Source organism: Eptesicus fuscus, chromosome 2 (assembly GCF_027574615.1).
Source record: "Eptesicus fuscus isolate TK198812 chromosome 2, DD_ASM_mEF_20220401, whole genome shotgun sequence".
NCBI classification, from domain to species: domain Eukaryota; kingdom Metazoa; phylum Chordata; class Mammalia; order Chiroptera; family Vespertilionidae; genus Eptesicus; species Eptesicus fuscus.
In genome coordinates this window covers 60,282,651-60,517,222 of record NC_072474.1, presented here as the reverse complement: position 1 = coordinate 60,517,222, position 234,572 = coordinate 60,282,651, and the positions used below count along the sequence as shown (strand labels likewise).

Here is a 234,572-nt window from a genome sequence, read left to right as displayed (position 1 = left end):
GGTGTGTGCCCTAACTGGGACTCAAACCCAAAACACTTCAGTGTGTGGGCCGATGCTCTAACCATTTGAGCCATGCCAGCCAGGGCAAGTATATACTTTTTTCAATTTTAGAGAGAGAGGAAGGGACAGAGAAAGAGAGAGAGAGAGAGAGAAATATGAGAGAGAAACATCGATCCGTTGCCAGGAGATTGAACCGAGGTATGTGCCCTAGCCAGGAATCAAGTCCACAACCCTTCAGTGCATGGAATGATGCTCCAACTAACTGAGCCAGGGCCCAAAATTCTAATTCAGATGGTCTGGGGGTAGGACTTAAGAATCAGCTTTTAAAAAATAAGTGCCCATCATAATAACTATGTATGGTGACAGAGGGTAACTAGACTTATTGTGATGATCACTTTATAAGGTATATAAATGTTGAATCACTATGTTGTACCTGAAACTAATATAATGCTGTTGTCAACTATATTTAAAAAATAAATTGAAAAATAAATAAATAAAAGAAAGTGCTCAGGTGATTCTATTTCAGGTGTTTTTGGACATTTCTCCAAGAATGGCCTGAAGACCATTGTATCAGATGAGCCCGTGGAGTCTTGTGAAAAAGACAAATCCCATGGGCATCCTGAATTTTATCTGTATAGGCAGAGCTGGGGGACATGAGGAAGGGAGCCAGGGACTCTGCATTTTAAAGGGGCTCCCAGGTGAAGGTTCACTGGCAAATTTTAAGAACCACCCGCCTAGGGAACAACAAAATGTCCCCTTAGATGGCCATGACCTGGAGCATCTACATCTGTAGAATCTCATTAAGCTACCTTGGGTGTGTATGTTCATGAGGAAACCTTCACCCCAAGATGCGAGTGAGGAATGAGAAAAAGACAGGCTACTAAGAGTAGGAACTAAGTAATCGCCAACAATGCTTTCACATCAAAGAATTTTTATAGTTTTCCCAGTAGGAACACCACAACACACCTCCCTCTATTCACCCTTCCTTTGTTTTCTTACATATGGATGCTCAATAAATACCCGTAAAATTGGCTTGGATGTATTCCCTTTTGGAGAGCCATACGTTCAACAAGTAATTTCATATTTTTTTAGTAGTGGTATTTGGGCAAGCATACGTGTGTGTATGGTTAAGGGGCAGGACAGATGGTGGTGATGAACAAAAGTGGGTTTGGTAAAGGAAGGGAGATAAAACTCAGTGAGTTGCTGAGAGGAGACTTCAGTGGTAGTTAGGGAAAACATAACTAAAGTTCTAATTTTAGTTTACTTCCTCCTGCCCTGGGATCTTACATAAGCTACTTTCATTTCCTTTTTCTTTCTTTTTTTTTCTTTTTTGGAATATGCCACATGGAATTATTTTGAGAAATAAGTAGTAAGAGATCGGAAAGCACCTTTTCCTCTTAGCCAAAATTGTGCAGGAGAGAATCTTCACCATCTGGGCCAGTTTAATGGGAGACGTATTTTCTTTCTCTCTTTCCTCTTTCTTGCTTTCTCTTTCCCTCTTTCTATAAACTAAAAATTATTTGTTTAATAAATGTTTATCGAGGATACATCTGGGAGGGCAAACCAGACGAAGTTACCACCCACTATTGTTGGAGAAGCCGGGGAATTAAGGGTCTGAAAGCAGAAGGTGAAGGATCAGAGAAAAGTCACTAATGAGCCCTGGCGTAGTACTGGCACAGGTGGGCAAGATGGAGCTTGCAAAGGCCTCTGGGAAGGCAGGCACTTCACCTCTTGAGTGGAACCACCCAGACTCAAGTCGCTATTGATCAGCAGGGCCTGCCCTTGAGAGCTGAGCTGAGTCTGGAGCAGGGGAGAGCAAGGACGTATGAAACCTGCCATCACCTTTGTCTGTCGCTCAGTATGGTGACAAGTGGGGGTAAGCTAGGACACGCCAGCCTCTCTGAGTGTTTCTCCCAGTGTGGCTGCTGCTTCACTTCGACCTACCAAATCTCACACCAGCTTCTTTTTTATTCAGCTCTAACACAGATCACACAAGGAAGGGGATCTTCCAACTTGTCCAAATTAACACCATACATGGGAGGAGTTGGTTTGAGAAGTGATAAAAGTTGGCCAGGAAGTGGCAAAGTCGATGCAAAGATTCTGAGAAAAAGTGCTTGTCCGGGTGTCGAGCTGTTGGGGACTCCTCACGACTTCTCTAAGTGGTCCCCAGTGTCCGCACTAGAACCGTCCTGCCCACAGCAGGCTGGCTGCGCACAGGAAGGTAGAAGTCAGCCGGCACCACAACACCGCGACCACAGGTGCGGCAATTGACGATCACTGCGTTCTTATATCTCAGTGTGACACAACAGCTATTAGCGATCGCTTTACATTTTAATTTTTTATCAGATTCAGATTTATGAGATCTAGAATGCTCATCTGTTCAAATATTTATTAATGCTTACTGTTTGCCACATGAAAGAAAACTGAAATATCCTACTAGTCTCTGTGTGAACCCAACACACACTTTTCTACCAGTTCTTGCTAATCACACCTCATATCCCCTTCCCAACCATATCAGATTCCCCACAAGGTTTACAATAAGTAACATCTGCTGTTAAAGGAGGCCTTGTCCACATGAAAAAGTCACAAGCTCTGGGGTTTTATAGCCCTAATCCAAAAACATTGGTCATAACTCTTTACATTAAGGTGATTTGGTTGAAAATAGCAGAACTTCCAGGGAACTAGTTTAAAAAAAAGTGGGGGTGGGGGGAGGAGTTATGCACAGCTGGGGTGGCTTGGTGGTTGAGCATTGACCCATGAATTTCTGATCAGGGCACAGGCCCAGGTTGCAGGCTTGATCCCCAGTAGGGGGCATGCAGGAGGCAGCCAATCAATGATTCCCTCTCATCATTGATGTTTCTATTTCCCTCTCTCTCTCCCTTACTCTCTGAAATCAATAAAAATACATTTTTAAAAATCGGGGGGGGGGGGGGAGGGAGTTATAATGAGGATACTGGCCTATCTCAGGAGACTCCAGGGTAGGAATGCAGCCAGCCCTCCCTCAGGCAGGGACTGAAATCCAGAAGTGAGAAGCCAGGGCATTCCACTCCCGCTCATTTCTGCTCCTCTCTGTGCATTTGCTTTTTCTCTGCAGGCCAACTTCTCTGTTTCTTGAAGTACAAAGTGGAATATGGATGCCCCTCTCAAGTTTGAAGTTATAGTTTAAAGCACATGGAGACTGACTTTCTTTCTCAGTCCTAATACCAAACTGGGAGAGAATCTGATTGACGAACCTTGGGTTTGTTAGCAACCTCGGTACTTGAGTTCTGGCTAAGAATTCAGAGCCAAGACTCCAATTAGAAGAGAAAGTTTATTTAGAAGGGCACAGAGGCAGAAAAGGTGAGCCAGTTGGACTTCAAGGACCCAGGAAATAAGTTACGGAGGCAAAAGAAGGGCCCTTGGAGCTTAGGAGAGAGAAGGCAGAGGTAATGTGCCTGGAGGGAAGAGAAGGGGGAAGGGAAAGGCTCAGGCACACTCCAGAGAGAGCACACCCAGGGAAAAGGGGGGATTGGGGGGGAGGGGTTGGGCGGCACAGGCGTGCTCCAGAGGCAGAGAGCGAATGCTAGGTTATCTATCTCCCTGAATAGGGTAATTTAAGCTACTTACCCTCTGGTTGGGGAGGAGACATATAAACCGTTTACTCTTAAGTGTCCTTGGTTAAGGAAGATAGTATTCTGTGATTTACTAGATGGCTGTAAACTGCTTGGCCATTTAACTACCTGTCTCGGTTTCCCTTGTCCTGGCTTACTAACCTGTAAGGTTCGGCATCTTCTCCTTGAACCAATTAGCCTTTGTGGTGGTGGGAAAAGGGGGGGCTTCAGTACAAAGCTGCATCCAGGCCCCACATCAGTGGGTAGGCAGCACCCAGTACCAACACTCTGATTTCACTTACGGAGGATACAAGGTTAATAGAATGCCAGTCAAGTACGTAGAGATGAATGAGTTTCTAGAGAGACTCCAAAAATTAAGCCTCTTTGTCAACATTCATAGAATGTTGACAGGAACAACAGGAGCCAAGCAAAGTCAGAGGCCTAAAAAGATGAGCATCAAAGGAGCTACATATTTTTCATTTCCACATGAACTTTGATACCTCACTGTTATAAAGTCAGAATCAGTTAAGCAAAGTATATCCAGGAGTGTAGTAGACACTGCTGTTATACCTCTGGTTTTATTCCTGTATCTGCCTCCCAAGCTCCTGAGAGTGAATCCCGATTAAGCCAATCAAGGCAATACCATTCCCTTTATCACTGACTGACTTAGGCTTAGGCAGGTGATATAGACTCACTAATGAGACTGAGTAAAATGGACTGGGAGCCCTAGCTGGTTTGGCTCAGTGGATAGAGTGTTTGCCTGCCCCCTGCACACCCCCTGCTGGGGGTTGAGCCCAAAACCCAGGCATGTACCCTGACTGGGAATCAAAACATGTCCTCCTGGTTCATAGGGTGACACTCAACCACTGAGCCACACCAGTTGGGCCCAGTTAGAAAGTGTTGCCCAAATTAACCAAGTCAGATTCGAGGATTGGAACTAAAGAGTGAGGTGCAGAGGAGCAGAGGTGGGGAGGTCGAAGAGGAAGGCTTGGTGACTCCTTGGGTAGAAGCACTGCGGGGAGGGAGGGGACGGGGTAGAGGAAACTGAGCAGTGGGATATCAGCGGCAGCCATTTCCATAGGAATTTCCCAGCTCATTAGTTTCGTGGGATAAAATCAAATTGGCATAATTTCTCTTACCCCACCCTCATCTGACACGTCACTCTTGGGACTATCCAACTCATAGCTCAGATCTCTTACCAGAGCTGTTATTAATAGGCTTAATTAACACAAAAGAGTTACATATTAATGTCATGGCTGATCTATGGGACTGGGAAGCCCCTGGAATTCCACCAAGTTCCTGGCCTTCTGAGCTTAGATGAAGATTTTGGAAAGTTTTCATAGGTTGTTTGTTTGTTTGTTTGTTTGTTTGATTTTTGCTGCTGTAACATGCCTTCCTGGTGTAACCAGTAAAAATAGTGAATGCTCACAACATGCCAGGCCTTTGACTTATATGGTCCCTTTAGATCCTGATAGTATCCTATTTACAAAGGAGCAGTTGCAGCTCAGAAATGTTCGGAAACCTGTTGCCAATGCATTACTAGTAAATCCAGAGCTGTGATCCAGCTCACTCTTGGTGTGGGTTCAAAACTCGATCCCTGAACCACTACAGGCCCCTGTGCTTTCACTGTAAGTAGCTCACCCTGGGATGAACAGGTTTCCCAAGAGTCAATGTCTGCCTTCGTCTATGGAGCCAACTGCTTTGCCTGCTCTCGAAAAGGTGTTTAGAAACCAGTATCTGGGTACCAGTTTTACTCACTGCTATTGAGATGTCACTACTCCCAGGTTTGGTTCTTTCAGGGGACAGATCTAATCAATATATGTGTGCATGTATGTATTTATGTATATGTGGACATGAATATATGAATAAATATATGTAAATGTGTGTGCATGTACTTACATCTGTATTTTCATATCTATCTCTATTAACTAAAAAACCATGAGTTCACACCAATAACTCCAACTCTAATTATCCACCATGTTAACATAAACACATTCAAACCTGTAAAGAATTTTTCTGAGTTTATTTGAGCCAAACTGTCAACAATTGCCGGGAAGCAGAACCTCATTGAACTGAGATAATGCTCCAGAGAATGGCTGGTTACATCTATATTTATATATTGCAATCAAAGGAAGGGACATAGGTGGGTTACATGAAATCCATTGGTGATAGACTAGAAAGGCGGGAGAAAGCAGAGTGTGTGTTGTGGGGGCAGGGGAACCCTGGGATTGGATAAAAAGTAAAAGATAGACACATACTTAGGTGGGTGCAGGAACAATTAACATGGTAACAATGAAGGAATTTGTGGTATCTGTCCTGGCACCCAGGCACATTAGGTTGTGCCCCAAGGGGTCCAGAAAAAGGGAAGTTACAAGTTACCCAGACATTTTAAGAGTATGTTATTATAGATGCAAAAAGACAGATAGGCCCAGTTAAGGCAAAGGTTGACCTTGTCAGTGAAGATACCAGCCTAGGATGTAACTATCCACTGTAACTGTGTTTAGTTAAAGTTTAATTTCAGACAATCCTTCTGGTTACTTTAGGTCTCTGAGTTTGCAAGACCACCATGCAGGCCTCCCCTAAGCTTGTCAGGTCAGCATGTGGCCACTTTCGTCCACAACCCCAAGGTTCATTCTAGTTTTCTTCCTTTCTAAAGTTTGTGTTGTTTTTTTTTTTTTAGATATATTTTTATTGATTTCAGAGAGGAAGGGAGAGAGAAAGAGAGACAGAAACATCAATGATGAGAGAGAATCATTGATCAGCTGCCTCCTGCACGCCCCACACTAGGGATTGAGCCTGTAACCTGGGCATGTGCCCTGACCAGGAATGGAACTGCAACCTCCTGATTCATAGGTCAATGCACAATCTCTGAGCCACACCAGCCATGCTCCTTTCTAAAGTTTTAATCTCTTTTCCAATAGTGAGAAACCTGTAGAAGTTTTATGGTTTCAGGCCTTACATTTAAGTCTTTAACCTATATTGATTTTATTTGTATACTAGAGGCCCGATGCACAAAATTCGTGCAAGAGTAGGCCTTTCTTCCCCCAGCTGCCAGCACCGGCTTCCCTCTGGCACCCAGGACCTGGGCTTCCCTCTGGCCCTGGCTTCATCTGGAAGGTCATCCAGAAGGACATCTGGAAGGACGTCCAGTTTAATTAGCATATTATGCTTTTATTATTTTAGATAATGTGTGAGAGAGTGGTCCAGTTTTATTTTTTGCATGAATATGACCAGTTTTCCCAACTCCACATGTTGAAGAGACTGTAGTTACTCCAGTGTATATTTTTACCTCCTTTGTCATAGATTAGTTGACCATGTAAGTGAAGCTTTATTTCTGGCTCTTTATTCTGTTCCACTGATCTACATGTCTGTTTTTGTGCCAGTACCATACTTAAAACTAGCTTGTTTCTTAATAAATATATGTAATTATAATTTTGTCTCTAAGAATTGCTTTAGCTGTGACCTACAAGTTTTTATATTATCATTTATTTCTAAGTATTAATTTACTTTGCACTTTTCTTTTTAGCATATAGGCTTTTTAGTAATATATAACTTAATTTTCAAATATGTGAAGCTGTATCTATCCCTTTGTAATTAAACTTTAACTTCACTGCAATATGCCTACACAAAGCTCCACCTAGAAGTGAACTTAATGGACAGTGGTGAAGGGAAATCCTCCAGTAGAATTGTCAACTATACTGGGTTAAAAAGTATCCTCCTCCAAAATGCATGTCCACCCAGAACCTGTGAATGTGACCTTATTTGGAAATAGCATCTTCACAGATATAATCAAGTTAAGATGAGGTCATGGTGGGTTTAGGTGAGCCCTAACCCAGTGACTGGTGGTCTTATAAGAAGAGGGAAATTTGGATAGGTATACACAGGGAAATGCCATGTTATGACAGAGGCAGAGTTTGGAGTGGTACACTTACAAGTCAAGGAACACTAAGGATTGCCAGCAACCACCAGAAGCTGGGAAGAGGTGAGAAATAATTCTCCCCAAGAGTCTTCAGAGAGCGTATGGCCAGGCTGATAGTCTGATTTTGGTATCCTAGCCACCAGAACTATGAGCCAATGATCTTCTATTGTTCTAAGCCACCTGATTTGTGGTGATTTTTATGGCAGCCCTAGGAAACTAATGTATCTGCTTTGTCTGATATGAGAAGACAGGTGTATGTACCTACAGTAATTCAGGTGTGGTTGCTAACAATTTGGTTGGATGATTTAGGAAAGGGAGTAGATTAAAGATGGGTGGCAAAGAAGTATGGAGAAGAGGTTTGATTCCCGGTCAAGGCACATACCCAAGTTTTGAGTTTGATTCCTGGTCAGGACAAATGCGGGAGACAACTGATTGATGTTTCTCTCTCACATCTCGTGTGTGTGTGTGTGTGTGTGTGTTTCTCCCCCTCCCTTCCCCTCTCTAAGATCACTTTTTTAAAAAAAATTCTGAAGAATGAAGGTTTAGGTCACTCCATTAGGAAACTGACCAACTGAGCTTCTAGCTGAGAGCAAAGAACATATGGAATAGGTAGTGGGCAGAAAGAAGGGGGCCACAAATATCAACTGTGGCCTCATGACCAGTTATAAAAACAAGGACTGTTGTAGCTTTGCATATTTTCTCTTTGCTTGCTATGGGTTTGTGTTTATTTTTAAATATTAACCCTCATCTTCTTTTTCCCATTATCACTTCCCATTCCAGGTGGTGGAGGTTAACCTTGCAATTTAGTCTTTAGTCTTTAGGTAATAGAATCCTATCTAATAAAAGAGTAATATGCAAATTAACTGTCACTCTGCGACAAAAATGGCGGCGCCCATGGCCACACCATGGCGGCGCCCAGTCCTCTTAGCCCCGGTGGAGTCCACCCAGCAGCGGCAGTCCAGGGTGTCCAGCTGGGAGGCACCAGCGCCCAGCGTGATCCCTGGCAAGCAGCGGGATGTTTCTTTTTTTATAATATATATTTTATTGATTTTTTTACAGAGAGAAAGGGAAAGGGATAGAGAGCTAGAAACATCTATGAGAGAGAAACATCGATCAGCTGCCTCCTGCACACTCCCCACTGGGTATGTGCCCCCAACCAAGGTACATGCCCTTGACCAGAATCGAACCTGGGACCCTTGATTCTGCAGGCTAATGCTCCATCCACTGAGCCAAACCAGTTAGGAATATCCAATATGCTAAAGAAAAAACCCTATCTAATAAAGAGGGAATATGCAAGGGAGGGCATTTGGGGGTGACCAGGGTATCAGGGGAGGGCAGTTAGGAGTTGCTCGGGCTGGCAGGGGAGTGGTTAGGGGGTGATCAGGCTGGCAGGCAGAGCGGTTAGGGGAAATCAGGAAGGCAGGCAGGCGAGTAGTTGGGAGCCAGCAGTCCTAGATTGTGAAAGGGATGTCTGACTGCCTGTTTAGGCCCGATCCATGGATCGGGCCTAAACAGGCAGTCGGACATTCCCCAAGGGGTCCCAGATTGGAGAGGGTGCAGGTTGGGCTGAGAGACACCCCCCCCCAACACCGTGCACAAATTTTGTGCACCGGGCCTCTAGTCCTATATAATAAAAGCCTAGTGAACATAATGGCATAATGACCAGAACAACCGCTCAACCAGTCACTATGAAGTGCATTGACCACCTCTTGGTCCCTACCTACCCCCCCCCCCCCCGGGTCCGAAGACTCTGATCACTGGATGGCGAACAGGTAACCGGGGTGGGTGCAGCAGGGCAGGACTGGGGACTGGCAAGGGGAACTGGGTGGGTGGCGGAGACAGGGTGGAACTGGGGACTGGCGAGGGGAACCAGGTGGGTGGTGGTGGCAAAGTGGGACTGGGGACTGGTGAGCAGGCGGAAGATGGCCCTGATTGCAGGGTAGGCCTAGGGACCCTACCCATGCACAATTTTGTGCACTGGGCCTCTAGTATTTCATAGAATTGTGGCTGAATTTGAAAAACAATGTAGCCAGGGTTGAAGTATAATTTCTTAATTTTAATTATTTTAATTGTGGTAAAATATGCATGCCAAAATTACTATTTTAACCATTTAAAATTTTTTTATTGATTTCAGAGAGGAAGGGAAAGGGAGAGAGAGAGATAGAAACATCAATGATGAGAGAGAATCATTGATCAGCTGCCTCCTGCATACCCCACACTGGAGATAGAGCCCACAACTCAGGCATGTGCCCTGGACCAGAACCGAACCTGGGACCCTTCAGTCTGCAGGCCGTCACTCTGTCCACTGAGCCAAACCAGCTAGGGCTATTTTAACCATTTTTAAGTGCACAGTTCAGTGGCATTAGGTTCATTCACACTGTTGTGCAACCATCACCACTGTCCAGCTCCACAACTTGTTCATCTTCTCAAGCTGATACTCCAAACCCGTTAAATAATAACTCCCATGTCCTCCTCTCCCAGGCCCTGAAAACTACCATTCTACTTTCTATCTCTATGAATTTGGCTACTCTAGGATTGACTTGCTTAAGATATAATTTTTGAAGGTTAAGATCATGACTCTCATTTATATATATAAAAGGCTAATATGCAAAGTGTCCCCTCAGGAGTTTGACTGGGAGACCAGGAGTTTGATCACTCGCTATGATGTGCACTGACCACCAGGGGGTGGCATGGAATGAAGAAAGGCCCTGGCCAGCAGCTGGCAGCTGGGGAAGGGAGGCCCCGGCTGGCAGCCAGAAGAAGGGCCCTGGCTGGCAGCTGGAAGGCCCCAATTGGCCCTGATCACCAACCAGGCCTAGGGACCCTACCTGTGCACACATTTCGTGCACCAGGCCTCTAGTACAATTATAAAATGAATATGTGGAGAGCATTTGAGATCTCACTCCCTAACATATTTGGTCAGTTTAGTTCAAATAAACTCATCAAAATTCTCTTAAAAATATGAAATTTAAATTTTTAAAAAAGGAATATGTGTCATAGGTTTTATTGATTGACCTCATTAATTAATAAAGAAACCAGTAAGATATTACAACTAGACCAAAGGAGAAGTCAAACAACCACACACATACAGGCAATAAGGAATGCTAGAATGAATCCTATATAATAAAGATGTAATATGCAAATGGTTGTTATGCCATGAAGCATAATGACCAACTGCGTAACAACTGGATCACGGATCAGCAGGAGGGTGGGGCAGTGAGCTACAAGTGGGCGGCAGAGAGCTACAGGAGAGGGCAGGGCAACAAGCTATGACGGGGGAGAGCAGGCGGGGGAAGCTACAGGAGGGCGGGGCAGCGGGTGGAGAGCTACTGGGGGGCAGCAGCGAGCCACTGGCACACGGATTCATGCGCAGGGCTACTAGTTTACAAAAAGAGACAAAATGGTCTAACTGTAGGAAATAATCAATTGCATTCTACTGGACACAACTCATTTCCATTTCTGTAAACTTAAATTATTTGCATTAGTTTTCTACAGCATACAGATCTGTAAAATAGCCCCCCCCCCAAAAAAAAAAAAAATGAAAGGAAAAGATAACCAGCAATTATGCTCAAATCAGAATATTCGATAACTATATACACAGAACATGGATGAAGGTGGACAGTATTGCACGGCGTGGGGAAAAGAATCGGGGAGGACTGTGCCAATGATCCTGTATTGCTTGTCAGCTCCAAAGCCACCTACCTGAAGCTGGAATCTGTGGACAATTCTCATTTGCCAGCTGATGCAACGTTAGGCCTTATCAGCAGAGGGCATTGGAGGGACACCGCAAGGCTCACGGAGGAGGTGGCTTCCCTTCTAGATCTTCCTGTTCCTGTGATGGCTTCTATGGAGACTCAGTGGCACTCACTGTCCAGCCGAGTTCACCCCCACCCTAGAGGATGGCTTCCCGCTGGCCAATCCTAGTCTGCGGGCTGCGGGCTGCAGGGCACCGGTGAACTTTTAGGTCCTGTAGTGGGCTGCACCTTTTCAAAGAAGGTTTGACTCCCAGCCTTGGGGGTGGGGTCTGTTCCAGTTTGTTCCTCTCTGGGTATTCTCCCTCAACCTGAGAGGCCATAGGAGTGCTCCTTACACTTGCTATTCTGCAGAGCTATCTTTTACCTCTCTTAATAGTTAGGCACCTTTTATTTGTTCATCTCTCTTACATTAAATTTCCCCTGAAAAAATATTGGTGTGGTTTCTGGTCCTCATTGATACAACCATAACTTAGTTTTCTCCCTATTCATTTCTTAAACTTGTCATATCCGTATTATTATGCTAGGATCCTAGTTCTGCATTGTAATGGATATATTTTCTCTTTTCTTTACTTTAACTTATTTATTTATTTATCTATTTATTGAGAGAGGGGAAGAGAGAGAGAGAGAGAGAGAGAGAGAGAGAGAGAGAAAGAGAAGAGAGAGAGAAGAAGAAGATGAAGAAGATGAAGAAGAAGAAGAAGAAGAATGATGATGATGATGATGCATTCATTGGTTGATTCTTGTATGTGCCCTGACCGGAGGTTGAGTCTACTAACTTGGAGTATCAGGATGAGCTCTAACCAACTGAGTTACCCAGTAGGCCAGAGCACTTTTCTTTAGTTTTAGTTGCTTTTGCTTTTTTAAGGCTATACTTAAATATATGATACTCTACTTCGTATATCTTAAAGCACATATGGATTTTTTTCTTTTTCTTCTCATTTCTGTTTTTCTTCAGACCCACAGTATCCTGAATGGATATTAGGCAAGTTGCTCAGTATTCCTGAGTTTCAATTTCTTCACCTGTAAAACATGGTGATTCAGTGAGGATCCAATTAGGAAAGTAGTACTCATACCAGGTAATTCAGTAGAGAGAATTTAATAGGAGAACTAGTTAAGAGATTCCAACTGAAGAGCTGAAAGACCACATGGGGGAGGGTAAGGCTACCCAGGGATTAAGCAACTGCAGGAAGCAACAGCCACCCCCAAGGCTGGGCTAAGGAGAGACAAAGTGTTACCAGAGCCCAGGAGGCAGAGACACTGGTCGGGAGTGTGGGATCTAGAGCTGGGGAGGAGGGGCAGCCACTGGTCAGAGCCATTGCCCAGAGCAGAGAGAGAAGAGAAACAGCTCGGTGTTTCCTCTCTTCCTGCTCGCCAATCTCCTCCCAGTGCCCTCCACTGCCCAAACCCACCAGAAGCCAGTTTCCCAGCAACAAAGCCAGGGAAAGGTGCGTGGCAAGAATTAACCCCTTGTGATTCAAAGCAGAGTAAAGGAAGAGCAGGGACTGGATTTGAGGCAAACAAAAAATTAACCAGCACACATGGATTTATCAGTGGGGTTTATGTGAACACCTCAGCTGATATTACATAGTATACAGTCAGGAGATGGTGTTTTTTAATCCTTTCTTAGATCTCTATCTTTATCTTTTATCATTCTTCCCATAATTGCCGATATATTGAAATATTCCTAATTTGTAAAATTCATCATGAACCCTATCACTTGAGGTCTTGTGCAGAATTAGCTCCCTGTGCCCACAGCATTGCACCCTCGCAATCACACACATTTCCCTCAAGTCCCTCTTTGCCTTTATGATTCATTTTAGGTTCTTCTAGCACAGTGGTTCTCAACCTTTCTAATGCCGCGACCCTTTAATGCAGTTCCTCATGTTGTGGTGACCCCCAACCATAAAATTATTTTCATTGCTACTTCATAACAGTAGCAAAATTACAGTTATGAAGTAGCAATTAAAATAATTTTATGGTTGGGGGTCACCACAACATGAGGAACTGTATTAAAGGGTCGCGGCATTAGAAAGGTTGAGAACCACTGTGTAACTAGCAGGACGCCTTCCTTGAGTCCATCCATGTTTGTTAGATGCCCCTATGTACACTCCTATAGCATCCTATGCAAGCCTCTATCATAACACTAAGCAGGCTGTATGACAATGATCCATTTATTCTTTTCTCTCCATATTAGTTTCCTGTTGCTGCATAACAAATTTCCACAAACCCGGCAGTCTGAAACAACACCCATTTATTATCTCACAGTTTCTGTAAGTCAGGAGGCCAGCACACTTTACCTGCTCCTCCCCCCCCACCCCCCCGCCCCCCGCCCCATCATGATCCTACCAGGCTGAAATCAAGGTGTGGGCCAGTTGTACCCTCATCTGAAGGCTTGACTAGGGAAAGATCCATTTCCAAGTTCCCTCAGCAGAATTCATTTCCTTGCAGTTGTATGTTTGAGGTTCCTATTTTTTTTTTAACACCCAGTGACCACAGACCACTTCAGTTCCTAGAGGCCATCCCTGGGTCCTTGTCATATCCACAATGTGAGAATTTGCTCCTTCAAGGTCAATAAGAGAGCATCTGCTGTAGTTTCAAATCTCTCTGACTTCCTCCTTCTTTGGCCCCTAGATCCCATTTTAAAAAATGTTCACCTGATTAGGTCAGGCTCACCCACACTCAAGGAGAGGTAGTTAAATAGCAGATACACACCAGGAGTGAGAATCTTGGGGGCCTTTTACATGCAAACTCTCCAAAGACAAGGCCAGTCTCTTATTTGTCCGTATGTCCTCAGAATGGAACAGAATGAGTGCCTGACACATAGTGGCTCTTCAATGAAGAAATAAAACAAAAAAGGGAAGGGTACATTCAAAAGGAAAGTTAAACATGACTTGGTAGGTAATGGACATTTGAACCTGAATCCTGGGTCTATAATGGTACCATTAAAAAGTTGGGAACCAAATAGGAGGAATTGGCCCGGCGCAGTGGCACGCGCCTGTAGCTACTCAGGAGGCTGAGGCTGGAGGATCGCTTGGGCCCAGGAGTTCTGGGCTGAAGTACGCTATGCCGATGGTGTGTCAGCACTAAGTTCGGCATCAATATGGTGACCTCTGGGGAGCGGGGGGCCACCAGGTTGCCTAAGGAGGGGTGAACCGGCCCAGGTCGGAAACCCAGCAGGTCAAAACTCCGGTGCTGATCAGTACTGGGATCGCGCCTGTGAATAGCCACTGCACTCCAGCCTGGGCAACACAGCGAGACCCCGTCTCTAAAACAAAAAAAAAAAAACAAAAAACAAAAAACGCCAACAAACAAATAGGAGGAATTGGGTTGGGTGGGTTATGGAAGAATGGGTGGACAGAGTGAAAACTGAGTTTCATATTGGACATGCTGAGTTTGTTTGGCTAATGGGAGAACTATGTGGAAATTCTCTGCAGACAAGTGAGGGTGACAGTCTGAAACTTAGAAGACAGATATGGATTGAGAAGAATCATCGTGTTGAGGTCTTGAAGTTGTACCTTAGTCTTTAGGGTGCTCTTCCCCCAGCCCTGCTCCCACTGGGGCACCATAACTTGGCTTTTGTATTCTGGCTCTGCCTGTTATTTCTTTCCCTTTCCCATTTCCCACCTATTTGGTTTTCCCATAATCACTCAGCTTTCCTTATCCTCCTTCTATTTAACCCTCCAGATATAACTGTCAGAAAGAAAAGCCATTGCCAACTCCCTTGGGCCTGCTGATGTGGGTTTCACTGTAATAGACATTGGTGGGGACATTTATACTAATCTAATTCTGTGTATAGTTGTAAGAGCATGACCTTGAGCCATGGAAGAGCTGAGTGCAAATACTGCCTCTCCTATTGACTTGCTGTATAATCATGATCCAGAAGGATGATCTCTCTGGCCTTATTTCTTCTTTATATATGAACTATAGATATAAACATTTTCAAGGTAATTAAATAAAATTATATGCATGAAATGTCTTATAAATTGTAGAAATTCATTTAAATCCTTACATTAATTTTTTTAGAGAAAAATGTGAATGTTGTGCTTGTATTTTTTGGCTCCCTACTCATTAGGATTTTGCAAATGACTACTCCAAATATGAAATCAATCTATATCTACACTAATAAAAGAGAAAAATGCTAATCGACCGTACCTTCGCTACGCCCACAGCCAATCAGAGCAAGTATGCAAATTAACCCAACAAATATGGTGGTTAATTTGCATACGCTGAGGGAGGGAGGAGTAAGACTGAAGACAGCATAGAAGGGAGAGGGAGGGAAAGCAGAAAGCAAGGCGGCTGCAGGAGGGAAAGCGCGGGCGGGGCGGGCAGTGGGCGTCAGCAGCAGCAGCAGCAGCAGGGGGCGGAAAAGTGTGGGGTGGCAGCGGAAGGGAAAGCATGGGGCAGCAGTGGCAGGAGGGAAAGTGCAGGGGGGGGCAGCGGCTTCAGGAGGCAAAGCGTGGGGGGCAGAGATGGCGGGAGGGAAGGGAAAGCACCAGGCAGCAGTGGGAGGGAAAGTGCGGGACAGCAGTGGTGGTGGGAGGGAAAGCGTGGAGGGTGGGGGAGTGGCGACGGCAGGAGGAAAAGTGTAGGGTGGGGGTTGGGGGGAAAAGGCGGCAGGGAACGCGCGGGGGGGGGGGGAGGGACGGGAGAGGTGGCGGTGGTGGGAGGGAAGTCCGCCAGAAGCCCTGTTCTTGCAGGAATCTTCCTGCAATTGGCCTCTAGTATATATATAAATGCCTTAAGCGACCATTACACCCAGATGAACAGACAACCAGCCGGTAGCTATGATGTGCACTGACCACCAGGGGGCAGATGCTCAATGCTGGAGCTGCCTCCTGGTGGTCAGTGCGCTCCTAGAGCCAACCTCCCACAGTCCCTCTCCCTGGCCCCCAATCTCTGGCCAGGCCGAGGGACCCCACCAGTGCACGAATTTGTGCACCAGGCCTCTAATTTAATAATAATATAACATGACTAAAAATATTTGTAATCCCCACCAAGACTGGGAAGTACTGTATAGTAGCAATGAGTAAAAACTCACACACACTGAGAAATTCATATTTGAACTTCTTAGGAAAATGATGTCAGGTCACTAGGAACCACGTTTTCTACAAAGTATTCATGACAAAATAATGACAGTTATCCTATATAATAAAGAGCTAATATGCAAATGGTCATCATGCCCTCACACCATCACACTGTAACAGTTCAGACACTTAACACTGGGGAGAGAGAAATGGGGACCAGCCAGGCACAAATGAGCTCACAAGAGAGGAATGGGGTCCAACCAGGCTGTGGTCTGGGAGAGGGGACAAGCCACCCACCCTGTGGTCCTGGGTGCCAGCAGCTGTGCCTGCACCTGCGGCCCAGGAGAGGGACAAGCCGCCCACCTGCAGCCCCGGGCACCTGTGGCTGTGGCCCAGGCGAAGCAGCCGGCCCGGGACCTGGGTGCCTGCGGCCAGCCAGAGGTAGGGAAGCCTGGGTCCCAGGTGCCTGTGACCAGCCAGAGTAAGGAATCCTGGATCCCAGGTGCAGAGCGAGGCAGAGGCGGTTAGGGGCGATCAGGCCAGCAGGGGAGCAGTAAGAGGCAATCAGGCCAGTAGGGGAACAGTTAGGGGTGATCAGGCACGTAGGCAGAGGTTGTTAGGGGCGATTAGGCAGGCAGGTGCAGGCCGGGCTGAAGGACCCCCCCATCCCCCCCCCCCATGCATGAATTTTGTGCACTGGGCCTCCAGTTTTAATTACAATCAGTGTGCACCTAGTTCGTCTTACAGCAAGAGGCAGCAGGTTTATTTTGGATACCTGCCTCCCAGGTAGAGAAACAAAGCGAGGGATTTCTGCACCTGCCTACGATCTATGCCAGCTCTCAGCACACTTTCTGGCCTGGCCTCGGGGATTAGGATTGCAGCCTGGCTGTCTCCTACTTGTTTTCTTATGGCAGCCACAGTACCAGTAATCTTTCCAAAATGCAACCTGAGCAAATCAACCTCCTACCACTGCGCTGAGCACGAAAGGAAAACCTCCTAGGTTGGCACGTAGGACCCTTCACCATCAGTTTCCGGTTGACCTTTCCTGTTCCACATTTTTTTTTTTTTTATCACTACCCCTCATAATTTCATCCTGATGTCCTCCTCCCCCTGTTTGTGTTCTTTTTGGGAACTGGCTCTCCCTCCACTTCCCTTTACCTAGTTTAGCTAACCCTTCCTCCTCCGTCTTCACTATCACCCTCTCCTCACCTGCACCACCTTCCCCCAGCTCTGCATGAGTTGTTTTCTTTCACAAGGATACACACTCAGTTCTCATCTTAGTTGAGATTTATTTTACATCCTGGCCAGGGTCGCTCAGTGGTTGAGTGTGGACCCATGAACCCAGGAGATCGCAGTTAGATTCCGGGTCAGGGCACATGCCCAGGATTCAGGCTCAGTCTCCAGTGGGGGACATGCAAGAGGCAGCCTATCAATGATTCTCTCTTTCATTGATGCTGCTATCTCTCTCCCTTTCTCTCTGAAATCAATAAAAATACATATATTTTAAAAAGGAATATATTTAAGCCCTGGCTGGTTTGACTCAGTGGATAGAATGTCAGCCTGCAGACTAAAGGGTCCTGGGTTCGATTCCAGTCAAGGGCACATGCCCGGGTTGCGGGCATGATCCCCAGTAGGGGGCATGGAGGAGGCAACCGATCAATGCTTCTTTCATCATTGATGTTTCTTTTTCTCTCTCTTCCCTTCCTCTCTGAAATCAATAAAAAAATATTTTTAAAAAATGAAAATGTATTTAAAATTTTAATTTTACATTGTGAAGAAATTGGTGCCCTTTGAAATACACATGCAGTCTATTTGGAGTAGCATAATTTAAACTGCTTGTTTAAAATGCTTGGGTCTTGTAGAGCTCAGGACTTCCGGCTGGCAAAGCAAAAAGCTGTTTGTGTTTCAATGCCGGCATATTTTCCACCAGTCTCGGTCTTAACGTGTGCTCCCTTCTCCTTATACAGGTGCTCTGAGAATACAGCCCATCAGCTTCTGAGAGTCCCAGGGGGTTCACTTGTTTGTCTTTAAATTTTTTAATATAAAATTTATTGGGGTGACATTGGTTAATAGAATTATGTAAGTTTAAAGTATACAAGTCTATAATACATCATGTGTATATTGCATTGTGTGTTTACCACCTGAAGTCAAAAAGTTTTAGTAAAATCATGGCTGAAATTTGTCAGGTAGCATTCCAGGAGTTCTCACATGAAGAGGCAGCTAAAAAAAGTACTATTATTGTATTAAAAAAGGAAACTGTTTTCCCCAATTCTGTTTTAAAAAAGATCACTGATGTCAGAAACCTGCATCACCTTAGCAAAAACATAATCAGAAATATATGTGATTAGGTTATCAAGATTAAGAAGTGTTAGAACTTCATTGAGTAAGCTAAAAATATAATTTAAGAATTCCTATAATGAAGAAGATAGAGGAACTGTAGCTAAAAAATGAAATATCTGCATCTCTGTTGCATAATTACCTTTGTTTATGTCATAATTAAAAAAAATAGATACAGTATAATCGTGATTTAAAATAGACAGCTTATTAATCATTGACATAATGTTACCTGGAGAAAAGGCAGAAAGCCAACGTAAAAACTCACTGGAATGACTATCCTGCTTTTTCTTTATTTATTATGAAAAAATTAATTTTGATTTTAGTTTTTAAATAACTTACCACCTTTCTGGAAATTAACCAATAGAAGTGTGGGTTGGAATTGTTTATTTACTGGCTTGTTTCCACTAGGCACCAGAACCTCAGGAAAACAGAAGCTCTGTCTTTGTCGTGACATGGCCCCTCGCCTGGCCCACAGTCCAAAGAATACTCATTTAAATGGAATGAACTGCTCTATGAATCAAAGCTACATCATCTTCAACAAAAAATTTTGCAAAATTACATCCCTCAGCATCAAAAGCAGGAAAATAAAATGATCAAACCTCCACTGTCAGGATCATTTACTAAGCTGACTACAGTTGGGAGCTATTAGGAGATATTATGGGATGGAAAAAGGAACACAACAAAAGAAAATATTTTTAAATAGGAGAGATAAAAACCTATAGAATCTATATTACTATACTTATAATTTTTATAGTGAAATACGTTAGTTACATAAGAAAATATTAAAATATTTGTTATGATTAGAATAGATCTCAATCTCTATTAGAAACCTTAGGAAGTTGCACAGGCCTGGCTGGTGCGGCTCAGTTGGTTGGAGACCAAAAGGTTGCAGGTTCAATTCCCAGTCAGGGCACATACTTAGGTTGAAGGTTCGATCCCAAGTTGGGGTGGGTGCCGGAAGCTACCAATTGATGTTTCTCTCTCTCTCTAAAGTCAAGCAGACATCCATCTGTTGGAGGTGACTCCTTTCCCACCTCGCTCAGGGGTGAACTCCAAAACTTTCATCAAGAATGACACCAGATTTCATCAAGGACACCTTAATTATTTAGTTGTTCAGGTAAATCAAATCAACATCATCATGAGAGATCAGGAGGAGGGAGAAGAATTATATTTTGGCAAACAATTCATGGGAAATTAAGTCAAGTAGCCAATAGTTTAATTTGGAAATGCAAATATGTATTGATTAGGTTGTCAATAAAACACTGTTCATGTGGACAATGAAGGAACTATAAGGAACAAAGCAACAGTGACAATTTTTTTTTAATTTGAAGAGTAAAATAAAAGAGAAAAGAACATAGAGGATAAGGGGGCTATTTTTATATTAATTTACATTATATTATATTTGAGTAAGTTGACTTTCTTCATCCAAATAATTTCACCCACTTTAAACCATTAAGCCAGCAATTTTCAACCATCTGTATCAAGAATTTTTAAAACACGCAATGCCTGACTAATTTAGTCAGGGGCACTGACCTCTTTTCCCTTAGGTTGTCAAATAAATAAATGACAACAGCCAATACCACAATAGCCGCCGGGCATGAATGAATCAAAATTATACCTATTTTTTTGTTAGATTGGCAAAAATATGTATTTCTTTGGTGTGCTGCAGAATTTTAAAAATTAGTTTATGTGTGCCATGAGATGAAAAAGGTTGAAAATCACTGCATTAAGCTATTGGAACATACCCATCTGTCCATTTAATGTAATCTTTCTGCATCTCTTTCAGGGAGGAAGGTGACAGGAGGCAAAGAAAACAGCTTGATGCTTTTCTTGGTCTGTTCATAGAAGGCACCCGTAGCACCTTAACCAGAGACTGTTAGCTTTCCCTTCTTTCTTTGGGGCTATTTGCCAAAGCCCCTAGAATTTTCTGGGATTGAGCTGGTGAAGAGCAAGAACCTGGAGGCTGGATTCAAGAGACCTGGTTTCTCATGCCACTTTGTAGCTGGTAACTTTGGGCACAATACCTATCTTCAGCTCTTTGGGTTTATTTATGTGTTATAAGGTTGTTGTGAAGATGAGACAGCCTGTGTATGAAAAGCCCTTTAGAAGCTGTAAAAACGCTCCCCAGATGTTAGTTATTATCGCCTCCAAAGATTCTGTTTCAATGGTATAGCAAATTGCAAAAAGGCTCCTTGACACTTTCAGTGAGAACTTGACCCTGAGCGTCATCTCGCTGTAAAGCAGAAAGGTTTCTGTGCTCCATACCAGCCCGGGGCAGGGTCACCCACGCTGCGGGTGCTGTCACTGCAGTCCTCCATCCGGAGCCACCGCCCCCGCTTCCATCCTCCCACGGGTCTCCCCGGGAGGGCGGTGGTGTTCCTCGCCATTTGGTTGGCGCCAGCTAGAGGGCGTGGGCCGGGCGGAGCGGGGCCGCGCGGCTCCAGGGGAGAAGGGAGGAGCGGGGCGTGGCCTCCGAGGAGGGCGTGGCCTCGCCTCCCGGGCGTTCCGGGGCCACCGGCGCGCGGAGTTTGCGAACCCCGAGTGCAGGGGCGCGCGACTCCTGCGCACTCGGCCGTCGCCGGTGCATCGCGAGCTCAGCTGCACCCTAGTCCCCGCGGCTCGGGAGTCGCGTCCCGTGCGAGACGCCACTGACCCCGAGAGGACGAGCTGCTCGCTCTGCGCTCTTCGCACTCACGCCCCTTCCTCCCCCCACCCCCCGCCCCCCGCAACAGGTCAGGGGAGGGCGGAGGCGGCGAGGACGCACGACCTGGAGACTGAAGAACGAAAGGTCTGGAAGGTAAGCGGAGCACTGCGCCCCCCGCCCCCCGGGTTGGGTGTGAGTCTGGCCCCGAACCGCCGCCGCTGACTTCTGGGAAGCCCAGGCTCTCCCCCGCCTGGCCGCCGGCTTCCCAGCACGCTGACTCAAGTCGCTGGCCTTCCCACTTTTCCGGTGGGAACCTCCGGAGGCGCGGAGCTTGCACCGCCCTCACTTGCAAATGAGCGGCAGGTACCTAGAGAGACACCCGGGGCGGGGGGGGGGGGGGGGGGGGCCCACAGGAAGAGACCCATCCTTCTCCCCCACTCCCACCTCCCCACGTCGGGCATCTGCCGGAGTGCCCCGCGTCTAACGGAACGCTGTTCGGTCGCTTGAACCCGGTCCCAGGGTTGCGTAAGAGAAGCGTCCCAGAAGTTTCTCGGGGCGTAAAAGCGGGGCTTTTTCTCTCCCCCATCCTCGGCGCCCCCTCTTCCCGGCACTGTCACCCCTCCCCCCTGGCGCCTAGTGGAGAGGAGCGGTTCCAGTCTCAGCTGGTGGAGGTGGAGAGGGAGGCGCGCGGCGGTGGTCCGCAGCCCCCGGCGAGGGAGGGGACCGGTTGGAGGCGTCTCTGCGACGTGCCCCTGGGCGAGGGCGGCGGCGCCCGCGGAGCGTGGGGCTGGGGAATTTCTCCGGCTCCTCTTCCCCTGCGCGGGATCCGCTGGGACTGGCGCCTGCGACTTGGGGAGCGCTAGGGCGGGCGCGTTACGGGGGAGAGGAATTGGAGGGTGGTCTGAACCGCACTTTCCCTTACGGGAATGTCAGTGAAAGAAGCTGCGAGGGGCGTTTGAGGGTCTCGGTACCTTCCTAGTCCGTGGGTCTTCTAGGAGTTTCCACACCCCATATTGTTATGCAAATTGTCCCTGGAAGATCCTGGGCTTTGAGGTGGAGGTGTGTCCTGGGGGGGGGGGGGGGGGGGGCGCGGTAGGGAGGGCCTTGCGGACCCAAGGTTTGGGTTTGCGTCTGGAGGGTGGGAGGGGGTGATTTTAACCCTGTTGGCGCCCGTTGGAGGCGGGAGGCGGAGGGTATGATACACCATCCAGGAACCAGACGGATTTTCAACCTTCTAAGGAAGCGAAACCGTAAATTAAGGCGAAGACCTAGTCTGCGTTCCCTGGGACAGCTGCAAAGGGAGAGGGACTCGGTAATTGAGGCTTAGACACGTCCGGCGAGGGAGATGCCGGGGAGGCGCGGGGGTTCGGCTTGTGCCAGGTTATTTCAGAGCAAGGTCCTGCAGAGCTGGTAGACCTTGCTCAGCTGGTAGCGGGTAGGCGGCGGTGGGTTTCTCCCCCAGACCCCCGTGCTGTCAGACTCCGAGTGGGGAGAGAAAACACGAAAAAGAAAAATAAAGACCTTTGGACCCAAGAGTCTAACTAGTTCTGCTGAGAGGCTTACGACTAACCCAGGCATGGCCTCTTTCAGTGTTTACTTCCTCTGTCTAATGCATTTCCTTAGCTCGCCTTTCGTCGGCAGTGGAAAGGATTCCTTGAGTGGATATTCTGGGAATAAATTCACAGGAGAGTTGAACATTCTGGATGGTTTGCCTGCTTTAATTTAAAGGTGTCTCTTGCCACAGTCGGGGAGGATTGTATTTGAAGATAAATATGTGGAAAAGGAATGGGGAGAGAACTAAGGGATCAATGACCCAAGAAAATGAAGGGAGACTAGGAGAGAAAGCAAGAAAATGGGTAACTAATACTTAAAGCTATCTGAATTCAACTAATTTGGGAGAGAGGGAGTGGAGGGAAGGATTTGGGACAGATTCAGTCACTTGAAGACAAAAAGGTGTTGAAGAGTGGAATACAAGGCTTTGACAAAAGGTATTGGGGACTCCCCCGCTCCCACCTATCTTTTCTTTTCTAAATATGACTTTAAGGCTTGATGAGGCTGGGGATGTGAGACTTGCAGGTATATTACTGTGAACTCTCTTGCTCCCCACTTGCCGGAGGAAAGTGAGCTGTTACGTATCAGAGTTAATATGTCTTATTCACTTACTGTAGCAATTGAATTTCTGTAGCGTCCTTGGCATTTGTCTTTCCTTAACTCTTCAAATTTGTACAAATACAATTTCAAAGAATCATAATGTGCTTAACTTAGAATTCAAAAACCATCCTGAGACAGAGAATTTATGGCAAGAGTTAAAGCCCAGCAGATTTTAAACATTGCTTTCTCCTGCCAGCTGCAGAACATGTTTTTTTTTTGTTTGCTTGTTTTTGTTTTGCCACCAGAAGTCACTGTTTCACTGGGGTCACAAGACAGTAGTGAGTAGACTGGCTACATCAAACCGGCTGCTTCTCCGGGTTCCTATCTGGCTTAACTGAATTTTGTGATGAGTTGGTTGAACTAAAAGTTACTGTTTTTTAAATTTTTATTGAGCTCTACAAAGCAATGTATATTGCCTTGGGAGTTGAAAAGATGGGTAAAAACTTCTTTTTAATGTTTTACAAAGTGAAAGAAGTTTCGTCCTCAACTCTGTAATTGGTGCTCTTTCGTAAAAAATTTTGCATAGTCCTTTCTAAAGTTAGTTGACTGCTCCAAATCTTGAGATGGATTTATGCTTTCACTTTTTAAAAGGTAAAGCTAATTTACATATAAATATTTCGGATCATACACAGGGAACAATATACCCTGCAGATGTCCCGTAAGGTATGGCAACATAACAGGGCTATTCATCTGACTGTTAAAGCCCTACACTGAAAACTGGCCTTCAACTTGAATCTATTTGCCATCTTATCTTAGATATGTCTGTTAAAGCTAAAAGCCCAAAGTTCCCCTATTTCAAGACTCTAGACCGTTAACTAATTTTTCAGGAGATTGAGAAAGTATGTTGGAGACAGTACAAATTAAGGAACTCCATTTACCAGAAATATACAAAGCTTTGTATATAATTGTAAAATAAATTGTATTTCCCTCATTAAATTATAAATTCAACAATGGTTTCTATTCCCAAATGATATAATTGGCAGTGGTTTTGTGTGTGTGTGTGTGTGTGTTTTAAGCATTCTTTCTCTCTATTATATACAGTTGTAGCTTATTTAATATTTGCTGAATTATTAAAATTCCACCACCGGCCAAAACTGGTTTGGCTCAGTGGATAGAGCGTCGGTCTGCAGACTGAAAGGCCCCAGGTTCGATTCCGGTCAAGGGCATGTACCTTGGTTGCGGGCACATCCCCAGTAGGGGGTGTGCAGGAGGCAGCTGGTCGATGTTTCTTTCTCATCGATGTTTCTAGCTCTCTATCCCTCTCCCTTCCTCTCTGTAAAAAAATCAGTAAAATATATATTTTTAAAAATTCCACCACCGGGCAGAAATAAATGTGCACTATGTTGTTCTTTGTAGGTACACATCCCTTATTCCTGACCATTTAGTAGTATATGTGCAGGACAGTTTGTTACAGACTTGAAGCCATGAGGCCCCAAGGCCATCGGGGTTGCTAATTGCAGTTGCTGTCTTATCCTTAGGACAGAACTCCTTCACTCGTGTTCTCCAGGGGAAGGACATCAGCCTATTTTTCTTAAATTGTCTGGCCCATTTTAAACATGACGAAGGATTTCTTGTTAGAGCAACTTTTTCCTACTAAAAGACTGAGATTATTGTGAAAAGTGGAGCCCAGAGGAATCAATTATATCATTAGTATAATACCTCATAGTTATTCCTGATACCTCCTGAGCATCTTCTATGTGCCAGACAGTACTCCGAGCAGGTGGAGTGTATGTTCATGTAGCACAAAAGCTGTTTACCAGCGCTCACAAGACGTATCACTTAAGTCTAATTGTGACTCTGAATTTGGAGTTCATTTTCCATTTGAAAATCAGGAAATTGAGTTGAAGAAGTGACTTGACCATGACTCAAAGCCTGGTGCCCTTTCTGCTGTGGTACACTGTGCTGGCTGTGTTGATATGTGGTTTCCTGTTTTCCAGGAATTACAGCTTGACTCTAAATAAAATATAAATAGTGTATCTCCTTGGCTAAGTAATTCTTTCTGATCATTATGGGAATGAAAAAGGAGGTATTTTCATTTAGCATTCTGGACATATGTTTGCGACTCCAAAGGAAAATATTATGCAGACCTATTAAACAGACATGTGGTGTTTATTTGCACCAGATGAAGATCTTTACCTTCCTAAAAATGAAATGCAAGGGCTTATGAACCGTGCTTGAAATTTGTTATTCAAGTTATGAAAAGTCAGTTCGCAGTCCAGGATAGACCCATCCCATTTCCTTCCATCTTGTAGATTCGGTGAACATATAGAGAGCGTAAGCATCAGAATCTCCTGGAAGGCTTGTTAAAACACACATGTCCTGCTCCTCTCCCCCAAGTTTCTGATTCAGTAGTCTGCGGTAATGCCCAGGAATTCGCACATGTAACATGTAACATGTTGATGCTGCCAGGTCTGGAACTACACTTTGAGAACTACTGAAGTATAGCAGAGAATTTAGAAGTATGCTTTCTGAGCCCGACAGATTGGGCTTGAATCTTGGATAGGACACCCACTAGCTATTAGACCTTAGGAAAATTACTTAACTTCTTGTTAACTGTGAAGGCTCTGAAACTTTACCCTATTTTCAAGCTAACAAACCTGCCACAGTCTCATGCACTCCTGGGAATGACTTTATCTAGATACTAGTGGCCCAGTGCACGAAATTCGTGCACGGGGGATAGGGTGTGTGGGGGGGTCCTCTCAGCCCAGCCTGCACCCTCTCCAATCCAGGACCCCTCGGGGGATTTCCGACTGCTCACAGGGATTGGGCCTAAACCGGCAGTCGGACATCCCTCTCACAATCCGGGACCACTGGCTTCCAACTGATCACCTGCCTGCCTGCCTGATTGCCCCTAACTGCCCCCCCCTGCTGGCCTGGTCACCCCCAAGTGCCCCCCTGCCGGCCTGGTCGCCCCCAACTGCCCCCCTGCCAGCCTGACCACCCCTAACTGCATCCCCCGCTGGCCTGGTCACCTCTTACTGCCACCCCTGCCGGCCTGGTCGCCCCCAACTGCTCCCCCACCAACCTGGTTGCCCCACGCAGCCTGCTGCTCAGTTGTTTGGTCACCCCTCACTGACCCCCCTGCTGGCCTGGTTGCCCCATGCGGCCTGCTTGGTCGTCCGTTCAGTTGTTTCGGTTGCGACAGTTGCTTAGGCTTTTATATCTATATAGAGAGATATATATAAAAGCCTAATATGCAAAGTGTCTCCTCGGGAGTTCAATCACTCACTATGATGTGTGCTGATCACCAGTGGGCAGTGTGGAATGAAGGGAGGCTCAGGTGGCAGCCGGCACCTGGGGAAGGGAGGCCCCGGCCGGCAGCCAGCAGCCGCTAGGGACCCTACCCATGCATGAATTTCGTGCACTGGGCCTCTAGCTACTAATAATAGCTGTAGCCAGAGTATCAACATTTTCTTACACTGGTTCCCTAAACCCCAGTTCCCAAAGGGAGATGTGGAGAGAGCCAGGTGACACCTGCAAAGACAGTGGGTTGCATTACAGGAGAGGAATCCTGAGTTTAGGGAATCCTAATCTTTTATAATGGGCAGTAAGCATGCATGCCCATTACTCCAGAGGGACACGTTATCTTGATGATACTGGACAGTCAATATGTTGCCCTTTGCTAGAGGGAGACACCATCTCTGTTTTCTGAGACTGTTCTCTGTACAAGCATCCTTAAAGGTTGTCTGGAACAATGGCATTTGGTGCTTCTGCCTGTACAGTGTGCAGAAATGCCATAGGCCCAAGGAGGATTGGCTCTCATTATAAAATGGGGTTAACAATGTAGTAGTACCTCCCTTATTGGGTACTTGGGTAGATTAAAGGCACTAAGATTTGGCAAGTACTTGGAGCAGAGCTTAAGTGCTACATAAATATTTCCTACTGGAGGCCCTAGCAGCTGCCAGCTGCTGGCCGGGGGCCCCCCTCCCTTCCCCCGGCTGCCTGCCTCCACTGCTGGCCAGGGTCTCTCTCCCTTCCCCCAGCCAGCCCGCCCTGGTTGAACTCCTGAAAGAACTCCCGGTCGAGGGGACAGTTTGCATACTACACTTTTATTATATAGGACTAGGGGCCCAGTGCATGAATTCGTACATCTTGAAAGGAACTGTGGGCTTTGAGGCTGCGTTGGGCACAGGGGCGGGTCTCAGCCCATCCTCTGCGCCCCCGCCCAGCCCCTCCCACCGTGGCCCTGGTCCCCTGTCTGCCGGCAGCCCCACTCCCGCCACTGCTCCCACCTGCTGACGGGGCCGGCAGCCGCCACTTGCACCTGCTGACAGTGCCGAGTGAACAGGGCCAGTGCCGGACCAGCAGCAGGTGCGAGCGGGGCTGGTGCCAGCAGCAGGTGCAAGTGCCGGGCGGGACCACGGCGCGCAGGAGCAAATAATTTTCAGTAACCACCAGAGGCTCACCCCAATGACAGCGCCTTGGTCTGGTGCCCCCACTCACCTGCTCCACCATCCCTCCGTGGCCAATGCCCACCATGTTTTGCGCACACCCCCTAGTGGTCAGCGCATGTCATAGCAACCGGTTCGGTTCAGTTGTTCCACCGTTTGTTCTATTTGCATATTAGCCTTTTCTTATATAGGATTATTACTCCTGAAGGACAAAAAAAATGTGTTTTTTAAGTGGTAAGTATTGCCTTATAAGATGAAATAATTTGATTTACTGAGTATCCCTAACTTTGAGTTTGTTCCAAGAAACTTCTTTAATGGGTCTAACTTCTGAAATGGGGATCATGCATCATAAGATATTTTACCAGCCCACGAGGAATGAAACAGCAACATTTAACTACTAATATTCATGTGCTCTACCTCCCATGTTTCTCTACCTCCTTATGGCTACACAGAGTTATGTGACTAATTCTGTCCAGTAGGCTGTCTGTGGGAGTAACGTGTATTTCTGGGCTGAGGCATTTAAGTGGCTCTTACAAGACCCTCCAACTGTCTCTTGTTACAGTAAACCCTGAAGCCTCATTTTGAGTTAGTGGAGCTTCCAACAGCTTGGGTTTCTCCAAGTGAAGAAAAGCTCCCTACCCTTCCCTCTACTCCAACACACCAACATGCAATGGACATAAAGAACGAGCATGAAATAATTCTTTGTTCTTGTCAAGCCACTGTGATTTGGGGGTTACTTTGCTGCTAAAACATAACCTGGACTATATTCTCACTATATTTCAGTGCCTATAATACCTGCCTGCTGTGAGAAAGTTGACAGCCAATTATCTATATCTATAAAAGCCTAAGCAACTGAACGACCGACCAAAACGATCAGTCGCTATGACGCGCACTGACCACCAGGGGACAGATGCTCAACACAGGAGCTGCCCCCTGGTGGTCAGTGCACTCCCACAGCAGGAGCACCGCTCAGCTGACTGAATGGTCCCCGCGGCCCACCAGCCTGGCCGGCAGCCACTCACTGCCTCAGTAGTCCTGCAGGTCCAGTCTCTGGAGAACGGGCCAGGCACCAACGGATCAGTGCCGCCAGCACAATCCTGACAGCGCTGCTGACCTCCTGGAAGTCAGCCTCAGGCACCGCGTCTGCTTCCCCTCCCTAGATGCTCCACAAGGAACAAACAATATAAAAGCTGCCGGGTGGCTCCCGACAACCAGCGCGAATGTCAGTGGGACGGATCCGGATCCCGGGCTGGCAAGGGCGTCCCACCGCCCGCACAGAGGGCTGGTCGCGTCCTGGCCCCCCCACCCCAACCCCCCTGGGGACCCCATCCGTGCACGAATTCGTGCACCAGGCCTCTAGTTTTAAAATATAGACTCTGGGTGAATATACTAGTATATGGAAAGCTAGACATGAGGTTTGCTTTCTGCTGAGGGAATATAAGCAATTAACATCTGTCTAATTAGTGTACATTAATTTCAGAAAGTGTTAAGTACTGTAGAAAGAGGTGTGGTCAACACTGATATTTAGGAAAATGCCCACTCCCATTTGTTGTTGCTAAGGGAACCTTCATGTATGGGGGCCTACATTGTACTCAGCCTCAGGTGACAGCTCATGTGCGTTCTCAGTGATTACACAACTTGTATTCTGATTTCTCTGTCTCTCCTGCAGCCAGCTTGAGGCCATGTGACCTAGTTATTTTTTTAAAAGCCAAAGTTTTGGGGCTAGATGTTCCTTTTTTTTTTTTTTTTACAAAAGAAGGCATAGCCACCACATCCTCTCATTTTCTTCTTGCCTGGAATGTAGATGAGATGTTGGGTTAGGACAGCAACCTTTTCGTGCCAGGAGGTGACAGGCATAAAGACAGCAGGCTGAAAATGGCAGAGCCGGAGACAGAGCCGCTGAGGGCCTCACTGAACAGCTACACCTATACCAGTAGCTGCCATCTTCTAGACTCGCTATAGGAGAAATGTAAATGTCTATTAATTAAGCCACTGTTACTTGCAGCGAGATACATTCCTAACCTGCATAGAGTCTAATGGAATAGGGGCGGGGGAGGGGGGGGTTGGAGACACCGGTGTGGTTGAGGGCACACCTGTGCAATGTTAGCTGTTATAATCAGGTAAGGCCTCTTTGAGAAGGGACCATTGTACTGAGACCCGAATGATGAAAGGGAGTCAACAGGATGTGGGGTGTGTACTTGGGTTTGGGGTAGTGCCAGAGCCCCCTTGAACAAATAGTTGAAGTGGAGAAGAGATAGTTGGGGAAATTGTGTTCCATGATGGATTTCTAAGCTTGTGGGCTCCATATGGCATTGGAGCTAAAGGACCTGGAGGTGATCTGTCAGTTTGGAGCCCCTGGGAGATTATGATCTACGTGGGGTAGAATTCTGGAGAATTCAGAGGAAAACAGAGTGTGTGACCCATGACTCACCACTGACACATTGTCCATTAGGAAGAGACTGTTATTCCTGGAGGGAATGTGTGGGGCCTCCAGACTGAGTTCCTTTCCTCAGAGTCTCCTATGGAAACTGCGTCAGAGTCATGGGGCTTTGAGACCGGCATAGCTGTTTGTCCGGTTGAAGAGCCTCTCTAATGCATGAATTCTCCATGGCATGTGCTTTGGTTGGCAGAAAAATAACCGGAGCAACTACTACCATTTATCGAGTGCTTACCATGAGCTGAGCGTTATCCTAAAAGTACTGCAAACATTTAACCCTGCAGCAACCCCATGAAGCCCCGTGTTACTGATGAGGAAGCTGAGATCTTAGAGAACAGTATTTTCTTGAGGTCATAGAGCTAGCAGGTTGCAAAGCAGGGCTTTTAACTAGCATGTCATTTAAAAAAAAAAAAAAAAAAAGGACTCCTGAGGGGAGGTTCCCTGGAATGTGCTAGGTTTTAGAAGCACTTAATGACCTAGAACAGAATATTTAAAATATCCTGAGTCGTATTTTGTATTCCTTCCCTTTTTACTTTCCTTTTTTAAACATATGATTATGCTGATTTTAGAGAGAGAGAAAAAGGGAGAGGGAAAAAGAGTGAGAGATGTCGATGTAAGAGAGAAACATTGATGCTGCATGCACCCAACCAGGAATCAAACCCTCAACCCGGGTATGTGCCCTGACCCGGAATCAAACCAGCAACCAAAGGACGACGCTCAACCAACTGACCAAGGCCCCCCCTTTTAAAAAAAAATATTTTTATTGACTTCAGAGAGGAAGGGAAAGGGAGAGAGAGATAGAAACATCAGTGATGAGAGAGAATCATTGATTGGCTGCCACCTGCACGCCCCCCACTGAGGATCGAGCCTGCAACCCTGGCATCTGCTCTGACCGGAATTGAACCTGGGACTCTTCAGTCCGCAGGGTGATGCTCTATCCACTGAGCCAAGCCAGCTAGGGCGGCCCTTTTTTCTTTCCTAAAAAAAAATTTTTTTTTACTTGACCTGTTTTACCTGCTATTTTGGGGGAGAAGAGCAGTTTGACATATATAGCATTTTTATTTCTGAATAAATTTATTTTGCAAGAGACTGGAAGGACCATAGAAGGGTCACTTAAATGTACCTGGCGAGGTACATTTCTAAATGAGACATAATAGTCTGTGTCACATACATAAAATTGAATGTAGATAGTGCTGACTTAAATAACAAGAGCTGCGATGTATTGAATATCTATGATGTGTCGGTATGCTAGGCATTTTAGCTAGATTATGTAATTCACTCTTCTCAGTACCTGTAAAATAGGCCATTTTTTATTTTACAGAGGGGAGCACTGAGGCTGATAGGGCTTAGTTTGCCCAAAGTGATCACCTGTCTCACTTGAACCTAGTTTATTTCTGCTGCACAGGACCAGGCCTGCAGGGGAGGGCAGTTGGGGGGGAGAATCAGGCCAGCAGAGGAGGGCAGTTGGGGGGGACCAGGCCTGCAGGGGAGGGCAGTTGGGGACAACCGGGCCTGCAGGGGAGGACAGTTAGGGGCGACCAGGCCTACAGGGGAGGGCAGTTGGGGGCAACCAGGCTGGCAAGGGCGGGTAGTTAGGGGTGACCGGGCCAGCAGGGGAGGGCAGTTGGGGGTGACCAGGCCTGCAGGGGAAGGCAGTTAGGGGCAATTGGGCCGGCAGGGGAGCAGTTAGGCGTCGATCAGGCAGGCAGAGGTGATCAGGCTGGCAGGCAGAAGCAGTTAGGGGCAATCAGGCAGGCAGGTAGGTGAGCAGTTTGGAGCCAGCATTCCTGGATTGTGAGAGGGATTTCCGACTACCCGTTGGGATCGGGCCTAAAGGGGCAGTCGGACATCCCTCAAGGGGTCCCAGATTGGAGAGAGTGCAGGCTGGGCTGAGGGACATCACCCCACCTCCGTGCACAAATTTTGTGCACTGGGCCTCTAATATAAAAATATTTGATTTAAATATTTATAGACCAGTACATTTTCCCTCCAACCCCCATATTTAGAGAAAAAAAAATGTTACAAAGGTAGTAGATGTTTCATTGCATAAGAATAAAAGGTGAAAGTGGCCTTTTTCAGAAAAGCTATTAGCAGTTTGGTATATGTGCATGTACACTTGTGTGGGAGTGTGTGTTACCATAAACGTAAATATGAAGCATTTTTAAGCTCACCTCGTGTTTTTGTTTTCACATTATGCATTTTGTTCAGCATCTTAGCTGGATAAACTTATTCTTTTGATGTTACATTGCATGTTGTGCTGTGTCCTAATGGATTTAGCCATTTCTGTGTTGGTATGTATTAGGTTACCAATTTTCTTCTTATATAAACTGTATTTTACTGGCACATACCTCCTTGTAGATACCTGAATATATATATAATCCTCACCAAAGGATATGTTCATTGGTGAGAATAAGAGAGAGAGAGAGGAGAGAGAAAGGGAGAGGAAGAGAGAGGGAGGGAGAGGGAGAAGGAGAGGGAGAGGGGGAGGGGGAGGGGGAGGAAAGCATTAATGAGAAAGAAACATTGATTGGCTGCCTCCTGCTCGTGCCCCAATCGGGTAGTGGAACTGGCAGCCTAGGTAGTGCCCTGACTGGGAATTGAACTCACAGCCTTTTGGTGCATGGGATGACGCTCCAACTAACAGCCACCCAGCCGGACGTGACTGTATTTTTAAGAAAGTTTTTTTGAAGAATTGATCAAGGGAAGCATATACGAATTTCCTTTCTTAGCCGTGGTTCAGGATAATACCTTCCTGACCACAGCAGGCCTCCATTCTAACCCGACCCTATGGCTGGCTTGCATGGCTACTCCATGCATCTGTGCAGGTCAGGGGTCAGCACCCCAACAGGCTTTCATCCGCTGACTTGGGTCTTACTGTGAGCCATGACTGAGATAGTCGATAATCTGGTGATTCCGCCTCCTCGCCCCTGCCTCTGTGGAAAGGACTGTGCCTTCCAGTGAAGTTGTGAATAGGAGTTGCTCAGACTAGTCCCTAGCTGTGCCCAGGGGCCACATCCCTCAGAAAATACGTCTCCACCCACCTCCCAACAAGTCAGTAATGGCACCCAAGGGTTGGGCTGAATTCTTCAGTCAGTCTTAGGTTACTCAGTCTCTAGAACCATTTTTTAAAATAATACACAGTTTTGGAGAAATTGCAGGTTCACAGCAAATTTGAGCCAAAGGTGCAGAGATTTCCCATAGATCTTCCTGCTCCACACATGCACAGCTTCCCCATCATCAGCATCCTCCACTGGAGTGTTGTATTTGCTACAACTGATGAGCCTACATGGACACATCATTATCACCAGTTCTAGGACCATATTTCACTATAGATCACAGTTTGCTCTTCACTTTGCTCAAATGTTACATTCTCTGACCACGCTATATAAAATTGCAATACCTATCCCACCGCTGCCACCAAAAAAATAAAAATAAAAAAATTGCAATACCTTACCTCATTTCCTCTCTGGCACTCTGTACTTTCTCTTCATTTCCCTCTCTATAGCACCTTTTAATGTTTAACATCTGTATGCTATGTTTTTGTTGTTGTTGTTTTGTTTTTAACCTCCTCTAGCTTGTAAACTCAGATGATGGCAAGAGTTCCCTTCCCTCTCATTCTCAGTTCCTGGCTTTGGGTAGAGGCGCAGGAATACTTGTTGGCTCAGTGAGTAAATGGTCAGACAGCGGACCCAGGGCCACTCCTTCAGGTTGGCAACCCTCAACATCCCAAACTGCCCTTTTAGTCTCTGCCGCTGTTGGGCTGCAAGCAGGTGGGGCATCTTCAAGGGGAGGGTCATGTGGGGGACTACCATCACCGACTCTTCTAAAGTATTCACATGGTTAGCAAGGTTAATGCCAAAATGAATGCCTGTTTTATTGATCACTTACTGTGTGCCGGCCCTGCATGCCAAGAGAAAGTGAGAGAGCAGCAAGGGAGGGGAGGGGAGAAAAGGTTAGAGGGGAAAGAGAGAAAATTATGGGGGCAAGGGGAGGGAGGAGGAAAGGCAGGATAGAAATAGAGAGAGGGGGAGAAAGAGAAATTAAAGTGTGTTTGAGAGAGGGAACGTGAGAGAGAATAAGGTGCGATGGGTGGTGGTGAGAATTTGGGAAACTTGCCAAATTCTAGGGCCACTCTAGCTGGTTGGAGGAGAGACCAACTCCAAAACATGTTTGACCCTGAAAAACGTGGTCACTACCAGAGTGCGTTTAATTAGAATATTTGCAGCATCTGTTTCATTCTTTTGCGGGAGGAGAGAGGAATGACACATGCTATCGACTCATCTGGAAACATTGTGGTCTCCAAGTCAGCAATTTCATTTCATGGAGAGCGAGATGAAAGAGGAAAGGCCTTATCGGGAGTCAGAGTGGAGCTGAAGTGCTATGGTCGGTGTTTCCACTTCAGCCCCAAGTGTAGCAGTGAGCCTGACAAACAAGCAGGCAGCTGAAATGGTTACAAGTTGCATGCAGAGTTTCCATTCGTATCAAAGAGTGTGTTAAATCTGTACGACGATAATTTAGTAACATACCCTTGGCCTTAAGGATGTTTGAAAAAATAAAAGCTATTTAAAGCGAGTTAGGAGAAGTGCAATAAAATTACAAACACAAGAAAGGGAAAAGGAAACAGCTGGTGATAGTGTTAACCGTAGAGAGAGAGGTTGTTTCTAGAGATCCACAAGGTGGTAGGAAGGCCATCTGCCCAGGTTGGATCACACACACACATTCTCTCTCTCTCTCTCTCTCTCTCCTCTCTCTCTCTCTCTCTCTCACTCACACCCCTCCCACCTCCCCACCCACACACAATATCCATTACTGTTATGAGTGATTGCTCAAGAATTGCCTTGGGGATTAATTAAGTACCTTTTATGAGTGGAAGTAAAATCTTAAGATTGGGTTTTACTGGGGGCCCACTTTTTTATTTTATTACGTGTTGAATTCTTACATAAAGATCAGTGTTGATTGCCTTTCTCTTGCCTACTCCTTTGCCCTTCCTCCTCCTGGTTCTAGTGAAGATGATGACACAACCTGTTATTTCAGGAAAATTACTTAACTGAGTTATAGTTTTCTTATCTGTACAATGGGGCATTAGTATCTACCTTGCAAGTTTATTGCAGTGTTTACATGAAATGTCATTTTTAAAAAAGCATTTAACACGATGCTTAGCACATAGTAGACACTGGGGAAATGTTATTTCCTTTCTTCTCATGATGAACTTGTGCACGTTTTTTTCTTGTTGAAATGGCTTTGAGTAGCAGCCTCAGAATTAAAAGTGCATTTTTCCTTTGCTTTATGCTAGCTGATTTATTCATGCAACTTGGGAGTTGGTAAAGAACCATTCTCTAATCCCAAAGAGAACTTTGAATTCTGTCTCCAGTAAGATTTCTTACAGGTCAGATGTGCCTATGAGTTTACTTATGGACTGATACTCATAAGCTCTTTCTCTTTCAGATGAATACACTTGTCATTTTCCACTGACTGGCAGCAATGGCATTCACTGAAAGAGTCAGCAGCAGCAGCAGCAACAGGTAACCGTGAAATCTATGATTCAAAGATAAGATGATATTTAATTTTATAATCTACTTTTGAAAGAATAAATTGGCTCTTTTTCACTTTTTGCAATTTATGAACTCTCTGGTGCATGAAAATGTGTGAAAAATTTAGTTTTCTCTACACAAAGTCAAACCTGTTATACTTTCTTTAAATCTAGTACCTACTTTCTGAGTCTCAACTCATCTCTTTAACATGTGGATGTCACATTAGATCAGCATCCTAATTCAATGTTCAAGACACTGGTCCATATTGCACTAATTTGATAAAATGTGCACATACTAGTATTCAGCATGTGCTGGAACAAACATCATAATGAAACTCACCTTATCACGAGAGCCTTGAAGGAGGAAATTCTATCATTGTTAACATTTTCTGACTTTTACATTTGTTCCTCCAACTCTGCACATACAGTTAACTGTCATCTTGCATATGCTACATGGCCAGTGTCAGTTGAGGGTTGCATGTTCACTTTCTGAAGCAGTTATTAAGAATAACTCATTCGAGCCCTGGCCCATGTTGAATGGTTAGAGCACAGGTCAGTGCAATGAAGGGTCTCGGGTTCAATTCCCCGTCAAGGGCATGTACCTGGGTTTCAGGAATGATCCCAGCTTGGTCAACCAATCCATCTATCTCCTCACATCAATGTCTCTCACTTTCTCCCTCTGTCTCTCTTCCTCCTCCCCTCCCTCTCTTCCCCATTCCCCCATCCCCCCATTCCCTCTCTCTCCTCTACTCTCTCTGAAATTCTCAGGTAGGTACTAACAAAAAAAAGAATAACTCTGCTCTGCCGGTTGGTTGAGCGTCGACCTATGATCCAGGTCACGGTTCAATTCCCATGCCTGGGTTGTGGGCTCCATCCCCAGTAGGGGGCATGCAGGAGGCAGCCGATCAATGATTCTCTCTTATCATTGATGTTTCTCTCTCTCCCTCTCCCTCTCCCTTCCTCTCTGAAATCAATAAAAATATATTTTTAAAAAAGAATAACTCATTTGATAGCCAGGAAGAATTCTTAATGTCATTGATTAGTGTGTTTTTAAAAATTCTAGTAGATATTAAAAAACATATTAAAGTATGAGACATGTAAACTCAAACTTAATTCATATTTATTGATTAATAGATGATGGTGCCTGACCATCCTGGATCCTTTCCTGCTTCCTCCCCCTTTCTGTTCATTTAAAACACTCTCTATCCCAGGTGGTTCTGGCACTGTTGTTAAGCAGGACACTCTCTCCTCCCCCACAGAGAAGGCATGTGACCAGGCTGCAGCACTCCACTCTGCGAGAGCCTGGGGGGGGGGGACTGTTGTCCTCTGTCTTTAGGCTTGTTCATAATGTTCGGTTACACATAAGTTTTACATTTCTATGTAGTTAAATGTCTTGTTCTTTATGCATTCTGGTTTTGATTGTGCTTAGGTCTTTCTTACTCCAAAACTATGAAAATAATGTCATGTGTTCTCTGCAGAGCTTGAATGGTTTCATTTTTTGCACTTAAATCAGAATTTGTAAGCTGGTGGCCTATGGGCTAGATCTGGCCAACAGATGGGCTGTGTTCAGCCCCTCACAGTTTTCTAAAAAGGTGTAGCTGCCCATGTTTTTTACATAACAATCTAGACTTTTATCTTCTCTTGAAAAACATCAGGTTTAACCACCTTGTCATGCATTGCCATAAAGAAACAGACGTGAAGAGCCACTGCTCTTGTAAACAGGGCCTGAGCGTGCTAATTCAGAACTTCCCAAGAAGTGGTATGTCATCAGTACTTCCCAGGTGTGCTAAGATGTGACTCCTCTCAGCCTGCAGGTCAACCAGAACTCCCACCTGATTTCCTCCTGCAGACATCTGCTGTGTTGGCTTGCCCCAGCGAGATTTGGTATTAATTAAAAAAAAAAAAAAAAAAGTTGGGAAAGCACAGATGTTTTCTAGTTCCCTACAATTCCCACACAGTTGGTTTCGCACATTTAGTTAGCTGCTTAGCCCTCTTAAATTGCCTTTGACTTTATAGTATTTTGATCCATTTGTAATAAATTTTAGTGTAAAGTATGTGTTGTAAATTTCCATATTAATAAGAAAATGAAAAGTCCAGGGGATGTTAAGGAGGCTTTTTTTTTTTTTTTGTAAAAGCAAAAGTCTAGCCAGTTGTTTTAACATAATTTATTAAATCATCTATCTTTCGTCCACTGATTTAAGTGCTGTGTCTAAATCCCATCACATTCTGGAGTCTATTATACTATTGTTCCCGTTGATTGTTTCTTCTGGTGCCATCCTATTTTGTTGTATTTTTATAGATCCTAATATTCAGGCAGATTCTTTGTTATCACTTTTCATTTTTAGGATTTTTTATAGCTATTCTATTCACAACTGATTACATTTTTACGTGTGCTCTGAAGTCCTTTGTTATTTTTGAGAAAAATTATTGTTGGCATTTTGATTAGGGTCCCTTTGAATTCATCAATTAGGGAGTGTTGAATTCTATAGACTATTAAAACTGGGCCTTCCTACAAAAGAACCTATATGTCAGATTAATGAAAAATTAAAGGGGATGAAGACATTTTAAATTTCAACTGTAAGATTTTTGTGGAGATCTGATTTTTTCAGAAATTTCTAGTCGTTGACATTGCATCCAGTATAATTTCTGGTGTCAGTGGCAAGATTAAAAAGATATTTTGCTTCCTATTGTTGCTAATTAAAGTAGGATGGGTGACTGCCCTTTGTAGTAACATTCTAGCAGTTACAGCATTATTTATTAATTATTATTATTATTATTATTTGTTACAATATCTTTCTCGTTCCTCCTCTCCTTGAAGTACTGCTTTTAATTTTAATACCCAGTACACGTGATAAGAGAGGGGAATCCTCAACGGAGCTCTGTTTTTAATATATACAAACAGCTCACTTGTTTGAATGCTGCGTCATGGCAGGCTTTAATCTTTTAGTAGTCCAGAAGAGAACATCAGATTTATGTGGCACTGGTCCAGGACTAGCACATATTTTAAAGGAAACAGATGTGTATTGAGTGTGCAGCTCTGATCACTCAAACTACATAGGAGTCGGAGTGCAAACCCTTGCTATGCTCAGGGCTATCAGAAGTCCTAAGTGTGGACAGACCGTGAATGTAATGTGTAATGACAATATTTGTTTTAGTTCTTATAAATAATTAAGGCTTCTGCTGTGATTTCCAGATTTATCAGCATTAGACACCATCGAACCTGAGTCACTTCTATTTCCCCCCACCTTCTTTCCCTTCCCCTTTCTTTTTGTTCTTTCTAAAAATTGTTCTTGGGAGTATGACAAACTGAAAAGGACAGACATTACTATACAGTTAATGCATCTGCACAAAGTGAACACGCTTGCGTAACCAACCGGTTAAGGGACACTCCAGAAGCCGGGCCTGTCCCCTTTCAGCTGTTACCTCTCTCATTATACTGTTCTGACTTGTAATACCAGGGATTTGTTTTGCTTGTTTTAGAATCTTATTTAAATACTAGAGGCCTGAAGCACGAAATTCATGCAAGGGCCTCGAGGCTGCCTCTGCCTCCTCTGCCTTGGCCTCCTCTGCCTTGGCCCCTGCCCGCCATGGCGGCTGGGGGCCTCTGCCGTCTCTGCCTCCTCTTCCTCCCCTACCACCAAGGCTCTGTCCAGAAGGTCGTCCAGCCTAATTAGCATATTATACTTTTATTATTATAGATACTCATGAAGTATACTCTTTCAGGTTTTCTATTCAATTTTGATGTTTTTCCTCCTATTTCATAAATAAATATTTTTAACATTTAAAAATCTTTATAATAATAATGTATTCTACATTAATAAACTATATTAGTTATATGTTATACTAGATGCCCAGTGCACGAATTCGTGCATGGGTGGGGGGCCGTCCGGCCCGCCCTGATCAGGGCGATTGGGAGCTGGGCGGCTGTGGGGAAGGGCCGCTGGCAGTTGGCTGGCTCCACCCCCTGGTGGAACTCCCAGTTGAACTCCCAGTCGAGGGGACAATTTGCATATTAGCCTTTTATTATATAGGATAATCACTATTAAATATTTTTTATTTTATTTTTCCATAGTATAACATGATAATGTAATTATTCTTACTCTTTCTTCCACTTCTCTCTCTTCTGTCCTTCAACTATTGGCTCTGCTTTTAGTTTAAAATTGTCCAGGTTGAGAGCCCATTTTATTTTACAGTTACCTGTGCCCTTGCAAGCTTTGTCTTGAAATTGTCAAAAAAAGTTTAAAAACCAACCAGCATTATTTACATTGTTTTGAACAGGAAGCAAAATAATCTTCAGAGCTTCATTTCTCCTCTGTGAGTTCAAAGTCAACCCAAGTACCACTTGAAAAAGAAGATTCATATTGATCAGGACAAATGAACTCTTATCTTTTCCTGAGGAAATGGTTCAAATTCATGCCACATTTTCAATTGCTTCATCTTTGAATGGTGCTTTTCTTTTTCCTGGAGTTTTTGTTGTTGTTGTCAAATGATCTTTTTAAGTATTTTCCTTTGTAGTTCTTAACGAGGCGGGCATTCCACTGCACCACTGCTGATGCCATCTGTGATGCCATGAGGGTGGTGGCCATCGGCATTGCAGCTCACAGAGTGGGCAGTCCCCTGTCTGTCCTGAATAGTCAGTGTCACTGTAATCCTCAGACCCTCTCAATCTCCTGTTGCTTGGGCAATGTCATCATCAACCTTCTTTGGAGCCAGACCCAGGAGACCGATCTTGGGGGTGAGGGCAGCTGTGGCACTGACTTCCCACTGGTGCACCTTGTGTATACGAGTTGGGGTCAAACTTCGGTGGCACGTTGAGGTGGCTGGTGTCAGATGGACCCGGATGCGGGACACCCGAAGAAAGCTGCACCTAGGCCTTCTTCGATCCAAACGCCAAAAGATTTCCTGGCGTTTTTAATGACTTCCTTTTTCCTTGTTGAAAGGGGGAACCTGCCTTCTTTCCACTAACTCATTCTCCTTCTGACCCTTCAGTACCTAGTGCTTGAAATCTCCCACTTTACTCCTGGAATCCTGACACTAAAATTACATTTTAAAAAGTATTTTTTTTTTCAATTAGTTTAAATTCATTATTTTTAAAATTAACTTTTATAAAGTGTGTGCTATATTATATTCTTCTGAGGTTGGGGCCAGGTAAGTGAAGCCACAGAATAAAGCTGGGGCACTTCCTGGGAAATTTTACTTGCTGTTAAGGGGGAAACATTATGATAAAACAAGAATGAAATAAATTTTATTTCAGGCCATGTTGCCAGATTTTTTGGAGACATAATTTTATTGTTTTCTGCCGTTAAGGGTGGGTACTTCTTATAAATGTCCTAGGACAGTGGTTGGCAAACTCATTAGTCAACAGAGCCAAATATCAACAGTACAATGATTGAAATTTCTTTTGAGAGCCAAAGTTTTTGTAAACTTAAACTTCTTCTAATGCCACTTCTTCAAAATAGACTCGCCCAGGCCCGTGGTATTTTGTGGAAGAGCCACACTCAAGGGGCCAAAGAGCCGCATGTGGCTCTCGAGCCCCAGTTTGCCGACCATGGTCCTAGGAGATATGCTGATAATGCTTTCTCCGTATTTGGGGAGACTTGAAGCGACTGAATGTTGTGAGCTCCAAATCATATAATTATAGGTAGTCCTGGTAGCACCTTCCTAGGAGAGTCTGAAACAATGTTTAACTGGAACTAATTGAGGAGAGGCCTCAATTAGTAAGGAAGCTACAAGGTGTTAATCTGATTAACACCTATTATATGGACAGATTTTCCTGTGTGAGAGTAAATCAGGGGCCTCACTCCAGATGCTGGCTAGAGAGACTGATGGCTGGAGGCCACGTTTTCCTGAAGCCGTGATTGGCCTGTGCCTTGTAAAGACTAATCCACACCTGGAACTGTGAAGGGGAAATAGAGGGGTTTCCTGTATTTCCCAAGAAAGTTGTTGTAGGCCTGATTTACAAGTGCAGTGACGTTTTGTATAGAGAACTCATTGTTTCCCTTTGTGTTATGGAGTTTGAGTCACTCAGTTTTCTGGGTTTAAAACAGTTTGATTTTAGACTTCTTATCCCAGGCCTGAGGAAATTTTTTTAGTTACTTCCCAAGGAAACAGTTAACTTTTGGGAAGTTTAGACTAAACTATAAAAATGTTGACTAGCAGGCATGGCTCAGTGGTTGAATGTCAGCCTATGAACCAGGAGGTCACTGTTTGATTTCTGGTCAGGGCACATGCCTGGGTTGCGGGCCAATCCCCAGTAGGGGGCGTGCAGGAGACAGCCAATCAGCGATTCTCTCTCATCATTGATGTTTCTACCTCTCTTTCTCTCTACCTTGCTCTCTGAAATCAATGAAAATATATATTTTTTTAAAAAATAAATATTGAGTAATTTTCACCAGTGAAATCCACTTGATGTATTATTACACGTGTGATCTGTTACTATGTGTGGGACCTGGCGTGTGGGACCGAAGTTGGACAGCTTGTGTTTAGATCTCTGACACTTTGGTTACTTGGGGAAATCCCTCAACTCTTAAAGCCTCATTAACATGGGAATAAAGAGAATAATGCATGTAAAGTGCTTATCACCATACCTGGTCCTCAATAAATTATTGAAGTGCTCCACTCTGGTGATGATGGCAGAGTGGCCGTGTCAGGGGAATTAAGTAGCTTCCTTAACTCTGCTTCGAGGGGAAAGGCTTTGTTTAGAGGCAGCTCTGAATGGGAGCTGCTCCAGGAGTAGCATTCATAGGAGGCAGAACGTTAGAGGCAACAGACCCTTAAGAACAAAACGTAGAGTATGCTCATTAGCAGGGCATGCAGAGACACAAGTCTTACTGTGGTGTGCTTATGTTTATTATGGGCTATGGGGTTATAAGAAAACATTGCTGTATAGTATTGTCTTCTCTACAAGTAGCATATTCTTTTTTTTTTTTTTAACAACTTTATTGGCTATAACTCGTGTGCCATTTTCGGTGTACACTTGAATGATACTAAATTTGCTGAGTTGTGCAACCGTCTCTGCAATCCAATTTCAGAATTGCACCCGGAATAGATGCAACTGCCTATTTCCTACCTTCAACTCTAGGCAACATTAATGTACTTAATACTTTTGCCTGTTCTGAACATTTCCTATTAATGCAATCATGTAATATATGGTTGTTTGTGACTGGCTTCTTTCACTTAGTGTAAGATTTTCCAAGGTTAGTCTTTTGTTGTACCATGTGTCAACATCTCATTCCTTTTTATTTCCAAATATTCCATTGTATAGATATTTCAATGTTTTGTCTACTAGTCACCAGCTGATGGACATTTGGATTGTGTCCACTTTTTGGCTGTTATGGTTTATGTGTTTTCATTCATTCACATGTTTTCACTTCTTTGGCGTAGATAGATAGGAGTGGAATTGTTTTCTTGGAAGGTAGACTTGTGTTTAGAGTCCACTTTAGATCACTCAAGGTTCACAAGTCAGTGTGCCCATGGGTTGGTTTCAGATTCATTTGCATATGGTTTTTCTCTTTGCCTTCAGCCCGGAGCTCTCTCCTAATGCTGAGAGTTGGAAGAGAATTAATGTGTATATAGCACCTTCAATAGAATGGATACTAGTCCAGGCAGCTGGCATTCTGTCAGATTAGGTGACACTTTGGTCCATGGTGGTGGATCGGATGAATTGTTTTAAGAGCTGAATTGTTTAAGATCCCACCATCTTTGTAGAAGTACTAAATTTATACTAGGATTGGGGAAGAATTTTTCTTCTTTCTGGAAGGCTTCCATGGTAAATCTTTTTCTTCTGAAGCTGTAGCAGTCGGCCTTGTTTGGAGTCTGTGGAACAGGGTTGGGAAAGAGAGAATTTCAGTTCCAGTTTCCTCTGTGTGTTTTTTTTTTTTTTTCAGAAGCGTGGAGGGTGTTATTTCAGAATCTGAGTTTCGTTTTCTGTACCTATGATAACCCTGAAAAGGGGTCAGATTAGATGGTCATCTGTTTGGTTTCCCTGTGCTAGAGGAAGCAAAAGCGTGGCCAAGTTCATAGCTGAATGAGTCAAGCAGATGGTAGGGAATCCTGGGGCAATGGGTTTGCTTTGCTTGGGAAGATGTGTAACTGCTACACTAACATTTAACGTGTGAGGCCTTGTGCAGTTTCATCTCTGCTTTTGACCAGCAGGTTCTGATGCCTTCCTCAGATGATGCCTTCTTCATAACCTGCAGTGCAGACTGCCTTCATCTCTGTTGCTTTAAATTGATTGTAGAGCAGTCGCTGTTGGATTGTACATGTTCACATAGATAAGATGTTAGTAGACATAGTGAGGTGAATAGGTCTTACTAACGCTATTGAAAGCATGAGGTGGTCCAAAAACTTGTTAAGGAGAAGAGTGAGTCTAAAGGGAGAGAGAAAGAGAGAAATCTTGTGCTTTGTAGCAACAATATAGAATTAATTAAATATTGGCCCTGAAAGCCTAATTTACTATAGACTTAATCATAATTCTTGCCTACTTCACTCTTCTTTTTTCTTCTTCACTTTCAAAAAAAGTTTATTTTATCATAGAAATAGTCAGACTTTAGTGGAAGTACAGAGAATATTTCATTAACTTTCAAGTACCCTTTCCCAAGATTTAACATTTCTCAGTATCTTGCCACGCTTTAAAAAAATCTTTTCTTTTTCTCATTTTTCTTTGCTGAAATCGTTTAAAGCAAACCCCAGACATCTATTTTTCACTTATGTGCATCTCTAAAAAAATGTGTGGATATTTTCCTACATAACTGCACACCAGTATCAGACCTAATAAAATTAACATTTTGAATTCACCTAATAACTAGCTCATATCCTAACTGTTCAGATTGTTTTAAAATGTCTATTAAAGTTGTTTAATCCTGGTTCAAGCAAAACAAAAAAATACAAACATTCCATTAGGTTTTGTCTCTTGAGTCTTAATCTAGACCGGGCGTCCTCAAACTACGGCCCGCGGGCCACATGCGGGTGTTTTTGCCGTTTTGTTTTTTTACTTCAAAATAAGATATGTGCAGTGTGCATAGGAATTTGTTCGTAGTTTTTTTTAAACTATAGTCCGGCCCTCCAACGGTCTGAGGGACAGTGAACTGGCCCCCTGTTTAAAAAGTTTGAGGACCCCTGGTCTAGACTCTAGAGCATTCACCCTATTTTTTTAGGGGGGTTGACTGGTTGAGAAATCTGATTTGAATGTATGTATCACTTTGTGGATTTGTCTGTTTGCTTCCTCTTAATATGTTTAACTTGTTCTAATATGTCAGTGGTTTTCAACCAGGAATTTTTTCTTTTCTCCAGCAAACAAAGTAAGGGTTTCTTTTTAGGAAGTGTCCCATGTCCAGAAACAGGTTAGCTAATGCTCAAAAACCTGGCTCCCAGATGGTTTATAAGGGGTGGGGGTGGGGGAATCATTTTCATGGAGTTAGGGTTGTGGTCTGGGTCCCCGTCTCTACTGATTGGTCGGAGCTAGGGTAGGGGGTAGTTGATCAGTGGATTCAACCAGGAATAATTGTATCCTGCAGAGTTGGGGGGGGGGGGGGCTTTTGGGAATGTCTGGAGAGGTTTTCCGTTGCCCTGATCCAGTGGGTGTGGGATCAGTGATGCTGCTAAACATCCTGCAACACACAGGAAGGCCCACCACACAGGATTCTCTGGCTCCGAATGTCAGTAGCGCTGAGGTTGAGAATCTCCCAGCTATTTCCTGGAGAATAGATGTTAGCTCTAAAGCTCAGTTAGATTCAAGGTAAGTCTTTTTGCCAAAGATGGTTGAATAGTCCGGCAGTGCTGGTGGTGTTCTGTGCTTTGACCTGGGCATAGGTTACAAGAGTATGTTCCTTTGTGAAAATGCATGTGAGCTGAGTTCTTTTTAAAGTCTATTATATTCTGATTTCTAACGTTTCCTACTCCGGCCATATACCTTGCTCTTTTTGACTATCACCTCAATTTTTAGATACACCAAAAAATCCTTAACTCGTCTTTCCTTGTCAACTTCCTTAATATTCAGTTCAATTTAATGCGAGACTCTGGGAGAGATGGGAGGATATGGCTGTCTTGTGACCTCATGAGTGGGATGGTGTGTGTGCTAGGATCAAATCAGAGTGCTGGCATCGTCCTTGCTCTGGAGAGATGCCCTCAGAGACCGACACCTAAACAAGAAGTCATGTTTGGCCACTTGTACTTTCTCTCCCCTTTAAGCTTTGAGAGAGAGAGAGAGAGAGAGAGAGAGAGAGAGAGAGAGAGAGAGAGAGAGAGAGAGACACGGTCCGAGGCCCCAAACCTTCCGGATGGATGGCTTTAAGTGAGAAGGCTGTGGGGCTGTGGGATTTGGGAAAGGGGCGTTTGGGGCAAAAAGAGCCCTTGAAGGTCGGGAGGGCATTCGGGGTGTGCTGGGACGCTGGCTGGAAAGTGGTCGTCAAGCCAGCTCTCTCCCCACCTCTGATAAATCACTGGAAGGAACGGCCATGGATTTTTTCTGACAGCTGGTTCTCACTGGGGGCTGGGCTTTCGTTTGCAAATAAAAGGACTGCGGTTGGAGTAGTGGAAGTCACAATGGGCCCTGACTCTTTTCACATCAAAGTGTGAAAGGATCTCCAGGGTGATAAATGGGGGCTGCTGCACTCATTACTGGTAAACAAAGCTGAGGGGTGACCTCTACATTTTTTTAATTAAAAGAAAACAGGGTTTCCTGGCGGTGAGCGTGGGGCTGCTCTTCGTTGGGGTTTGGACTGCGGCAGTGGAGATCTTTGTTACGGTTACCGGAGGCGGCCCCTGCTCCCCGGGTTTGCCCGGCCTCTGACGCGGGGTAGGTGTGCACTGCTGCCCGGTGGCCCTGCAGCGTTGAGAACTGAAGTGCGCTGGGCTCAGATGTGTTTTTGTTGCAATGAGGTGGGGGGGGGGGGGGGCAGGGCAGTATTTCCGAGCCCTCTTCCTCTGGGAAGACTGAGCCTTGCACCCGTCGGCTCCTTTTCTCACCCAGCATGAAGAGAGAGACTCCCTTCGTGTGCGGTGCAGAGGTCCATTCTTTAAGAAAATTCTTGTAAAGAAATCCAAAGACTGTTTGCAAGTTTCCATTTGAAGTTTAAAGTTAGTATTCGGTTTTAAAATATGTTTTTGTTGATGTCAGCGAGAAAGGGAGAGGGAGAGAAAGATAGAAGCATCAATGACGAGAGAGAATCATTGATCAGCTGCCTCCTACACGCCCCACACTGGGGATCGAGCCCACAACCCGGGCATGTGCTCTGATCAGGAATCAACCCGTGACCTCCTGGTTCATAAGTAGACATTCAAACACTGAGCCACGCTATTCCTTTTATTGGTGTGGTACGGGGCTTCTTTGCATACGATCAAAAATTTTGGCCAAAATGACAGTGCTCCGGCACTTGAGGTCCCATGTTTATGTGGAAAGCAGCACTGTGGACAGTGTTTGAACATCTCATGTTTACCTTGAAGGCAATACTGTTAAAACACTATTATTAACACTATTAATCTAGCATTTTACGGAATGAAGACTTGGAAACTGCTCTCTAAATTCAACCCTGCCTTTGAAGGCCCCCCTTCGTGCAGTCCCTTCCTTGGGCACCCAGCTCCCTGGCAAGCGAACCTCCCTGTTTTCTCACGTGGCTCTTTGTTGCTGTCAGTCCAAGGCCTAACCAGATTTTAACAGCTGGAGGTCAGCAGCTGCCCTTTGTAACCCGAGTGGAGCTGCTGGGGCGCCGGGCACCCAAGAATTCTAATGTGTTTACCGACTTTCCACATGTTTGGTAATCACCTCCCGAGTGTGTCTCCCGAACACGTTGAGAGACTTGAGGAGGGGGCAGAGGTCACAGGTGAGGGCAGCCCGCCCCTGGATAGAGGGCAGAGAGATGCCATCCTTCAGCCAGGTGTTCTCAGGCCTCCCATTCCCTTGGTGAGTACGTGGGAGACACCACTGGTTGACGCTGCTTTTGTGAGTTCAGATGCCAACAGCAGCTAATATTGAAAGAGAACAGTGACCAGATTTTGTGCTAAGACCTTATGTGATAGGCGTGATTGCATTTCCACCTCAGCTTCCAATGAGGCGCTATTTTACAAGTGAAAGAAAGGAAAGGTTAAGTGACTCATCAGTGGCAGACATTTAAGCCACCTTCCTTCTGTCACCAGACCCCACGTCCTTGACCCCTGGTCCCACAGAGGCTGGTGGCAGGGAGTACTTTCTGAGCTCTGGTTGGAGAATGGGAGGCGTGGGCCAGAGATCCTCTGAGTTGACTGTTCTTCCCTGGTATCGTAAAGGAGTGCCAGATAGAAGCTTGTTCCTGGGAGGTTGCTTCAGCATGTTTTCTAGTGAAGGAGCAAAGCTGGTGTCTGACACTGGGGTGTGGCAGGTGGGGTGGGGACAAGAAAGGCTGGGAGGGGGAGGGGATGACTGCGAGCTGATGGAAGGAAAAGATGAGGTGGTGCCCACCTGAGGGAGGTCAGAATCTCCCCGCTACGCCTCTTTCAGAGCTGTTTTTATCCTTGCGGTGAGCTCACGTGTGCTCTCTCGGAGAGCACTCTGCAGCCCGTGGAGCCCTGCAGATGTCAGGTGGTGGCCCTGGTCATAAATCAAGCTCTCAACGGTTAGAAGTTGTAGTTCTCATTTTAGATGATCTGTCAACATCTGGCAGAGACGGGCTTTCCTCCAGTGAGCACTTGATGACTGAGATAGGAAGTCGTCCTTAATTTAAGAATGGAGGCGTTGATGTGCAGATAGGACAGAGAGCAGAGAATATATCTTGTCTGAGAAACACATGTTAACATATGTGTTCCTCAGCTTGTAAAGGACCAAAGAATTGGGAGACAAGGTAACGAATGGAGTGAGATGGGAGGGTATTTGGGACAGTTCTTAATGTCATTGTTACTTTTCCCTCCTGTCCTCGTGTCCGGAGCCTACAGCAGTGACTCGGGTGGGTAGGAAAGTCCTTCCAGGCGCTCTGAGGCTCTGGAGAGGCCGCCTGCCTCAGAGAGTCGGCTTTGAAATCAGGGAGGCCTGGGCTGGAAGTCTAGCCCCACCAGATTGTGTAGTGCTGGCCGTGTCCTTAACCTCTGCAAGCCCCACCTCCTTCATCTGAAAGTAAGAATCATCAGGATTACATGAGATGATGAATTCTTAAAATCCCAACTGAGGGCCTGCACTGAGTTGAGATTTAATAAATACAGGGTGGGGCAAAAGTAGGTTTACAGTTGTTCATATGGAAAATAATTACTAAATAATAATACAAGAATGAACTCTGTTTCACATACAACTGTAAACCTACTTCTGCCCCACCCTGTGTTTTCTTCCCCTTTTGTTGACCTGCCTTTGGTCATTTTAGTGTCCAGGGCCTGGAGAGTTTGAATTCTGTGGTGGTCCTGAAACCTCTAGCAGGTTTAAAAGTTTGGATCCTGTCGGGCAGTAGTAGCCTTCCTATGTGTGCTCTGAGACCAGCTCTGAGACCTGGGCTGTGATGGGGTCTGGTAGTCTGCAGACTGTGGGCTCAGGTGATTATATGGATTTTTAAAAAATATATATTGTTTTATTAATTTCAGAGAGAAAGGGAGAGGGAGAGAGAGATAGAAACATCAGTGATGAGAGAGAATCATAGATTGGCTGCCTCCTGCATGCCCCCCACTGGGGATTGAGCCTGCAACCCGGGCATGTGCCCTGACCGGAATCAAACCTTCACCTCTTGGTTCATAGGTTAACACTCAACCATTGAGCCATGCTGACCGGACTGATTTTTATTTGTTATCATTAAATTTATATTTTCAGGGTTTTGGGTGGGTGGCACTATACATTCATTTCTCGATAAGATCCTCATTAACTTCTTTTCCCTATTATAATATACTAGAGGCCTGATGCATGAAATTCGTGCAAGGGCAGGCCTTCCTTCCCCCGGCTGCCTGCACCAGCTTCCCTCTGGCACCCGGGACCCAGGCTTCCCTTGCAGCCTCAGCTTCATCCGGAAGAATGTCCAGTCTAATTAGCATATTACGCTTTTATTATTATAGATTAAGATAAAGTTTAGGATATGTATCAAGATAAGTGTGCCTAATTATGGGTAGAGAAATTGGATATTTAATTAATACTTTTTACCCTTTTAAGTAAATAAGAAATTATGTATTTTCTTGAGGTTAGTTAGATTTTAAATGGAGGGTCTTCTCTGTTCTTATGATAATCCAAGTTCACTCATTTATTCATTCAGCAAAGACTTATGGAGATGTCACAGTTCTACCAGGAGGTGGGGCGGATGGAGAGAAGGGATTTTCGATTGGTAGGAGCTCACACTAGAGCTGCATTCTAGTTGCTGGACTTGACTTCAGCTCATGGGTGTTGCACCTCTACTATGTAAAGGTGTTACCATCACACTGTTTTCATCTCATGCTTCAAACTTTTTTCAAAGCGTTATTCACCATCTACTCTTGCTATAAGAACTTACATCGTTTCCCCAAGATCCCAGAATTAATAATAACACTGTCCTCTCCTCCTGGAATGAGTTTTCTCTCACTTTCCCAGCCTCCCTCCCTCCCTCCCTCCCTCTTTCTCTTCCCCCCTCTCTCCCTCCCCCAGTCTATCAAAATCTTACTCATCCTTCAAGATTCCACCGAAATAACACCTCTTTTAAATAAAGTCTATAATCACCCGAGAGAGTCATTTGTCCTTTTGTGTACTCCCAGTTTCCTTTACTTCTGCCAAATTTCAACTACTGCCTTTCTTTTTGAAGTTCACCCTTCAGTACCTGCTCTACTATAATGGACTCGAAGCATTTCTCCTTTGTGGCAAGTGCAGTGTTAAAGTTGGTCAGTAGAGGGTGCTGGAGGGACATGGCTTGAGTCAGGGAAATTCTCTGGTTTCTGTTGCTGCTTTTTCTTGTCCCTGCTGTACAGAGCGAGCATGCAGTGTGTGTGTGTGTGTGTGTGTGTGTGTGTGTGTGTCCGTCCACAGGTGCTCTGCCCCAGCCAGGTGCCCCAGAGCATAAAGCCACTTGGCAACTCTGCAGCCCTTGCCTGCGTTCCCTCATGCAGACACTGGCACACCTCAGCTCCCTCTGTGCACCTGCCATCAGCTTCGGCTTGCTTGCACCCTAGAGGATTGTTTCCTGCTGCCCAGCCAGCATGGACCAGTCCCAGGGAACTTCTCTGCCACCCAGCGAGCTGCATCCATAGCCTTGCCAATAACATGTCAACTCCAGTTTCGGGGAGGGACCCCTCTTCACAGTTTATCTGCTCTCGAGTACCCTCTCTCAGCTTAGGGAGCCCTTTGGAGTTTTCTTTATGTCTTTATGGTTACTCATTCTTCTATCAGAGTTTAATGCTTTTTATATTAAATGTCTGTTCACATTATTGTGTGGTTTCTCTCTCTTGATTAGACCTAGGCTAATACAACCTCTAGTGCTTACTTCCCTCAGTATCAGTGTTTTCTTTACACATATGTGTACATTGTAAACTTATTTTTACACCAGAGACATGTTTTATCTTTCAGCATCATCTCTGTGCTTTGCCAAAGACCAGCGATTAAGGAATGATAGAGTTTGCTGCTGTTGTAGTTGTTACTGTCATAGAGAGATGGAGGATGGAGGATGGTTCTAATGGGTATTTATTTGCCCTGTCTTAGAAAAACAACCCAAAGTCCTTGTTCTAATATTAATGGGTTACCTTCGTGTTTCTGTAACTTTGAGGCAATTACTGTTGACCCAACTGTTAAAGACTACATTTTAGGGCCTGAGTATAAAGTCTTCAGAATTGTGTCTAGAGTGATTTACTACTATCTATTCATCTTCCTTGACCTTTTAAAAACAGATTGCTTTTAAGTACAGCAAGCCTGATAGCTAGCGGTGCTTAAAAATCACCCGTATTTCACTTCTCAGGCTAATTTGTCAATGTCCTCTCCCTTTTTTGTCTGCTTTAGCCAGATGTGAGGCTTGGGTTAATGTTCAGGTTCTACACACAGACTTGTTAAACCTTTTCTCTCACCAACCCACGAGCAAAAGAGGCGTGAAGGTTATGCTTGTCTTCATGTAACATTCTAAGCCAAGCATGTCAAACCCAAAGGCTCACACGGGCCAAATAAACAAGATTTAAGTTTATGTGGGCCACAAAAAACACACAAAAGCTTCAATTTTCATAGAAACGTAGGTTTGTTTCAGTAGAGGCATGCTGAATACAGAGGGTCGAAATAAATGAGTAATCATTACTATAACATAATAGAACATTTTAATAAAAATTAATATTTTTCTTGAACATTAACTTACCAGACACTGAATAACTGCACAAATTAACAAGCATGACGCAAATAAACCTATTTTTGTTGTTCTCTGAAAGCAAAATATTTCCTGTTGTGCACACCAAACAAGTTAGCCCAAGACTAATGATGTGGCATTTGGCTGCTAAAATATTCCCTGCTGGTATTAGTGAGAGAAATGGTGCGCCTGCGCGTAAGATGCGTAAGGGAAATGAATGCAACATGAGTATAGTAATCAGTCATTAGCGAACGTTGTAGTTCGTTACTAATAATTATGTATAATAGGATATTGTAAAAATTAAGTTACAAAATTTTTATGAAAAGGTTTCTTACATGCCGTTATATTGGCTGGAATAATATTGGTTGTGGGCTGCGAGTTTGACATGCTTGCTCTAAGCCTATATCTAGGGAAGCAGTATAGCAGGAATGTTGCCCATCTCTTGAAGTTGGGTGCTTCATTGTGACTCATAGAAAGGAAATATGGATACGTGGTATCATTGTGAGACTAACGGGTACTTTTGAATCCTTAAGAGTTATTTGGGCACTAGCCGGTTTGGCTTAGTGGATAAGAGTGTTGACCTTCGGACTGAAGGGTCATGGGTTTAATTACGGTCAAGGTCCTTGGTAGTAGGCTCGACCCCCTGCTGTGGTTGGGAGTGTGTGTGTGTGTGTGTGTGTGTGTGTGTGTGTGTGTGTGTGTGTGTGTGTGGTGTCTCTCACATCAATGTTTCTCTCTCCCCTCCCCCTCCCTTCCACTCTTTCTAAAAATCAATGAAAATATATCCTCGGATGAGGTTTAACAAAAAAAGAAAAAAAGAAAGAAAATAGTTATTTGGTTCAACCAGTCTGCTGGTTGACCCTCTAAGACAGTGGTCGGCAAACTCATTAGTCAACAGAGCCAAATATCAACAGTACAACGATTGAAATTTCTTTTGAGAGCCACATTTTTTAAACTTAAACTTCTTCTAACGCCACTTCTTCAAAATAGACTCGCCCAAGGCCGTGGTATTTTGTGGAAGAGCCACACTCAAGGGGCCAAAGAGCCGCATGTGGCTCGCGAGCCGCAGTTTGCCGACCACGGATCTAAGACATGCTGACTTTCGCTCATAGGTGTTTGCATGTGACTTCCCTTCCCTAAGCCTGATGACCATCATTGCCCAATTCTTTGCACCCTTCCCCTACTTCACCCAGGCAGATGACCTTTTCACAGCCAAGCAAGGTTTCTTTCCTTTATGAAGATAGGATACATTAGAAAATATCCACTCGAAAAATTAGAAGGTAATTATTTGTATAATGAAAATGTCACTTCATTGTAAAAGGACTCACAGCTGGCATCCTTGGAATCAGGTTGGGTGTGCTGTGTCCTCCCCACGTCCCCGCGGTAACAGGAGGTTTCTCTAGGTGCATTTTGCTCCTCCACTTTGAAAACTCCCAGGGCTCCCCCTCATCCGCAGCTCAGAGTTGGATACCCTTAGGGTGGCATTCAGACCCTCCCTCCTATGGACCTCAGCCTTTTCTTCCAGTCTCAGCTCCCAGCTCCTGCCTCGCCGGAGACTCGCTGTACGGAAGTTTTCACAATTCCATAGTCAGGCTGTTGTCTTTTAAAGCCCATGCCTGGGCCGAAACCGGTTTGGCTCAGTGGATAGATCGGCCTGCGGACTGAAGGTCCCAGGTTCGATTCCGGTCAAGGGCATGTACCTTGGTTGCGGGCACATCCCCATTAGGGGGTGTGCAGGAGGCAGCTGATCAATGTTTCTCTCTCATCGATGTTTCTAACTCTCTATCCCTCTCCCTTCCTCTCTGTAAAAAAATCAATAAAATATATATTTAAAAAAAAAAAATAAAACAATAAAGCCCATGCCTGCCGTATGCTGTGCCTTCCTCCCATCTCGGCTTCACCCATCCATTCCTTCACCAGTCAGAGGCACTGAAATGTAGGCTGAGGGAATAATCAGGGAAGACTTACTGGAGGGAGAGGTGGCTAATGTATGCTTAAGAGTTAATCAATTGAAAAAAGTTAGGTGGGGGTATGGGGAGAAGAAAAATCGATTCCAGGTAAACGGAAGCATACCTGTGAAGATTTGGGTTAAAAACAAACCAGCCCAGGGCCCTTTGAAGGACCTGCATGGGCCGGAGTATAGCTCAGAGCATAGAGCGTAGAGCATTAGGCCAGGGGGTGATCTGGTGGGCCACGCTAAGAAATTTAACTTTATATTCATGGGAATGGGAAGCCATAGAAGAGTTTTACGTAGGTTAATGGTTGGCATGAGCTTAGAAGGTCATCTATCAAATGGGGGAATGGAGTAGACTGGGCAGAAGGGGAAGCAGAGTAACCAGTTGCGGGGGGTGGGGGAGGGGACTGTTAAGTAATCCTGGGAGAACTGGAAAGAGCCGAACGGCTTCGGGATAATTTTGGAGAAATAGTGACATTTTGTAGGTAGGGTGGATGTAAGGAATGGGTAAAAGACAAGGCCTCATCATTCGGCTTTGTGACTGGGGGATGCTGTTGTGAAGATGGGGAAGCCGGAAGGTGGTACACGTAATTTTGGGGAGAGTTTGGGCTGTGAGGCCTCTGAAGACCCTCACAAGTGGAGATGTCAAGCGGGCAGTTGGCTACCTAGGACCGGAGCTCCCTGGGTAAGAGCTGGGCTTAATGACACCGTTCGTCGGGAGAAACGGAATCACAGTTGTGCACGCATTGCCCTCCGTGATGAGAAGCCAAGAATGCTAGGAGGAGGAAACTGAAGTAGCAAGAAGGCTCAAGGACACGGAGAAGGAGCCGCCAAAGACGAGAGGAAGACCGGGGAGTGCTATCTTGGGGGCCAGGAGAAGAGCACAGGAGGCGTGGTCCCGAACGACGTTCAAATACCGGTTTAGTCACCTCTTCATGACGCGTCCCTATCGCCCGCTGGCGGCATCCTGCCTTTCCGAGATGAGATCTTTTATTGCGCCAATGACTTTTTAAAAAAAATATATTTTATTGATTTTTTACAGAGAGGAAGGGAGAGGGATAGAGAGTCAGAAACATCGATGAGAGAGACACATCGATCAGCCGCCTCCTGCACACCCCCCCCCCTACTGGGGATGTGCCCACAACCAAGGTATATGCCCTTGACCGGAATTGGACCCGGGACCCTTCAGTCCACAGGCCGATGCTCTATCCACTGAGCCAAACCGGTTTTGGCGCGCCAGTGACTTTCTTAGGCTGCTGTCAGGTTTCTGTTCCTCACGAGAGTCTGCCTTTGACAGCTGATGAGGAGATGTCACCTTTGCTGGCACCCACCCGGACGTCAGGTATCCACTGGGTTAATACATTCAACAACAAAGGTGAGTGAGAAATGGCCTCTACCAGCAAAAAATGGTATGCCCTCTTAGTGAGGTGCCTGATTTTTATCTCTGGATTTAGGATGCTTTTCTTTTAAAATATGTCAGCATTCCTTCAGAGCCCCTTGTGTAGGACCTTCGGGGCTCACGGTGGCAGATGGGTGGCATTTTGCCTGTGCCCTGTGGTCGCGATGGGCAAAGACCTCAGGCACAACACTTCCGTGACCTTCCAGGGGGGCTTGCACTGGGGGCGTCTGGGAAATGGCAGCTCTTGTAAAAATAAGCTGGTCCGTGGGTGGTAGTACACCGAGGGCAAAGATTTATGAGCAACATCCTGTTCTGGGATCGGTGCTGGGGACAGAAGGGGGGAGACAGTGCTGAAGAAACCACGGGGGCAGCTCAGGAAATAAAGGGTCTCCAGGGCACCCTCTGAGGCTATCTTTTGTCTAACACACGGGCTACGAAGAATGGGTAGGTGGGGCTCTGCTGGAGTCCGTGTGGGGTTAGTAGTGGGTTGAGGTAATCCATGTGTCAGAAGGGGAGAAAGGGCGGGAGAAGCCGTGGGCCCCAGAATCAGCTGTAGTTGTAGAAAGGCTTTGCTGAACTGTGAAGAAAAACAGAGAGTGAAGGGGCCATTTGGCGGGGGGAGCTCGGAGGGGGGGCAGAAGACGTGTTCGCTGGCCTCAGGTCTCACACGGTAGCTTCTGCATGGGGGGCCTCCCTGTCCCTTCATCAATCTGCATTGGTTCTGCTCCAGTTCCCCATGTGTGAGATCCTGATGTCGTGGCCTGAGGGTGAATTATGGGGCCTTGAGAGTTTTTTGTTTTGTTTTGTGTCTTTTCAAATGAAAAACACTTGAATCAATAGGGGATGAGATTCTACACTAGGATATAACCACACAGTGGAGAATTAAATAGCTATTCAAAAGCATAAGAGAATTCTGTATGTGTGTACATGGCATGATACTGCGTACAAATCACAGAATAGGATCAAAGGCATCATCCTATTTTTATGGGTAGGAATATGGAGCAATATCTGTCTAAACAAGCATCTAATGGGTCTGAAAGACACTTACCAACCATTGCAAATTTAATTTTCGTAGAAATTGATTGTTTGGGATGCTTAGTAGGATTTAATTTTTTAAATTTATACACCGAAGGGTAATATTTTTCATGATGTGTATGCATTAATTTCATAGTTAGGTTTAAGATATTAAAATGAAAACACTTCCTAGAATATTTGACAACGCGAAGAATGATTCTTCATTCTGCTACATCCTTAAGAAAATGAAAACATTGTTCATTCACTTATCCAGTCAATAAACATTTGTGTTCCTATTGTATTTTAGGCTTTGTTCTATGCAGTAAGGGTATAGCAGCCAAAACATCAACCAATTCCCCCCACCCCCACCCCCTAAACAAACAAACAACCCCAACGAGATCCTCCTTTCCTGGAGCTTCTGTCCATTGTAGGGGTAGGCATGTAACACGTGACATGTCAGGGCTACAAAGCAGGGTTGGGGTAAACAGTGTCAGGTGTGTAAGGGAAAGGTAAGCTTTTTCACGTTCTAATGAGGAGAAGCCTCTCTGATAAGGTTATCTTTGGACCGAGGCCTGAGGAAGTATAAGGCAGACCCGGGACTGGAGGTGGGGGTGGGGGGGACTTCTTAGGCCCTCGGAGCCTGTGCAAAGGCCCTGAGGCCCTGTGTCCGTAGTGCTTTAGGTAGAGAAACAGGTAGGCAGCCAGGGAGGCTGGAGCAAGGATGAGGGGGAGGGTGGTTGGGATGAAGCCCCAGAGAGCTAGCCAGTGGCTAGATTATGGGGGGCCCTGAGGCCATAAGAACGTTGCTGGAGCAAGGTGGAAAGCCATGAGAGGGTTGTGACCAGAGGAGTGGCACTCTCGGAATGTCCTTTTAACAGGGTCCTTGGAAAGCTTTGTGGCGTTGACACTGTGGTGGACACGAGCAAAAAGCAGTTTGGGGGAGACTATCCCTGCAGTCCGAGGGCATCATCCTTCACTCTCACCTCACAAACAGAAGTCAGTTTTGGTGCAGGAACATGAGGCGTTCGGGGAAAAAACCAGGGTCTGAACTCTCCTGGGTGTCACGTCAGTGCTTGCTCTGTTATACAGATGCGGGTGTCTAATGTGGACATTTCCACTTTCTAGCATGTTGTCATAGCATGGTACTTTTAATAGTGAGATATCCGATGAATTGTTATGAATGTGCCCATGGGGGTCTGGCCTTAATTCTCCTGTTACTTGCAGATGGATACTTCTGACCTATGACATTTTCTAAAATTCTGGGTCAGCGCGTGAGTGTCACTTTTTCCATGACCGGGTTGGGATGCACCCACACCTTCAGTTCCTGTGCTGCCTGCGGGTATTAAACAGTATTTAGCTTATCTTGGAACCACCTGTGTCTCGGGCATGCATTCACGTTGAGGGCATCCTTGTCTATCTTAAGGCTGGTAAATTAAAGAGTTCACTTCATCAGAAGTTTATCGAGTGTTGGCTGCATGCAAAGCACGAGGCTCTGACATTCTCTGAGAGCTATGATATAAATAGACACACATACGATCCTTTACGGAGTTTACAGTCTGTTGGATACAACCAGCAAAGGGATTACTGGCAATGATATTATGAGTTTCAAGATGATATGGAAGTACAAAGGAGGTGGAGATGAATTATGAGTGGGAATATGGGGGAGGCTTCATGAATGAGTATTGAAGTTTAGAGTGGAGCAGAAAGGGCATTTCATGCTTAAGGAACAGCTGGAGGGATGACATGGAAGGAAATGGCTGTAGGGAATGATCTATTACCGCTGGATTAAAGCATTTTCAAGGGGAGAGGAGAGAGAGGCGGCGGGTGCAGTGGGGCCATTCCGTCTAAGCTGAAGTTCCAGTCCAGTGCACTGGCCACTGGCCACGTGTGGCTGTTGAGCTCGTAAAGTGGGGCCGGTCTGAGTTGAGATGTGCTGTAAAGGTACAATGCACACAGATTCCAAAGACTTGGTCCGGAGGAAATGTAAAACATCTCATCAGTAACTTCATACTGATTACAAGTTAAACAATGAAGACACTTTTGGGATATATTGGTTTTTAAAGAAAAGGTTATTAGAATGTGTTGCACTGGTTTCTTTTTAATGTGTCTACTGGCAAATTTAAAATTACACTTGTAGCCCTCATTGTATTTCTATTGGTCTCGTCCAGGGGTCCTCAAACTTTTTAAACAGGGGGCCAGTACACTGTCCCTCAGACCATTGGAGGGCCGGGCTATAGTTTAAAAAAAAAAACTATGAAAAAATTCCTATGCACACTGCACATATCTTATTTTGAAGTAAAAAAAAAACAACAAAATGGCAAAAACATCCCGCGGGCCGTAGTTTGAGGATGGCTGGTCTAGTCCAGTGGTCAGCAAACTCATTAGTCAACAGAGCCAAATATCAACAGTACAACGATTGAAATTTTTTTGAGAGCCGAAAACCGACTTCTGCGCATGGGCCACGAAGTTTCAATCGCCCACACGTGGTATTTTGTGGAAGAGCCACACTCAAGGGGCCAAAGAGCTGCATGTGGCTCGCGAGCCGCGGTTTGCTGACCACTGGTCTAGTCCTCATTGTGTTTCTATTGGTCATAGCTGATCTCGGCTACACCTCGTAGCCCTAGAAGAGGGTGAGAAAGCGGAGTGAATGGAAAGAAGGAAAACCACAGAAGTAAACTGGGAATGGGGAGGGGGCGGTGTCAGAGACGCCCGACGCTTCAGGTCTTGGTGTCGAAATCCCTGCTGCTGCTTGGAGGTGGTGGAGGGCGGGGGACAATGAGGGTTTCATTTTGGGCCTGTCGATCACAGGCTGTACTGTAGGGAGATTAATTTGGCAGCAAAATGTGGAGCTGGCAGAGGCTGGAGGTGGGGAGACCAGTTAGGTTGGATCCCAGGCCCATCACACCTGGTTGCTGCAGCCTTTTGCGGGGGCAGGGTGAGAATGGGATGTACCATAGAAATAATCAGCAGAATTGCTTGCTAGTTGATGCTGAATTTTACATTGGGCTTCCCAATTCTGCCTGATTTTGTTTTCTTAAGTCACCATACTTTTATAGTAAGGAGAAAGGGACGTGTACAAGTTATGGTGTGGCCAAAAAATTTTAATGCAAATATTTTAGACGAGTGTAGCAACTTATCTTCTAACTTATTGTTTCTGGTAGCAGATTGATTTGGTAAAGAGAAAGGAAGTATCCAAATGACAGATTTGCTGAGCTTTGTTTTCTAGAATCGAATGATGACTAAGAAATTTTTTATTATGAAAGCCCTCCCCTTGGAGAGCTGTTTTCATGCCTTCATTCAGCAAGTACTTACCGTACATTAAAATCAAGGGTCCCTGTCTGTTTAACCAGGGAGATAGGTACAAGGTAAATTTTAAACTGTGTAAATGCTCTCATGGACATGTCACTAAAGTGTTACCAGATTGTAGAAGTGATATGTCCTGAATAAGACCTTTCTGGCTCTTTAAAGATTTTAAGTGCAGATGAAGGTATTAGACAGAAAATACCATCAAGAATTACTAACTTGTGCTGGCCGGTGTGGTTCAGTGGATGAACGCTAACCTATGAACCAGGAGGTTACAGTTCGATTCCCAGTTAGGGCACATGCCTGGGCTCAATCCCCAGTCGGTGTGTGCAGGAGGCAGCCGATCAATGATTCTCTCTCATCATGGATGTTTCCATCTCTCTCTCCCTTCCTCTCGGAAATCAATAAAAATATATTTTAAAAAAAGAATTACTAACATGATTTCCTGAAAGGATGATATTTCTTCTAATTAACAGTTTTCATATAAATCGTCTTAAATGTGAAATGTGTTTCATATCCACTTAAAAAGCTGGACATAATAGTTTGGTCACATGAGTTAAATTCAAGAAAGAACTTTGGTGGCCAGCGAAGCCTGGGGCTCAGGACGAAGACCGAGCTCTCAGGCTGTGGGTCCGAGATCCTGCCGTTCCCTCTGGCCTCAACCCAGGCCCCTTTCTTTGGTTTCCCCTTCTGAGTGCTGTTGACACACTGCCTGGGCTTTCACAACAGGCTCCAGTTCCCTGTCCCTCCCGCTAACTGTGGCTCCTCCATCCTCCGCTGTCTTCCAGAACGATCTCTCTTAAACCACAGCGGCTTACGAAACTGCCGGATCGTTGCTGCCTAAAGAAAACTATTGCAAGTGTCTTTGCAGCCTGGTGTGCCCTCGCTTCCTCAGATGTCCCTACTTCTCTCTTGGTTGCCCTGTAGCGCAACACAAGTTTTCACTGTTTTCCCCCAAAGGCCTGTCTGCCGGGCCTCTGTGTTTCTGACTGTGTTGGCCCCATGCCTGGAATGGCCTTCTAACACTACTTTGTTTTCCTGGGGAAATCCTATTTGTCCCACCTTAACCTTTATTTGGTTTCAATTCAACAAACATTTGTGGAGGTCTTCCCGTGCACTGTGCTGGGAATACACAACACATTAAGACAGCCTTTTTCTTAAGGAGCTAATAGTATAAGGAGGCAGTTATACAAATATTGGTTAATATTCCTGTGTACTAGATTTAGGTGTTGAAAATACAATGACAGAGCAGTCAGTTATACTTCCTGCCCCCATGAAGGATATATTCTAGTAGGGCAGACAGCTATCAAATTTTAAAAATCAGGCTGGGGGAAGTACTGGGAGAGGGAAAAACAAAACTCTTTGATCTGAGAAAACAAGTGACTTGAAAGAGGAGGAGAATCCGTTTTAGATTAAAAAAAAGGAGGGTCACAATTGGCCTCTGAGGAGGTGACATGTTTAAAAAGACATTTAAACAAGTAATTATAGTAGAGCATGACAAAGGTTAGTTATCATAGGGGAGGTGAGTCTAGGCCTGTGGTCGGCAAACTGCGGCTCACGAGCCACCTGCGGCTCTTTGGTCCCTTGAGTGTGGCTCTTCCACAAAATACCACGGCCTGGGCGAGTCTATTTTGAAGACGTGGCGTTAGAAGAAGTTTAAGTTTAAAAAATGTGGCTCTCAAAAGAAATTTCAGCCAAAACCGGTTTGGCTCAGTGGATAGAACGTCGGCCTGCGGACTCAAGGGTCCCAGGTTCGATTCCGGTCAAGGGCATGTACCTTGGTTGCGGGCACATCCCCAGTAGGGGGTGTGCAGGGGGTAGCTGATCCATGTTTCTCTCTCATCGATGTTTCTGACTCTCTATCCCTCTCTCTTCCTCTCTGTGAAAAATCAATAAAATATATTAAAAAAAAAAAAGAAATTGCAATCGTACTGTTGATATTTGGCTCTGTTGACTAATGAGTTTGCCGACCACTGGCCTAGGAGACCTGAGTGTAGAAATGCAAATGCAAATGAATCGCTCTAATGCGATGTGAGAGGTTTAGTGATGGGGACGGAACAGGAGACTTTGATAGTGGGAGGGACACCCAGTTTTCGTTGCCACGCAGTGGAAGGGCTTGGTTAGGGGTGCCGGAGGGGCTCTCCATGCAGAAACACGGGGGCTTAAAACAATTTGAGTTGTGTTCACAGAATTTACAGTAGTTTGGTATTACTGCGTCTTATAGTGCGTGGAACCCAGAGGCAGAAAATGAGGCCGAGAAGTGGGTGGTCAAACGGGGTCTCTGGAGCTGGAACTGGGCTCATGTCTCAGCCTCTGGCATTCTCGTGCCCAATATCTAGGTCACGGTTTTCTCTAGAAACCAAAACAAAAACTTTCCGTGCCTCAGTTTCCTCATCTGTAACAGTGAGATGATGACATCACCAACGACATCGGGTCATTGTAAGAGGTAAATAAATGAATGCTTACAAAGTGTTTGGAGCCGTGGCTAGCCCATAGCAGGTGCCCACTAAGAGCAGGAGATGAACTTTGACCTGTTGGAGACCCATGGAGGGTGATTGGAGGTGGAATAACTTGGTCATGCTTCTGATTTTCAAGTATCCTCTTAGAGCGAGTGGGGGCATGTGTGTTGGGGAGGAGGGACCGGAATTGTATTTTTGTGGCTTCTCTCGCCTCACCTTTCGCTGTCATTCCCGCATAATTCCTGTTCCCCCGCCTGTGTTCTCACATTTATCTGCGCGGTGGCCTTTTCTCATTGTATTTTCTAGTTTGTGTTTCTCACACCAGACGGAGTTCCCTCAGGCTGTGAGGGCCTGTGTGCTCCTCCTCTTGCCCCGCCAGTGCCAAGAGCAGTGCCCAACTCCAGCACACACTGAGCGCGAGGCGTGTTTGTCGAATTCATTTGAAAGGTTTGCTAGGGAGTGGCCCTAACTTATAATTCAGGAGGAAGGCCCTCCCATGGAAAAGTCTGGGCATGCTGCTACGGGAGGGTGTTCTCATTCTTTCATACGCCAAGTATTTATTGAGTGCCTACTGCACACGGTGCCATGGAGGATACAGAGATGAATCAGCCGTGGACGCTGCCCTGGGTTGTGTGAACTCTCACAGTCTGAATTGTGGGTGTGAGGGGAAAGGTAAATGACTACTGTTGGGCTTAATGACTCCTAAGCTGAAGCGGTTTAGTTGTATTGGGGTTTTTGTTTAGCTGTGTAATTACTTCGATCAAAGAATCTCAGAATTATTTTTTTAATGGTGTCTGATTGGTGGTAGCTTATTTCTCATTGTTACATTTTATGTTTATATCATGACAATCTGTTTAGTAGATGGCATGGTATAAAGTTTCTCAGATTTAAATATATGTATATTTATATATATTTATATTGATTTTAGAGAGAAAGGGAGAGGGAGGGAGAGATAGAAACATCAATGATGAGAATCATTGATCGGCTGCTTCCTGCACAGCCCCTATTAGGGATGGAGCCCACAACCTGGACATGTGCCCCGACTGGGAATTGAACTGTGACCTCCTGGTTCATAGGTAGATGCTCAACCACTAAGCTACGCCGGCCGTGCTAAAGTTTCTCAGATTTCAATCCTGAGTAGGAGTGATTCTGCCCATGTGAGACTGGGGATGTGTCCTAGTCCTTGGACGAGATTCCTTTCTGGGCTCTTGTTCTTGGACGTACCCCACAATCAGTGTGGAGCATTGTATCTGATTAGTGGTCCCTAGTTGCAGGTTTTTATTACAGATGTAGTTTTAAGCTTTTGGTTTTATCTGTCTCTTCTTTCTTACCATATTTCTACCCCACAGACTGCCTTTTTTTTTCCTTTTTTTTTTTAAAAATAAAGCAGACTTGTTGTGTTGTGACCATTTCCAGTTCTTTGCTTAGACCATCTCTAAAGCCCAGGCAACCCTTTCTCTCTTGGCCCAATGACCTGCTCCTGATGGAAAGTTTGCCTCAGATACTCCCTACTCCAGTGGGCTGGAAACTGCTGGGACCCCTACTGAGCACTTGGCATTCCCACACCCCTTTGTTCTGTGCCTGTTAGCGCACCAGGGCAGGTCCTGGTGCACCCAACCCTCAAATGTGTGTAGATTAGATGAACTGATATGAAAAACAGCCTAATTGGGTTTGGGAGGGTATTTAAATTACTCAGATTTTTAAGGAGCGTGTTTAGCAGTTCTTTTATCTTGGTGAATAGTTGATTTTAAAGCTGATAACTATATTATTCTAAAATATTAAACCTGTCTAAGCAGCTACATTTTAAAATATCCCTTTAATATGAAAAGATGCTCCATCATGGGTAATAAGAGAGATACAAATGAAAACTAGTACACTAAGCTGTCCTATCTTGTCTATCAGAGTGGTAAAAACTTACCAACATGCTTTGTTGATGAGACTGCAAGGGAGGAAAGTTCTGCGTTCAAACATGGCTGGTGGGACGCAAAATGGGGTAACCCTGTGAGGGAGTTTGGCAGGAGCGGGTAGCAGAGTGACATTGGTGTAGCATTTGCCCTTTGATCTAGCCAGCTTAATTCTAGGAATTACTCCCAAGACACACTGGCAAAAATAAGAAAAAATATATCTGCAGGTTTATGCATTACAGACTACATGTAATAACGAAAGACTGGAAAGAGTCCGGATATTAATAGGGAGTTGGGTTTTTAAAAATCTGGGACTTACACCATGGAGCATTGTACAACTATAAAAGGAAGTGAGGACTCTTCTATTGTGTGATCTCTAAGACATAGTATTTTTAAAAATAAGGTGCTGAATAGTATGTGTAATTGTGCTATCTTTTATTTAGTAAAAGAAGGAGAATATGAAAGTGTATACATATTTGCTAATATTACAAGAATAAGTAACAGAAGAATAAACACAAAAACAGGCGAGGGGACAAAAAGAGAAGCTAGACTTTCCTGAATTTACGTGCTTTGTGGCTCACTTTGGAACCACTAAATGTTATAAATAATTATAAAACAATTAAATCAAAACGTTAGGCATTCCTTAATAATTGAAAGCTACAGTGAACAAATGAATTTAATAGATTCTCAGGTTGGTGGTTTATAGTTACTGAGAGGAATTACAGGCAGTCCTTGCTTTGTACAGTTCCAGCACCCACACATTTGAGTTATTAGCACGGCTTAAATAACACCAGTTCCCCAACGCGGGGGTTCAAATTTCAGTTAGCACAGCAGTTTCGTAAAGTACAAACTTTGCGGCTAGCTCATTACACCACCAATCAATATATAAATAACAGATGGCGTTGTGATCAGTAAGCAATCATGTCACTGCTTCTAAAGCCTGCTGGGGATTGGTCGCGGTCACTTAGTTCCTGCAAAGATAGCAAGCTGTAGTTGTGTTGCCCTCTTGTTTCCCAATGAGAAACCCACGGGACATTTCACCTCAATGGCTCGTCGTCAAAAGAGAGAATTGGCCCACGAAGATGAAAGTGCAGGAAAGAAACAAAAAGCGACAGTGCTGGACGTGGACTTCTCATAGGGCCTAAGGGAAGGTATAGAAGAAACGGCTGACTGTGGGGATGTGCAGCCCGGGGAACGAGGGGAGGTGAACTTATGCGCATAAATAAAGAGAAGGGTTGTGATGAGAAGGATGAAGATGTCCCGGAGGAAGTGGTGCCTCAAAAGCATTCCCATTAAGGAGCTGTCGGAGATATTTCGCCACGTCGAAAGAGCGAAGGATAAAATGCTGGAAGTCGATCCATGCTTAGAAAGGACTACGACAGTTTGCCAAGGCTTAGAAAAGATGTTTGCTTTGTGTCAGAAGTTATGTAATAATGAGGAAAGCCCTGCTCAAAGGACTTTCAGAAAGAATTTAAACACAGAAATAAAACCTTTTATTTCTCAAGGTGTCTAATGTTCTAAATCACAGCTATTAAAGAAATATTAGTTTTACTATTTTTGTTAATTTCCCTAAAAATTGATAACTTATTTATAGAATATTTATATATAATTTGTTACTTAATTATAACTTTTATATAACATGTTATTTCCCTATAAACTTATATATTTATAACTTAAACGTTTTTAGCGTTTTGACAAAAATTTGTCAAAGACATGGAACAATTATAACTTTTCCCATTGATTATTGTCTTGCAAAGTTTCATCCTGCTCTGACCTTTTTATGGTCCTGCAAAGTGAGGATTAGCTATATGTCAAGTGACTTAAATGACAAAGAATCCTTAACCCTTTGCACTCGCTTGCTTTTTTCTCGATTCCTTTATTCTACTCGGGATTTAATTTTTTAAATACCCCAGATTTTACAAAGCGCGGCAGTAGAATAAAAAACTGGAGTTTCTTTTCATACGAACTTATTTATTTGGATTTTTTTATATTTCAAATTATTGATACATTCAAAGAGTAATTTTAATCTCGACATCCGAGTGCACAAGGTTAAACTTCTCAGCAAACATGTTTAATAATGATATAGGTATTACTACATTTGTCAGGAAACATAATTTTCAGTGTAAGAGAAAAGAGATTAAGTAAAAACACTGTCATCCTAAACTTAATTATAAATATCAATGGAAACTAATGATGTATATTACGTAGATATAACTATTGTGCATTCTGATGTGATTCAGTGGGATGTGGACAAACCACCTATGAGACAGTCCTTCCAAGAGTTTGGACAGAAATCCATCAGGCCGGTTTGTAGGAAATGCACTGGACTGAGAAACATATTAAAGGACACACCCTATGTGCTACAAGCAAAATCCATAATGTGAGAACTCTACAGAAAAATTTTCCCCCAACAAATCTCAGTAAAAAAAATATGTAACTGTATAAGTTATTGAAAAACCTAATAGACATATTAACCTTCTAATGAAAGAATCCTGTTTGGATATGAGCACACAATTAAATTTGAAGACTAATGAGATATTTGAGGCTATGAACGGAAAATTTTGTTAGTATCTATAATAATAAAAGCATAATATGCTAATTAGACTGGACAGCCAAACAACCATCCGGATGTCCTTCCAGACAAAGCTGTGGCAGTGGGGGCCAAGGCAGAGGCAGTTGGGAGTGATCAGGCAGGCAGGTAGAGTGGTTAGGGGCGATGAGGCAGGCAGGCAGAGGCAGTCAGGGGCGATGAGGCAGGCAGGCAGAGGCAGTCAGGGGCGATGAGGCAGGCAGGCAAGCAGTTAGGGGTGATCAGGCAGGCAGGCGAGTGGTTAGGGGCGATGAGGCAGGCAGGTGAGTGGTTGGGGCAATGAGGCAGGCAGTCATAGTGGTTAGGAGCAATGAGGCAGGCAGGCAAGCGAGCAGTTAGGACCCAACCATGCCGTATTGCAAGAGGGATGTCCAACTGCTGGTTTAGGCCCGATCACACAGGGATCCCTGCGGAATCAGGCCTAAGCCAGCAGTCAGACATCCCCCGAGGGGTCTCGGATTGCGAGAGGGTGCAGGCCTGGCTGAAGGACCCTCCAGTCCCGTGAACAAATTTCGTGCACCGGGCCTCTAGTTAAACAATAATGAGTATATTAATACTAAAGGGAAAATTTTAGATGGGATAATAGCATTAAAAAAAAATCTTCATCTTAAAGTCTCTTTAAGCCTGGAAAATCCTGGTACTTGAATTTCTTACCTATTAGGTGTCTTTTCTTTTTCCTTTCTGCTCCCTATGGAATAGCCATGCTCTCCTATTTTCCTTCTCAGAGTCTTCTCTGTGCTGTTATGTGCAAGCAGTGGCGCTGCTTGTGGAAAAGGCTCTATTTAATAGGTACGCCTCTGAGGGCAGAGACGCCAGCGCTCAGGCTGGAAGGCCTGATCGACCACAGGAAGCTGCTCTGTGCTCCCTTCCTGGCCCTCTGCCCCGGCGGAGCAGGGTCTGAACACAACAGTTCTGAACCTTGAGTTAGGGTTTAGCCAGGGGCTTGACAACAAACAGGCTGAGTCAGACGTGGCTGGCTGCCAGCCCTCCCTGTGGAAGTCCCCAATCCTCAGGAGGTGATACCTGACTATTGCGGAGACCAGGGGCAGTGACCATTGTGGCGTGGTAAGGATTTGGTGCTTCCTTAAGGCTGCACAAGGTGCAGGAGACAGCAGGACCCTAAGCACAGGCACGCACCCCTGCGTTGGTAATATTCAGGGAGCCTTGGTTTAGCCGATGACATCTAAGAGGTGTGAAGGTCACCGAGGCCGTGGGCTCCATCTCCAGAGCGGTACTCCGGAGCTTCTGGAAGCAGCCGGCCCCCAGGAGCAGCTCCAGACTGTCCGCAGACAGGATGCGGTCCACAAGGAGGCGTGTGGGTGGTAACATGCTTTCGAGTGTTATCAAAGTTTATAAAAGCTGGGCTTTAGTGCTGCCTGTGGGCGGTGTGGGGCCCTATCTAGAGGGCATGGTGCCAAGGAACTTGCTTCAACTGTGAGGATAATGTAGGAACCTTAGAAAAATTGGGCAGAAAATAGTTTTTTTGTTTCTTTATTACTTTATCTTGGTCTCTCAGCTGTGAACCACTTAGTTGAGGTTGTTGCAAATATGTAACCTACATGTATGGCCCCCAGCAAGTCCACATTTGTTAAAGGAGAGAGAGAAATGCTGTGAGTTGAAATGGTTCCAGCCAAGTTAGTTCTTATTCTAAAACCACTTTCCAGCATAACATGATTGACCTAGATGACACCACCGTCCATAGCAGCGTTACTATTACTCGAGACTCAAGAACATGAACTTGGAGCTCTGTAGACTTTCTGTTACATCTTTTCTGAAGGATGGAGGTGGTTAAATGGCCAATGGAAAACAGGACAGGAGGTCATGTTTACTTCAGATTGTTGTGTTTTTTTTTTTAAAGTATCCTTATGTGTAGTCATTGAAATATAATAGACACTCTGGCCTCAGATACTGAATTTTTGTTTTCCACACTCCTAGTGAAAACGAAACCACCCAGCTATGATAATAAATCACTGTTTGCCTTTTGCAGAAAAGCTGATCTTAAAAAAGTGATGTCAAATTTGGGAGCGCTATGATGAAACACAGCTAAACATCAGGGAGAATGACTTTTCTAGAAAACTATAAAAGCAGTCTTATGATTGATTTTTCAAGGAGGTAACAGTAGCTTCTCCCAGGAGGCTGCCTGGTTTAGTGGTTGAGAGCATGGACCCGGGTCATCGCTCAGTCCCACCACTGACCAGCTGCACCACTTCAAGAAAATTACCCAGCCTCTTGGGCCTCAGGTTCCTTATCTATAAGCAGAGGTGGTAATCCTGTACTTGGCTTAAAGACTCGTGGCAGGAATTAATTTTAATACAAGCGAAGCACGTAGAACAGGGCCGGGTATGTTGTGGGTGCTCAGCAGATGTTCCCAGCTCCGGCACTCACAGAATAGTCCAGCACCTTGCTTTGCTAGGCTTCGGTATCTAAGACTCTTACTGAATGACTCAAGCCTGTGTACTGAGGGAACGTTATCACATTTGGGAGAAAGTAATCTTCCTGTGAATTTCCAATTGGAAATGTAGAGGCCCATTCAGTTGTTAAGCATTTGAAGGCATTGAGCTGGCTTGGGGGTCTTAAGGGCCCTAACAAGGTTGTCAGCTGGGAGCAGTTTCCAGCTGAGAGTTCTGACCTTGTTCCTAATTGGACTAGCTGGGGAAGCCCCCTCATTTCTGAGAGCTAGACAATACGTTCTGTGAACTACGATGGCTGTAACTTTTCTTAAGTGAATCCTTAAACATAATGCTTAAAACTAATTATTTAATTGGCTCAATAACTAATAGATCTTTGATCATGAAAAGGTTTAATTGGTTATTAACCAGTTTTTTTTAAAGGTAGACTTGTTATATTTTCAAGGTATTTAGGATTTAGAAAACGGAGTGAACCTTTCTCTGAGTAAGTGCTTAGAAGACAAGGATTGTTAAAATCTCCCCCGTAAGGTTGCACAGGTGTAGAGAGTGAGAGCAGGGTGGAATTTTTGGACACCTTTGATCCAATGTGGAGTCCCTGTCAACCATGACAGTTATGTCAAGTAACAATATGTCCATGGCTGAGGTAATGGGGTGTAACAGGAACGCCCGTGGGAGGGGCCCGGAGTGCTCAAAACCACAAGTCTGGCCGCTTAGATAAGAACTCCATCTGGACACTGATATGAATGGCTCCTTCGCCCATTGTGGCTGTAAGAACTCAGAGCTTATCCATTTGACGCTCGAGCTTGGCTGTACCAGGGGTCTCGCTTTGACCCGGTGGGACTTCTGCTCCACTGGGCGAGTGCTGCCACTGTCTCCACCGGTCATGAGACCGACCCTCGCCTCTCTGTGAATGCTACAGTGATTGGGACTTTGCTCTGCTCATTCTATCACATAGCTCCCCCTTTCTGCATGTAACCTGCATGTAATCATATTGGCTTATTGGGGAGGTCTCCCCTAATTAACCCGGCATTGTGGAAAGACACACACGTCTCCTTGGGGGATGCTCACAACAGAAGGGCTTTGCATGTAATAGGCGCTTAATAAATGTTGACTGATTTCATTTTAATCTTCCTTTTTTGTGTGTGTGTATTGTGACTTAATAGGAAGTAGAGCTAATGACAAATACACCTCAAATAAAACTCTACTGACTTTTTGGAGGAGCTCCTCAATCTTCAACTAGAATGTAAAATTTGTACCCCAGATTAGGTTTTGAATGGTTTGGGCTCAATCACTTGCTAGAAGTAAAAACAGCCCCATTTAGGACAGGCCTGGGTGTCACAGAAATTGTTACTAGTTGATGCAACTTCTTTTATGTGTGGGGAGACAAGATCTTCGTGTCATTTATATGCTGCAATAACTGATCATTGTGGCTTGTCTGTATATGCAAAAAAAATTTTTCCCACAAAAGTATAAAACACAACAACCTGCAAAGGCTCTTTGGAAAATATCTCCTCTCTTCTAATTCTTCAATCCTTTCTCTTTTCTTATGTGTTTTCAGGAAAATTTGGGGAGTAGCTTAAAGGGATGGAAAAGCCCCCAACACATAAAGGACTGCACGGGAAACTGTTGGAGATTACTGTTTTAGGCTGAATGTTGGTCACTTGTCTTGGAGAGTTGAAGGGATTCGTAGGTTCTGTAGATTACAGTGCAGTGCTCTCAGGCGTGAACGGGCGTGTGAATCACCCAGGACGTTTGTTCTGATGTGGAGGCTCTGGACCAGAACCTGAGGTTCTGTCCTTCCAACAAGCCTCCCACGGAAGTGGCTGCCGCTGCCCGCCGCCACTTTTGGAGTATTTTCTGTTTGCTGGAATGCCTCACAGCAGAGGCTCTCCACTTGGTGCGCATTAGATCCCCTGAGGACATTTTAAAACGCTAAGGCATGGGCCCCTTCCCCGGGGGTTCATTGGCCTGGGGTGTGAGCTGAGTGTCAGGAGTTTATCAGTCTCCCCAGGTGATGTCCTTGTGGAGGCAAGGTTGTGAAGACTGGAGGACCTGAATTATTTTCATTGGTTCACATCGTTGTGGATATACCTGTCTTCAAAGTGGTGTCCTCTGTGTGTGCTTCAAATGACTATTTTCTATTCTTTTTAACTTCTTCTTTGGACCCATGTTTTGAAAGAGTTTCTCTACTGAGCACACTACGTTTGAACAACTTTGTTTTCTTACGTTTGAATTAATCAGACCATAAGCCGTTGCCCGTCAGATTCCTGATCCAGCCTGAGCTAACTGGTGTGACCACACTGAGTTGGCATCAGCTCCAGAGTCCTTCCCACCCTTTCCATGGGCAAATGTGTGGTTTCTTTGGACTTTTTGAAATGTTGAGAATAGTCCACTGAGCTCTGCTTGCTTCATTTGTGGACCCCGGTCAGAGGCCATTGATGACGTAGTGAGAGAGCCCCGCAGACAGTCCTGGTTTGGGGTTAGATCGCTCCCTTGAGTTCACGTGTAGGAGGAAGGCTGCCAAGCTGCAGCTCCGCGGAGTTCTTCCCAGGTCTCTGTTTCCTGCAGACAGGCCAACGTGCCCTCAGTCCCATCCAACCTGGAGACTGGATGTGCCTGAGAGCAGGGAGCTCCTGGTAGGTAAGGAGTGAAGGTTAAGGTATCAGAGACGGCTTCTGAGAAGAGCTGCCCTTGTTGGGGTTGGAATCATGGTAGTGGAGAGGAGGGGAAAGGACATTCCAGCAAAGAGAACAGACTCTGCGCAGTGATGGGCGGGCGGCGTGAGGGAAGTGTCTGGCTGGAGGGGGTTGTGGAGATGGGGTGGGGAGAGGATGGAGGGAAGATGGTAGAGGAGAAGGCTACTGAAGTTGGGCCAAGCTGGGCAAGGGTATTAGATGCCCCCTGAAGAAATTGGTTTTCATTCTGGAGACAGAGGAAATGCACATTTTATTTTTGTCCTTTTCGTAAGAGAATAACATTGATGTATATTTTAAAATGGCAGTAATGTTGAAGGTTGAGTGGGGGGGAGAGAGTTGGCAAGAGAAATAATTCTTTTGAAGCCATTGAAAAAAGCATGATGATATATGAAGAACCTGAAATAAGTGTGGTGGGAGTTCCATAAAAATGGATACAAAGAAGATTGTATCCTCTTCACCTGAGGATCTGTTTTTATTAGTTTTAGAAAAAGAGGAAGGGAGAGAGAGAGAAACATGGACTAGGGATTGAACCGGCAACCTGGGGATATGTGCCCTGACCAGAACCAAACCCTGGGCCTTTAGGTGCATGGGACCGTGCCCAACCAACTGAGCCACACTGGCCAGGGCTACGATTATTTTTAATTTCAAAAAGGAATTAGAAGCTGTGAATGGGTACAATATTGACTCTACATAAGATTTGGTAAATTAAGGATGTTAGCCCTGGAGCAGCAGTTTCTAAACTTTCCTGTACAACAGAATCACCTGGAGGGCTTGTGGGACTAATTGCTGGGCCCCACCCTCGATTGTGTAAGTTTGCATGGGTCCTGAAAATTTGCAAAAGAATGCAGGAAAGAAGCAACAAGGGGGGGAAAAAACCCTGAGGGATAAATGGAGAACAAACACCAAGTTGGTGGAACTTAAACCCAACTGTATCAATAATTTAAATAAATGACTAAACATTTCTATTACAAGTCAGAGATCCTGCAGACTGGGTCTTACTCAATATATTAATGTGTTCACAATAAATACACCATCAAGCAGTAAGCGTAAGAAAGCTAGATGGCACCCAGCATGAAGAGTCCTGTGGAGCTGACCGGAACCCCACCTGCAGCACGTGTTCCAACCCTAGTCAGCCAAGCTCAGGGGCGCCCACCCGGCCCAGCTGCACCCAGTCCCCCTGCAGATCCACGAAGGAGAAAAATAAATGTTGATATAATTCCCTTTAAAAACAAGAAAAAGAAAGCTAGATGGCCACATTAGGTTCAAGAGGGCAGAAGGAGCATCAGTGGGTGAGAACTGCGGACAAGCCAATGCTAGCGCTCTGGAGCACAGAACTTTCCAGAGCCCATCCCTTGCGAGCAGTGGAAGGGGCTGCCTTGTCATGCCAACAGTGGTCTCTGGAGGTAGGCAGACAGGCCAGTCTCGGTAGAGAAAGAGCATGCTTGCCCGGAGAAACGGGTTAGATGACCCCTGCTTTCTTTCGGGAGCTGAGATTTTATTTTACAGTCACCTACTCGCTGCATAACGACAAACCACAGTGATTCCGTAAGATAACAATGGAGCTGAAAAATTCCTCTTGCCGAGTGATGTCATAGCCATGGAAATGTCACAGCACAACACATTACTCACGTGTGTGTGTGTGTGTGTGGTGATGCTGGTGTAAACAAACCCACTGTGCTGCCTGTCAGATAAAAGCACTGTACAAACAATGTTGTACGGTTCAGAATACTTGATAATGATGATAAATGGCTATGTTGCTGGTTTATGTATTTACTGTACTATACTATTTATCATTATTTTAGAGTGTATTCTTTCTACTTATTAAAAAATGGTTGCTGTTAACAGTATTGCCATCTTTGTACTGGCAGCCTTATATATCTCTTGTTTACCCAGTCTCTTGATCGCCTCCTTTTCTCTTGTGCTTGATTTAATCGCATGTTTTATACAAGCACACGCTGTCCGGGCTGGTGTCCTAAGAGCAGTAGGTTATGCCACGGAGCCTCAGAGTGCAGGCGGCTCACCATCTAGGTCTGCGTACGTGCACTCTAGGATGTTCACCCCGTGGCAAAGTTGCCTAAGGACACAATTCTCAGAAGGACACATTTCTCAGAATGTGTCTCCGTCATTAAGTGGCGTGTGACTCCACTTCCTTTTTCACAGTTGTGATTTTCTTTTTTGTGTGTCACTACAAAAGCAGGTATGTGTTCATTTCATAGCACTTAGAAAATTCTAAAATGTGCAGAAAAGGTAAGTCATCTGCCAGCATTTTGGTAAAGGGGCCCAGTCAGTCTTTTGAATACGCGTATTTAATCAATTCTGAAGAAGTGGGATCATGGCAAGTGCAGTGTATTGCAACAGCTTTTAAAACACTCCCTTATACTGTATTGTGTATTTCCATGCTATTAAATGTGTCTGTAAAACAGGAGGGTGAAAGCATGTTCAACCCAGGGAGAGAAAGTAATTAGAGACTAGTTTTATAAATTCAAAACATTTTAAAGGGATGCTTTCTGCACTCCTGTACTTTTACTAGCTCGAGAGCACTCTGGGGTTTTTGTGGCGATTTATATGTGGAGAAAGAGCCAGGAAAAGGAGTGAGTGCCTGATCTCTAGTTTGGGTGACGGATGACTGTCGGATAACCAAGGACCAAGAGGAGAGGAGTAGGTTGGATCTGGGGCTAATCAGATTCACGTTGAGTTGGAGTAGCTGGGGGTCCACTGCCTGGCCTGAGCCATTTCTCAGTCTGACACACAGTGTCTCTTTCCCTCGCCCTCCTGCCTTTCCTTTTTAAAAGCATCACTACTGCCCCACTCCCTGCATACTCGTTGTTGTGCATACTCCCTGGGTTTGGCTATTCTAAAACTTAAGGGGGCAGATCCAATTTCAAGGGGCTTATTGCTAATCGTTACAGGTACAAACATTATAGAGCTATGGAATTCACATCTTCAGTTAACTGCTTTCGTGTCTCCGTGCCACCCGCTCCCATTCTGCCTTGGGTGATGGCATGCTCTCCTTCCTCCGGAGAAACCACCCTTGTGGACCCGAGCAGGGTGCAGGCTGAATGGTAGCTTTTTCTGGGCCTCTCTAGTGTGGTACACTTTCCACTAATTTACTTATTTTATACAACCTCCCAAGTGCCTTTTCACATCCAGGAAAGAGTTTGGGGGCAGCTGCAAAGAACAGACTTGGAGTTGGGTTGGGCTGGAGTGACACTTGGGGAAGTCACTGATGGTACTGTCCAAGACATGGTGTAGACTGAGAGGACAGTGAAGTTTTCTGGTCGTTTCTCTTGGATCCTGTATGTGTGAGCAGAAGGGATTATAACATAAAATGAGTTGCTCCCTAACTAGAGTGGTATTCTGGAAGTTCACAGAGGAGAGCTTCAAGGAAGGTGGTCACTGGCCTTACAAAGGAAGGAGGCCATTTGTTTAGAAAGTCCAGCTGGGATGGCTGAAGGAGCCTGAGGCATGGCTTTTAAGGAGCGGAGACTGATACTGGGGGAAACGGCTGATGGTAGAATTGGGTGGGGTAGAGAAAATAGAAGGTGAGCCTGGAGCTTCTTGTAGTACAGAAAGTAAGGAAGTGCTCAAAAGGTGAGTCAGTGACAAAATTGAGCAAGTCAAAGGGACAAGGAGCTAACCTGAAAGAGCTCCCAATGGCCAAGGCCTGGACAAACTTGAGCAACAAAATACATCATGCAGTATTGGATTATAACCCAAAGTATAAAATAATTATCCACGAGTCCATAGTGATACAAATAAGTGATTGACTAAATGAATAACCGGAGAAGAAAACCTTTCTTACACAAGAATTCTAAATAATATGTGTAGACCTACCACCCTACAGGAGGTGAAATACAATCCCCTCCCTCTCTTGAAGGGAAAAACATCGGACAAGCCCAGTTAGAGCAACATTCTACAGGATACCTGGTCTGAATGCAAAGCTGTGAAGGTCCTGAAAAACAAGGGGGGACTGAGAAACTGTCACAGACCCAGGGCAGTGGGTGATGATGCCCTGGATTGGGTCTTGGAACAGAATGAGGACATTAACAGAGAAACGAATGAAATCAGAATCAAGTCTGGAGTTTAGTTCATAGTAGTAGCCTATGCTGATTTCTCAGTTTGACAAATGACAAATGGTGTAGTAAGCTGTGAAAATGGGGGAACTGGCTGGGGAATTCTTTGCAACTTTTCTGTAAATCTAAAAGTATTCCAAAATAAAAAGTCTAAAAAAGTGTATGTGTGAGAGTGTGAGTGTGTGTGTGTTGAAGGAACTTGAGCTTTTGTAGGCTGAGAATAAGTTATTGGTGTAGATGGGCAGGGGTATTTGGGAGGGGAAGGAGGGATGCTTTATCAGTGCACAATAGAGGGAGATGTGGAGAAATGCAGACTAGAAGCAGAGAAAAAGAAAAGAGGTAAAGAGTTCACGTTGTCTTTAAACATCTTTGTGCACTCCCAACAGAATGTTGAACAATTGCAAGTCTTCATTCTCAGACTTATCATCTGAGACATAGCAGAGAAAATCTGCCTTCTGATGGCCCTGTCCATCTTATTTCATAATTCTAACATATAGCTAGGTAGGTACGGCATGGGGTTACCTGGATGTCTATTCCCATTTTCTGATTTGAGCTCCGGCACTCTCCTCCTATATAGAACTGTCCCTTTGGGGCCTTAGAGGTATTTATATCCGGGAGCAGTGTACCCTTTTAAGGTTGATTTGGTTGGGTGAGAGGCCTGCTTTCTTGTTCAAGAAGGGAAAGGCAAGCAGGACGTGAAAGGAAATCCTGAACCCTGGTTTTAGGAAAGGGATTTGGAAATTAAAGACCTGGTAATAAGATTGATTTAAAACCTTTGCCCTCATACTTCTTGAGACTTTCCATGTACCCCATTTTGAAGACCCTGGTAGAGGACTGAGAGGGAGTGAATCTGGAATGTTGCCTGGGGGGAGAGAGAACTCCTGCGCCGTTTTCCCTGCGGCCTCTACCCTGGTCACTGCTCTTTTTCTCCTCTGTCTCTCCTCCCTTTTCCTGGGTTGATTTATTCGAGATCAGGTCCTAGTGGCAACCTTGAGCACCCTTCTCCTGGTGAAGTGATTTGTGTAGTGTCCTCATTAAACAACATTCCATTGAGACGAAGTAGCAGTTCTTAGTGAGGAGATTTGACCTATGTATATTTTTAGACCAAAAGTGCTCCTAGAGAGTAGACTCACTGAATGAGCATCATGGCACAAATGTGTACATTGAATGAGGTATTTTACAGTTCCCATAAGGGCAGCCTGTTCACATTTTTAAAAGATAATTAAGGTGAGTTAGATTTTGTCTTCCATCTCTTAAATTTAAAAAAAAGTTTAAAAATGTAAATATATATATATTTTTAAACATATGCCTATCCATATTTTGCCAAATAAATGATGGAGCACTTAAAGATTATTTTCACTCTAGGATAACAATATCTAGTGCACATTTGTGTTAGTAGTTAAGATGTGTTACACATGCCACATACATTGTTGCCACTACATGTGTGTAAGTCACTTATAAAGCTCATTGATTTACTAGTAAAGAGCGAATAAAGCTCTGGCTGATGTGGCTAAGTTGGTTGGGCATTGTCTCGTTCACGGAAAGGTTGCTGGTTCTAATCCCATGCTCATGCCCATGCCTGGATTTCAGGCTCTATTCCTGGTAGGGGGCCTGCAGGAGGCAGCCAATTGATATTCCACTCTCACATCCATGATTCTCTCTCTCTCTCTTCCCTCTCTCTAAAAATCAGTTTCAAAAAAAAATCTTTAAAGAGCTAATAAAAAGGTACTCTTGTGGTTCAAGAATCCATTTCAGATAGTAGACTACTCTAAATTCTGCCCTATTTATTAAATTCTTATAAATTCTGCCCTAATTATTAAATCGTGTACCTTCCTCTTTTGGTTTTAGCATACCTGGTTACTGTAGGATTGATGAATTCAGGAAATGTAGAGTTGATTAGCACATTTCCACTGTACAGAAAAACTTATTTTATTAGATAGATGATGTTTTGCTGTTATATAACATCTTTCCACTATTTTCATTAGAAAGTCTTCACTGTACTGGGCAATGACTAATATAATCCTAATTTTGTAAAAGGGCGGTGAAGATTGGCAGGTGATCTTACTCTTTATTTTCCAGACTAGTAGCCCATTTGCAGGAAAAATCCTGCAAGCGGCCGCTGCGGCCGCATGCGCTGCCGCTGCCGCCGCTGTTGCAGCCGCCGCGCCTGCACCCGCGCCGCTGCCACCCGCCCCCCGCCCCGCCCGGGCTTTCCCTCTGGCAGCCATCTTGCTTTCTGCTTTTCCTCCATCTTCCTTCTAAGTTGTCTTCAGTCTTCACTCCTCCCTCCCTCAGCGTATGCAAATTAACTGCCATCTTTGTTGGGTAATTTGCATACTCGCCCTGATTGGCTGGTAGGCGTGGCTTTTGGCTGGTGGGCGTGGCTTGGGCGTAGCAAAGGTGCGGTCAATTTGCATATTACTATTTTATTAGGTAGGGTAAGTTGGATGTATTAGTTGGTCCAGTCTGAGCATACTCTAGGGCCCAGAAGTCTTCCCAAGTCCATAGAGCCTCAGGTCCTTGCTAAGTGGGTTGCAAGGGATCATGAACCACATCAGAGTATAACAGATGTTGTATGTGGTCCTGTATCCTCAAATTTCATCAGAAAGCCAAAGAATTCTGTGCCACCAAAAGGTTAAGAATGTCTTTTTGTTCAGTGTCACTGCTGAACAAGTCTGTGGGTCGGGTACAATGGTGTTTTCAGACACTTGGAAATAATAGCGCCCATGTTTGTATTGCAGTAGTTCTTCAGCCACATATAGTATTCAGTTACAGAATTTCTCCTGCACTTACCTCCAGTATTTTTAGATTTATTGCAAATCTAGTGTAGTCCCACTTCTGTTTCATATTACCCTCACTAATTTACATTACAGATGATCTGGAGAGGCTAGGGAATCTCAGTTGTAATCCTGATCTGCTGTTCATTCCAAATTTCCTTTTGGGTAAATATTTGCTGCATTCTTTCATTTCTTCATAGTATTTAAATAATGTCAGGACAATGGACACAGCTCAGAGAGGAAAAATTTAATTTTAAATATTAGTGTTGTTACCATTCTAGCTTGTGGTAAATTGAAAATTTGTGAGTAAATGCTATTATGAAATATTGTTTCGGCTTACATGTCTGACATCAATTTGTTTAAAGCATAAATGATCATATTTGGTATTTAGAACAGCAAGAGAAAAATGGGGGGAAATGACAAGCAAAACACTTCTGGGAGGAGACTTTTGTCTGAATTTATATACTTTGTTTTCTTAAGGTGGGTTTGTCTCTCTACTATTACAAAAGAATATATATATATATATATCCATCCAACAGTATTTTATTGTTCAATAGAGAACTCTTAGGAATGAAAATAAATGCTTCTAACCATGATCCTTAAAATGACTGAGGGATTATGAACCAACACTGAGTCAAAAAGCTCTTAACATTTTCTAAATACACATGATCTAAGTAAGTGGTTCACATATAAGCAGACAAGTATTCGCTGGCGAATTTGTTAAAATGCACATGCCTGGGACCTCACCCCATAAGGATTTTGATTCCGTAGTTCTGGAGTTTATGTTTTTACACATGTTCCAAGTGATTTGACCACATTTTTGTTAAGGCTGATCTAGGTGCTAAGAGGTTTCATGGTAATAGCTATAATATAACAATATTACCTTTAATATAAGGGAAGCCATGATGAGTGTGGAGAGGTGAGGGAGACATGGAAGTATTGGCAAATGACATGGAATAATTTTGCGCCCCCAAATTCATTGGGAAAAAAAACAAACTTATTTCCAAAATTGAAAAAATTAGTAAGAGGAGTGGGTGTTACTTTACATTTATGCAAATGTCTTTACTGTCTAGCTTAACAGAAGACAGCTGGAATCTCATATCTGTTTCTGTATTCCGTTTTAACAGTGTTTTGGTTGAAGTCTATGAAGAAGATTCAGTCTTACAGAGAAAATACCTTTTTTTGATACTATGCCCAAACTCCACCACAAGTCATAGTTTCTGAAAGGTTCGTTGCCGTGTGGAATCTGAAATCATATCACTGAGCGTTTTTGTTTTTTTAACTTTGCTACATTAAAATCCATTCGTCTGTCTTGCACTTTCAGTGGGTCATTTACCCATGAGTGATTTTGTACCATTCAGAAAATATTGGTCACGAAGTCAGGCAGACCTTCTAAAATCCCATTCATTCCTGTCCTTATTCATCAGAAAAGTCTTCAAGTATTGGGTGGCAGATGTGAAGTTATCCAAAATGCTTGAAAGCTCAAAACTGGTTGTTGGCAATAAAGACTGTCAGTTGTTTCCCTTGCAGAAACAGGCTCACTTTGTTCACTGTGGAGGAAATGACTGCCCAGTACCCACGTCAAGGTACCCACATTTTGTCAATTGTTATTTCAAGAGAAAATGGTCGTCCACGAAAAAGCAGCTAGTGCAGCTTGCAACTCCACTACACAAGTGCCTTTTTGCTAGACCCCCATTGTACTCCACTCCGCCGCAGCCGAGTGCTTCCTGTGTACTTCCCATTCTGTCACAAAGAACATCAAAATGACCTGGACTCAAGGGTCAAGATTTAATAAAGTAGTAATTCCTACAGCTTGCTTCCTTAAGGGCTTTCGCGAAGGAAATTGGTGTGTGCCTTTTTTTTTTTTTTTTTTTTTTCATTTTTTATTGCTAATACGCGGTGAAGAAGAATGCAGTGACTACCAGGCCCATTTGCTGCCAGTGCCTTGATTAGCGCTAAGGCGCCAGCAGTTTCCCCACAATTACTTTTGCACCATGAGTGCAAATGTCAGCACAGTGAAAAGACAAATAATGCCTTTGTGTTCTTCTAAAAATAGTTTTGACCTCTGAGAAGGTCGTGGGGACTCTCCAGAGTCCACTGAACCACCATTGGAGATGCATTGGGCCTTTCTCCCACCCCCAGCCTCCCAACTTTGTATTTTTTTTGTGCCAGACATCAACATGTCTGTATTCTAGGGCTTCTGAGTAATACAGTCTGGAGTATTTCTGTGCGATGGGCAACAACTGTCACGATTCTAGCTAGAGTGGGGAGTGCACAGGACAGGCATTCATTTAAGAATTTCCAGCTCCTTCGTGGTGCTGTGGTCCCCGTGAGTGTTGAAACACAACCTCCCTCCATCTCTACCCAAGGAAGTTTTTTTTTTTTCTTTAGGCACAGTTTAAGTTTAAATGCCTTCCCCAGCCTAGGACGCGATTTCGTTTGTATTTCTTATACAGCTCGCTATACTGTTCGTTTGCATCCTCAGTCATTTTTGAAAATTTTGTCAATCCCTTAATTACTTCAAGGACCAAAATGAGTTCGTTTCCTTTGCAATCTGCATGTTGTTAAAAAAAAAAAAAAAGGAGGTTGTTTTGTAAATATTTGTCTCAATATAAAAGGAAATCAAAACTGAAAGCGAGCGGAGTAAAACAAGTGTGCGTGAGTTGCCCATTTCCTGACGGCAAGCATTGCAAAGATCAAAAAGTAGCGAACACGGTTTACTGCTGTGGTTTTTAGTCCTTGCTCCCTGCAGCCTCTTGGGGCTCAGTACTCAACGAATACAAATTGGAGCCGGCGTTCCGAGCGGCCGGGTACCTTGTGTTCCGGCGGTGTGTTTGTACATTGTTAGACCTGGCAAGAACACTCGCCCCGAAGCCTGCAGGCGGGGCTCCCCGCGAACGGCCGAGCTGCGCTGCGTCGGCGCCGGTGCTCCGCGCCCCCGCCCGCCCGCGCAGCCCAGCCTCCGGCTAGGACCGGCCGAGCGCCATGCCCATTTAAGGAGGAGGGCCGTACCATCAGAACTTTGTGCACGGGGAGGGGGGGTGTCCGGGCGAACTCTGACAACTTTCATTGAGCCCCAAAGATTTCCTTCCCTTTCCAACCCTGGCCCGGGGCCTCGTGCTGTCGGGTGGGAGCTGGGAGCGGGTGGGCTTTGGGCGTGGGCCCCTTGCGTGTCCTTTTTTCCGAAATAGCCCTGCGGGATCTCACTCGCTTTGGATTCGGACGCGGTGTCTCCCTCCCCCCTCCCCCCCCGCGGCCCGGCCCGAGTGTGGTTGGTCCGCGAGGCCCCAGTGCCCGGATGTCCATCAGGATTAGTGCGAGCCAATACGCTGGGAGCCGGAGGCTGTGCCGAGGACGCCGGGCTCGGAGCAGGTACTCAGTCCCGCAACCCGGGGAGCCGCGCAGGGGAGCCGTCCCCGCCGGGCGCCGGCCAATGGTGAGCGCGGCGCTGGCAGAAGGGCCGCGGGGGGAAGGCTCTGATGGACAGAAGACCTTGAGCTCTAGCGACTGAAGGATGGCAGCCCAGTCCAGGTGAGCCCGGCGCGGGGAGAAACTTTTCCGATGTGTTCGTGGCCAGGGGATTTGAAGGTTGCGGGGTGGGGGGTGGGGGGGTGGGGAGGGTTGGGGTGCCGCGAAGGAGATGGGCAGGAAGGGAGGCAGCTTTGTCACCGCTTTCTCATCCTTCCCGAGGCCGGGGGGTCGTTAGTTACTGTCAGAGAAAAAACAAAAAACAAAAAAAACGGCAGAGAACATCCTAGACAGGTCCTGTCGGGGAGAGCAGAGCCTTGCATTCAAGTTAGGATTAAAGTTAACGAGCTCTCCTCTGCCAAAAACCGTCCTTAATGTCAGAGAAATGAAGTTGATTGACTGTGTCTGCCTTTCCCCAAATTTTCATTGACTTGCTTTGTGCACCTTCCTTGGGTTCTCTTGATTTTTTTTTTTTTAATTCCCCTCTCGTGTCGTGAGTAGAGTTGTATACACCAATGAATGTAAAACAGTTCACCTTGTGGGGTGGGGGTGGGGGTGGGGGTGGGGTTGAGAATGTGCCTAGTGAGCGATTGGAAATTGTATTGCGAAAATGTACGATTCCCCATAAAACGACGCAGCTTGAGTCTGCTGAGCGGGCAGAGGCCGGGATGTGCGGGGCAGGGGAAGGGGGGATAACGAGCAGCAGTTTGGGGGGGGGGGGGACGCTATTGTAGGAGCCTCAAGCGCTGACTTTCCGTGGTTTTTCACTCATGTTGTAATAGGAGCGTTAAAGACGGGTGATGACAAGGCATTAGTGACTGATTGTAAGGTTCACACTGTGGTGGGAGTTCATTTTAGTTGTGACAGCGGTTGGTGCTCAAGGGACACAGGAGTTATGTGTGTTTATTATTATTATTTTTTAACCTTTAGATTTACTAGAAAGCAGTTTGGTGTCACAGACTTAAGCTATTAAAGAGGGCTCCTCAGGTGGGTATTTGTGGCACAGTGATTTGGGGATATCTTCGAAGGCTAAACCGCATTCCATTGCTAAGGACCCAGATGGATCGCAGAGAAATAGAGGTTTTGATGGTGAAGTGTGGGTTAGGTGAGACTTCAATAAATTCTTTTCTCTTAAGAGCTAGACCTTCCGAGGAAGAAAAGGAATTGCTCTACGTAGAGCACCTCTCCTGGGCGCTACCTGCTTTGTATATTTAATCCTCTCAACGCAGCGGTTTAATCTCTGCCCCCATCTTATTGATTGTTCTAGGAAGGAGTTCTTAACTTGGGGCGAAGGAGAGCAACTTGGATGGGAAACCAAAGTTGCCTGTTTACTTTTGCTAAGTTCACCTGAAATTTAACTGCCAAAGGGGTCCATGGCACAACACCTTTGATTAACATGCACCTTGATCTAAGAAATTCAGTAACTGCTCTCTAACAGTGCAATAATGCGGAGCTGGGATTTGAATTCAGGTGTGAGTGATTTCAGTGCCTCAGCCCTTAAACTAATTAGGAGTAAACGGATTTAATGGCTACAGTGGTTGCCGCAGTGTGCCAGGCACCACGACTTTAATTGGATTACCTCTGACTCTCTCAGTCACTTAAGAAGGCGAGGGCTTTTATTTTCACAGGAGGTCAGTTAAGGAAACTGAGGCCCAGCCAGCCTTTCTTGCTCGAGGTCACACAGGTAGAGCACTTGCTCACTTCCAGGCTGCCTCTTGAACGCTGAGGTGAGGTGTTACAAGGGAGCGGCAAAGCCTCCATGAAATAAAAGCGTGCCAGAAAACAATTTCTGCTAAAAGTGCTTTGCTCCAAGATGTAACCTGAGTTATTAGTGTGGTGGTTCAACCTGTCAGCAGTTGAAATAGGAGGACTGTCCATATTTCACTCTTCTACCTGGCTTTCAGACATGCCCTTGAACTAGGAACAAAGCCACCGGCCTATGATGGGCGCTGGTTTCTTAGCCTACATACTGGGAGGTTAGCTCACAAATGGTAAATGTCCATTTTCTTCTTTTACATCTGGAATGAGGTCCAAGCTCATTTAGACTCGCTGTTTTGAGGGAGAGTGGGTAACCCTTGAGATCCAAAGAGAGACTATGTGGAGAAGGTTGCAGATAAATTGTGGATTTCAGGGAAACCTCGAAGCTGGGCCAAGTGACCCTGAGTAGTCCTAAGTGAAACTGAGCCATCATCTATGATATATAATCTGGGCTAGTAAAATCTTGCCCATGTGCCACACACTGTATCTGTTTGCTCTTGAAACAAGTAATTTAGATTGCTGGGCTCATTGGACCTAGCGATTCATAGTTTGGTTTGTTCTAACCACAGCAGTTTCATTGTGCACTGTTTAAATTTGATTTTTTTTGAGGAGGTAGGTGGGAACTTAGCTGAAACTGAATTTTGTAGCACTGATAGTGAATAGAGCTGACCCCGGCACTTTTCTCATTATTTGGCATTGGTATAAGGTACTATCCTTGATTTGTTACTGATGAGTGTTATATGACTAATTTTTCATGTGTATAGACTAGACAGTGTATTTCTTTTCAATAGTCAGCAAAATATTACCTCACATTTCTTAGTATCCCCTGCATAAGCTGGAAGTACTTCGAATAAGTGAGGGACCTACCTAAGTATTTCTTGGCTTGTGAATCTTTATAAATTGAGGTTGTATATTTTCCTCTTCCTCATTTTAAAACTTAAGAGTAGGAAATTGATCATTTTGTTTGCTTTGTGGTTAATTCCTTCTCTAGAAAAGGAAGACTTATCGTAGAAGGTGAATTGCCTACATTTTAAGAATTAGAATTTGGGTCAGTATTTGAAAACATGGACTATTGGGTTTGAGTTTTCAGAGTGTGGAGAAAGGCACTCACTTAGAAATGCAACATTAGTTACAGCAGGAGAGCACTGTGCCTCACTCTCCGACTAATGTGTTTCTCTGGAACCTGTAAGCACAACAGATACTTGACCCCACTTCCTTGTGGGAATTGTAACAAACTTGCTTTCTCTAATGTGAAATAGTTACAAATTCTGGCTTTTGTTTCCAAATTCTGATTTCAAGCACATGGAGACTATGTTCTTATGTTAAGTACACAGTCTGGCATGCCCTCTTTTGAGAACGAATAAGCCTATGATAGGTAGGGGTGGGCATGGAATCCCAACAGTTTGTAGATCTGTCTTTTTCTGTGAGGATTAGCTTGCTTTTCATTGAGGAGTATGTCGATGGATGCTACAGAAAGGGCTTTGGGTGGTTCCGCATCTCTGCTCACCTCCTCATTGAAGCAACTCCTGAATTCTAGGAAGGAATATGTACATACCTTCAACTACCATCCGGGATTAACTGGTTTTGAAATGCACCTTGTGCTACCTGAGGAGCCCTGGCCCACCCTACCCCGGGGGTGAAAGGTGTGAGGGTGGGAGTGGGGAGATGAACTTGCTTCTTCAGGAGAATAGCATTTGGTGACTGAGAACATCTCAAAAGAGCACTTTCACGTTAATAGCAAAAGGAAATTGGGTTGTCCCGGCCAGGTGGCTCAGTTGGTTGGAGCATCGTCCTGCACACCAAAAAGGTTGTGGGTTTGCTTTCTAATAAGGGTCCATACCTAGGTTTCGGTTCAATCCATGTACAGGCACAAAAAGGAGGCACCCTACCGATGTTTCTCTCCCTCTCCTCTCCTCTCCGTCTCCCTCTCCTTACCCTGTACCCCTCTCTCCCTGTCCCTCTCCTCCCTCTCTTTCTAAAATCAACAAGCATATCTTTCCTAGGGTGAGGATTAAAAAAAAAATTAGGTTTATCAGCTCACCCACCATTGTTTGTTTGAATTTGACTTAATGTTAATGTAGCTTAAAACTAAATAAAGCAAAATCAGATTGTTCCCAAGATTATTATGAAGCCGGTTTTTGGTGGCTCTTTTTAATTTTGGTCAGGGAAATTTTGCTATTGCAAAAAAGGCAATGCTGTTAAACTGGTATAGAACCAGTTTTGCTCCGCCCTCTGCCCCCACCCCTGATTTATGAACTACTGATACCATGGAAGAAAATTCCTGAAAGCAGAGAGGCTCTGAATAAATATGAGCAAATTTCAAAGATGATTGCTGTGGTATTTTGGAAAGTACAGTTCAAGGAACTGATTTCAAGAGGGAAATAATTTATGCACTATTTTGACTCAGTGAATGGTTTCATTTTTCCCCTTCTGACACCATTGTATACAGTGTCCTTGACAGAAGAGAAACACAGACAGGTCTCTTAAATGATTTCCTTCTGGTTCATCCTGAGCGCTCAGCTGAGCTTCCTGACTCACAGACTAGAGCTACTTCCACGATAAAGACAGGAAGGAGGATTGAGTCATTTTTTCAGTCAGCTGGTTTATGGAGATGTTCTTTGGCAAAATTAACACAAGTGATTCCTTGAGAGACTTAGGAGATTCTATATACTAGACCATGAAAAGGTATTCAATAGTTGGTTCTATATCTTAAACATTTTTTTTTAGTAGTTTATTGACTTTACAGAGAGAAGGAGGGAGGGAGAGAGAGAGGAAGTGAGAGAGAGAAGAAGAGAAGAGAAGAGAAGAGAAGAGAAGAGAAGAGAAGAGAAGAGAAGAGAAGAGAAGAGAAGAGAAAGAAGAGGAGACATCTATGTGAGAGCACATTGATCAGTAGATAAGCTGCCTCCTGCACGCCCCTACTGGGGAGCTGCAGACCTGGAATCAAACAGCAACCTTTCAGTGCACAGGACGATGCCCAACCGAGTCACAAGAGAGCCAGGGCTGGTTCTGTTACTTTTGAAAATGAAATTTAGTGAATGCTGTATTTAAATAATTTGAATATCAAATATACTTGGTAATAAACAATATCTTAATCATGGATAAGATAAATCTATTCACTCCTCTTGGTGTTATCATTTATTTGTTTTGAGCATCCAAACCTGTGTATTACCTAATGGCTGTAAAATGGAGGACTTAGAAAGCAGGTTAGCTTCATTACTGCTTTGAAGAACAGTAGACAACTTGATTGCTTCTAAATATATAAGCCTAGTTTTCTTTTAGCAAATTTCTCCATTTTGTTCATTTTCCAGGGTTGGCAAATATACTTAATTCCAAAATTTCCTGTCTTCTAAAAAGGAAAGGCCTGGGTGTGAGAAAGGACTGCTAGCAACAGGGTATTCTCATTTTCCCTTTGTACTACTTGGAAATGTGGTCTGCACCTTTTGGACAGAATTTCTTGGCTCAGAATTATAAACATAGCAGGCTTGGGTGTCATGACCTCTTTGTTGTGGCTCACTTACATTTTATTGATAGAGGGTGGGTGCATAACTTTTGCAGTTTAAATAATTACCTGTCTTTTTCACCTATGTGAAAATAATTGGGAGGGTGGGGGAAAGCTAAACTTGTAATATTTTACCTCTGCTTCAGGGTGTTCTCAATTCATTTTATTATAAACATAACATTTATTCATTTGCTCAAAATAATTATAGCAAGTAGAATGCACAATAATGTCTTGCTCAAATATAAATGTATCACATGAAATGTAACTTTAGACCTTAGTGGGAAGAATAAGATTTATAGCTTTTGGTGGTAATGCCCTGGAAACCCAGAAGTAAAAATTAACTTTAAAATCATCAGGCGCCGACTTTTGACTTTTTGTGTCTTGGTGGTGATCAGTGTTGAGAATTCTTTCTGTGTGCATACTTTTGTTTTCACCTATTCACAGTGAGCTAAAGCTTATCCCTGTGGCCACACAGCCAACAGACTTAGTATTCTGAAAGTCTGGTGAATGTCTGTTTTCTTGTGTTGGTTTATTGGCTTTGTTTTTAATTTAATCAGATTGAACTATCAGATTCTTAAGGCTCTTTCTCAAAGCAGTAATTTGATGTCAGTTTTAATATATTAAGAAGGAATCCCAAGTGAAATCTTGTGAAAGGGAACTGAAGCAAACAGAAAGGGGGAAGTATGCTGTATTTCTATTGACACCTAAATTGTCTTATATTTCCAAAGGGCACGCACAGTTTGACCACATTCTGAAAGTACCAGGAATTGTTCCTCCTCTGCATGGCTCAGGATGGTGACCACTTGGAGATCTATAGGCGATGTGATCCTTTGTTTGGGTGGGCTGGGAGAGCTAAGGATATGGCTCTTGAGTCACTAGCTTACCTTTACTTTATCCAAAAGGATATAGCCCTTCTTTCCAGTATTGCTTACTACTGGATGGCCAGTTAAACAAAAGTAAACTAATATTTTAAGGAGCAGTGTGGTCATCTTAAGTTCAAAGTCGATTAGACTTAAGAATCATCACGTGTGCTTGTTAACATAGTCTGGTCTCCCCCCTCACTCCAACCCCAAGATTCTGATGGACAGGTCCAGGTCAGAGCTTGGGTGGAGCCCTGCTGGCTCTGAGGCAAGGCCTGTGTACCACTCTTTGTGAAATGGGGTGTGTTTGAGAGACATATGTAAATTACAATATATATCGTGCAGTGCACTTACTTTTGGTTTTATTGAAATAGACACGAAGTTGGTGAAGGTAGATATCTACCTCTAGAAATGTATGTACCAATTACAAACTGTAAGTTAAAATGACCAATTGCACTGACAGTTAAAAAAATAGAAGGAGAAAGAAGGTATCGAGAAATAATGCCCAATGTTTAATGGTGCAGCACTCTCCTATGACCTGTTTCTTCTCAAGGACCTGGATAGTTCATTTACCCTTTCCTATCTTCTCTGGGCTCCTTCCCAAAACTAACTCCCCTCCCCCAGTTTATCAGGTGGCAGTTGGTTTTGTTCCCAGGGAAAAGTTACAATTGTGAATTGGTCAATTATATCTAAACTTTATGAAACTGAAATGAAAGTTTGGTGTTTTGTTTGCTTTGTGTGTGTGTGTTTGTGTGTGTTTTAAGTACTGTTGTTGAACAAATAATATTCAACTAAAATTTTTAAATGGGATTCCTACTGGGAAGCAAATGTTAAAATTATAGCAGATGTCGGTTCCTGTAACAAAATTCAGGAAACACTTTCTGGTATGTGGGCGTTGTAACTTCAGTTCTTGGAACTTTCCTTCAGGAAACTGTCCTGTCAAAAGCAGAACAGTCAAAAAAAATATGAAGCACAATTCACAAACTATGTTGTGCAGTGTAATTAAATTTTGATTTGGTGCATATGTTTGTGCGGCTGTGACAGAGCTGAGACTGTCACGTGACTTTTGTCTTGGATAATGTACATCTGGATAACTTGTTAAATTGCTTCTCTCCCCTCCCCCCAGTCTTTGCTTTAAAAATACAGGTGTATCTGATTTACTCTGCATGTGGAAAGTAGTATAAAATTAACCAGTTCCCATTGTTTTGTGCAAAGTATGAAACCTGTTTTCTACTCAGCTTTGCAGAGTTGACTTGTTTTTCTCCTAACTGTAGACATTTCTAAGTAAGATGCCCTTATCTAGTAAGTTAGTAGCTCTGCTACCAAAAATACTGATAAACATTTGAGTCCAAGATACTATGATTTTTAAAAAATCATATAAAGCAGCAATTTTAAACTGGTGTGCCACAAGAATTTTTAAAATATGCAATGCCTGCTGAGGTGGGGGGCGAGGGCAGGCTAGAAGAGGTCAGTGGGGGCGGGGGGAGGAAAGTGGAACATATGTAATACTTTCAACAATAAAGATTAAAAAAAAAACGTTTGCCAATTTGAATGCAATTAAAAAAACATGCAATACCCGATTATTTAGTCAGGGGCACTGACCTCTTTTTATTTAGATTGTCAAATAAAAAATTGACAGCCACCACAACACTAGCTGTCCCATGGGAATGAATCAAAATTATATCCTTTATTTTTTGTCAGATCGGTAAAAATATATATATTTTTTGGTGTGCTGCAAAATTTTAGTAATTAGTTTATGTGTGCCATACGATGAAAAGGTTGAAAATTGCTAATTTAAAGGAAAACAGAACCTCTTACTGAGTTAATATGCTGTTTTATTTCTTTATTTTTAATATGCTACATTCGAAATAGCTTTTAAATTTCATTGAAAAGGGATATTTATCGGTACAAAGTCTGGCCAGTAACACAGACCTAAAGCTGTCATTTTATTTATTTATGTTTTCTAGTAACCTTGATCTAGCAATTACACTTTTAGGAATTATGTTTTTCTGCTATTCTTTTATGGCCTGTATCACTTCCCCCTTCAGTCCCCTGTTAGAATTAGACCATACTTGTGCTAACTCTCCAATTAAAAAAGCTGTGTAAATATAAAGTTCGTACCACATGGAAAAAATTAGGCAGCAACATTTCCTAATATTAGCTTAATGAAAAAACGAAATGAAACCCAGTATGTTACATTTGTTTCAAAATGAAGTTATACTACCTGAAATATGGGAAAGAATAAGGAGATTAGTATTGGCTGCTTGTCACATCACTTGGTTTTAGGGAAATTCAAACTTGGTTTTAAAATGGGATTGTGCCCAAAAGACAAAAAAAGCTCTAGATTGGAAGTTTTAAATGGTTGAATTTGATGATCACATTATTTTGCCAATAGTATCGATAGAGTGGTGGTTTTTTGTTTTTTTTTTTTAACCCTCATGATGGGCCTATTCTTACACAACACTTTCATCTATTTTTTATTTTAGCAGTCATGTTTTTCTCCGGATAAAGTGAAAATCATTAGGTTTACTTACTGCAGAGTTTAATTTGTAGGTTTAAAAAAAAAATCATGACCGTTTTCATAATAAGCCTAGAATAAAACATGGCTTCTTCATATTCTGTGGTGACACCCCTAAAGTATTGGTGTTCTCAATTATTTTTAAAAAGTGGGAGCTGCACCCCTACTTGGTCTTTTTGGTAGCGTGGTAAATGACCCCCTTCTTTTGTTGGGTGTGGGGAATAGATAGCTTTACTGTCACCCAGATCTTTTATCTCCTATGTTATTTCTTGTTTTTATGAATGTTTCTTCCCAGCCCAGGTTGTTTTTCTTTTTTGACAACTTTGAGGTATATTTTACATGTCAGAAAAGTCACCCATTTCAAGTGTATAGTTCAGTGATTTTTTTATTTACTGAGTGGTGCAGCCATAACCATAAATTAATTTTAGAACATTTTGTCCCACCAGTCAGATCCCCCATGCCCATTTTTAGGTAATCCCTGTTCCCAGCCCCATGCTACTACTAATCTACTTTCTGTCGGTGTGTAAATTTGCCTTTTGTGGGCACTTCACATACATGGAATCTTGTGGTTTCTTGCATAACCTTTTGAGTTTCATCTATGGCATAGCATGTGTCAGTAGCTATGTCCTTTCAATTGCTGGATAGTATTTCATTGTCTAGATATGATAGACGGGTTGTTTCCAGTGTGTTTCTTTTGGGAGGGGGCGTGCATTATAATAGCTGCTATGAACATGTCTTTGTGTAGACATGTTTTCTTTTTTCTTGGTTAGATAACCTAGGGGTGGAATTGCTGGGTTCTATGATATTTTTATGCTTAACTTTTGAAACCACCAAACTGCTTTCCAAACTACATTGAGTGGCCAGATTATTATGATCTCTGAACGCATAATAATCTGGCCACTCAGTGTACTTCTCTTAAGTACCTCATTTATTTGATACCAAAGATACTATAAATCGTGCACCTGATCAGTTTTCCCCTTTGCACTGGCTGATAGAAAGCTCAGGGCAAATAGGTGGCTGATCTCCAGCAAAAGCCTAGAATACTTTTGGTACCCATTTGAGATACAAATACACTGAGTGGCCAGATTGTTATGCTTTCAGAGATCATAATAATCTGGCCACTCAGTGTATATGCCCACTGTTTAAACTGACCTAATTAAATCAATTTCTTGTAAGTTATTTATTGTCTTCATACCCAGCTGGGCTGTGGAAGTAGTGGTTCTGAGATATGATCAATTTTGTATTTGATTATTAAGAAACTAGAGGCCTGGTGCATGAAAAGTCATGCACTGGAGGGGAGTCCCTCAGCCCAGCCTACCCCCTCTCACAGTCCGGGAGCCCTCAGGGGCGGGAGGTGACCCAGCGATCAGGGGAAGGCGACGCCCCATCACCACCTCTGCTGCTGCCACTGCCGGCAGCGCAAACCTTGGCCGGCCCTGGTTACCTGAGCCTTAGGTGGCCCTGGGTGGCTGGACAGCTGACATCCGGGGCTTGTCTGCGCCTCGGGCCAGCCCTGGGCATCTGGGGGGCTGAGGGTGGTTCCAGCCGTACCGTGCGCCTGCCCATACCCCTGGCGGGGCTGAAAGGACGGGGGGGACTTCGGCGGGGCTGAGGGGACTGGGTGCCACCATCTTGTGGCTATGGGTGCTGCCATCTTTGTGACAGTGTTATGGTCAATTTGCATATTCCCTCTTTATTAGATAGGATGTGAGCCCCAGCTAGGTGGCTCAGTTGGTTGGAGCATTGTTTTGTGCACCAAAAGGTTGCGGGTTGGATTCCCAGTCAGGTCACATACCTAGGTTGCAGGTTTGATCCCTGGTTGGGGTGTATATGGGAGGCAACATATCAATGTTTCTCACTCACACTGACATTTCTCTCTCTCCCTTCCTCGCTCTTTAAAATCAATAGACATATCTTCAGGTGAGAATTAAAAAAAAAAAAAGTAATGTTTTAAATTTATATATGACTTAAAAACAACAACTTTTTTTTTCTCATAAAATACCTTCTATAGTATTTCTTAAGTTGGTTAAGCTTTTTGAAGAGGAAACGTATATCAAAGAATGTTTAAAGAAAACCAAATTAAAATTTGAAATATTGACAACCATGCTGTTGTCAAAATAGCAAACAAAAGTCCCAACCTATAACACATAAATCCCTCAAATAGCAAAAATATATTAGTAAACAGTAATGCTTTATTTCATAACTGCTAAATGACCCTAGAAATTATTTCAGTGTGCTTTTGAATAAAAACATTTAGGCCAAAATTAGCTGTTCTCATTCACTACAACCTCACATTCAAAGATATGTTATCTAAGTGAAGCTTCTGGAAATTATCATTAAAACTTGGGTCCTGCCGGGGAAGGCGCTGACCATGTGCCCTCAGTTGGCAGTGTGCTTCGGAACTTCAGGAAAAGGCAGATCTATTTTATGAGCAAAGTTAGTTTATGAAGTGCTTTGAAATTGTCTTTGGGTGCACAAGTAATGGTAGTGAAAGCAAAGTATCTTTTCAGCACTTTGTTGCTATTTGCAGAAAAGCTCTGAGGCCTTGGTTAGATGTCTCATCCCCCGCTGCCCAGGGTGCTTCAGCTTCGGCCTCGGCGCATTATGGCATGTTATTGCAATTCCCTGCTTCTGGGTATTAACTCACCTACGTAAAGATTATATCAGCATTACCATGGCAAATTCACAGGCATGAACAGTGCATTAATATTAGCTACCCACGTCATGTATCGAAGAATGCCTCACTGCCTGCTAAGAGCTGGCCAGCCACAGTGCATATAGGTGTCTAAGTTGGTTAAGATAGTGTCTTCCTCCCCACAAGGAGAGGAGCTCATGGTTTGCCGGGTGTGGGGGGGTGGGGGGTGGGGGGTGGGGGTGGGGGGGGGGCGGGGAGGAGCGGGAGGCAGACAGAAAATGAGCAAACAAACTGGTCAAGAAAACAACTGACACTTGTGTTAAGTACTCTGACAACAAAACAGGGATTTGGGAGGGAGAATAGGTGTGAGGAACTCGGTCTCACGTGGGCCATAAGGACCTCTGAGGAAGCTGACCTGAGTGGACAAGTCACAGCATGTCAGAGAGTTGGTTGTCCTTTCAGGATATACATGGAAAGAAGTGACGATGGTGGGAAGGATGACATATTTTTTTAAATATGTATATTTTTATTGAGTTCAGAGAGGAAGGAAGAGGGAGAGAGAGAGAGAGAAACATCAATCATGAGAGAGAATCATTGATTGGCTGCCTCCTTCATGGCCCCTACTGGGGATCAAGCCTGCAACCTGAGCATGTGCCCTTGACCGGAATTGAACCCTGGACCCTTCAGTCTACAGGTCGATGCTCTATCCCCTGAGCCAAACTGGATAGGGCAAGCATGACATTTTAAAAGGGCAGAACAGATTTTAGGAAATAACCATCATGTGGCAGTTCTTCATAATTAAAAATTTAATTGGTTTTGTGGTTTAATTCTACCAAAACTCAGCTTTGTTCTTTATTTTAAGAAGGCAAAATGAGCTCCATAACAGTATAACTTGAACTTTTTAAATAGAGACTATATTTTCTTTTTTCTATTACAGTTTACATTCAATATTATTTTGTATTCATTGCAGGGGTGCAGCATAGTGGTTAGATAATCATGAGACTATTTTCTAGAAGTTAGCCTTAATTGGTGCATAACTGTAAACAAGTTAAGGGAGTGGAAATGTGAGGGAACATTTTTCTTAGTTGGAAGCCATCAAGTAAGGGATGTGATAGAATTAGAGATTGTCCAGCTCTGTGGGTATAATCTTAAGGAAATGGATGAAGGTTTAGACAGTAAGGAGGATATTTAGCTTGGCTATTAAACACCAAGGTTAATTTACACAGCACCCTTTTCCACATGTGAAAGACTGTTTTGGGGAAGCGGGGTGAAATATGGCCTCCATCTCTACAAAAACAGATCTTGCAGAAATAACTTACATGTGTTAGGTTTAGACAAAGCCCAGGAATGAAGTTATCCCTGAGGATAATTAAACGTGAAAACACAGTAGAAGGTGGTGTTATTTTAGTGTTTTTAGAAAGAGAAAAGGGATAATCTTCTACCTTGGATATTTCAGGAAGTAGCAGGTGGTTTAAGGACCTTTTCTCAAGGGATTCTGTGGCTTCTTGAAAAAACACACACACCATGATCACAACAAACTAGTACTACAGGAACTGAAAGTTCTCATCTCTGCATGCATCGCAGCGCATTTGATAAACGCTTCAGGGACTGCATTCATTATCTCATTTCTTTGTGCCTCTGTTTTACAGTTATTGTCAAATAAACGTATTTGTTATATACCTTTTGTGACATAAGGTATATAATTTTTATGACTGCAGTGTGAACATACAAAAGAATAGTGATTTTTTTCACTATTTTCATAGTTGAGCTAGTAAGAGTGGGTGATTATTTCTGTAGGTATTGGGAATTAAAAAAAAAACACCAAACTTGGATGGTTTCCTACTTACTAACTGCTGTTGTTCTTCCCAAAAATGGGTTTGGAGCACAGAAAATATTTTGCAGAAGCAGCACTGAAAGTGGTGAAGTTTAGGCTTTAGGCTGAGCCCAGAATGGTTCTTCCCTCTTTTGTCAAAATGTCAAACCTTTGGAACAATAATGAATAAAATAGTACAGTTGATGAAAGAATGCATACAAAGAACCAAGCTTGAATAAGAGTTTATCCTATATTTAAGCTGGGTTCTTGTTTGGAGGGAAGAATGGTATGAGGGATCTTTAGATTTAATAGGAGGAGAATGTAGAAAACAATTAATTTGTTTGGGAATATTTCTGTTGATAAATTTGGGCACTTTGAAGGACAGAGGCTTTATGTATAATTTTGATATATGGTAATTATCACTTACTGAGTATTCTGTTATGTTCTGAGCTGTGAGCTAGGGACTTTACATGTTAGAGAGCACTGAATTTTAAGGCAGGGATTGTCACTCCCGTTTTGCAGATGAAGATTCTGAGGCTTATGGAGATTAACCGACCAATGGCCAAAGTTACACAGTCTTCAAGTGACAACTGACATCACAGCCTCCACTAATCTATTCCAGACTTTCATGTAAATGTCTTCTTTTTCTTCATATACCGTATTTTCCGGCGTATAAGATGACTGGGTGTATAGAAGATTTTCCTGGGTTAAAAAGTCGTCTTATATGCCGGAAAATACGATAATATGCTAATTAGACCAGATAGACAGGACGGATGTCCTTCTGGACAAAGCCATGGTGGCGGGGGCCGAGGCAGAGGCGGTTAGGGGTGATCAGGCAGGCAGGTAGGTGAGCAATTAGGAGCCAGTGGTCCCGGATTGTGAGAGGGTGCAGGCTGGGCTGAGAAACCCCCCCCCCTTGCATGAATTTTGTGCACCAGGCCTTTAGTCTATACTAATAAAAGGATAATGTGCTAATTAGACCATCCGGACAAAGCCGTGGGCCTGGCAGCTGTGGCACGCCAGAAGTCCCGCCTCTGCACGTGAGCTGCACAGGAGACACCTTTTCTGACTGCTCATTGGTTAAGCTCACAGTAAGCCACTTGCAGCGTTTTTGGTAACTTGGGTAATAAGAATCCAAGAAGGTGATCTAGGGTTTTTCCACCTCACTCTTGGAGAAAAAAATGGAGGTCTGCTGCTGGAGGGGCTAAGAAATGTCATATCCTGCCCTAGCCGGTTTGGCTTAGTGGATAGAGCCTCGGCCTGCACGCATGGTCCTAGTTAACCCTTTGCACTCACTTGCTTTTTTCTCGATTCCTTTATTCTAATGCTAACCGTGTCGAGTCACACTTGACATCTGAGTGCAAAAGGTTAAATTCTGATCAAGGGCACGTACCTAGGTTGCAGGCTCCTCCCTGGCCCAGGCCCAGGTCAGGCTTCATGCTGGAGGCAACCAATCGATGTGTCCCTCTCACGTTGATGTTTCTCTTTGTCTTTCCCCCTCTCTTCCACACTCTCTAAAAATCAGTGGGAAAATATTCTCAGGTGAGGAAGAGAGAGAGAGAGAGGGAGGGGAAGAAAGGAAGGAAGGAAATAACCTATGAAAGAGACATCTTGAAATGCCTAAAAAAAGTTGTCATTTTTTCGTGGTGAAGGTACTGGAGTCCCTGTTGATGAAAACACCACAGTGGCTGTGAGGACTGAGGGCTGGCGGCCGGCAGTGGCAGCAGCAGCTGGGTGATGGGGGCAGCGCCTTACCCTGATCGCCTCCCCCAGAGGGAGGCCAGGCTGCGGCTTAGGCCCGCTCTCCAGGGGCAGCGGGCCTAAGCCGTCAGTAGGACATCCCCTGAGAGCTCCTGTACTGTGAGATTCTCCCTCCCACCCCCAGGTGCACGAATTTTTATGCACTGGGCCTCTAGTATGTATATAACACAGGATCAGTGTTCCTTGGTTTACTAATGGAGAAAAGGATGGATGGAGAAAGTGGAACATGAGTGTGTGTTACATCTGCCTTTTAATTGCACTGTGACTGTGAAACGGGAAAAGGGAAGGAGAGTAGGGAAACGTGGTATGCGTGAAATTCCTCTCAGGATGAAGAAGTGTGCAGGAGAAATGTGAAGGCGTGTTTCCTCATGCCCAGCACTGGGGAGTGCCTTCTCCCCACCACTTGGGTACACATGAGAAACTGGGGAGAGGCGATGTAGCTAAATGAAGTTGTGGTGTACTTGTAACTCAGGGAACTCCTGTAATACTTGGAAAGGAAGCTATATGTGGGTGGAACCTTCCTGGATAAACCTCCTTCAGGATGCTGCTTCCTTATGAGAAACTCATTTTGGAATGAAACGGACATCCTTCTGCCTCTTCCTTTTTAGTATGAAATGCAAACACCCCATTGCCTCTGCTGCAGGACACCACACTTTTCCTACCGTCCTTGGATTCTCCTTTCTCCTGCTGGTCTCTTACCCTGTTCCATTTGCTGTTACCTCTAGAGAACCATTGTACTGTATTGAATTATCTTACTTTTTCCTTGGGGAGCAGATGGGTGTGGGAAGCCCAGAAAGAACAGGGAGGCAGGTAGAAACCAATGCGGTGCTGCTTTGCCAGCACTTAGACTCCAGCTGTTTACATTTATTGAAAGCTCGAAGTTATTGAACACTACTATGTGCCAGGCACTGGGCCAAGCACTGTATGTACATTAGTTAATTTAATTCTTAACACGGTCCTAAACCTTTGGTACTATTATCTCCATTTTAGAACGGAGGAAACCAGAGCTTAGAGAGTTTGTGACTTACCCTGTGGGCCATAGCTAGTAGTACAGTCTCAAAGGTTCCTGTCACAAAGATAGCTATTAGGAAAGCTTTCCCTTGTCTGTTTCCACCTGTTCCATTGTGATGGTCGCTGTCTGAGGAGAAAAGTAACACGGTGACTTGGAGAATAGTTCTCATTCTCTGTAGCAGTGGCTCTCAACATGGGGGGAGGATTTACCACCACTACACCCCACCCATCGGGGTATTTAGCATTGTCTAAGAACATTGGGTTGTCACAGCTGGGGAGAGGTTGTGCTGCCATCATCTAAGATCCTGCTAAACATCATACAGTGCAGGTTAGCCCCTATCACAGGAATTACTGGGCTCAAAGTGTCAATAGTGCCATAGTTGAGGACCCCTGCTCTACAGCTTACCCTAGTTCGGAGGTGTGGGGATGTTGGTGTTTCAGAGGACTCCTGTACATTGTAATCAGACTGCAGCTCAGTCAGTGCTGGCCCCAGATTTAGTTATTTATCCTGTCTGGGACACAATATGCGCCAAAACGGTGCTGGGTACCTGTGTGGATTACGCAGCCCTGTAGAAGGAGAAGTGATCAAAGTTTTCTTAGAAGTTGAGAAAATGGAGGAAACCCTCTGAGTGTGGTGGTGAGGGAAGGATTTGTTAAAATAGATGGAATCAGGGATTGGCAGAGGCTTGGAAGGGTACAAGCTGGGAATTTGGAAAGTGTAAGAACTCAGTATTCTCTCCAGGACTGGAGGTACATCGGGGGGCATTTTCAGACTTCTGTTTTCTTACCTACTTGAGTGCTCTCTGTATGTCATACACTTTCACAGGCATTAACTCACTTAATCCTCACCTTAACCTGAGGGAATTTGTACTATTATTTATCACCACCCCCTTTTGATGGCTGGTGTAATTGAGACTCAGATAGGTTAAATGACTTGCCGAAAGGATCACCAATAGGAAGCGGTAGAAGCCAGGTTTGAACCCTTCACTAGCTCCAGAGACCATGCTCTCAACAAGTTTACTGTGTGGGTAACCAGAATGTTCCATCCTCTTGTGTACTGCTCAGCCTCCTCTCTGCCTTCCCCAAATTCAGCAGAGCCATGGTTGGATACTGACAAATAGCAGTCTCAATTTTGGGGACCTTAAGTGGACATCCGGTTGCTCTGCAGCAGAGGGTGATAGCGGGGTCAGAGGTGAGGAGGGCCCATTAGCAGAGAGCCTTCTGAAGCTGGGAGGAAAGACTTCTGAGTGACAAGAGGCCTTAAGGTATCTGGCAGGGAAGAGGTTGATTGCAGCAGCATTTTGGACTAGTTCAAGGGAGAAAACATGCAGGGAGGAAGATTGCTAGGTATAAGGTAACCACCTATTGTATTACAGATTCAGTTGTGTAAAATGTGTTTCTGAAATCTGGGCCTTTTGTATATTAGATGCAGTTCAAACTACAAAAACCAGAACCGTAGAACCAGGCCCTCCTTAAAGCCCAAAGCTTTCTGACCTGGTAATTTTGCAGGGAAGGACTGCAGGAAAAACACTTTGAAATATGAAGAAAGAAATGTGATTCTGGAGGTGGTACTAAATCAGTACATGAAGAAATAGGACAAGAATCAGAGAAGATTACTTTTCCAAAACCTTACAAGTAACCTAGTTCTCAAATAGGAAAAAGCAACTATTTATTTTAAAAGATGAAGATGGGAGGAGGGAAGAGGGAAAGGTAAATTAAGTCTTCTCAGTGGTTGCTAAGGAGATTGTCCTGAGAGCTTTCCAGAAGGGAGCTGAAACTTCCTCCTCCTGCGAGTGTGCATTCACTAGGCCACCTGCAGTTTCTCAGTAGAGCACGGAGCAGAAGCCAGAGCAGGATTTTAAAGGAGTGAGGTAAGGTTTTGCCCAGTGTGCATGCACAGATAACACTCCTGCAGCAGGCACGCATACGCCCACACTGTTTCACTCTGCCAGCGGCAGATGAAATTGTGCTGTGGCTTTCGAGTTCAAGACCACTCTTGAGCTCCTTTCCTTCCCAAGGTCAGCTGCACTGTTGGATAGAGGAATTTGTGCTTCCAAGTTAATCCTTTCTGATAAAACCTGTAGATTAGCTAGAAGTGTCTAGTTGTGTCTGATGGAAAGGTGGGCAAGTTCCCAGATCCCGCTGTGTTTACTGGTTTATTCTTGTGGGTTATTTTCCCTAGCATTGTGTTATGAAAATTTTCAAATAGTCAGAAAAGTTGAAAGAAGAATTTCACAGCTAAAAGCTTTATTCCCAGGTTATGTTATTAATGCTTTATTGTACTTGCACTAGAGGCCTAGTGCACAAATTGATGCATGGGTGGGGTCCAGCTGGCCACCTTGGTGGGGAGGAGGTGCAATCGGTGTTGGGGCCAGCCAGGGGGGGGTGGGCATGGGCGGTTGGCGGGCCGGCCCCACCCCCTGGTTTAACTTCCAGTTGAACTCCCATTCGAGGGGACAATTTGCATATTGGCCTTTTATATAGGAGGATTACCATATACCTGTTCATCTCTTCACTGCTGTATTCACCCATTAATCTCTCTTCTGTGCTTCTTACATAAGTTGCAGATATCTGTATGTCATTAAAAGTTAAGTATACTTTTTTTTCCTGTTGCCATAAAATTTATGTGCCACGAAATGCATAAGCCTTAGGTGTACTTATAACCTTTTGACAGTGTGTATGTCAGTGTAACCCAAACCCCTATAAAGATATAGAACTAATCTTAGGGTTATTCTTTGGTGTGTATGTGGGACAACGGTTAGAAGATAACTAAATATACACATTTCTGCTTTATTTTTCTCCATTTAAGATGTCATTTCTATTTTTTTTTAAATTGTAAGATAAATTGTATGTGCTTGGTAATATCTCATTTTGTAGAGATCATTTAGGTAATTTCTTGAGGTCTCAGGCAAAAACCTTTGAATTAAGGTACATTTTTGTTTACCCAGGTTGTCTCTTGCTAATAATTCTCTTGGATTGCTTTATTGAGTTTCTTGGATTTTTTACCCTCCTAACATATATTAAATAATGTTTTTTAAAATGGCAGCTCTCATGACTATTACAAAGTAAGATTTCTTCTTTCTGTGACCAGGGATATGGTGACTGCTTTCTTTAAAACAACCAAAGCCTTCTTTTTAAAATGATTAGAAAACTTGAGTCTGACTCCAAAATCATTAATGATAAATTTTTTTATTTTTGGAATTAGCCCTTCCTCCAGTAAAGACACTTTGTGGGGAGTAGAGACCCCTCTCTGTTCTTTAAGACCTCCTTTTTTTCAGGGAGGGGGGAGGAGGTGTGTAACAGTAATTGCATGTGACATAATATAACTAAACCACCCCTGCTACTTTAAGAGTGCAAGTATTAGAGGAATGCTAAGAGAATTGGGTTGCTTTTTTCCAGGGTTATGCTGTGAAGTCTTGAGTAGGGAGGCAGGGTCTCTCCTGAAAGGGGTGGACTTAGATGATGTCGCTTGTCCTGCATGGGTGGATCAGGGCTCTCGGAGCCTTTCTCTTGTGCCAGGATGAGAGAAGTCTGGGGTGATGGAATGCCATCCCAAGTAACCTGGCAGTGAGTGGATCTGTAGGTAACCAGGGGCCCCAGATGAAGTGAGTGAATTTTAACCCCTCAGGCAAATTATCCTGTTGCATGTTACCTGTTTATTTCTATTCTGTGATCCTGCAGCTTTTGGTAAAGTCTAATGTAAATGTTCCAGCCCTTTCTCAGCTATTGCATTTTTAGGGCATATTGACTCTGATTAGGCCAGAGTTGGAAGCAGCATCCCCTGAGGGCAGAGAGGGGGTAGCAACCTCAATTAGTGCAGAATCTCCTAGGAGGTCTTAAATTCTAAGGAATAGACATAAATACGTCTCAGAGGTTCACTCCTCCATGTGAAGATCTCAGTTTAATGTGATCAGTGCTGTCAGCCTGTTTCCTTGCACTGTCAACCTGACAGATGTCCTTTATTTCAATAAAGGTATCAAATATAGTGGTGCAGTCTCTCACCAGACTTCCAAAGAACCCCGGGACATTTGAGGAACAGCAAGTTCTGACCTTTAATAGCAGCCACAGGCTTAATTCTTCATATTTTCCGAAAACCACACCCGCCTGCTGGAGTGGATAACTCAGGGAAGTTGGATGGACTCGCTGTGCCTTGGGAGTGTTTAATCCCGGAGCTTCTCCTAATGTTTTCTCGGCTCTGCCATCTCCCTCATGTCCTGTTCTTTTCCATTTATTTCATGCTAAAATTATAAAGATCTGTTGTGTGAAGCCATGATTCCATTGAAGTGTAGCTGGAGCCAGGGACTGGAATGGTTTTTATGCCTCACACATCTCCCCAAATTCTACCAACACACGTTTTTTATTTTATTAAAAAAATGTTTTTTTCTAATCCTCACCTGAGGACATGCTTAGAGAGAGAAAGGGGAGGGGGGACGGAGAGAAACATCAATGTGAGAGAGAACCATTGATTGGTTGCCTTCCATATCTGCCTCTACCGGGATTGGACTTGCAACCCAGCTATGTGCCCTGACTGGGAATGGCAACCTTTTGGCGCACAGGACGACACTCAACTACCTGAGCCACTCTGGCCAAGGCCCAACACACTTTCCACAGCCCCTTTGAGGCTGTTGACCTTTAGGCCAGACATTGTATTAGAGATGGGAAAGTTAAGTCTCCTATAGTTATTAGATAACATCATATGGAGAGTGGCACTAGAACCTGAAGGCTGCCAGCTTGGCACACTAGTCATCACACTCTGCATTATGCCAACTTTTGGAATAAGAGAGTAAGGCATTAAAATTAGATAGAGATGAGAATGGAGATTTTTCAACTCCCCACCTGTCAGGACAGCTGATAAGAAAGAAATTTGGTGTTACTGAAACACTGATATATTCCAGCAGGAATTATATCAGAAATAGTCTGCACTGCACTCCTTTAAAATGAAGCACTTCAAAGTGAACTTTAAAATTCACCTTCTATTTCTCTTTCTTAATAATATAAGGCCTAGCCCAGGCTTGACAGACCTTTTCTGGAAAGGGCCAGATGGTAAATATTTTAGGCTTCACCGCCCATGAGTCTTTGTTGCAACTACTCAACTTTGCAGCTATTCAGCTCCTCAGATCTAAGACCAAAGCAGCCATAGACAGCATGTAAACGAATGGGTAGGGCTGTGTGCCAATACATTTTTATTTACAAAAAACAGGCAGTTGGGCCAGATTTGGCTCATAGGTCATAGTTTGCCACCCCCTGGTCTAGTCCATTTTTAGGTCAAAATTTAAGTATTGATCAATATTCATTCAAACAGGAATGTTTAACCCCCCCCACTTCACCCCCCCACCGTCACTGGTAGCCTCACCCTCCATTAACTAATTTTACTTACAAGTCTGAAATTTCTGGACCAAGCACGTCAGGAAATTAAGAAACAGTTTGGAGTGGGGGGATGTTCAACTAAATGTTCCTTTTAAATTTATTGCTGAACTTTTTATAATCGTGGAATTTTGAAGGCTGCTTCAGCAAACAGATTGATACATGGAGGTCTTGAAATAGTATAAAATCATTTGAATTAGAATGTCAGGCCAGACATTGCACAGCGAGAACCCGTGATGAGTGGGCTGGTGCTCTGTGGGCAGCCAGGCTGTGCTCTTTAGGGCAGTGAGGAGGAAAGAAGTCTTGGGAGGAGCGATCAGTTTTGCTTTGTGATTGCCACAGTTAAGTCCATTGGCATTCTAAACTTTGACTTCCCCACCGTGTTCCTTTTCTAAAATTGACAGTTTTCCACATGCAAACTAATTTGAGATCATTGTTCCAGGCTAGGAAAGTCCACAGACCATTCTCAGGTGATTGTTGCCCTAAAAGACCATAGAGGCTCCAGGCCAGCCCAGTGGAGCTGATGGCTGCAAAAGACTGTCATCCCCACACATTACCAAGGGTTCTTTGGAGAAATTTGAAGTTGGGGGGTGAGGTAAAGTGGGTGCAAGCACCCCATGGTGAGTGGTCACTCCTCTGTGACTTTAAAGCTTTGTCAGCAGGGGCATGGGGCCCCTTTCTTCCAAACTTCTGCTCATCCTTCAAGCTCAGATGTCACCGCTCTTAATTAAATCATCCCAGGCTCCTCCATTTAGACTTCGTGCTTTTTCTCTACTGATTTTTAGCACTTGTAGCCAACCTGTACTATCCCTCCCCGCTTTGTTTGTTTCTCCACTAGATTGTGGGCCCTCCTTAGGTCTAGCACATACAGAGGAGGGCGTCTACTTACTGGAAACAAATAGATGTGAGGCTTAAAATCCTGAATTGGGCTATAGAAAAGTATAGAGACTATTCATGCCCTTAAATAACTTTAAGTGGAATAAATAGTATTTATAACCAGTGGCCCTTGTTTAATATAAATTATCAGTATACTTGGTAATTTTGAATGTTTGCTATTGTTTCCTTACAATAGATGGATTAGCCTCTGCTTTGCAAAGAGTTAAAAATGAAAAATTGAAAGCATTATAAAGACACAATCTCTCAAAATCCCAAAGTTTATTTTTTATCTTTTTAAATTAAACTCTCAGATTCCAGTTATAAGTGTTGAAAAAGGTGGAGGAATACTTTATTAAGTTGGATAAGTACCCTTTGTTTTATGCAAGCGTACTGCCTGTTGGCAGTGATGGGGAAAAGATAATATATTCTTCATATAAATATTCAGGCTGGGCCAAAATCCAGCCCAAAGAATCCTGACAAGCTTTGTAAGGCTTCATAACACTGCTTAGCAGAGGTCAAAATGAAGGAAGACTTCTCCAGAAAAACAATGACTTACTGTTTAGCTTTCAGGAGTTGCCAGTTATAGTGAGTGGTAGGAGGTGAGCTGGGGTTATGATGAAAATGAGAATATTTAGAAACGTGTAATTGTTGCTTGTTGCCATATAAAATGCCAATATATATTTCCAGCTTCCTTCTCCTATAACAATCTCCCTGTTCTTCCTACTTGAAATGTCTGTGGGATGAAGTGGAATAGAATAAGAATAATAAGACTGCCTCTACTTTTTATGACATTAAGCATTCTTTCTGTGAAAACAAGTGTGATGTGCAGTTGAGGAGAGATAACTATAAGGATGTAAAGAAAATGCTGATAATTCTGTAAAAACATTATATTGAACAGTTTGTTCTTGCAGTTTGTCTGTTTTGCATAAGATGCAAATAAGATTTCTGTGTTTTATGTCCATGTGTTTGTTAGAGCCTAAAAAATAACTTTCTCGGCGGTAAAAAGTATGTGTGTGTATAGAAGCTTGTTTCACTATGTTTAAAATATAATTGGCAGTGGTTTCTACTACTAGAGGCAGTGTGTTTTTTTGGGAATGGAGGATCCTTGAATTTAGTTTTAGATATATGCTCCCATAATGGAATGAACTTCATTAAATGGATAGAGGAGGGGCCCTACAATTTTATTTATTTGGTTTGTTCAGTAACTGAAAAATGTGTTGATGGGTCTCTATTCATTCATTTTTAAAAAAAAGTTTCCTAGTGTTTTCTTCTTTAGAGAAATAAATTGCATCTTTCCAGTTTCCTTGTTATCCTTTTATTCCCCACTATTCTTATCAATATACAGACATTGCTTTTCCTTTCATTTTCCAAGTGTAAGCCTTTTCCTGTTGCCTTTTGCTGTTGCAAGTCTAAATGCTGAGCATTTGTTCTGGCTGAAGCTATGCTTGGTGCATTGGCCCAGTTTCAAACGGTTCTTCTTATCGTTTGTGGTGCAATTGGTTCTCTGGAATGTGTGTTAGAAGTTCAGTCAGTGGGAGGGACCCTTCCTTTTGGAACAGTAAATCCTGTACAGGTTTCCAAGCTGTTCTATAGAATATGCTTTATTCAGTTTGGTGTATGGTGGGCATTATCTGGTGCTTAAGCTGTTAAGTGACAAAATCCACTTGGTATGTTTGATTTCTTATGACTATAGAATTAGTCTCTTATCTAAAACAAACAACCCCTTTTTAAAGAGAGAGTGAGAGAGAGAAACATTGATTTGTTGTTCCACTTATTTATGCATTTATTGGTTGCTTCTTGTATGTGCCCTGGTCCAAGGATTGAACCTGCAACCTTGGAGTATCTGGATGACACACTTACCAACTGAGCTACCTGACCAGGGCCTTGAATAATTTCTTGAGAAAAGAATTGCCTCCCCCTCCCCCCTCTTCTTTTAATCTCTTGAGGAACATTGCAGCAGTCTCATGAGACACTAGATGAATTTGGAAATGTTTTTTTTTTCCTCTTGCTTTATGTATGGCAGTTAAATTTGATGTATTAATCAGTTATTTATAGGATGTTCATAACTGCCTAGTTTTTTTTTAAAAAAAATACTGTCTTTTGAAAATGCTTCTGTTAACTTCAGATTTTATGATTAAAATAAAAAGAAACCACTACTAGAGTCTCTCCCTTTGTATGCAGAATTCCATCCATTTGACCAATCTCCTGTTAGCCTTATGGGTTAGTATTTCTCAGATAGTGAGGAACAAGACAGAAAAGGTGACCGACCTTCTGCAGATTGTAAATTCTTCCTAGAGGTGAGTGTGGGGAAGCCAGTTTAAACAGATAAATGAATAGCCAAGATAATTTTAGATAGTGATAAAGAGAGATAAAGCAGGGTCAAGTGTTAGACAGCTCCTACTGGTGGGGCAAAGTGGCCAGTTAGCTCTGGGACTTCCCTGAGGAGTTGATTTTTATAACCCGAGATATTAGTGATGACATCCTGTAAGGGTGGAGCATCCAGACTGGGATCAGCAGCACCCAGCTTGCACAGCTCCAACTATTCCATGTATGCAAAGGCCAGTGTGGCTAGTATTTGAGGGAGGACAGCGGGAGGGGAATATATTGGGGAGGTAGCAATTAAGAAGAAGTGTGCTGGGGATGGGGCCTTATAGGCCAGGCTTCTGAGTTTGAATTTTAAAGGCTAAGGGAAGCCTCTCGAGGGCTTTCAGCAGTGGAAGGAGCCATATAATCAGAGGTGCATTTTATTTTTATTTTTTTAAATATATATATATATATTATTTTTATTGATTTCAGAGAGGAAGGGAGAGGGAGAGAGAGATAGAAACATCAATGATGAAAGAAAATCATCGATCAGCTGCCTCCTGCATGCCCCGCACTGGGGATCGAGCCCCCACCCGGACATGTGCCCTTGACTGGAATCGAACCTGGGACCCTTGAGTCCGAAGGTCGATGCCTTGTCCACTGAGCCAAACCAGCTAGGGCCTGAGGTGCATTTTAAAATGACCACTCTAGGTCTTGTAGTTTCTTTGTTTTTCCCCACGATGCATTTCTAGCAGCATGTAGAGATTTTTCATTGTGGGATTTTTGTTATTGAAGTTTTTAAATTTTTGTTTCAATATCTTTTTATTGACTTCAGAGATAGGAAGGGAGAGAGGGATAGAAACATCAATGATGAGAGAGAATCATTGATCGATTGCCTCTTGCATGCCCCCCACTGGGGATCGAGCCTAAAACCCGGGCATGTGCCCTGATCAGGAATCGAACCGTGACCTCCTGGTTCATGGTTTGACGCTCAACCATTGAGCCTCACTGGCTAGGCTGAGCTGTTTTAATCCTAGAGACAGTTTATTAATATTGTTCTGAATCTTATTGATTTAAAATTAAATGTGTATTTGCTATAAATGTTGCCACACATTCTTTTCTTTTTGGTATACTTGGGCTTTTATGACTAATAAGTATGACAAACAAGAGTAAAACCTGTAGCATTAGCTGATGAACATACATTGTTATTAGTAAGGTAGCTTTCATGGTTGACCTATGAGAGAGTGATGTCAGCTTCCTTCTGGGTTTGAGTCATTTGATGAGTACAACAGGCTGGTAAAATCAGCTTTAGGTATCAGACAATGAGTCATATTTTATCATCAAATAATAAGACCTGCAGGGTTCAGGAGAATTGTGGGTTGTTTGAAATTGAGTAATGCTTGAATATACAGTTGGCTCTTGAACAGTATGGAGATTAGAGGCGCCGACCTTCTGAGCAGTCGAAAATGACTTGTAACTCTTGACTTCCCTAGAATTTAATTGTTCTTTGGTATCTGATGGATTGGTTCCCCGAACCCCTGTGGATACCAAAATCCACTGGTTCTGAAACCCTTTATATAAAAAAGGGTAGATCAATACATGGGGTCAGCCTTCTGCATCTGTGGCCTCCCAACCACAAATAAAAAATGGGGCAGGCATTAATTGAAAAAAACACACAAAAAACCTATCTAATAAAGAGTGAATATGCTAATTGACCTTCACACCATCACAAAGATGGTGGCGCCCACAGCCAATAAGGAGGGGATATGCTAATTTACTGTCAGGCCCTCAAAGATGGCGGCACCCACAGCCACAAGATGGTGGTACCCAGTCCACTCAGCCCTGCTGGGGCGGCAGCCGAGCACCTGCCTCCGAAGTCCCCCAGTCCCCTCAGCCCCCCCAACCCCCCAGCCGCACAGGGAGCAAGCCTCAGATGGTGGCTGCCCAGCCACCCAGGGCCAGCCGAGGCTCAGGTAACCAGGGCCAGCTGAGGCTTGCACTGCTGGCAGTGGCAGCAGCAGAGGTGTGATGGGGGTGTTGCCTTCCCCTGATCGCCGGGTCGCCTCCCGCCCCTGAGGGCTCCTGGACTGTGAGAGGGGGCAGGCTGGGGGTGAGGGCCCCCTCCTCCAGTGCATGAATTTTCATGCACCGGGCCTCTACTCTACATATAAGTGGACTCACATAGTACCAACCTGTGTTGTTGAAGGTTCAACTGTAATAATTTCAGTAAAAAATGTATAGTATTAAGCATCACTTTTGGCTAAGCAGGAATAGTCCTTGCCTTTAAGTAGCTCACAGACCAATAAGGAAAATTGTCCATCTCATATTTGTAAATGTACACATGGACAGATCTGTAAGAACAGATGTATCCCAGAGAAAGAAATCGTTCACAGTAGAAGATGGGAAGTGAGAGTGGAGGTTGAGGCTAGAGGCAGTATTTTGGGAAATTTTGAAAGTCAAGCTAGGAATTCATTAGGGGACTGGCAGAGAAAAGGGCTGTATTTTCCCCAGCTTCCCATGTCCTTGTGCTCAAAGTGTCGAGAGATATGGCAATGAGTGGACCCTCCAGGAGGGTTAGGTAAGTGGAAGCCAGGTGGTAAAGGGCATTGCTTGGTATACCTACCCTTCAGCTTGAATCCTGTAGGCAGCAGGCAGCTCAGAAAAGTTGTAAATAGGTGAATAACAAGATTAGATTTGTGATTTTCAGAAAGTTTAGAGAGGTAGTGGTGTGGAGCTGGAGAGCCCAGGATAAGGAGCCCGTTGGGGCCATGCTCCAGGTGAGAAGTATACACACAATCCTGTTTGAATTTTGGATGCTTAATCGATTTATTGCCACAATTATTTTTAAAAGCTGAGTACGAATAAAATAAGGCACACTTTTTAAAAACAAACAAACAAACAAACAAACAAAAACTTGCGCTAGCTGGTTTTGCTCAGTGGATAGAGCACCACCAGCCTGCGGACCAAAGGGTTCCGGGTTTGATTCCGGTCAAGGGCACGTATTGTAGTTGCAGGCTCCTCCCAGACCTGGGCACTGGTCAAGCACATTCAGGAGGCAACCAGTTGATGTGTTTCTCTCACATCTATGTTTTTCCCTCTCTTTCTTCCACTCTCCCTAAAAATCAATGGAAAAATATCCTCAAGCGAGGATTAACAAAAAAATAAAATAAAAATTAAAAGATAAAACTTGCAGCTTGCTTGTCTACATTGTTTTTTTAATTTATCTTTATTGTTGAAAGTATTACAGATGTCCCCTCCTCCCCTTTTAACCCTCTCTATCCCACTCCCTCCATCCCCCCAACCCTCCCCTCCTGCACTATTGTCTGTGTCCATGGGTTATGCATATATGCATATACGTTCATTGGTTAATCTCTTCCCACCTCCCTACATTCTTTGTTAGTCTGTGACCACAGCTTTCTGTAATGATACAGATTTCACCTACCTTAGTATTTATAGATATGTGGTATGGTCCTTCAGGGTCAGGCCCGCTGCGTGTGCGTTAAGGATGGCCTGGTGATGTGTCCAGTGCTCTGGCTGATCCCACTACAGACCAGACTTGCAGGGGAAGAGCCAACAGCTTCTGCCCGTGTTTCTGGTTGGTGCCAAGTGAGCAGTCCAACAGAGAAGGCGGTCAGAGGTGGCTCTGATCACCAGGGATCCTTATAACTAAAGGGGGAGACATAAATAACTAGTCAGGTGGCAGATTTATCTCTAATGAGCCTGTTGCCACTATAAGGGGTAATTTCTGTATGTCCTTTCAAGTAACTGCCAGTAAGTACTTGTCAGCATTTTAGGGAACACTTCTGAGGGACTGGATTTTCTGGAATTTGTCAGTAACATTATGTTCTCATTTCAAGTTACATTAAAAACAAATATTTTTATTAACTCGTAGCTACAGATTGTCAAAGCCTTGAGGTCAAGAGTGATTTTTTTCACTGGTGTACTTAGTGTAATTGTGTCATTTGCATGTTGGCCTTCCTCTGTCAGCACTAGGTTTTTGTTCTTAAAATGTGTTTGGACAGTAAGGGACTTGATGTACTGCACATGGGAATGCATTAGCTCATTGGACTGCTTTCCCTCATCCTACTTCGTGGCTGTGTATCCCCACCCACACATTCCCCCTCCCCTTTAAGATCAATTGAGGAGGAGGACAGGTTCTTGTGCTTTTCCATCTAGAGGCTAAAAATGCCTCTCAACATATATTTCTGTGACCTAGTAAGAGAAACAAAATGGGTTATAGTGAAACTACTGTTAAAAAACAGTAGTGGCTGAAACCGATTTGGTTCAGTGGATAGAGCGTTGGCCTGCGGACTGAAGGGTCCCGGGTGCGATTCCGGTCAAGGGCATGTACCTTGGTTGCGGGCACATCTCCAGTGGGGGGTATGCAGGAGGCAGCTGATCGATGTTTCTCTCTCATAGATGTTTCTGACTCTCTATCCCTCTCTCTTCCTCTCTGTAAAAAATCAATAAAATATATTAAAAAATAAAATAAAATAAAAGACAGTAGTGGCTGGTGTTTAAACTTTGGAAGGTAGTCTCTGATGCACAGTTTCATGCAGGTGGGTCAAAAGTTATTATTTAGTAATGACCTAATACTGAGTCCAGGGTCCAAAATCAGTTTCCAGAGGTTCCAGTGAGAGTTACTCCCAAATGATCAACATCGCATATTTCTCTACCTCTGATATTGATGATGTTATATGTATATGAGGCTTTTTGTTTGTTTTTAATTGGAACTTTTAACTATACAGATAATAAATGAAGACTTTTTTTTTTGTTGAAAGGTTAAAACAGAATGTTTAAACAAAGGACTCCCTAAAGCACCACACAACTACCAACCTCCTCCAACCCTAATCAGGTACTCCTTGATAGAGTTTTGTAAAGTGTATCCTTTCAGACCTTTGCTCCATAGTAATATGCAATCATTAGTGCCTGGCAGGTTCATTTTGAAAGGTAATTAACACATATTTTGTTAGAATTTACGCCACATAAAGAAAGTTTGCCCAGGTAGAGTCTGTTTCAATTTAAAACTCATAGTATGCCTTTCAGGTATGTAAAATATCTTAAAGATTGATTTAAGTTTGCAAAACGGAGTCAAATCTAACTATTTCAGTATTATAATGAGGCTGAGGTCTGAGACAAGCAGAAGTGAGCAGCAGAGCAAGCTGTCACTTTGAGACGATCCCCTGGGAGCTCCTCCAGGAAAGCAGCTGTGACATGGTGGTATTTTGTCATTTGACTTGGCTGGTATTTATTTTCTAAATAAAATCAGATAGTGTGTTAGGGTTAAGTCACTGATTTCCCCCCCTTTATATTGTGTGTTGGGTGATGGGGGAAGTAATGAGGATAAAGTCATCGGAAGATTTAGCTGAGTGATTTGTATTATGAGAAGGCCTGTTGTGAATTCTTTCCAGGGAGGGAGAAGTTCTTCATGTTTTTGAAGCAGCATTTCTCTGCCTTCAGACATAGAGCCACTTTGACTTCTTCTGTTTCAATTGTATTTATGAGTCATGCAGTCTAATGACAAAAACTAACTTTGTGCTTTGAAGTACATTGACATTTTTTCGTAAAGCCCACGTGTGAAAATGTTCTCTGGATGTTAGGTTGTGGGAATAGAGGAACATGGACACGAAAGGCCAAAAGATGGAGTTAAAAAGCCCATAAGAGTGGCTTCCAAAATAAAAAAGTCACTTGCGCAACCAGTACGAACCCAAGCCTGCTGTTCTTTTGCGACACTCCTGTCACCACTCTCTAACCAGGGTTGCCCAACTTTTGTGAAAGTGTGTAAGTTTTATGTTTTGCTCTCTCCTTTGTATGTTCAGATCAGAATGGCCTAGTGCCGTGGTCGGCAAACTGCGGCTCTCGAGCCACATGCGGCTCTTTGGCCCCTTGAGTGTGGCTCTTCCACAAAATACCACGGCCTGGGCGAGTCTATTTTGAAGAAGTGGCGTTAGAAGAAGTTTTAAGTTTAAAAAATTTGGCTCTCAAAAGAAATTTCCATCGTTGTACTGTTGATATTTGGCTCTGTTGACTAATGAGTTTGCCAACCACTGGCCTACTGCCTCTAAAACAATTAAAAAAAAGACTCATTCTTGTCCATAATTAATGTGCACTGATGATTTTAAGATTCTCCCCTGCCAGTTTCTCTTCCATGCTTCCGAAGATAAATACACAGGAGAAATCACATGCTATCCTCCAAGAGAGAATTAAATATGTGTGAGTGTGTACACACACACACACACACACACACACACACACATATATACACACTTACTTATTTTAGACATAAACTTTTAAATGTGAGTTCTAGAGAGACTTGGTCACATCTATCAGAGAAAGGTCTGTGTGAAGTGACCAGTCAAGGGTGATAAATGGGTAGTCAGCTGCGCACAGCCTGCCCCGTGGGCCAGAGTTGCCATGGAAGCGCCAGTGGCATTCGGCGATCCTGCATGGCTAACCTAGATTAGTCCATGGGCTCCAGCCTGAAGAAGGTGCTTCAGGTGCTTACAGCCTAAGGGTCACAAAGTCAGGATGCTGCCCACATCGCAAGCCCAAAGCAGGCCTTCCTGTTACTGTCTTCTCCCTCTGCATGGGTTCTTTCCTTTTTAGTGCAAGGGACAGAGAAAGGGGAGGCCCACTCTCACTAATCTTTTCAGAGCTCTGATTCTTCACCTTACCACAGTGTTTTCACACATCCTCCCAGAGCATTTGAAAAGCCCCAGTAAATGATCCCTGACAGGTCCCAGCATGGGGCTGACGAAATGACTGCATTCAGGGGCTGAATGGGCAGCTCTGAATTCCTCAGGAGTTTCACCACCTCTCTGAACGTGAGAGCACACTGGCATGTTTTAGATTTCCAGGCTCCTGTGCTGAGTTACAGAGGCTTGGCATTCTGTCTTCAAAGACATCTGTGGTGCAGTCCACCTTAGTAATGGCGTGGGCATTTGTGTTCTGCAGGGTGAGATGAGTCTCACATGCCACTGCTCTGCTCTCACCAGGCACTGGAAACTGAAGTCTGTGGTGTCCCCCCTCAGTCTTTCTAGTTCACTTCTTTAAAAAAAATGTGGTAGAAGTGGTTTGGTGCATTTTGCAGAGATCTTTTTGATGCATTAGTGTTGAACTTTGCAGATGGTGGACAGTTAGTAGTATATGATATTCTCTAAAAGTATTTTCTGTGGTCAGACTTTGCACCCTCCCTTGGGTCGCACCAACACGTGAACTTGTTTTGTATGCAGCCTGCTGCTGCAGATCACCATGTGAACTGATGTTTTTGCTCCCCAAGTGGGGACTCCTGGGCTGACCAGAAAGCTGGCATTGAGGCCCTAGGAACATGACCTTTGTCAGCCAGCCAGACATAATGGGAGCAGAGCCCAGTATCGGGCATATAATGGCTACTTTGGTGCAAGTTTATTTACAGCCTGTCCTTGAAAGAAACTAATGTCAAGAGCCCCTTTGCACATTAGAAATGACTTGTGAATTCAGAGGTTGTTATGGAGTCATTGACCTCATCTGTACATTTTTAAAAAGACTCTAAAATAAGCATTGTAAGGTCCTGGCTATGTTGCTCAGTTGATTAGAGAATTGTCCCAATACACCAAGGTTGCAGGTTCCTTTCTCGGTCAGGGCATATACAAGAATCAACCAATAAATGCATAAATAAGTGGAAAAACAAATCCCATCATTCTCTCTCCCTCCCTCTTTCTCTCCTTTCCTCTCTTCCTCCCGCCCTCCTTCCTCTCTCTTTGTCTAAAATAGATAAATGAAAAAAATTAAGGATTGTAGCATAGTTTTTGTAAGTTGATAAGCAACTTCATGGTGTTGGCCATCCCTCTTATTGAGGTCCTTAGGCAAGGACAGACCTGTGTAGATACATTCAACCAAACATATCTTTTATGCTCTGAGATTGCTCCACTGGCAAGGATACTACCTGGATTGTGGCTGTGTTCCTCTTTGAGACTAAGGATCATAAGGAATTACGAGTGATTGTGAGTTACCACACTTTAGCACGCCTTCTTTGTCGTTGCTTTATTTTGCGCAGCCTGAAAGCTCTTTGCACACCACGGTTGAGAACATAAGCTTTGGTGCCAGGCAAACCTGCCTTTGAATTTTTAGATTTACCATCTATTTCCAGATTAATCTGAGCTGTGTTTTTTTTTTGTTTGTTTGTTTTTTTACCTGGGAAATGGAGTTAATAATCGCCCTTTCACAGAGTCCTAGAAATTAAGTAGGACACATTTGATGTGCCTAAATCAGGGCCAGCTGAGTAACAGATGCTAAGTGGTGGCAGTCTTGGCCAGGCCGCTGCTGTCATCATTGCTATGGTGTTTTGGTAAGCCTAAAGTGAAACATACAGCCCAGAAAGAGGGTATTCTCTTGTAGTCCTCAGAATCACCTAGAAACTTGTTCAACATCAGATCTACTGACTCAGAAACTTTGGGGGTGGGTCTCTGCAGTCCATGTTTTAACAAGCCCCCTGGTTGATTCTGAGGTGCACTAAAGGTTGATAATAACCTCTTATCTAATGCAGTGAGTGCTCTGTGGGACTTGTAACTCACTATGTTCCATGTGGGACATTGAGAGAGAGGGTCTGACAAGGCTGATACTGGTGAGAGCAAGAATGCATTTTTTCCTCCACACCAGGGGGAAAAAAAAAGCCTTTAATTAAATGAAGCAATAGTCAACTTGTAATTATTCAATGGTAATTACAGAGTCTGTGAATCGTGTAGGATATTTACTGCTTCCTAAAATCCCCCATTTAAAAAATTTCCATCCACCTTCTCCCTGCTTGCACCTTGTTTTAAAAACAATGATGTGTATGTAGAGGTTGAACAATGGTTTACTCATGCTGTGAATTGTGGTCATGTTTTTTAAAATTTATGTTTCCCCTGATTTCAAAATGGAACTAAAAAAAAAAGGAAAATACTCATGAATGTATTTGCCTAGTCATTTTACCATACCATTTCTTAAACCATTGCAAACTTGGAAATAAGTAAAAGCCCAATAAGTCCGAAAACTACCCGGGACAACTGGCAAAACCCTGTTAGAAGGAGAAGTTAGTCAACCCAGAAGAAAGAGCTCACAGCCTACCTTATATAGTCCCGGGATCTGTGGACGGCACTTCCTGTTCTGCCTTCCTCTGCCTGCCCAGGAGGAGCCTTGGGGAGTGAGGCCAACAGGGAGTTGCCCATCAGCGTGGGTGAGAGTGAGTTTCTCTCAAAGTCTGGGCTTCAGAAAACACATCCTACCAGTGACACTCATGTTCTCTTTACTCACCTGACTACTTTTGGGTTTTTCAGTTGAAGGGGAATGGTGAATAAAGAAAAAAAAATAGGTTCAATGTCTGTTTTAAAATTGGCGTAGTATTTATTACGTCTGCTAATAAAATGCTGGTGTGGGTTAAACGTTTTTGTTTTTGTCTTTTTATATTTTTACTAGAGGCCCAGTGCACGAAATTCGTGCATGGAGGGGGGTTGTCCCTCAGCCCAGCCTGTACCCTCTCCAATATGGGACCCCTCGAGGGATGTCCGACTGCCCGTTTACGGGCAGTCGGACATCCCTATCACAATCCAGGACTGTTGGCTCCCAACTGCTTGCCTGCCTGCCTTCCTGATTGCCCCTAACCACTCTGCTGCCAGCCTGTTTGCCCCCAACTTCCCTCCTCTGCCGGCCTGGTCACCCCTAACTGCCCTCTCCTGCAGGGTTGATCACCTCCAACTGCCCTCCCTTGCAGGCTTGGTCCCTCTCAACTGCCTTCCCTTGATGGCTGGGTGCCTCCCAACTGCCCTCTCCTGCTGGCCATCTTGTATCCACATGGGGGCAGGATCTTTGACCACATGGGGCAGCTATATTGTGTGTTGCAGTGATGATCAATCTGCGTATTACTCTTTTATTAGATAGGATAGAGGCCTGGTACAGGGGTGGGGGCCAGCTGGTTTTCCCTGAAGGGCGTCCCGGATCAGGTGGGGGTTCCCTTGGGGTGTGGGGCGGCCTGAGCGAGGGGCCTGTGGTGGTTTGCAGGCCGGCCACGCCCCCTGGCAACCCAAGCAGAAGCCCTGGTATCTGGAATTTATTTTCCTTCTACAATTGAAACTTTGTAGCCTGGAGCGGAGCCAAGCCTGGGGCTCCCTCCAAGGCTGACAGCCATTTGTGTTGGGGTTATAATTGAAACTTTGTTGCCTAAAGCGGGTGGGCCGGCCAGGGTGTGCGGAAAGCTTTGCTTCCCCTGTTGCTGGCGGCAACCCTGGCCTGCTCTCTCAGGCTCCATTCTGCCGCCATTTGTTTGAATTTGTTTACCTTCTATAATTGAAACTTTGTAGCTTGAGTGGAGGCTTAGGCCTGGCCACGGCAGGCGGAAAGCTTGGCTTCCTCTGTTACCTAGTAAACCATGCTCTCTGTGGCTGTAGCCATCTTGGTTTGGGTTAATTTGCATACTCACTCTGATTGGATGGTGGGTGTGGCTTGTGGGTGTGGCTTGTGGGTGTGTCAGAGGTATGGTCAATTTGCATATTTGTCTATTATTAGATAGGATTGATTTCAGAGAGGAAAGGAGAGGGGGAGAGAGAGACAGAAACATCAATGATGAGAGAGAATCATTGATCAGCTGTCTCCTGCACGCCCTCAACTGGGGATCGAGCCCACCACCTGGCATGTTCCCTTGGCCGGAATCAAACCCGGGACCCTTGAGTCCACAGGCCAAAGCTCTATCCAGTGAGCCAAACCACCTAGGGCTAAATGCTTTTTTAAACAAATGAAGTAAAACCTTAATTAACCAGAATCCTTAATTTAACAGGACTTCCTCCCTGTGGGAGGCATGATTTTTGAATCACATAGCAAGAAAGCCAGTGTTAGAAATTTTGTAAAATTGGGGTTTTCTCATTATTTCTGTAGCAGTTTTTATTATTTTAGAATGGAAATGTAGAAGTGTGTTAGGAACTGATGCTGATTGATTTAGAAATAGTTTAGTAATTTTTAAATCAGTGTAGCTTTTCTTAAAAGATGTGTGTGTGGACGTGGCAGGAAAATTAATTGAGGAACCCGAGCAGCCTGATGGTTGAGGTGCTTGCTTTTCAATCTGGAACTGAGAATTTTGCCATTTGGGGTTCCCTTTTCTGAGACAAAAGTAGCAGTTACTCAGACGTGGGAAAAACTCTACTTTATAAAGCAGAAGCAAACTGTGTGAACACTCACAAGTGAATAAAGCTTCAGGGACTACACTGTTGTAACCAGCATAGTCTGGAAAGGGGGGCAAAGCAGATGCCTTGGGATCTGGTCCACTACAGGGAGCTTTGGGAAAGAGGCTTGGAGGTCAGGTTGCTCAGAGACAGTTTCATGCCCCACCCTGCCCTGCAAACAAATAGGCTGAAAAGCAAGTTTGAAGGAAAAAGAGAAGTTATTTCCTGATCAGCCCTCTTACTTGGCTGCCATGGTTGTGTGTTAATGTTACATAATTTTTGAGCCAACAAGAGTAATTACCAAAATCATAAAATAATTGTAAGGAATTCTTGAATGGTCATCATGCCCATTGTGCTATTATCCCCCAGAAGCAAGTCTGTGTGACGCACGTAAGATTTCTGACTATTAAAGGCTACTCGCTGTAGCCAGTTTCTGGTTGAATTTCTCCTGAACCTTTTCACTATGTTGTTCACTTTATAGTTTTAAGAGTTTTCTTAAAATCTTACATTAAGCTATCCATCATCTAGGCAAAGTTTTTTGTGTTTTTTTCCTAATTGATTTTAGAGAGGAGGGGAGAAAGAAAGAAACATCAATGTGAGAGAATCATCGATTTGTTGCCTTCCATGTACTCCGACAAGGGATTGAACCCTCCTCCAACGGGATGCCACTCCAGCCAAATGAGCCATACTGTTCAGGGCTAGGCAAAGTTTTTGATACGATTGTCTAAGCAGATAATTATTTACCACACACCAGTGAAGTCATCCAGGTGGCTTAGCCTCTCCCTACCTTCAGATTGTCTTCCAGAGTGAATTTTGTTTTGTTAATCCTCACCCAATGATATTTTTTCCATTGATTTTTAGAGAAAATGGAAGGGAGGGAGGGAGGGAGGCAGGAGAGGAGAAAGAGAAATATTGATGTGAGAGAGACACATAGATTGGTTGCCTTCCGTACATACCCCGACGGGCAGAGTTCAAACCTGCAACCCAGGTACATGCCCTAGACCAGGAATCAAACCTGAGATCATTCCATGTGAGGGCTGATGCTCTATCCACTGGGAAACACTGGCCAGGGCCAGGGTGAATATTTAAAAAAAAAAAACTCAGTGGATTTGAGGAAGCCTTTAGAGCAGGTGACATTGGAATCACTTCCCAGAGATTTTTTTGGTAGCTGAAAATTGGGAGTGTGGGTGCACAGTTGAGAGGCAGAGGAAATGTGTGTAATTAGAAGTTCAGGATGTTACTGAGGAGCCAGGGCATAGATTGGTGTGACTAGAATATAGAGGTGGTTTGCAGGAGAATCATACTTCCTAGCTAAGCTGGTCCTGGAAGAATTGGTGGTCTTTCAGTAAAAAGGGGTTTTGTGATAGAGATTAGAGCAAGAGGCTCATCTTTAGAGGGTATGTTTGGGTAATGCTGCCAAGTGGGGTGCATGTGGCAGACCTGCTACAAGAGAGTGGGATAATTTCTAGAGTAAAGCTGTACTAGACTATGGGGGAATTTTCTTGCCCAAGTAAGGATTTAGAGTTTATTCTGCCCTGGCCGGGTAGCTCACTTGGTTGGAGCATCATCCTGATACACCAAGATTGCACATACAGGAATCAATCAATGAATGCATAAAAAAGTGGAGTAATAAATTGATGCTTTTCTCTCTTTCTCCCTCCCCTTCTCTCTCTCAAATCAATCAATAAAAAATAATAGTTTATTCTGCAGTAGTTAAGAGCCATCAAATGCTTATTGTTTTAAAATATGGATAGTTACATGAGAACCAGGGCCATCTTTAGGATTTCTTTCCATGAGACAAGGCTAAATTAGAGGGACAAGATGTGAAGGACGCAGGAAGACCAGTAAGTAAGCTCTTTCTGGTCAGAGGAAATAAGAGAAGTTATGAGAGAGCAGAGAGACCAGGATATAGGGCCAGGGAGTGTGTCTGACATCATGGTTAGAATTTCTAAAGGTACATAATATTGACGAGACAACTGAATATTTTCCTACTTATTTATTCAAGTAATGTTGGGGGAAAGATTCAGTAGATACCTAGAAGCAAAGTTGTTCTTAGTTTCCTTGTTCTCATATCTCACATGTGTGGGTTGGCGGGAGTAGCTTGTGTTGCTGACATGGGGCAGGCCCACTTTTGGTTTGGGTGCTAGCTAAAACTACAATTTTTGGTTTCCATCTTTGTGTTTTGCTTGTTAGAGAATGCTTTTTAACCTTTTGGTGCCAGGGCTCATGATTCAGGGTCCATTTTTATGTGGTTTAAATAGGGCAATTGGATGATAAGACTTCTCAGTAGGTCTAAAATTGCATTTTCCCATCCTTGGCATTTGAAATGAGAAATAAAAATGATCTCGAGTTTACATGCCAGAACACTCAGTAGAATAGGCCGAGTATAAAGTAAATGCTGTTTTGGGTGCCTGGTAATCTTTTAATTACAAAATGAGCCTTTTGATTTTAATCTTCCAAAATGTGCAATACTGATCCAGGAAAACAACTTTTTTAAAGTTCACATCCTGCTGATTCTTTCAGATGAAAAGCTTCCACCTCTACTCCATAGTTTGCAAGTAAAAATATCGTTAATCTTGTCCCAGCTCCACCACTGCCTATAAAAGACTCGGGTTTGGAGTCAGTCCTGAGCCACGAAGGCAGTCGCCCAGAGTGAATGCTTAGGTTTCTGGAGCCAGAACTGAGGCTGGAGGGCCACAGCCCGTTAACTGAGCCTTAGTTCAGGAGTGACTTATGCTTTCTTTACATCATCTTTCCTGTCATCGCTTCTTCTTGACTTAGCTTGCCTCCCTCAAACATGTACATATGCATAACACAACGCGGATACTGGTAAATTTTACTGTTTTTGTTCTTTTGTGACATCTGAAACAGCTTGTACAATGAAGACAGAAACCTGCTTCGAATTAGAGAGAAGGAAAGACGCAACCAGGAAGCTCACCAAGAGAAAGAGGCATTTTCTGAAAAGATTCCCCTTTTTGGAGAGCCCTACAAGGTATTTATTGTATGCTAGAAAGTCTAATTTATCATCATATTTAACTCTGTGATGAGAGGGAGACTGAACAAGGGCCATGACTCTGAAAAAAAGATAATTTATCCTAGGGATTATTTCTGAAAACAAATATGAAAATTCCCTGAACTTTGTTAGTCAAAATTGCCCAAGTTTGTGGTTTTCTTTTGTAATGTTAGTCTTCCATATGTAGTAATATTTGTCCACGACAGGCTTCTCAACAAGGCGTTAGTTTGCATTGCACGTTAAATTCTATGTTGCACATTAAATGGAGGCATTATGTAACATGGCTTATTAAATGTTGGGTTTTCTTAGATTTTCCCCCGCCAGTATCTAACTTTGCTGTTTTCTTTTTTTTTTTTTTCAGACAGAAAAAGGCGATGAGCTATCTAGTCGAATCCAGAACATGCTGGGAAACTATGAAGAAGTAAAGGAGTTACTCAGTACCAAGTCTCTCACTCATCACTTGGATGCTTCTGAAAATAGGCCGGGAAAGCAGAGGTACCCTTTGTTTCCTGAGAAGGGGAGCGGCGTTCCACCGCACTCCTTCCACACCCGTGTCCATCACCAGCCTGGGAGCACTCCTGCCTCTGGACCACTTCCTGTTGGAAACATGAGCCACAATCAGAAGGTGACACAGCCAAGAATGGAACCAATGCCAAGTCTTCATGTGAAAAGCTATGGCGCCCCGGACAGCCAGCACCTGGCCCAAGATCGCCTTGGTCAGGAGGGGTACAGCTCTAGTCATCGAAGAAACGGTGACCGCAGAGCCGAAGGAGACCACTGTGCTTCGACGGCAGACTCGGCTCCAGAGAGGGAGCTTTCTCCCCTCCTCTCCTCTTTACCTTCTCCGTTACCCCCTTTGTCACCTCTACATTCCAGCCAGCAAACTCTTCCCAGGACGCAAGGAAGCAGCAAGGTTCACAGCAGTAACAATAACAACAATAAAGGCTGCTGCCACGCCAAATCTCCCAAGGACCTGGCAGTGAAGATCCGGGACAAAGAGACCCCTAAGGACAGTTTAATGGCAGTCTCCAGCCTTGGAGTGGCCCCTCCCCAGCCACCTTCTCAGTCTTTCCCCCCACCTCCCCTCCCCTCAAAGAGCGTTGCAATGCAGCAGAAGCCCACGGCTTATGTCCGGCCCATGGACGGTCAAGATCAGGCTCCTAGTGAGTCTCCCGAACTGAAACCACTGCCGGAGGATTACCGGCAGCAGACCTTTGAAAAAACCGACTTAAAAGTGCCTGCCAAAGCTAAGCTCACCAAGCTGAAAATGCCTTCTCAGTCAGTTGAGGTGAGTGGAATTTCATATCTGGGCCACTGTCCCTGTGAAGAGAGGTTTTAGATGAAAGTTCTGGAGAGTTGGGGGTGGGGTGTCAGTAGCTTTCGAATAAGGAAATTCCTTTTTGCCCTTAGGATATTGTTGACCTACCAGAAATTCAGGTCTAAGATGGAATACTGATTGGCAGATACTGAAATGTGATTTGCAGAGATTAAAAAAAAAAATCCTTTTATTGAGCCACAATTTACATGCAATAAAATATAGAGATCGTGAGAGTGCGGTTTGCTATGTTTTGGAAAGTGTGTACACCTGTATAGCCCAATAATGTAGAGGACATTTCTAATATGAGAAAATTTCATAGAAAGATTTGGGCTGTGTTGCTTTTGTTTTTGTTTGTTTTTTGTTGATTTGTTTCAGGGAACACTGGCTTCTTTAGCACTGTAAAGAAAATAAATTTTTTTGTTTCCTCAGCCCCAGTTAGTTTTTCTTGAGGTCAAAACCATTAAAAAAAAGTCAAAACAAGGCCAAAATGTTGAAAGCAAAGCATTACTTTTTAAAGGTTTGTTCCTTGTAAATTGTTAAGAAACTTTGAAACTAAAGTTCTGTTCTAATGTATTTACTACCTAAGAAAGAAAAGGGGGATGTGTGGTGACATTAGAGTGAGTTGCAAATATAAACAGAATGTTTTTCAACTATGGCTTTTTCAAGTAACCAAAATACTGTACCTTTTTAAACAAAGAAAAAGTTCCCCTTTCTGCCCCCCCCCCCCCCCCCCCCCCGTAAATGGCAGCATTGGGTTTGAATGAGGTGAGTCAGAGAACACATCCTATCACTGAAATTCTAAATTAGTGCTAGTGACTCCAAAATCCAGATCAAGAGAGTAAAGTAAGTGTTTGAAGTGAATTTTTTAAAGTTTATCTGTTAAAGCCTGTGGGTTTGTTACATCATCTATTGGATAAACATTTTAATGTGCTTATCCATTGCTCAAAGAGTGTGTACCTAGATGGCAGTCTTACATAGTGCTGGAAGGTAAAATTCCTCAAGGTTAAAAAACAGATTCCAGGATCCTTAGCTGGAAAGATAACCCTTATCTTTAAGGAGAAAAAGCTGTTCCTGGGTTTAGAATAGGTTAGGGTTCTGTCTGCAGTTTGCTCTTGAGCGCTAGTGTCTCCAGACTGTCTTCTGAATGGGACTTGTTTGGTGGCTGAGGGAAAATGAGAAAGGGGCGAATAAAGCAAATGGTAGAAATGACCAAGTTGGCAGAACCCTGCCTTTAACTCCAACTTATGAAGATTCACCAGAATGAGCATTTATTGCACATTCTTGTGCTATGATGGGATTTAGGTGAAGGGAGCCAGAATGGAGGCAGGGAAAGATAAAGCAAGGTCCTCCCTCCTCAAAAGGAGGGCCAGTCAGCCTGCCTCATAATTAAGACAGTAAATAACTTAATGGGATTTGCTTTGTTTTATTTGTTAAGTAGGATCTGTTCTATTTTCCTAGTTAATCGCCGAATGCCCAACCAAAAGGCTTAAGTGCAGGGTAGGATGCCAAAAAAGTACTCGTCTCTGCCCAGGAGACAGAGTACAATTGAGTACAGACTATCTGCTACTAGGTGCTGGAGCAAGTTTCAAGTGTCAGCCTAAAGAGAGCAACTCCTGTAAATTCAGCAGTAGGCTTCCCAGTAGCCTTTCAGGAAAGAGGATCTTAGTTTACTTCTTGCTTTCTTGGTAAAAAAGGAAAAAAAAAAAGGTAAACTGAGTTGAGATTTCTTCCAAGGTCTTATTTCATACATAATTTCGAATACGGACTATGTTAGATGGCTCTTACATATTTTCTGAGTGGACATTTGAAATGAACAAAATCCTCCATAAGCTTGGTGATTGGAAAATGGGGTTTTCTTTGCACAAGTGCATGTGCTATAAACAATTGAGTAGAGATAAACTTTTCATCTTTGGCCTGTGTTTGCAGTCAGCATTCATTTTAATTCTGCGGCACTCTCTGGTTTAAGCTCAGGGTTCTCTTGTCAGTGGCAGCTTCAGTGCCAGCCCCCTGGGAGGCCTTAGGCAGTGCTGATTGTGGGGGTGAAACTGAGGGCTCAGGCAGATGGAGGGCTCAGGATGTCCTTTGTGAGGAGAATTAGGAGCCAAGAGCTTGAATGAAAGGGAAGTAAGTGTGTGATGCAGGGATATTGGTACTTTTCTGGCTAGGTTTTGGATTTGATTTAGCTTTTTAAACTAAAATCTCACATTTCACATACTTAGCATTAATTTTCTGTGCACACACCCAGTTAAAGGTATATTTTTAAGAAAATGTAGGTTGAATTTAAAATCTCAAATTTACTATTCTGTGACTCCAAGGAAAGCATAGAGATGGGGGACTAAAAGCAGGAAGTTAAACACAAAACAAGTGAACTCTGAATACAGAACCAGAATATTAGCAATACCCCGGACTATTTGAGATATTGGGACCAAAGGACGGAATGAGAGGCAGAGAGGAAGTTGGCTGTTGGTAGAGCTGTTGGATAATAAGTGGTTTTTCTTTATTTGCTTCGTTTGTCCCAAGGCAAGTCAGAGGAGGTTTTCTTTCTCCGTTTTCTGAATGGGGGGTGTGTGGGGGGGTGTTGTGGTTTGCTTCACTGCTTTCCCTTCCCCACTGTTTTCTTGAAACAGTGTTTTAAAAAGTGAGCCAAAATGGAAAAGTCATCCGGTCTCTTTGATGTGCCTTTAGACGCAAGCCACGTGAGTGTGGTTCCCTCCACTACTTTACACTACTTTCTGTCCTTTCACTTCATGGGAAATACATGGTTTGTATATTTTAGTTGGTTTTCCTAAAAAATGATGCTTTTCTGGGATAAGTCATTCTTACATTTAAAACTTAATCTTTCCTAAAATCCTAGAGGAAAAAAATTATCAAAAGGTCAATATTCTGACTACATAGAGGCCTGGCCTGCAGGAGTCTGCAACTCGGTTTTCTCTGGGTGTGTCAGTTTTAGTTTTGTGTCAACTGGAAGATGTAGAGCAGCTTAACATGACCCATCTGAGGGCAAAGCCAGTCCTGGCTGGTCTCATGCGGGTAACTCCCAGCCTTAGAATTGCACATCAGACATTGCCCTGCCCGCGTGGAAGGTTGAGAATCCTTTGTATTTTCCTTTTCTGCCTAAAGGTAACAAAAGAAAGTCAGAGAAAACCATGGCATTCCTGTGTGAGTGTTCTGGAAGGGAGGGAGTGCTGAGAGATACAAGACTTATGAAATAAGCATTTTATTGAAAGGGAGAAATGGAATAAGCCGAGGTATATCTATTAAATTATATACTGGACTTAGACTATTAGAATTGTAAAGATAAACCTACAGCCCTTTCATTTTGCAAATGAGGCCCAGGAGGGTGAGGCAACTTCATTTTGCTAAACTTTATAGTTAGTAGTAGCAGAGCCAGAGCTAGAACTCCCAGTTCTGTGATCTTTGTACTTCTACTTGTCAGCTATGACTGGAAACCACTGGAGGATTTTGAGCAGGGGAGTGATGTTTTTTAAAAGATCATTCTGGTTCCTTGGTGGAGAATGACTTGGAGGGGCAAGAGTGGGCAGAAAACAGGGAGAACAGTTAGGGGTGAGCAGTGATGATGGTGGCTTGGAGTTAGGATGGTGGTAGTGGACATAGTGAGAAGTGGACAAGTTCCAGATATACTTGGCAGGGAACTGATAGGGCTTTGTGATTGATTGGAGATGGGAGAGGGCCTGAGGTCTGAGGGACAGTAAGGCATCAAGTGAGGCTCTTAGATTATTTATTTATTTATTTATTTGAAAGGTATGGATGGTGGGATACTACTAGCTACTTGGGATGGAGTTGACTTGGGTGGAACAGGTTTGGAATAGACCATGTATTAAGTTCTTGAGATGCCGTTATATATTCAGGTCAGACGTGGCAGTTGGCAATCATAAGTAGTAGACCAGCTCAGAGAAAATGTTAAGATTGGAAGTAATAAATTCGGGATGTGTTTGCATGTATGTAGTTAAGGCTTTGGGTGGAAAGAAGTGACCTGTTAGGTCTTCAGAAGCAAAAAGTGGAGATCATCTGGGAAGCTTGAGAATCTGTCCATTAGTGGAAATTACAGGCTTCTGTTTTGTTTTTGTTTGTTTGTTTGTTTTAGGGTTTGAAGTGTACATGGCAGTGGTATAATTAGTCTTAATTTATGTCCCAAATAACTCACTGGAACATAGTAGAATTTACTATCAATTTGCCATTGCTTATATGGTCCTACTCTGTTCTGATCCACATGAATCTGACTTTGCGTCCTAGTGGTCTCTGGTTTCCACAAAGTATTGCTCTTTTCCTTGTGACCTTTCAGGACATCATTTAGGAATGTTTTCAGCTACCAGATGCTTCCACCTGAATTCCAAGACTGAAGTGTCATCTGCAGCCGGGAATTCCTTGTTGGACCACTTTGACTCATGGCAGCTCTTAAATGGAGCCTTCTGTTTTCAGCCCAGCAGTGTGAAATAATCCACAGTGGGAAACTGTGATAGTGATTCACTTTGCATTTAGGTGCACACACAATCTTCCCTACTTCCATATTTAGCTCTCTTATTATCCTAAACCTCGAAAGAGAAACTGTCCTATTATGAAATGATCTAACGCTGCAGGCAGCTAACTTTTGGTCTGTCAGTGGTGTGTATCCTGCTGGTGCAACACTCAAAATACAATTTGAAGCCCCACTGTCTTCCATATACATCGTCAATTCAGCAACTTTTAACTCAGATAATCTTGAGTACCTACTGTTGGCCAGGCCTAGTGCTGGGGACAGGGGTATAGTGGTGAGCAAAGCCAGGTGGTTCTGGTCCTGTTGGACCTTAACTATCTAGTTAGCAACTGACATTATTCAAATAACTGCTCTGATCAATGTGTAAGAACTTGGACAAGTGCTATAAAGGAATTTACACAGACAAAAGATTGATAAAGGGTACTGTGACTTAACTAAAGGAGGTCAGAGAATTCTCTGAGGATGTTCTGAGTAAGACATGAACATTGGGAAGAAGTAATGAAAATGAGGGATTGTCTTGACCGCCCGCACTGCTATGACAAAATACCATGTACTAGGTGTCAATGAACAATGGAAATTTACTTCTCACAGTTCTGCAGGTTGGAAGTCCAAGACAAGGCACCAGAATGGCCATGTTCTCTTGAGGGGACCCTTTTTCTGGTTTTCAGCTGGTGCCTTCTCATTGTGTCTTCAAATGGGAGAAGGGGTAGGGATCTCTCTGGAACTTCTTTTACACGGCACTAAACCCAGTAAGGATGACTCGACCCTCATGACTTAAGCATTTCTCCAAAGCCCCACCTCTGACTATTATTACTTTTGCAGTTTAGGATTTCAACATGAACATAAATATTCATACCATAGCATGCATAGCAGGTGTGTTAGGGGTTAAGCAACATCAGTGTTGCAAACAGAGGTAACAGTACGTGCCAGTGGCTTACTCCATGTGATGTACAGATACCTTTACAACAAGTCCTCTTGGGTTATAAACCCAGTACTGTAGATCAAAGGGAAATTTTGCATTCATTCTGGAACTTGGCAGCACATCATAATCACCTGGGGAAGCCTGTTAAAAATACAAACTGGTAAAAAATAAAAATTCCCTAGGAGACTGATTTGGCAGGTATACAGGTAGGCTCAGGGTTCTGTATCTGATTCTCCGGAGATTTGTTCTAGAGCCTGGAAATAAAACTGTTCCAGAAGAGCTGATAACAGGCCACAAGGAGTGAGATAAGGGCCCCTTCCCAGTGGTTCCAGTCTTCCGAGTGGGCCTCGGGCCAAGGATTGCACGAAATTGATGGGGCTTTTGTCCTAAGTTGGACAGGAGAGTAGCTTTTGGGAAAAAAACCAAGGGAGTAGGACCCCAAACAACACTATTCTCTTTCTCCACAGTTCATGGTTTCCTTTCTTGTGCCCCCAATATTTCTATGTTCACGGGAAAGTAAGATCCTGATACAACCTTGTCTAGCTTTCCTCCATTTTCTAAAAATGTTTTTAGTATATTCATTATAATAGCACATTTAAATTAGATTTCATGAGCTAGCTCTTAATTTGGCCAGACCTACATGACTTACATGTTTTGTTAGGAAAATTATAGCAAGGTTATTTGTGTACACAATTAGCTGATGCTGAGTGACTAGAGTAGAATACTTCCAATATATGAGAAATATTGAATAGTAAGTAGCTTGTATTTGCTTAGAGGCTGGCCAAATTTTTGACCCTAAATATGTAAATATAGAAGTTAAAAATTAGTAGTAGCAAGTGACAATTTATTGCAGAAGCTGCAAACAGCCAGAAGGCTAGATTGGACCTGTAGACACCTTTGTTTTGCCTATACAGTATGCCCTGCTCCCCACTCCCTTGGGCCAATATTTACAAACTGGAGAATTCTGGTGAAAATATAAATTTTCAGTTTCACTGCCACCTTTTATTTCCTAATCCTGGCAATTTTTATTTTTTTAATTCCTCATTGGAGGTTATGTTTTCATTGATTTTTTTTTTTCTTTTTTTAGAGAGAGAGGAAGAGGGAAGAGAGAAACATGGGTGTGAGAGTTGCCTCCAGTACACACCCTGATGACGGGATTGAATCCATAACCTTTTGGGGCACTGGACAATGCTCCAACCAGCTGAGCCAACTGGCCAAGTCGAATCATGGCAGTTTTTTGAGTTTGAAGAAATACTTTAAACTCTGAAGGAAACATTTAAAATATCATAGGCAAATATGTATTTTTTTAAAAGCTCTAAAACTGCTAGAAATGAGTTAGTGCAAAGAATAGAATTGCTTATAGTAGTCCAAGAAGAAATCCCACAGTTGAACCTTGAAAATCTTTTTTGAGTGGTATTAATTAGAGCTGTTTTCTTTGTACGTTTTACTTTCTATTCCTTCTCAAAATGCCAGAAGTACATTTGGTACCAGGATAAGAAATTCCTGTTCCTCCTTGTTGTTTTCACACTTGAGATGTTTGTGGAGGGTTATTGGATCCCCCCTGGGTCTCTCACATTGTGCCTTTGCCAAGATGTAGACATTCAACTCTTCAGAATCTTTCCCGGCTGTGCACTCTCTCACGTAGCCACCCCAGTCATTTTAGCTCTTCTCTAGATTAATTGTTTTTTATTTTGAGCCAACTGATAATCTTCAGGGACAGAAAACCAGATATTCCACCGGGAGTTCTGTGGATGACTTGAGTTTGGTTTTTTGCTGTTTTGGTAGGGGGTGACCAATACTCATGAGATATGAAGCAGAATTCCTTTTAAGAGAGGATTCTGGTTCATGTTATCATAAGTTTATTTTTTGACCTTGTATCTTTCCTCTCCACTTGCCAAGGTCTGTTTGAAAATCATTATTTTCCAAGGTTAACCTTGCTACACGTTCACATTTTCCAAAAACTTTATAAGCAGCTATTTTTATATTGATGCTGTTCCTTTCTGTAATTGTTGAAATCACCAGGTTGGCAATCCCCCTCCTCCTTCATCCCCCAGACATTCAGCATCCACACACACCATTAGTTTTCTCTTGAACTTTATTTAATTCCCTGTTTAAGCTTGGCCTACTTTCCACATTTTTTTTCCCTGACCTTGTGGTAATTTGTCAAGCCCATTCTAATCTCCTTCATCTCTTTGGTTGAAGGGTTTTGAGGTTTAATGTTTTAATCTAGGGGCCTCAGTATTTAAGTAATTAGAGGTCCTATTTCTAGCTGTGTCCCTTAGATAAATCACCTTAGGGGTTTTCTGTTGTTGTGTTGTTTCCATTGCAAATAATAGAACTCTGAAAATTCTATTGGCAAGAATTTGAAGCTTTAAATCGAACTCTGTGATTTAAAAAAGGAAAGCATTCTATGGTTTTCAGCTTTCTTGCAGTCATTTTTAAAAACTGAAGCTTTATGGATTCTCCTTTTCCTTACAGCTCACTTTTTAAAATACTCTACCCTAAAGCAAATATTTGCTATAGCATTTTAGAAAAAAAATTTTTAATAGAATTTAGTGCTGTAATTAGAATTTCTTCCAACATTTTTCATGCTTGAGAACATATTAACTGGTGAAAAAAATCTTTTGCCAATTAATCTGGAACAGTTTGGTTGTAGAAAAATTCACATTTTTTACATTCTGGGTTTCTGTCTTTTCAGTCAACAAATATTTGAGTATCCGCTAGTCATAGAGAGTGCTAATGGGAGAGAAAGATACTTGCAAAATGAATTCATTATGTAATGTGAAAAATAAAGTATAACCAGTCTGGAACTGTTAAGCATAGAAAGCTCACACTGTTCTCTTGTTCATTTTCTGGTGGGAGCTGTTCCACATGCTTCATGTGTATTACCTCATTGACCTCACAACCCTCCCACGTGATAGGCACCACGATTATCGCTTAGTCTTACAGAGCTGCAGCTTTTGTCCGAGCTTACCGAGGCTGCAAGTGCTGGATGCATCCAGATCCAAGTATTCTGGCTCTAGTCCACACCCTTAACTCTGACACCTGCATTATGTTGTCTTTCAAAAGAGGACACTATACATTTTTTTGAGTTTTCTTTTGAAGTGTCTGGATATTGGCGAGAGGATTAGGGAAAGAAGAGACATGGAGGCAAGACATGGTGAGAAGTCCAGTAGGAGTTCAGGGAAATGGGTAGAGGCAGAGCAGAGCAGTGGGAAGGGGAGTCTGCGTGGTGAAGCCAGTTTCTGAAGTTCTTTAATTGTTTACTGAGTAATTTATCCAATAACTGGAGTCATTAATAAAAAGGAGAAATTACTTTAGCTTTATGGCAGACAGTACATCGTGGTGTTACAACTCTGAGATCTTGGGCAAGGAACTTAACCTTGCTGTGCTGTCAGATTATTCATATGGTCTGTAAGGCGACTGGACTTAGGCCTTCTATATAAAGTGCCTAGAACAGTGCTTGGTACATCAGAGCTCAGTAGGTGGTGGTAGGAGTGGCTAGAGTTAAAATTTGAAATGGGCTTAAAGGAAAAGAGTAGGATTTTGACAGAGGGTTATCATAATGAGGAATTAGTGATATTGAGGATGTAGGGAGATTCTGAATATATTAACTTGTTCATTGGAGTATACTTGAGAAGTGTAGGTGGGATTAGATCTCAGGGACCAGGAATTCCCACTTAAGATGTTCTAGGTCCGTGGTCGGCAAACTGCGGCTCATGAGCCACATGCGGCTCTTTGGCCCGTTGAGTGTGGCTCTTCCACAAAATACCACGGCCTGGGCGAGTCTATTTTGAAGAAGTGGCGTTAGAAGAAGTTTAAGTTTAAAAAATTTGACTCTCAAAAGAAATTTCAATCGTTGTACTGTTGATATTTGGCTCTGTTGACTAATGAGTTTGCCCACCACTGTTCTAGGTGAATAAAGCCCTAAAATTTAATTTTTATGGTTAAAAATAAGCAAATGAAAAGCCCAGGGAAAGAAAGCATTTGCTTAAGGGTTATCAAGCTTTTAAAAACTGGTTTACCAGGATGAGGACACCACTCCCCGCAGTGGTTTCCACTTCCCACCCCTGCCTGATGGCACAGGGGCTGCAAGCTCACTCCTGAAGAGCCGCATTCTCATAGTTTGGCAATCCCTGGTGGAAATGTTTCACTTTATAAAGACGTGTGCACTGGGAAATATTTTACTGCCTCCCCCACCCCTGTTTAATTTCCAAAGCACTTGCTTATTTGTTTCTCTCTCGATTGTCACAGCAACCTTGAGCTTTAGTCAGGGCAGTTGGCACAAATCACCATTTTATGTGCCATGGAACTGAGTCTCTAAGAAGTCTAATGATTTGAGCTTGTTAATGGCAGAGATGGGGCACAAAACCAGGACCCTTGGCTGCTAGTTCTCATGCCATTTTCTACTACAAAAATTGGTTTCTGTGGAGTAATGATCATTTGTATAATACTTTTATTTATTTATTTAATTTATTGGGGGTGACATTGGTTAAAAAATTATATAAGTTTGCCCTGGCTGGGTGGCTCAGTTGGTTGGAGCATTATTCTGTATACCAAAAGGTTGCAGGTTCCATTCCCAGTCAGGGCACATATGAGAGGCAATTGCTGTTTCTCTCTCACATTGATGTTTCTCTCTTTCCCCCTTCTCTCTGAAAATCAATAAACATATCCTCAAGTGAGGATTACAACAAAATTATATAGGTTCCAGGTATACAATTCTATAACACGTCATCTGTATGTTGTATTGTGTGTTCACCACCCGTGTAACACTTATATGTAAAGTGTCAGGAGCTGTCTGTTTTTCTACATGGCCTTGCCTTCATGTCAGCACCTGATAAATCATGCAGCTGTTAGGTGTACAGATGACTCAAATGAGAGGAGAGTTAAAACTCAGTTTTGGTAATGGTGGTCATAGGCCTGCTCTGAGGACTTTAACTTTGCGCTAGCTTTTAGAGAATGAGGCCACCAGGTATGTAACTTTCCAGCTCTCTCCAGGTATGATGACTCAAAAAAAAAAAAAATTCTTGTCTACACCCACCACTTAACTTTTCTCTTTGATCTCAGAAAAGGAGCTGCCCTTCCACTGGCACACCATTTTTGGTTACCTTAAACCCGTGGTCGGCAAACTGCGGCTCGCGAGCCACATGCGGCTCTTTGGCCCCTTGAGTGTGGCTCTTCCACAAAATACCATGGCCTGAGCAAGTCTTATTTTGAAGAAGTGGCGTTGGAAGAAGTTTAAGTTTAAAAATTTTGGCTCTCAAAAGAAATTTCCATCGTTGTACTGTTGATATTTGGCTCTGTTGACTAATGAGTTTGCCGACCACTGCCTTAAACCTTTCTCCCATCACTTGGCTTTTTTCTAACAATGCATGCATAGAGTCAGCCTTTCCTAGCTGAATAAACTCTCATTCCTTTGTCTTTCTCTGATCACATCTTTCTTGCTCCCTTCACAGGCAGCGTTCTGGAGACAGGAGGTAAACATTCTGTGCCTGCTCCCTCTCCACGTACTTGCTGAACCCATGCTGGCTGGCTGGCGCCTCCACCCTCCACCTCACTGCGCTGCCCCAGAGCCCCCAGGGCCCCCAGTGGACTAAGTCAGGAAATGCTCTTGAGAGTAGCCAGTTGGACCCCTCTGTGGCATTTGACACTTTTGCCCACCGTCCCCTAAACACTGCCCTCCTTTGTTGTCTGGGTTTCTCCTACCACTTGGAACATGTCTTAATCTCCTTAGGAGGCTGCCGCCCCTCCTTCCTCAGGGCTCTGCTTTCAACCTTCTTTTCTCCTGTAGCTTTACCTGCTGATTTCATGTGCACTTGGGCTTCAACTGATGACCACCAAATTTATTTTTCTAGCTTAAAACTCCCAAGTTTTCTGAGCTCTAGATCCTTTTATCCAACTGCCTACTGGACTTTTCTTGTAGATGTTGCGCAGGAACTCAAATTCAACCTGCTTACAGTAGATTTAATTATGTTTGCTTTCTCCTGTACCTCCTCACACACAGAATATTCTTCTGGTCATCGGCATCAATTTCTTTCTGTCTTCCACTTTATCCATTTGGTAACCCTATCCTGTGGAGGTTACTTGGTAAGTATCTATTGAAAGCTGCTTTCTCTTTCTTGCTGGCCCTTCTTTAGTTGAGATTTTTTCACTTTCTGAAATAACTACAACTTCTTTCTAACCTGTCTTCCTCCCTTTTGTGGAACAGATCTACTACTCTGTTTCACAAAGGAGTGATTTTTATTGTGTGAAAACCTGATCTAGTTTTCCTAGTTTAAGATCCTTGAGCACCTTTTCATTACCTTCGGGATAAAACTCCAGATTAGCTCCAGTTGCCTTTTTTTGTAGTTGTTGGAGAGGGAGAGTGAGAAACATCATTCTGTTGCCTCCCGCACGTGTCCCAACTGGGGATCAATATCTAACCCGACACCTTTTGGTTTGGTGTATGGATGATGCTCCAACCCGATGACGCTCCAACCCGTTGAGCCACACCGGCCAGGGCCAGTGCCTTCTTGATGAGATTCTTGCCCGTTTCTCCAGGCTAGGGTATGGCCCACCTGCTGATGTTTTCCAGCCCCAGCTGTAGCCACACAGGCTTTTAGAGCTGACTTACTCCTGTTCTCCTGGTGTCCAGACCTCTAGTCTCAGCACTTCCCCTTGGTTTCATCCTCTGTGTCTTTCTCCAGGTGGTAACATTTTGAGGGCAGGATCATTTGTCTCATATGCTTGTTTCCTGTAGCCAAGTGAGGACTGGGGCAGAACAGGGCTTTCCTGCTCAGTTCTCAGCTCCAGGAGTTCTTTCACAATTTGCTTTGATCTGGAGACTGAAAGATAGCCTCTTATCAATGTTTGTCAGAGCAGAGGGGCGGGAATCATTTTGATACAGGACTGAATTTCCTACTTTGGACACTTGGATGGGAAGCAGGCCTTAAATTCAACAGTTTTTTTTTGAAGGAATTGTTTGGCTTAACCATTTCCAGCCTAAGTGTTTCCCAGGTCATTTTAGGCATTGTTGCTTGTGGATTTAAAAATAAGCAGCCTAATCCGATCAGTAGGCATTCTTAGTGGAGTTCCAGCCTCCATAATTGCTGTGATTTTCAGTATTGAGTTTGGAGATTAATCAGATAGTTTTATGACTAAGAAAATAAGATGCTTTCCTCTGTATTAAGTAAGATACCAGATTTCCTGCAGTAAATTTTGGGGCTTATTAATATTAAGTGGTACATATAATAAAGTTGATGTTAATCTCAAAGGATTATCAATTTTAAACATTTTGCCATTGAATGAATCATTTTGGGAGAATGAGCCAATCATTTGGCACAGGGGTATTAACTCTTCTAGACCATTTGGGTATCATTAATTGGTATCCTAGTAGCTTAAGAATTATTGACCCTGAAAAATGCCCGTCTGGCAGCTTAGGTTTAATTTTTTAGTGAGATTAATTGTCTTCCAGTAAAGGGTAAAACAGAGACACTAGAGTCCTTTATGTGCCTTATATTCTCTCAAGATCCCATTGAACTAGTTGCTAAGAGGAGGGAAAACACTGGTGTGTTGTTCTGAATCTAATTGGGCCCTTTATTATGTTATGACTCACCTACAGTTCACAGATTTATTCCATGCAAGTCATGTAAAATAACTACACTGTGGTTTGTTTTGCTTACTTGGTTCATGTTTTTAGTGATCTGTCAGGCTGTGTTTGCCAATCGCTGAAGTAGGCTTTGGCAGGAGTTGGTGCAGTAAAGAGGAGACATCACAGTACAGCAGAGGCTGCCTCGTACTTTACACTCACCCCCCTTCCCCTCCGAAGGCCAAAGGCCTTTTTAGAATCTCTTTGAGGCAACAGAAGATGTCCATATGTACATGGGGCTATGTTTAGCCTTAAAAAGAGACTTTTCTCTCCAAAATGAGCATGCTTCGCAGTCTCTCATTTCCCCGTTCCTCCATTTGGGAGAGAAGAAAGCATGAAGGCCAGCATTGGAGAGTGCTCACCCACAGAGGGGCTGTGGCGTGTATGGTGTGTTGATTTAGTTGCCAGCATCTAAAAGTACTAGATTTCACTTTCAAATTTGGATTTTTATTTTTTTTTCTTTCTTAAAAACGTGGAAGCTATTGTCTGACCTCTTAGGGCACACACTCTGGCTTGCCCCCGTCCACATTGGGCCTTTCATATTCCCTCTTGAGTCCTGTAGGTGTCGGTGTTCGCGTCCTGTGAATAATCTGTGAGTTCCTACATCCTTGTGATTATTCCTTCCTTTGGGCAAGTCCAAGGGATGAGAACCAAACATACCAAAGATATTTCTTTTCAGAAGGATTTATAACCAAGGGTGTTTAATGATTGGAGATGGAGCAATGTCACAGAAGAAAGATAAGCTTGAAGCATAGAGGTGACTTAAAACTTTTCCTTGCCTTCACTAATGAAGGATTTCTAGTTAGAGTAAAAAGTGATTAATTTTTAAAGAAATTATGTAAAGTAGGTCCTACTTTGTTTTTTTATCTTTTGCCCTTATTTCCAAATATGATGTTTTCCATTAAGCCTATATATGTATGTAATTCAAGCAATTGTTCATATTTTAGTTAAAGAAAATCCCCACAACAACTTTTTGGTTTTCAGGTTTTGCCACTACCTAAAACCATGGAACATGTATTTTTACCTCTTGTCACCAAGTTGAAATGTGCTCGGTTAGTTTTCTTATATGTGTAAGAAGGAGGTGGATAGTCAGTCCTGCTCTCTTCAGCTCTCAAATACGGTTCTTTTCTAAAAAGGAGTTTGAATTCTGGTAACTGGACTCTGATGTTTCCTATACCCAAGTCCAGTAGCATATCTTTTAATACCTTTTGTTCTAAACCACTTTTCTTGTTTTTATAGCGAATAATAGGAAGTTGGTTTTCAGCACCCATTCAGCAAACAAGAGCTGCTTTCCTTCCTTTGATCTTAGCAACATACAGGCCCTCGAATAATGTCATTTCGTTCAATGTCGTTTTGTCATAACTTAGTAGGGTATGAGTGTGACCGTTTTGGAGAATTTCCAAACGATTTTTCGTGTTGTATGTCATTTTTTCCCATCTAGTACTGTCATTGCTGAGAACTTTAATGTGTTAATACTTATTTACAACAAGGGATGAATAATAAGTATGTAATAGAACGTAATCCATGGACCACTGAAAACTATTTGGATGTTGTTGGAGGGAAGGAATCTCGTCCCATGCACCCAAAGGTTGCTGGTTTGGACACATACCCAGGTTGCATATTCCATCCCTAGTCGGGGTTGTGTACAGGAGGCAACTGATCGATGTTTTCCTCTCACATAGGTGTTTCCCTCCCTCTTCCCCTCTCCCTTAATCTCTCTTTAAAAAATCAATTAAAAAACATAAATGTGTGAGTAAATGTCATAGATTCACCTCTTTCCCTTGGCTTAAAACATGAAATTTAGGTAGTTTTACTAGATTTGAATGTTAAGGCTTTAAAGAAATGTAAGTGGGAGGTAATGTTCTTAATGGTAACACTGTGGAGTCAGAATACCTGGGTTCATTTTTCTCCACCTTTAAATGGGACAATTCTACCTGAGCTACAGAGCTGTTGTGAAAATAAAGTGGGATCTCTTTGCCTAGTAAATAGTAGATAGTGGGATGCCCCATCTTCCCTTGACATGCATGGCAGTGAGAGCAGATTCACACTGGAGGAAAATTGTATGTCTTCCAGTTGTCTTGACTCACTTTACCACTATGTTTAGATGTCACCAGGATACTAAGAAGTGTCCTAATGTTCTGGGTTGGTTTGATGGTGTTTCTCAGTTGTTTTGGTGAAATCATGAATTTCTGTGTTATGGGTTTAATTTCACTCAAATTTTAAAACATGATGCATTTTAAAACAAGAGACTTGAATAAATATTCTGCACCACTAATAAAGAATTGAGTACCTACTGTATTTTCAGGATTCTAGGATTATATTAATTGGTCTGAGAACTACATGGGGGTAGTTCCAGCTTTCAGTTGTATTTGGGTATCATGACACAAAATGGGGAAAGAAAAAAAAAAAGATGATTCTCAACCGCAGATCATATAGTGTTAATTTTGTGGTCTGGTCACAAATCCAGTAATTTATGAAGGTTTCCTGAACCTGATAGAGGGGATGGTTGGTGACACTTGTATAAACTAATAAAGCAGGATGATTTTTTGAGGAAGGAGAGTCAGCCATCCTATTCAGCGTTGGGTTCAAAGAGTATTGATTAGTATGTGAACTTTCAAGAGTATAGGGGCATTAGTCTTTATGTAACTTAATGTGATTTAGGAAAAATACCTACACTAATCTACAAAACCCAGAATTTCATACATTTTGTTGCTCAGGTGAGGCCAAATAAAAAAAGAGAGTTGATCATAAGGTGATTAAGCTAGTGCAGGCAGTATGACAATATGGCGTCACTGTCAAGGTAGTGTCAAAATGACTGAGGTTTGGGTAAAACTGTTTTAGACTATATTTTGAGTCATGGAAGAAAATTTTAAAGTTCATTTGGAGATGGAGCAATGTCACAGAAGAAAGATAAGCTTGAAGCGTAGAGGTGACTTAAAACTTTTCCTTGCCTTCACCAATGAAGGACTTCTTCGTGTTTGAAGAACTTTCCTCAGTTCAGGACTAAATTTGTCCATTATTTTCTTTCCCCTACCTCTACCCTCTCCAGCTGACTGTTCTTAATATACGTTTTTAATACTGACAGCTTCTACTGCTACTAGTACTACAAATATCATACTGTAGAAAGTTCTCTGAAGTGAGGAATATGTTTTAGAAGGCTTTTACAGTAATACCCCACTTTTGAAATTTATTTTTGACTGTGCCAGCAGGTTGTTCTGCAAGTTATTATGTGTTGTGCAGGATTTGAAGGAGATTTGGGTTGGACTGTATTTTAACATTTTCAGAGGTGAAAACAGTGCAGGGGTTATAGATTTTTTCCCCTAGAATATCACAATAGGGTAGAGTATTACTATATGGTAATGTTAAGATGTAGCTGATTTAGATAAGAGTATTACAGCATGTGTTTTATTTTCTGTGCTTGTAGACCTAATGATTATTTACTGACTAGAGGCCCGGTGCACGAATATCGTGCACTGGGGGTGGGGGGGGTGTCCCTCAGCCCAGCCTGCACCCTCTCCAATCTGGGACCCCTCCAGGGATGTCCGACAGCTCGTTTAGGCCTGATCCCAATCCAGGACTGCTGGCTCCCAACCACTTGCCTGCCTGCCTGCCTGATTGCCCCTAACCGCTTCTGCCTGCCAGCCTGATCACCCCCTAACCACTCCTCTGCCAGCCTGATTGACACCTAACTGCTCCCCTGCTGGCCCAATTGCCCCCAACTGCCCTCCCCTGTTGGCCTGGTCGCCCCCAACTGCCCTCCCCTGCAGGCATGGTTACCCCCAACTATTCTCCCCTGCAGGCCTGGTTACCCCCAACTGCCCTCCCCTGCTGGTCTGATCTCCCACAACTGCCCTCCCCTGCCGGTCATCTTGTGGCAGCCATCTTGTGTCCACATGGGGGTGGCCATCTTGTGTGTTGGAGTGATAGTCAATTTGCATATCACCTCTTTATTAGATAGGCGTGGCACCATGGGATAGCTCATGATATTCATCCTTAAGAGCAGGTTTTATACCAGAAGCCTCAGAATGGAGAAATTCTCAGAATTGCTCTAGTAGTTGATTAAGTAACCCCCCCTGGGGTTTGGCTTTCTAGTGGACCATCATTGCCCTATAGACCAGTAATTTTTAACCTTCTTCATGTCATGACATACATAAAATAAGTAAAATTCTGTGGAACACCAAAAATATATTTTTTGCTGATCTGACCAAGAAATAGGTATGATTTTGATTCATTTACACTGGACAGCTATTGTATTAGCTGTTGTCATTTTTTAATATGACAATCTAAGGGCAAAGAGGTCAGTGCTCCTGACTAAATAGTCCGGTATTGCATTTTTAAAAACGCTTGTGGCCCACAGGTTGAAAATCACTGCTGTAGACTCTACAGGAATACTTACGGAGGAGGTCAGTGTTGAGATGACTGGTTTTGCTTTCCCCTCATAGCTTTGTGACTCTTCTCAAGGGAAGCTTTTTGCTCTTCTTTTTGTCCAACATATGGCTTGGCATGGGGGGGTTCCTGTAGAATAGAACCCTCCAGGCTTATCAGCACTGGCCTGGTGGACAGCACCATAGCCCCTGCCTTGGCTCCTTCCATTCTCCTAGTCCCCAGGGCCCAGGATTCCAACCTCTACAATTCCCTACATTAATTATTAGTTCAGAATTCATTGGAAACATATTTCAGCCACCAATGTTCAGTAAGGTGATGGCCTCTTTAGGGCTGGAGAGACATTAGCTGTTTCACGGTAAATCAAAGGGAAGTGCAAACAAGGATGCACTATACAGTTATTAAAAGATATGAAATTTGTTGTCCTTCATTCCTTCAGAATTCCCTTCCCCATTCAGAGGAAATTTTCATAGACAGTCATTAAGTAAAAGTTGTGTTTGAGTGATGAGTTGGAGAAGTGGGAAAATTGAGAATGGAAGAAAGGGGTGGGTGGGTGGGGGAGACGGAGACTTATGTGTCATGGTAGGGTAGTATAATAATAAAAATGATGTCTATATTTCATTAAGGATGTACTGTGTACCTATTGCTTTCACCAAGTCTGGCACTGGGCTTAAGCCTTTTCCATGCAGTGAGCTTAATATTTGGTGACTGGCAGAGCCAAGTCTTGAAGCTCATGTGTCGGACTCAGAACCTAGCTAGCTCATAAGTACTACCCTGTAGGCCAGAACCACTGGGGATGACTTGGAGGAACATCTGAGATTTTTGAGAATCCCCCAATTTGCAAAGCATGCTCAAGTTTCTTCCATAAACTCCAATGGAAAGCTTATACTTCACAAGTATTACTGTGTGCTTCTGGGCAAGTAGCGAGTGCTGAACTACAGTGAGAAGTGGGTCCTAGGGTATTGAATTCACATTTGTGGCTAAGCAGGATTCCAAATCCATGCATGCTGTAGACTTCGAGGGCTGTTGATAAACCCACAGAGTCAAGGACCTTTTGGGTGTATTTTTAGTGGTCATAAGTATCACCCAGTCTTTTATGCTTCTCTAAGCTCTAGGTAGAGACTTGATGAAATAGGTCAGCCTTGCCTTTGGAGCTGGAACTCACTTCCTATAGAATGTCTTTGAAAACATGTGTTTCTAATATGTCAAAATTGGTTTGGCCCAAAAGAACAAAAATATCTGCATAGTAAAGTTTGAATGCATTGAGTGTTGTTCAGTACTTAGTTGACTATTATGCTTTTTATGACTCTGATTTTTATTCCCTGTTGATGTGCTAGATAAAAAGTAATTATATAGAGAACATAACTACCCATAAAACATTTTTATTTTATTATGTTAGGGTTTTTTTATGCATAAAGTTACAGTATTATGAACTGTTTTAGTGTTAATGAGTAATCTCAGGAAAATACCAAGATGACTATATTGAGGGATAATTTAGAAAACTTAAGATCATTTGTTTTAAATTTCATAATGTTGCAGTTACTTTAAAAAGACGATTTTTAAATTGATTTTTTTTTTTTTTTTTTTTTTTTAGAGAGAGAGGAAGGTAGAGGGAGAGAGAGAAACATCAGTGCAAGAGCAAAAAACATTGATAGGAGAGTGAAACATCTATGGGCTGCCTCCTACATGCCCCCTACTGGAGATCAAGCCTGCAACCCAGGCATGTGTCCTGACTGGGAATCAAACTGGCAAACTTTCTGTGCCTGGGATGACTCCCAACCAACTGAACCACACCGGCCAGGGCTGCAATTACCTAAATGAACTTTTTTCCCTCTAGATTTTTTTACGTTCCTTTGCCATTCATCCATGTGTGGAATGTGTGTGTGTGTGTGTGTGTGTGTGTGTGTGTGTGTGTGTGTGTGTTTATAAGGTTGGGCTATAATGTAAGCATGAAAATTCCCTTACCTACTCAATGAATAAATTGCCTATATATTTTGTCTTGCTTGCATGTATTTACACATAATACCTAGTGATAGAATTAATTGCGTAGAAAATTGTGAATTAAATAGGGTTTTTAGTTCAGGTATAATTGTGCAGATACACTACTTATTAGGTGGGGTTTAATAGGAACTCCCACTGGTGGCTGAAATATTTTGCTTATGTACTATCAGCTGCCTTAAATCCTGTAGATTTTTATATCAACCTGTATAAGCAAAGATTAAACCATTTTGGAGTTTTGCAGGGAGAAGGAAGAGTGAAGGATTGCCCATTTCTTAAAGCTGTATGTTTTTAAACTACGAGCATGGTCTTTGCACAAGTCAAAACTGCCAAAGGGACAGATGTTGCCAATTTCAAATGTACAGGGGGAAGGCAAATATTGCTAAGCAACGGTGTACTAGCGAGAGCATTTTGAGGAGCAGAGCCAGGGGAGTTGTGCCTGGGAGCACTCGTCGTTTCTTGTGGCTCAGTACTAGGGAAGACATTAAAAGTTCTTTCCCGTCAGGGCCGCCATTGCACTCGCCAGCACGAAAGACTGACCTAGTGGCACCGATGAGGGCTGCCAAAGGGATGTATGAATACAGGAAAGCTTGTTTGCCATGTGGGGAGGCAGTAAGACATGCCCACAAAGGTAAGTGCCCCACAGTGTACAGCTGCCCTACAGGAAGTGCCAGGAAGGGCAAGACTGAGTTCAGGTGGGGACGAAGGAGGCAGGAGCGAGGCCTCAAAAGAAAACCTCTCTCTCCCTCTTTTCCCACTTCTTTTCCTCTCTCCTCCCCCTTTCCTGTATTTCTCCCTCTCCCCTCCTTTTTTCGGTCTTTTCCCTATGGTTAGGGGCTAATATCAAAGAAGGATCAAAACAACCTTTAGTTTCGTGCGGCTGTGTGGGTGACTTTATAAACAAGGTAAATAAGCTTTCCAGCCACAGGTATTCGGCCCCTCCCATGACCCCTCCCTTGGTATACACTTGATAGGGAGCAGACAGGTGGTGTGGTGTGGCTTTTTTCTCTCTCTTTCAGCTGCCACTAGAGACTTGGAATACCTCTTGAGGTTTGCATGGTTGTTGGTTTGGATTATGGATTTTTTTCTTTCTCGCTTCCCTGTTTCTCTGTCTCTCTCCTGAAATAATGGAGTAAGAGAAAATGTTATCATTTTGTATCTGTACAAAATCACAGCATATTTTATGGAAAATGTGTTTTAAGGAAATTAAGAACTTTTTTTTTTCCTGTCAATCTTTCAAGCTCTGGTCTTGAACTTCTGGGTAAATTGGCAAATGTTGATAGTTTCTTTTGTCTTCCTAGAGTGAAGATGTATGTCGAAGATATTGGCAGTTTAAAAGCTTAAATATGTGGGTGCATACATGTGTGCACTCACTTCCACTCCTTTCCGCTCCACCCTCCCCACTCTCCCCTCCTCTCCAGCCCCCTCAACTTTTATTGCTTTGTTGTTGTTTCTTCAGCAAATAGAACTTAAGTCAAATTTAAAAGATTGCACAGCTCCTACCCAAATATGAGTGATATTGATTTCTACTGGTCTAGGAATATTTCAAAGTAATCATATTTCATTCAGTACAGGCATGTGTAGTAGATAACTTTTAATGTTCTTGTAGCTTTATGGTTCTCAACTATTTATTCAGCATAGTTTGTATTTACATAGTCTGCATCTATGTAGGGTGTAAATTTATGTGATGAAAGTCTAATTGGAGAAGATGACATTTTTCCATTTTCCTCTCAGAAGATAAAATGTGCTTATTTACTTTAAGGTTAAGCAGTCGTGAATCTTCTGTTAGCCATGAGAGAGCTGAAATTGGGCAGAAATTATGAGAAAAGGGAGAACTTTCCCATTATTATTTTGCAAACTCTCCTCGATTGATTGAATTTAGGTTATACCTTTTGGCCTTTTTTTTTTTTTTTTTTAGTGGGACGTATGTCATAAAATGCCTTGAAGAAACTGTTACTCCCAGACTTAGGAAGCAGTAGAGTTTTCTAGTGGCTTAAATCCCTCACAAGTAATCTATGTATATAAAAGCATAATATGCAAATTGAAGTAATGTATATATAAAAGCATAATATGCAAATCGACTGGACAGCAAAACGACTGGTCGCTATGATGCACACTGACCACCAGGGGGCAGATGCTCAATGCAGGAGCTTCCCCCAGCCCACAGGCCCCAATCACTGGTTTGGGGCCTGCCAGCCAACCTCTTGGTTCCTCCCCCCAGCCGGCAGGCTCCGATTGCCCGATGGGGAATGGGGAACCGGGGGTGGGTGGTGGCAGGGGGCGGGGCCGGCTGCCTGCAGCCAGGGAAAATGGCCCTGATTGCAGGCCAGGCCTAGGGACCGTGCCTGTGCACGAATTTTGTGCACCGGGCCTCTAGTTTATTTTAAAACACAGTGGTCTAGTTAAGTCCAGAAGAAACCAGTTTATTTTGTTCTACAGAAACCTTTTGAGGGAATTTTATTAAGGAAACAACTTTTTGATACTGAGATTACTCTTAAAAGTTTTACCTAAAAGAGACAGTAAAACAGATTAGACTTACCTGCTCAGGAGCCAGTCTAAAATTTTTCAGGTAGACAGGATTACTGTGGCGATCCTATCTAATAAAGAGGGAATATGCTAATTGACCATCACACCCTCACAAAGATGGCAGCACCCACAGCCAATAAGGGGGCTATGCTAATTGCCACGCCCTCAAAGATGGCGGCACCCACAGCCACAAGATGGCGGCACCCAGTCCCCTCAGCCCCAATGGGGTGGCAGGCGCACAGCACGGCCGGGCCCACCCCCAGGCGGGTCCGGCCGCTTCGTGCGCCTGCCTCCGGAGTCCCCCAGTCCCCTTAGCCCCTCAGCCCTCCAGGGCCAGCCCAAGGTGCAGGCAAGCCTTGGATGGCAGCTGCCCAGCCGCCTAGGGCCGCCTGAGGCTCAGGTAACCAGGGCTGGCCGAGGCTTGTGCTGCCAGCAGTGGCAGCAGCAGAGGTGTGATGGGGGTGTCGCCTTCCCCTGATAGCCGAGTTGCCTCCTGCCCCTGAGGGCTCCCAGACTGTGAGAGGGGGCAGGCCAGGCTGAGGGAACCCGCCCCCACCTCCAGTGCATGAATTTCCATGCACTGGGCCTCTAGTGTGTGTGTGTGTGTGTGTGTGTGTGTGTGTGTATTACTGCTTATTTTTACAGATGATTTGGCTGTCTACCAACTAAAGAACTTCAGGTTGAAAGAAGGATCTCTCTTTTTTTTAAATGGCACATGCCCCTCCCTCTCAGCCTTCCATTCCCTCAAATTGGCAATGTGATTATGATAATGTCAGGAAAGTGAAGTAGGCTCCATGAGCATTTTCCCAGTGGGAATGTGCCAGGTGTGTGGAAGTCAGGAGGCTACAGCTGAGATATAATTTACTTCTGCTAGTTTGACCCTTCTATCTTTTAAAGGCAGTTTTTAAGGGGAGTTGCTTTTGTTGCTATTAGAATGATTGCTTCTTTTTTCATGTCTTTTCTCGGACACCTAGATTTTGTATTCTAGAAGAGTTTAGACCGAAAGGGAGAAAACAGGAACTACTGTCAATGGGAGAACATTTGCAAGTTATGACAAATGTGGTTGAGTTATCTGTTCCTTAAAACTCTCAAAAAGTTAAGAGTCTTGGGCCAGGGCTCTGGATTAAAGTCAACGAGTATTTTAAAACTTCTTCATTGCAAGTGTGAGGGGAGAAGGGTCAGAGAGTATATTGAGATGGAGAACAATGCGAGAAGAGCCACTGGCTGCTTCAACTCTTCAAAATGGGCATAAACTCACTATTCTGTACTGTAACTTTTAGAATTTGGATCATATAATCTACGAATGCTCACAGCTTTATGTTCAGCAGGTATTAGAGTACATTTATTTTACAAGCAAAGAAAATTTTCTCATTGGCCCATTTTAATACCTACTTAAAATAAATTCAAGAATAATTTCTTAAATATATATTCTCCTACCCTGCTCCTTATAAAAAAAAAAAAATACTGGTACCCTGGCTGGTTTGGCTCAGTGAATTGAGTGTCGGCCTGCGGACTGAAGGGTCCCAGGTTCGATTACGGTCAAAGGCACATGCCTGGGTTGCAGGCTCAATCCCCAGTAGGGGATATGCAGGAGGCAGCTGATCAGTGATTCTCTCTCATCATTGATGTTTCTATTGCTCTCTCCCTCCCCCTCTCCCTTCTCTAAAATCAGTAAAAATAATATAAAAAAAATACTGGTGTTTATTGAGTGACTAAATATTTGTTCAAAACTTGGTTATTAATCATATTTTCACTTTTCTTCAGTTCAGTGAATCAGTTTATCAGATGAGTCTTGCTGGAAAGCTGATGTAATTTGTCTATACCTTCAGACCAAACTTACAAAGACAATGCAGGCGGAAAAAAAAGATTATTAAGTTTACTAGAATAACTGAATCTGATTTTCAATAGATTATAGAAAAGCAAAATAGCCTCTTAAATTTAGATACTCTTTGATGATAAGATTAAATAAATGACTTAAACTATTCATAACATTATAATATCAAATGAGTTGCGTTTTCCCAGAATGCCCTTTGGCCCTTTTATAGACCCTGGCAAGTAACCTGGTTCTTCGTTATCCAACATTAAAGCCAAAAACAAAAGGAAATTTACTTGTTCAGAATGAAGACAGAAAGGGCAAGACCATCTTTATTTGCCTTCTCTCTTCTGTGTTCATTATAGTATCAGCAATCCCCAGGTTTGAAGCTCAGATGTTTCCTGGGAGTATAGATCCCTCTAGCCTACTGCTTCAGTAATTTCTTTTCTTTCCTCCCCCCTCTTCCTCCCTCCCCCTCCCCCCCCCCCCACCTCCCATTCTGTTTTTTGTTTTTCAAAATCATGGATACCAGGAGACTGACAACCAACACCTAGCCCAGAGGGGACTGTTGAGATGACTGCTGGAATAAGCCCAGGATAAAATCTTTATGTCTTTTCAGACAAAGCGTGGATTAAATGGCTTATCTTTTCATATGGCTTCAGTTTCTTTCAACCTCATCCAGAAACTGATGGGAAGTTTTTCTTGTGATGCTGGAGTCTTTAGCTTATGCCCAACTCTGGAAAAAAAAAATCCAGAAACCCTATGAATACAGAATTAAACATGGTTCCTGAACATTGTCCTCAAATTTGATTGACACATGCACTCAAAGAAGGAGCAGCAATACAGGTTTATGTATCTATAAATCTGGTCATGGTTTGCAAAGTAACGTAATCGTGTTATTTTAGACTAAGAACCATCAGTTAATATGATTTTCGAGAAAACACTTATGTGTCTGGCTGTGTCTATGTGTGTGTGGGGGGGGAGGGGCGGAACGAGAGGGAGTGGGACTCAGAGAGAGAGGGGCAGGCAGGCAAAGGCTGGATGGGGATGGATAAGCATGGTAGCAAACACCATCAAACTGCAGTTTAACACCTCTGTAGTGATATATTTTAATTCAAAGGACACTCGTCCTTTGAAAATTAATGTACCCACTCAAAAATAAAAATTAAATCCCTCCTAAAAAGGAGGTTGTTCCAGTAAGAATTGGTGTGGAAGGGGAGATAAATCATATATATAGTTGGGCATTTTGAAAGAACTTGTCAGTTTATCATCACTGGAATGGTACCAATGTCTAGACTTGTTTTTTGTTTTTTAATATATTTTTATTGATTTCAGAGAGGAAGGAGAGGGAGAGAGAGATAGAAACATCAATGAGAGAGAATCATTGATCAGCTGCCTCCTGCACGCCACCACCTAGGGACCTAGGGATCAAGCCTGCAATCCAGGCATGTGTCCTTGACCTGAATCGAACCTGGGACCCTTCAGTCCACAGGCTGACGCTCTAAACTGGCTAGGGCTAGACTTATTTTTTTGTGGTGCCTTTAAAGCAGTGCTTTTTAGCCAGTCTTACTAAATCATTCATGGTTGCTGTGCCCACAGTGGGCTTCATGGGATCTCATGTGATCTTGCATCACGGCACAATATTTTAGATCCTTAAACCAGTGATTTTCAACCTTTGCCATCTCATGGTATACAAACTAATTACAAAAATTCTGCGGCACACCAAACAATATTTTTTTTGCCAATCTGACAAAAAAAGAAAAAAAAAAAGAAAAAGGTATAATTGTGATACCTTTACACTGAATGGCTATTGTGTTGGCTGTTGTCATTTTTAATTTGACAACCTAAGGGAAAAGATGTCTGAGGGAAATAGTCAGGTATTGAATGTTTTAAAAGATTCTGTGCACACCGGTTGAAAATTGCTGCCTTAGATCACTGAGGATTTCTGAGATCTTATTACGTGGTGAGTGATAATGGTTCACAGCCAGAAGTTAGAAAGTTGATGAATAACTGCGATGAGACATACTTAGTGTCTAACAATGGAAATTATTTTACATTTGTTTTTCATCCAGATACTTCGTTTTTAAGTCAGTTTAACCTATCTCAGGTATTCCCTTCACCCTAACTTTTACACCAAGAAGCTACATATTATCATAAATAATATCTAGTGAAAACTTTTTTATATATACATCAGCTCTAAATAGTATTTTTTTTAAATATCTGTTTCATGTGACTCTCAGAAGCATTGCAAATATATTAAAGTTTACACACTCATGTGATCTCAGGAAATATAGTAGTAAATAAATCAAACCAGCCCTTTGATTACTCTCCTTGTATTTGTTTTTAGGTTTATATCAGGTAAGTGTTTGCAATTATATGTGAATAGCTACTCATTGTTCTTATTTTTATTTATTTAAACCAGATCTTAAGAACGAGCTCCTAGGATTCATAATTAAAACATACCATCTTTTACTCGACATCAAAACAGAATTAGCAGATAATTTAAGCAGTTCAGTTAATACAAATTTGAGCTATTATAAGTATTTATGTAATTTAGAAAAATAATCTGACACTAATTAAAGCAAATCACTTTGCTGATATAAAGAAAACAACTAGAAAGGAACAAACTAATTATTCATATTGATCTTTAAAGTACTGATAGTTCCAGACACTTCCTCCTGTATGATGTAAGATTCTGTGCAACAATATTCAGGGATGTTTTTTTTTTTCTTTTAATTTTTAGATTGTTTTTGCTTTTGTTGGTGAAAAACAAACAAGGAGGTGATATAGTTTGTCTATAAAAGTACAGTTTACATAAAGGTAAAGTTTTAAAATATTAGGGATAGGAGAGCTCCAAGATGGCGGCATAGATAAACATCTGGGCTGCTGCCGTCCACAACAATTTCCAAAACTACAACTAAAAGACAGAACGTCTATCACCCAGAACCACGGGAAAGCTGGCTGAGCGGACCTCTACAACTAGACCGAAAGAGACGGGCGCAATCAGGGCACAAACGCTGAAAAACTGAGGTACAGGGGAGTGCGTGCGCGAAAAGGGCTGGCGGCGGAGCCCAGCTGGAGGCGGGCGTTGCTTTCTTCAATCCAAAGAGAGACAAGCCCCCAATCTCTCTGAAATCCAGTTTCTGGAGAGAGACTGGGCTGTCTGCCATCGGGTAGGACAGTGAGGGTGGCTTGCTAGCAGAGCTGCGTGGAGGTAGAATTGTTGGCGGCACCGGGTGCAAGACTCGAGGACGCGGTTGGAGGCGGCTCACTGCCAACCATCGCTGTTTGCCTAGTGACTCCCTGAGACTCCGCCCCGCACAATCTACAAACACACCCAAGCTCCTAGCAGCGGCTTTTGCATATGAATGGCCTTCTCTATTGCAGTTTAAATTAGTAAACTTGCAACCCGGTACAGACAGCTCCAAAGCCTCCAAGCTCCAAGCAGGGAGGAGAGGATGGCAGTTCTCACTGTAGCTCCTGCAGGGTGGCCTCAGACAGCAGCTGAACTGCACCCGATTGAAGATTCAGAAGCCAATGCACCTAGTGGTCAGTGTGAGGCACCAGATTTCAACTCCTCACATCCATAAGTGACACATTTGGGAGGCGGACTCAGTGAGCACCAAAGCCCCACTGAAACAAGCCCTGTACCATAAGCGTGTCTCTAGCGCAGCAGTGCTTCCATTATAGACACAGCGGGTCCTCACAGCCAATTGGCCTGGAGGTCAATTCCTCCCAGTGTACCAACAGCAGTCAAGGCTTAACTACAACAAGACTTTGCACTCAGCCCACAAAGGGATGTACCAAGAGCGACCACCTAGGGTGATTGGGGAAGCTGAGCTACTGGCCCCTGTAGGTCACTGACCACACAAAGCCACTCCATCAACACAGGGAGGCAGCCAAAATGCGGAGACACCGAAGCATGTCACGAATAGGAGAGATAGAGGAAAGTAAACTACTGGACAACACAGTGTTCAGAACCACATTTATAAGGTTACTCAAGAATCTTCTAAAAACCGCTGAGAAACTTGAAGAGACCTTGAAGGACCTTAATGAGAATACAAAAAAAATGGAAAAGGACCAGTCAGAAATTAAGCATACACTGTCTGAAATAAAGAATATACAGAAACTCAACTGTAGATCACCGTACCCCAAGAGTCAAACCAAAGATCTGGAATATGAGGAAGCAAAAAACACCCAACCAGAGAGGCGTAAAGAAAGAAGAATCCAAAAGTGAGGATAGCGTAAGGAGCCTCTGGGACAACTTCAAGTGTACCAACATCCGAATTTTTGGGGTGCCAGAAGAAGAGAGAGAGCAAGATACTGAAAACCTATTTGAAGAAATAATGACAGAAAACTTCCCCCACCTGGTGAAAGAAATAGACTTACAAGTTCAGGAAGCGCACAGAACCCCAAACCAGAGGAATCCAAAGAGGACCACACCAAGACACATCATAATTAAAATGACAAGGGCAAAAGACACAGAGAGAATCTTGAAAGCAGCAAGAGAAAAACAGTTAGTTACCTACAAGGGAGTACCCATACGACTGTCAGCTGATTTCTCAACAGAAACTATGCAGGCCAGACGGGAGTGGCAAGAAATATTCAAAGTGATGAATAGCAAGAACCTACAACCAAGATTACTCTACCCAGCAAAGCTATCATTCAGAATTGAAGGTCAGACGAAGAGCTTCACAGACAAAAAAAAGCTAAAGGAGTTCATCACCACCAAACCAGGATTACATGAAATGCTGAAGGGTATTCTTTAAGAAGAGGAAGAAGAATAAAAAGGTAAAGGTAAAAATTATGAACAACAAAAAGACATCAAATACATACCTACCAACAAGTGAATCTAAAAATCAAGTGAATAAAAAATCTGAAGAACAGAATGGACTGGTGAATATAATAGAACCAGGGACATAGAAAGGGAGGGGACAGACAATTCTCAGAGGGAAGGGGTTTGAGGGGTACAGGAAGAGATTGGACAAAAATCTTACACCTATGGATGAAGACAGTGGCGGGGGGGTAAGGGTATGTGGTGGGGTGGGGTGGGGAATCAGGTGGAGGGGAGCTATGGGGGGGAAAAAAGAGGAACACCTGTAATAATCTGAACAATAAAGATTTATTATTAAAAAAAAAACTACATCAAGGTTTATTAACAATTTAGATTGTTGGCAATTGCAGCAATGATTGGGCTAGAAATCTTCAATGTTGTTGAAGAAGAAAGACAAAACTAAACTTTCAACTTTGTAAATTAACTTGGTTAATCACGTATATGAGGGAAAAGAATAAGGATCCAAATGTGTTCTTACATTTAATAAAAGATTTACAATATATATATATATATTAGGGATATTAGCTCTCATTCAAAAATTTTTTTATTGAATTTATTGGAGTGAAATTGATTAATAAAATTATATAGGTTTCAGGTGTACAATTATATAATACATCATCTATATATTGTATTGTGTGTTTGCCATCCCAAGTCAAGTCTCCTCCATCACCATTTTATCTCCCCTTTATCCTTTTCTACCTCCCCCTACCTCCTTTCTCTTTTTTGTTGTTGTTAATCCTCTCCCCAGGAAATTTTTCCATTGATTTTTTGTTGTTGTTGTTGTTGGGGAGAGAATGGAAGAGAGAGGGAAAGACAGAAACATTGATGTGTGAGAAACATATCGATTGATTGCCTCCTGCAGGAGCCCTGACCAGGGCCTTGGCTGGGGAGGAGCCTGCAACCAAGGCACGTGCCCTAGATCGGAATCAAACCCGGGACCCTTTGGTCTGCAGGCCAACACTCTATCCACTGGACCAAACCAGCTAGGGCTCCTTTCTCATTTTAAATAAGTGAATTGGAGTGCCTGCACATCTTTTAAGCTTCCAGTATTCTCTTTCAGTGTTTATCCTGGAGTATTGCTGGATTGCTTGTCTCAAGGAGACATACTAGTACACCTTTCCTTCACCCAACCCAGCCAAGCATGCCTGAGGTACTTCTCCCACCAGTCATGATCTCATGTAACTGTCACATCTAAAACTTGGCTCTCTGAGAAATTCATGTCCCTAAACTGCACTTGGGCAGCTTTTTTTTTCCCCCCCAAATTGAGGATTTTTGTGTCCTTAAACATATTCTGTTGAAGGTGTCTGGTGTTTTACAAATGGGAGCAAACACACTGCTTCCAAAACAGAGAAAACATTTCAGAATTCACTTACTCCATAATTACTTTCTGACGAGCTCATGCTTCTGGAAGTGCCGTGAGATGACAAAATCAAATTCATTTATTTCATAAATATTACTTGCATATCTGTATTAATCCAGAATTAGCTCCAAGGGCCTTAAGCAATGCCTGGGTGGGTGTTTAATTTTTTGAAGGGATAGTTTAACAAAGTTGGTTTGCAATTCATATAATAATACTATATATTATTATTCTTTAAGAAAACTATTACAAGTATCTTATTTTTTTTTCTAACTTATTTTCCTTCCTTCCTTCCTTCCTTCCTTCCTTCCTTCCTTCCTTCCTTCCTTCCTTCCTTCCTTCCTTCCTTCCTTCCTTCCTTATTTAAAATGTGTACCATGAGTGTGTCCATAAATCTGTCCAGGGATTTTTAAACTTCTTATCCTAAAATTCTGGGTGTGGATACTTGGTAGTTGCCCAAAGGGCATGATACTTCTTAAGTAATACTGCTGGCACCTTTATACCTTTTCCAGCCTGGGTAGGCACGCCCAGGCGGTATGAGTGTACTCTTGGAATAGGCCTAGCTATCTAGGTAATTTACTGTGTGTTCACAGAATAAAGTTAATTTTATGTCAAAGCCTTGTTGAGGCAGGCGTTCTGGTTTCCTCCTCTAATCCAGTGGTCACCAACTGGTGGTCTGCAGACCACTGGTGGTCCATAAGGTCCAAAAGGTTGGCGACCACACTCTAATCTGTCTCTTGGAAATACTGATTATGGCATCTTAATGCTAAATGCTTAAATTTATTTTTATGGCATTAGCTTTAAAGTGTATTACCTTCTTCCTCAGAATAATCCTAGGAGGTTTTGTGTGTTTCAAATGTGTCTGTTCAGTATTTAAGAGTGACTGATCAAAAGAATCCCCACCCCCGCCCCCCAAAAAAACCACACCCCTCTTTCAAGAACTACATAATCACTGTATAATCTGGTCCAGTCTCGATAGCAGGGTTTCCCAGGAGCACCTCACAGCCTACCAGGACAGGCTAACCTCATCCATGCACAGTGCAGTCTGCCAAATGTTAGAGGGGCAACAGAGTGCTGAGGAGAAGGCTGGGTCAGAGGGGTATGTCCCAGGGAGGAGAAAGTTACATAGAGGAAGTCTAATAGAAACTAAAGCAAACAGGCAGAAGGCATTTAGGTGTTTTTTGAGAAAATTTTTATCCCTGTTTTTTTTTTTTTTTTTTTTTAATCTCAACCTAATTTTTGTTTTAATTTATGAATCAATAATGTATTTCGTTATTCCGAATTTAAAAGGTAAAAAGATATACAGTGAAAATCTGCCCTCTCTTCTATCCCCCAGCCACCTAGTTCTACTTCCTAGAAATGATTGGCAGTGTGGGTTTCTAGTTTGTTATTCCCAGTGGTATCATGTGCATAATAAGTAGCTCTACAGACATGTTCTTTTCTCCCTGTTACCTTTTTATTTATAGAAACTAGAGGCCCAGTGCACGAAAATTCATGCACTGGGAAGTGGGGCCCCTCAGCCCAGCCTGCCCCCTCTCACAGTCCAGGAGCCCTCAGTGGCTGTCCTACTGACGGCTTAGGCCCGCTCCCTGTAGGCCCTGATCTCTCCGGGCCTCCCTGCAGCCTTGGCTGGCTGGCAGGCCCTCTTCTCTCCAGGCCTGCACCATCCGTGGCTTGCCTCACCACGCACACAGTCCCCTCCCGCCCACCTGCACACAGCCTCCTCCTGAGCAGTCGTGACATTATAGCGTCCCGGACAATTTGCATATTACCTCTTATGCTGGCTCATACTGCATTTTGTTTTTTTCTCTCCTCCTTAACAGTGTCGTAGAGATGATCCCAAATCAATGCATGAAGAACTTCCTCATGCTTTGTCATAGCTGCTCAATATTTCTGTGTAAGTGGCATGTGCCATAGTTCTCTTAGCCAGTTTCCTGTAGATGGGCATTTATTTATTTATAAATATATTTTTATTCATTTCAGAAAGGAAGGCAGAGAGAGAGAGAGAGAGAGAGAGAGAGAGAGAGAGAGAGAGAGAGAAACATCAGTGATGACAGAGAATCATTGATTGGCTGCCTCCAACCCAGGCATGTGCCCTTGACTGGAATTGAACCTTCAGTCCACAGGCCAATGCTCTATCCACTGAGTCAGACCAGCTAGGGCTAGATGGGCGTTTAGATAGTTTCCAGTATCTTCCTATTTACAAACAAGGCTGAAGTAAACAACCTGTGCACGTACCTTTTTGTATATATAGGAGTTGGTGTTAGAAGTCAGTTTGCTGGGTCAGAGTATGAGAAATTAAAATTTGGTGACTGTTGCCAAATTGCTGTCTTCAGAAGTTGTGCCACTTGACCCTTCCACCAACCCCAGTGTCCGATGCCTGTTTCCCCACATCTCTCATAGACACAGTATTGTCAGTCCTTTGTTTTTTGTTTTGCCAATCTGATATGTGAAAATAATTTCTTAGAGTATTTTAATGTTTTTAAGGAGAATACAATGCAAAACAATTTCCTCTTTGTCCCTAGTATGGTTATTTCCATGTGGTTTGTTAATTAAGATGTAGACTTATAATTCAGACAAGCAGCAGTGTTTACTAAGTCTTTGAAGCTCTAAAAATTGGAATTGGAAACTTATTTTCGTATTCTGAGTTCTGAGACTGAACACATAACAGCAAGCAGCGTGCACTTGGTGATTCAACAAGGCGGAACGGTTCTCTGCTTCTACAGAACTTGTAATCTGGAAGCACAGAGATGAAACACGGGGTGCATTGACAGGAAAGTGTGTGCAGCTGTGGGAGCACATGCGGTTTCAGAAGGGAGGGACTCAGGGAAGGATCAAGTGTCATGCTTGACCTTCATAGCAGCCCTGTGAAGCCATGCGGACTGGTAATGTGCCTTCATCACCATGAGGAAGTAGTCCCAAACAAGTTGAATCTTATCCAGGATTGCAGAGCCAGAACTAGAATCCAAGATCTGCTGGCTTCCTTCCTCAGCGTGCTGCCTTTGTGCTCCCTGCAGTTCCTGGTTAGTGATAACTAAGCCTTTTTGAGAATTGCATTGTTATAAAAGTGCTGCTCTATTGAAACTTGAGAGACTTAAAGCACAGTATTGCGAGAGCCTCCTGGTCTCAGTGGTGAGGTCTGTTTCTTCCATCCGGCTGTTTTTAGCTTATTAAAACAAACCATGTCACACTTAGAAGACCTTTACTAACATATCTTATTTTGAGTTCATATCTTATTTTCAGTCACTTCCCTATGATTACACAGTGTCATTCCAAGAGGAGTGAGGAATCAGACCAAGGCCAGCATTGCTGCCCTTTCAGGCCTGAAGTTGCTGTACTAAGGGATGTATATAGAGCTATGCGTGCCTTCGCTGCAGTAGCTTTCTCCCCCTGCCAAGCTAATGAAGTTGCATCTTACAATGGATGATACCAAATGGAGGAAATAATAGTATGGAAAGAGTTGAATGCAATATCAAGTACAATATGTGTTCAATAAGTAGCTGCTATTATTTTTTTAAATTGATTAATGAGGGTGGGGAGAAAGAGAGAGAGAGAAACATCAATATATTGTTCCACTTATTTATGCATTCATAGGTTGCTTTTTATATATGTGCCCTGATCAGGGACCAAACCCACAACCTGGGTGTATCAGAACAACACTCTAACCAATTGAGCTACCTGGCCAGGGCCACTGCTATTATTTTAAAAAATTGCATAGAATTACGGTTCTTGTGTTAAGGCCATACCTTACTGGGGAAGTGAGGAGACCTCACTTAGTACAGAAACTTCAGACTTGAAAAGGCAGCAATGCTGGCCTTGGTCTGATTCCTCACTCCTCTTGGAAGTGAGGTCTACACACAGGACCCCAGGAGGGGAGCGCTGTCTCCTTTAGGAACCTGGACGCTGAGGGTGGGAGACAACAGTGACATTGGTAGTTGTAAGTGCCCTGCAAACTAGAGCCTTCTGATTCATGCAACATAGGTTTTTGTAGCTGCTTTTTATCTCTGATTCTTTGAGGACATTTTACCTGAAGATCTTCAGCCTAAACTCAGCTGTGCTTCAAGGAGACTGACCCTTTACTCTTTGGCCTCAGTGTTAAAGGGGGGGCCTGAGTGGGAGCGGCAGCACTCAGCTGGAGAGCCAGTGGGGAAAGGGGATTTTACAAAGGGATTAGGCCATAATGGTGTGTTGATCCACCCCTCCCTTTTTGGAACGTCTCCTCCCAGTGGCAGACTTGGAGGTGCCAAGGTGTACTTGATTAAACAAGGCAGCCTGTCCTTCCAGATCTTTCTCTGCAAACACAGTTGAAATACTTATATTCTAGTTTCATTCTCTGGATTGATTGGGGGAGGAGTAGAGCTGAGTCTCAGGTAGATGGAACATAAAATGGGCTCCTACTTCTTAACCTCCCCTCTTTTAAGTGCAGTCTTAAAATGTATCTTGTACAGGGTCATTACCTCTAATTCTCTAACTTCAAACAGTTCAGTGTAGATGGGGCGGGTAGAGAAAACTGTAAAGCAAACATGGTAGAATGCCAACATTTGGGGAATTCAAGTGAAGGGTTTGTGGGAATTCCTTTTACTATTTTTTAATTTTTCTCTTTATGAATTTTCTAAAGAAAAAGTTAAATACATATCTTAGCATTTTCCCATGCAAACACACATATTGGCCTTATTTGAAGTCTGCACAGCATGCTGCTGGGTGTACTGTAAAGGTCTTTAGCTGGACTCCTGTTGTTGGTTATTGATCATTTCTGGTTATTTGCCATTATAAACAGTGCCGCTTAGAGATCTGTAAATATGATATAATCTCAGGTATTTGAAATGGCATCCCCAAACCCTTTTGAAACACTCCCACTTCCGTAATGGAACTCATAGGAAAGTTTACAGTAAATTAACCAATTAATGCTTAAACCTAAGAACTTATTTAGAACTTTTAATAGGTTATATGTTGACTGTTGAGCAATGTGTGTCTTACTCTGATACCAATAAACACTAAGCCAAAGAAAAATTTCTTCATTTTTGGTTCATCTCATGCAATAAAAATTTAGGCAAAAAACAAATCTTTCAATGACATGAAACATCTTGGCTATGTGTTGACCACTGGAGTAATTATGAAGATTAGAAAGGTTTGTAGTGTCCTGAAGTGTCCTGTAGTAGCTTTTTTACTTCATTCTGTTGGAAGCAGTGGGCAAATCTTTTTTGTCCTAATTCCAACATGCTTCACTTTTTCATTGATAGCCAGAGTTTTCAAAAATAAATTTTTAAAAATTGATTTGAGGGAGAGAGAGAGATTTGTTGTTACACTAATTTTGCATTCATTGGTTCATTCTTGTATGTGCCCTGATGGGGGACCAAGCCTGCAACCTTGATTGCCGCATATTTCATTGGATTCCCCTTCTCATTCCAGCAACAGGTAGGATGAGGGGACTAGTCAGTACAGTCATATGCTCTGTTCTCTTAATTCACCTTCAACTTCTAATTATTATTTTTCCTAATGATGCGTGTGAAAAATTGAGACCATAGAATATAGTTACATTTGACCCTTAGGTCAAAACAGCACTCATTTTGCTAAAATGTTTGGTTACTAATGCTTGATTTAATTTTTAGCCTTCCCTTACTGGTTTTGAAAACAAAAAGTGGGTGAGCAGGTCTAGTTGTTGACATGCAATAATGTCTGAAGGCAGGTCAGGTGGGACCAGCAGATAAAAAGGATATCCATGATTTTTTGGTTATATTCTAATTTCCATACCCTTTCTCAAAACTAACAACTGCAAACATTTCAATAAAACCCATTCCATATAATAATACTAGAGGCCCGGTGCATGAAAATTCATGCACTGAAAGGGGGTGGGGTCCCTCAGCCTGGCCTGCCCCCTCTCACAGTATGGGAGCTCTCAGGGGCTGGAGGCAACTTGGTGATCAGGGGAAAGCGACAGACACCTAGTTACCTGAGCCTCGAGTGGCCCTGGGCAGGTGGGCAGCTGCCATCTGAGGCTTGCCTGCACCTCGGGCTGGCCCTGGGCGGCTGAGGGGTCTGGGGGACTGGGGGACTCTAGAGTCAGGCGCGGAGTGGCTGGGCCTGCCTGAAGGTGGGCCCGGCTTTGCTGTGCACCTGCCAGCAAGGCCGGCGGGGCTGAGGGGATTGGGCACCTCCATCTTGTGGCTGTGGGCGCTGCCATCTTTGAGGGTGTGGCAGTCAATTAACATATTTCCTCTTTATTGGCTGTGGGTGCCACCATTTTTGCAATGGCGTGAGGGTGAATTAGCATATTCCCTCTTTATTAGATAGGATACAAGCTTTAAAACCTAACCCAGGCAGGTCAGATCGCATTTGAATTTTGACATGCCCATTAGATTCCATTGCAGAACACTGTGAATGTTGTATGTTCTTTTCCTTTTTTTTTTTTTCTCGTTCCTTAGAATAAACTGGAATAAGGGAAAGAGGTTTATAAAACTCTTAATTCGGGCACTAGCAGTCAGTGCTGTATTAAATTGCACTCAAATTAGGAACAAGAGCCAGGAAAAGAGCCCTTTTCTGTCTCCTCTAGCTGTGAGTCAGATACTGCACCCAATTGCCTAGCAGATCAGTGCTTTCTGCACAGCAGTGACAGCAACGGGAGGGGCTGTGTTGTATGGAACTTGCCCAGGGCACTTGGCTCAGGAATTGACACACATCAGAAGTTACTGTTCCTTTGAAAACCATGAAGTCATGGGTTTTGTTTCATGTCTCTGGTTTAGGAGAGGTTTGGTTTGGGTTTTTCTTTTTTTATATTTAACTTTTCCATTTACTCTGCACTTAAAAATATAAAGACTGTAAAATGATATTTCCTAGACATTGTCTGTGTGGTAGTACTACCAGCAGCAGCCACCGTTTGTTTAGCTGGGAATAAAGAAGAGGTATAAGTAGTGGATCTTTTCTCCAAGACACTAGGTAATCTCTCTCCTTAAGGTCTTCTCTGGGGAAATACTACGTGTGTGTTTGTGTGTGTACGTACATACATATTTGTGTGTATATGTGTATATAATATGCACATAAAAGGTCAAAATGCTGACTTGAGTAGGGCTAGAGGCATTTAGCTTTTTTAAAAAATATATTTGTATTGATTTCAGAGTGGAAGGGAGAGGGAGAGAGCGATAGAAACATTAATGATGAGAGAGAATCACTGATTGGCTGCCTCATGCATGCCCCCCACTGGGGATTGAACCCGGGACCCTTTGGTCCACAGGCCGACGCTCTATCTACTGAGCCAAACCAGCTAGGGTGAGACATTTAGCTTTAAAATGAATTTTGGCAGGTAAAAATATTGCCAAAAAATCTATTCTTAATTGGAGGTTGGCCTCCTGACTGTGTGGGTGTATACTAGTACTAATGTGGGTTCATCCACATCTTCATGTTAATATAGCTTGGCTCACTGGTCAGATGTTGCTATGAAGGAGCAAACTGTGACACTGATTTTATTTCTTTCTGCCTCTACTTTTGTTATATTCGTTATTCCCCTAGATTTAAGAATATACTAATTTTCTTTACTATATACATTTTCCATTGGAAACTTTTGACTTGGAGCCCATAATTAGTACACCATGATTAAGTCAGGTTACTCTTGTTGTCTTATTTCATCCAGAATGTGTAGTTCCTAATATTTACCTAGTAAAAGGTAAGCCCAAGGTGATTCTACTTAAGAGAGTTGCTATGTTATTAATACTTGCTCTACTAATACTCCAGTTGTGTTTTGTTGTTTGTGTGTGTACTAACTTTTTCTTTTTCCCATTCACTTTCAGCAGACCTACTCCAATGAAGTCCATTGTGTTGAAGAGATTCTGAAGGTGAGTTCATTGTCACTGTTTCTCACTTGAAGAAATATTTAAGTAGGCAGGCAATGTCCATTGACTTTTGATTGTGAAAAGTTGCCATTCCAAACCCCTTTAAACAGCCCCACCTCCACCCCAAACATCTCCAGAAGCAAAATTAACCAGAGCAGTAACAGAGGGATTCTAGGAACATTATTGAACTCTTTGGCAGATTTTATTAATAAAAATGAAGTCTTCAAACTGCAAGCCTTGTGGACCAGAGTTTTGAGATCTCTCTCTCTCTCCAGTTTTGCTGGTTGTCCATGAACACCCAGGAGAGTTGCCCAATTTTGGGGGGAACTCCCTGCCTGGATGCAGTCAGGGAGACACCAGCTGTTTGGTCTATACCTCTTGGTGGTTCATAGGTGACACCTCATATTGGTATCTTCAGTGAGATAAAATATACAGTTTTTAAAGAGGGAAAAAGAAAAACAGAATCTTTAGACCTTGGAGGAAGTCTTATTCTTTGCTCTTATCGAGTGTGCCATGATCATTTGTGCTGCTTCTACAAATACTACATCATCAAATCCATTATCCATTTGTTCAAGTTTTCTTTCACAAGGTTTCTTTCTAGAATTTAGTTCCTGGGAGGGAGTGGGGGAGGGGGTCCCCCTCATGAACCAGCATGCTTTTTATCAGAGAAGAATTATGTAAACGTTACGTTTCCCATTTTGGCTTCAGTTTCCAGGAAATCTAATACTCAGATATAGTAATTGTAATAATTGAGAGTTTTGTTTATTTCTCATTCTTCTTCTGTGGCTTTTAATTTCCTTCCGTGTGAATTTTAATTATATTCTTGCTTTGTCTTTTACTTTAAGTTTTCTAATTTTTTTTTTGGAAGTAGGAAAGAAATTTATCTGGCACATGTACTTATTAATTTATATCTCTAACTACGCACTCTTTTTCCTCAAAATATATGCTTACCAAATTTTTTTCTTTAATTTTTAATTGTAACATATTAAGTGAGGTGGAGCTGAAACCAGTAATTAAGTATATTGGTTATCTTCTCACTTGTAGGGTTTTAATAAAAGTAGCATCTAACTAGATGTTCAGAAAATATTTTTGTTTTACAATCTTTTGTCCCCTACTTTTGTAGTTAGGATTTTCTTAGAAAAAAAAAAATACCTTTAAGAAAACATACTTTGTCCTGCTAAAAGTGAGAATTTTTTTTCAACCAGCAAGTAAAATTAGCAATAAATAAGACATTTTTTTAAGGAAATATATTTTTTTTAATATATATTTTTTTTATTTCAGAGAGGAAGGAAGAGGGAGATAGTGTTAGAAGAAACATCAGTGATGAGAGAGAATCATTGATCTGCTGCCTCTTGCATACCCCCTACTGGCGATTGAGCCTGCAACTCTGGCATATGCCCTTGACCAGAATAGAACCTGGGACCCTTCAGTCCACAGGCCGATGCTCTATCCACTGAGCCAAAGCAGCTAGGGCTAAACAAGTTATCTTGATCACATTCCGTTTTATGCTCTCCCTCTGGTATTTCTGAAATTATTTGATCTGAAGAATTATAAAAACAACAAATTACTTAGTTAGAAAATGGCCTTAGCATTTTCTATTCTATTGTTATTTCCAAAGTAAATGCAACATTGTAGATTAGTTGCCTCTGCATATGCCCCATGCTTCTCTTGTTTCAATGTGTGTTACTAGTATACTAGGGGCCCCGTGCACGAATTTGTGCACTTTAACCTTTTGCACTCGGATGTCGAGTGTGACTCGACGTAGTTAGTTAGCAATGGTAGCAGCTCGAGAAAAAAGCAAGTGAGTGCAAAGGGTTAAAAGGAACTGTGGGCCGCGAGGCTGTTGTGGGCACAGGGGCGGGTTGCGGCCCATCCTCTGTGCCCCTGCCTGGCCCCTCGGGCCGCAGCCCTTGGTCCCCTCTCTGCCGGCAGCCCAGCTCCTGCTGCCACCGCTCCCACACACCAACAGCGCCGGTCCCGCTCGCACCCACTGATGGCGCAGAGTAATTGGGGCCGGTGCCAGGAGCGGGTGTTAGCGGGGCCAGCACCATCAGCGGGTGGAAGTGACAGCTGCTGCCCCAATCGTCACTCAGGAGCAGGGGGAGGCAGAGATCGGGGCCAGCAGCTGCCGCTCTCACCCGCTGATGGTGCCAAGTGATCGGGGCCAGTGCCAGGCGCTGGCAGCGGGTGCGAGCGCCAGGCAGGATCGTGACACGCGGGAGCAAAGAATTTTTAGTAACCACCAGAGGCTCGCCCCAATGACAGTGACTGGTACCCCACATTGGTCTGGTGCCCCTGCTCACTATCCAGCCGTGGCTGACACCCGCCATGTTCCACATTCTGCCGCCTGCTGCCAACACCTGCCATGTTCCACACGCGCTCCCTGGTGGTCATCGCACATCATAGCAACCGGTTGTTCCACAGTTCCATCTATTTGCATATTAGGGTTTTATATATAGAGAAACTACTGTTGAGTCCTTTATCTAGGATGATGATATTTGACCACCAGATGAACACTTTCAATTTAATCAGCTCACCCATCCTCCCTCTCCTCTCACCCAATATCACATTAAGGTCTTACTTGGAAATACCTGAAAGTAAATGGTTAATATAAGCAACAGGTGTGTATTTTTACTTGGAACTTATAAAATAGAAGCATGTCCTGGCCTAAGGAGGCTTTTGTGTAGTGGAAACTTTCAGTCTGTCCCCTTCTCTTCTCTTGTGACTGTGGCCTCAGTTAAGTCATGTGTCCTCTCTGGGTCTCAGTTTCCTCATTGCTGAAATGAAGGAAATGAAGGCCCTGGGCTAGTAGATGATCTCCAGGGTTCATTCCAGCTCTCACTGTCTGATGTAGATCCATATGCTTTCTTCTTCCTCATGGTTCCTATTCTTACCTGGTACTAGCAATTTATGAAGGTTGCCAGGAATCCTAACAAATCTTTCTGATGGGCAATAGAGACAGTAAATAGTCTCTAACAGAGAAAACTCAATCATGGAAGATACTCTTCGGTTCTCCAGGGGAAATATTAAGGATGGAAGTGTTTTAATGAAGGGGAAGTGGTAGCCTATAACTTCTCCAGGCTGATGGAGTAAGAACATAGCAGACAGACTCTGCTAGAAACCAGGAATTGGTCATGTACAAGGGACCATGTGCAATGTGCCCTTAGTGGGTGAATGGCAATAGCTCAGGTTTGTGTAGCCTCCTGGGGGAATAATGCAGTACTTGTAGTACTTATGTTAGTGCAGCATTCCATTGACATTGGCACAGTGAGTGGCAACACTATTTGTTTGTTCCTTCATTCCTTTGCTCAACAAAATGTCTATTAATCTTCAAATACTTTTCTAGGCATTGGGGGTGCCATATGAATAAAAGTCCTTGCTCTCATGGAGGTCATGGTGGGGAAGATGAATATATAATAAAATTCCAGATAGTGATAAGTGGTGTGAGTCCTGTAGCGGCAAATGAACAGATGTAGGCAGAGGAAAGAGTGCAAAAACCTTGAGATGGGAACAGGTTGGCGTGTTCAGAATAAGAACTATACAGTGTGTCTAGGGCAAAATGAGCGAGGTGGCCTATCGAGCGGAGATGGCAGCGGTGTCACCCAGAAGGCCAGGACTGAAGCAGTGCCAAGTGTTTTACCCCCCCTTATGTGATAAGTCATTGCTAAGGCTGGGAGCAAATTCGTGGCCTTGTGATTCTGGGCAGCTTCCTCTCATGGCCCTAGTTCTCTTAAGGCCTAAGTCCCTCTCCTGAGCTAGGCATTCAGGGCAGTGCATACATTCTTTCAGCAAACCACACATTCCAGCTGCCTAATTCAGTAGCCAGGACAGCCCTAGGCAGTGACAGTACAATGGGTGTTTTCTGGGAATAATTGGTGACTAACCGTCATAGATTGGAATGCTAAAGAAATTGGAATTTTAAATAAATTCTAAAGAAATTCTTGGAATTCTAAAGAGATTCTTGGAAGACTTAAGGATGGTACTTGCAAACAACTTCTCAATTAATTATTATGTTTTTACATTGTAGCATTATAATGGTCCCATAGCTTAAAGTATAGTCAAATAAATAAAACAGTAAGGAGCTCTCTTTGGTGCAGTATTGAAGTTCTTCAAAAGCTAGACGATTAATTAAAAGTTGTAATGCTTTTAATTTCAGTGCTTTCTATGCATCATGTATCCAAGCATTTTACATAAGTTACCCATAACACTTTGAAAAATAAGTGGTTTTAGTCTACCTGTTATTGAGATCTGAGGCTCCAAGAATGCAGGCTCACCTGGCTGGTGAGGGTAAGTCAACATCAGTTACTCTGCTTATTACTGTGCCAGGCCATTTCTGTCAATTCTGGGGCTGTAGCGACTCAGAGAGTGGCTGTGGGGACAGGCCAAGGGGAGATGCGCACTGAGTTTGGGATTGGAAATAACCTACTAGAGCAGTGGTCGCCAACCTCTCGGACCTCACGGACCACCACTTGGCGACAGCTGTACTAGAGCACCATGTTCAGCTGTGGTGGGGATCCGTGGGCGATTCTGTGGTCATAGGTTGGTCAGCACTTCGAAAAGAATGAAGTGTTGCAGTACACAATGTGTTACGCAGAGGAGGAGGTATTACAGCCTGGTCTGGGGTGGTCAGCTTGTTGGTAGAGGGTTGCCTGTCACTCCTTAAGCCAGGTCTAACACACATGATGATATGAGCAAGGGAGCATCCTCTAAAGGAGTCACTCACACATGCTTGTGTCTTTCCACAATGCCAAGTTTATTAGGGAGACCTCCCCAATAAGCCAGCAGAGTTACAGGCAGGTAGAAGTGAGCAGAGCGAGCATCCAGTGCAAAGTCCCACTCACTGGCGCTGTCTGCAGTGGAGAGGTGCATGTAGGTCTCAAAACAGGCAGCTACAGGGGTGCACCTGTCGGATGGAGTGGGAGGCAGGCAGGGCTCCGTTCGTGACTATGGTACATCAAGCGCCTGGAGGTCGGAGCTCTGAGTTCTTAGAGCCCCAATGGGCAGAGGTCCCACTCCATATCAATATTCATATGAAGGCCTTATCCCAGTGTCCAGACTTGTGGTTTTGGCCGTCCCTGTTCCCTAGATCACCTCAGTCGACATAGCTCTTGACATAACTGGCATGGCTGACAGTGACTCCATGTTAGATTGTCAAAAGTGTTCAAAAAGTCCGCTCTGCTCTTGGCCAAAAATGTGGGAATTGGGTTTTTTCTTTTAGACTGGGAAAGCAGGAGGCCCATACCCTGTGCTGTCAGCCACTGGCTTCCTTTCAGTCATTTTGGAGCTCAGTTTTCTCATTGGTAGAAGAGAAGGTTGGAGTTAATGATCCCCCGTGCCACTTTAGCTCTTTGACAAAGTGTGTGTGTGTGTGTGTGTGTGTGTGTGTGTGTGTGTGTGTGTGTACATGTACATATTTGTGATTGGACACCTTTAATCTGACATTGTTTTTAGCAAAGTAAAATATAATTCATGAATGTGCTTAGAAAAAAGAATTCATGGCAAGGTAAATATATTAATTTGTAAGATTTACAAACCTTGCCTCTATGAGTAAATAAAAATTAAACTTCTGTTCATGGAAAGGGAGGTAATTTTTTAAGGCTCTCTCCTCCACACTGTTCTTATGTACTAATAGTGTGTATCAGGGAAGGGTCAAATCCATTAAAACTCTCCCAAGAGGAACAAGTGACCTAAATTACTTGTTTGCTTAAGTCAAACAGGAAAGTTCTTCTTCCTTTGAACTTAAATAATTCCAGGAAATGCAAAATAGAAGCTGAGGGAGAAAGAAAGCATTGAGCAGGGGCTCCGCTTTCACAGTTACATAAGCTCTGGTAATACCTACACCCGTGTGGACGCTTCACAGAGTTCAGAGTGTTAAGGCCATTCCTGTTCTATGCTCTTGTTTTTTTCCTTCATGCTGATTTTTTTTCTTTTCAGTTTTGTAAGTTGGAGATCTTCAGCTTTTGAACATAGCCCATTAAGTAGGAGATTTTTAAAAAGTAAATGAAATAACTTTTAGTTTTACTTTTTCATTTACCATCAATCCACCCTGCATTGTTTAAACAATTCGCTTCAGTAGCAATGTGTTCTATTTATAATTGGCTTTTTCTTCCTTCCCCAAATCTCTTTTCAGGAAATGACCCATTCGTGGCCACCTCCTCTGACAGCAATACATACGCCCAGTACAGCTGAGCCCTCCAAATTCCCTTTTCCCACCAAGGTAATGCCCTCAGTGCCCCAGGCACTGCACCCATAGGATTGCTGTGAGCCAGATTAGTCAACTGCTACTTGTTGAACTCTTCGGCAATTACGTTAAAATTACAATTAATTTGACTTCTAAAGTGCTTCATAATGCTTTCAAACACTTTCTTATCCAAATTGTGTCTAATTTTTTTTATAATAGTAATTGTATAGGGTTTTGTAGCTTATGAAAGCATTCAGTACTTTCCAATAAATCCTCTCATTTGAGAGTCATTCCCTAGAGATAGGAAAACAGAGGTACAGGAAAATAAGTGAGGTGGGTTGTCTGGTTCCTAGTTTAGAATGGAGATATATACATACATACATGCATACATACACCTTACACTACTCACATTTCTTAAATTTTCTTAAAGGTTAACATGATCTGCTACACTTGGTGCTGGTTTCAGAACAAGCAAATCAACAGCTGACAGATGTTTCTGTTGCAGTATTTATGAGCAGTGAAATAACATAAAAATACTACCATTTTTCTTTGGGGCGGGGTTGTACTTTAGGAGAGCCTTCAGAATGCAGAAATACCTTTAGATCTGTGTTCTGTCTAACCTGATATATGCATGCACATTATTAATATATTATAGCCATTCCTTTCCATGGCATTGTTTTCAAAAGAGGTTTTATCTTCTCAAATTAGTATTTGCCACATTTGATACTTGACATATTTTCTAATGATAGTTTTTTTAAAAAATGATTCATGTTTAAAGTAAAATATTATATACACTTTGTTTTTAAAAAAAATCTTTGCTCAATACTAAAGGAAAAATAAACTAGTAAAAAAGGAGAAGCAATAAAACCTATTTTGTGTAAAAATTAGACTTATCAGTGGTTAATAGATTTAGCCGTGATGCAATCTTAATTTTATAAACCTTAACTGGAGATTTTTCTTTTTCTTTATAGGATTCTCAGCACATCAGTTCTGCAACCCAAAACCAAAGTAAGTAAATATGTGGAACTGATTATTGCACTGGAGAATGAAGCTTGGTTCTTACTGTTTTGATATTAAAGAAAAAAAAACATTAATGAAAAATGCCCAGCAGAGATGAGGCGTCCTGTGTTGAAAGAATGGGAACGCAAGACCAATAAAAAGCTGCTTTTTAGGTGGAATTTCAGATTGTTGCAAAGAGTTCATGAAGCTGTTTTAGTAAAGTCCTTAACAGATATAATTTGGTATTACCTGGCATGTGATCAATATCTTGAATAAGATTCTCAAGCATTATAATCTAGGAATTGTATACAAGGGTGGGCAAATACAGGTTTACAGTTGTGATACTCTTTTGATTTGATAAAGCTATTATAATACTCATAACCTGCATGTCTTCCCATGTGAACAACTGTAACCCTAGTTTTGCTCACCCCTGTATAGGCCAGGTTGGGATATTTTGTGTGGTTCTTATATTTCTTTATCCAAAAGTAAGAAATTTTTATAAAGAATATAGCACACAGCTTCTTTAGCCCCTCTATATGTATTTGCCATATAATTAAATTTTTAACCCCTTCTATGGATTGTAAATACTTGAAAATTCCGGGAGAAATGGAAAAAAACTAACTTTATCCATCTCTTCTCTTCATCAGTAATTTTGATAAATTCTTTTTGTCCCAACTACATGCAAGGCATTTCATACCTTACAAAATTGATTAGGGTATTTGCGATCATTTAGTCCATTAATACTGTGTAGTAGGTGCCCAAGTTCTAAAGTTTTCGTCTTCAAAGAATGGGAACCACAGTAGGTTGTGTGTCGGGAGAGGGACCTCAGAGGTAGATGTTCCATGGAGGTGACTCTTCCTTCATCTTTTCCACCTCATTCTTTTTCATCACTTGCATTTCCCCTCTTGATATTTCTACCATTTAAATTGGATGTGAGGAGAGTAAAACGATGAGAAAAGCAAGAAACAGAGCATCCTTCCCAGAGCAAGGCCGGAAAAACTACAGCCTCCAAACCCAACCTGTTCTGCAGCTGGTTTTTGTACCGAAGGTTTTATTAGGACACAGCCGTGCCTGCTTATTTATTATTAAGCCACAAGGGGTAGCATGCAAAGTGTAAAATACACGTCTGACCTTCACAGAAAAAGTTTGCTGTCCCCTGCTCTAGGGATACTGAATAAGGTCTTGCAAAGAACTGACCATCTTGCCACAGTGTTATATAAAGTAGCAAGGTAAAATGGACAGAAACCGATGGCTGCTTGGGGAGATTGGGAAATCTTTTTTCTCAGCATCTTGGCAGCTGAGGCAGAGATAGCTAGCTGGTGGGGTGGTGCGGGACTGCAGGTGGGCCGCCAGCTCAGCTGCGGACAGGATTGAGGTGCCCCTGTACCCGCACTTGCTGGCTGCCAGCCATGCAGATTCTGTGCCTCCCACTGGGTCACTCACAGCTTGAGGGCGTGCTCCTGGTTTAGAAAGGCCTACTCACCCTTTAAATGGATTCCCCCTTTTAGCAATAGAGTTGAAGATGGACCGGTAAGTGCTTCCTTGTCCAGGTATGGGTGTCCTCTCGGCCTGTGGACTCATGCGGGCCCACTCTTTGTTTCTCTGATGAGAAGTTTCCTGTAGGTCTTGGCTCACCCGGTGTTACCTTGGGGTCTCGTTGCCACCACTTGTCTGCTGGTGTTCTGTGGAACCTGGTTACCTTTGGGAGGATGTGGTCTGTGTGGAGCCTGGTTGGACCCTGAAGGGGTCTAGTTGTGTGTTGGATGAAGAGGGAGTAGAGTTTATATGGATATAGCTTTCAGAAAAGTAAAGTTTGACATATATTTTTCAAAGTATGCCCAGCAAGAGAATTCAAATGTCTTGAAAGGGATCTTACAGTTTTGTAGAGTTCAGAGAATGAAGTGTAGGGATTTTACTCGTGTGTTCACATCTGCCTGCGGGTAACAGAGCCTGTGAGGCTGAGGGCCAGTCAGGATGATTGGACAGAGTCCCTGCACATGGCCAGAGGGTGACCCTAGCCCCTCTCATTTGTAGTCCTGGCCCTGACTTTCCAGCTGGAAGGGGAAGCAATGAAAAAATATTATGTAAGAGCTGCTGCCACCATGAGGATAAAGTGATTAATTGCAAATATTCAGGGGCCCACATGACCTTTGTGAAAAATATCACTCACTCTTGCCTAAAGGCATCCATATTTCCACCCCACTCGAGTCCTGTTTCAGTCCCTGCTACCTCATGCTCAGACAGAATCAGCAGCTTCTTAACTGGTTTGCTGCCTCAACAGGTGACGTTTCCTGCTCCCTTCTAGGTTAGCCCGGGCTGCACCCCCAGAATACTTCCTGAGGAATAGCTGCATCAAATCCCTGTTTAGACCTTTGGTAGTGTCTCATTGCCCAACAAGTAGTCATAACTTCCCACTCTGGCCTTCTGAGCCCTCCAAAACCTGACTTCCACTTGTCTTTCCATGTCCTTCTTCACCGACTCTCACCCCAGCCTCACGCTTTCCAAATCTGTGCCGCTGCTACGCCTCCACTCTGCACCTCGGTTCACAGTGCCTCCTCTGCTTGCAGATCTTCCTCACCCTCCTGCCAGAGTCATTCTGTCGGAATCTCACCCGTCCTTTGTGACACAGCTCATGGGGTTCCCTTTCTGATTTGCCTCCTTTAATCAACCGAGGAGCCATTCTCTTAATTCCTGGGGCAGTTACTTTATGATCAATTTGTGTACTTAATCTCACACTGACTAAGGTTGTAGGTATTTGTGCTGTTTGATGTCCCTCAGTCAACTCTAAGCTCATTGAGGACAGGGTCAAGTGCCCTGAACATCTTATCTGTGAGACACTCTATAAATAGCTGATGAATATGTAAATTGTGGGGGATGTTGAATAATGGAGGGACTAGAGGGAAGTTTGGCCAAGGACAGAGGCTGTAAATGGAGTGCTAGCAAATGACTGGTAGATACCTGAGGTGAAACCAGGTGGGGGTGAGAGCAGCTCTGCCCTGGTGCTTCCGTCTGAGCCCCCCACCAGGAGAGTCTCCTGGCATCCTTCCTCTGCCGGCAGTACAGGGTGGCAGGGCCTGCCGCAGGCAGTGCTTTTCAGAGTGCTTTTACTTTGTTTAACTTCGGGCAAGCCTTCCCTCTAGAAGTAACATAAATAGTGATGGGATCATGCCCGGTGCAGTGTTTAGCACCCTGGTGGACAGAATTTAAATATACTGAGTGTTTAGGTGAAAAAGGTGAGGGAACACCAAGAAAGGGAATTTATAAGTAAAAAACTCAAGAATATATGTCACAGTGCTGCTCTAATCATTTTTCCCCTCCCCCATAGAACAATATGATACATCTTCAAAAACCCGCCCTCATTCTCAGCAGGGAACATCGTAAGTAAAATGCTTTTGTTTATTAAAAGTTTTTAATACAACATTGTAATTTCCCATGTAAATATATTGCTTGGATTTTTTTTTCTTTTCCTGTTTTCACGTAATGAAGTTCATAAAATACTGCTGCATTGTAGAGGAAAGAAACGACCTACATTTATACTTGGATTAAGTTGTGTTGAAGTGTTAGGCACCATAGGAGAGTTTGATAAGGGGTTTTCTCAAAAGAATGGCATTTGAGCCATAATTTACATATTAACTGGAAAATAGAAGGTTTTAGCTGTATAAATTTTAGTCTTAAGTAGCTTCAGCTTTTGGAAACATCCTGGGGGGTGTGCACAATTTTAATATTTGCTGTCACCTTTTTGGCCTAGTTTTACAGAATGAGTCCTACTGCCCAGCTGTTCTTTATTAAGGCCAAGGAAGTCCAGATATATTTTGGGTTTTGGGAACAATTTAAAATACATAATAAAGATTTTTAAATCAGCATTTTGACCCAGTTTGTCATTTCTTGATGATATTGAACTAATAGTTTCTTTCTTTTCACACACCTAGAAGTGGTGTTTAGGGAGTAAGTGAGAAGGCCTTTCTCTCCTTAGGAATCTAATCAGTTACTAACGATGTGGCCTGGTAGTCTCAGGTTCAGGTTCAGACTCCCATTTTCTGCTATTTTCTGGGCATAATATTTGTTCCATATATTTTGGAAATGGGGATTACTGTGGATTGAATATTTTAAAAACTGTATAGTTGAGATAAAGAGGTAATTTTGTCTTTCTTACCATAACTGAATATGGGACCAAGTTAAATCACCATTCCCAATTGCCACTATTCACTTTATGCAATTTGTTTTCATTTCTCCATAGCAAAATAAGAAAAAAAGAACAATATAATGAGATATTTAAAAAGTAAATTTATTATAGTTTAAGGGATGGGTATGTGTGTGTGTAATAAAAGATCTATTTCATTTGTGGTACTGGCAGATGGTGAGTTTTTGCTTGTTTTTATTGTCCTGTACTAGAAAAGAAAATTGAACCATATGTCAGTTATCCTCTCCCCTTTTTTGTTTTTTGCCTTTTCCTTTTTCCCTTTTTGTTTTTTTCCTAAAGAGAAAAAAGTTTCCTGGCTCCCAAATTTTGAAGTCTGAAATCACTTTCTTTGATTAATTACATTTAAAGAAGGAGGTTTTTTAAGCCAGTTGATAGCTGCGTAAAAGATAGAAACCATAGCTCCAAGGCCCACAGTTGTAATAACTGTAACTTCCCCAAGGTTTTTGCACCTAGTGCTCTTTATGATGGCCGGCAGTAGAGCCCTTTGGACCATAAAAGGCCCTGGCCAGTGTCTCTGCGGGTCAGTGAGGAAGAGGGAGTTGAAGAGCTTGCCTCTCACTTGACAGTAAGACTAGAAGGGAGGAGCTCTCTTAAGAAGTGAGGGAGTGGAGGCAGCAGCACCAGCAGAGAGCAGCTGTGTCCCTGGGCCTGTGAGGAGAGGAAGGAATGAGGCAGATCAAGGCCTAAGAAGTAGCTTCAGGTGGAGCAGATTCCCACCAGTTTCCATCAGCTTCTGGGCTTAGGTAGTTGGTGGGGACTTAATGCTACTCAGAGATGTGGGTAGTTCTGATAAGTGAGCTAAACCACTGAAATCAGAGGTGCCTGGAAGTTTCTAACAGGTACACTTATCTCTTGTGACATGTAGTGTTCTCTTTATAAAAACTATTAATTTGCTATATATAAAATTAACTAGAAAAGCATTTTGTCATGACCCTCATTGACCTAGGGAAGGAATGAAAGTAGGGCCTGGTGGAGGCAAAGAGGAGGTGGAGAGTGGTCCAGGAGAGAAATGAGTACTGAGCCTGGGTCGATGAGGGGGGCTGTGTGGTTGTAGTGGTGTGGGGGGTGGAATTGGTGGTATTGGTAAGTACCCAAATGAAATGTACCAGTAGGTTAAAGGAATCACATTTATGGAGACTTGATGAAAGCAGTGTCCCAATTAATTTGTAAAGTGCAGTCATTGTTTCAGATTTAGTACAGTAAACCTCTTAGTGCTCACAGGTTAATTTGATCTGGTGTCAGCATTAGGGTTCTTTGACATGCACTTAAACTGCTTGAGTGACACACACAGTGCCTGGGATAATCTAATGTACTTTGAATGTCAGGAAAGAAATGTTAATTCCAGAGTCATTTGTACTTTGGTTTCAAAAGTCAACCTAGGTCAGAATGCTTTTTCTTTCAGAGTTATTAGTATTTGGGACTCCCTGGAAAAGTGGAATAGGGTGTGTGAAGGAAAAACAGAAGGACCCTGCACTGGAGAATAACTGGAGCCTGTTTTAATGTCTGTCTGTTCAGACCTTGGAGGAGCAGGGGTGCTAGCACGGTGGAGAGGATGTCGGTGGGAAACAAATATGTGCAGAATCCATTGCTTTTACTTTTTGTGGTTGAAGCTCTAGTTCAGGCGTCCTCAAACTACGGCCCGCGGGCCACATGCGGGTGTTTTTGCCGTTTTGTTTTTTTACTTCAAAATAAGATATGTGCAGTGTGCATAGGAATTTGTTCATAGTTTTTTTTAAACTATAGTCCGGCCCTCCAACTGTCTGAGGGACAGTGAACTGGCCCCCTGTTTAAAAAGTTTGAGGACGCCTGCTCTAGTTAGTTCTCAAATGATGAATTCCTTCTGCCAAGCTCTGCAGGGGAGTGATTAGCTAGGATGTTGGTGCAGTTTCCCGTCAGTTTAGGGGAGGAGGTGCATGGCTTTGGAATCCTCTTCTTTCCCAAGGCTTAGGTCTGTGCAGTTCTCAGGGGAAAGTACAGTGTCTTTCCTTTTTTATTAGATCCTTTATATGATTGGGGACAGTTCCCTTTCTGTGCAGCCAGATACAGTTATGGGTATCAATTCTTTGCCAGCCTTTCAGAAGGGATAATCTGTTAATGTTTAAGAAACTATAAAGCAGTCTCTAGATATTATTGTGGCTAACTTTCTTCTCCCTTCCCACCCCTGCCCTGAAATCGCCAAGTCCTTACTAAAAAGTACCCTCCTTTATTTTTCTTGTATCTCTCTCAGAAATCATCAGTGCTTATTTAGACTAAGAGACAGAACTTAGCCATTATAAGCAGTTTGCAGTTTTATTTACGTACATGGGAAGTTTATTTTGAAACGAAGGAAATGTGGTATCTAGACTTAAAGACTGGGATTGGAAGAAGAAAAACAAAACAAAAAGACTGGGATTGGGATCATCCTGAAAGTTTGGTGAGAAGAAATGGTACACAGATAATAAAGGCTGAGAATAGTCTGATACCTTTTTAAAAGAGCCTGAGTTTTCAACTTTTATATTCAAAACATTATTGGGTTTTAAACGAAATCTTTTTAAAGATACTTCTTTTTGTCTCATCTTTAAATGTTAGCTTATGTGAAAGTGTTTTGCCTGGATCCTTTATTTTAATGGCAGCTCTAACTTAGAGTGCTATTTGCTGATAAATATTATGGAAGAAGTGGTAGAAAATCACCTAATGTGCAAAGTTATGAATTATTTGTCACTGAGATCACACCTATCTCCTGTAAACAAGAAACAAACATTTGTGCTATCAGTTATACCTTGGTAGTTCTACATTCAACCTTCAGCATCACATAGTGTAAGTGAAGACCCCGTTCTAATAATGCTCAGTACTCAATACCAGGTGATGCTAGAAAAGGAAACATGTTGTTTTCACCCTCAACTTATCTGACCAAATGATTGAGGATCCAGGGTTACTGCTGTTCATGAAAATGTTAGTAACCTAGATATTTTGGGAAGTGATTTGTTAGGAGAGGTAGAGGTGTAAAATGAAAGAGAATAAGGCAGATAGCTTTTCTTTTAAGTATGTTAATGTTAGCCATGCTGTTGGGAAATGAGTTTGTAGGATTGAGTATTGAAGATTTCTGTTCTTAAATGGAAGCAAACAAAGAGAATAATTCTGAGCATTGTTGTTGTTTTTTTAAAGCTGCTTATTTCAGAATTATAGTCACTAGGGTACATTAAACCAATATTTAGAAAACACTGCAACTCCCAATTGTAGAGTCACCTTTTTTCCCATCCGAACTATGCTGGGACTAGCTCATTGTAGGATTATAGAACCTTGGAATAGTCAGTTTAACTCTTGGACTTTCAACTTTTCTAGACAATATTCTAGGATCTCTTGCAGGACAATGTTTGACTTAACATTGTACATGAGTTCATGCTTGAAACTTCAGTAATGTTGAAGGCATATTCGGATGAGGCCATGTAATGAAGCCTCTTTTAAATAATTAAAAAATTCTGCTAAGGAGCTGGATGGATCGTTCTCTTCAGAGTATTCACTTTGGAGCTATACTTTCAAATGATGCAGCTTTGGCTTGTACTACTTTGGAAGCACCCCTTTAGGATAATATATACCCCTATACTTGGTCTAAGAGCAAAGGTCAAGTAAAATGGAAAATAATAATTTTGTTGTATAATAGGTAAGTGTTAAGTAAATGAACCTGTGTGTGTCCTACAAAAGGAAGTCTTCTCATATCATTCTTTAATGTGCCTTTGACTTCAGTTATATAAATTACTAGAGGCCCGATGCACGAGATTTGTGCACTGAGGCGGGGGATCCTAAGCCTGGCCTGCACCCTCTCGCAGTCCGGGACCCCTTGGGGGATGTCCACCTGCCTGGGATCGGGCCTAAGCCAGCAGTCAGACATTCCTCTTGCAGTCTGGGGCTCTCGCAGTTGGGGACCCCTCACTCCTTACCACCCCCCAGCCAGCTGTGAGCCCGGCTTCTGGCTGAGCGGCGCTCCCCCTGTGGGAGCGCACTGACCACCAGGGGGCAACTCCTGCATTGAGCGTCTTCCCTCTGGTGGTCAGTGCACGTCATAGCAACTATTCGTTCCGCTGTTCGGTCAATTTGCATGTTACGCTTTTATTATATAGGATTCTCTGGGCTTGGCTCCAGGTGACTTGGAGATATTTTCAAAAATTGCCATTCTCCATTTAGTGCATAATTATCGAACACAGGCTGTGTGTGTACCTAGTGCTGCTTTAGGTACTTGGGGAAACAATGACCAATAAGACAATATTCTTGTCTTCCACGTCTTGTAACTAGAGAGTGGCATGTAATACAGACTTGGTGATGTGATAGTGACCACCTTGGATGTTGGTGATACTTCTGGGAGGGAGGTCAGGAAAGGTCTCTCAGAGGAGGTGACATTGATCTGGAGCCTGAATGGTGAGAGAGAGGCAGAAAATGCTTGCCACCTTTAAAGGAGCTTGATAACTTAATGCTGCAAGGAGTAAGGCATTTGAAAACATCAGAAAATCTTATTGGAAGTGACTACTTTGAAGTGGTTCATTTGCATATGCAAAACGTGGTTTAAAGGAGCCCTTAAGGATCTACTTAAGTCTCATTTTTAATCATAACTGCTAATTTACTAAGTGACCCTAGACTAATTTAAACATGGATTGAGTGATTGAATAAAATATGTTTTAAGTTTCTAAGTATTAGGCCTAAACTAATTTGTGCATCCCACCCACTCTGGGATACTGGGCTGTAAACAAGGTATGGTTTACTTCCATAAGATTTCATATTCCCTCCCTCCCTTCCTCCCCACAACCCTTCCCCCTGCCAAGGCCCTCCATAACCAACCCTTCCCCCCACCCCACCCCCCAAATACACAAGTACACTTTCCATTCTGGCCACTTTGGCCTCCTTGCTGTTTTCTATACTCTGATTACTTTCCCCCAATCCCTCTGCCTCTCAGGTCTTTCCTTGGATGTCATCCCCTTATCAACAGTCTTCCTTAACTACCCATGGAGAAGAGCAACCCACACCTATCTTTTCTTTTTTACACTTTTGTTCCCCTCCATTGAAAAAGGATTAGCTGTTTATCTCCTTCCTCTACACCAGCAATTTTCAACCTTTTTCATCTCATAGCACATATAAACTAGTGACTAAAATTCTGCAGCACACTAAAAATCTGTTTTTGCTGATCTGAGTCCCCCTCTCTCCCCCAAAGGTATAATTTTTATTCATTCACACTGGATGGCTGTTGTGTTGGCCTTTTTTTAACATTTGACAATCTAAGGGACAAGAGGTCAGGGCCTCTGACTATACAGTCAGGTATTAACTGTTTTAAAAAATTTTGTGGCACACCTGCTGAAAATCGCTGCTGTAGACTGTAAGTGCCTCAAGAGCAGGGCTTTTGTCTGCATAGAATCTCGAGTAGGGCCTGGCATATAATAGTAACTACCCAGAATAAATGTGGAAGGAAAATTATTATACATAAATTTGATTGAATACCTATGAGCAATCTATATGTAGAAGCGCCAAGCGACTGGAATGATGGAACGACCGGAAAGACCAGCTATGACGCACACTGTGGTGGCCAACCAGCCCAATCGGGGCCCTGATTGGCTCCTCCCAACCACCCACAGCCCCTCCCCCATGCCAGCTGGGCCCTAATTGGCCCTCATTGGGGTGGGCATCCAGACCCCATCTGTGCATGAATTTGTGCACCAGGCCTCTAGTATTTAATAAACATGATTTTCAGCAATAGTTTTTCTAGATTTTGTTTCTAGTCATCCCATATGCCACCCTTGCACTGGTGTCTTATTTGTCATTACTGATTTAATCTTATTTATTAACTTCACATTTTCCCTCATTTATACTCTTATGATTTTTCTCATCCTTATTTGATCTCAGATGATCATCACTTCTTCCGTGAGTTTGAATACTCTCTTATACCTTTGACAACAGTTTTTACTTATCAACCATAATAAGCTGAATTACTATATTAAATCATGTGCTGAGTCATTTTCCCCTCTATCTGATTAGTCCATAATCTCCCATAAACCATCTCTCCATGAATTTGAATTCTGCCAACTACTCTCACCCTTAGGAGAGTTCCCCTTATAGGTTGTCACAACTGCTTAAGATCTGCTTTTTTATTTTTTCATTTCTTGTATGTGGAGTCCTCTTCATAATTTGTAGCCTCCCATCATCTTGTACAAAGCATTTGTAGTCCTTATTTCTACCCTTTATAAAAAAAAAAAAAAAAGGAATCAAAGCCTGATTGAATTGAAAATTTGGGGAATTATGTATCTACTTTGGTGCCCAAATTCTTTCTCTCTCCCTGCAATCCATTGCCTATTCTGTCCCCCAATCAGTTTTAGGTTTGTGCAAGTTTATACATTCTGACATGCTCATTAGCAGTTCTGAAAAGCATTACTTTACATACCGTTCGAGCACCTAATACCAGGGTTGTAACTTATTAGTTGCTGAGCTTGCTTTCACTTGCTCTTTCCCAAATAAAATGTAGAGCCTGATCATAGGAAAAGTTAAGCCAAGAAGTTAGTTTATTTAAGTAGTTTTGGGGGTTGGAATTGAGAAATTACAGAATATTGGCAGTGAACTCTTTGGCAAGCCCAGTCTTAGAAATAGAAAGGGAATAAAGGCTTGTCTGGTGTGTCTTCACAGTAACAATTGCACTGAGTCACTGAAACATGCCTGCCAGAACCTGTGCCCAATCTGAGCTTTGCAGAACAGCTGCCAGAAGAATGCATTTGTGCAAGGGGTTTGAGGATTGTAACCTCTTAAGTCAAAAGTTTGCCTAACCAGTAGTGGTTAAACCTACATGGTAGTTCAAAGAGTTGCATTACCTGTGCACTTGGCCTCTTTTGAACGGTGCCAAGGTAGGCCGTATGGTGCTATGTGCTCTGAAATAACTGCTTTGTCTTAGAGGTTGGAAGTGAAATTACAGTAGTTATTTGACCAATTTAAAAAGTACGTAAAGTACGTAAAGTTTATTGATTTTCATAAAGGAAAAATAGTATATTTCTTTTATTCCCACCGGATAGTTATTTTATTAAATTGTCCTTTTTTTCATAAAGGTTCTTAATTTATTAATCCTCCTGAAAAACCTGCAGTCGCCACAGATAAAGTCCCTGAAGAATCTTCGCTCCTTCTGTTGTCATGTCTTGCAAGTCTATATTTGGGTTCATTTTTCTTTGCTTAATCTAAGGAGTCATAAATGGTGCCAAAGCCAGTTGTCTCACCACCACCAAAATGGTCAAATTGCAGTAGTTATTTGACCAGTTTAACTACTGAGTCAAAACACAAAGATGACATCTGCTGTGGCCTTGTACATTTTGGCCAATTTTCCCCGAATTTCTGTCTTGGGCACTGTTGCGTTCCCAGAGTGAGGACACCGATGACCATTTGTTTTCGCTGAAGTCGTCGTTGGCCATGAGTTTCCTGGTCCGGATAGTTACTGTGTTGTTCGGGGTGGAGGTTGATCTTCAAGCAGCCAGGGAGGAAAATCCTCTCTCTCTTTCTTGATATTTTCTTTTAGATTGAACTCTTCTCTCTGTGGGCACCGGAACTTAGATTCCATTGCACCAGTTAGTTTTTCTAACTGTTGGGTTCTACGTGAGCTAGAGCAAGTGGATTGGATCCAATGGAATCGCTTTTGCATCCTGTCTCCAGCATGTACCAGCTTCATGACCTTTTCAGTGGCAGCTCCAAGCTGGTTCTTCATCCTTGGAGGGTGAGGGGATCAGAGTCAGTCCACAGGGTTGTGGGTGAAGGGAGTGCCTGTAAGTCCTGATCACAGTGGAGGTGCAGTATGTGGAACTGTTACTCATTCAAAAAAGGGGTGCTATTCATGCAGCCAGCTTTTTAGATAGCCAACCTGCCACATTCTAGATGTAGAAGTTATGAAAGTACAAATGACTTGGTCCTGCCCCAGAAAACCTCATAGTTGAGTACATCCTTTGGGCCATGTGTTCTCTTGACCCAGATTTTATTGGTGTGAATGGGATTGGTTCTAAGAGATTTAATTCTTTTTAATGGGTATAAAGGTGCTCACCCAGATGTGCTGTAATTAATTTTGTTATTCTTCACATTCATTGACCAGTTCTTTCACATATGATTTGTGAAGTATAGTATGGGATGGTATACTAATACCAGTATTCTCGGCCTCAGATATCATTGTGGGACAAGTAGGGGCTTTAGGAGCTGATTTCTTTGAATTTTCCCCCTATCTCTAAAAAATAAAACCTTTACCGGTTGTCGGGTTACATTTTCCCCAACTGTACAGATTTTTTTAAAAATCACAGTGGCATTTGTGATTAATTTTCTAGTTAATGTTTTTTAAGTAACTTTTTTTCTTACTGGAGATGTAATACTTGTTTGTTATCAAAACTTTAGAAATTGTTTTTCTTCCACAGACTAAGAACATACTTCTTACGTTAAGCTACCCATCTCCGGTGATGTAAATGTGGTTTCTAGAAGGTTCTGTGGTGACTTTTGGCTGAATTGGCAGATGCTGACAGTATGCTATGTGTGCTGATTCTCATGTCAGATAAATTACATCCGTGAATTTTGATTAAATGAAATGTCCTGTGTAAATCCCTAGTAATTGATAGACCTTGTTGGATCTTACTGGTTCATCATTGCTTTTTGAATGAGTGTTTCTTTGGAGATACCTTTAGCAATCTTCCTTCAGTGGTCACTGTCCCTCCACGCTTAGGTCCTGAGTAAGTATCATGTCTGCAAGCTGGTTTTGCAATTGTCTGTCTAACGCTTTGAAGGGGGTAATTTCAGAATCTGGAACAGCATTTTCTTATGGTCCCTTTTATTCCTTAACCACAAGCAGAGCTGAAAGTCATAATGTACACTTTCTGACTTAGTACATCATACATACTTTCTGATTGACTCTAGGAGAATATATTCATGGAAGCTGGGCATTTAGTAGCTAGGCAAACAACTGACAGGGTATTTAGTCCTCTGCTCACAGCAGGAAGCATGGTTGCATTATATGGTCATTGACGTTTCAGAGAATTAAGACAAATCAATTTTATACAAAATAAACCCAATGACTAAGAAACAAAGAGGTTCATTAACTGGGGTTTTGTTGTTGATGGTTAATGTTGAATATAATTTGTCAGATTTTTTCCTCACATTTATTCCAAAGATATGTCTTTTATTTTTTGCTTGTGTGTACCCCATCCAAGCCACCATTCAGCAATAAACCTGTTGAGTAACTTTTTCTTCTATACCATTATGGCTGCTACTGCCAAGTCCTACATCTGCGGGCTGTGTTGTCTAGCCTGGCTCACATAGGAATTTAGCTTTCTTCAGATAAATATTGAGTGAGCTCTCTATTTACAAGTTAACAGTTTTCATGTTTTTCAGAAACTTATCACAGGATGTTGTTAGTACATTTGGTGGTGAACAGGCTTCCTTGGCAGGAATTACAGTGTTGCATGTAGGTGGTCAGTATGAAAGAGCCAAGTTTTAGCATTTGTTTTCATTAGGAAATACAGTGATTATACCAAGGATTCCCAAAATAAAAATTGTTGGTAAGGTTATTGAAGAGGTATTTTTAGAAATACTGAAGGATTGTAGTCTCTAATATAATTTGCTTTTTGGAACATAAATAATACTCAAGCAGACTTGGGGTTCTTTTGGTTTTTGTTTTTCACTATAACATTTCCTCAAACAGTCATGCTCATAAATTGGGTGGAGGAAGTAGAGGGAGCTTTTGCTGATTCATTCCTTCAATTTTTGGGCATCTCCATGGAAGAAGGTAAAGGGGAAGAGATAAAAAGCAGTTAAGATTTGCGAACATGTACAGACTGGAAAATGTTCACTTTTAATATGTAGCTTCGTTATAAACCACACTGCCTAGAGATGAGTATTAATATAACTGAGGGAGTGAGCTGAATTTTTATGTTTTTCAGAATGAGAGCTGTAGGTTAAGCATGTTCTAAATGATGATATTATTTGTATTACTACTCTTTCCACTGATCATTGTTCAAGCAAACGGAAGAGAATCTTTTTGTGGGCATGAACAATGGAGTTCAATATTAATAATGACCTTTGGACAAAAATGTAGGATAATGGCACTCTTTGGTGACTGTTGCCTTGATAGCTTCATACATCTTACTCTACATTTATTTAATTCAGATATAGTTCTTTAAGTAGTTTTTGTTTTCATTGATTGTAGAGAGATGAAGGGACAGAGAGAGACAGAGAGACATCGATGTGAGAGAGAAATATCACATTGACTGGTTGCCTCCCATACGCATCCTGAATGGGGATCGAACCAGCAACCTGGGTATGTGCCCCGCTGGGAATCAAACCCACCACCTTTTGGTGCACAGGACAATGCTCCAACCAACTGAGCCACACTGGCCAGGGCTCCATATATAGTCCTTTTTATAGCACTGTTTTAAGCATTCATCTGCAAATATTCATTCATCTACTCTGAACGCATTTAATGGTTGATCATTTATTCTAGTTGTCAGAGAATATAGAAGGAAATAATTTGAATGTATCCTGTCTTTCTCCTCTCTCTCTCCCTCCCTCCCTCCTTCCTGCTTTCCTTCCTCCCTTCCATCCTACATACCTACCTACCATATGGACTTGGAACTACCATATGGGGCTGGCAACAACTCCCTGTCGCATGGTAGTTCTGCCTTTGATGCTCAGACATGGGAAAGATTCCATTTTGAGATAGTAAGGAGCTTGGACTGAACTACTTTGTGTTATGATTGTAAAACTTACATTTCCATGAAATAAAGTGTTGGATTAATAAAAAAAAAAAAACAACCTATCCCACCCCCATTTTAATCAGTCAGCATATTTTCTATTTATATGATAAAGGAGTTATTTGAAGTCATTGTAAACCTGCCCTGTCTGTGCCCCGCCCCTTCCAGCATGCTTGAAGATGACCTGCAGCTCAGTGACAGTGAGGACAGTGAGAGCGAGCAGGTAAGTTGTGTGTACCCCGAAACTCCCGGAGTCCTTTTAAATCTGACCTGCTGATCCTAACCTGTTTTTTTCCTTTTCCTCGTCCTCCTCCCCCTTGTGAATGCCTAGACCCCAGAGAAGCCTCCTTCCACAGCTGCACCGCCAAGGTACAGTGCGGGTTTCTCCCATCTACACCAATGTTTGCAGTTTTCTGCCGAGGGGGGATTACAGCCTTAACTTCCATAGCTTCCTCATGGGGAAGGAGAGGAGTGTCACAGTTAAAAGAAAGCACCTGTTTACTATTTTGGAAGCTTCACTCAGCCTTAGAGAGGTTAACTCTATAAAGGGCAAGAGCCCTATCAGTGTAGGAGAAAAAAATGTTTGAGAGTTTAAAATAAGCCTGAATCACTTTCCTCAGTATTATGTAACCAGTATTTGAAAAGCTACGCCGAAGAGCCCAGTGTTTCTGTGAAAGTAACAGATTTGCTGTATTTTCAAAAATTATAAAGCCAAATTTTTCATGGTGGCTGTTTTCTTAGTCATGAATTTTCTAATTGTTTCTGTGGCTTTTCAAAATGGCCTGCAGTGCATTTCAGGGAGGTGGAAAATGGCACTGTTTTCATTTTGGAAACAGCTTGGCTATATTTTAGAAAACATGCTTTAATTTTTGCAAATGGAAACTAAACCACCTCTGGTATTGAATTTAATAATTTAATATGCCAATACCTGACCTCCACGGACAGGAAAGAGTTAAATTACACTGTAGCTGTTTCACTCCCTTGAGATGTGGTCATCCATTCAGAGACAGGCTCAGCAATGGAACCTTCCTCACATACGAGTGACGTGGTGGTTAACGTGGAGGAAGCTCATATAATTTTGCAAGGTCTTACAGAGTCATAAGCTCTGCTCATTTATTTATATTTCATTTTGTTCAGTAACTTCTAGTGGCTTATAATGACTCATAAAATATGACAAACTAGCCTAACTTAAAAGAGGAGGAAAAGAAAATTAAAAAAAAAACACAAAGTGGGGATAAATCAGAGGCAGAAATAACACAAGATGTATCTCATTCTGATTGTCTGTGGCTTAAGCTCTTCAGCTCCCAGTGTGAAAATGATCACAAACCTGACGCCGTATTTTATCTGAGGAAATTTTCATAGTATAGTGGGTTTGCTTTAAAATGACCTCAACTAGTGGTTTTATTTGTTATAATTTTTAAATTCTACTTTAATACAATTTTATTTAATAAATTTATTATTTAATGTTTTAGGTAGATTTGTAGGCTTTCAAGAGTGTAGATATTGATTTATTGCTTTGGCTAATTCCATTAAAACTGCAAGTTTTAAGATACGTTTTGAAATTCTGTATATGCCCAGCAGTGTTTTCTCATTGACCCAGAGCTATTGTCCTATTCGTAAAACTTGTAGTAGTTAATCTCTCCTTCAGCTGATAGTTGGAGGTCATCCTAAACCACTTATAAACAATGGGCTACTTCATAATTCTGCCCCAATGTGTCGGACTTGCTTTTGAAGTCACTTTCTAAAGGAAAACCCTATATATTTAATAGTCTTTGGCTATCATACAGTTAGTTCTCATCTAGACAGTAGAGAGATTTTAATGTATTGGCTGTTCTTTCATAAATGAACTTGTTTGGGATATCTGTATATCTATATATCTATATCTATATCTATATCTATCTATATATCTATATCTATATATATATCAGGAGTCAACAAACTTAAAGGTTCAGAAAGTAAATAGTTTAGGCTTTGTGGGCCATACAGTCTGTGTTAAAGCTAGTCAGCTCTGCTTTTACAGTATAAAAGCAGACAGATAATACAGAAAATAATGGGTGGATGTGTTCCAATAAAACTTTATTTAGAAAAACAGGCAGCCGGCTCAGGCCATAGTTTATCAACCCCTGACATAAAGCACCAAGCATCTATGTTAAATTAGTGTAGCTTGAAACGCTTTCAGAAGCAAAATTCCACAGGCTTCTCTTTTACATTGTCAACTGATGAGCTATTTTAAGTTTTTTTGGGTTGATTTTTTTGAGTCATTGTAGGCCTTTCTCTCAACTGGATGATATGGTAAATTTACTAATGTTGGGTAATACTGAGGCCCTTTCTTCTGAGTACCAGAAAAATGGGCAAAACAGGACACGAGTAGAAAGGGGATCCACCTTGCGTGGTGCCTTCAGATGATCTCTTGGTTGCTTTGCAGCGCTCCGCAGTCACTTCCAGAAGCAGCAGCAGCGGCCTCAGCACATTCCAGTGGTGCGGAGTCAGAGAGCACCAGTGACTCAGACAGCTCCTCCGACTCGGAGAGCGAGAGCAGCTCAAGTGACAGCGAGGAGAATGAGCCCCAGGACACTCCGGCTCCCGAGGTACCGTGTCCCCTCGAGGTACCGTGTCCCCTCCAGGAGACCGTCCCAGACGGCAGTGTTGGGGGCTGGAGTCTGCCGTAGGCCAGACGAGGAGACTGAGTGGCTCTGTCCCCTGGGGCAGTGCTTCCCTGCTCCTGCTTGTGTAGAACAGGCTGTTCCTATTTACTGGTTTCTTACCAGACCTTTGGCGGTGGAGGTTTGGGAGAGAGGTCTTCTCTCTTCTGTTTAAAACGATAGGTTCTTCTCTGTTGCTGCTAGTGTGTTTTGAAGAGCAACTCATTAAGGATGTTTGCACACCCTCTTCTTTTCCCTTCTCTTGAAAAAGAAAACTCATTTTTAGTGGGCCCCTGTTTTAATGTTAATGAGATTTCTTTTTGAAATTTCAGGAATGCATGAATTAAGGAAATCAAAAGGAGACAGTGTGCTTTAGCAAAGGGCAGGAGCATGAACTAGAAATAAGTCATCAGAGGTTCTATTTTTGAATCACTAAAAGCCATGCATTAAATGGTTGGTGACATGATTTTGCCAGGGCTGTGTTTCTGCGCCCTCTGCCCCATGCAAAACAGGGACAATTGTGGTCACCTGTCGCCGCCCCCTGGGAAATATTATAAAGATAAACAGATGAGGTTGAAAAATCTCAAACACCACATGTATCTAGAGGATTTATGCTGCCTCCTGGATTGTCAAGCACAAGAAATTTAGTAACAACTAATGAGGCTGCCAAATGCCCTCAAAACTTGGAGTAGCAATATAAAAATCACTGCTGGGGAAGGACGCTTAGAGGAAAGGGAAGGCAGTTGTGGAAGACCAGCTTGTCTAGAGAGAATGATTCTGCATATTTAAGATGGGAATTCTGAGAAATGAGACTTTCTAATTAAGGAAGTGTTCAGGTTCTCAGTATCTGTCTCTGCTCTTTAGAAAGCAAGGCAGTTAGTTCCACTACCGCATTAACCGAATCCATCTGGAGATCATGGAGCGAGAGCCATGTCTGAGGGCAAGGGAGGCTGAGAAAGCTACCGACTGTCATTTTTGTTAGATGTGAGTGTGCGTCTGGCACAGAGTAAGTGCTCAGTAAGTGTGTTTTGGAGTGCATAAACATAGATCAGCATGAACTGCACTTGGAGTGCCTTTCAGGTTTTAGAAACCACTCTCTGTGTTTCTGGGGTTCTCTGTTTCCTGTGTGATCTAATTACTGTTGAGGTGATTTTCCTGTGCCCCAGGGAAAAAGATACTGAATATGCTCTGCAGACAAACTATGTGGTTGTTCATGTTAATGTTTAGAAGATCTTTGCTTTGTGTCTTACCTTGTTCAATAAGAAAAATCTGTGTGCTCATTACGTTACTGATAGAACAGAATTCAATTAAGTAATAAAATTCTATTCAAATAAAGTAGAAACGGCACAGATTTGACTGAATAGTTGAAATTTTAAAGAAAGATTAATCTGGTATTTGATTTAATGAAACAATTATGTCTTGTGCTCAAGTGGTTACTGAAATGGAATTAGTCTTAGATAAAAAAATTAATGTTCCCACCCTAACTTATTATAGTTATTTATTTATTAAAATGTTAGTTCATGTCTCCCTTGCTGGTTTGGCTCAGTAGATAGAGCATCGGCCTGCAGACTGAAGGGTCCCAGGTTTGATTCCAGACAAGGGCACATGCCTGGGTTGCGGGCTCGATCCCCAGTAGGGGGCGTGCAGGAGCCAGCCAATCAATGATTCTCTCTCATCATTGATGTTTCTATCTCTCTCTCCCTCTCCCTTCCTCTCTGAAATCAATAAAAATATATTTAAAACAGTAAAATAAATAAATAAAATGTTAGTTCATGTCTTTTATTCACCCACATTCAGTTAGATGTCTTCTGGTTTGTTGAAGCAATAGGTCAGACATTTGCCACAATGATATCTGTCAACGTGGCTGGCCACAAAAACTCCAGTACACATTCCTGAAGGGCACTCCCAACAAAGGCGACTGATTTGACCTTTCTCATCCACCTTTTAACACACACACACATATTTTCAGAGAGGAAGGCAGAGGGAGAGGTAGATAGAAACGTCAGTGATGAGAGAAAATTATTGATTGGCTGCCTTCTGGATGGAGCCTGCAGCCCAGGCATGCCCTGACCAAGAATGGAACCGTGCCTTCCTGGTTCATAGATCAACGCTCAACCACTGAGCCACACCCCAGTTGGGCCCATCCACCTTTTACAGTACTTCAGGACAGCAGCTTAACCTTCTTTCTCTCATGCTCATTGTTGGGAGTGGTTTAAGATTCTTCCTTTTCTTACCACCACCACGGAAAAGAGTGGACTCCTTTGGAATGTTGTAGGCAGACAAAATTCGTCCACTTCCCGTTGTTTGCCAGTGAAGACCCATCTCCTGGTGGGAAGGAATTCCTTATCCTAGACCTTGGCCTTTACATTTTCTGTTGTATCCCAGGGTTTCACCTTGAGAGTGATGGTCTTCTCCATAAGGGTTTTCACGAAAATTTGCATCTTTGCAGCAGTTCCATCACAGATGTCATATGGAAAAAAGTCTGTTTTTTTTAAATTACCTTACTAAATAGGTCCATATTTGTACTTTTGTGTTGCTGTGCAAATCTAGCCTTGGTATAATTTGTATGTTATATATTGAGGTTCAGCTTCCCCAGAAATAGTTTATCTTTGCCTCGATTTTTAAACCTTTAACTTAACTACTTTTCTTTCCTTTTAAAATAAATGTTTGCATTATTGTAAATCTTCTGTATTAGTTGAGAATAACATGAATTTCATACATAACAGGCCATAGTTACTAGTTATTTATCTTTTTAAAATTCTATTTTTAATGCTGAAAATTTTGCTTTTTATGGCTCAATTTTAAGTTCATTTGATGAAGTAGTTTAGTAATCTTTTGAGAATCTGTAATGCTGTCTGCCTGCCCAGTGAGCTGGTTGGGAACTTGGGGGAAATCAGTGCTTGCTTTACAGTGGGGATCAGAATACAAAATGTGTGAGACACCCCACTTTCTTTCCGGTTCAGTGAAGTTCAGGGGGAAAATTATTCTGTTCTCCGTTATTCAGGGATCTTCTTAGTTTTCTAATCTATTCATTGTCCATTTCTTTGGTAGTTAGCTACCTTTGGGTGATTGCCTGTGAGGCTCTTAACCCTCATTCAACCCTAAAAGGTTGGTAGCTTTCTTTTCACCTATAGTGTAGCACTGAAGATTCAAACCAATAGCCCTTTAACTCTGAAGCCTTTTTATTTGCTACTATACCCTGTTGCTTCTCTCCTTCCTTCTTTGCTTTTCATTGCCTTTTAATTTTTGGGTGCGTACTCCCTCACAACTAGGATGATTTACTTAGAACAGTAGGTGTCTATTGTGCATAGCTCAAAACTTTCTGTTCAAAATCATAATTCACTCTAAAATATATAAACTTTTGCCAGTTGAAAAGTTAGGAGAGGTAAAACATTTATTCAAATGCTGAATGAAATTGATCATATTTTTTTCACTTGCAGTATGCAATGTTTGGGCTGCTCCAACCCTAGGAGGCTGGAGGTGTGGGGTATAAGGAGTGGCAGAGGAAAAATGAAAGCTCAAACCTTGATCCTATCCAGTACTTACATTCTTAAAATTCATTTTAAATCTAGTTTTAATAGATCCCTTATGTAAAAGTTTCCCCCACCCCAATAGCTAAATAATGTCTGATCTGGAAGAAGTTCTATCACCCACTGTGCATCTTTATGTCTTTATAAGTAGGTATACAGAAAGGATTGTCCCTGTCCTTTCCCCTCCATCTGGGCACAGTGGCTCAATTTTACCCTGCAATTGGGCCATACGCCTTCTGGGCATTTTAGGACTGCAGTAGAGGAAAATGTGTTTTATTTCTGTAACCAGGACATTCCTTTAGGGACTACTAAATGTATCCAATACTGTCCTGTTTGGGGAGAGAAGGAGCAAATGATATCTATACCAGGATTAACTTTTCTTTTTGGTTCTCGAATAAATACTTTTCTACCAAGCATGTCAGTGACTGGAATGCAGTTGTAAACATAGCCCTGATGAGATCTAGCCATACCTTTCCCAAGAAAGGGTTTGGTTCCTGATGTGATTGGCAAGTGAGTCATGCCTTGTCCCAAGCTAACCACTGGTGTTACCACACCCTGAAGTCTTTGCAGGAACTAGTGTTTGACAAGCAGATATTGTGTGCTAATCTTTTCTCTACCTTTAACAGTCATCCTGTCTTGCTAGACTATTGAATACAGTTGTAGATTATATGTGACAAAATTCCTGGCACTTAGAGTAGTTTCCTTCTTTCCTCCCTCCCTGCTCTGAAAAATCAAATGTGAGCCTTGGTATAGAGCTGGTGTAGGCATTGGGAACTGTAAAGGAGGTATGTTATCCTAAGCAGCAGCATGGGGTAAGCAGAAAAAAGCAGTTATGCAGCTATCTTTCTGCTGAAGTCTGGCCCTATCTAGTTCCTTTCAGGTCTAATCTGTTTCAATCACACTAAGTCCAAACCAACTACCTGATCATTTCATTACCGAACTTTTTTCTGGTCAAAAAGATTTTACATTATATCCACCTATCTTCCCTGTATTAAGTTCACATGTTTTTATAGAGTTGAATTATTTGGGATATTTCACTTGGGAAAATTGTTAGCAATCTTCCCCGTAAAACATTGTCCACCTGTGGATATGGATCTCCTTATCCATAATTGAGTCAGTTAAATCCCATGTGGAATGTCTTTCCCTTAACTTCCTGGTGCATTCATACAAACCACCTGTCAGTTGGATCTTAAGGAAAACATGCAGCATGAAATGATGTGCTTCCCTTTAAGAAAAATATAATCGCTGCTCACTCTATTAGGTATTAATATTTTTATTCAGCATATTTATGGGCACAGTAATACACCTATCGGGATGCTCAAATTAAAATCTCAATGTACACCACCATGTGTAAGACATAATAGTGGAACTTGGAGATGCAGAGGTCTCTGTCATTCTGTTAATAATATCTAGCACCTAGTTGGAGAGAGAGAATGGGATGCACTAACCATCAGTTAGCAACAGAGATTTATGAGATAACAGATGTCAGGGACTTCTGCTTATTTGTCAAATCAGTTCATAGATAATCAGTCCAATCCCAGTGCTCTGAATTGTATGCTGTGGAGCCTCCCCTATGTGGAGCCTCCATAGCACACAATTCAGAGCACTGGGATTGGACTGATACAAATAGGTGGCATTTTAGCGCAGATTGCCTAAAACAAGAAACATAATGCTTGATTTTTAAAGACTTCAAATGGGACTGAGGCTCATCTAATGTGACCTGACTTGACTCTTTTTTTTTTAATGTTGTATTTTATTTATTGATTTGAGAGAGAGAAAAAAACATTGATGTGAGAAAAAAACATCAGTTTAGGTTGCCTACTGCATGTGCCCCAACTGGGCATTGAGCCTGTAACCTGGCTATGTGCCCTGACCAGGAATTGAACCTGTGACCTTTCGGTGCAGGGAACAATGGTCAACAAACTGAGCCCTAAGGCCAGGGTGACCTCACCTGACTCTTTTTATCAAGGTGTAAAATTTGAAAATCAACATGTATCTGTGATACAGGGAAACCTTTCACAGATAAATGTTTACAATGTTTTTAAGTAAATATGAGAAATTATACCTAGTTTTGAAGAAAGCAAATTTTAGTTGAAAAGTACACTGAGTGGCCAGATTATTATGATCTCTGAATGCATAATAATCTGGCCACTCAGTGTGTGTGTGTGTGTGTGTGTGTGTGTGTGTGTGTGTGTGTGTGTGTATGTGTGTGTGTGTGTATTAGAGGCCCGGTGCATGAATTCGTGCATGGGTGGGATCCAGCCAGCCTGGCCAGGGGGAAGGGACATGGGCAGTTGGCAGGCTGCCTGCTGGTCCAACTCCTGGTCTAGGGGACAATTTGCATATTAGCCTTTTATTATATACGATTATATAGAATATACACTGAGTGGCCAGATTATTATGCGTTCAGAGATCATAATAATCTGGCCACTCAGTGTATATCAAGAAAAGGATAAAGTATGAAACCCATAGATAATCACCAAGACTTAGTTTATGAATTAGCCTTTTTTTGAAAATGCTTGAGAAAAGGATTCTTTTTATTCCCTATTATTTTCTGATAGAATAGTCTACAAACCAAAAATGTGTCAATTCTGTTTAAATTAATACTGTAATTACCATTAGAACAAAATATTTATGTAGCAGAGATTTCTCAGCAGTTGTCTATAGTCTACATTGGTCAATATTTAATGGTCACTATCTACCTAAGCAGAATTCCTGGAGCATTAAACATTTGGAAAATGGTCTTAAGAGTCAGTTGTTATAGAATTTGACCTGTAATTTGAGGAGGGTAAAAAGGATCTCAATTCGTAGGTTTGGGATGACAGATGTAGTATTGAGTAACACAGGGAAGAATTAATCATCTTTGGCCAGTTACCACTTTTCTCTTTTTCCTTGTTTTAGCCCGAGCCTCCTACAACAAACAAATGGCAGCTAGACAACTGGCTGACCAAAGTCAACCAGCCGGCAGCGCCACCAGAGGCCCTGGGGAGTGCAGCGCCCCCACTGCGGCACCCGGACGGGAAGGGCAAGGGTGGTGACGGTGGCACCACTAGTCACGAGCATTCAGAATCCAAAGATCCTCCCCCGAAAAGCTCCAGCAGAGCACCCCGGGTCCCCCCCGAAGGCTCCCACACCGGCAAGAGGAGTTGTCAGAAGTCCCCTGCCCAGCAGGAGCCGCCACAGAGGCAAACCGTTGGAACCAAACAACCCAAAAAACCCGTCAGGGCCTCTGCCCCCGCGGAACCTCGGGCCAGTGTGCAGGTGGAGAGTGAGCCGGGACTCCCCCACAGCGCCAAGGATCAGCCTTCCAAAGACAAGCCCAAGGTGAAGACGAAAGGGAGGCCGCGTGCTGGAGACAGAGAGCCTAAGCCAGCGGTGCCCACGCCCGGCGAGAAGAGGCGGCACAGGGGCGTGCCCCCGGCCCCCACAAAGGCACTCTCCGGTCCTGAGCCCACGAAGGACAATGTGGAGGACAGGAGCCCTGAGCACTTGGCCCTCGTCCCCCTGACTCACAGCCAGGGCCCCAAGCACGACAACAGCGGTGGTGGCAGGACTAGTGGCTGTCGCCGGGCCGTGGTGGTGCAGGAGGACCCTGGGAAGGACAAACTTCAGGTGCCTTTGAGAGACACCAAGCCGCTCTCCCCGCTCAGGGACACTCCTCCCCTGCAAAGCTTGGTGGTGAAGATAACTCTCGACCTCCTCTCGTGGGTTCCCCAGCCACCTGGGAAGGGGAGTCGCCAGAAGAAACCAGAGGACAAGCAGCCACCGGCAGGGAAGAAGCTGGATTCTGAGAAGAGAAGCTCCGACAACTCAAACAAGTTGGCCAAAAAGAGAAGGGTGAGTGCGGGGCCTGGCCTTCCCCTGCAGGGTGGCCGGTACCTGCTGTTCTTCACTCAGGGCTGTCTTTGGCCATGACTCTAGCCCTGAGTTGTCCAGGAGAGGCGGGAAGTGTTTGTTCAGATTAGATCCAGGCTTTGCTCCTAAGCCAGTTACTCCTCCATTATAGACCTGGGTACTTGCCACTCCGAAGACGGGCATTACCAGGCACCAGAGCCCTTCAGCAGTCTCACTGATTTGCAAAAGGAGGAGGCAGTTATTGTAAATGATATTTTATTTTAGGATAATGTAGCATTTGGGGGTGCTTTTTTATTTATTCTGGTAACATTGATATTTACCACTTGGTCCATTCGATTTTGCCCTAGAAATTAAAACCTTACATGAATTGCAGTGTTAATTAGTATTCCAAATTCCTGAAAGCACTGCTATACACTGAAATTTGCTCCTGTAGTATAACCTTTTTGATACTGGTATTACAGCCACATTTTAGCTCGTGGCCACATAATACCTCATTAATTTGAACACACCAGATTTAGACTCTGTGCCCTCCATTATTGACTTATTAATAAGCAGAGCATTATTTTAAAAGGTTTTAGAGCTTATTAAGCAGTTATGACATCCTGTTGAATAATATAGGCTGGAATGGTATCTCGTAAAGTATTAAAAATCTGTCAATTTCATTTTTTATTACAATTTTTGGAAGTTTCACTTAAAGAATGACATAGTTTTTAAAAAAAGGAAAAAACAATCTCTGCATTAAGAACCTCAGTTCCATGGACATAACACTATTTTGGACAGTTTCCTTCCTTCCGTTATTCTTCATCATTGAGCTCCTGATAGTTGTTTTTTGCTGCTTCTTGGTGATGAAAGTATGATAAGTGAGTGTTTCCGTCAGTGGCATTCCCATGAAAACCTGCCTAAGATTCAGAGGGAAGGGCACTAGGAAAGCCAGCTCTTCCTGCTGAGGAGTCCAATGGTGCACACTCTCTACGCTGAGCTGCTTCCTCAGTTGTAGAAGTTGAGCTAAGAATAACAAAGGACACAGCTATGAGGCAGCCTGCTGTCATGTCTGTGATTCAGCCGATTACTCCACTAGTTAAAAATATAACATGACTCTAACAAGTAGTACGGGTGGCTGTCTTGTCCAGACCCTTGTCAAATGGGACACGAGGGTATTGCCACCAAGATTGGAGTGGGCAGGTTGAGTGGGCTGAGGTCACGTGCTAATTGGCGGTGCTGTTTCAGCTAGAAGAGGGCATATTTTCTCTCCTGTCCAAGAACCACGAAAACGATGCATGTTAAAGGTGTGAAACTTGGTGGAGGAAATTGTGGTGGACTTGGCTAGGAAAAGTACCTGTGTTTAATATATCTGAAAAGACTTCAAAAATACACTCATTTACCTCCTCCTCCTGGGAAATCTTTTATCTCCTATCCCCTGCCAAGGTCTTGTCTGGTTTCCAATGCAAACTTTCTGCATTAGCCGGAGTGAGAAGCATTAACTTCTAAAATGCTTACTACCAGGCGGACATGTTGGAAGTGGCAGGCTCCCCCAGACGGTGTTCAGCCCAGTCTGTACTCCATGCAAATCTGCAAGTGCTGCTCGCAGCCCCCAAAAGGCTCTCCGCTCGCCCTGCTGACTATGTGAGCCGTCTCCCACAGCCGTGCGCAGCCCTTGGCCGAGCTCCGCGCGGGCAGCTCATTTATCATGCTGTTGGGAGGATGGAGAAATAATGACCCTCGTCTTAGTCAGGAATGTGCTTCTTTAAAGCCCAGGCCAGCACGGAGAGCTCCGCCCGGGAGCAGTCTGCCTCTGCTGTGGCAGTGACAGGCCCAGGGCCTGAACCGCTGGTTCCAAACTCTGGCTGCGCATTGCGGTCGCCTGGGGAGCTTGTAGGCCTGGTGGCAGGGTGCCCACCCTCAAACCCCTCACCCCACTGGTATTTTTAAATTCTCAGTTAATCCTAACGCCTACGGGCCCGGGAACCCCTGAAGTAGAGTCTTACTTCAGGGCCAACATTGTACAAAGCCAGTTCTTTCGGTGGAGAAATCCCTCCATGTGCTTTGCTTAGACGCCATGGATCTGGACAACCAGGAATCCTTGCTTTAAGTATGTTACCAGTTAAACACATAGAAGCTTTTGGATAAATACATATAAAAATCAGCTCACTGTATATTTATTTCAGGATCAGAGAATCGTGTGTCACTTGGTTTTGCTTCCTGCTGGGTTCCAGGTGTGATTAATATTGAGTATTAGCCTCAGGTCCTTCCCTGTGTGGGCCGGGCTCCCCCTGTCTTGTCAGGATCCCGACTCTGGTCAGAACATCGGCTGCTCCCGTGGGCCTGGGCCCCGTGGCAGAGGCAGGGCTGTCCTCTCTAAGCTTGGGTGCTGTTTCCCAAATTTGGGTGGTGGAGACTTGTTCATGTTCTTCATTCTACGTGCAATCACTAGAAAAAGCTCTCTGAGGATGTAGTGAGAGCAGTGGGGCAGTGTGCCTGATCGTTCATGTTTGTGGAATTTAGTGTTTTTATTTAAAGGCCCTTTAGGGTCTGTTCTGCTCCTGGTGCAAAATTTAGCAAATATTTTTCAGAGGGTAAGCAGACCCTTGAAGCCATTTTAGACTTAAACGTATGATAATCATAGAGTTGCTGGTGATTAACAGCTGTGATGAAGCCACTAGGTGTGGCACCTATACACGTGTGCTCATGGTTCTGTATATGTAATGTTACTCCCTTACGGAGCGGGTAGGAAACAATTCATGAGGAAAAGTGTGGGAATTGTGAGGGTTAATAGGCATGAACACACAGTGCTCTCTACATAAACTACAGAAGTTCATCATCCGAGTACAGTTTAGAATTTTAAAAAATACAATCTGGTTTTTTTGGCTTAAATAATTTTTAAACCAAGGTTATGTTATTCCGAGTTTGGAAGGAAAATTGAAGTTGAAAAGCACAATATAATACACAGGCCAGTGCCATTGACAGTGTCTAAAAATGCACTAGCGTGCATGGAGCTCCCTGTGTGAGCTAGACCTTATTCTGACACTTTATAGCTAACTAGAGGCCCGGTGCACAAAATTCATGCACGGGGAGGGGGGTTCCCCTCAGCCCAGCCTGTACCCTCTCCAATCCAAGACCCCTCGGGGGATGTGTGACTGCCAGTTTAGGCCCGATCCCCCTAAACCTGCAGTTGGACATCCCTCTCACAATCCGGGACCGCTGGCTCCTAACTGCTCACCTGCCTGCCTGATCGCCCTAACTGCCCCCCATGCCGGCCTGGTCATCCCACACAGCCTGCTGTTCATTCGTTTGGTCATCCCTCACTAACCCTCCTGCTGGCCTTGTTGCCACACGCAGCCTGCTGTTTGGTCGTTACTGTTACTGTGACAGTGTCCCAGACAATTTGCATAGTCCTCTATTATTAGTATAGATAGTTAATTTAATTCAGTTGTTGTTGTTTTTTTAATAAATTGCCTTTCAAAAAAATTGCTAGACTGTCTTAGTCATTTCAATAAATAGCAAGGCAGGGAGGTACATTCATCCAGGTCTTTTCCTTTTTCTATATATTCTTTTACTGACCAAGAAGCTTTGACATTTTTGGAAACAAATTTCACTCCCTCATTTATCCAGGTTTTGAGTCCTGGGAAGGGGAGTTATGGGATGTGGTGGGGAAATGTGCATTGTTATTGCTTGAGGATGGTTGTTGGTTCAGTCCCCTTCTATCCAAGCTCCAACTGCCCTTTCTTCAGTTGTTTCTCCAGATCAACATTCTCAGTTATCTTTCAAAATCAAGTGTTTGAAAAGTCATTCCTTATTTCCTGAAGCCACTTCAATCTAATTTCTTCATGCTTGTTAGTTACTCTGAAAAGAACATTGTAACCATATGCATGTTAAGACTGTTTTAAGCCATTCTAATGCCTGTGCATTCCCTCACCAAAAAGAAGAAATAAAGTGGATTGATTTTCCTTTTCTGTAGTACATATCCCAGAGAGTACAAAACCTGTCTCCTCAGTACGCTGCCCTCTCTCTTGGTGCTGACTTGGACTTGGCGTTTGCTTGTCATCTTTGTGTTGAACCTCCTGCAGACACATCCAGGGAAGTACCTAGATTTCCCATCAGGCTGCTTCTCCACTTCCTTTGCCCCGAGTGCTACCAAGGTCATTTGCTTCCCTGTAGGAGAAAAAGACCATCCTAGAATTTGAGTGCTGAGACCTTACAGGTCACTTGTCCAGGCGCACCGTATATGCTCATGGCCATATAATGACATATGTGGCTGTTTAGTAAAAGCAGCCATGGAGCTCAGGTATGTGGACTCCTCCCAGCCCAGTGATTTATCGTCTCTTTCATAGTGTCCAGTGAGGAGGCTCTAGGAGAGAGTCGCAAGGTCATAATTCAAGAACAGTGTACTGACTCTGGTGGTTATAATATCCTGGTCTATCCCTCTATTGCTCACACCCTTGTTGCCCCAGTACTCCCCCCCCCCCCCCATACTCCTTCTCCACTTCAGTTTCTCTTTCAGATGCCCCTCATCTCTCCCCATCACAGCCACGCTCTCAAAACATTCTCCTAACACCTTATTAGAAACACTGTTGCCCAAATTGGCGTCAGTTCTGAAAAAGCCACCTTCATTTCCCTGCTACATGCAGGAACCTCGCCCGGGAGCCCGCTGCTGGGCAGCAGCAGGCCGCCCTGCAGCATTCTCCCAGAAACCACCTTGGTCTCACGTTCCCAGCTCTTCCTTTTATGGGCTTCTTTCTTCCCGTAATCCATGGCTGCCTGACCCAACAAGTTAAGAAAAGCAAGCAAGTCAGTTCGGACCAGGTTGGCAGCCAGCAGCCTCCTTTTGTTGTAGGTACAGCACCACCGAGACACTTATCCTTCTGGGAAAGGGACCTTCCAACCCCAGCCTCAGGCAGGATTCCTGAAACGGAGGCTGATCTGGGCTCAGCCACAGGGCAGAGGAGACTTCTCTGGGCTCAGCCACAGGGCAGAGGAGACTTCTCTTTCCTTTACGAGAGAGTACTTCTCCCTCATCTCATTTCCCAATGGCTCCTTGATCTAGAAAAATCCCAAAGATTCCTTGCCTTCTGCTTTCCACTCCTGAAATTCACGTCTGCGTTTCCTGCCGCCCAGTAGGGCAAGGCTCCCTTCCTACCTCTGTCCACTTAAAGTGGCAGTGCCGGCCTGCTCCCGGGACCTCCGCTGCGAAACCTAGCTTCCATGCCAGGGAACAGATCCTCACTGAGTGCCTGCTCCAGGGAAGCCGCTGGGACTGTTCCAGGCAAAGAACAGGTTCCAAGTGCACACTGGACAGAAATGCTAGCCTCAGGCCCACAGGCTCCACTACGGCAAGCAAGTGAAGCGAGCAGTAGGATTTTTGCTTGATTTGGTTTAATGGCTAACTCTCTACCAGCTTACAGAATATTATCAGCTGCTAAGTTGCTTTATGCAAATATAAAGCACATTATATTGGCACGGTTTTCAGTGCTAGCCTTGATACTGAGCTTGACCTTAGTCAAAAGGCCGAGAAGCTTAATGCCTCGAAATCAGTACTGCTGATCGCTTGTTTTGGGGGCTGTTCTCTTAAATCACTGATTGGCACAAGCCAGGGTTGTAACAACCAGTTTGTGAGGATTGACTCACTAGGAATCTTATTTCATGTGTGATTTACAGCAGTCGCCAACCCGTGGTCCGCGGACCACTGATGGTCCGTGAGGTCCGAAAGGTTGGCAACCGTTGGTCTAGAACAGTGGTCGGCAAACTCATTCGTCAACAGAGCCAAATATCAGCAGTACGACAATTGAAATTTCTTTGGAGAGCCAAGTTTTTTAAACTTAAACTTCTTCTAATGCCACTTCTTCAAAATAGACTTGCCCAGGCCGTGGTATTTTCTGGAAGAGCCACACTCAAGGGGCCAAAAGCCGCATGTGGCTCGCGAGCCGCAGTTTGCCGACCACGGGTCTAGAAGGTCTGTCACTTTGGTTTATAGTTATAGCTAGCAAGTTCTAAGCAGCAGGGAAACATAAAAACAAAAATTAACGCTCATTCCATGTCTGGGCTCTGATGTTTTCTTTAGGGTGCAACTGTGTGGAGGGTTTGCTTTGGAAACTTACCCTGTGTGTCATTAACTGCCTAGAAAAACCTTCCGTTGCAAAAAGTATACATTACTACCTCACATACAATATCTGGGTATTTTAGCAAAATCTGTGATTTTTCCCAGAGATAAGTTTTCCGTCTTGCACTGCTTGTAAGGCCTGCTTTGCGGCCTTTAATCTAAAACTCGAGAGAACCCACTAGGTCTGTGAGTAGCAGAGCCCCTGGTGTGCAGTGGGTTACGTAATGACAGGGGTGCCCCGGTATAGGGTTCTCTCTTGACCCAGCCATTTCCAACTTACTCTTTTCTCTCTGCCAGCCTTGGCTGCCTCTCAGGCGTTAGCATTGCGAACTGTTGCGTGGAGGACGCCTGCACGCCGTGCCGAGCCCCCACAGGCTTCCTTCCTCCTGAGCTCTGCGCCAGGCTGAAGGCCACTGGGACACAGCTGGGTGAAATGTCCTGTCTTGTTCCAGTTGTGCCTTTAGGACGTGCTTCTTTATGTCACATCTCATCTCCTTATTGGGGATACTTTTTCTCCAGTCGTCTTTACTGAACGGTTATATTTCCGAGGAACTGATTTGCTATGTCACCTGTACATTTTATAATTCCTCCGTCACATTGGCTACCTGGGAGTTCAGAGCACCGTGTGCAGACTACCTCTAGAGAAGTGTGCAGAACAGCACAGCCCACTAAGAAGTAAACTAAACATTTCTAGCATCCACATTAAAGAAAACCAGTTAAATCGCTTTTAATAATTTGTTTTATCAAATATATCCAAATATCACCATTTTAACACTTAATCAAAATGAAAATTGTTACATTTCCCTTTTTACACTAAGTCTTCGAAGTCACTGTGGCTTCAGACTGGCCATGTCGGGCTCTGCTGGGTGCCAGGCTGTCGGTGGGAGTGTGCCCGACAGGACAGTGCAGAACGGACGGCCTCTGGGGCACACGCCTTCCTTTGGATTTAAGTTCTCCCCTGCCCAGACTTTCCCTTCTTCTTAATGTTCTCACTTGTGTGCACACCAAGAGATGAAAAACAAGCGTCTTTAGAAGCCACCTGGAATGAGACGAAATTTTTCCCCAGAGGCTGAGGAAGGGGAACGGAAGCCCTCTCGGCTCATCTGTGTGCGTGCAGCCTGCCAGGAGGAGTGTGTGTTTTTGCTCCTTCCCCTGCTTTGGAGCAGGGTCAGGCTGCTCTTAGTGTCTGCAGAGCTCGGACCTACGCATCTTAATTTATTCATTTTTCTTGGAGGAAGTCAGCGAACGGGAGAGAGACAGTGGTGAAAACGGGGGCTTCCTGCAGTCAGTGAATTTGAAGAATGTTTTTTTCCTTTAAGGCTTTAAGAGAGGATTTCAGGTTTTTAAGGGATTGTCCTAGATTGGCTGGTGGTGTCCCAGATTTCTGTCTCGGTGAACTGACAGTTGGAGGAGTTTAATTCTAAATGCGCATCACAATTACCTGAAGGGCTCGCACCAATCCCTTGACTGTCACTTGCTGGAGAGGTAGTAGCTCCTTCCCAGGGGGCATTGCCTGAGCCCAGACCGTGGGCAGGAGGCCCCCGTGAAGCCACTGGGTCGACATGTAGACTTTGTGTAAACTTGGTGTGCGTGTTGACAGGTGAGCACAAGCACATAGAAGACTTTTGCCATGAAGAATTCTTTGTTCTCTTAATGTTTCATTATCTCACACTTTAGTTGGTACAGAGAGATGTTTTGAGGTGCTTAACTTGGTGGAATTATATATCCCTTCTCATCACTCTTCCCTCACTAAAATTATATTTACAATTCTTCATTTTCTGTCAAAGTTCTTGAAAAACGTAAGACTATATATGTAGAGAAAGACATAAAGACAGTATTAAAAAAAAACACAACACCTGGTATCTACCTGACTAGGCAGCTCAGTTGGTTGGAATGTCCTGTATACCAAAGGTGGCAGGTGCGATTTCCTGTCAGGGCACATACCTAGGTATGGGGCGCATACAGAGGCAATCTGTCGATGCTTCTCTCTCCCTCTCCCTCTGTCTCTCCCTCTCTCTCTCCCTGTTCCCCCCCCCCTTCTCTTTTTCCCCCTCTCTCTCTCTAAAGATAAATAAAAACATATCCTCCAGTGAGGATTTAAAATTAATAATAATAAACAAAAGAACTGGTATCAATGGAAGAGAAAGTTAGCTGAATCCCAAAACAATTATTCTTATTTGTTGTGCCTTTCTGGTTTTGTCTATAAGCTATCTAGACAGGATTTTTGTAGCCTGTTTCATTTTCAACAATATACTTGTTTTTTTTTTCATTAGAAGAAAAGCTAAGCTTTAAGTACTCCACTCCTAATTTTATTATGACCAATAAATAAGTGTAGATAAGTGGATGGTTCTTTTGAAAGAAGGGGACTCATAAAATTATCAGTTGTTACTTGATGTGATCTGCATGTTTTATTGATTCTTTTTTATTTAGGAAAGTAGCAATGATGTGTCTACTACAATGAAGTCTACTACTATTCTTCTTATTAGCTATTACTTCGACACCCTCCCCTTCCTGCCTGTGAAGAATAGTCCTTTCTGGTGCAAAGCCTGGTCTCTCCACCGGTTACTAATATCCAATCTAGATTGCCTTCCTCCCTCACCCAAAACGCACACACACACACACAGTGTAGGTACTGAGAAGGTTGCTGTGAGTGTATAGACAGATGTCTCCAACAGTCTAATCATTCTCACTGCCTTTGCTGTATATTTTTTCCTATTTTGCCTGTACAGTTATGTTTGTAACAATTTACTTTGTTATATTACTATCATAGGGTGAAGCAGAGAGAGACCATGATAGCAAGAAAGTCAGACTGGAGAAAGAGGTTAAATCACAGCCATCGTCATCCTCCCACAAAGAAGCTTCTAAGACGAAGTGAGTATAGAGATTAGGAGCAGCCTAGGAAGGCGAGTGAGTCTTCTTGTGTCGGATGTGTGGAGGCATGCAGTGCCACACGTGTTCAGCTCCTTCTGGTGATGCGCCGAGTTTGTTTCCATCTGCTGTCGTCACATGGACCTTCTAGGAATTAACAGGTCATTGGGCAGCAAGCTTGGGTTTATCCAATGTATTTCAACAGTGGAAAATCCCCTAAAAACCTGGAATTAATTTCTTTCTAAAGAAATTTTTACATTAAAAATAAGAAAGGTGCTATTATTATCCCTATTTTGCAGAAGTGGAAACTGAGGCACACAGAGAGAAAAGGACTTGTCCAAAGTCACAAAAAGTAACTATTATTCTCTGATTTGTTCAAGAAATTACTTCCCAAAATGACGTGGTGCCACAGTGCATAATGTCCCCATGTAGGAGGGATTTGCGAGAGCAAGGAGTCAGAGTGAAAGCTGAGGCTGGGCTTGCCTGCTTGTCAGAGAGAGGGACAGGTTGGGGAGTAGCTAATGCAGACTGGCTTGTCAGGAGAAGTCAGGACCGCAAGCTTAGAGACGGGTCACCTAACTTCATTTATCACTCAGCGATAGGACTGGAGTTTTAAAAGTCCCTGAAATGTGGCCTTGTACAGCAATGGATTTCACGCTTGGAGATATCCTAGTCTTTGGTCAGCAGCCTTGTGTCCTTTTAACTAAACAACTAAGTTACATGGTCCATGTTCGGCCTTAACTCTGTGTTGTGTGCTGTTTCTCTGCAGAACACCCAGGCCCTCTGAGCCCTCGAAGAAGGAAATGCTTCCCCCCGCACTTGTGTCATCCTCGTCCTCATCCTCCCAGAAGCCAGCCAAGCCCGCACAAAAGAGGCCGCGGCGGGAAGCACATCCCTGTGGCCAGGACCCTCCCAAAAGTGCCAGTGGTCCCAAGGGCAGCCATAAGGACTCCCCCGTCCCCAAGCGCAGGAGAGCCGAGGGGAAGGGCTCTGGAAGCTCCACAGAACACAAGGTACGTGGGGGAGCCGCGTTATATACAGTGGATATGGTTAAGTTCCCACATTGGGTAAGTTCCTAATGATGGTACTTCAGAGCTATTCATCACTTTTAATAATGCTGTAATGAGTTTGTGTTTAAAGTTCTACTCTTTAGAGGGAGAGTAAAAGTATATGAACATTTAGGTGTCAGTTTATTCTTAAAGTGATTCAGAAGTGAAATACATGAATAGATGTTTTGTGTTAATTTTCTGTCAGGTGTTTCCTAGTAAGAAATGGTTACCCTGGTTTGAATATCTGATCTCAGGTACTTTCATTTATTGTAATGGGGGAAAATTATCCACTTTCCTCAAGTACAAGTTCCTCTTTCTGTTAACCTGGGTGTATGTGGTGTGTATGCGTATTGACTAAAAGAAAATGTTACATTTGGCTTTGTTGGTTATCTGTTCTCATGGACAGTTTTGTCCTATATCTTTTTGAGTCCCAATACAGTCAAAACGTTAATGTAGCTGGGAAAGTGCCAAACTAAATTTTGCAGTGTTGGACTTCTTTTTGGGGGAACTATTTTGGGCTAATTTAAGGGATGGTATGTTTAGGTCAGTGATCCTGAATGTTAGAGTGTGATCTGTAAAATGATTTTTTAAAGGGATCTTCTGGCGATACTGCAAATCCTTTTCCAGTGCCTTCTTTGCCAAATGGTAACTCGAAACCAGGGAAGCCTCCCGTGAAGCTGGACAAGTAAGATTCCAGATGCTTGCTTCTTATCCTTTATGTGCCTGCTTCTCCTCACCCTGTCCCTCCTCATTTCCTTTCCTCTTCTTGGATCCTCCCTCTTCTTTGCCCTCCTTCTCCTCCCATCCTTTTTCACCATCTCAGTCTCCTTCAGTCATCTTGCTCCAGCCTAGTAATTTTAGGTTCATATGACCGACCCTGATCTTTCCTTCTCTTTCAGACAAGCAGATCTCCACATGAAGGAGGCAAAAAAGTTGAAGCAAAAAGCGGAGTTAATGGTCAGTCTTGGTTCTTTATCCATTTGGTAGAATGTCTTCTGATGGAATATTTGTGATCTCATTCTACTGTATTCCATATCACTAAATATAGCAGGGCGTTGGGAAAGGGGTGCTGACATTGGCCAAAACAGAAGCAGGATCAGCAGGATCTTAGTGAGGGATAAGGGATTCTTAGTGAAGTTATTTTCTTTGACTCCATTAATTGATCATGGGCAAATGCACAAAGTACCTAGTCACAAGTCTTATGTCTAAGTGAATGGTAGTGTTGTATTTAATACCCGAATGCTTCCTTGTCCCACTCAGTCAATTCTTTGGATATGAAAAATGAGTCCAATTATTGGAAGTCGATCTATTTGTGTTCGCCCTGAGATATTCTGAAAGGTGAGGCAGCCTATTTGCATTCCAAAATGATCTTAAAGTCATTCCAAAATGCCTGACCTGAGGGACCAGTAGACCAGTGCCAGCAGATGGAGTTTTAAGGGGAAGGCAGTGACTTGCCTTCGGTAAACATGCTTTAAAAAGTGAGCTCTGCCTGTGGCTGTGGGACTTTCTGGAAGGTGAGGTTTGTTTTTAATCACATACACAATTAAATATGCTTTTGCATCTCTGCTGCAGTCTAATTAAGTAGTATGTGCCCTTTGTCATATTTAAACGGAATGTATTCCCCGACACGTACCATCTGTTGAACTTCGTACACCGGAGCAGAGCATGGGTTGCCTTTATTCTCCTGCATGCAGATCTAACCCCACACCCTGGAGGCCCACAGGGAACTGAATCGGGTCCGACCAGGGTGGCCATCAAGGCTGTGGCCTCGTGCTCACAACCCTGGTCTGTGGACTGGCCTCTGTTCTCAGACAGGTTGGGAGGGCTGGGCTGGTCCCCGTTTTGGGGGACAAAAGGTTGGAGTCCTTACCGTGCTGGGTGCTACAAGGGGGTCAAAGACAAACCCCTGTGGCCCTGTCTCTAAGGTGGCCCTGTGTGGGATGGCCTGAGTTTGAGTCAGAGGACCAGGGCTGGGCCAAGCAGGGGTGTCTTTTCCATCTTCTTCCTTTCAGCATGCCAAGGTTGTTGCTAGGACTGTATGAATCTTTTGAGTTTTGAAAAGGAGTAACTAGTCAGTACTTTGTCAGTTACCTAAAACTTGTCTGGACATCAGGCATTTTAAGCACTAGATTTCCTCATTATTCAAACCAGGAAGTATTCTCTAGGGAACTTTGATTTTGTTTTGCGTTTAGTCTGTACATACACACATCTTCTCCCACAGAAGTTGGCCATACATCCCAGTGTGCCCAGAACAGTCCTGATCTGTGCCTGTTGAATCCCATTGTAATAATAATGTCTCATTTTAGTCTCAAAATAGGCCAGTTTGGACAAAAAGCTGAATGCACAGCCTTTTTGTAATATTCTCCTTTAATTGCACAGTGTCTCAAAGATGTCCATTTCTCATTCCAAATAGTCAAGTGCACAACTGAATATAAAGGAGTGCATTTCACTTCTACATTATACTCATTGCTGATAAAGATATTGGAACTCTACCACTTTAACACTGTATCAGGACGCATACAGTTTATCACAGGTGTAATAGATGTGCATCATTAGCCTTACAAAATTATCAGCCTCAAATACCATCTTTATTTGCTGATGTCACTATCTTTTTATACTCCACTTGCATCTTTACTGCTTTCATTCTTTCTTTTGGAACATTATCAAATTGAAAGCATTAGCAAAAACTGTAAACTTGCAAATGTGTTAATCAGTTGCTTGTATGACATCGTCCATTTGCCGTGTGTTGAGAGAGGAGTGCTCATCACGGACTTAGTTGATTTGTCTGTGTTGCATTTAGTGAGAAGTGTTGTGACAATCACCAATATCCAAATTTGTTTATATTCCCTTTAAGAGACTCTTGGATCAACAATAAAGATTTTTTAGATACAAAAGTAAAGTCAATTTTGTCCAATTTAAAAATGAGTGAGAGAGGGAGACTGGGGTTTTATCCCTGTTGGCCCAGAGGATAGCCTCATGCACTTAGCCCCGACTTGCAAAGGAGAGTCAGCCACCTGTTGGGCTCTAAGGTGCATGAAACGATTATTGTTTGACATCACATCTAAGATGCTCCTAAAACATAACGTTTTCTACTTACTGTAAGGTAAAACTTCAACACATACAAAGAAATTGTGTCTGCATTATCCTAGATGTGTAGAAAAATTTCTTTCTCAGAAAAATTATGTAATGAGTAATTAGGGACACTATTAATAAAGGGACTATGGATTCATTGCCTTAGTTTGAATATGTGCTTTAAGGTTGTGAGAGCATCATCCTAACACAAAATGGTTTTCTTTTTCCTACTGAATTTTTGTTTTCCTACTAAAAGAACATTTTTAGTAGGTCAGACCCGACAGGCTTTTAGTCCTGTTGAGCTGGTTTGCTCTCACACTTCTCTGTAGCCATAACTAGACTCTGACCGTGGAGGGATATTACAGTGAAGAATGTGGGTGAGAAACTAAATAAAAGGCTGTCTTTGGCCTAACAGTGACCTGTTCTTCCACAGACGGACAAGGTTGGGAAGGCTTTTAAGTACTTGGAAGCCGTCTTGTCCTTCATTGAGTGTGGGATTGCCATGGAGTCTGAAAGCCCAGTGTCCAAGTCGGCGTCCAAGTCGGCTTTCTCGGTGTACTCTGAAACCGAAGACCTCATTAAGTAAGTGCCCAGTCATGTTGCCATCCTCTTAAGTACTTCTCTTTCCTCACCTTTATTGCCATAATCCACTTGAGCCTTAGTATAAAGACAGCTTAATAAAGGGGCGCCTTAAAAAAGTTACTGATCCGAGAACGTTTTTCTTGTCCTGAACTAAAATTATAGTCTAGATGAATGCTAGAACCGGATCCAGCTCCATCATTTGCCAAGTGCACTGTGAAATGCCAAACCTTTCAGGGAGAGGTTGGTTTTTCCAGTTTGGCTTTCTTATCAGACGCCCTCTCGTCTCAGTTTAAGCTCCTGTCTTTATTACCTGCATTTCAATAAGGGACTCAGTCAGGACACACGTCTACTTGGAGTCAAGCAGGTGGACAGCCGGAGAAGAGACGTGTCCTCACCTAGTTTTCTCAGTGGCCTGAATTGTTGTTCTAAAGACTCATTTTTTCTGCATTGCTCTCAGCTTGACGGCTTCAGGAAAAATCAATATAAAACCGAGACAGACATAATGAGATGTCTTTGTGTCAGGGATTTTCCAATTGCTTTTGTTTAACCTGATCTATTTTTATACTTCCCTATAGATTCATCATGTCATTAAAATCCTTCTCAGAACCCACAGCACCAACACAAGAGAAAATATTTGCTGTTTTATGGTGAGTACTTTTTCTGTGTTTACATAGTATCACACTTGCTTTTGTATTTTTTGGTGGTTTTTTTTGCTTTTGTATCTTTTGTTGGTACAAAAAAAGATTTTGAAATTTTTGCTTAGCATGAAAATTACAGTGAAAGGAGATCAATAAAATACTAAGGTCAAGGAGTTAACCCCACTGATAAGTTTTATGAAATGGTACCTACTGCCATTTTACTAATAACTCAGTAATGCTTTGATTTGGTGGCTCAAATGATACCCTTGTATATTTGTGTGTTTCTGATGACTGAGGAGTGCAGTAAGATTTTTACGATACCCTTCCTCATGTAGATGAAGCCCAGTGTCTTCGTTAGGTTGTAAAGGGTTCGATGGCTGTCTTTCTGACATCCTCCTGTTTATGTTCACAGCATGCGTTGTCAGTCCATTTTGAACATGGCGATGTTTCGTTGTAAAAAGGAGAGAGCAATAAAGTATTCTCGTGCTCTTAATGATCACTTCCAGAGTCCTCCCAAAGTTACCCAGGCACCTTCTCCATGCATTGCAAGGTAATGATACGTCTAACTTACAGTCATCAGTATTGTGTCATTATGTGCCTCTTGCTTTTGCAACCATTTGTGTGTACATCTGACTTTGCCTTTTCGAAAGTTGTATACATCTATATGCTGGTTTTCTCCTTAACTAGATCATTTGCTTATTTCTACTTTTTGAGGAATAATTTAAATCAAGATGTTTGCTGATTGGGTAACATAAAAAGATAACTGTAGAAACTATAGGGTCAAAATGTCAAAACTGGGAGGATCTTTAGGCATGTCTAACACCACAAAACTGGGGGGATATTTAGGCATGCCTAACACCACAACACAACTAGAGGCAAAGCCAGGAGAACCAGCCAAGGTCCCTTGTCCCTCTGGACATGTCACCTTGGAATTCCGTGAACAAGAACTTTCCAGAAATATGTGCCCTCAACCTTTTCCAGTACCCGTAGCAGTGATATTAAGGATGAACATGATTGTCTCTAGTTAAAATTTCCCCCCATTTTTTGAACTGAAGCTGTTCATCTGTGCCATAAGATACTGGAAACCAATCCTTGTGCAACTGAAGATAGCATTTTCTTCCCTATAGCACTTGCCTAGTATAGGCAGTCCTCGGGTTACGTCGGACTTGACTTACATCATTTCATGGTTATGTCACCATCTCCCATTAACAGTATTTATTAAAAAAAAAAAAAAAGTCCCTTCATTTCGATGTATATACATATGTGCTTTATGTTTTTTATTATTTATTTGCCACAAGTAAAGGTCCGGAATTGTTATCTTTCTTTTAAATATTTTTTACTGTTTCACTTCATTTCTGCTGTGTATGTGCTCCATGTGAGTGACGTAGGTGCTTATGGAGGTGGGTTCCGACTTACGGCCAAAACCCCGTTACGTCACCGTAGGAACGGATCTCCCACGGAACCCGAGGACTGCCTGTATTTTTAGTTTGGTTACACTCCTTGAGGTTTCCCAGTTCTGACAGGCTTTGCTATTTTAGCTGTCACCTGGAAGACTGTCCCATTTCCCGCACATTCAGAGGAAGAGGTTCCCATGTGGCCTCTCTAAAGAAAGTCCTGATTGAGAAGTAACTTCCTGCCTCTGAGGTTTTCATGACTCCCACCTCTGAGGTGGTATTCTAAGCTCATACATGGCCAGTCTCATTATTTGAGGTAACTCTTTTCCCATTTGTCCAGCCAATGAGCACCTTCTTTGTACCAAACCTTGCTTTAGGTACAGGGGACACAGCAGTAAACAGAGCAGATGAGACTCACTGCCCTCATGGTGCTTCCACTCCCGTCCTATGAATGTCCATTCAGCGGGTGCACTTAGGGCTGAAGCAGCTCAGAGGGCAGGTGGGGCACAGCATGAGGTTACTGCTGCTGACATCTTCCCAGTTTACATCTGTGAGGTCAAAGCAACTTCACTTGTGTTTCTCATTGACCCACTCAAAGCACTTGTTAACTTGCATGTGCAGGTATAGAGTCAAGAGGGGAGAGTAGAGAGAAGATCATGAATCCCCTGGTACATGATACTCCCTGGTCTCCTCGTAGGCTGTACTACAGTCATTCATTGATTCAGCAGACATTTCTCAAGGGCCTGCTCTTAGCACCTACTCTGCTAAGTGCTACAAATGCAAAGATTAGTAAGAAATGGTCCCTGCCTTCAAGGTGCCTGTGACCCAGGAAAAGGAATAAACAGAAAAGTGTGGAATGTGAGAAATGCAATAGATAAGTTAATAAGTAAATGCAAAGAATCACGTTCAGTGGCAGACAGCAAGCCGTGGTGTACCCCCCGGTCTGGAAGAGCACCAGGTGAAGAGCAGGTGCTCCGTTCATGGTCGCTGAGCCCGTGAAAGAGAATGTGTAAGAGGTAGAGACCAGGTTCAGGGGCAGCGGTGCCTTCCCAGGAGAAGTGGGGTGAGGTGGGGAGGAAAGGACTCAGGCCTAGGGAATAGCCGCTGTGAACGGCATGGGGAAGCAGGTTCAGAATACAGACCTGCCCACCTCTTTCTGCGTCTGGTGAGGACACCTGGCCTCCATCCGTTTGGTGGGTCCCATCTCACTGTTTTATAAATTCCCAAACTCCTACTAAAGGTGAAGTATGTCTCTTTGACCTTAAAGAAATGACTGTCATTTTGGCTGGGACACACTGAAACTTTGTGGCTTGGCCTACGGTTCCAGAGGCAGGAAATCTGTAACTTGCGGGTTTAGTGATTAACCAGTTGTCTCTGACCTTCCACCTTCCAGAAGCACAGGCGCACCATCCCCTCTCTCTCCAATGCCTTCTGCCAGCTCCGTGGGCTCCCAGGCGAGTGCTGGCAGTGTGGGGGGCAGCGGGATCCCTGCCAGCATCCAAAACATGACATCTTCCTACATCACCATTACTTCCCACATCTTTGCCGCCGTTGACCTGTGGGAACAGGCCGAGGTCCTTACAAGGAAGAATAAAGGTAAGCGGCTCTGTGGTGGTAATTACTGGGGCATGATGGGAATCGTGTTGTTTATAGGTTGGGTTCATTTTTTTTTTGTACCTGTTCACTCTTCTCACATTCTCTCCATTCCACCTCATAGCCTAGACCCAGTTCTTTTCTGAGCCCCAAAGCATGGGGCTGAATTTCTGTCGCTAGGTCTTAGCAAAATTGAATTGGAAGTGGCGTCAGCACCTGGCCCTTGAGAAGACCTGGTGCCGTCATCTCGGTCTGGATGAAATGGTAGCACAAGGGCCAGGGAAGTGGAGAAGGAAGGGCATGGCTGTCCCTGGGCACAGCCAGTGTGAGGTGCGAGGGAGCACAGCCTAAGTACCGAGTTTAACGTTTGTTTTCAGAGTGTGACAAGAGATGGTTAGCGACAGCACAGGCAATATGGCATAAGTACGCTTCTTGAAACTTGTGTGAGACGAAGGCCTTGGGGAAACCCGAGGTGTAGGAGGTGGTGGGGCACGCTGTGGAGGAACTGTGCGTGCCAGCACCAGGGTCTACTCTGACGCTGAGATGGAAATGCCAGGTCCGTGCCATTCCATAGTTTTTCCTGGCTGTGGCCACTTAATTCCCTCACAGCCTCTTAGAACTTAATTTCTTAGCAAACTAAAGATGCTTTTTATTGTATTTTATTTTTAAATTTATTTTATTAGTTTTTTTACAGAGAGGAAGGGAGAGGGATAGAGAGTTAGAAACATTGATGAGAGAGAACCATCGATCAGCTGTCTCCTGCACACCCCCCACTGGGGATGTGCCCGCAACCAAGGTACATGCCCTTGACCAGAATTGAACCTGGGACCTTTAAGTCTGCAGGCCGACGCTCTATCCACTGAGCCAAACCGGTTAGGGCTAAAGATGCTTTTTAAACATGTTGGTGTTTTTCTTTCATGCATCTATTGATCCAAAATATTAATTGGGTGTTCTCCAGTGCTGGGCATTGTGGATTCAACCCTAAAACAGAACCCAGTGCCTACCCTTCTAGGCTAGTGGAGCAATGTGGAGAATGAGCGGCCATTACACTCGATTGTGATGTTTTACTGTGATAGATGAAGTACATGCTATTTTGGGGGTCGTTTCTGGAACCAACCCAAACAATTGACTTTTTGATGCCGTCTTTATTTTCGTGCATGCGAGTGTGTTTACTTGGTTGTGGTTTTGTTTCGTTTGCAGAGTTTTTTGCTCAGCTCAGCACAAGCGTGTGCACCTTGGCCCTCAACAGCAGTTTGGCGGATCTGGTGCACTACACGAGACAGGGTTTTCAGTGGCTGAAACAAGGAAGCAGAGCACCCTAACGGAGGCCCAGGTTGATTTGATGCCCTGGGAACTATTTTGCACATTGGAAGCCTCAAAAACAGTCCAGACATTTGTCTCATCAGGACAACAAAACTTGAGAAGAGAAGCGCCTGAGAAGGCCAGGTCACTTGTCCGCTTAAACTCTCAAGAATCGTGTGGTCATGGGTTGGGCACGATGGTTATGCAGAAGTAGAAGTGAGGAGGCTGGCTTCAGAGATGATCTTCGCCTTTCCTAACTGAAGGACCGAGTGCAATGTGGCCCAAAAGGGGTGTATGAGTGGTCTAGAAACATTTCCGTATTTTTTTAACCAGCAGGATGCGAGTTGCAAATGAAACGAGGAGAAGCAATTTCAACTCTGAATGCAAATTCACGTCATCTCAGCAGCCACACTAGTCCATTCCCAGAAGGAAATATTTTTAACAGTGAATTTTGGTGTAGGGTTTTGTGGATGATTTTTCTTTTCAGTTTTTTGGGGAAATACTTGTTTTGTAAATTCTGTCATCTATAAAACCTAAATTGTGAAGGACTTGCTGTACCCCACTTTCTGCCAGTGCACAGTTGCTTTGATAATACCAAGTATTGTCATAATCTAAAGAATTGGAGCCCCCCCCCCATTTGTCTGAAGTGCTGCAGGCTCACCCAGCTCTGATGCCTCCGTGACCGAGTTGGCGTTGGCCGATGGGAGCCGTGGGAGGAGCAGGAGCCGCAGCACGCGGCAGCAGCGGGACGGCTGTCGTTCCCACCCCTGCTTCAGCACCAGGCAGGCAGCTGCGACCATGTTTGGAATTTTCTACCCTGGGAAAGGGGGTACCGACATTTCCACAGGACCAGTTGGCTGAAGGGCTCTTTAATTTGTATTTAAGTAGAGCTGGAATTTGAGGTGCCGGTCTGAGGTCTACAGTCATGTGGTAACTCATGCTGTCTAACCAACTCAGTTTTGTCAGTGAACAAAGACAAATGAAATCTACTTAAAGAGGCTATATTTTTTTGCTGCGAATTATTTTATATTTATAGCAAAACTAGACTTTCAGAGCCCTTAATTGTCCAGGGGAAATTTACTCCCTGAAAGGATGTGGAGATTGGGGGTGTTAATTAGACTTAAGAAAAGCGTCCCAGGCCTTCACTCAGTGTTCTTGTCAGCTCGATTTGAGAGGCTGAGGAGGAACTGTGCCGTCTCCCGGACTGTGCAGCGGTGCATCTGAGTGACCTATAATGAGAGAACACATCCGAGTTCCCACTTATTCATAAGCACAGATTTCCTTTATTGTAGACACTTGGAAGGCTATTATTGGAAGCATTATTTTGAGTGCAGTGTTTTTAAAAGCCCATTCTTGTTATCCCTTTTAGAGGTGGAATTTACACACATTAAAATCGAGGAGTGCTTTTTCTACAATTGGCTTTTCTCCCATCCTGCCCCTCTACATGTTGTTTCCTACCAAGCATGTTTGCCCTTTTCCTATTTATTTATTAGTGAAGAAGGGAGTGGATACCACCTTTATTTATACTGAAGAGGAAGGTCCGCCTGATGTGTGTAGGAACTTGCTTGGTAATCCGGCAAATGCATAAAGGGGTGTGTCGACGATGGGCGATGTCTGACTTGCCGTGTGAAGCGTGTGACTGTTCCTTACTGTCTACCCAGCCCGTGCTTTTGTCGTCACTAACCTGCTAGGGCAGAGGTCTCCCGCCTCGTGCTGAGGTTAAAGCCCGAGGGTTAACAGCAGTAGTAATGTCTGAGCATGGGAACTTCATGTGTGGTCTTGATGTTCTAAAGTAAAGCCTTGGCCCTTTTTAAATGGCTCGCTTAAAAAGCACCCTGTTGTTAAGTGAACAGTAATTGCCTGGTAGGTTGTATGCTGTGACATTGTGTGTCCTTCTCTTATATGTGGGAGACAAGGTCCCAGAATCAGGCGTAAGCCATTATTTAGCATCGTCTTTTCTCCCCGTGGCCAGTCCTGCCCCTTCCCTGCACCACTCCCCGGCCCTTTGGAAGGACGTGTTCTCGGGGCAGGTTCTGGTCGGTGCAGACTGCAGGGGAAATGTGTCTGTCAGCCAGCCACCAGCTTCCTTGACTGGGGAGTTTCCCACGTGACCTGTCAGCCTGTGCTGCACAGGTGATTGCTGTGTCGTAGCCTTATTCTTTGTGGGGGGTTTTCCCCTGACCTTGGTTTTCAAATTTTATTTGTCCCTTGAAAAACAATGATTTTGAAGAGATCAGTTTGTACTGTTTAGATCAGCGGTCGCCATCCGGTGGTCCGCGGACCTCCGCGAGGTCCGAGAGGCTGGCGCCCGCTGGTTTAGATCCTGGACGGAGTAGGCAAAGGGTGGCGGCTCGGTGAACCCGTCCTGCGCCTCAGTTCCGTTGGCTGTGACAGATGTACGGAGAAGGCAGGAGGCTTTGTAAAACATTTGCACTTTTTGCTTCATGCTTACATTCCAAAAGGCAAAGTTTGTACTGCGGTAGATAGTTGAAAGGACTGGGTCTAAAATGAAGCCTTGGCATCTGTGAAGTTCTTAACACAGTAACAGTGCGCACCTCCCAGCGAGGCAAACGGAACGTCCTGAGCGAAGGTTGAGTGAAGTCTCGCCTCTGGCGCTACAGCTTCCTGTCTTCATTAGGAAGCGGAAGAACTTGCACTTGTAGAAACGATGACTGTTTCTGCCCTGTCTGGAGAGGATGACTGACCTGGAGGCTTTAGCCAGACTGAGGGCCCTGCTGAACAGTGGGAAACGCTTCACTGAACTCCGCCAGGTGGCCCTGGGTTCAGAATGTGAAAGTGGGCACCCTGCCCGCCGTGGTGAAGAGCCGGGGCCAGCAGGCACAGTACCAGGACGGGAACTGCAGCAGGAGGAGGACTTATCTGATCATCTGATTGAATCACAATTGAATGAGAAAGAAAGCATCTGATTTCTTTGAACAAAAGAACCTTTATTTTATAGATGTTTTCACCAAAACGTTTAGCTATTTCCCTTAGACAAATTGGATCACACTTACCTCCCTTGTTCTATATCCTTTAATTCCAGATCTCAGGATATTTAAAAGCTAAAAACCACCCCCTTCTGACCGAAAACTTGCCTTAATCGGTACCTTAAATATTAATGTTAGTAAGATCAGGAGCTTACTATTTTATGATTCTTGCTCAATAATTTTTAGCTGTAAAAAAACCTCTTAGCTCTGATAGATGAAAGGAGGTGTGTGTGTGTGTGTGTGTGTGTGTGTGTGTGTGTGTGTGTACATACATACACACAAAGAATGAGAAGCTGGTTGGATTGGGTATATTTATTGTGCCTTTTGTTGACCACACCTGGTTTTGGAATAACTCTGTGTTTGGTTTCCATGGCTTTCGAGATGCTACGTGGGTGTTGGCTCTTCCGCTCCATGAAGTTTAGGTGTATTGGTTCTTCTTAAGGCAAATGAATCAAAGAGGCTTGATTCCCTGTCACCCACCACAGAGCCTACCTTTTTCTTAAGGATTTATTTTCCCAGACACTACACAAAATCTAAAAACTTTGCCCCTTCACCCATTACACTCTTTACCACTGATTAGCAGTATTCTAGTCTTGCAAGAATATTAGGGCTTCTTTGAGAAACACAGACGTCAAGACTTGCTCCTGGGAAGTGAGTCGCGCGTTGTGCTGTGGAGCGGGTCGGTTGTGGTGGCGCTTGCTCCTTTCCCGTCTCCAGCGGGTTGCCTCCTTTGTTTTTGGTCCTCTCTAGAATTTACGGATGTAAGGTTTTTCCTGTGCCTTTTTTTTTTTACTCTGTCATTTGTTTGCGGGAGGTGGCGTGGCAGGATAGCGTGGTGTTAGGGATTTTCCTCCAAACGTTTCGAGTGGTATTCCTCCCGTATAAATCTCAAATGTGCAATCTAGTTGTCTTGGTTTCGCAGTGACAGAATGAATTGTGACCACTGGCCATGTTCTTTAGTTTTCACTGATGATGAGTTGACAAGCCACTTACCACCTTTCTTAAGGTGGCTGTACATTTCCTGTTGTCCTGGAGAAACCACCCGAGACTCTGTTCCACTGTGCGCCCGGTGTCGGCAGGTACTGCGATGGGCAGAGAAGGGCCTGTTTCTGTACCCAAGAGGGCAGGAAGGAGACATACAGCTCTCTGTGGGCCTGGGGGGTGCTCTGTGGGCCTGGGGGGACAAGGGAGAAAGACCACTGACGGCGAGGCTGGCCATGCCGCAGCCAGGCCGGGAGTGGCTGACCTAGGGAGATCTTTGCTTTGCTTAAATGTAGCTGTTTAAGCGATGCTTAACACGGGCAGTATTAACTTCGCCTTTCGTTTAGGCCGTCAACATGTATTGTTAACATTACTGCACATCCCCCTCAGATAACAAGTATACACTGTTCATGTTGGTGTGTGTATGTGTGTGTGTTTATATGCGTGTGTCCCAAATCTTGTTTTAATTTTTTTTTTTCCTGAATGTGATTACGTTTTGGATGATACCTGTGCAGGGTTGCCTTTTTTTATTTATTACCATTATATATTATATTATATTATATTTTTTGCTTTCTTATAACTTTAGAGTAAAGTCAAATCTTGGTATTATTAAAATTGTTTTAAAAATAAATAAATTGTCCAGTTGATAAATGAAGGTCACTGGCCTATCTCTAAAATAATATGTGTGTTTTTCTTTAATTATTGTGGAATAATGTGCCAGCTATGTAGTCCACTCGGTGATTTGTATGTAGGATGGGGAAGCAGCGATGCTCTCAATGGGAAGATGTGCAACCACAGATAAAGGGGACTCCGTGTATTTTATCTCCTTCAGCAATGAAACTGCAACCTGGGGCTTTTGTGAATAAAATTTAGCTGCCTTGTATAGTCCTTTGAAAGAGACATGTGATCTGTGCGGATTCAAGTTTGCTTTCTTTTTTTAGAAGAAAAATTTGCAAAAGATCTTTCCAAAGAGAATGTGCTACAGATCTTTTGTTTGTTCTCTGTAATGAGGATTAATTGCTGTTTGAAAAAAAAAAAAGTGTAATTGATTTGTTCACCTTCAAATTCTTTCCTTTTCACAAGAGGATCGAGCTGTAAAAAAACAAAAATTAATAAAAATTTAGAGAAATCATTGTTGAATCATGCTTCCATTTTGTTAGCCAAGGATAGTCTCACATGAAATAATGTTCCCTCATTCGCAATATGTGTTTATTGTTAAAATGGGAAAAGTGCGGGCATAGGGTGGCTCATCCTTCCGTTCAGTTTATTTTCAAGATCTAAATCACACATAAATGAGCCGGATATCACAAGTGTGGCTTTTTATCCTAACATCTACTGTCAGGTGCACCTAGGGACCAGGTTTGCCTGTTTTCCATTTGTCTGCTGGTAGACCGATTTGTAGAATGCTGGTATTGAGAAGAATCAAAAGGCCTGGCCGGCATGGTTCAGTGGTTGAGTGTCGACATATGAACCAGGAGGTCACGGTTCAATTACCAGCCAGGGCACATGCCCGGGTTGCAGGCTCAATCTCCAGTTGGGGGCATGCAGGAGGCAGCCAATCCATGATTCTCTCTCATCATGGACGTTTCTATCTCTCCCTCTCCCTTCCTCTCTGAAATCAATTTTAAAAAATATTTTTTAAAAAAAGAAAATCTAAAGGCCATCCGGTCTCTCCCCACTTGGCCGCTGAAGGAAATACTCTACCTCAGTGGTTTTATGAAATCAGAAAGGACCTAACTTCCTGAACTTGAGTCCTGGCTCTCCAGCTTGCTGTGTGACCTACCTGGGTCTCCTCTTGTTCACAGACTGTTTATCTGTTATCTACCAAGTAAAAGCAAGGATTGCATTAGGTGGAATATGAAGAGTACTTAGCATCGTGCCTGGCATAAACACCCAGAAACTGCTGGCTCCTTTAGCTTCCTCCCCATCACTGCACCCCAACATCCCAACGCCTGATCCTCCAGCCTCTGAGCACTGAGAAAGACCTCACCGTCCACCTCTTCCCTTTTACTTCTGCTCTTCCTTCCGTTAGGGCGACTTCTAGTGAACAGCCGGGGACCCACCGGGCGGGCTGGCATTCAGCTGGCAATAACTGGGACGTGTGCAAAGGTAAGTTGGGAAAAGGGAGGGTTTTCGTGCAGATGAAGCCACAGGGAAGAGGTCTCATTTGAAAGCTGGGTTATAAAATCTCATCTAGATGCTCATCTTTTTCACAAAAACTTTGTGTCATATCTTGTTGATTACAAGTTTTTGGTGGTAGTCCATGGTGTGGTTGTACCAGTTTTAACCAACCCCCTTGGTAGACTTTGAGATTATTTCTAATTGGGGATATTCTAAAGAATGCTTCCACAACCATCCCTGAAGCAAACTACTTGAGCAGATTCAATAATATTTTACCTTATTTTCTTTATTTAAATGCATGCGTGTGTATATTTATGCCGAGTTATGGTTTACCCCTAAAAAGTTCAGCATGCATTTCCTAGGACATTTTCCGACACAACCACAATACCCTTACGTCATCTAAGAAAATTTCTCAACCTCTAATGTTTAGTCCATATTCAAATTTCTGTCGTTGTCCCCACAAAGGTGTTACAGTTTACTTTTTTGAACCAGAATGCAGTTATTTCATGCATTACATTTAGCTGTTACGTCTCTAATCTTAATCTAGAACAACAACAAAAACCCCTTTTTTTTACTACAACGCTCCACATCTTGAATTTCTGTGTTTCCCTGAGTGTTCTTTGATTCATTCCTCAACCTCCTGTGTTTCCTACAACCTGGGGTAGGTCTGCAGGCTTGATTCTGTCTGGCAAGAATCCTTCATAGGAGAAGCTGTGTGCTTCATGCATCACATCAGGGGGCACCTAAACCACCTTAATGATGCTGGTTGAGATACGATCACCAGAACTCTTGTAAACACAGGCTTTTCCCTGTTCCAACAGCCTGTCACTTAGTGGTTTAGCATGCACGGGTAATGCACCCCTTTACCAATCCTCAGCATTGTTTAGAAAACGCAAATGGGAAGAATCGCCCAACTGACAGGTGGGAAATGAAGTCTTCTGATGTTTTCATTTACATTTTATTTCTGTGGTACTGAGTACATTTTTTTGGTCAGGTATCAAGTTGCCTTTTGCAGTGGGTTATGTGGCCAATCCGGTAGGCCCACCTTGAGTGCATGGTGATGTGGGGAAGGTTCTGTAAATGAAGAAAAGGGATGCTGAGCAGTAAGAAGAGTAGGTGATCCTTCCAGGCTATTCGTCGTTTTCCTTTTGATTTATATATTCAGATAGTAACTGTGTTGTAAATATTTCTCTCCAAATTGCCTTTTGGTTTTCATCATGGCATTTTTTGACAGTTTTTAAGTAGGTCGACTTCTACCAGTGTCTGTTTTGATGTCTCAAGCAGGTAAGAGCTGTTGCCCAGACGCTGAGTCAGGTTTACTCCAACTGCGTAACAGCAGCTCGGAGGTGAGTAGTAATTTCCTGTTGTGTCGTCCTTAGTTGTTTTATAAGCAAGTATTTAGCACTTTTGGAGCCTGAATTATTTAAAGACACTTGTCCACTCTTTGCCAGGGTCGTTGGGAACATAATTGTCACAATCTAGGACATCTAGGTGGCCTTTAGACCCCCCCAGTCCAGTCCAAACAACTTTGAAGCCCAATGGGTCTTAGCGGTTTAGCTGCTGTTTGGCTGTGGTAGGTATCTAGAACCGTCTAGCCTGTTTTGTCTTAGAACAGGACTAGTTCAGTGTTTGTGGTTTCCTTGTTTAAATGTGGCTGGAAGCGAGTCGAGCGAGACGCCACGGCTCGGGTAATAAAGACCTGTGCTGGAAGTACTTCCTAAACAGATGATTCCATTTTAGATTTAAAAGACTGTGTGCCTGCTCCGGATAAGTGCTTTAAATCACCCTTCTCTGACGGGGGCCCAGTCTTAACGTCTCATTTACCTTTTTTCATGTGTGAGGGGGCAGAAAGAATGATGGGCTTGTATTTCCACTGCTAAATATTCCTGGAAACTCATCTAAGCAACAACAACAACACACACACACACACACACACACACAAGCACACACACATGCACACACACATTTCTACATCTGTGGATACTACTGGACGTGGAAAACCAATTGGATGCAACTACATGGGCTTTAGAAAAATGTCTTTACCTCTCCATCTCCATGCTTTTCCATCTTTGTCCTGTAGTCTTCCCAGAAGCCCCTCTTGCAGGTGGACTGGGTACCGGGATTGTAGCTGAGAACATTACAGGCCTCTCACGGGAGCAAGCCAGTGACCTGGTGGCGCAGTTTTGCAGACCCTCCCAAGCTACATACACATGAGAAGCATTTTGGAAATTTTTTTTAAATACTGTTTTCAACCTGATTTACAAATAGTTTAGTTTTTAAAAGAATGACACACAAGCATATAGTGCAAAAAGTACAAGGATAAGTCTACTTCATCCCTCCCTCCCCAGAATTAACAGCCATTAAGTTTTGTGGGTTTTTAATAATATATTTTTATTGATTTCAGAGAGGAAGAGGGAGGGAGAGATAGAAACATCAATGATGAGAGTCATCATTTGGCTGCCACCTGCCTCCTACTGGGGATGGAGCCTGAAACCCAGGCCTGTGCCCTGACCTACTGGTTCATAGGTCGATGCTTAACCACTGAGCCACGCTGCTGGCTAGGCAACAGCCATTAAGTTCGGTGCATCTTCAAGAACTTCTTTTGGGCACTTACCCATTGTTCCCCCGCCCCCTTATTGCCTACATTTTCACACTGCGTTTAGCAATTCGGACCTTTTCTTTTTCAGCCAAACTAGCTAAAGGTTTGTAAGTCCTGTTGCTCTGCAAAGAAACAACTTTGTTTTGTTGATTCCTGTTGTTTTTATATTCATTTTTTCTCTAACCTTTATTTCCTTCCATCTGCTTGCTTTGCATTTAGCTTGCTCCTCTTCTACTTCCTTAAGATCTAGTTAGGTTATTGATCTGAGATCTTTCTTGGTGTATGCACTCATAGTTATAAATAACCCTCTCAGCACTGCGCTCATTGCATCCCCTATGTTTTTCTATGCTGTGTTTTCATGGGCATTTGTCTCAAGGTATTTTCAGATTTCCCTTTGGTTGAAAGCAGTGGAAAAGTGCCTTCCAATAGGTAGGGCTCAGGTTAGGAGGGACCGCGAAACTCGAAGAGCTTGAGACTGTGCGCTATAAGCAATGTTTATATAAATTTTAAAAACCCAGGTGTTATGGACTACATGTTTGTGTCTCCCCCACATCCATATGTGACTCCCTAAGCCCCAATAGGATGGGCTTAGAGAGTGTGAGCTTTGGGATGTAATTAAGTTTAGATGCGATCATGCAGGTGGAGCCCCATGATGAGCTTTGTGTCCTTTATAAGAAGAGCCAGAGACTAGACCCAGAGGGGTCCCTTCCCTCCTCCCTTCCCTCCCTTCCCTCCCCGAACCTGACCATGCCAGCACTTGATATCCAACCCCCCAGCCTCCAGGACTGAGAAATAAATGTTCAGTGTTTAAATGTCCCATCGAGGGCACTTTGTTACAGCAGTTTCCCAAACTAAGCCACCAGAGAAATGTCTTTCCCCTGGTGTCCAATATAAACATTCTCTTCAGACCATGAATTAGGAAATTGACCAGATATAATAAAAAATATGTTCAAAAGTGTCATCTCCTGCCCTAGCCCGTTTGTCTCAATGGATAGAGCACTGGCCTGCTGACTGAAGGGTCCTGGGTTCGATTCTGGACAAGGACACATACTGCGGTTGCAGGCTCAATCCCCAGCCCTGGTCGGGGCACGTGTGGGAGGCAACCAATCGATGTGTCTCTCAGTCTCGCCCCCACCCTTCCACTCTCTAAAAATCAATGGAAAAATATCCTTGGGTGAGGATTACAAAAAAAAGCGCCATCTCCTCCCAGCAAAGACCTCATGCCTAGAGACATTGGGTACATGCTCTGGGGACGCAGTCTGAGGCAGCTATGTGATGACTGATGGGAACAAGAAGCAGGAACAAATCCCAAATAATCTAAAGCTACACATAAAGAAATTAGAAAAAGAGGAATAATCAAAACCCAAAGTAAATAGAAGGAAAGATGAATGAAACTAAGCTGGCTCCTTGAAAGAATAAATAAAACTGACAAGCCTTTAGCAAGACTCATCAAGCAAAAAAGGGAACATAAAAATCAAAAGAGAGATTACAATTAACAGGAACATAAAAAAATCACTAAAGAATACTATGAATTATATGCCAGCAAACTGGACAATCTGGAAGAAATGGATGAATTTCTGGAAACACACAAACTTCCAAGACTAAACTAGCAAGAAACTGAGAATCTGAACAAATTACTAGCAATGAAATTGAAGCAATAATCAAAACCCATAGACAAGTATGGTGATGCCTGGGTGCGGGGCTAAGTGGAGGTGGGCAAAGGGGGGGAAATGGGGACATGTGTAATAGTGTAAACAATTAAAAGTTTAAAAACTCCCAACAAACTAAAACCCAGGACCAGATGGCTTCACAGGTGAATTCTACCACAAACTAAATTTAAAGAGAAATTAATACCTATCCTCAAACTATTTCAAAAAGTTGAAAAGGAAGAAACACTTCCAAACCCATTCTGTGTGTCCAGAAAAACCCTGATATAAAAACTGCCTAATGAACATAAATACCAATATCTAAAAAAAAATTTAAAAAAATAGCAAACAGAATTCAACAGTACATTAAAAGGATTATACACCATGATCAAGTGGGATTTATACCAGGGATGCAAATGTGGTTCAACATCTGCACCCCAGACTCTGACAGGAGGGAGATTTTCATATACATTTTACTAATTTTCTTTCATCTCTGTCACTTCTATTATAGAGAAAGGGCAAATAGCAATATTAAAATATTTCCTCTAATTCCCTTTTATTTTAATGTGCACAAATTTAGTGCACTGGGCCACTAGTCTTAGAATAATTCCGTTTCCCCTCTTCACACCCCATGCTTATTCTGAAGTTGAATAGACTTTCTCCTCTTTATCCACCCTGCTAGCAAGTGGACTGAGCCATATTTACCATGGAGTAGAGTTGCTGTGTACCAAAATGTCATAGAGATGGCTGGTTCAGCCTTCTTCCTCTGGCCCCCACATGACTGGAGAAGTCTATCAGCCAGGTTCAGGTCCATCCTTCATGCTTTCTTCTATTGTGCTCACGCATTTGTGTGTGTGCATATGTATTTGTGTGTATAGGTACATACACATATGTACATGATCATTGTATAGACATATGTCAGGATGGTAAATGCATTGCACTGAGACATAGGAAGTCAGGAAAACTTCATACATGTACATTCTCTCTACTTTCTAAAAAAGAAGTGAGATATCCTGTTTAAAGCAAAACTTGTAAATTCTTACCTTAAACCACTAAACATTTGATTTCAATACCCCAATTTCCTGAAGTCACATCTCTTTTGCTTCCTTAAGTCGTACACTCCTGGTGGGATTCCTTCCGGAGCTCCCCTTCATCACTCTTTCTCATGTGCACTGTGCTCTCTCTACTTGGAACAGAGCCCGGGGGCAGCTGAGAGCCATTCTCCTAAATCTTACCTCTTTCCAGGTATCTTTGCAAAGCGTTAGCTCAGAATACCAAAGAGCCACCAGACATCCCACATGTGTGCAATTCATTAAAAAAAAGACTTTACATCCAATTCCACTAGTAAGAACTATTTACTCCTCTGGTTCTGGTTTGAAAGGATGTAGTAGGTTTGAGTGAACACAGCTGTCCCTGGCCCTTTCCTCCCTTTCTTCACAGGCCCGAGCCCCTCCACAGGTGTAAACCTTACACCCAAAGATCTAAGCGCATGAGGTGGATGAGATCTGAGGCACAAGAGCTTAGTTTGGACTATAATGCACCTTCAGGGATTCAATAAAAGCCATAGCAAACAAGCCAGCTCCTGAGGGTTATTAACGGTGGTAATAAGGAAAACATTTTGAACCCGGGCCTCAAATTGCACTCCGTGTGCTAACCAGTGCAGGCACACCGGGAAAGGAATGTAAATTTTAACAAGTTTTAGCTTTAGGCTTCTCATTAGTGCCCTTATTCCAAGTGTAATGTGCAGAATGCACCACTAGAGAGCAACCATGCCTTTAAAAAGACTGCAGGAAATGCAATGATTTAAAGCAGTAAGCTATCACTTCACACCCAGGAGAAAGGCTATAGTCAAAGGAAAAGAAGGAAGCGTTGGAGAGAATGAAGAGAAACCAGAAACCTCCTCGTGTACCGACAGGAATATAATTTAGATAGCCACTGTGGATAACTTTGGTATTTTCTTTAAAAGTTTGTTACAACCCAGCAACCCCACTTGCACGAACCTACCCAAGATAAATGAAAACATGTTCACATTGAGACATGTTCATGAACATTCATGGCAGCGTAACAGCCCCAAACTGGACACAATCCAAGTGACCAGCCAGTGAGTGGACAAACAAAATGTGGTTTATGCATGCACTGGAACACTATTCGGCAATAAAAATACTGCAGTATAGATGAAAATGAGCCTCAAAACATGATGCTAAGTGAAAGCAGCCAGATGCACAAGATAGAGAGTATGATTTCACTTACGAAATACCCAGAAAGGGCATGTTTATAGGAAGAAAGCACATTGATGGTTGCAGGGAGGGGCGAAGTGGAGACCCACTAGAAGGGCTCCTGAGAAGGCTGAAAGGAGGATGAAAATGTCCGAAATCTGGATTGTCATGATGTTGGCACAGCTCCGTAAGTTTACTAAATCCTGAACTGTAAACACAGTGAGTGAATGTCATATAAATTTCACCTCAAAATAAAGATGACTTCCAAATGAGCACACCAAGCTAGAACTGCATGGGAAGTATTGAGAAGCGAAGTGAAACAAAGAGAAGGAAAACTGCAGCCCTGTGTTAGAATGTAACACAAACAGCCCCTGTGTCCTTCAGGCCGAGCTCTGGTTTCCAGGCAGGAAAAAGGATCATTGTTTGCCAACTAGGGGGAAATCGGGGAATTTATGGTCAGGTAAAAATGTTATTACTTTTGGCCAGAGGCCAAAACAGAAACTTTTTTTTTTTTTTAAAGAAAGGTTGCAAAGTTTCAAGCAAGCAATTCTTTTCTGAACCTACATCGGTACTCGGGAGTCGTATTTATGAAGGGATTAACAACACATCAATGTGCTGAGGACTGTGTGTATAAAATAACTGACACTTGAGACATGGAGGGTAGGAGTGATTGACACATCTATGCCAAGCGATCTTACATTTCATGAATTATCCTTTTACAAACTCCTGAATTTACTCAGTTTCAGGTATGAGGAATATCTGGGACCATTCTGCTAAGGTCTACTAGGATACTCAAAGTTTACAGAGGAGTCTTTTGGTACATAAGAGAAAGGGAGGTGAATGTTAAGATAAAACTGCCCTCCCTTTTGGATCTAGATGGTAGTAGCAACGTTCTGCTCTTGGGCTTATGAAAGACTAGATAATATGAAGGGCTGTCCTATTAATTACTATTAGTTCTTGGATAAACGACAAGACATTTTTTAAATGCTTTACTGAATTCTCAGGAAAACAAGGACACCTCCAAGGCCAATTATATGTAAGCCGGAACCTGAGCAGGAGAGGTAGGCAAACAGTTGCTCTGAGGACAACGCCGTTATCAGCATGGACCAGCAGTGAAGGCGAGGAGTCACACCTGAGCACCTGAATGAGGCCAGAAGAGAGCTGAAATGTCCCAGGGGCAGTTGCTGGCCTGCAGAAGTGCATGAAAAACCTCTCACAGGGAACATGCCCAGCTTAGAACCTCTGGGTTGCCACAGGTTCAACTAAGTCTGAGTTTAAAAAATAAAATCCCCAAACTCAGGGAAAACATTCAGCGGCAGTATATAGATTTAGATTCCCAAAACAAGATACTATATTTATTAGCCACAGGATATAAAGTATAATGAATATGCCCAAAGAATGAAGGAGATACAAATAAAAAGAATTAAGAATAAGAATCTATCAAATGACCAACCTTATCTAAAAGAAAATGAAATAGGACTTTTGGAAATGAAAAACACAGTAGTGGAAATGAAAATTTCAATGATTTAACAGCAGATTACACACAAATGAAGTGAAATTTAGTAAATAGAAAGATCAAGTCCCAGAAAAAGAGAATAAAGGTAATATTCAAAGAATCCATGGCAGAAAATTTCAGAGCAGAAAACATTACCAATATAAGAAGTACAATGCATACTAGCAGGATAAATACAAAAACACATCTAGATGGCCTCACAGTGAAACCACAGATCAGAACAGGCAAAGAGAGAAAAGCAGCAAAGGGAAAAAGGAAATCATCCCAGAGATAGCAGCTGACTTCAAATACAAAGGAAACGGTGACAATGGAATAATTTTAGAATACACTGAGTGTCCAGATTATTATGATCTCTGAATGCATAATAATCTGGCCACTCAGTGTATATCCTATATAATAAAAGGCTAATATGCAAATTGTCCCCTCAACCGGGAATTCAACCAGCAGGCAGGCCGGCCAACCACCCATGTCCCCTCCCCCTGACCAGGCTGGCCAGACCCCACCCATGCACAAATTCATACACCAGGCCTCTAATATATAAATATATAATATATATAATTACACACACACACACACACACACACACACACACACACACACACACTGAGTGGCCAGATTATTATGCATTCAGAGATCATAATAATCTGGCCACTCAGTATATTTAGAGAAAACTAATGAGAACTAGTTGAACTATCAAGTAAAATTATCAAGAATAACGTAAGTGCTGTGGTCTCAAAATATGCTGAGTAAACATTAAAAGCATTCTTTCCATGCACATGAAGATAATTATGAAATGATGGATGAGTTAATTAACTTGATTTAATAATCAGTTCACAAAGTATTCATGTCATCACATTATACACTTTAAACATATACAATTTTATCAATTATTTATACTAATAAAAGGGTAATATACTAATTAGACCCGGTCAACTGGACATCTTCTGATTATCTGGTCCTCCTTCTGGACTAAGCCACAGTGGTGGGGGCTGAGGCAGAGGTGGTTAGGGGCGATCAGGCTGGCAGGGTAGGGCAGTTAGGGGTGATCAGGCTGGCAGGCAGAGGGGTTAGGGGTGATCAGGCAGGTAGGCAGAGGGGTTAGGGGCAATCAGGCAGGCAGGTAGGTGAGTGATTAGGAGCCAGCAGTTCCAGATTGGAGAGGGTGCAGGCCGGGCTGAGGGACCCCTCCCCGCCCCCATGCATGAATTTCATGCACCGGGCCTCTAGTACTTTCATAAAGCTGAAAAAATTTAAAATATAAAAAAAGAATGACAGTAACACAAGGACATTTTCAGATGTAAATGTAATTCACCATATTATTAGATCAAAGTAGAAAAACCATGTTTACCTCAAGATGAAAAAAAGCATTTTATAAAATTCAACCCCTATAACAAAAGCCTAGCAAACTAAAAACAGAAGGAAATGTCCTTGCCCTGATTAAGAGTAGCAAAACCTCATAAGATTCAATATTGCATAGCTTCCCCTCTAGATAATCTATATGTTAAGTATGATTCTATTTGGTGTGCATTTTTTTAAATCTCCTGAGGTTACTCTTTCCCCAAAGAACTTGGTAAACTAATTCTAATATTTAAAGAAAGAGCAAAAAATCAAAACCACTCCTTAAGAAAAATAAGGAGGGAAGACTTGCTCTTCCAGGTTTCAAGACCTGTAATCAAGTTATAGCAATTAATTACCTCTTTGTTAGACAAATTGACCAATGGAACAGAACATAAAGTCCCCAAATAGATGTTTACTTATGTGGAAATTGGCTATCTAGGTAAGTCCCTGAGGAAAGGATGAATTAGTCATTAAATAGTAGGAATAAAATTGATTTATCTATATACATTATATTTTTCCTATCTCGCACTTACACCAATCAATTCCAGGTGGACTATAGACTTACATGACTTCCTGACTTTTTTAGTGTCTCCATGTTTTATTGAATAACATACAGCTCACTGAGATATCACAAAATAAGCATACCTGTATAGCCATCACCCATTGAAGAAAAAAATGTTACCTGCTTCTGGCAAAAACACTCTTACTGATTCCTAACCAGTCCTTTTCTGCTCCTCAAAGTTAACCATCTCCAAAATGTTCTAATATATTGGATTAGTTTTGTCTGTTTTATAAACTTTGTATAAATTGACTCACCCATAAGGTACTACTCGTATTTCTGGGTTATTTTGCTCAATATTACATGTGTGAGGTTCCTCCATATTTTGTGTAACAATACTTCATGTTCCTGGTTGAATAGTATTCCATTGTATGGCCATACCACTATGTATTTAACAATTTTTTATATTGAGGGAAATTTGAGTTAGTACTATGATTGGTACACAGGTGCATGCATTGCTATTGCGTATACACTGAGATAAGAATTGCTGGAGCACAGGTTCTATTTATGACTTTCTGGCTTTTAGAAGAGATGGTAAGAAATTTCTTAAGACAAAAAAAAAGAATTACATTTGAATATTGCCAGAGGCTAAAACCAACAGTAGTTAGCATAAATGCAAAAAGACCCACTGGAAGGCCAATGGACTTTAATATTCAGCAGGGCTGAAAATCATCATAATATTGCCCTGCTGTGGGCTCAATGGGTGAAGGCAATTCCCTTCTGATAATCCAACCTGATAATCCTTTTACTGTTTACCAAACTTTACCTTTGATATGCCTGTATGCATTCCTAAGGGCAAATGTGTGTTCAAGTGAATAAAAGCTGACAGGTCCAGGATTTCAGGGAGCTTCTCCTCTAGAGAGAAGTTTCCGCCTGGCCCTCCATGCCTTCTAAATTCGCTTGGTTGAACTCTCCCCCTCCCCCTACCCTCCCCTATCCTCCCTCTGAGGCCCAATAGTCCGATCGATGTCTCCTTGCTTCTGGTTCTGTTCTTGTTCCTCAGTCTATGTGTTCATCATTTCCCCTAGATGAGCGAGATCATATGTCGCTGCGACCATGTGTCCCTGGATCCGGATGAGGCCTCGTGCACCTAGGCCCGGGTGAGGCCACGTGACCCTGGGTCTGGAAGAGGCTAAGCGTCCCTGGGTCCGGGAGAGACCATGGGTCCCTGGATCCAGGTGAGGCCTTGTGCAACTAAGCCCGGGTGAGGCCACGTGCCCCTGGGTCTGGGAGAGGCCAAGCGTCCATGGTCCGGGTGAGGCCATGCGCCCCTGGATCCATCCGGGTGAGGCTGGGTCCCAGGCCCGGGTGAGACCACGCGCCCCTTGGGTATGGGTGAGGCCACGTGCCCCTTTTCTTGTCTAGTGTTTTCATTTGTGTGCAGCCCCTTCTTCAGATCCTGAACCCTAGCTGTAAAAGGTTGCAATAGAATATGTTAAAATTAACTTTTCTTACCAAAAAAAAAAAAAAAAAAAAAAGATAATTCAAGCCACAAACTGGACAAAGATATATGCAAGAAAAATAAATGTAAATATTAGTATACTATAACGAAGAACTCAAGTATATACAAAAAAATATTAAAAAAACAAACAGAAAAATGGACAAAAGACATCAAGAAGTATTTCACAGAAGAATCAGGAGTAATAATCACGGAAATATATTCAACCACTAAGGAAAAAGCAAGTTAACCTTTTGCACTTGGATGTCGAGTATGACTCGACAAGGTTAGCATCGGTAGCAGCTCGTATGTCAAATTGTATTGAATGTATCAATAATTTGAAATATAAAAAAATCCAAATAAATAAGTTTGTATGAAAAGAAACTCCAGTTTTGTATTCTACTGCCACACTTTGTAAAATCTGGGGTATTTAAAAAATTAAATCCTGAGTAGAATAAAGGAATCGAGAAAAAAGCAAGCAAGTGCAAAGGGTTAAAACCACAATAAAATATCACTTTATACCTACCATATTGGCAAGAATTAGGTCTTACAATAGCAAGTAAATGATAAACCATATTGTAAACTGGCACACGATTTTGGAAAATCTTTGCATTACTTATAAAACTGATATAAAGCTGACCAGGCACATAAACCAACTCTACTTCTAGGTATATACTCTAAAAAAGAACCTCTTGCACATATGAAATATGAATGTTTCTTATGTTTTTGTTTTCATAAAAGCAAAAAGAAAAAGAAAAAGGAAAACTATATGCAACATAAATTGCAGCTTTACGCCTGAGTGCCACCTACACTAGCATCGCCTCATCTCCTCCCAGCCACCATCAAGATCACCTACCAGGACCTCATCAGTCAAAAGAGATGTTCTTCCCTATCTACTGGATCTGGGTCATCACACATGGGCTGTGCCTGGAGGTGGAGGACAAGATGGTCAGTAGGACAGAGGGTAACATTGACGGCGTCATTGGTGGAAATGCCTCCACTGAAGGCCCCAAGGGCGAAGGTACCGAAAGCACAGTCATCACTGGTGTTGACAGTGTCATGAACCATCATTTGCAGGAAACCAGCTTCACAAAAGAAGCCAACAGGAAGCACATCAAAGATGACACGAAATCAAACAAAGCGAAACGTGAAGAACAGAGACAGCGAGAGCAAAGCCTCTCATGCTTTTCATCCACACACCAGGACACGACAAATGGGACGGATGGGGTCTTGAGCTCTTCATTTATTTTTACCTTGATTTAGAGTGGAGGCATTGTTTTTAAGGAAAAAGATGCCATGGAGGTTGTCTAAAAATAAAATCATGTGAACTAATTTGAGAGAATGCCTCTCAGTTTAACACATTATTTGAATGCATCCTGTATAGTGTTCCTGGAGAAACTCGAGCCTGGTTACACACCATTACAATAAAGCATAAGACTGTCCTCAGATAACTTCTACAGAGAAAACTACTTCTGGGACTGGAATAGAAGAAAACAAGGACCAAAAGTCTGAATTCTGAGTTCAAGTGAAGGAAAAGACCATGCTCCCAGCAGAGCCAACATTCGAAGTGGATTTCTTAGACTTTTCATCACCTACAAATGGAAATAGTTAACTGGGAGAGATTTCCAAAGAATAAAGAGAGACTAATACAGTTGGGTGCGGGGGTGGGGGGTGAGGGGTGGTGGATTACAAAAATCAATCTGTTGAATAAAAAGATCAAGTTACATAAGACTATATAATGGTATACTATTTTTTAAAAAGATCACCAACAAAAGTAAACAATAGGCTACTTAGGGATATAAGTACAAAAACAAAAGGAAAAATGCAAAGGAATGATTGACTTGGCATACTTACCTCTCAGGGAGAAGGGTAGGCTGGGAATTGGAATTGAGAAGGAACACTTAATGTAGTGTCAATCCTAAAAGAAATGTTCTAATTCTTACTTAGGGAGTGGGTATATAGGTTTTTTATTTTTTATTTTTTTTTAGTATACTTGATAACTTCCATGTTGCATATATTTTTATATATGTACCAAATACTACCTATAGAAAGACAGTGACAGTGGCTCCCAGAGGCAGATGTAGGGAGTGGGTGAAATGGGTGAAAGAAGTAAAATGTACAGCATTGGGACTACAGTTAATAATACATTATATGTTTGAAAGTTGCTATGGGTGGTGATGGACGTTTAACTAGACTTATTGCTGTGATCACTTCACAATGTACACATATATTGGAACATTACGTGTACACCTGAAACTAATATAATGTTATATATCAATAACATCTCAATAAAATAAAAGGAAAGTGACCAAAAAAAAAAAAAGAGAATACAGTGACCAGAAAAACTTTTATACTGCTAAGAAACTGTGAAAAAGAAAGTCATCTTCCCTTAAATGTATATATACACTGAGTGGCCAGATTATTATGATCTCTGAATGCATAATAACCTGGCCACTTAGTGTATATCCTATATAATAAAAGGCTAACATGCAAATTGTCTCCTTGACTAGGAGTTCGACCAGCCGGCAGGCTGGCCAACTGCCCATGTCCCCTCCCCTTGGCCAGGCTGGCCGGACCCCACCCATGCACGAATTCATGCACCGGGCTTCTAACACACACACACACACACACACACACACACACACACACACACACGAGGCCCGGTGCACAAAATTCGTTCATGGGGGTGTGTGTCCCTCAGCCCAGCCTGCACCCTCTCCAATCTGGGACATCCCTCTCACAATCCAGGACTGCTGGCTCCCAACTGCTGGCCTGCCTGCCTTCCTGATTGCCCCTAACCGCTTCTGCCTGCCAGCCTGATCACCCCCTAACCACTCCCCTGCCAGCCTGATTGATGCCTAACTGCTCCCCTGCCAGATTGGCCCTAACTGCCCTCCCCTGAAGGCCTGGTCACCCCTAACTGCCCTCCCCTGCAGGCTTGATCGCCCCCAACTGCCCTCCCTTCCAGGCCTGGTCCGTCCCAACTGCCCTCCCCTGCTGACCTGATTGCCCACTACTGCCCTCCCTTGCAGGCCTGGTCCCTCCCAACTGCTCTCCCATGCTGGCCATCTTGTGGCAGCCATCTTGTGTCCACATGGGGCAGCCATCTTGTGTTGGAGTGATGGTCAATTTGCATATTACTCTTTTATTAGATAGGAGATACACACACACACACACACACACACACACACACACACACACACACACACACACTGAGTAGCCAGATTATTATGCATTTAGAGGTCATAATAATCTGGCCACTCAGTGTATACTACCTTGTGAAAAAAGGGGTAGTTGGTGCTCAGTTGGTATGGCTTAGCAGTTGAGCATTGACTTAGGAACCAACAGGTCACCAGTTCAATTTCCGGTCAGGGCACATACCTGGGTTGTGGGCTCGATCCCCAGTAGGGGGCGTACAGGAGATAGCTGAATCTCTCTCATCAATGTTTCTTTCTATCCCTCTCCCTTCCCTCTCTCTAAAAATCACTAAAAACGTATTTTCAGCCATAAACTGATTAGTCAACCACTGATTAGTTGTGGATTTTTAACTACTCAACACCTTTGAATCTATTTTTTAAGTGTAAAATGCAGAATTATTGTGAGATTAATGTTATATTTAAAACATTAATATAAAGTGACTGGTACAGACTACACACTTAAAAATTATACTTAATACTTCCCATGACTATTATTTAAATGTAATAAATCTCTCATATTCTTCTTTTATTTTTAGAAATCCCTTATATTCTAAAGAGTTTGTTCAGGTAGACTGAATTTAGGCTCAACCATTAAGATAATGGTACAGTGATTTGTTAAAACAGCAACAAAAACCACCAGAATTTTTACATTCAAATAAGGTTTCTCCTCAAAGAAGCTATATACTTCCTTCTTTGAAGTTTCTATTGCTCAGGGTAATTTTAGTAATCTTCCACTAAAACTGTTTACTTTTGAAAAAAATTTTCCCCAGGGGAGGAAAACATTCTCTGAGGATAGATTTCACCTGTGATAAGCACAAAATATTTTGAATCAGGTCTGATAATAAAATACACAAAGCAGTAATCAAGTTAAAACCCTGCTCAAAATTAACATAGGACTATCATGAGACCAGTTCTCTTAGATGACTTACGAATGGACTCTTCAGGCTATTTTTTCAAAGAGGAGTTTCAGAAAAGTTTTTAGCAATGGCACATAGCTAAAAAACAAAACAAAACAAAGCAACAAAATTATAGCTCCACAAGGTTACTAGTCAGAGGGGCAATGTTATCTTAATACATAAAGAATCTCATTTCTATATAGTACAAGTCTGCAACTGGAGAGAGAATTGCTTAATCAGTCACTAGGGTTAGTGAAATCAAATCAGTTATCTTTAACTTTTGTAAGGGTAACAAAAATCTTCCTATTTTCAGTTAAACAGTTCCTTTTTATGAGAAAAAATATTACAGCCAACCTACTAAATCGATTTGTATTTGAGAAATGGACAATAATTACACCATCTTATATAATAAAACCCTAATATGCAAATGGCCTGGATGGCATAACAACCGGAGGAACGACCGGTCGCTATGACACGCACTAACCACCAGGGGGCAGATACTCAACACAGGAGCTTCCCCCTGGTGGTCAGTGCACTCCCACAGGGGGAGCATTGCTCAGCCAGAAGCCAGGCTCACGGCTGACGAGTGCAGTAGCAGTGGTGGGAGCCTCTCCCACCTCCACTGTGGGTAGGAGGTAAGGAGCAAGGGGTCCCAGAATGCAAGAGCCCCAGACTGTGAGAGGGATGTCTGACTGCTGGCTTAGGCTGGGGGGTTTGGGCCTAAACCGGCAGGTGGACAGCTCCCAAGGGGGTGCAGGCTGGGCTGAGGGACCCCCAACCTCCTGTGCACAAATTTTGTGCACTGGGCCTCTAGTTTTTTATAAGATTCTATAAAAAGAATCAAACAATGAGAAGCAAAGTCATATCGACCTTATAGAAATTTATACTCATAATAGATACATGCAATATAGTTAATCCATAAATAGCACTGATATGACCCAAACTGTTTTATTTCACTACTTTATAGTATACCAGTACATGGTAATTTATTATTTTGATTTGCTCTGGAGTATTTGCATGTTGGTTTGCACAAATTTTTATACAGTTTTAAGAAAATACTAAATTGAATTTTTTTTTTCTGTTAATCCTCACCCAAGGATATTTTTTTCCATTGATTTTTAGAGAGAATGGAAGGGAGGGTGGGGAAGAAAGAGAGAAAGAGACAGAGAGAGAGACAGAGAGAGAAATATCAATGTGACAGACATACCAATTGGTTGTCTCTTGCATTCTCCCTGACCGGGGCCAAGGACTGAACCTGAAACCCAAGAATAGGCCCTTGACCGGAAATCAAACCCAAGTCCCTTGTGTACGTGGGCCAATGCTCTTACCACTGAGCAACACTGGCCAGGGCTTATAAGTTTTATTGCCACTTACAACTCCACATAAAGGGGGAAAAAGAGACAGAGCCAATGACATCCCAATTATAATTCTTTAAAAGTCTGATATGAGAAACCACAGAAAACATTAACTGATAAGACATGAATTAGATTCTAAATGCATTCTATACCATATAACAAATAGTGAACAAAAGAACAAAAAAATGTTTCACATTTACCATTTGTAAGAGTAGTTTAAGCAGCTTCAATCATCTCTTTACTAGGCATTTAATAGCATTTTAAGTTCAAAGTACATTTGGGAATTAAAACAATGAATAATACTCCTTACAGGGAATACAAAATTATTTAAAACATTTAAAAAATAATCAGTTAGTTACACAGAATATAGTGAATTTAGTCAAAAACAATATCAAGTAATTTTTTCTTAAAGTGGCAGTGCAATATAGTAAAGCAGTGGTTTTAATGACTAGAAACATATCTTTAAGATATAATATGCAAATTTTCACTGTTTTCCATTCACAATTTCAAAATTTAGCTCTATTTTATATCACTTTTTGGAAGACGCTATTAACATCTGAGGTTAAAGTAACAGGCCTCATAATTAAGGAGTTACCTTTGAATCTTTCATCTCTTTATACCTATGAATATAATCATCTTTCAACTGCATGATTCCTTCAGCCCAATCCTCGCTTCATATCTCAAAGAATGTGTGTTTAATAAAGAGACTGTGCATGTTGATTCCACTATTTATCTTTTCGTACAATGGTTAGGTCCTTCAAGGCTATGCTGACTGCCATACACAGTGGAACGGACAGCCACATGTCCCCTGCACTTCACCTGACTCATCTCATGAGTCGTTCATATTTTATGGCTAGCTGGGGTACCAACTTAGTATGTTAGGTGACTACTGTTAATTAAAAAGCAGAATTGGAAATGTAACATCTTTGTGTTTCTTATTCTCTACACATATAACAAAGGTAGACGTGTTCAAGAAAAAACATTTTAAATAATCTTCGAAATAAGATCAAATCCCCTTCACCACAAAATAAACAAAACCAACATATCAGTAACCATAGCTAGACAATTCGAAAAACCAACTACAAGAACTACAAGAATGCCATTATATGAGAAATGCCGTGGATGTCAGGTTTTGAGATAGAAGTGCTGTAGAGTTCAACGTTTGGGGGACTGACTGAAATATGGTTATCCTATCTAATAAAAGAGTAATATGCAGATTGACCATCACTGCAACACACAATATGTCTGCCCCCATGTGGTCAAAGATCCTGCCCCCATGTGGA

At 43.1% G+C, this 234,572-nt stretch overlaps 1 protein-coding gene and 1 pseudogene across 2 annotated transcripts; one reads left to right on the top strand and one right to left on the bottom strand.

The window, feature by feature from the left end:
• The first annotated feature begins 21,168 nt into the window (after positions 1 to 21,168).
• AFF1 (ALF transcription elongation factor 1) lies at positions 21,169 to 215,543 on the top strand. Of its 2 annotated transcripts, XM_028148276.2 has the most exons (21): positions 21,169 to 21,422; positions 35,694 to 35,770; positions 120,491 to 120,611; positions 120,994 to 121,920; positions 159,687 to 159,731; positions 165,859 to 165,945; positions 166,881 to 166,917; positions 170,234 to 170,285; positions 181,993 to 182,047; positions 182,156 to 182,193; positions 184,250 to 184,412; positions 190,898 to 191,833; positions 200,716 to 200,816; positions 201,583 to 201,826; positions 202,456 to 202,547; positions 202,762 to 202,819; positions 205,368 to 205,516; positions 206,092 to 206,163; positions 206,567 to 206,704; positions 208,942 to 209,144; positions 210,342 to 215,543. In XM_028148276.2, the coding sequence occupies exons 2-21, from the start codon at positions 35,730 to 35,732 to the stop codon at positions 210,461 to 210,463; spliced, it is 3,681 nt and encodes a 1,226-aa protein (XP_028004077.2). In that variant the 5' UTR covers positions 21,169 to 21,422; positions 35,694 to 35,729; the 3' UTR covers positions 210,464 to 215,543. The 2 variants fall into 2 exon arrangements, with proteins under 2 accessions (XP_028004077.2, XP_028004080.2); XM_028148279.2 differs by lacking the exons at positions 21,169 to 21,422; positions 35,694 to 35,770 and adding an exon at positions 81,915 to 82,112.
• LOC129151003 (ubiquitin-40S ribosomal protein S27a-like) lies at positions 186,264 to 186,907 on the bottom strand (annotated as a pseudogene).
• Positions 215,544 to 234,572: the final 19,029 nt, after the last annotated feature.

Excerpts from the sequence above, each read along its gene's own strand:
- AFF1 (XM_028148276.2), top strand. The coding sequence starts at position 35,730 with ATGGCATTCACTGAAAGAGTCAGCAGCAGCAGCAGCAACAG. Across the intron at positions 166,918-170,233 it reads TTCTGCAACCCAAAACCAAA|AACAATATGATACATCTTCA; the intron begins GTAAGTAAATAT and ends CCTCCCCCATAG. Across the intron at positions 202,548-202,761 it reads CCTCCCGTGAAGCTGGACAA|ACAAGCAGATCTCCACATGA; the intron begins GTAAGATTCCAG and ends CTTCTCTTTCAG.